This window comes from Bacillus rossius, chromosome 2, assembly GCF_032445375.1.
Source record: "Bacillus rossius redtenbacheri isolate Brsri chromosome 2, Brsri_v3, whole genome shotgun sequence".
Taxonomy (NCBI): domain Eukaryota; kingdom Metazoa; phylum Arthropoda; class Insecta; order Phasmatodea; family Bacillidae; genus Bacillus; species Bacillus rossius.
The window spans coordinates 33,836,795-34,061,055 of record NC_086331.1 but is presented as its reverse complement, the minus strand read 5'-3'; the positions used below and the strand labels follow the sequence as shown (position 1 = coordinate 34,061,055).

The window sequence follows — 224,261 nt, the reverse complement described above, 5'->3', positions numbered from 1 at the left end:
TAAGGAGACGGAGTTACCTTATCTACCAAAGGAGTTTCTCCTGGTCTACGCCCCTCACGAGATAAGATACGTGTACAAGTTCCTACCGGTGTACCTGCAGCTAGATCCAGACATGCAAGACTGTTTGCCGTGCACAGAGTGCGACAGAGGAAGCTCCAGCGTCCCCGACACACCGCACATGAAATCGTGGTGCAAGATGCGACGAGATGCGCGGCGGCGGCAGCAGCAGCCTAGATCCTGAGCGCCGTGCCACAGTCGGCATCTAGGTACCACTCCAGCATTTCTGCAGAGCCAGCATCTTAGCAACGTCACTCCAGCCTCGTCGTATGCGTAACTGTGAGTAATGACAATATGACACTCTTTCTTGTCAACGTCCAGTGTCTTACGTCCCAAAAGGGGCCTGTAGTGAAGCAACTGTCTGTGACGTCCGTCATTGGCGGTGACGAAGTCAAGACTAGCGAATACATCTTTAAAACGGCGTGTGACTGGACTAAGCTAGACAGATTCTCTCAACGCGAGAACCGTCGTCTGACCTATGGAGTGAACGGACTCTCGTGGAATGAAGGTGATGTGGACTATGAACAACTTACATCTGTGCTACGTGATCTCGTCGAGCCGGAAGACGACGTTGTTTACGTCCTTGGTAATGAACAGAAACGTATTGTGAGTGATTTGTGTAGTGCAAATGTAATTGACCTACGTAAACAAGGCAACTGTCCTTCCTTCAAAACACTGTTAAAGATGTACGGAAACCAAATTGAAAAGTGTGATAAATTTTATAATGGTTTCCACTGTGCACATTGTAATAGTCAGTTACTGAAGCTGTGGCTCTATGAGCATCCTTACTACTACAGTGATGTTTAATTTTTTTATTCCTTATTGCAATTGTAAATATTGTTTCCAATGTCATCGACTGATGTGAGGGGTGATGGAATTATGTAAATAAAATATATATAAACCAATGTATTTGTCTATTTTCTTTTCACCTGTATTTCATTGGAGACTTTTTTTTGTAAAGTCTAATAATTATACTCTTTCGAAAAAAAATTAAAATATATTAATCATTTTACATTATTCTCAGCAATTTAATTCCAAGCATACATTATAAAAGAAAAAATAAATTAGCAAATAAAAAACAAGGGTAGTAGTATTATAAAAATAAAACTCAAAGTTCAAAAATTTTTACAGATATATTTTCGTTAACATATACAATTGAATATATCCATATTTTATTTGACATGTGTGAGAGTGTAGATGCGCAGGTCTCCTCCTCTCTCTCTCCCAGCAAACCATTCTCGCCCCGCCGTCTCTCCATCTCACCAGCTCTCTCCTCCTGCTCACGTCGAACTCTCTCCATCTCAGCAACTGCTCACCTGCTAAAATACTTAAATAGAATATTAGTCACTCAAACAAAAAGCTTGCATCGCAGCTCTCTGTGTTTGGAACGGGCTGGAGACCGACACCGCTAAACAGGCAGGTCACTCACAAGCCCCTTGCCTCCATATGCAATATACGTCACATATGTAGTCAAGTACTTATGAACAACGTCTCTATTTAGCCGTGGCCCATTACAACGATGCAAGCCTACCAGAAAGAACTAGCATATGATACATTGACACAAAGCACGTGCTTAAACTATCATATGTCACATACAAACGCTGAAATAGACCAGTAACAACGATGTATCAACGCCGAAATCTTGCATGCCAACGACTGTGGAACCCAGCGGCGTAACAGTCCAGCGTTGACACACAACGCCGAAATCTTGCATGCCAACGAATGTGGAACCCAGCGGCGTAACAGTCCAGCGTTGACACACAACGCCGAAATCTTGCATGCCAACGACTGCGGAACCCAGCGGCGTAACAGTCCAGCGTTGACACCATCGATGTAAGGAGCCCAACGTCATGACTCCATCGATGATAGGAGCCCATCGTAGTGACCCCATCATCATGACACCATCGATGTTAGGAGCCCATCGTCTTGACACCATCGGCGTAAGGAGCCCATCGATGCATAAAAAAAACGCATTGGTGTAAAAAAACGCATCAGTGTAAAAAACGCATCAGTGTAAAACGCATGAGTGTAAAAAAAAATATGTATTGCACAGAAATCAACGTAGGTGCATAAAACCACCACCTCCATCCCAACCAACCAACCAACCAAGAGAGTGCAGCATCGCAAACAACGAGGATGCAAAACACCACCACTGCCATCCCAACCAACCAACCAAAAAACGTAGCATCGCAAACAACGAGGATGCAAAACACCACCACTGCCATCCCAACCAACCAACCAAGAGAGCGCAGCATCACAAACAACGAGGATGCAAAACACCACCACTGCCATCCCAACCAACCAACCAAAAAACGTAGCATCACAAACAACGAGGATGCAAAACACCACCACTGCCACCCCAACCAACCAACCAAAAAACGTAGCATCGCAAACAACGAGGATGCAAAACACCACCACTGCCACCCCAACCAACCAACCAAAAAACGTAGCACCACAAATCAACGTAGGTGCAAAACACCACCACTTCCATCCCAACCAACCAACCAAGAGAGCGCAGCATCGCAAAACAACGAGGATGCAAGACACCACCACTGCCATCCCAACCAACCAACCAAAAAAATGCAATCTCCATCGTCGACCACAAATGCTATATCGCAGCGAAGCTGACACATTCTAGTGACGTCAGTCGCCTAGTGAGCAGACGAGGATGCAATAAACCACCACTTCCATCCATCCAACCAAATCGCACCACGAAACAGTGTGGGTGCAAAAAATTAAGGTAAAATAGCACCAGAAAACCACAAAAAAGTAGGAGCAAAAAAAAAAAATGAAAAAGATAGCACCACGAAACAGTGTGTGTGGGTGCATGAACAAAACAAGAAAAAATAGCACCAGAAAACCAAAAAATCTAGGTGCAAAAAAATTAAAAAAAAAAGAGCACCACGAAACAGTGTGGGTGCAACATAATTACAACGAGCGGACTCAGGAAACCAACGATGAAAAATCCAACAGGTACATGAGTGGCTAGCAAGTGGCAAACACCAGATCTGTGCTCACACATTCTGGTTCAGATTCCCGTCAAGGTCTTTTTATCAGCTCCCACAGCAGCCTGGGACCCCGACAGATAATCCTGCGCGAAACGAACGAGCACAGACGCAAGTTTCAACATTTCATGTTATAAGGTTTTTTATGTGAAGAAAAAAATTCATTAAAAACCATTCAGTCTTTATAGCATTCTCATTCTTTCACGTATGTATATATTTCTATTCAGTCCATATATCCGTACGGTAATGTATGAATTCCATCTTCGCAAATAATTCTTTTGTCATCGTGCCATGATAGTGCTAATTTATTAATACATTCTGTATATATTATCATATTATGTGAACGTATGGACCGGACGTTTGCGTGCTTCTCCGTGTGCTGCTGCAGGACCTCGAGAAAATCTTAAACGATATTTTATTTTTTACCACGCACTTCTGTATACCTTTGGCTCTTTTTGTTATATTATTATTGTATTTGTAGGTGTACAGCTTTGCCCTTAGGCCGACGAACTCCTCCATTGCCACTCCACTGCACTCGTCTTTGAACTTGCCTACTACCTTCTTGTTCGTAGGTGAGTAGCAGGGGTGGTCAATGGGATAGCTGCTGGTGTCGAACTCGTCCAGGAGCGCAGCGTCGTCGGCCAGGTCCTGGTAGAAGTCACGCGTCTTGATCTCGTATATGAAGCTGTCCGTGTCCATGTACGCCAGCGTGATGTCATCCTTATATTTTTCTTTCATTATGTCATAATGGAACCCATACATTAACGTCTTGGACAAGTCCAGGACCGCGAACCCCGCATATATTGGGCGGTCAAGAAAGATTGTTTCTTGCTGTAGTCTCACCAGCGTCAGAGACTCATCAAGGATGGTTCGGTCCTGGAATGCTGGCTTTGCCACAACTTTACGTAGCCTGCCTTCACTACATATAAGTTCCATACGCTGTCGACGAAATTTGTTCTCACTGAGTTTTCCAAAAGAAGAGTTGTTGGCAAGCTTAAAGAACTCCTTTTCAAAATCATTTGTAGCTGCCTGTCGTTTCAACGTATGTTTCGTAATAAATGGCTCCATCCATGCACGCTGCTTGAATTCGAGGACTCTATGAATTTTCTTGAATCTCAGTCCGTGCTGGATGGCCTGTTTCAGGTTTCTAAAATGAATTATATAATTTTCTTTCGATTCCAGTGTTGTGATTAATTTCGACTGACGCGAGCCGGGTGGGCACTGGCTGATGGGCAGGAACGGCAGATCTTTGTGGTCCTCGTGGAGGGCAGACGGATACTCCACATCGACTTCAAGGATGTAGCCCGTCTGCCCCTCGTCAGGTATCGACATCACGTCGATATCAGCGCCCACCCACTTGAAGCCGCTGACTGGAAGAGGCAACGACATAGCCCACCCATACAGATTGTTGGCGTCCAGGTACGCAACATGAGTTGATGGTTGGCTGGGATCGTAGGTATGGGGCAGGCAGATGTTGTTCGCCTTGCAGTGTCTCTTTATCACTTGCGCGACCCCACCCCTGATCCCAGCTTCGACGAACATGTACATATCGTAATCGCTCATCAACTCAAGTCGCACCCCCGTCTGCCTCAACATTGCGTCGAACGCGAACCCTGGTGCGCTGACGTAATGGCTGCAGTCAAGGCCGTACGTCTGCAGGCACAGCCGACGAAAGTTCTCAAACACGTCAGTCAACAGCAGCACGTCCGTCTTGAGGTAGACGTCGCTGTAGTCGCCCAGGGTCACGCAGCCGAATGTTTCCCACACTGCCTTTGCATGTTCGTAGTCATCATTAGTTATGTGCGAGTCATTCAATATATTATAAAATTTATCTTGTGGTGGCAGTTGCGGCTCGTCCAGTTTCTCCCAGCTGGAAACATAGTCATACGGAAACACACGAGGGCCATTTCGTCACGAGTAAAAAATTTCATGGTGTCCGTGAATTGGTCGGCTGGCAGGTACGAGGCAAGGGACGCCAAACTGTGAGCCATGAACCTGAAACTATCGACAAACTGTACAGAGAATTTGTTGCCCAGACTTTTCGAGAAGGTAATCATTTTTTCCTGCGTGTGGGGGATGATGAATATTTCTTTATTGTCGTAGCCCAGTTTCTTGATGATGAACTTCTCATCATAGGCCAGATTGTGGAAGTAGACCACGAGTTTCTTGGGCCGCCTGCGCAGAAGATTGCAGCTGTTGCAGGCGGCATCAAGGTACTTCCCACTGAAGTGGTCGTGGTCTCGGACCTTGTAATTATCCATGGTAAATACCGCATTGCAGTAGCAGCACTGATGGGCTGCGGCGAAGCTGGCATACTCCTGTGCCGTCAGCGTCGTCATGGGTATGCTGGTCTCATAAATGTTTTTTACTTGGTTTCCGATTTCAACAATCGTCTCCACGAATTTCTTCTCAGCATCGGGGCCCCTATATAGAATTGGTTCTTGCGGCAGCGAGGAAGTGAGCGTGGCTGGGATCACGCTATTGTCGACCTTTACATAGATACAATAGCTGTATGCTTCATGTTTTTGGTACGCATGAGTGCTCGATTGCTGGGGGTCTGGCTGGCATGATGAGATGGGAACGAGCATGGCTTCAAAGTCTGCGTATGCAACAATGGGCATCTTGGACATGTGGTGATAGTTTTTGAATTCCAGGACTGGGGGCTGGCCGTTCTTGTCAGCTTTAGGCATCTCGACGTGCACGGGAGCATGGGTTTTGCAGAACGTTTTGTGCGCGTCGAGACACTGCTGCCCTGACAGTCCCTAAACATGAGGCCTCTCATCGTAGTACGTGAAGCACCTCTTGCAGACATGTATTTTCTCTTTGTGGGCTGTGATCTGAGGCCGGACGAGTCTTGAGAAAATTTTTATAAAGCAGAAATGAGAGTTGTTTTCTACGTTAGACAGCAGCAGGAGATCGAAATTATTACGTTTTTCCTCCTTCCCCACACGCACCGGCGCGATCTTGTTGTCCTCGTCAATATTGTAGACGTTGACAGACACTTCTTTGTTGTTTCGCTCAAATACTTTGATTTGGTGGAGGGGGGTAGGGAACTCGAGTCCTGAAAAATCAAATTTTCCCTCCAGGTCGTGGTACCTCTTGTCAACTCGGTTGACATGTTCCCCCTCCACATATCGCGCCAGTATGGCCCACTTGAAGCACTCGTTGTCTTCCAGGTTCATGGGGTTTATGCACGCTTTCCTGTTCTTGATGGCGGCAGGCAGGTCAATGTATGAGGAGACTCGAAGAGGGACAAGCTTGTTGAAGCGGAGCTGGATTCGCTTCACGACAGACAAGGTCCACCCGGATCCCTTGCTGATGTAGTCCTCCTCCTCCTTGCATATTTTCAGGATACTGTCATCAATGGCTTCCTCGATTTCGCTTACCTCATATATGGGAATATTTTTTGTGTTGAATGCCTTCTTGTCGACACCTTCATCGAAGTGAGCAGGCTTTGCATAGTCGCACTCGAGCCAGATATTAAATTTTACTGGACCATTTTCATTGACTTCATTGGTTATCTGATTCATGAGATTATTCTTCATTTGGGCCATGTACGTGCAAATGTCTTTTGTCGCACCATTGTTTTCTGCGACATACGTCTTCAGGTTGCGGCGGAACGCAGTCTCCGCCTCAACGAACCCGGCACCGCCTGCCTCCAAGTCTACCTGAGCCTGGTCAGGCGCTTGCGCCTCCAAGTCTACTCGAGCCTGGTCGGGCACACTCGCCACGTATTGCGGACGAGTGCTGGGGCCGGGCTGTTGCAGGCCAGAGGTCGCGTCTACACGCCGTCTCTTAGGAGCCAGGCCCTTGCACGTCTTGCTGTGCACAAACAGTGTATCTTTGCGGGTAAATTCTCCCTGACATGTAGTGCATGTAAATGTAATGCGGCCGGGATTGAATTGGCACTGGCTCTGCTCGTGGTGTCTGGCATGACGACGATGTTCAAATACTTGACCACAGAATTTACACCTCGAGCCTGTGCTGTGCTCGACGGTGCCCTCACGTTCTCATATGGTGGATCAAACTATCTTTGCGGCTTAGTGTCATACCGCAGACATGACATTGGCTTGCTGTATTATAGCCAGGATTAGCTGCGTAGATGCGCTCGTGCCGTCTAGCACTACGGCTAGCTGAAAACAATTTGCCACAGAAAGCACACCCATTCCCTGGTGGTGTTGGTGCACATACCTGTGCTGGCCCCGATGTTGAGGGCTGGAGGGCTCCGGAGGCGGGCTGGAGGGCTCCCGATGTCGAAGGCTGGCCGGCTGCCACGGGAACTCCAGTCGATGTCCTCTTCATGATGAAGTCTGTAACACCAATGGAAAAATTATAGCAACAAGGACATCATAATTATCACACACACACACAAACAAATACACGTGCATAAATACAACCACACCTACACACACACAAAATACCCTTGCATAAAGACAGCTACACGCTCGTACAAACACACACACACAAAATACACTTGCAAAAAGACGGCTACACGCTCGTACAAACACACACACACACACACAGAGAAAAAAAATACACTTGCATAAAGACAGTTATACGCGCGCAGAAACAACTACACACGCATGAAAAAAATTAAATAAAACTTACCATACGAAAACAGGAACGACTCTGAGTGCACTGCACGCACGCACGCACGCACGAGGAGGACCGGAATGTCGTACAGCACACAGGAACCTGTAACACAGAAAAGAGACCACCTGGCTTAGCACTCGAATTTTTTGTTTCTAGACAGCGCAAAAACACTGATGTCAATATTTTATGTTTTATGTACTGACCGGAAACGTGGCAGAACCGCACGGAACTCCAGAGGGCAGACAGGCGTTCTCCAAGCGGATCACACTGGAGAGTAGCTCGACGCAAGGAGAAGCACTGAATACCTGCAACACATGCAATATTTTTACGTAAATGTACTACAATAGTAATTTACTGGTTTTTTTGTATATTTTTGTATTTAGTTGTGATTAGAAATTCTGTATTTTATTAAGTATAAAACATTTTTTTCTTTTTTTTTATGAAACAAAACATTTTTTTTCTATTTGATTATGATATCAAGTGCGCGTGCACCTGTTATTTTTTTTGGGCCAGGCGAGGGGGCAGGCAGGACGACTTGAGCGCTCCATGCGGCGGTGCACGGTAACTAGCCAGACGTAAGCTGCACAGCGCGGCGGAAACAGCGCTCCGTGCACCACGGGTGGAGGGGAGAAGCAGGGAGGGGGGAGGGCACGCTCTGCATGCTGCCCGTCGGTACGTCACGGGTGTGCACGGCATCCATCTTGTTTCAAGCTAAGTCGTTCATACATGAATAATAACTAACATGTATGCCAGGGAAAAAAATATTATTTCAAGATGAAATATAATGACTCTAATAATTTCGACTAGAAAAAAAAATAATCACGACTGTAAAATATTAATACTGAACCTAACGCAGACGTGACATCTAAACAGTACCACTCGCACATCATCTAAACAGTATCAATCTTGGACGTGAAAAAAGAATAAACACACTCAAAAAATTACGAGACGGAAATTGTAATAATCTCTAAAAATTTTTTGGAAAACAGACGGTTACTACTCCTCGTGCGTACGCCTTGCTTCTTTTTTATTATTATTATTATTTCTACTCTCTCTCTCTGTCGGCCGGCTGGCCGGGGAGCCGACGGGCGTCGCGTCAGCCGTGCGCGCTCGCTCGGGTGTTATCACCACGTCACGTACTAGCTGGCTCAGCAGCGGCCTTCACCCAGTGGCCAGCTGTTAGGCTTGCTGACTGAGTGAAGGACGCAGCGGAGGCATACACACACGCGAGACCGTAATGTTAAAATAAAAAAAAATTTCAAAGTTGAAAACGTTCGGAAAAATTTCAAAGTTGAAAACGTTTGGAAAAATTTCACAGTTGAAAACGTTCCGAAAAATTTCAAAGTTAAAATTTACGGATAAGTTGTACTTACCAAGCTGCTGGAGTTGTAGAGACGGAAAGAGATGCAACGAAGCTCAAACAGGAACATGCGGTGGCGGCGGCTAGACCAAAAGTGAAGCCCCCGACGTCTCACACGGCAATTTATAGGCAAATTCCCCCCTTGGTCACAGGCTCAAGCCAATCAGGATGCGTGGGAGCCGCTGCGATGTCAGCGCGATTTTTTGCAAATGGGGGAGGGGTCGAGGGGAAAAGTGGGAAGGGATTTGCGTGCAATGGTTAGTGCGATTTGAAATTTACGGGAGGGGGGGCCGAGGGGAAAATTTGGGAGGGATGTAGGGGAATTCGGAGGGAGGCTGACAATCCCCGCCTACTGTCGACTGCACGGTGGGGATATCCACTAACCAATCAGATTCAATCAGCTCCTGGCAGCTGGAAGATTCACCACGATACTCACTTTGCTCCAAAGGAAAAAAAAATTATTAAGTTATTGAAAAATATATATAATTCAAGTTAATTTATTTTATACAAATTTTTTTCAACTGTGTCATATTTAAATAACTGACTGTAAACTATCATCATTTATTATTTGTTTAGTTTTATGATTACCTTTTCAATCCCACATTATTATTTTTTAAACGGAAGGGGAAATAAATAAAAAGTCATTACGATAGTTTTGCATTTTTTTTATTACTTTAAAACATCTAACAAGGTAGAGAGTACAGAACATAGGGCGGTACGAATGGTTTTTACAGAATAAAATTCGTAAAAGTCCGTAGCATTATCACTGTAGATCTGCGGCGTATCGACGCTCAATCCACGTTTCTTGATGCTGCGGCGACGGGTTGTCGGTTCGAGTCTGGGAGAGGGTCGACGACGAGTCCTAGTCTTGAGTTCAGGTCTGGACAGGTCGCTGCGCTTCGTAGCGGCGAGTTTGGACAGGTCGCTGCGTCTCGTAGACACGGGTTTGGGCTGCTCACTGCAGCCCGGGGTGCCGGGGTCGATACCGCTACAGTCTTCTGGCGTGCGGTCGGATGCGTGTAGAGTTGTACCGAGAATTTCTTCCTTAGCGCATGGAAGAACGGTTGTTGGTATGAGGTTAAACACGACGCACTTTTCCGCTCCGCAACAGTTTATTTGTTGTTGGGATGGCTCATAACTGCGTGGCGAATGTGCCATTAGGAAATGTAATACTCCACCGTAACATATTTCCATATAAGTGCGTAAATTTTCTTCTTCATCCAGGAAACTGTATTCAATACAGCTGTAGTCTGGTTTAGCACTCAGGTACTCTGTTTCCGGGTTAAACGACGTCATCGTAACTGCGTTCGAACGTCAACTGATTGATAGAGCTCGATTTTCGAGCTATTTATAGTAAAAATAAAATTCAGGTGTGCCACTATTTGTCAAAAAAAATCGGGTTTTCCAAAATTTAAAAAAAAATTATTCCTGCTGCACGTGCCATTTCTGCATTAACTGCGATCAAACTTGTCACGTGGCTGCACGTCGTATTTTGCACTAAGCTTGCACAGGGAAGGACAGCCGTATTCATCCTGCAAATCTACGATTTCAGCTGCTCCGTCATCACACAGTTCTCGTAGCCATTTCTTCTGTTCAGGTCCGGCAACGTAGATTATTTCGTTTTGAACTAGTAAATCCTCGATAGTGTTTTTCACTTGGTGGTACGGAATTTTCCCTTCGTCCCACTCCAGGCCATGGTAGTATTTACATAGCCATTCGTTCGACCGTTTACTTTTTTCGTCTAGTAGTTTCCACGGATACGGGAGTCGGAAGCTGCGGGTTCGAGTCCAGCCGTCGTGAGTGACGGCAATTTCCTTGAGCACGAATCCATTTTGCCTCTGGAACCCCTGCAGGTTGCAGTACATCCTGAGACCAACTGATGATGTAATGATACATGCAGTCGTATTTATATGTTTTATTTTATCTAGTTCAATATTTTCACGAGGCCTGAAAACGCATCGTAATTAATTACTCTGTCGTGTAGGATTAGACAGAACGCCGTTGTGAGTGGCGGTACGTCATCTTTCGTGGAAATTTCCAATCGACAATCAATCGTAGAACTGCGAATCGATTCGTCTTGTTTGCTCACGTCAAATACGATCAGCGGAGCCAATGTTTTGTATGTGTCTGGACTCAGGATCGGACGCGATTTTCGTCCGTGGTACGAAGATTAGAACTGCGTGTACATGTGATACGGCAAGGAAATACCACCATTTTCAAAATCAATGTTCATGTCCACGTACGGGTAACTTTCGCTGTTTAAAAATAATTTTACATTTTCCATAAAACAGTGGTCAAACACCGATCTGTCAGTCTTGAGGTTCATTTGTCTGTCTGTCTGCAAAGCTAATATTATATATCTAGGTTTTTCTGTACTGCTCGACGTCTTGACGACCCAGTGATTGCGTCTATTCTGGGTCAGTAAGGGGCACGTTACGAGATTCCAGCTCCTGAACGCAATTTCGACCGTCTTGTCCTTTTTGACGTAACTTAAAAGTCTGACTCTTTCCTTCGTGCTGACGGTTATGTGCGGAACAAACCACTCGGTGCTCGTGACGGTGACTGCGACCGGCTGGGGGTCGTTTCCGGGTGCTCCCACGACAGCATTCAGGTGCGATGTCGCTAGAATTAACACGAGTTCTTGGCAGGCTTGAATTAATATTTTCTCGTAATCCTCCGCGAAGCCGAGAAGCATCGAAAGCGGTATGCTAACTTCGAATTTTCCAGATTCGTAGATGGGAATTTTGAAATCGGGTTCCATTCCAAAACCCGCGATTTTGGTCGCGCTCAGGTCGTTCGGTGTTAGAGACAGGTAATTTTTCATCGTGGCAGTAATGCCCAAGTCCCACATTTCATCGGTCGCAATATTATTTAATTCTAAAATAACTCGTTCGAATAAATGCAATATTCCGTTTCGTCCGAAATACGCAGTTGTGGGATGTGTTACGTCCGCCTTTGTCAGCGTGCCTCTTATACGAATAAACGACTGGCAGGGTAGAGTATAAACGTCTTGTTTCTGTACCGGGATGCGTATTTCCCTACCGGGCATATACGGCCCTTGGAGGTAGGGTGCGTAGCAGTGATATTGAAATTTATTTACATCGTCGCTAAACTGAGCTTTTTCTGACACGCTTAAATAATCTTCCATGCTTGTGAACTTTGTAGCCTAAACTGCGGAGATACTTAACGTTAAGAGGTGTTAGCGCGCCGCGGCCTCGCAACAGACTGGTCCTGAGTTCGTGTCGCTTATTTGATTTATAGGTCTTGAAAATCAGTCCCATCGCTTCAAGTGTAAACATAGTGTAATTTCTTCGTTTCTAAAATTTACTAGTTTATCGTTTTGATCGACAATGTCGACTACCGCTTCGTGTACTGTTTTGGCGAGCACAGGGGCGTAAATGATACTTTGCGGTACTTCGACCAGTTTATATCCGGGCGGAACCGTTGGCGAAAACTCGTGTAGCATGTTGTTTAGTCTTCCGTTGAGGTACGTTCCACTTGCCAAATTACAGTTTATGCGTATTACATTTGTCGACATGATATTTACAAGTCGCGTGGAGACATGCAAGGTCTTGGCTGCGTATATTTTCGGTTCAAATCCGAGCATGGTACCTATGGTGCCAGGTTTCGTAAAGTCGACATTTTCACTGCAGTAAAGTTCGCACTGTAGCGTGTTTGGGTTATCTCGCAATTCGAAAATTGTGTTTGGAGACAGGGCTTGCTTGATGTAATTTGTAATATCGCTCAACTCGTATGCGCCGGTAGGTATGGCAACTTCCCGAGCTGATGTTCCATCACTTTTCAAGAGGCACATTTTGCAGTTTTCTTCGTCAATGTTCGGTATGGCATTATACGTTTGAAAATCTACGAGTCCGATGCTCCATTCTCCGTTCAAGTCCAGCGGAGGGTAGAATGTGGCTCGTAGCTGCGAGCTACGACCTGTCAATATGAGTGTTACGGACATGACTGATTGATTTTCGCTACTGTACGTTTATTTTATATAAGAAAAAATATACTTGTTTTTCATACTTCATATTTGGTCAGAAATCTCAGGCACAAGTGTCCGCAAATTGTTTGATTAGGCCTCTGTTCCGTTTCGTAATTGTAAAACATCGTAGTGGTCCGACCCAGGTACTGTCGCAGTTCGGGCGGAGGTCTCAAATTACCGAAACTGTCGTAGTAAGTAGCTTTTTTCCCCGTCTTTACAAAGGCCACCCAGTGCGTGCCGCGACCCGCCGACGTGTCTAAATTAATTATGGCGCGTTCGTGCGTTTTTGGCTTGCTGGGCAAAGTGTCTCGCATAAACACGCCGCGGAAGTTTGGTATTTTAAGTTTGTGTGCATACTTTATTAAATCTACGTTGGTGAGCGGTCGTTTCGGTAGGGAACTTAGGATTTTCTCTTTACATGTTTCTTTTTGATGCCTCGGCCTGCCTTGTGAGGCCGTAGGTACAGTTCTGCGCTTTTTTTTTACCGATGGCAATGGCTTCCATGATTGAATTATGTCGTTGTGCTTCCTCCAACTGCTTTCGCTGATTCTTGCTAGTGTTGACTGCTCTAGCGATATTTGCTGCGGCTGCTGCGATCCCACCTAGTGCACCTATAGCAGGCACCAGCAGCGGTAAAAATCCGCCCTTTATCTTATTGGATCTTTGTATCTTGCGCTTCTTGGTCTTGCGAGACCTGGTCCGGCGACGAGCACCCATTCCTAATTTCGTCTTTGCCTTCATGATTTTAGATACGCTCCAGGCCGCGATTTTCTCTCCTAGTCCCGCGTCATGCGATTTGCTTATTTCCTCGGCTTCCTGTGCCAATATATGATCTGATCTGCTCTGTGCCTAGATTCCAGATCCTTGCTTAATGAATATGCAATATCGTGCTGCTTGCACTTTTCGTCGAGAGAATTAATGCCCACGTCACCGCGAGCTAACCTTTTCGCTAGTTTCGTGCCGGGGCCGCAAAATCTGTAGCTGGGAATGTGTAGCTCGAATGGTAGATTGTTTATCAGCGAGTTTACGAGTCCCGCGCCGATGTGTTGTTTGTTCCTGCCTCTTCGAGACATTACATGTAACTGACCTAAAATCAATAAATACGATTGCTCTTATAAGATTTTCGTCAGTACGATGGAGGTGGTCAAGCGAATCACGACATGGCGTATTATTACCGTCCACCGTACGTTGCATCATAGCAGGACCGTCAAACTGCGGTAAAACGTGCGTTTTACTGAGTTTACTGGAGGAGCCAAACGGTCTTCGGTTCGAGAATGTTTACTTGTATTCCAATTCGTTGCAACAGCCAAAGTACCAGCGCTTGGCCGCCGTTCTACGCTCGGTGGATGGTCTGGAGTATTTTCCATTTAGCGATAATACCGATGTGGTTTCTACCGACGAAGCAAAGCCTAATTCCGTGTTTGTGTTCGATGATGTGGCTTGTGAGAAGCAAGGCATAATACAAGAGTACTTTTCCATGGGCACACACGCCAAGGTAGACTGCGTATACCTGTGTCAGACGTACGGTAGAAAACCCAAACATTTGCTGCGTGATAATGCGAATGTTATAGTTTTGTTTCGCATGGACGAACTTAATTTAGGCCATGCTTACGACGATCACGTAAACACCGACATGTCGTTTCAGGAATTCAAAGACATGTGTTCCTTGTGTCGGAAAGACGAACACGGATTCCTAGTCATTGTAAAGGACTGGCCTCTATATAAGGGCAGGTACAGACAGGGTTACGATCAGTTTATCGTCAAACATGAATCATAGCATTTCTAAATTTGGATGTAGCAGTCGAGCTCCGCGTACCGAACTATGCACCGTGAAACACGATGCTGAAATACGTAAATACATTTCGCTACTTGGCCAAGAAATAAAACGCGCAAAGGACGAAATAATAGTGTACCTCGTAGCCATAGACCGGCGCGTGGAAGCTTCGGATTCTCGAATTCGCGACATGATCGAAGTTTCGAATGCACAAAGACGTGACGAACTAAAGTCTCTTCTGTCAAAACTTAATTCATGTCTGGTGTCTAAAGGTGCTTCGAAATAAAAACAAAATTATGGATGATAACACCGATTTGGCTAAGCAAATGCACAATGTCATCGAGGCCATACGAACAAAGTACTTGCTCGCCAAGCAACACAGATTAAGCGACGAGGTTCGAAGAGAGGAAAAATTGAAGCCCTTAGTGCCCGTCTCGATAGCTTCATAGCCAGGCGAGGGGGCGTCGAAAACAAGAAACCGACTAAAATCGAAGTAAAAGAAGAGCCGTCAACTACGTCCGCGGGCAAACGAAAGCGAAGTCCACAATTAACAGACGATTCCAACGTATCTACTAGCGAAGACGAAGTTCGTGTCGGTCGAACTCTTAGGAAGAAACCTCGAAATAAAAAAGGTTTCGAAGTCGGTCCTGTCGCTAGCGAGTACCTGGCCTCCTCTGTGCCTCGAAACAGCGACGCGACGTATGGCGTGCATAAACGAGGTAGTAAATGGGTCCTTGGTTCGAAGGAAGTACATTTCGTGTCCGGCGATAATATTGAATGTGCAAAAGAGGTGATAAAACTTACTCGTGGATTATGCGAACTTTTGTTTCGTAAAAAACCGCGGCGATATTCAGAGGTGGATTTGCGAAAATATAGAAGATTGCTAGATGCTTCCAACGCCGTTTACGCGAAAAATGACCCGAAAACGGGTCGTTTCAAAGATTATGAACATGAGAAATATCCTTTGATAGCTAGTCTTTTCTTAGACATCGAAGGGGCCGCACATTATAAACTCGACACTGGTAGAAAATTGGACTATGTATATTGGGACGAACCGAACGAGTTGGTTGATCGTCTTAGACTGCTACAGGCATCTCAGAGTGTGGGAAATAATTCGCACAACAACGAAATCACTTCCATACTTGAGGAATTACGGGAAGCGGGATATATTGAATAGTGATCATGTCAAAGTTTGCCATTGCGGGCGAATTGCATAAACCCACAAGACGTAATTATCCGCGTCGAAAAATCAAAATCAAAGGATTGGACGACAATTGGCAGTCTGATCTGCTCGAAATGTGCGAATATTCGCGTGTGAACAAGGGCTACAGGTACATTCTCATAGTCATAGACACCTATTCAAAGTTCCTGTGGGCTAGACCCTTAAAACGGAAAACCGCCGTGGAAGTTACGAGTGCCATGGCGAATATTTTGAAACATAAACGAAGACCTTCGTTACTGCAGACGGACGACGGGAAAGAATTCCACAATGCATCATTCAAGGCATTGATGAAAAAGTTTGACATTACACATTATTCTACGTTTAGCGGTGTCAAAGCATCAATGGCGGAACGTGTGATTCGTACGATGAAGAATAAACTGTATAGGAATTTTACAGCGAACGGTAATTACAAGTGGCTGAGTTTACTTCATAAACTCGTACGAGAATACAATTCTACTGTGCATTCTACAAAGAAACTCAAGCCGAAGGACGTAAAGGACAATCGACTGCTTCGAACTGTGTACTCCAAGACGAATATACTTGATTCGCGAAAGAAAAAAGCGAATGTCGGCGACATTGTGCGGATTTCGAAAAATCGCGGAATTTTTCACAGACCGTACAAGGGGAATTGGACTGGAGAATTATTTCGTGTATGTAGAATAAAAAATACGTATCCACGTACTTATTTTCTCGAGGATCTGAAAGGAAAACGTATAACAGGGGCGTTTTATGGAGAAGAGATTATGAAAACTAAATTTCTAGATAATTTTCTCGTTGAAAAAGTGTTACGGCGTAAGAAGGGTAAGGCCTTAATACGATGGTTGCATCATGGACCAGAGTTTAAATCGTGGAATGATGAAAAGGATATTTTAAAACGATGAGTTTTTTTTAAAATAAAAACTTGTGTGTAAAACATATTTTGTGTGTAAATAAATCTTTGTATGTAATAAATTGTATTTTTTTTTTATTTCTGTACGTGTATATATGCATCATGCGGGGAGCGTGCAAGAAGCGCGACCGCTCCGTTACGCGGTCGACGGGGCAGTGAGGCGACTTTTACCCCCTCCACAGCGCCCGTGGCGGTGGTGGGGGCCTGGCGTCCCCTGGCCGCAGTGGTGGTGGCAGGGTGGAGGTGGTGAAGATCTTACTTTGCAAAATATGCTCCCTCCTCTCCCCTGGTCCATGCAGGTGCATCTTCCCCCTCCATGTCGCTTGCCGGAGCGTGGGACACGGCGCTGAGGGCACAGACCTGATGTCCCTTCAAGTACACGTGTGCTGGTCGCCAAGTGCTAACAATATATATTAAAAATTATTTTATAAAGAATAACTTTTAATATTTATTCCAAGTATAAAGTTATAAAGAATTAATTTTCTTTACAAGTATAGAGTCATAAAGAATTAATTTTTTTTCAAAGTTAAAGATGTACTGTTATAAATTTTTTTTCCCAAGTATAAAGGTGAACTGATATATTTTTTTTCAAGTATAATGATGAACTGATATTTTTTTCCAAGTATAGACATGAGATATTTTTTAATTTGTTTTTAAAAACGTTGTGAATAGTGACTTGGGGATTAAAAATTATGATAAAACACAAACATTAAAATTTTTTTTTCCATTTTATTTTCTCTATGTAATCATACATACATGTATATATACATCACTCATTCATTCGTTTTTGCCCCAATTCCCCCTCCCCCCTTCCGAGTACCTTCTTCGTGCCGAGTAGACGTAGATTTGTTTTTTTATATTCATTTGTTTAACAAGTTTTTTTATACATACTTTAACATCAAAAACATTATAAGATTTTTTTTATATTTAGTTTTGTAGATATACATTTATAAAAAATTTCTTGATTAAAATGATTTTTACAAAGATACAAAAAACAAAATAATAATTATAAAGAACATGGCTATTTTTCTTCGTTCACGTTTTGATTAAAAAGATACACTGCATAAAATATACAACATCAAAAAAATTGTTTATAAAGTATATGACGGTTAATTTTTGCATTGCCTATGAAAATACATTGCCGCGTTAAAGTTAGCGTCACACAATAGTTTCGATCTGGCCACGGGACACAGTTCACGACAGCAAGGTGTCTCAAACTTTGAACACTAACCTAAATCATCGTGGTACATGTACCTACAATGTCTTAGTCCACCGCACTGTTCACTGTAGCGATATTTACGATTACCGATTTTCGATGTCTTTAGTTCATCAATCGAACACGGAAAATACGCTTGCGGATGGCATAGTTTGGTTACATAATTTGGGTTCGTACAGTCATATGCGATTATAGGTTTCACGGTACCGAAGGAATCCTTGGAATCCCATTTAAGCCTAAAGTGCATGTCGTCACGACACGATTCAAAATACGTAATGTTCGTGGCGAACACGTCGGTAGTGGAACCGTGATAAAACATTTGATATTGAACGCACTGCTGTCCTGATCGTACGAAAGAATAGTTTTCTTGGCTTATGTCGAACAAGGCACACTTTTCAGTCTCGTGAGGGCGTGGGTCCGGACAGAGGTCCCAGCACCACGTGATGACATCTTCGTCATCGTCGTCGCCGACGTCGTCGACGTCGCCGACGTGGTCAACAAAGTCTGGGTACCTGATAGAAGATGTCCTCTGGGCGAACCACGTTGACGATCTCCGGGGCAGCTGTCGCGTCACAACGGCTGAGACGTCCTCGTTTGGGACGTGCGGCTGCCACGGCCCCTCTGCGAAAGATGTCCAAAACGTGTCGGACGATGGCGACATCGATGGGCTCCGACGATGACCCTCGTGAACGCGGTCACCCGCCGCCGCCTCCGTCGTCGACATGTTGATGTTGCTGGATTTGTTACGAGGATGCCGCAACGATGGTGCCTCACTCTTCGATTCCGGAGTCTTGTGCATCATGCTGCTGCTGCTGCTGCTGCTGCTGCTGCTGGAGCTCTATAGCCGCCTCCACCGTACACAGGATGCGGTGGTGTAGATACAGGATGAATTCCTCGCATCCGGGAAATGCTTCAAGGGTACTTAAGATGGTTGCAGTTAGCGATTGACGAATTTGATCGAACGACATCCCTTAATATCCTGTGATTATTTCAGCAATGAATTCATGCAGTTCGGCAAGCGAAACCATGATTATATTTATTACGTGAAAAAACAAAAATCCGCCTCCGCGACGCGATGTAAGTACTCGGCGTCGACGGACGTCTCCGCGGCACGAAGTAAGTACTTGGCGTCGACGGAGGAGGAACTGAGGCAAAAACTGACGGCTCCCGGGTCCTGCGGCCGGTATTTATACTTTAAAAGGTAGAATAGGGGTGAGGAGGAGGGTAGGGGTGCGAATGACGGTAAAGTGAGGGAGGGAGGGAAAAAAACTAGAGTAGTGGTGGAGGGTAGCTATTACGATGAAAAATAATAAATTAAAAAAGGGGAGGGGTGGATCGTCGTGTGCGAAAAAAAAATTTTTAGGAGAGGGGAATGGAGGGGGGGAGGGGTGGCGGGGGGTTTGTAAGTTCTTATATGCATTGGTACAAGTGGTGGGGGTCAGTCTGCCAGCACCCACCACGGGGGAAGGATCGGTCGCCATTTTTTTTTTGCCCTCACCGGGTACGAACCGAGGACTCCGAACTCCGTGTCGTAAAAGTACAATTTTTAGATATTTTTTATTAAATTTTTATCATTTGAATTTTTTTATAAATTTTAAATTTTTTTCATTAAAATCGAATAATAATAAAAACGTTTAAGATGGCGGGCGTAACGAAAATTGCAACGGTGACGTCATCATCCAATATGGCGGAAAACACATCACCGGAATTTACGAGAAAACACAATTACGTCATCCAAAATGGCGGATCCAAAATAACCGTCGGGGTCAAGGTCAAGGGTAAAGGTCATAACCATCCAAGATGGCCGCCGTGACGTCACAATCCAATATGGCGGTCGGCACTACAGGCACTATACCCAGGACCCAGGCGCAGGAGCCCCCAAACTATACTACTACTGTCTTCAGCATTATCGGTAAAAAATAATAATACACGCAAACAAGTCAAAACGTGCATTTAAACTCCATCCTAAATTACGAGTCACATGTAGTTTATTACATTAAGTTATAACGATGTAGGTTAAGAAAAAGCAAATTAAAAACTCTTTAATTCTATAATTTATTTAAAATTGTACATTTTTACACAAATAAATCTGACACTGTATAGATATATATCGTATACATTTCTCAGTCCACGCAACATTGTTTTATTAAAATAAATAATTAAAGTTCGTTTTAATAGTGAAAAAATACAAATAATTCATACAGATCTCAATACATCAGTTGAGGAGAGTAACACCTTAGAGGACCAGAGATGTTGATGCTAGAAACCTTCCTTTACAAATTTTATAATGTTTTTTCAAGTATAATTTTCGTGTAACCTGTACACCGCACTTCTCACACAGAATCTTTACTCGGTCAATATTTCTTCTGCAGCCATGCTTTTCATGGATGCGTGTACTTCGTAGTCGTTCAAATCGTTTACCACAGTAGCGGCACTGATACAGATATTCAACTCAATTACCATCGCTTCCCCGCTGTACAACTTGCAAATGAACTTTGCTCTTACAATGCCTAATCAAATTACTTTTGTTTGTGAAATGTACACCACATGGGTCACACGAAAATGTCACACGATTAGCGTTTCTTCTAGACATGATTTTCATGTCTTCTTGCATGTTGACGGTATATAAAACTTTTGTCACAATACGTACACAGATGTCTAGTCGTTAGTTCTTGAGTCACCGACGGTTCGGAAAGTATATTACTTTTAATGTACACTGCTGTTGTAGGCGACGAAGTCACGTATGTTGCATGAGCTGGAGATTTCCCACTCGACATTGACAGATCATCTGTACTGGATGTCAAAGAATCTGAAGTATACATGACTGATGCAGAAGCTGGGAATTGCTCACAAAATGTTTTATTTACCAAATGCGGTGTAGTTGTAGGTATCAGAGTCTCCTCTGCCGTCGATGATGCACACATTGAAGTCTCTTGGAGTGAAGAGACAGTAGATACAGCCATCATCGGGATCTCTGGAGATGGTAGCCTCGTTACCATCGGAATCTCTGGAGCTGCCCTCATCGTTGTAATCGGGATCTGCTTCGTCATCGTCGCCTCCGTCGTCAGGGACCTCGGTGAAGACGCGAGACCCTCCGCCAAGATCTCTGCAGCCGTTGAGCCCGCCACCATTGGGATTTGTACCGATGTCGAAGTTGCTACCATTGAGTTCAGATACATATGAATATTCATATACCAGACTTATAAGCACTCAAGTCAATCCATCAGATCTGCACTGCACCACTACAAGAGGTGGACTGAGGGACCTGCTGTCCAAGACTCGCTTAAATAACTGTGTCCGCTTGTATAATACTCAAGTCAATACATCATCCATTGTTATTACTTAAAAAATTAGGGCTTTCAAGGAATACAAGTTTAAAATACATATTCAAACACCTAATCGCACATTATAAATACTCGGTTCATTTAAACTTACTAGAGGACCAAGAGTCGATGATCAATGGAACTTTCAATATCCAAACATAAATTAAACTACTCAAATTTTAATTTTATTATGTACAGCTACACATATCGTCCAACTGACTCCAAATGTCTACAACACATGACTAAAATATTTTATCCGATACCCGACTATGTCCAAAGTCAATTATTTTTTGTAACTCTCATCTGCAGTTCAGGGGTCCTTCAGTGTTAATATAGATACAACCAAGACATGCTTAGTACCACGCATCTTCAAAATACTAAGCATTACGACAATAGTCTCCGAAACAAGAGACCTACTCTATAAGTTTACTAGACATTTTTATGCCTGTCATAGCTCACATCGATAACTATCTTCGTAAATAACCCAAAATATTATCAGACCACTAGCATTCGATTTATGCACAAACAGTAGGACACCAACATATCTATCAACACAAGTCCATTCTAAATTAAGCTCCTCACTTATTTTCATCAGTCTACTCGGCTACACTCAGCGTACAAAAACTAAATGAAGTCAATTAACATCCTATTATTTATTTACATTCAATCATTTAACAGCATACCGACGGCTAGTTAAATAAGCCTGACAGTGATCATGTTAGCAAAGATTACATTTATATAAGACCAGGGACCCATTGAACCTTCAGAACCGAGCTACACATACTCAGTGCTGGATGCAAGTTAATTCTACACTCATCACTGACACTCATATTACATCATAGACACTTGAGTCAACACTCATTTTCCATCATTAACATACAATCAAATGCAAATTAACGATCATCGTCACTCAATTCGACACTCATTTTACATCACTAATTCCAATCATCGTCACTAAATTCAACACACATTTTCCATCACCAACACTCAATTCTACACTCATTTTCCATAATGGACACTCATTCTCCATCGTCGACACTCAATTTGACACTCATTTTCCATCATCGACACACAATTCGACACTCAATTTCCATTATCGACACTCAATTCGTCACTCATTTTCCATCATCGACACTCAATTCGACACTCATTTTCCATCATCGACACTCAATTCTACACTCATTTTCCATCATCGAAACTCAATTCGACACTCATTTTCCATCTTCGACAATCAATTCGACACTCATTTTCCGTCATCGACACTCAAATCATCACTCATTTTCCGTCATCGACACTCAATTCTACATACCCTTTCCAACTTTTACACTCATTTTCCTTCATCTACATAAAATTGAAACTTTCCATCGCCCACACACACACTTAGATATATATTAATATATTCATCCTCAACTCAATTCTTTAAAGTAGAAAACACATGAACTTTACAAGGGTATGAATAACGTAACATTTTTAATATCAATTTTTAAAATTATATTTATATGAAAAATGCAAAACTATAAAAATTCGTCAGTCAATACACATTAATAACATATTCTATATACCCAGAAATTCTAAGTTCATCAAGAATAGTTCACGTTTCTTTGATTGATAAAATTTCGTCATCTTGCGAAACAAGTAAAAGTCGCAACCTCTTCGCCAACACGTTCGTGTCTTTCCACGATATATAATCAATTTCACATATTGTCTCCATCTTCTTCGAGTGTTTGCTGTACATATTCTGAATGTCGTTGTAATAATTATTATGTTAATTTACATCTCCATCATCGGTGCTGTCCACATCTTTGTCAAACACACTCACATCTACATCTTGATTATCCCAGGATTTCGAATTTTTTGACATTAGAGTACCATCATTGCCATCAAGCTAACTTGCTAATTGTCCAAAAAAAAATATTCCAAAACCCGTAGAAGACTACCATAAGACGACTTGTCAGTAGTATACGAATGACGGTCCGAGATCAGGCTTCAGGCTGTGGTGCCGGTGCCGGTGTCCGCCATCTTGGATTCTGACGTCACGGCGGCCATCTTGGATGGTTGTGACCTTGACCTTTGACCTTGACCTTGAATTTGATCCTCAAAATCCGCCAAAATTGGGCAAAATTTGCCCAAAATTCCTCAAAAATCGCCAAAATTTCCATTTCTGTGGAAAAAAGTTCCGCCAAAAAATTTCAAAAAATTCCACAAATTAAAAATTTCTCTTTTCGAGGGAAAAATTTCCCGTTTCGAGGGAAAAATTCCCGTTTTTAGTCCTTAAAAATCCCAGCGGCTGAAAATTCCTAAAACTGGCTTAAGCATCCTTAACTCAAGCCTCAGTTAAGCCATTTCTAGGAATAAGGATACCATGACCGCCATCTTGGATTATGTCGCCACCGTTGCAATTTTAGTTACGGTCGCCATCTTTAAAATCTTCATTTACTATCCGATTTTAATGAATTTTTTTTTAAAAATTATAAAAAAATTCAAATAATAAAATTTTAATAAAAATATTTAAAAAGCATACATTAACGACACGGAGCTCGGAGTCCGCGGTTCGAACCTGGTGGGTGCAAAAAAAATTAAAAATGACGACAGATCCTTCCCCCTAGGTGGCTGCTGGCAGACTGACCCCCACCACTTTTACCAATGCACATATACCATCAGGTAGTATGACGTCATGTCCGCCATCTTGTCTTCGATGCTGGAAGCCAACATCATTGTATCGTCGGCTAGAGTGCGCTGACACCATGCTAGTTTAATTCTTACCCACTAGAGTGCAGTAATCATTTATTACTGTGACACCCGCCATCTTGTCATTTGGCCGCCATCTTGAAAATCCGTAATTATTTAGCTAGAAATTCGGGAAAAACTCCAAAATTCATTAAATAAATCACTCATTAATTTACATATTGATTCGATCGATTCCCGTCCTCGGTTCGATACCCGATCGTTGCAATAATGTTTAATCTTATGTAAAAAAAATAATTTAAATAAACCATGTTCAACATTCGTAAAGAATCTCTAAATCCTCTACGACCACCATCCTATCAGACATCAAGACCACCATATTGGAAATGTGTAATTTTAATGCTAGAGATCCGGGAAAAAGTTCAGAAATCATTAAATAAATTTCCGATCAATATACTGATTAATTTGAGCGACTAATGTCCTTGGTACGATCTAGGATGATGCAAAAAAAAATTAAATATAACATCAATTTAACATAAAAGTAACATGTTCGAGGAATTAAACACCGCAAGTTCTTTTACAAACATAATATTTATAACATAATTTCTATTCTACTACAGGATCACTTACGAAAGCCAGCAATATTATAATCATTTAGTTCCGCAGCGGTGTGAAATGACTAATTCTTAGCTCCAATCGGTTTATACTATACAGAGTCCAGCCAGAACCTTTACAGACATAGTCCACCTCTTCTTGACAGAGTTTCTGGATACCGTTTTTAACAGTTTGCTTCACATCGTTAGAACTGTAAATTACTGCAGCCGATGTCTTGAATGCACACTTCTTCACTTTGTCATCGAACGGATATGGCTTTCCATATATACAGTCCAACCACAAGTTATATTTCAAAGGTCCGTTTGTTGCTACATCATCAGTAAGCTGATTGATTATCTTCTGTCTGATATCGTCAAGAAAATTACAACTGTCCTTCGACTCACCGAACGTATTTAGATAATAGTAGTCTTTCAACGTTCCACGAAATGCAGACTGCGCCAAGTAGAAGCCATTTCGTTCACTTGTAATGCTCCGAACACAGTCTTAGGTTTAGTTCCATGTTCAGACGTCATAACAATCGGTTGCTGGGCATCTGTTTTTTTGGTTGTACACTTTCGTGTCTCCAATCTAAAGCGAGGAGTCGAAATGTCGGCAGGTAGTTCAGCAGTAGGAGCACAGACTCCACCTTTACATTTTTTCGCATGATGTCGCAAACTATCGATTCGAGTAAACCATTCATGACAATCATCACATCGAAACTTTATACGAGAAGGATTCTTTTTGCATTTGCTCCGCTCATGTCTTCGTGCATCATGGAAAAATGCGAACGACGTATCACAGTAGCTGCAAGGATACCGTGCTGATGTAGACGAACCTTTCAGACCCGATCCAGATATGGACGTTGCAACAGTAGTACCATTTCCAGGCATACTCTTATGAACATCGATGCATCGCTGTTGCACCGAAACCTTTACTTTCTGCCGCACAGCAGGACCTTTACATGCCTTCATGTGCGTTTTCATATTATCTTTTCTGGCAAACTGCTTATGACATTTCTCACAAACAAACATTTTACGATATAGGTTCTTGACACATTCGCTCCTCTCGTGTCGCCGAGCATTGCTGTTGTTTGAGAAAATCTTGTCGCAGTAACAGCACCGATGTTCGCTAGTTGTCAAATCAGCATCCATTGAAGTCTCCATCGAGGTCGTATCGTCGATCGTCGTGGTTTCCTGCACATCCAGCTCAGTAGTTATTAAGCTATCTTCTGCTGGTGGTATCACATCTATTGAAATCTCCTCCAATGTTGACGTCGTCGTCGTTGCCAACGAGATCTGCTCCACCATTGTCGTCGCTGACGTCAAGGTTCCCGTAGACGATGGTACAACGTCCATCGAGTTCGACGTTAAAGTCGGTAAAGATGCCATCGAGTTCTCAAGAACAGGTAATTACGCGACTTATGCACCAGATGAAATAATCTAGGTGATCCTTACACCGTCGACGACAGTAACAAACTGACCGACCTGCTGTCTAGGACTCGCTTATATACATGCACCGGATGGAATAATACGCTAGTCAAATCAAGAATCATTTACAATAATACTAGAGTCAAAACAACATTAAAAATAGAAGGACCATCAACGAAAAGGCAGCACATTTGGAAGCACCGACAACGAAAAGGCAGCACCGTCAACGAAAAGGCAGCACATTTGGAAGCACCGACAACGAAAAGGCAGCACCGACAACGAAAAGGCAGCACATTTGGAAGCACCGACAACGAAAAGGCAGCACCGACAACGAAAAGGCAGCACATTTGGAAGCACCGACAAAGAAAAGGCAGCACCGACAACGAAAAGGCAGCACATTTGGAAGCACCGACAACGAAAAGGCCGCACCGCCAACGAAAAGGAAGCACATTTGGAAGCACCGACAACGAAAAGGTCGCACCGCCAACGAAAAGGAAGCACATTTGGAAGCACCGACAACGAAAAGGAAGCACCATCAACGAAAAGGCCGCACCGCCAACGAAAAGGAAGCACATTTGGAAGCACCGACAACGAAAAGGCAGCACATTTGGAAGCACCGACAAAGAAAAGGCAGCACCGCCAACGAAAAGGAAGCACATTTGGAAGCACCGACAACGAAAAGGCAGCACCATCGACGAAAAGGAAGCACATTAATTTGTCATTGACTCCAATATTCATTGGCTCCAATATTCATTAGCTCCAATATTCATTGGCTCCAATATTCATTGACTCCAATATCCATGAGCTCCAATATCAATTGGCTCGAATTGCTCCAAAAGGTTCCATCAGCCTTTTGGCTCCAACAGTTTTTTGGCTCCGATAGTCATTGGCTCCAATAGTCTTTGGCTACAATATTCATTGGCTCCAATAATCATTGACTGCAATATTCATTGGTTCTAATATTCATTGGCTCCAATATTCATTGGTTCCAATATTCAATGGCTCCAATATTCATTGACTCCAATATTCATTGGCTCCATCAGTCATTGACAACTACAGTCTTTTGGTCCCAAAAGTCTTTTGGCTCCAAATATATTAGGCTAGAATTCTTCGAGTCTAAGAGACTACGAGACCACATGGTTACAGAACTACGTGACTACGAATCTTCAAGTTTACGAGACTGCGAGGCTACAGAGCTACGAAGCCTCTAGTACACAGGTTTACGTGACTGCGAGGATACAGGACTACCAGTCTGCATGAGTACTTGACTACGAAGCTACTCGTCTGCAAGGCTCCAATTGACACATCTGTCTTCGATGGAATTTTCTCTTTTGCTACATCTACACCATCAGCATTATGTTATAAGATTACAAAGCTACTTGCTTACGTAGCTTCAAGTCTACGAGGCTCCAATACATCATGACTACGAGACTACGAACCATGAGGTTACGAGACTATGCGATTGCAAGTCTTCAAGGTTACGTGATCGCGAGGCTATAGGACTACGAAGCTTCCAGAACGCATGGTTACGAGAATGCATGACTAATTGACCGCATGGCTACGAAACTTTATGTCTCTAACTGACTACAATAGCACTATTCAGTGGTGAGAGTTAATTTATTTCATGCAAAGGTACTTGCTGCAAGCAGTTCCACTTTTCAACATCAGATGACGTCATGTTTTGCTTGCAGGTAAAATAATATTTATTTATTTTATGCGGGATGCGGGTTGTTCACTATCGGTCGCATAAGAAGAATGGCATCGATAGTCTTCAAGGAGAAGGAAGTTCGTCCTTCCTGCTTCTCAGATTTCTCACGGTCCGCCATCTTGGATTGCGACGTCACGGCTGCCATCTTGGATGGGTGTGACTTTGACCTTTGACCGAAACCGCAGGAATGATCGCAAGCACACGGATTAACCATCATAATATTGATAAGAATAATCAGGAGCACACGGAGAAAACCATCATAATATTGGCAAGAATAATCAGGAGCACACGGAGAAAAACGACACATGTTTTCTTTGATATCATAAAATTACAGGGAAAAAATATTTAAAAATAAAAATAAATTAATAAAAAAAATTAAAATAAAAACAAAAAATACATAAAATTCTGGCTTGTACTAGAACTCTATCTTTGCTCAACAATGATAAGTTTACAAGCTAGCAGAATCAGTTTATGTATTTTTTGTTTTTATTTTAATTTTTTTATTAATTTATTTTTATTTTTAAATATTTTTTTCCTGTAATTTTATGATATCAAAGAAAACATGTGTCGTTTTTCTCCGTGTGCTCCTGATTATTCTTGCCAATATTATGATGGTTTTCTCCGTGTGCTCCTGATTATTCTTATCAATATTATGATGGTTAATCCGTGTGCTTGCGATCATTCCTGCGGTTTCGGTCAAAGGTCAAAGTCACACCCATCCAAGATGGCAGCCGTGACGTCGCAATCCAAGATGGCGGACCGTGAGAAATCTGAGAAGCAGGAAGGACGAACTTCCTTCTCCTTGAAGACTATCGATGCCATTCTTCTTATGCGACCGATAGTGAACAACCCGCATCCCGCATAAAATAAATAAATATTATTTTACCTGCAAGCAAAACATGACGTCATCTGATGTTGAAAAGCAGAACTGCTTGCAGCAAGTACCTTTGCATGAAATAAATTAACTCTCACCACTGAATAGTGCTATTGTAGTCAGTTAGAGACATAAAGTTTCGTAGCCATGCGGTCAATTAGTCATGCATTCTCGTAACCATGCGTTCTGGAAGCTTCGTAGTCCTATAGCCTCGCGATCACGTAACCTTGAAGACTTGCAATCGCATAGTCTCGTAACCTCATGGTTCGTAGTCTCGTAGTCATGATGTATTGGAGCCTCGTAGACTTGAAGCTACGTAAGCAAGTAGCTTTGTAATCTTATAACATAATGCTGATGGTGTAGATGTAGCAAAAGAGAAAATTCCATCGAAGACAGATGTGTCAATTGGAGCCTTGCAGACGAGTAGCTTCGTAGTCAAGAACTCATGCAGACTTGTATTCCTGTATCCACGCAGTCACGTAAACTCGTTTTCTAGAGGCTTCGTAGCTCTGTAGCCTCGCAGTCTCGTAAACATGAAGATTCGTAGTCACGTAATCTCGTAACCTCATGGCTCGAAGTCGCGTAGTCATGAAGTCTTAGGACCTCGTAGAATTGAAGCTACGTATCCAAGTATCCTCGTAGACTTGAAGCTACGTAAGCAAGCGGCCTTGTAATCTTATAACATAATGCTGGTGGTGCAGTTGGAGCAAAAGAGAAAATTCTGACGAAAACAGATGCTGTAATTGTAGCCTTGTAGACGAGTAGCTTCGTAGTCAAGTACTCATGCAGACTGGTAGTCCTGTATCCTCGCAGTCACGTAAACCTGTGTACTAGAGGCTTCGTAGCTCTGTAGCCTCGCAGTCTCGTAAACTTGAAGATTCGTAGTCACGTAGTTCTGTAACCATGTGGTCTCATAGTCTCTTAGACTCGAAGAATTCTAGCCTAATATATTTGGAGCCAAAAGACTTTTGGGACCAAAAGACTGTAGTTGTCAATGACTGATGGAGCCAATGAATATTGGAGTCAATGAATATTGGAGCCATTGAATATTGGAACCAATGAATATTGGAGCCAATGAATATTAGAACCAATGAATATTGCAGTCAATGATTATTGGAGCCAATGAATATTGTAGCCAAAGACTATTGGAGCCAATGACTATCGGAGCCAAAAAACTGTTGGAGCCAAAAGGCTGATGGAACCTTTTGGAGCAATTCGAGCCAATTGATATTGGAGCTCATGGATATTGGAGTCAATGAATATTGGAGCCAATGAATATTGGAGCTAATGAATATTGGAGCCAATGAATATTGGAGTCAATGACAAATTAATGTGCTTCCTTTTCGTCGATGGTGCTGCCTTTTCGTTGTCGGTGCTTCCAAATGTGCTTCCTTTTCGTTGGCGGTGCTGCATTTTCTTTGTCGGTGCTTCCAAATGTGCTGCCTTTTCGTTGTCGGTGCTTCCAAATGTGCTTCCTTTTCGTTGGCGGTGCGGCCTTTTCGTTGATGGTGCTTCCTTTTCGTTGTCGGTGCTTCCAAATGTGCTTCCTTTTCGTTGGCGGTGCGACCTTTTCGTTGTCGGTGCTTCCAAATGTGCTTCCTTTTCGTTGGCGGTGCGGCCTTTTCGTTGTCGGTGCTTCCAAATGTGCTGCCTTTTCGTTGTCGGTGCTGCCTTTTCTTTGTCGGTGCTTCCAAATGTGCTGCCTTTTCGTTGTCGGTGCTGCCTTTTCGTTGTCGGTGCTTCCAAATGTGCTGCCTTTTCGTTGTCGGTGCTGCCTTTTCGTTGTCGGTGCTTCCAAATGTGCTGCCTTTTCGTTGACGGTGCTGCCTTTTCGTTGTCGGTGCTTCCAAATGTGCTGCCTTTTCGTTGTCGGTGCTTCCAAATGTGCTGCCTTTTCGTTGTCGGTGCTTCCAAATGTGCTGCCTTTTCGTTGATGGTCCTTCTATTTTTAATGTTGTTTTGACTCTAGTATTATTGTAAATGATTCTTGATTTGACTAGCGTATTATTCCATCCGGTGCATGTATATAAGCGAGTCCTAGACAGCAGGTCGGTCAGTTTGTTACTGTCGTCGACGGTGTAAGGATCACCTAGATTATTTCATCTGGTGCATAAGTCGCGTAATTACCTGTTCTTGAGAACTCGATGGCATCTTTACCGACTTTAACGTCGAACTCGATGGACGTTGTACCATCGTCTACGGGAACCTTGACGTCAGCGACGACAATGGTGGAGCAGATCTCGTTGGCAACGACGACGACGTCAACATTGGAGGAGATTTCAATAGATGTGATACCACCAGCAGAAGATAGCTTAATCACTACTGAGCTGGATGTGCAGGAAACCACGACGATCGACGATACGACCTCGATGGAGACTTCAATGGATGCTGATTTGACAACTAGCGAACATCGGTGCTGTTACTGCGACAAGATTTTCTCAAACAACAGCAATGCTCGGGGACACGAGAGGAGCGAATGTGTCAAGAACCTATATCGTAAAATGTTTGTTTGTGAGAAATGTCATAAGCAGTTTGCCAGAAAAGATAATATGAAAACGCACATGAAGGCATGTAAAGGTCCTGCTGTGCGGCAGAAAGTAAAGGTTTCGGTGCAACAGCGATGCATCGATGTTCATAAGAGTATGCCTGGAAATGGTACTACTGTTGCAACGTCCATATCTGGATCGTGTCTGAAAGGTTCGTCTACATCAGCACGGTATCCTTGCAGCTACTGTGATACGTCGTTCGCATTTTTCCATGATGCACGAAGACATGAGCGGAGCAAATGCAAAAAGAATCCTTCTCGTATAAAGTTTCGATGTGATGATTGTCATGAATGGTTTACTCGAATCGATAGTTTGCGACATCATGCGAAAAAATGTAAAGGTGGAGTCTGTGCTCCTACTGCTGAACTACCTGCCGACATTTCGACTCCTCGCTTTAGATTGGAGACACGAAAGTGTACAACCAAAAAAACAGATGCCCAGCAACCGATTGTTATGACGTCTGAACATGGAACTAAACCTAAGACTGTGTTCGGAGCATTACAAGTGAACGAAATGGCTTCTACTTGGCGCAGTCTGCATTTCGTGGAACGTTGAAAGACTACTATTATCTAAATACGTTCGGTGAGTCGAAGGACAGTTGTAATTTTCTTGACGATATCAGACAGAAGATAATCAATCAGCTTACTGATGATGTAGCAACAAACGGACCTTTGAAATATAACTTGTGGTTGGACTGTATATATGGAAAGCCATATCCGTTCGATGACAAAGTGAAGAAGTGTGCATTCAAGACATCGGCTGCAGTAATTTACAGTTCTAACGATGTGAAGCAAACTGTTAAAAACGGTATCCAAAAACTCTGTCAAGAAGAGGTGGACTATGTCTGTAAAGGTTCTGGCTGGACTCTGTATAGTATAAACCGATTGGAGCTAAGAATTAGTCATTTCACACCGCTGCGGAACTAAATGATTATAAGATTGCTGGCTTTCGTAAGTGATCCTGTAGTAGAATAGAAATTATGTAATAAATATTATGTTTGTAAAAGAACTTGCGGTGTTTAATTCCTCGAACCTGTTACTTTTATGTTAAATTGATGTTATATTTAATTTTTTTTGCATCATCCTAGATCGTACCAAGGACATTAGTCGCTCAAATTAATCAGTATATTGATCGGAAATTTATTTAATGATTTCTGAACTTTTTCCCGGATCTCTAGCATTAAAATTACACATTTCCAATATGGTGGTCTTGATGTCTGATAGGATGGTGGTCGTAGAGGATTTAGAGTCTCTTTACGAATGTTGAACATGGTTTATTTAAATTATTTTTTTTACATAAGATTAAACATTATTGCAACGATCGGGTATCGAACCGAGGACGGGAATCGATCGAATCAATATGTAAATTAATGAGTGATTTATTTAATGAATTTTGGAACTTTTCCCGAATTTCTAGCTAAATAATTACGGATTTTCAAGATGGCGGCCAAATGACAAGATGGCGGGTGTCACAGTAATAAATGATTACTGCACTCTAGTGGGTAAGAATTAAACTAGCATGGTGTCAGCGCACTCTAGCCGACGATACAATGATGTTGGCTTCCAGCATCGAAGACAAGATGGCGGACATGACGTCATACTACCTGATGGTATATGTGCATTGGTAAAAGTGGTGGGGGTCAGTCTGCCAGCAGCCACCTAGGGGGAAGGATCTGTCGTAATTTTTAATTTTTTTTGCACCCACCAGGTTCGAACCGCGGACTCCGAGCTCCGTGTCGTTAATGTATGCTTTTTAAATATTTTTATTAAAATTTTATTATTTGAATTTTTTTATAATTTTTAAAAAAAAATTCATTAAAATCGGATAGTAAATGAAGATTTTAAAGATGGCGACCGTAACTAAAATTGCAACGGTGGCGACATAATCCAAGATGGCGGTCATGGTATCCTTATTCCTAGAAATGGCTTAACTGAGGCTTGAGTTAAGGATGCTTAAGCCAGTTTTAGGAATTTTCAGCCGCTGGGTTTTTTAAGGACTAAAAACGGGAATTTTTCCCTCGAAAAGAGAAATTTTTAATTTGTGGAATTTTTTGAAATTTTTTGGCGGAACTTTTTTCCACAGAAATGGAAATTTTGGCGATTTTTGAGGAATTTTGGGCAAATTTTGCCCAATTTTGGCGGATTTTGAGGATCAAATTCAAGGTCAAGGTCAAAGGTCAAGGTCACAACCATCCAAGATGGCCGCCGTGACGTCAGAATCCAAGATGGCGGACACCGGCACCGGCACCACAGCCTGAAGCCTGATCTCGGACAGTCATTCGTATACTACTCTTGTCACTTTTTCTGGAGATGTTACTTTCATTATCTTCTACCTTACTTACATCTTCAACACTATTTAAGCTATTTCCATTCTCAAGACCTGGAGAGATTTTAACACATTCGCTTTTAAGACTAGGTAGATCAATTTCATTGTAAGACATAATGTCTCCGAGCATAGCGTCTCCATCTATGTACTTTATCTCCTGCGCGAGCTTGGCTTTACAAGTTTTATCGTGTCTTTTTAAATTCTCTATTCGTGTCAACAGCCTACCACACTTGCCGCAACTTAGTATTTGTTCGAATGGGCTTTTAACTCAATTGTTCTTTTCATGTCTACGAGCATTATAGCTTTTATCAAAGTATTTGCTATAGTATGTACAATGTCCTTCAGATCGAGATTGATATTTGAGTATCGTACCTTCACTAGACTGTACGTTCTCCATAATGGTTGAATAGCGACTAAAAGTATTTTAAAGATAATTCGTATTTTTATGTTAGAGCATTCGTCAATTATTTGCGTCCATACATTTTTTTTTCATTTTGAAAAAAAAATCATGTCCAATGTCATATATCCTCATGCGATGTGTTGTAAAAGCAACCGATGTTGGGGGTAGGTTGTGGAATGCTCACTCACGAACAGTTTAAAAGGTGTGCTTCCCTAGATCTCAAAAGGAAGAACATTGTTCTTATTTAAAAATTAGTGAATAATATCAAAAACTAGCGAGAATCTCAAAATAAACTATTCACATATTAGCATCCAGCATGTATCAGTTGTCTGTATAAGCAGTCTCTGTTGTCTGTATAAGCAGTCATTGTTTTGTGTGGGATGCAGGATGCTCCTTAACGATCGCAACAGAAGGACGGCTTCGGTAGAACTCAAGGGGAAGGGAAATCTTCGTGTTTGATATAGTTTCTCAGTTGTTTCATGACGTAGTAATCGTCTGATTAATAATCTTCTGTTTTTGTCTGATTTCCACCTGATAAAAAAAATTTTAAGTACTGATTTGTTAATATGAATTGGAAATTTATACGAAACTCTGAATAAAATTACCGGTCTTAGACACCAAGGACAATGCAGTTTGTCTTACATGTTAATGCTTCTCAGCTGTCTCATAGCATATTATTTGTCTGAGTAAGGTTATTTTTTTTAAATCCACCTAATAAAAATATTGTAAGTGACAATTTATTAGTAGGATTTCACTAATTAAATGTAACTCTGAATAAAATGACATGACGTATTTAGTAAAAAATCATTCATGCAGAGATCGATTTCTCACAAATAATCAGCATCACTCGGAGAAAACCATCAGATGTCTAGCCAGGAATAATCAAAAGCATTTGGAGAAATCCATTAAAATATTTACAAGAATAATCGGGAGCACACGGAGAAAACCTTCATAATATTGACAAGGATTATCAGAAGCACACGGAGAAAACTACCATAATATTGACAAGAATAATCAGAAGCACACGGAGAAAACTACCATAATATTGACAAGAATAATCAGAAGCACACGGAGAAAACCACCACACGTTTTCATTGATATCATAAAATTAGAGAAAAAAATAATTTAAAAATAAAAATTTATTAATAAAAACTTTAAAATAAAAACAAAAAATACATAAATAGATTCTGCTAGCTTGTGAACTTCTCATTGATGAGCAATGATAGAGTTCTAGTACAAGCCAGAATTTTATGTATTTTTTGTTTTTATTTTAAAGTTATTATTAATTTATTTTTATTATTAAATATTATTTACCCTCTAATTTAAAAAGACATCATAAAACTTGTAAAGCCAAGCTCGCGCAGGAGATAAAGTACATAGATGGAGACGCTATGCTCGCAAACATTATGTCTTACAATGAAATTGATCTACCTAGTCTTAAAAGCGAATGTGTTAAAATCTCTCCAGGTCTTGAGAATGGAAATAGCTTAAATAGTGTTGAAGATGTAAGTAAGGTAGAAGATAATGAAAGTAACATCTCCAGAAAAAGTGACAAGTCGTCTTATGGTAGTCTTCTACGGACTTTGGAATATTTTTTTTTGGACAATTAGCAAGTTAGCTTGATGGCAATGATGGTACTCTAATGTCAAAAAATTCGAAATCCTGGGATAATCAAGATGTAGATGTGAGTGTGTTTGACAAAGATGTGGACAGCACCGATGATGGAGATGTAAATTAACATAATAATTATTACAACGACATTCAGAATATGTACAGCAAACACTCGAAGAAGATGGAGACAATATGTGAAATTGATTATATATCGTGGAAAGACACGAACGTGTTGGCGAAGAGGTTGCGACTTTTACTTGTTTCGCAAGATGACGAAATTTTATCAATCAAAGAAACGTGAACTATTCTTGATGAACTTAGAATTTCTGGGTATATAGAATAAGTTATTAATGTGTATTGACTGACGAATTTTTATAGTTTTGCATTTTTGATATAAATATAATTTTAAAAATTGATATTAAAAATGTTACGTTATTCATACCCTTGTAAAGTTCATGTGTTTTCTACTTTAAAGAATTGAGTTGAGGATGAATATATTAATATATATCTAAGTGTGTGTGTGGGCGATGGAAAGTTTCAATTTTATGTAGATGAAGGAAAATGAGTGTAAAAGTTGGAAAGGGTATGTAGAATTGAGTGTCGATGACGGAAAATGAGTGATGATTTGAGTGTCGATGACGGAAAATGAGTGTCGAATTGATTGTCGAAGATGGAAAATGAGTGTCGAATTGAGTTTCGATGATGGAAAATGAGTGTAGAATTGAGTGTCGATGATGGAAAATGAGTGTCGAATTGAGTGTCGATGATGGAAAATGAGTGACGAATTGAGTGTCGATAATGGAAATTGAGTGTCGAATTGTGTGTCGATGATGGAAAATGAGTGTCAAATTGAATGTCGACGATGGAGAATGAGTGTCCATTATGGAAAATGAGTGTAGAATTGAGTGTTGGTGATGGAAAATGTGTGTTGAATTTAGTGACGATGATTGGAATTAGTGATGTAAAATGAGTGTCGAATTGAGTGACGATGATCGTTAATTTGCATTTGATTGTATGTTAATGATGGAAAATGAGTGTTGACTCAAGTGTCTATGATGTAATATGAGTGTCAGTGATGAGTGTAGAATTAACTTGCATCCAGCACTGAGTATGTGTAGCTCGGTTCTGAAGGTTCAATGGGTCCCTGGTCTTATATAAATGTAATCTTTGCTAACATGATCACTGTCAGGCTTATTTAACTAGCCGTCGATATGCTGTTAAATGATTGAATGTAAATAAATAATAGGATGTTAATTGACTTCATTTAGTTTTTGTACGCTGAGTGTAGCCGAGTAGACTGATGAAAATAAGTGAGGAGCTTAATTTAGAATGGACTTGTGTTGATAGATATGTTGGTGTCCTACTGTTTGTGCATAAATCGAATGCTAGTGGTCTGATAATATTTTGGGTTATTTACGAAGATAGTTATCGATGTGACCTATGACAGGCATAAAAATGTCTAGTAAACTTATAGAGTAGGTCTCTTGTTTCGGAGACTATTGTCGTAATGCTTAGTATTTTGAAGATGCGTGGTACTAAGCATGTCTTGGTTGTATCTATATTAACACTGAAGGACCCCTGAACTGTAGATGAGAGTTACAAAAAATAATTGACTTTGGACATAGTCGGGTATCGGATAAAATATTTTAGTCATGTGTTGTAGACATTTGGAGTCAGTTGGAGGATATGTGTAGCTGTACATAATAAAATTAAAATTTGAGTAGTTTAATTTATGTTTGGATATTGAAAGTTCCATTGATCATCGACTCTTGGTCCTCTAGTAAGTTTAAATGAACCTAGTATTTATAATGTGCGATTAGTTGTTTGAATATGTATTTTAAACTTGTATTCCTTGAAAGTCCTAATTTTTTAAGTAATAACAATGGATGATGTATTGACTTGAGTATTATACAAGCGGACACAGTTATTTAAGCGAGTCTTGGACAGCAGGTCCCTCAGTCCACCTCTTGTAGTGGTACAGTGCAGATCTGATGGATTGACGTGAGTGCATATAAGTCTGGTATATGAATATTCATATGTATCTGAACTCAATGGTAGCAACTTCGACATCGGTACAAATCCCAATGGTGGCGGGCTCAACGGCTGCAGAGATCTTGGCGGAGGGTCTCGCGTCTTCACCGAGGTCCCTGACGACGGAGGCGACGATGACGAAGCAGATCCCGATTACAACGATGAGGGCAGCTCCAGAGATTCCGATGGTAACGAGGCTACCATCTCCAGAGATCCCGATGATGGCTGTATCTACTGTCTCTTCACTCCAAGAGACTTCAATGTGTGCATCATCGACGGCAGAGGAGACTCTGATACCTACAACTACACCGCATTTGGTAAATAAAACATTTTGTGAGCAATTCCCAGCTTCTGCATCAGTCATGTATACTTCAGATTCTTTGACATCCAGTACAGATGATCTGTCAATGTCGAGTGGGAAATCTCCAGCTCATGCAACATACGTGACTTCGTCGCCTACAACAGCAGTGTACATTAAAAGTAATATACTTTCCGAACCGTCGGTGACTCAAGAACTAACGACTAGACATCTGTGTACGTACTGTGACAAAAGTTTTAAATACCGTCAACATGCAAGAAGACATGAAAATCACGTCTGTAGAAGAAACGCTAATCGTGTGACATTTTCGTGTGACCCATGTGGTGTACATTTCACAAACAAAAGTAATTTGATTAGGCATTGTAAGAGCAAAGTTCATTTGCAAGTTGTACAGCAGAGAAGCGATGGTAATTGAGTTGAATATCTGTATCAGTGCCGCTACTGTGGTAAACGATTTGAACGACTACGAAGTACACGCATCCATGAAAAGCATGGCTGCAGAAGAAATATTGACCGAGTAAAATTTCTGTGTGAGAAGTGCGGTGTACAGGTTACACGAAAATTATACTTGAAAAAACATTATAAAATTTGTAAAGGAAGGTTTCTAGCGTCAACATCTCTGGTCCTCTAAGGTGTTACACTCCTCAACTGATGTATTGAGATCTGTATGAATTATTTGTATTTTTTCACTCTTAAAACGAACTTTAATAATTTATTTTAATAAAACAGAATGTCGCGTGGACTGAGAAATGTATACGATATATATATATATATATATATATATATATATATTTGAAGTTAACGAGCTTGGATTTAAATTCTTTGCCTGGTCGCACGTGAATAAGTTTAAATTCGTATGCATTGTAAGATATTTTTCTACATGAGGTAAGAAAAATACATAGATTCTACATTGACTGAGATAGGTATCGAACTCATGGTTATTACCCTATGGGTGACTAGCACTTGTCGTTTGACCTATCTCCTCTAACCCTCTTTTACTATGTGATATAGATGGGTCATGGATGTTTTCAGAGATGATGTTTAAAATGTCATGGGTAAAGAAACCTTTGTAGAAATTACTAGGTGTGGTAATTATTTTAGTCGAAGTGATAATTTAGTAAAACACGTAAAAATAACGTGGTTTTTTTCCTAATGTGCAAACAAATTATTGATTGGACGGTATTGTATGTAGAACTGGTAGTATACCTCATCTCTTGAAGAACACTGCATAAAGGACTTTTTACCTAATGAGTTATGCCATTTTATACTGTGATGCAATTATTTGATAATTTCTGGTATTAAATCAGAACTGTCAACATTTTTATAAGGTGGATTAAAAAAAAAAAAACATTACTCAGTCCAAAAATTATCTGATAAGACAGATGAGAAACACTATCACGAAGGATGAACTTCCTTCTCCTTAATGTCTAGCGAAGCCTTCCTTCTATTGCGATCGTTAGTGAGCATCCCGCATCCCACATAAAATAATATTTACGTGCAAGAAAAATGTGTCGACATCTGTTGATGACAGCCAGAACTACTTGCATCAATTTGCTTCGCATTAGATAACTTAACCCTCGCAGATGAAATATTAAAAAATTCTATTTAGAAATTGTCCCAATTGGAAAAACTGACACGTAGTATGTAAATGGTCGTCCGAGATCAGGCGCCAGGCGCTGGAGCCGAGAGCCGATCCACATCTCTGACATCACGTCCATCTCTGGCGTCACGGCGGCCATCTTGGATGAGCGTAATGGGACACAGAGTAACGGGACACATCGTAACGGGACACAGCGTAACGGGACAAGTATATCACGGTGGCCATTTTGTATGACGTCATTTTGGATGACGTAATTGTGTTCTCGGACATTCCGGCGATGTGTTTGACGCCATTTTTGATGATGACATCAACGTTGCAATTTTTGTTACGGTCGCCATCTTTAACTTTTGTATTTATTATCCGATTTTAATGAATTTTTTTTTAAATTATAAAAAAAATTCACTTAATAAAAATTTAATAAAATATTTAAAAAAACAAACATTTACGACACGGAGCTCGGAGTCCTCGGTTCGAACCCGGCAAAGGCAAAAAAATTAAAAAACGGCAACCGATCCTTCCCCCGCGGTGGCTGCAGGCATACTGGCCCCCACCACTTTTTTCAAAGCATATATACCGTCACCTAGTATGACGTCATGTCTGCCATCTTGTCTCCGATGCTGGAAGCCATCATCAATGTATCGTCGGCGAGAGTGCGCTGATGCCATGTTAGTTTAATTCTTATCCGCTAGAGTGAAGTAATCATTTATTACTGTGACACCCGCCATCTTGAAATTTGGATGCCATCTTGAAAATCCGTAATTATTTAGCTAGAAATTCGGGAAAAGTTCCAAAATTCATTAAATAAATCAATCATTAATTTACATATTGATTCGATCCGCTCCTGTTCTCGGTTCGATACCCGATCGATGCAATAATAATTAATTTCATGTAAAAAATAATAATTTCAATAAACCATGTTAAACATTCTTAAAGAGACTTTAAATAATCTACTACGATCATCCTATCAGACATCAAGACCACCATATTGGAAATTCGTAATTGTAATGCTAGAAATTCGGGAAAAATTTCAAATTTCATTAAATAAATTTGTAATCTATATACTGATTGATTAGATCGACTTAGGTCCTTGGTTCGATCCCTGGCCGATACAAAACAACTTTAATATTTTAAAAAAAGTACCACTAAAGTGACAGGTTTGAGAAAATAAAAACACTGCAAGTTCTTTCACAAAATAAACTTTATTACATACATACTACTACAAGTACAAAAAAATACACAGTCAAATTACTAAAGTTTTGTGGATTTCTCGATTTCCGCATCAGCCACCCACGAATTAAAGCGAGGTGGAAAGCCCCACCACTTGACGTAGGACAGTCCATTTCTTCGTTTTATAATCTTCTCCACCAAGTACGTATCGGGATACAACGTAGGCTGAATCTCTTCGGCATAGAAGCCGCCACGGATAGGTTTGTGGTCCAAATCTTCGAGGTAGTAGGTCCTAGGCTCTGATTCACGAACATGTGTCACAAGGAAAAGTTCAGGACTCCAGTTCGCAGTGAAACCTTTCTCGAAGATACCTTTCTGCTTGGAGATTCGCACAATGTCACCGACATTAGTCTACGCTTTCGTGGATCTTTCTTCTTCGTGTTGGAAAACACTGTTTGAAGCAGGCGATTGTCCGTTACGTCCTTTGGCTTCATTTTCGTGGTAGAATGCACCGTGGAATTATACTCGCTTATTAGTTTCGGCAAGATGTCAAGCCACTTGTAATTTCCGTTAGCCGTGAACTGCCGCCACATCTTGGAACGCAAAGTTCTGTTAAACCTTTCGACAACGGAGGCTTTGACGTTACTAAATGTACAGTAGTGTTTGATGCCATACTTCTTCATCAAAGCCTTGAAGGTTGAATTGTAGAATTCTTTCCCGAGGTCCGTTTGCAGGTGCGACGGTACACGTCCATCACGCAAAATATTGTTCATGGCCTTGGCTACGTCAGTTGCAGTCTTTGATTTTACAGGTCTCGCCCAAGCGAACTTGCTATAAACATCGATGACTGTCAACATGTACTTGAAACCTTTATTCAATCGGCAATACGGTATCATCTCAACAAGGTACGCCTGGAATAAATCATCAACTCCACGAACTATGACTTTGCGACGAAGGTATTTTCGTCTAGCAGGAGCATGAAGTTCGCGAGCGATTCCAGTTCGACTCATTGTATGTAGCCGGCTTCCCTCAGTTCCTCAAGTATGGAGACTATTTCGTTGATGTGCGAATAGTTTCCTACACTAAGCGAAGCATGTAGAATTCTAAGTCGATCAACTAATTCATTGGGGTCGTCCCAATATACATAGTCAAATACCTGACCACTTTCTAGATTTTTTAAACCTTCGCCATGTATCGTTAGTTCACTGAAGAGATTAGCGAGAATGTCGATTTTTTCATGATCTTCGTCTTTATATACACCACTATCTGGATCGTTATCGCGAAAATGTGCATTGGTTAGCTCTAGCAGTTTTTTGTACTCTTGTAAGTCTTTGTGAGAATATCCTTTAGGCTCCCTGCGAAACAGCAATTCGTACAGACCCGGAGTCCCGCACGTTTTGAACGCTTCTACGCGCACGATATTTCCTGGTAGAAAGTCTATTTCTTTAGCACCGAGGAACCACTTATTATGTTTTCTGTACACTCCGTAGGTCGTGTCATTATTCCGGCTCGTAAACGATATCAGGTATGGTCGGACCATTGCATTAACTTGATGTCCCTTTTTCGGTATTTTTTTCTTGTGCATGGACTCTGTACTTGTTAAGTCCTCTTCTTCTCGATCTGGTTCATACTTTCTCTTCTTTACAGTCGGCATTTCATCTTCAACTTCTGTCTTCACAATGATGGCTGGTTCTTCCTTGTCTTTAAGTTCGTCGAGGCGACTAATGATTGGTTTAAATATCTCCTCATTTTCCATCTCACGTGCAAGTCTGGTTCGTCTAGCAAGTAAATATTTTTCACGAAAAGACTGTATAGCTCGATAAAGGTCACTGGCCAGGTCCGACATTGTACTGGCTGGAAACTTATTGCAAGACCTCCTTTTATATTTTTTTTTTCGTTCGCAGAAACTTCTTTCTTGTGTTTGGCCAAATCTGAATTTGTTGACAAGTGAGATAGTGATGCTTTCAGACTACTTTGAAAAGTCCTCAGATCGTCACGTCTTTGTGCATTCGATACTTCAATCATGTCGCGAATGCGAGAATCCGAGGCTTCCACACGCTGGTCGATGGCAACGAGATACTGTAGTAATTCCTTTTTCAGACTGTCTACTTTTTGAGCCAGTAGCGAAATGTATTTGCGGATATCGCCGTCATGAGACTTGAGAGCAGTACGTAAGTCTCGACTGCTACGACCGAATTTCGAAATGCTATGACTCATGTTTGGCGATAAACTGATCGAAACCTCGTCTGTACCTGCCCTTATATAGAGGCCAGTCTTTGACTATAACTAGGAATCTGTGTTCGTCTTTCCAACACAAGGAGCACATGTATTTGAATTCCTGGAATGTCATGTCGGTGTTTACGTGATCATCATAATCGTGGCCGCGGTGCAGTACAGTACGGACGTGCTCTCTCCATTAAGTTTCGTGAGATTTAGTTATGTCGACCGGAATAGAATGTTTACCGACAGCAGCGGGGACCTCGATGGCAGCAACGATGATGGAGTCGGAGATCCCGATACCATTTGCAGAGGAGACCACGGCAGCGGAGAGCTCAATGGCTGAGGTGTCGACAGCTGTGGAGATCCCGATACCTGCTGCAGAGGAGACAACGATACGTGCTGTTCCACCATCAGCTGACGTTTCATCATCTGCATTCCAGACATCAATTAATGAAGAGCGTACATCGCATCAATGCAAATATTGTGGTGCATCAATAACCTGCAGTAGGTCTCTGACAATCTCTCGAGAGACATATAAGTGCGACAAATGCGATAAGGTTTTTTCGCCTTGTAACAGTCTGGACAGTCACAAGATTATGTGCATAGGAAACGAATCAAGTGATAGTATGCTTCCATACCATCAGACATAATCATTTATTGCCTTACCTGAGGCGATAGTCAACAAAAGAGCAGTAGTCAATTGCCAAAACTTGAAGGACCAGTTTTGTTTTAAATGGAGTATTTTGGCAATATTTGTCGAGGGAAGTCATCAAAACCGTGTTGATAAGAGGTATTATGCTTTGGAGAATAAGTACAACTTCGATGGACTGTGCTATCCGCCACCATTAAATCAGATAAAAGTTTTTGAGAAAAATAACCCTGAAGTCTCAGTTAATGTGCATGCGTAAATGATGATAATAAGGTGTGTCCGATTCGGGTAACCAAACAAGAAAGAAAAAATCATTTCGATTTGTTGCTTGTGACAAATGAAAGCGGTTCTGCACACTACTGCTACATCAAAAACTTCTCCCGACTTGTGAGACCCCAGGTTACAAAACATCAACATAAGATTTATATGTGTAAGATGTGCTTTAAGTATTTCGCTAATCGACCTCGAAAATCAGGACTCACAGCTATACAGTGTCTTGAACAGCACAATATTAAATGTGGAAATAAATCTTAACCAAGACTTTAGTAATTTGACTGTGTATTTTTTTGTACTTGTAGTAGTATGTATGTAATAAAGTTTATTTTGTGAAAGAACTTGCAGTGTTTTTTATTTTCTCAAACCTGTCACTTTAGTGGTACTTTTTTAAAATATTAAAGTTGTTTTGTATCGGCCAGGGATCGAACCAAGGACCTAAGTCGATCTAATCAATCAGTATATAGATTACAAATTTATTTAATGAAATTTGAAATTTTTCCCGAATTTCTAGCATTACAATTACGAATTTCCAATATGGTGGTTTTGATGTCTGATAGGATGATGGTAGTAGAGTATTTAAAGTCTCTTTAAGAATGTTTAACATGGTTTATTGAAATTATTATTTTTACATGAAATTAAACATTATTGCATCGATCGGGTATCGAACCGAGGACAGGAGCGAATCGAATCAATATGTAAATTAATGAGTGATTTATTTAATGAATTTTGGAACTTTTCCCGAATTTCTAGCTAAATAATTATGGATTTTCAAGATGGCGTCCAAATTTCAAGATGGCGGGTGTCACAGTAATAAATGATTACAGCACTCTAGCGGATAAGAATTAAACTAACATGGCATCAGCGCACTCTCGCCGACGATACAATGATGATGGCTTCCAGCATCGAAGACAAGATGGCAGACATGACGTCATACTAGGTGACGATATATATGCTTTGAAAAAAGTGGTGGGGGCCAGTATGCCTGCAGCCACCGCGGGGGAAGGATCGGTTGCCGTTTTTTAATTTTTTTGCCTTTGCCGGGTTCGAACCGAGGACTCCGAGCTCCGTGTCGTAAATGTTTTTTTTTTTAAATATTTTATTAAATTTTTATTAAGTTAATTTTTTTTATAATTTTTAAGGACAAGACAGTGGCGTACAGTGTGAAGCGCAACAGCTCGTATAAGAGTAATAAACATGTACCTAAACAATAAAACAATGGTTTTACTATTTAGTAAATTTAAATGTAATCATTTGGAAAAGCAGCAACATTTAAAGAATTGCCAAGATTCGTTAATTTAATAAAAGGCCTTCGGTGAGATATTTTATTGGCCAACGATTCAAAAGAATTTTTAAAGATAATGAATTATTGTTATCTAACAAAATTCTTTAGCTACGCAATTAATTTGTCAATGAAATACGGTTTTAAAATGTTTCTTTGGTGACATGGCTCTTGAAAAGGGTTTAAGTTAGAATAAAGGCATATAGCAGTATGTTTTAAATAAAATTTATTTTAGAGTTTTCTGTACATAATTCTACAGCTGAAAGTGGTTATTTGATTTGATTAATATACAGGCCTACCTATAAATCATGTGCATATGCTAAAATTATTGGTTTAAAACAAATTTTAAGAAAAATAGTTACAGGTAAGTAATGTTTTCGTGATGGTAGACCATCGATTTACATTTCCACCCTTTGAAAAAACCCTGCTCATAAATGCAGATAGTGTAAATTTATTTAGTAAATATCCAGTCAAGTTCGCAATGAGAGCGGAGAAGTACAGTTAAGTGCATTAACGTCTTATAAAAAGGATAATATTTAAATTGCTTGCTCCTGTAATTGGTTTACGTTTTTTTGAAGTTTGAAATATTTCCACATTTCTTCGCAATAGTTCTTGGACACGAGTCAGTACATCAAGTACGTAAGTTTCGCCGTTGAGCAGAGTGATGCAAAACAAGATAAAGAAGATTGTAAGCAGGGATTTCAAATATGTTCAGCTAAGCCATAACACATAATTTGAAATTTATTTATATGTAACCACGCCAAAATACACAGAATGAAACTCAACACAAATATGTTGACGTTACAAAATAACTCCTGTTACATTGCGTGATTGAACCGAAACTTAGTTATGGATATTCTACATGTGTAGGCCTACTACTATTTTCCTATTTTGCAGGGAAAAAAGTTTCAAATACTTTTACAGTTTTTAAAGTTTTGTCCAATCTGCACATTTATGTTACCAATACTGAGGGCCATATCAATTATTGTTAAAACACCCAAGACCAATAGCAAAATCAAAAGTTATGTCACTTCACTGCATTTACAGTTCGTAATGCGTAGTTGTTGTAAGAACAAGTGATGCTTATTCTTTGAGGTGCCTCAAAAGAGGAACGCTTATTCTTAGATTTGACTACTAGGAATAAGTGAATACTGAATAATATATTTTTGGGGTAAAAGACAGGTTTAATAGCGGATAGGTTACTTAGAGCGCAAAGAGGGTAAAATAATATCCTGAAAAAGACAATATCTTGCATTTGTTTGAAATCTGTCGTGTAAAATTTCAAAAAATAAATTTCCTAAAACATGCTAGCCTCAGAGGCTTATTAAAATACGCTGTAATTTTATCGATAGCTCCAGATGTTACAATGCGCTTTCACATACACCAAACGTAATCTATAAAAACTTGATCTTTATGTGATTTATCCTATCCTTTTATTTATATTTAATGTGGTTCACCACCACTTGCGTGTTGTGTGTCACTTATACCTACCTCTAAGCTTCGGTTGGTGTCTAAAAATGTAATGTAAATGTAATGTAAGCAAATAGTCCCCCATATAATAGTTGACTACAATGTATGGTTATTTAATGGTTATGTAAAGAACCGCCAGTTTCGTTGTGAATAAACGAAGGGTCAGAAATGAAAAATGCCATGTTTCGTAACTGACTAAAGGGTGAAACATGGCACGGAATATATATATTTTTAAATATGTTTTATGCAAGTTTTTAAATCGCTTCGTGAAATAAGTTTTGTACTAAAATTAATCTTCTGCAATTTTTCCGAATCATTGTATGTACAAAAAAAATCATATTAAACACTGTACACATATGATTGATTTGTTCAGTACGTCTCCAGCATTGAAAAAACAAGTTTAGAAATAAATCTTCATGAAAATATTTTTTATACATTAGGAAGCAGAAAATGTTGAATTGTTTTTTTGAAATTATATTATCATACATAAGTTTTGCAAATTGTTTAACGGTCAGACGACCAGGTGCAACTAATTTTTTAAATGAGGTTACCATGCATTAACAATCAATATCAGGCTATAGTCAACAAGGCAGAAAGTAATGTTCATCTGAAATGAAAGAAACACTTTCAAATTGTATGAAGCATTCAGATTCTTAAGATACATGGATAAATGAATTATCGACTTGACAAATTGGTTCGCAACAAAATTAAATAATTATATATATTCATAAATGATTTAATTATTCACTGAATCCCATAACAAGTAATAAAAGATATCAAACATCAAATAGTTTTATGGCAACATTTTTGTTGATATTAAAATATAGCTCAGGTTATCTTTCGCTTCTGAATTCGTAAGGCATGCTAAAGTAATAAAAGAGTTAATTAGTAGACAATGCAGTGTTTTAGAGTCATATCCCATTCGAGGTTTATGGATGTGTGCCAGTCAAATTAAACAAAAAAAAATCATGGTTACAATGCAAGAATTCATGGAAACAAACAAGTTTATTTACATAGTATAATGAGGCAAAATGCCTTTTAATTGAATAGTAAAACACCCTTTTTTATGGAATGTAAAAAATTATTAAAACACGTGATTATCATAGAATTCTTGATAATACCAAATTGTTAAATGTAATGAAGTGCGCCTGAACTTATACATACTTTAGATAACATTTTATGAACACAGGAACAATTCAAAAGATACTATTCGATTGAATAATCAGTAAGACACACTGATTCACGGTCATAATCATTTCTAATATCTCAAAATAAAAACTATCACTGACTGTAATTTTTCATATTATCGTAAGTCCTATGATGAAAAATCTTTCAAATTATCTGCGGCAAATTGATCAAACGTTCACAGATAATCAAGGATTTTTATAAATTTGGCATACTGCAATTCACTATATATTGAGTAGTACATATTATGTGTAGAAATACATTTAATTAAATTCAAATATACAAAGTAATTTCGGTTGAAAATTTTTAACGTACGACACACAACTGATTCACAACATTTACAAATAACCAAAATTGTGTGTAATTCCTATGGAAAGCATAAGTCTGTAATAAATTAGGAGTAAAAATATTTTTGCGAGTTCATTTCAGGACAAGCTACACTTGAAACACTCCTACATTTTAGTTACTTTTGTTATTGTTTCGCTGTAATATAGACATACCCTGAACACCACTAAGCTAATAACACATTTTGCACGGAATAACCGAGATAAACTATATGATTGTGTGAAAATGGAAAACGCTGAAGCAGTAAATGGAAACTGGCAGAAAATACGTACATATTCGTGTGGAGCATAGACGACCGGTCATTGAACCAGCGAATACTACGACTTAAAATGTCTTAAGCACACAACACTGTATATATGTTTTGTAAATAGCTTCGTGATTAATATTTTCCGGGATTCATATATGAGGCACTCTGAATATAAGTGATGTAAGTCCATAAAAACTATATTGATGTAAATTGGTCAAAAAGTATTATGAACATAATAAATTGTGCTGAAATTTTGTGTAAAGTATTGTCATCTCGAGGCACAGTAATTCAAATATAGACTTGTTTCATAAGTCCTCTGAAAAAAGAAAAAAAAAAAAGGTTCCTAGCACCCATATTTAACAAAAATACAGATTTGTTATTTTTTTGGACTTACACCACTTTCTTGTATTCTGAGCGCCTCATTTGTCGAAGTGATGATTTTTTATTCATGTTTACACGAAACATTACAGGTCATTTGAGTGTGCTGTAAATCGATGCCAATGCAGCGGATTTCATTTAAAATATATAGGTTATCTAATTTTTGTTACAGTTTGCCCAAAAATTGACTTAATTTTAAAGGGAAAATCTATGTTATTTTCACGGTTGCTACAATTCCCGGTTTCAGTCACTTGAACATTAGAATTTATAATCGTATCCTGAGTTTAATATTAGTTAATAATCCTGTATGTGGTTTAAAATTATCATCTGACCAAATACGAAAGTTATAAAATTCTTAGAAGCGGGGGAAGAATGAGGGGGAGCGAGAGGGAGAGGTTGACATCGCACAGTTTTTCACAGAAAGGCTAAAATCGATGGGACCTCTTAATTGCTGTAGGTTCTGATCTGCATGCGTCTGTACTCGGTGTTCATATTATACTTGAGCCATGCCATGGGCTGGGATGAAACTCACGTACCACGGCACCCCGCAACGTGGACATGACGCTGTAGCGATCACGGCCACCAAACACCTATGTCATTAAAGGAATCTACAAAATTGACAGGTCTCTAGTTGTTTAGTTAGTAAACTTCCTTAAAAGAGTATGTATTTTCGTTTCATCAAACGGATCAAAATTAAATTTCGTATACAAACTGTTTGGGTCCATATCTCGGTCAGGTTCGAAGATGAGCCGAATCGGTTTTCCACTTTTCGGCTCCCACTTCGTAAACCATTTTAGGGTAAAATATTATTTATCAGATTGAAGAAATGTAACTCAAATATTAATTCTATGATCTATTTTCAGTAAAGTCAACCCCCGACTATCTGCGGTAATGGCAAGACCAAGGCCGCAATTAATAAATCTGATTAAAAAATGTAAAAAAAATAGTTTTTCTTGATTTGTTTCGTGGTAACTAAAAACAGCGGCAGAGTAATGCAATACTGCTGCGCAGTATCTAACACAACCAACCATCCAGTGAAGTGTAAACCTACCAACTTCATTGTCGCTCCTTGCCGTTAATATTAATACAGGCGTAATACTTACTTCGCAAACTTTACTCAGCAGTTGTAACAAAAATAATATAATTTAAATAAATTAAACATTTAATAGAAAAATATTTAAAAGTTTTTTTTCCTCAAAATTTGCGTTCGGGGAAAATAGGGAGTTGACATTTACTAATTATAGAATAGACAAAAAAACAGAATCAAAACACTGTGATTTTCTGTAGATTTTTCTAAGAAAAGTGTTGATTTCCAGACTAGCAAGGCCGTTATGTTACTTTTCATCTAAAATAACGTGTTTTTATAAAAAATATTTACAAAGCCCTATTCAAAGCAGAATACATATGAATTTTTTTAGTACATACATAATACATAAATTCATGGAAAATATTATTTTTTTCTTATTGTGATATTGTACATAGTAGAAAATATTGGACTTTAATTGAGTAATAAAGTTCAATACAAGAAGAGTGCGAAATATGGAAAGATAAACTTATCTTTTTAAGGCGTCCTTATGCGAGCAAAAATCAGAATGAGACATTAGTAGTATATAATAGGGGCTCCGCGGACTGGCTTCTGGCTGTGGAGCCGGGAGCCGGTCCGCCATCTTGGATTGTGACGTCACGGCAGCCATCTTGGATGGTTGTGACCTTGACCTTTGACCATGACATTTGACCTTAAAATGTGCCAAAATCCGCCAAAATTGGGCAAAAATTACCCAAAATTCCTCAAAAATCGCCAAAATTTACATTTCTGTGGAAAAAAATTCGGCCCAAAAATCTCAAAAAATTCCACAATCCAAAAATTAGGATTTCAAAAATCCTCAAATGTTAATTTGTCTTAAAAAACACCCAAATGCCTGAAAGCGGCTTTAAACTCCTAAGAGATAGCCGCTTATAAGCCGCCAACCTTGAAAATAAGGATGTCACGACAGCCATTTTGAAATATGAAGTCATAGTTGAAATTTCCGTTACGGCCGCCATCTTTAACTTTTTTATTTATCATCCGATTTTAATGAAAATTTTTTTAAAATTTATAAAAAAATTTAAATAATAAAATTTTTAACAAAATATTTAAAAAAAAACAAACATTTACGACATGGAGCTCGGAGTCCGCGGTTCGAACCCGACGAGGGCAAAAAAATATAAATGGCGACCGAACCTTCCCCCGCGGTGGCTGCTGGCATACTGACTCCCACCACTTTTTTCAAAGCATATATATATCGTCACCTAGTATGACATCATGTCCGCCATCTTGTCTTCGATGCTGGAAGCCATCCTCATTATACCGTCGGCGAGAGTGCGCTGACGCCATGTTAGTTTAATTCTTATCCGCTAGAGTGCAGTAATCATTTATTACTGTGACACCCGCCATCTTGAAAATTGGCTGCCATCTTGAAAATCCGTAATTATTTAGCTAGAAATTAGGGAAAAGTTCCAAAATTCATTAAATAAATCACTCATTAATTTACATATTGATTCGATCGATTCCTGTCCTCGGTTCGATACCCGATCGATGCAATAATGTTTAATTTTATGTAAAAAATAATAATTTCAATAAACCATGTTCAACATTCGTAAAGAGACTTTAAATCCTCTACTACCATCATCCTATCAGACATCAAGACCACCATGTTGGAAATTCGTAATTTTAATGCTAGAGATTCGGGAAAAAGTTAAAAATTCATTAAAAAAATTTCCAATCAATATACTGACTGATTAGGTCGACTAAGGTCCTTGGTTCGATCCCTGGCCGATACAAAAAAATTAAATATAACATCAATTTAACATAATAGTAACAGGTTCGAGGAATTAAACACCGCAAGTTCTTTTACAAACATAATATTTATTACATAATTTCTATTCTACTACAGGATCACTTACGAAAGCTAGCAAATTTATAATCAATCATTTAGTACCGCATCGGTGTGAAATGACTAATTCTTAGCTCCAATCGGTTTATACTAGACAGAGTCCAACCAGAACCTTTACTGACATAGTTCTCCTCTTCTTGACAGAGTTTCCGGACACCGTGTTTAACAGTTTGCTTCACATCGTTAGAACTGTAAATTACTGCAGCCGATGTCTTGAATGCACACTTTTTCACTTTGTCATCGAATGGATATGGCTTTCCATATAGACAGTCCAACCACAAATTATATTTTAATGGACCGTTTGTTGCTACGTCATCAGTAAGCTGATTGATTATGTCCTGTCTGATATCATCAAGAAAAGTACAAATGTCCTTCGACTCACTGAACGTATTTAGATAATAGTAGTCCTTCAATGTTCCACGAAACGCAGTCTGCGCCAAGTAGAAGCCATTATCGTTCACTTGTTATGCTCCGAACACAGTCTTAGGTTTAGGTCCATTTTCAGACGTCATAGCAATCGGTTGCTGCGCATCTGTTTTTTTGATTGTACGCTCACGAGCCTTCAATCTAAAGCGAGGAGTCGAAATGTCTGCAGGTAGTTCAGCAGTAGGCACACGGACTTCACCTTTACATATTTTCGCATGTCGTCGCAAACTATCAATTCGAGTAAACCATTCATGACAATCATCACATCGAAACTTTATACGAGAAGGATTCTTTTTGCATTTGCTCCGCTCATGTCTTCGTGCATCATGAGAGAATGCGAACGACGTATCACAGTAGCTGCAAGGATACCGTGGTGATGAAGACGAACCTTTCAGACCCGATGCAGATATGGACGTTGCAACAGTAGTACCATTTCCAGGCATACTCTTATGAACATCGATGCATCGCTGTTGCACCGAAACCTTTACTTTCTGCCGCACAGCAGGACCTTTACATGTCTTCATGTGCGTTTTCATATTATCTTTTCTGGCAAACTGCTTATGACATTTCTCACAAACAAACATTTTACGATATAGGTTCTTGGCACATTCTCTCTTCTAATGCCGTCGAGCATTGCTGCTGTTTGAGAAAATCTTGTCACAGTAACAGCACCGATGTTCGTTAGTTGTTGTCGATTCGGCATCCATTGAAGTCTCCATCGAGGGCGAAACGAAGTTCGTCGAGTTTTCCTGCACAGCCAGCACTACCGGCATTAAAGTCTCTTCTGCTGGTGGTATCACGTCTGATGAAGTCTCCTCCAGTGTTGTCGTCGTCGTTGTCAACGGAATCTGCTCCTTCTCCGTCGTAGCTGTCGTCAAGGTTTCCGTAGACGATGGTACAACCTCCATCGAGTTCGACGTTAACGTCGGTAAAGATGCCATCGAGTACGCAAGAACAGGTAATTACGTGATTTATGCACCAAATTAAACAAACTAGGTGATACTTACACCGCCGTCGTCAGTAGCAAACTGAGCGTCCTGCTGTCTAGGACTCGCTTATATACATGCACCGTATGTAATAATACGCTAGTCAAATCAAGAACCATCTACAATAATACTAGAGTCAAAACAACATTAAAAATAGAAGGACCATCAACGAAAAGGCAGCACATTTGGAAGCACCGACAACGAAAAGGCAGCACATATGGAAGCACCGACAACGAAAAGGCAGCACATTTGGAAGCACCGACAACGAAAAGACAGCACATTTGGAAGCACCGACAACGAAAAGACAGCACATTTGGAAGCACCGACAACAAAAAGGCAGCACATTTGGAAGCACCGACAGCGAAAAGGCAGCGCATTTGGAAGCACCTACAACGAAAAGGCAGCACCATCATCAAAAAGGCCGCACATTTGTCATTGGCTCCAATATTCATTGGCTCCATTATTCATTGGTTCAATCAGTCTATTGATTCCATCAGTCTAGTGGCTCCATCAGTCATTGGCTCCTACAGTCATTGGCTCCAACTGTCTTTTGTCTCACCAACTCCAAATATATTTGGCTAGAATTCTACGAGTCTAAGAGACTATGAGGCCACAAGGTTACGAGTCTTAAAGGATCTAGCTGGTTACGAGTTATACATAGCTACGAGACTGCATGGCTAAAAGACCGCGTGGCTACGAAACTACATGTATTTGAACCTACAAGAATACAAGTCTACTTGGCTCCAACTACTCCAGCAGCATTATGTTATTATATTGCATGACTACTTGTTTACGTAGCCACAAGTCTACGAGGCTACTTGGCTACATAGCTACAATTAATTATACGAGGTCCCAAGACATCATGACTACGCGACAACGAGCCATGAGGTTACGAGACTACACGACTACGAATCTTCAAGTTTACGAGGCTGCGAGGATACAGGACTACAAGTCTACACGAGTACTTAACTACGAAGCTACAAGTCTACAAGGCCCCAATTGCGGCATCTGTCTTCGTCTGAATGTTCTCTTTGGCTCCAACTGCTACAGCAGCATTATGTTATAATAGTACAAGGCTACTTGACTACGAAGCTACAAGTCTACATGGCACCAATTGCGGCATCTGTCTTCGACTGAATTTTCTCTTTGGCTCCAGCTGCTACAGCAGCATTATGTTATAATATTACAAGGCTACTTGGTTACGAAGCTACACATCTACAAGGCTCCAGTTATCGCATCTGTCTTCGTCGGCATTTTCTCTTTTGCTCCCACTGCTTCAACAGCATTATGTTGTATGATTCCATGGATACTTTGTTACGTAGCTACAGGTCTACGAGGTTCCAATGCATCATGTTTACTAAGCTTCCAGAACACAATGTTACGAGACTGCGAGGCTACAGGACTACGAAGCTTCCAGGACACGAGGCTACATGGCTACAAGACTACATGACTCTAACTGATTACAATAGCACCATTCAGTGGTGAGAGTTAGGTTATCTAATGCAAAGCAAATTGATGCAAATAGTTCTGGCTGTCATCAACAGATGTAGCCACGTGTTTCTTGCAGGTAAATATTAATTAGTTATTTTATGTGTGATGCGGGATGCTCACTAACGATCGCTAAAGAAGGAGGGCTTCGCTAGACATCAAGGAGAAGGAAGTTCGTCTTACATGTTAATGCTTCGCTGATGTCTCATGGCATATTATTTTACTGAGTAATGGTTGTTTATTTCTTTAATTCCACCTGGTAAAATTATTGCTAGTGTCAATTTATTAGCAGAAATTCACTAATTAAATGTAACTCCTTTATGCAGAGATCGATTTCTCACAAATAATCAGCAGCACTCGGAGAAAATCATTAGATGTCTAGCCAGGAATAACCAGAAGCACTTGGAGAAAACCATCAAATTATTAACAAGAATAATCAGGAGCACACGGAGAAAACGTAATGACAAGAATAATCGGGAGCACACGGAGAAAACCATACACATATTGAAAAGAATATTCATGAGCAAACATAATGACAAGAATAATCGGGAGCACACGGAGAAAACCACAACACGTTTTCTTTGATATCATAAAATTACAGGAAAAAAATATTTTATAAATAGCAAATAAATAATAAAAAATTTAAAATGTAAAAAAAAAATATACAAAAATACATACAATTCTGGCTTGTACTAGAACTCTATCTTTGCTTAACAATGAGAAGTTCACAAGCTAGCAGAATCTGTTTATGTATTTTTGTATTTTTTTTTACATTTAAATTTTTTATTATTTATTTGCTATTTATAAAATATTTTTTTCCTGTAATTTTATGATATCAAAGAAAACGTGTGGTGGTTTTCTCCGTGTGCTCCCGATTATTCTTGTCATTACGATTTCTCCGTGTGGTCCTGATTATTCTTGTTAATAATTTGATGGTTTTCTCCAAGTGCTTCTGGTTATTCCTAGCTAGGCATCTAATGATTTTCTCCGAGTGCTGCTGATTATTTGTGAGAAATCGATCTCTGCATGAAGGATATTTACTTAATGAGTCATGTCATTTTATTCAGAGTTACATTTAATTAGTGAATTTCTGCTAATAAATTGACACTAGCAATAATTTTACCAGGTGGAATTAAAGAAATAAACAACCATTACTCAGTAAAATAATATGCCATGAGACATCAGCGAAGCATTAACATGTAAGACGAACTTCCTTCTCCTTGATGTCTAGCGAAGCCCTCCTTCTTTTGCGATCGTTAGTGAGCATCCCGCATCCCACATAAAATAACTAATTAATATTTACCTGCAAGAAACACGTGGCTACATCTGTTGATGACAGCCAGAACTATTTGCATCAATTTGCTTTGCATTAGATAACCTAACTCTCACCACTGAATGGTGCTATTGTAATCAGTTAGAGTCATGTAGTCTTGTAGCCATGTAGCCTCGTGTCCTGGAAGCTTCGTAGTCCTGTAGCCTCGCAGTCTCGTAACCTTGTGTTCTGGAAGCTTCCTAAACATGATGCATTGGAACCTCGTAGACCTGTAGCTACGTAACAAAGTATCCATGGAATCATATAACATAATGCTGTTGGAGCAGTGGGAGCAAAAGAGAAAATGCCGACGAAGACAGATGCGATAACTGGAGCCTTGTAGATGTGTAGCTTCGTAACCAAGTAGCCTTGTAATATTATAACATAATGCTGCTGTAGCGGTTGGAGCCAAAGAGAAAATTCAGCCGAAGACAGATGCTGCAATAGGTGCCATGTAATCTTGTAGCTTCGTAGTCAAGTAGCCTTGTACTATTATAAAATAATGCTGCTGTAGCAGCTGGAGCCAAAGAGAAAATTCAGTCGAAGACAGATGCCGCAATTGGTGCCATGTAGACTTGTAGCTTCGTAGTCAAGTAGCCTTGTACTATTATAACATAATGCTGCTGTAGCAGTTGGAGCCAAAGAGAAAATTCAGACGAAGACAGATGCCGCAATTGGGGCCTTGTAGACTTGTAGCTTCGTAGTCAAGTACTCGTGTAGACTTGTAGTCCTGTATCCTCGCAGTCTCGTAAACTTATGTTCTAGAAGCTTCGTAGCTCTGTAGCCTCGCAGCCTCGTAAACTTGAAGATTCGTAGTCGTGTAGTCTCGTAACCTCATGGCTCGTTGTCGCGTAGTCATGATGTCTTGGGACCTCGTATAATTAATTGTAGCTATGTAGCCAAGTAGCCTCGTAGACTTGTAGCTACGTAAACAAGTAGTCATGCAATATAATAACATAATGCTGCTGGAGTAGTTGGAGCCGAGTAGACTTGTATTCTTGTAGCTTCAAAGACATGTAGTTTCGTAGCCACGCGGTCTTTTAGCCATGCAGTCTCGTAGCTATGTATAACTCGTAACCAGCTAGATCCTTTAAGACTCGTAACCTTGTGGCCTCATAGCCTCTTAGACTCGTAGAATTCTAGCCAAATATATTTGGAGTTGGTGAGACAAAAAAAGTTGGAGCCAATGACTGTAGGAGCCAATGACTGATGGAGTCACTAGACTGATGGAATCAATAGACTGATTGAACCAATGAATAATGGAGCCAATGAATATTGTAGCAAATGACAAATGTGCGGCCTTTTTGATGATGGTGCTGCCTTTTCGTTGTAGGTGCTTCCAAATGCGCTGCCTTTTCGTTGTCGGTGCTTCCAAATGTGCTGCCTTTTCGTTGTCGGTGCTTCCAAATGTGCTGCCTTTTCGTTGTCGGTGCTTCCAAATGTGCTGCCTTTTCGTTGGTAGTGCTTCCAAATGTGCTGCCTTTTCGTTGTCGGTGCTTCCAAATATGCTGCCTTTTCGTTGTCGGTGCTTCCAAATGTGCTGCCTTTTCGTTGGTAGTGCTTCCAAATGTGCTGCCTTTTCGTTGTCGGTGCTTCCAAATGTGCTGCCTTTTCGTTGTCGGTGCTTCCAAATGTGCTGCCTTTTCGTTGTCGGTGCTTCCAAATGTGCTGTCTTTTCGTTGTCGGTGCTTCCAAATGTGCTGCCTTTTCGTTGTCGGTGCTTCCAAATGTGCTGTCTTTTCGTTGTCGGTGCTTCCAAATGTGCTGCCTTTTCGTTGATGGTCCTTCTATTTTTAATGTTGTTTTGACTCTAGTATTATTGTAGATGGTTCTTGTTTTGACTAGCGTATTATTACATACGGTGCATGTATATAAGCGAGTCCTAGACAGCAGGACGCTCAGTTTGTTACAGACGACGGCGGTGTAAGTATCACCTAGTTTGTTTAATTTGGTGCATAAATCACGTAATTACCTGTTCTTGCGAACTCGATGGCATCTTTACCGACGTTAACGTCGAACTCGATGGAGGTTGTACCATCGTCTACGGAAACCTTGACGACAGCTACGACAGAGAAGGAGCAGATTCCGTTGACAACGACGACGACAACACTGGAGGAGACTTCATCAGACGTGATACCACCAGCAGAAGAGACTTTAATGCCGGTAGTGCTGGCTGTGCAGGAAAACTCGACGAACTTCGTTTCGCCCTCGATGGAGACTTCAATGGATGCCGAATCGACAACAACTAACGAACATCGGTGCTGTTACTGTGACAAGATTTTCTCAAACAGCAGCAATGCTCGACGGCATTAGAAGAGAGAATGTGCCAAGAACCTATATCGTAAAATGTTTGTTTGTGAGAAATGTCATAAGCAGTTTGCCAGAAAAGATAATATGAAAACGCACATGAAGACATGTAAAGGTCCTGCTGTGCGGCAGAAAGTAAAGGTTTCGGTGCAACAGCGATGCATCGATGTTCATAAGAGTATGCCTGGAAATGGTACTACTGTTGCAATGTCCATATATGCATCGGGTCTGAAAGGGTCGTCTTCATCACCACGGTATCCTTGCAGCTACTGTGATACGTCGTTCGCATTCTCTCATGATGCACGAAGACATGAGCGGAGCAAATGCAAAAAGAATCCTTCTCGTATAAAGTTTCGATGTGATGATTGTCATGAATGGTTTACTCGAATTGATAGTTTGCGACGACATGCGAAAATATGTAAAGGTGAAGTCCGTGTGCCTACTGCTGAACTACCTGCAGACATTTCGACTCCTCGCTTTAGATTGAAGGCTCGTGAGCGTACAATCAAAAAAACAGATGCGCAGCAACCGATTGCTATGACGTCTGAAAATGGACCTAAACCTAAGACTGTGTTCGGAGCATTACAAGTGAACGATAATGGCTTCTACTTGGCGCAGACTGCGTTTCGTGGAACATTGAAGGACTACTATTATCTAAATACGTTCAGTGAGTCGAAGGACATTTGTACTTTTCTTGATGATATCAGACAGGACATAATCAATCAGCTTACTGATGACGTAGCAACAAACGGTCCATTAAAATACAATTTGTGGTTGGACTGTCTATATGGAAAGCCATATCCGTTCGATGACAAAGTGAAAAAGTGTGCATTCAAGACATCGGCAGCAGTAATTTACAGTTCTAACGATGTGAAGCAAACTGTTAAACACGGTGTCCGGAAACTCTGTCAAGAAGAGGAGAACTATGTCAGTAAAGGTTCTGGTTGGACTCTGTCTAGTATAAACCGATTGGAGCTAAGAATTAGTCATTTCACACCGAGGCGGTACTAAATGATTGATTATAAATTTGCTAGCTTTCGTAAGTGATCCTGTAGTAGAATAGAAATTATGTAATAAATATTATGTTTGTAAAAGAACTTGCGGTGTTTAATTCCTCGAACCTGTTACTATTATGTTAAATTGATGTTATATTTAATTTTTTTTGTATCGGCCAGGGATCGAACCAAGGACCTTAGTCGACCTAATCAGTCAGTATATTGATTGGAAATTTATTTAATGAATTTTTAACTTTTTCCCGAATCTCTAGCATTAAAATTACGAATTTCCAACATGGTGGTCTTGATGTCTGATAGGATGATGGTAGTAGAGGATTTAAAGTCTCTTTACGAATGTTGAACATGGTTTATTGAAATTATTATTTTTTTACATAAAATTAAACATTATTGCATCGATCGGGTATCGAACCGAGGACAGGAATCGATCGAATCAATATGTAAATTAATGAGTGATTTATTTAATGAATTTTGGAACTTTTCCCGAATTTCTAGCTAAATAATTACGGATTTTCAAGATGGTGGCCAATTTTCAAGATGGCGGGTGTCACAGTAATAAATGATTACTGCACTCTAGCGGATAAGAATAAAACTAACATGGCGTCAGCGCAATCTCACCGACGGTATGATGATGATGGCTTCCAGCATCGAAAACAAGATGGCGGACATGACGTCATACTAGGTGACGATATATATATGCTTTGAAAAAAAGTGGTGGGAGTCAGTATGCCAGCAGCCACCGCGGGGGAAGGTTCGGTCGCCATTTATATTTTTTTGCCCTCGTCGGGTTCGAACCGCGGACTCCGAGCTCCATGTCGTAAATGTTTGTTTTTTTTAAAATATTTTATTAAAAATTTTATTATTTAAATTTTCTTATAAATTTTAAAATTTTTTTCATTAGAATCGGATAATAAATAAAAAAGTTAAAGATGGCGGCCGTAACGGAAATTGCAACTATGACGTCATATTTCAAAATGGCTGTCGTGACATCCTTATTTTCAAGGTTGGCGGTTTATAAGCGGCTATCTCTTAGGAGTTTTAAGCCGCTTTTAGGCATTTGGGTGCTTTCTAAGACAAATTAATATTTGAGGATTTGCGAAATCCTAATTTTTGGATTGTGGAATTTTTTGAGATTTTTTGGCGGAATTTTTTTCCACAGAAGTGTAAATTTTGACGATTTTTGAGGAATTTTGGGTAATTTTTGCCCAATTTTGGCGGATTTTGGCACATTTTAAGGTCAAATGTCAAGGTCGAAGGTCAAGGTCACAACCATCCAAGATGGCCACCGTGACGTCACAATCCAAGATGGCGGACCGGCTCCCGGCTCCACAGCCAGAAGCCAGTCCCCGGAGCCCCTATTATATACTACTGACATTTTCAGAGACACTTTATTATAGCGACCTCTGTTCTTCTTGAATGCTGGACAGTAAACAAATAATCTTTAGTGTGTAGCTACATAAATACGATATTCTTGCTAACGCTACATAAGTTAGTTCGCGATGCTACCTACCACTGGAAACGCTGAAAACAGTAGTTCATTTTTATGTGATCGATACCATTCTCTATTTACTATTTCCAAATGGCTCTCTCACATTTCTTTAGTAAGATAAAAATAAAGGTATTTTATGTTATAGTTCTTCAAATTAATTTCCGTTACAATTTCATTAGAATATCTAAAGAAAGTGGCATGAATGTAAAAAATGAGACAGACTCCAGTTATAGAGCAGCTCTTACTCGTTGTCAATATTATGTGATATGAGAAACATTGGCATCGCCAATTCACTGAAGATATTTTCATTGCAAGTAACAGCTAGGTACACGAGAGATAATGTATCCAATTTTGAATTAAGTTATATGATTTATGATTTTAAAATTCAATTTCCTTAGAACTTTTGTAAGATATTTGATTTGAATGATATGATGACATTACTCATGTCTGCTGAAGGAAAAATCTTTACGCAGATGTTTTTAGGAACGTCGTGGCCTCAAAAAATGTCTCTGCTGCACTCTATGATTAACTCCAATAACTAAGCACTTCAAGAAATGCGATGACGCCCGAAGTGCAAACACAGAGAAGAGAAGATAACAAAAAAAATAATAATTACTTTTATGCCAAGTGACGTTTAGGAGATATGACTTTTAGGGCAAATGACTTTTAGGTGAAATTACTTTTAGGGCAACTGACGTTTAGGCCAAGTGACTTTTAGGTCAAGTGACGTTTAGGAGATATGACTTTTAGGGCAACTGACGTTTAGGCCAAGTTACTTTTAGGTCAAGTGACGTTTAGGAGATATGACTTTTAGGTCAAGTGAAGTTTAGGAGATATGACTTTTAGGGCAAATGACTTTTAGGTCAAATGACTTTTAGGGCAACTGACTTTTAGGCCAAGTGACTTTTAGGTCAAGTGACGTTTAGGAGATATGACTTTTAGGTCAAATGACGCGCACCTGTAGTATTTATCTGACGATAAAATTTTATACAAAACCCAATATTCAAAGCTTTCGTAAAGAGTTAGTTGCATTTACAGAAATTGTCCTTGATGAAACTTAATGGCATGAAACTAATATAACCCAACATAGCGGATGAAACCTGGCTTTACCCTTGACTTTTGGTCTCGTTAGAAACCCAAAGTAGACTACTGACAACAATATCAGCCCGCTTGGTAGCTAGGAAGCCGTAGACTCGAGTCCTCACGGGAGCAGATAGTTTCACAATATTTTAACCTGCATTTGTAAGGTTAAGCTTAGCAAGCAGATTAGCAAAGCCCGAAGGTAAAGGCGTCTACGTACCCGATTTATAAATCAAGGGTCATATGTTTTAAAAGAACATTACGTACGGGTGTTTCTGCACTGAGTTTAACTTAGGGCCATCCCTCATTAAACCTCCGGCATAAGGCGTGTCGTTTATTTGTTGTAAAAATAAAAATCAATGTGTTGGTGTATATGTCATTTTCCATTAATCTCGCCAACACTAATATCGAAAACGTAAGAAAAACATTTATACAAATATATGAAAATTAATCATTAAATTAAAAACATGTTTGAAGAAATATAATAAAAACATTTAATTCACATTTTTACATTTCTAATTATTAACAAGAAAGTTACGATTTACGTTATTTTATTTCGTTACAATACGTTAGAAATTCACATGTTATAGGAATTAGTGCGTTTCGGAGCCGCTGGTTCCTACAAAATGTCATTCGTCAGTCGATCCAAAAATGAAACAAAATTTGTGAAGATGAAAAAAATGTTAGAGTATTAGGTATCTTCTAATTCATACACACACAAACACAAACACACAGATATATGTATAATATGATACAAAAATTCTGTAGCACATTACTAACTTTATGCTCATTGCAAATAATTTAATATAAGAGATTAAGTTGGATTATAGCTAAATAGCTCATCCACATCGGCGTTAAAAAAATGGTAAGAGGTGATTAGCTGAGAATGAAGCAAAAACTAAATGTATGTGGTGGCGTGATTTGATGTGAATGAAGCAATGACTCAATGTATGTTGCAGCATCAACGAAGACGGTGAGGGTTCATTAACTGAGAATAAAGCAATGACTGAAAGTATGTGGTGGCGTCAACAAATACGGTTAGGGGTGATAAGATGAGAATGAAGTATTGACATGTATATTGTGACGTCAAAAAAGACGGCGAGGGGTGATCAGCTGAGTATGAAGCAATGTCTGAGTATAGATATGTGGTGGAGTCAATACAGACGGTGAGGGGTGATTAGCTGAGAATGACAGATAAAGACTGAATGTATGTGGTGTGGGAAACGGGAGCACTCAAATAAAACTCATCGGCTCACGGCAGCGTCCGCCACGTTTTCAACCGAGAGCCCAACCTACATAACCTAGTAGGGAGGCGAGTGATCTGCCCAATCATACACCGCGTCCCCCAACAGTGAAGAAAGTTGCAGAGTGGTTTTTATGTTAAAGTTTTTATATAATCAATAACAAATTAATGAAATCAGAATTCTGTCTGTGGAAAACATACTTTGCTGCATTTCGTATTGAAAATAATCGTGGCAATGGTAGTGTTTAAAAGTGTTGTTTCAAGGTCAATATCCATACAATATTCTATGAACCTTTTTAAACTAAAACTTTTACGATATTGTGTAACAACCGTTCACGAGAACACAATTAGTTCCATAAACACTACCATTCATTTAAGGAAAATTAATTACGTTTATCCGCACTAAACTATCACTGAAATGAACGGAAATGTTAACATTTTCGAGTACCTAAAATGTAATGACAGTTCAAATGCTCAAATATTCGTGTAACACCACACCTTAGAACTCCAATATTTCTGTACAACTATAGGGGAAAGCTAACGAGGCAATAAAACAGCAATGTTATTAGCATACACCATATAGGTTCAAGGCCTCGGCACTGTGCAACGCGTATTCAATAATGCAGCCCGGGTGTGACTTGTTTCTAAAAATACTTCCCACCGATTCCCGCACGAATACATCTCGCGGCACGAGGCGTGCAAAGCGCGCGAAACACTCCTGACCCACCTGACAGGAAACCGCGCACATTCGCATGCGACTCGGGTATTTTCGACCACGCACGACATAAACATACTCCGAAATTTCTCGCAGATTCAGTATCCGAAATTAATTTGTCCCCCAAAAAAATTGCAGTTGCAGTGATCTTTCTAGACATGTGGGATGTTAAAATTATAAGAAGAAGACGAAAAGCTTTGGGTACAAATCGTTACAACAAATATCAAGGTTCACACATTTCTTTGGCTTTCCAGGAAAAGACGCAATTCATACCTGAACAATGCATGTATACAGTCAACTATTTTTTTCCCAACGATTTCTGAATCGAATCAGCATAAGGAAATGGTTCTCGTGCAAACTGCAATAGTAAAATCAAGGCTCTATCTCAGTTTGTCCGATTCGAAAAATCTGAGCTACAAACCTGTCACTAAACCGTTAAGGCTAAGATTCAAAGGTTTGCAGCCACCAGGGAAATAATTTCTCCCGTGAATATCATTGTAGGTAAACAAATGTAAAGCCATAGTTTTGTAAAGAAAGCTTTGAATTTTTAAAATATGATAAAAAAATATTTTCTCAAAACTTATTTTTTATTAATTTTTAATTAAGAAAATTTTAAAACTATATATTGGGTATTTATAAAAACTGTAGAAGGCTTTTTTTTTGCTTTGCACACAATGTACATTAAGTATCCTGGACCATTCTATGTCGCTTAAATAATTGCATACCTTACAGAATTTAAATTATTTTAGTTTAAAACTTGTTATTTAACGGACGCGTGTAGCTCGTGAAATGGACGAATTATGTGTGAGTTCAGCATTACGACGCTAGATGTCAGGCACGATAGTTTAGCGTTTGCCCGCTAGATGTACCAACTATCGCAGAGAATTTCTGTAGGGAATAAAATTTCTTTGAAAATATCGACTACAAAACTGGTGTCGGTGACAGTAAGTCGTTATATTTTGAAGATAGAAGGAAGCTAATCGACGATAACTCTTCTATTTCCTTCGAATTATATTGAACACTGAAACATTTATTTCCTAATATTTCACAGATTTGATTTTACAGTACTCTGTAGAATAATTGTTAACATTTTATTCTCTATCATGGCAATTTTTGTATTTATATTAATAGTCCTATTGCATGAATCAAACATGACCTATTATATAATATACATTCAAAATATATTGTACGTGAGAAAACTAGGTAAATTATAAGGTTAGGAATCTGAAAGATGTACTAGCAAAACTGTGCCATACCAATGTAGCAGTTGTACGCTTACAAGCGTGCAGTGTTTGCTAACACATTTTAATTATTTGTTTCAAAACCGCATAAATATATTTTCTTTATTTTACTTTTAACAGCAACACACGTCCTCTTTCTCCCCATGGTCCGCTCTGTGAGTATCGGGTCACGCAATATTTTGAATGTTATTGTAATTTTGGCAATTTAAAATTTGTAATATATGTGTGTAGTAAAGTAATTTTTAATTTATAATTTAATGTTTTTATAGTTGGTTTTCTAATGGTATATGCGTTCCTTTATTTCCTATAATAAAATCATATTTTACTACTGGAATCTTTCCATATCATCTTCAAACTGCAAGAACTATTTCTCTGCATAAGAAAGGTAATAAATCCAATATATAAAATTATTTTCTGATAGCAGTTACATCTAATTTCGCAATAATATTTGAACAATGTGTTAAAATTATAGTATGAAAATTATGAAATACTATCAAATTTACAACACTTAGAAGCACTGAAACAGCTTGTGTCATCTCAAGGATTAGCTTATTTAGTATAAGCATGTCAAACTAGTCGAATATGTTATAATAAATTACTAAAAACTTGATCCTGCGTAACTTGCAGAAGAGACCAAATCTGAGAGTTTCGCCACCAACCCACCGCAGTAAAAGGTGCAATATATTTATTGTATATGTGAAGTGTTCTTTATATTTGTTTGCATATGTATGCACAAAAATAATATTTATTATAATTCTGCTGGGTTGCATTCTCTTACGCGCTTTGAGGGTCGAACGTTCGAAGAAGTCTGGGGAGAATTGACAGAGAAAACCGAGCGAAAATCTTACTTCTCTCCGAGGCGGACAGTTGGCTGGCTTCCCCCATCCACTTTTCAGGCTCGTCGAAGAACATGACACCCTGCTGGGCGATAAGGAATTCTGATAAAAGTGCGTTCTTTCCTCCTACTCCTCCACCACTACCCCCCTCGACTATCCATAGCTCATCCATACAGCTAGTGCTCTCTATCGAGGATTTTGGAACTACGTGTGTTGTGTTTTTTTTCTTTGCGCGCTCGGAAGAAACTCAGGAACTTAGCCTTAATACACAGAAGCCGTCCACAAATTTACTCAGCGAATCAAGGCTCATAAACGCCTTCGAAATGGTTCCTAGTTCACCACAATTTACACAGACTGCAGTGCCTGGTGTGTGTAAACCCGAGCTAGCACCTCACACCACACGCACGCGAGCCAATGGCGAGCCAGAAACAAGCCTGGCTGCTCTCACGCACACACGTGCGAATTTCCTTCGTCGTTCTTCGGAGGCGGACCCCAGCCAGAACTCGTACATCTACCTGCGGCCGTGTTCCAAAAGTCCAATTCTGCGGATTATTGGCTCCCGCTGTTATTTGCACATCGTGTGCGACGTAATCGTTAATAATTACAGACACTCCGCAACACAAATGATGGAAACTGGGGAAGGGATAGGCGATTACTTTTGCATGGATTCATCTCAGAATTTTGTTTAAAGAGGTTTTTAGATCACCGTACTATATGATGTTTGAACATAGGTCCTCCAGATAAGAGACCAGGTCTTGCCGCTGCGGCCGCCTTCACAGTTTCTCAAGTGATTTTCGTCCACCTAACAATAAATTATAGTAGAGTGACCAGCAGTAGAATGGCGTGACGTGACGTCACATTTTCAAATGGTTACGACCAATTGTGCTGGTTTTTTAAACAATCTTTCTCAGTAGTATATAAAAGGGGATCCTGGAACTAGGTCCTGGGTCGTGGTATCGATGGCGGCGTCTGCTGCCTTGGAACCATATCCGATGTACGGTGGCCATCTTGGATGACCTGGACCTAGTCATTTATAATTTGCAAAAAATTACTCATATTTTACAAACTTTGCCGAAAATTAGACAAAATTTGAGAAATCTTACAGTTTTTAGGAAAATCATTCCGCAGAAATATTAAAAATAGGAAAAATAAAAAAAATCCATATTTTGAGGGAATAATTCCGGTTTGAGGGGAAAAAATCCCATTTTAGTCCTAAAAAATGCCTGAGGCTTAAATTCTCCATCATCAAGCCTCCAATAAACCTCTTAATGGAAGCATTGACCATGACCTAGACCTTGGGCGCCATTGTTGCACTTTTCGTTTTGGCAGCCATCTTAAAAACCCATGATTTTTAAGCTTAAGTTTTAGGAAAATTTTGAAAATTATAAATATTATTTAATACAATTTAAATAAAAAAACCTCCACCCTTTTGAAAATTGTTCGCAATATTTAAAATACACATTTTTAATGCTAGAAAGTCGGAGAAAATTTTTAAATTTATAAACAGAAATATTTAATAAAATTTTAATTTAAGACACACATACATCATGGAGTACTCGGTTCGAACCCGGCGAGGTCATTCGATTAAAAATGGCAGCGATTATTTCCTTTATGGAAGCCGTCGGCAGACTGACATCCCACCACTAATGCCAAGACAGATATTAGGTCAGCCAGTATAATGTGATGGCAGCCAATTTGGTTTCGTCTACTGGAGGCCGTCAATTTCATTTCGTCTGCTAGAGTGCAATACCGATTTATTAGATTAATTTATACCTGTTAGAGTTTATATCACTATACAGTCAATTGTCGTGACAGCCGCCATCTTATCAGTCGTCTTGGCCGCCATCTTAGAAATCTGTAATTTTAAGCTAGAAATTTAGAAAAAAATTCCAAAATAAATAAGATGAATCGCGCATTAAGTAACTGATTGATTCGATTGATATTCGTCCTCGGTTCGATTCCTCGACAATGCAAATAATGTAATTTTTAGTAAAAACAAATAATTTAAAATATCATGTTTAAAATCCTAAAAGCGACTTGAGTTCTTCATTTACCAGGCTCCAGTAAGAAATTATGTCATATTACAAATTTGAAAAAATAAAAGTTTTACTTCTGTCAACGGTCTACACGACTGCCTTTTTTTTTTACCTGCTAGAGTATACGTCACTCATGGTGGCCACTCACAGTCACCAAAAATATTCGCTGATTTTTCCCTGATTTCCCTGATTAAAAATTCAAAATTTCCCTGATATTTACAATTACAAAAAAAACATACTTTTGATGAAAAAATATAATATTATAGAAAGAGATTACTCATATTTTAGCACCCTGCTGTATTTTCTTCATTATATACATACGGAAGTTCGTTAAATAACAAATACATTTTAAATGTCACTTTACATTATAGCGTCCCGTTCAATGACCTGCAGTCTGTGTTTTGTTTTATGTAATGGAGTATTTCAGTGGCGAGCGCTCAAACATTTTTTTCACACAACTTTTGATAACTGTTCTTTAATTCATTTTTGAAGTGTAACATTTCTAGTTGTGAAATATTCTTAGTCTTAGTACTCTCAACAAGGGAAAACAGTACAGTGCAAATTTTACCTTGTGTTTGATTTAAAAATGAAACAACTAATGGATAATTCTTCACTGCATTACAATCAGTACTCCCATCTGTAGCTAAAGCAAATGGTCCACTTACTAAAGATTCAACAGTTTCAATTTAGTTTCACCAGCCATATACTCCACTAAGGCAGATGTTTTTGCTCTCGCACAGCTGTATTTCTGTGCAATTTTTGAGTCCGGAAACATAACTCTATACAAATTACCCGAATGATCGGCTACTGCTATCGGTAAATTGTGTTCTACCAAAAAACTTGTAAACAATAACTCTGCGTTTGTTACTTTCGTTTCTTCAGATGTAGCGAAAAACGACGATATAGATTTATTGCTCGTCACGGCTTTAAAATGTTCTGCATGTTTCTTTGATTCAATATGCCGTCCTCAGTCATCCCTTCCACCATGCGCAATCGAAAAGTCACACGTGCATACATTACAAAAAGCGTGGCGTTCCAAAACATTTGAAGATGACAAGCATGGCCATTCTTTTATATAGTTTGGTCGAATGTTCTGAAGAATAACGTTCTTTTTTTTTTTTGCCCCAGATACACATTGTTCTGTCACACGCTTCATTTCTACAACCGGCACTGAAGAACACAACACTATCGAACAACATAAAAAGGTTTCACGTCTGTACACACGACAAAAACACTTTGATGAAAAAAATGGCTTTCAAGAAAGTAAATAACACAAGACAGGTTAGCCAAAGTACCGTACAAAAATTATCGTAATGTAAGTAGCTAACAAACGAAAATACCGAGAATATGTACTAGTTGTATCGTACAACTGACGTAATACCGTACCATTTCTATTACAAAACACAACAATTAATCTACTTATTTCGACAGTACATGCGCACATTTATCAGTTCCGTTATCTGCGCAACCACGTGATGTATTCGAACTGCGTTCACGAAACACGCACACCAGAAACGGAATTTTTTTCCGTTACCCAGCAGCACAAAGCCTCGTTTCCGTAATAAACCAGCGATGTTCCGTAATTCCGTAATATTGTGTTAAATCCGTAATAATTACGGAAAATCCGTAATGGTTGGCAGCTCTGCGGAAATACACATGACACAAAAATTTCCGGTTATTAAAAAAATTCCCTGACATTTCCCTGATAATTCCCGATCAACGTGATTTCCCTGATAAATCCCGGTTTTTCCGGTTTTCCCGGTGAGTGGCCACCCTGTACACTATATAGTCAACTGTCGTGACATCCGCCATATTGTCGGCCGTTTTGGCCGCCATCTTGGAAATCTGTTTTTTTTTTTTTTTTTTTTTGGAAATATCAAAGAAATTCAAAAATTCATATAAAATCGCTCATTAAGTTATTGATTGATTCGATTGATATCCGTCCTTGGTTTGATTCCTCGACGATGCAAAACTGGTAATTATATTTAAAAATAACTTATTTAAAATATCATGTAAAAAATCCTAAAAGCGACTAAGTTCTTCATTTACCAAGCTCCAGTAAGCCCATATGACAACCACATAAAAATTATTGTTTATTGAAATATGAAGTCGGAAAAAAACATTAGTAAATCATAAAAAAAAAAATCACTTGTTAACGTAATAATTTATTCGATCGGATAAATTCCACGATGTGATACCATGCATTACAGAGTTAAATAAACTGATTAATCATAAATTAAACAGTCTGAGGCCCGGGATACAATACCTAAAAGTCCTCAATAATACATGAAACAACAGGACAAAGGAGTTAGCATACACGCCAAGTGCCAGCCACTCGTGTAGTAAGAACCACGTGTTCGTTACATACTCGTCAACTCTGTATTTTTTCTTGCCTCATGTAGAAAAATAAATTCCAATACATGCAATTTAAAAGTATTCACGTACGACAAGTCAAAATACCTAAATTTAATGACGAAAACGACATAGTTTTGAACAAATTGTCAAGTATAAGAAAGAGGCCGTCCGGACGAGAATCGTCTACCGACACGCGGCGAATGATTCGCACGCAAGCTTGCAGAAGTTGCAGGTGAACGACCACCTGGCCTCAACACGCGGCGCACAGGCCTCGGTACCCGGCCGTGTCACCAGCACGTATAAAACGTCGCTGTGCTGTGAGTAGTGTAATAAAGCCGATTCAAGGACAGGCGTAGGATCCAGGATCCGGCGGCCATATTGGATGACGTCATCTAATCCATGCTAATCCGTATGCCAATCTATGCTAATCTGTATGCCAATATATGCTAATCTGTATGCCAATCTATGCTAATCTGTATGCCAATATATGCTAATCTGTATGCCAATCTATGCTTATCCATGCTAATCCATCCTAATCCATCCGCCATTTTGTATTTCTAGAAATTTCTACCAACTTCGAATCGTGACATCACCATTTCAATTTTCGTCATCTTGGATTCGAATTTTTTTTTCGAACTTCAACTTTTCGAAATTCGATGTAAACATAAGCCGCCATCTTGTTTCGTCTGCTGGTGGCCGCCATATTGTTTTCGTCTGCTGGAGGCTGCCATCTTGTTTCCGTCCGCTGGAAGCCGCCATCTTGTGACGTCATATAGTTCTGTTGGTCGTCACCAGGTAGCAGCAGGGATTATTTTTTTCTTTAACTAAAATATTCTCATAGATGTGGCTGGGATTCGATCCGTGGGACGTAAAAACGTCGAGGACATTGAGGTTAGAAAGCAGGCACCAGATCACGAGACCAGCTGGGATATAAAGAATAAATAATCTATATATGCTACATACTGACGGCAAGTTTATGATAAAAGGTGGGAGGGGGGTTTTGCCTTCCTTAATGCACACCTAAGGCGCCACATTTGAAATTCAAATTATCATACCGCCGCCATCTTTAATTTCAGCACAGACTACCAGACATTACCACCAGATGGTGCCAAATTCAAATATTAGTTAGGGAGTCGGCAGACAAGTGTCGCACGCCGCCATCTTGGTCTCAAGTTGGCTGGTATATGTCGCTAGTATCGCGCGCCAAATTCAAAAATTAGTTGCCAGAGGCGCCGCCATCTTGGTTCTCAAGTTGGCTGGTAGATGTCACTAGTATCACGTGCCAAATTCAAAAATTAATTGTCAGGGGCACCGCCATCTTGGTTCTTAAGTTGGCTGGTAGATGGCGCCACCGTCGCCATCTTTTAGTTCATATAATCAATACCAGATGAAGTCACTGTCGCCATCTTTAGTTCCTACTTTTGCTACCAGAGCGCGCCATGGTCGCCATCTTTAATTTTCAAAGTAACCGCCGGAGCGTGCCAAATTCAAATACCTAGTCGGTAGATAGCGTCACTAGCAACCAAATTGGCCGGAGAGGTGTGGCATGATGCGTCAAAGTATACGTACCCTTATGCGCACCAGATTCACACACGAGAATTTTCATTGTCAAAGTCCCTGAATGTATGCTTGAAGGGGATTACTCGTTGAACTGTATATACCTATTAGGTAAATAACCTACAAATGTTATGTAGTCAGTCGAGACAAGTCCAGATGGAGTAAGTCTAGACAGTCGAGACAAGTCGGGGGACAAGACGAGACAAGTCGGTAGCCTGTACTCACCAAGTTCTCCGTTGCTGTCACTGCCACCCGGGTATCTGACGAGTTCTAATTAATATACTCGTACACATCCTACCTCTATGACTTCTACAAACAGACTGACCGTACCTACTCCAAAAGGACATATATATATATATGTATATATAACACCCACATTAAAACATTTCATAACCATCAAGAATGCCAACATACAAAAATTAATTAACCATCGCTGAAACAAATTTCCCAACATTAATTACGATAAAAAAGTCAGGTAAGATACTGTATTTTGTCTATAATTTAATAAATAATGATAGAGTATTTATAAAATATTGGTATTTTGAATAGTGTTGTGTAGAGTCTCTCTCTTCTTCTCGTAGTGGCGGAAGACATCTCGAAGGTAGTGTTAGAATTTGTGTATTAAAGCAATAACTCTAGCTGAGGAGGTTAATAACTTATAGTTACAATTTTTTAAAAATACTCTGAATTTAAAACAATTTTTAATAAGAGGGACCATTAAATGTTTTTTTTAAAATTAAAGCAAACAACGTAAATGTTAAACACATATTTATTTAAATCTTATTACAAACAGCAAAGGATAAGACAAATCACTGATTTAAAAGAAGTAAATAATGAGTAATAAAATTACATAATATTCACACACTACACATCATAGTGATAAAGTCAACGTAACCTATTTACATAAACTTGAGACCCAATACCTAAAAATTAAGCATAACTACAAGTTACATAGAGTATAATATACTCTGAAGTACATAATAAAGAAAAAATTGATATAAATAGCATTATGCTTTGCTTAATAGTTCCAGAAGTAATGAACACACTGCTACACGAGCAATTTCAACAGTTCTTTCATCACTAGTGTTTTCTGTGGAACATACTTGAGTGGTGTCTTCACTGATCGGACCTAGATGACTGAGATCTCGGGTTCGACTCTTGTGAGATGTAGGAAGGCGAAGCTGATGCCGGCATTTAGGCTGGACTGCTACTGATGTGGTAGGTGCTGGCGATGTGGGACTCATCTGGGTACAGGCAGTCGATGTCTGTACTGACGAAGTCTGACCACATGCAGATGCTGGCGGTGACTGAATAGCTGGTAGGTTGAATGCATGTGCGAAAACCTCTTCAGGCGTTGCAGGGAGAACTGTATCGTCTCTCATCATATTCACACAACAATGTCCATAGCCCAGACAGTTGATAACTTCTAGAGGCATATCTTGAGGTCCTGGGTTTAAAACCTGTTTCACGTGAAACACAGCGTCACAACTCTCCGAAAAATGTTTTAAAACCCCGTCGATCCACTCACTATAATCAACAGTGCCTAGCCCAGGTGTTACACTGGAGTATATCCTGTTCGGTTTAAAGTTAGACATCTTGGTTAACTACTTCTGCTGTAGGTCCTTACACCACCACATTTTCAGCTCGACTGCCATCGCACGAGTCGAGGGTCGTATTTAAAAATATGTGTATCACTTGGATAAATATGTCAGTTATGCAATTCCATAGAGTAGAGCATTTATTAGAACAGTCCATTGTGAAAATAATTTTCAGTTGTATGTTAGACTCTATGAGATGTTAATACAGTTCATACAGTTCATACAGTTAGAAGTTAGATTCGCTCCTAGCATGAGATGCAATGTCCGTGCTGGTCTCCCCACAATTGATGGAGGTGATGATCTCTCTGTAATTGATGTAGGAGGTTATTGACGAAATGCAATTGGCAGTAGTTCGACAGCATCGTTACTAACGATGGTTGGTGGTAACATTGGTTCACGAGCAGGATGATTTGAGGTTACATCACCAAAAACTTGACATGATGACTATTGGTGATCGATCACGTGCCTTCATGGCGGCCTCCAACATTCCAACACGGTGATCAACCATCCAAGCCCTAAGCATGCTCGCATTGTGTCTTGAGTTCGGACCTGGACATCTATTATTATTATTGCACGCGTACAATTTATTTAATTCTTTCAATGATGGACAGTCATATTCCACTTGTACATCTAATATTAACACATGTTGCTTACAATAGTTAGTTAGCCACCATTTCTGCTCTATTCCTACAACCAATACAGGTCCGGTCAGATGACTTGCCAATATGTTGGGTATTAAAGTATAAGGAAAGAGTCCGTGTTCCCACTGTAAACCATGAAAATTTCTAGTGAGCCAGGCATTTGTTTTTTGATGCTTCCTGGTGAGATATCGCCATTCAAATGGAGGTTGAAAGTTACGTGTTATTGCATTTCCTTCTTCATCTGCAATGCTAAGTTCCTTGATAATAAATCCATACTAACTAGAGAAGCCTTGGAGGTTTACACATTTCGTCATTGTGGTCGAGACGAGACTAAGCCGGTAATGTACTGTCGGGTCTTAGATAATGGACGACACAATCTACCTTGTTGCAGGATGTCTCGATGATGTCCGGAGCATCCTCGTCACAATCACTGGTCCAGTGATGACCGAAGTTGCAGACCTCTATTTGGAAGTAGCCATCCTCGGTGACGTAGTACACACGGCGGAATCCCGGCGTTACTTCCGCGTACTTAACAGTTGGATCGAACAGCATTTGCTTGAATTTGTAGCAGCAGTTCTATACCCACACGACTATGTGTTGACTGCTGTGTCTAGGGTGTATACCTCAATTTATACCGCTAGGTCCCCCTCCAGTCCAGTCACATGTACCGTTGCTTCCGTTGTTGTCCCCCCCCTTCTCCACGTCTTGCTCGCGGCCTCCAACATTCCAACACGGTGATCACCCATCCAAGCCCTAAGCATGCTCGCATTGTGTCTTGAGATCGGACCTGGACATCTAAGTTACATAGAGTATAATATACTCTGAAATACATAATAAAGAGAAAATTGATATAAATAACATTATACTTTGCTTAATAGTTCCAGAAGTAATGAACACACAGCTTGACCAGTGACAGGTGTAACTAAATATTAAATACATTTAATATTTTATTTTCCATTACCTTTCATGGAATTTATTAATCATTCACTCTACGAAAAAAACACTCGAGACAATATACCTGACCAACGAATTAAATACAGTACCGCTATGCCTTACTTGAAAGTCTAATTTTTCGATAATCTGAATAACCTATAAATCGTTCACGTACAAAGCCACACATACAGGCCAATTGTCTATGGACCATGAGACCGAGTAATGACAATAACAGACATATAGGCTAGTAATTTCAGGACCGCAGGACCTTCTTCGTCTTTAGATAATTACAGTCATTTAGACCATCATGACATTTTTATACACACTAAAGGACCAAGTGACCTTGAAAAATATTTTAGTAACACCAAGAGGTTTTGCACTAGTAAATATTCAGTCACTACATATTTTACTACGCGCAATCAACAAAAAGGAAGCACAGTCAAAAAAGGCAGCACATTTGGAAGCACCATCAACAAAAAGGAAGCACATTTTGGAAGCACCATCAACGAAAAGAGTACATTTTGGAAGCACAATCAAAAAAGGCAGCACATTTGGAAGCACCATCAACTAAAATGAAGCACATTTTGGAAGCACCATCAAAAAGGCAGCACATTTTGGAAGCACAATCAAAAAAGGCAGCACATTAGGAAGCACCATCAACAAAAAGGAAGCACATTTTGGAAGCACCATCAAAAAGGCAGCACATTTGGAAACACAAGTTACGAGAACTAAGTCTTAGTTAGAAATCAGAATACAAGAAATAAAAACATTAAATTTTTATTTTCAATATTTAATTTATTTCTCCACATTATACAAATGCAAGTAAAACAAGCCGTTATTGTATGTAGCCAACTTTCCACAGTTCTTTGAGTATGAAGGATATTTATTTGATGCACGAATAGTTTCCTGCACAAACCGAGCCATGTAGAAGTCTTAGCCGGTCAACCAATATGTTTGGATCTTTCCATGATGTGTAATCAATCTCTTTTACCACCATCTCACTTGCTTGTTTATTATAAATACTTTTAATATCACAATCGTCCCAGTAATCATAATAAGCGTTATCAGATTTATTTATTATAACACGTCGTTTCCATCGTTTCGGTCTCAGGACAAAGCCAGATTTTTCGATCTTGTCAGCTTTAGGTGCTTCATCACAGTCTATGCTTTTGTCAACAGCCTCAGAGTCACTGTAACTATCACTGTAGAAGACATCCTCTTCACCGAGATTACCGTATGAATTCGATATCGATGATGTCGAAGTGTCATTATCGTCTTCATGCTTCCTTTTTTAGGGTCAAACATTTTTACAAAGTAGGAAAGATCTACTTGAATTCGGCTGGAATGTATTCTCACTTTTCACGTTAAGGATTCTTCCATTGTCTTCATTCTTCCATAAATCATCATCGTCCTTCAATTTAAGTTCTTCGTCGAGATCGGAAGAGCCACGGACATAATCTCTCCCAAGACAAGGAAAATTATTGTCGTAATGCAGATCACTATTCCTTAGTCTAGTAGATCCATCGTTGTCCTCTAGCTTGTACGCAGGCTTGACGTTACAAGTTCTGTCATGTTGTTTTAAGCTCTCTCTCCGCGTAAACGACTTGCTACATCGAACGCAACTTATCATATTGCGTAGTGGATTTTTAACACAGTCATTCTTCTCGTGTTGTCTTCCATTCTTTCTCAAGATATATCTTTGCTGCAAACTTACACCTGTGTCCTGTCGATACAGCGACATACACCGAATCAGGATTCATATTAGTTACTGTGACTAATGTTAGATACAAACAGACAGTTTTCCAATTGGAACCATTACTTAAATATAATTTTTTAAATATTTCTTCAGTGAGAGTTAAGTTATCTCATGCATTGGTACTTGTTGTAAGTAGTTCTGCTTTTCAACAACAGATGACACCACGTGTTGCTTGCAGGTAAATATTATTTCTTTCTTTCATGCGGGATGCAGGATTATATCGGCGTATAAGCGCGCTGTTTTTAAATCGAATCGTGATGCTTATGGCACGTCGTTTTCTTATTTATTTTCAACAATAGTGAACCATAAATAAAAATACAACAATATTTCATTTTAATAGAAACGAATACATACATACCTATGTTTAAAATAAATGAATGCAAGTAGACAACAAATTGCAAAACTTTTCAGAACATATAGGGGAAGGCGGGGTAGCTGCAGGCACTTACTTTGACACATTATAATTATGTCAATAAAGTTTAAAAAACAATATAATTAATTTGTAGCAATGAGACATTAAGTCAGTTGAAATATAGCCGAGTACTAGTACTATGTTTAAAAGAGAAGTGTGTTTTTTTACCTAAATTATTAAAATATGTACTGCGTACGATTACCCGTCTTGAGTGGGTAATCGTACGCACTAAATTTGTGTTATGCCCATTCTGGTACATAAAAATTTTCCCGAATATTCCCTGAAAAGAAATATAATTTTTTAAATATGACAATGTACCTACATAACAAAATACACTTTTTGTACTATACTGGGGAAATACATATTTATTTTACTTTCAAATTAAATACTTACATGACTTGATTTTAATTTTTTTTTAATTTTTCATAGCCTCTATATTATTTTTTAAATATTTATGTAGGTGTTTGGATGACATTATATAGTGTTTAGAAAGCAGCTTACTTATTGTTTGCATTTTTAATGTACAACTAGGGAAAGCTAACACAAAACATACTTACACACTGATGAACCATAGTTGCAAATATATGGAAAACTTTAATTTTCGTCAAAATAACTAATCGCAGTTGTTATATATGACAAAGAAGTAGACTATTTCAGCAACAAAGTTATTGAAATAATTATACTTTCGCTTGACAAAAATCGCATACAAAATTAAAGTGATGTTCTGCAGCACTACAGTCTGAATGGACACAGCCCGAACACCTGCCACCTGCCAAGTACCACAGTTCTCTGTCCTTGCCAAACTCTCCACTAAACATACAGATCGCATTAGTGCCATTTTATGTTGGAAATATGGAGCCACCATATCCATATATTCAATTTCATCATCTTGACAAAGATCTTTTGTATTATTTCCTTTGTCTTCGCTAGAAGAAACGGACGAATCGCTGAAAATAATTTTCTTAGTTTTCTTCTTTTTTTTTGGATTCCCTATATCATGCTCAGCTTGTGTTTCGTTTTATTTTTCCTCTTTGTTTCTACTTCTTCCTGCATCGTTTTTCTTGCAGTGGCTGTTAGGATTTCCAAATGCTTTTTTCGTCTCGGCGACTTCCTGGTCCCTGTAGTCCTTGATGTTGATGGTTTTGGAACTGGAGATTAGTATACATATTTGTTTCTGTTATTTTTATAATGTACAAAACCATTGATATGATCTATTAAAAATAACAGTTATCAAATTTCGCATGGGTGAATAAAAAGCAGATGGGGAATTGGTATGCATGCCTGCGTACGAATACCCCAAACGACACCATATCAGTTTACTGACAGTCACAGTTGAAACGATCACAAAGTACAAGCCCTTACCGCGTTAAGTTATAGCAAAAACCCTACTAATTATTTATAAACATCTAAAATTCTACAAAAGTACACAGTTTTTCCTTGCCTCGAATGCAATGAATGCAGGATCTTATTGGAAAAATCTCAGATTTAAAAAAACACAAATATCCAACACAACTTCAGCCGCACGCCATTGCAACTCGACTAGAACGAAGTTACTCCTTTCGCCGCATAGTAGTGCCAGCACTCCTGCGTGATACTGACCTTCGTACCATTACCGCCTTCCCCTAACACAAAATGAAACATCGTAAATGTTTGGTAATTATTCATTTTACATTAACAGTTAACATAAGTCCAAAAATCCAAACGTTGCTCAAACATGTATGTAAAAGGTAACTAAATACAAAGTCCAAAAAAATAATAGTGTAGGATTTGTATGTTACATATTGTTCATGTGGATATAATCAGTCATATTAAAGTGGTTTTCTTCAGAGTTCTGGTCATGGTTTTGTACATTGTCATTATCCCTTGGGAACTGCAGGGTACCTGGGATGCGACTTGTGCTGGCAGTGTTTGCTTGGAATACATATTCTGAGCAAGACTGTGACGATGGGGAACACGATGGATTCAAAAGTTAATCGGTTAGTTGTATGACTCTTATTTTGAATTTCCGCTTTTGTGCCTCGCCCATTGCTTTCATATCCGGCAAAAGGCTGTGCAGAAATGCCATTTCTGGATCAATTGGTTCGATTAGCTGAGAAGTTTGCCTTTCCATCATAAGTTTTTCTTTTGTTTCAAAGTATTTACAAGCCCGTTTCTTCAGATCTGATAGAGTTCTGGCTGCTTTTCTCTTCCTATAACTCTCACCTGGAGTCATGTGGTGGTTGGCTCGTAATGGTTGGTTTGGAATAGAAGAAGGTGGACGATGCTCTACTGTTTCAGATGCAGAACTTCCATGTTGCAAAGACCCGTCTTCTGAGTTTTCATTATCAAAATCCTCTTCCTGATGCACGCTGTTGTCTGTGTCCTCTATAGAGTGTGACGTCTCACTGACCATAATATTGCCTTTGCTTTCACAGGATTTTCGAAAAGTGTCCAAGAAATGAAGATGTGGTGTTAAGTAGTAATCTTTAATTTGTTTAACACCATTTCCGGATGGTAGATTTTTCTGGTTCTTGCACTTGACGTACCTCCCTCTAATATTCTTCCATCGATCTTTGCAATCAGCCGCTGAAAAAAACAAAAGAAAGAAACAACTACAGTAGTAATAATATTACTAATCATTGTAATAAGTATTATCAGTAATTTATTAATAATTATAATGATTATTATAGTTATGATAACAAGTACAATAGTTTAGTTATTTAATTAACTTAGAGCTCATTTCTTAATGTCTTTTGTTTTAGGTATTTTGCAACTGGATGTACCTTTAAAGCACTTTCCTACTATTTTGTGAAAGGACATAGCACCATTTAAAAGGTAGTGCATGTAACATGTAACATCTCGGGTAATTTGGGAAGAATTACAGCCAGTTTATATGCCCGTTCCCTCAACAGAAAAGTGGTCATAAATTTCACGTCGGTACTACGAATAGAATTTATTTAACTGTGTTGGAAGTATCGATGGAAAACACATCAGAATCAAGACACTGCCGCGATCAGGTTCTGCCTTCATTAATTACAAATGATTTTTTTTTCCATTGTATTATTTGCAGTAGCAGACACAGATGGAATGTTTGTGACGATTGATGTGGGTGAATTTGGGCGCAACAGTGATGGCCGAGTGTTTCGGAACAGTAATATGGGAAAAGCTCTGCAGCGAGGACACCTTGGTTTACCTCTTCCAGCAGCGCTACCCGGAGAAAAACGAAAAATGCCATACCATCTCGTAGGCGACGAAGCCATTCCACTCACAAAAAAGCATAATGAAGCCTTATTCTCGACAAAAGTTTACCAGTGATCGACAAAAAATATGTAATCTCAGATTGACGAGAGGACGAAAATCTGTAGTGTGTGCTTTTGGCATGTTGACTTCAAAGTTTCAAGTTTTAAACACCCTCATTCGTTGTGACACAGGTAGAGTTGATAATCTTGTCCAAGCCATGTGCGTGTTGCACAATGCCATACGAGATTGCGATGGAGTATTTTCAAGACCTCAGTACGAGAACGTTATTGTCAGCAATCCCATTGACAATCTGACGCCAACAACTGGAAATGCTAACAATATGAGGTATTACCTCATCAATTACTTCAAAGAACGTTCCCCAATTCCAAATCAGACCAGATATTGCTAATAATATGTAGGATAGTGCACAGTTATTTGAAAAATGAGTGTTTTAAAGCCATTTTACTCCTCATTTATACAACAGTAGAGTGAATATTGTAATCAAAAGGTAAATATTCATATAACTACCTAATGGTTTTAAGGATTTCATTTTCAAAGTATAAGTGTAAACTGAATGTGTAGATTATTGTAAAGGGCCTGTTTTAAAAATATTTATATGCTTTCCCGTTTCCAATTTTTTTTCTTCATTTTTGGACAAATAACATGGAATATAAAATTAAAGCATGCGAGTAATGTAATTATTTCATTGTTAAAATATATGTTACCAGTGCCTGTTTTATTACCTGATATATAAAAATATGTTTTTAATGTATTACTAAATATTTCATTAATCATTCTCAAACTACAGTGTGTTCATCAATTCAAGACAATCTGTATCAATTGTGTCCAAAACATATCCTAGAACCAAATGACTTCAGTTTAGCTGATTTAAGTTTTATTAAAATAATTGTGTTGTAGTTACTTTACAGTGCGCTTATTTTTTACAATCCATTTGTGTGTGTTTCTTTCAGTAGTTATTTCGTTCAACAATGGTTAAAGAAAAAAGTAACACCAGTGGTTCATCTGGATGCAAGTCCCAGAGCTATGACAAACAAACTTTGCTTTCTTGGATGTGTTTCATAATTTTTTAATTTATCACGGAATTAGGATACCACTATCAAGGAATAAAGGCACCTATCATGGATTTAGGAATCCATGCTCTGTTAATTTTTTAAAAAAATATTCTGTTCAAATGAGGTTATATAAATGATATTTGGGTGTACTGCCTGTCGAATAAGTAAACTTTAAATAAAAAAAAATTGTTATACCTAAATAGTCTCCCCAATAATTCAGTAAATTCATTAGAAATAACTTATAATGGAATAAGGCAACCTTACCCTACATCACACATGTTGTCACGCGTTTTTTTAACTAGGGCCTACATGTATAAAAATACAAAATTATAGGCACAAGAGACAAGAGAGTATAAATAAATACATGCGTTCATTATAAAATTGTTTTGAAACTTACGTATTTCGTTTAGGTTCTCTCCAATCTTTCCCCATGCCTGATCTTGACAGGCTCGATTACTGTAGTCAGAACGAGTTTTATCATACAGACACGGGAACTTCTCCACCAACTCACAAAATGCAATATCATATTCTGGGTCGTCACGCGTTGTCACAATTTTAACACATAAAAACGAATACCACAATAAAATCAACGTGGGATATTCGAGAGGCGTTGGACAGGCACGCTTCTCCAAGCTGATGCAAGCGGTGCGGAAGAGGCGCGAGCCCCCACCTCGTCGCCTGTGTGTAGATTAAGTCATTTCTTTACGTGGAAGAGGCGTTGAAGCGGCGTGTTTCCCGCCTCGCCTGCGCTGCGCCTCCGCCTGTCGCCTCTCAGGTGTGAATCGGGCCTAAGTGTTTCCCCTACCAAAAGTCGCTCATCGCGGCTAAAGAAGTTTTCACTTCAATAAAAATTAAACTAATATTTCGGTAGTGTACTCTAGCAGACGAAAAGAAAATGGTGGCCTCTAGTAGATGAAACCAAATTGGCTGCCATGACGATATTCTGGCTGACGTAATATCTGTCTTAACACTAGCGGTGGGAGGCTTCCATGGAGGAAGGATCAGTCGCCATTTTTAATCGGATAACCTGGCTGGATTCCAATCGAGGACTCCATGACGTAAGCGTGTTTTTAATTAAAATTTTATTAAATAAACTTGTTTATAGATTTTAAAATTTTACCCGTTTTTTTAGAATTAAAACTATGGATATTAAATATTGTTTTCAAAATGGCGGAGGTTTGTTATTACAGTTTTTATTCATTAAATTTTTTATTAATTTTTTTCTTTAATTTCTAGTTACAAAAATTACGTATTTTCAAGATGGCGGCCGTAACGAAAAGTGCAATGATGGCGCCTAAGGTCAAGGTCGAGATCAAAGCTTCCCTTCAGATGCTTACTGGAGGCTTGACGACAGGGAATTTGAGCCTCAATGGGGAATTTTCAAGTCTCTGGCATTTTTTGTGTACTGAAACGTGAATTGTCCCTCGAAACGGGAATGTTTCCTTCAAAATAGGGAAATTTGTACTTTTACGATTTTTTGAGATTTCTGCCAGAATTGTTTTCCTAAAAACTTGAGCATTTGGCGAATTTTCGGCAAATTTTGAAGGTCTAGTTCATCTGATATATAGATTCCAAGGCAGCAGAAGCCGCGACCGCCACCACGACCCAGGACCCAGTGCCAGTAGCCCCTTTTATACATTCTCCTCTGGAGAAAATATGAATACTGTACTGTAATATTATTTTAAAACAAGTATATTTTCACACATTAGTAACGTACTCACAGTTAAAAATTTTAATTCACGTTTTCAGGATTTATAAAGTAGTGAAATTGTTTTACAAAAGAGTCATTGCAGGTTTTTTATGCATGATTTTTTTCCCCTTTTGCTAAAATGCCTACCTTTAAGCAGGAAGGCTTAAACAAGTAATTGTGGCAGAAGAGTTTTACGTAAGAACTATAATAATTTAACGATTGCGCAATATTGCCATTATAAAACTCATTGTTCAATAAATTTTCTGTCTTATACAGTTAACGTTTATCCCAACCGTGCAATATAACCTAATCGTAACATTGTAAATTTGTAATTTGGTATGTTTACCTATAGTAAGCATGCTGTAGTTTCACTCGCGTTATAAGTCATTCAGTTATTAAAGAGCTATTTATGAATCAAAACAATATTAACCTTTAGAACCAAGAGCGTACGCAGAATTTCATTTCGGGGGAAATAAAGCCACTTTATCATCTTTTTTTCTATTTCTTTCCTTTTGTTGGTGGGAATGAGAGATTTTTATAGATTTTTTATTTCGAGGGGAGGGGCACCCTATTTCCAAAAAAGGCATGCAATAAAACTGTAATACGACTAAAGTAGTGTACAAATGGGGCTCCTACGCCAGGCTTCAAGGCTTGGATCCAGGGAACTCGACCAACATTTTGGATTGTGACGGCCAACTTGGACTCAAATTACCTCAAAACGACTCAAAAAATACTCAAAATGACTCAAAATTATTAAATAAATTCCCTACTTTGAGGTAAATTTCCCGTTTGAAGGTAAAATTTCCCGTTTCATTCCTCAAACACTCGGAATTCGAAAAACCTCAAAAGATTTTTGCCTTACAAAGAACACATATTCCTAAAAAAAAATGGCTTAAGACTCCTAAAACCAAGCCATCCTAAGCCACCGAGGTCAAGATCTTGACCTTGAGCATAAAATTAAATTCTTAAATTTTTGAGCGAAAAATTACGAAAAAATTTAAAAAAAATTGCCTTATTCAACTGTTTAGTTACATAATTGATTTCAGTCCTCGTTTTGATTCACTGCGAGAGTAAACACGTAATTAATTAATAAAAAACTAAAAATCTATTAATAAAAACTTAAAAAATTAATAAAAAATTCTTCATCACATCCGCCATCTCGAATTTTGACCTAATCGCTACAATTATCGTTACGTCCGCCGTCTTAAAAATCCGCAATTTTTATGCTAGAAAATCGGGATAAAAACCTTCAAATCATGAAAAAAATTAGTAATCAAATTTCAATAAATAATTATTAAAAACGCACTTATATATTTGGTTAGAACCTGGTAAGGACAAATACAAAAAAGGGATGGATCCTCCCTCCACTTAAGCCGCCGACAGACCGAACTCCCACCCCTAATGTCAAGGCATATATATCGCTAGCTAGTATTATGTCATGCCCGTCAACTTGTTTTCGTCTGCTGGAGGCCACCATCTTGTTTTCGTTTGCTAGAGTTCACTACCGCCATATTAGTTTAAGTTTTTACCTGATAGAGTGCAGTAAACTTTTATTATTACTGTGACACATGCCATCGTGAAATTTGGATGCAATCTTGGAAATTCATAGTTATTTAGTTATAAACTCAAGAAAAATTTCAAAAATCATCGAATACTAATTGATATACTAATTGATTCCATCAATTCCTGCCCTCGGTTCGGTACTTGAACAATGCAAAAAAATTACTTTTATGTAAAAAATAATACTTTAAATAAATATGGTGGAAAGTCCTAAACTAAGCTTAAATTCCTCATAAAACAGTCTCTTACAGGCCGATATGATCGCCATCTTGGAAAATCGTAATTATTTAGCTAGAAATTCTGGAAAAATTCTAATATTCATAAAAAGTCACTTATTAAAATAATGATTGATGCGATAGATTCCGTCTTTGGTTTGATTCTCGGCCAGCGATAAGAATAAATAAATCTTAAAATAAATGTTTTAATTCTGTTTCCCGTTAACTTTCGTGGAGTTTATTAATCATTCACTCTAAGAAAAAAACACTAGTCAATATACCTGTCCGACGAATTAAATAAGTTGTCGCGCTGTCTAACATGGAAGTCGACCTATAGTCCAGACATTTCCGAACATCAAGACCTTCGCAGATAGCTAATATAACACATTTCAAGCATACAAGACAAAGAACATTGTAGCACTTGGGGAGCATTGGAGAAATTGGAGCATTGGAGTAGTTTAATCAATTGGAGCTGTTGGAACATTGAAGCAGTTGGAGCATTTCGAGCATTGGAGCAGTTGGAGCACATTAGAGCAGTTGGAGCAATTGGAGCTGTGGGAACTTTGCAGCAATTGGAACAACTGGAGCATTGGATCACTTGGAATATTGGAGCAGTTAGAGCTGTTGGAGCACTTGGAGCATTGGAGCAGTTAGAGCTGTTGGAGCACTTGGAGCATTGGAGCAGTTAGAGATGTTGGCCAATTGGAACATTGAGCTTTGGAGTTAACGCCTGTTGAAGCCAAAGAGAGTTGGAGATTAAGACTGATGGATCCAAAGACATTTGTACTTTTCTTGACGGTATGATACAGAACATTATCAATCATCTTACTGATGAAGTAGCTACATACGGACTTTTGAAATATAACTTGTGGTTGGACTGTGTACATGGTAAGCTATATCTGTTCGAGGACAAAAGTGAAGAAGTGTGCTTTCAAGACATCGGCTCCTCTAATTCACAGTTCTGACGATGTGAAGCAAACAGTTAAACAAAGTAACGAGAAAGTCCGTCGGGAAGAAAAAGACTATGTAGGTAAAGGATCAGGTAGGTCTCTGTCTTTAGTAAACCGATTGGAGCTAATAATTAGTTAAAGCCAATGCAGAACTAAATGGTAATAATATTGCTAACTTTAGTAAGTGTTCCTGTAGTCGTGTAGAATTTATGTAATAAATGTTATTTTGTAAAATAATTTTCGGTGTTTTATCTCTCGAACCTGTCACTTTTGTAGTATTTTTAATTAAATTATCTTTTTTTTTATCTAACCAAGGACAAAAGTCGATCGAATAAGCCAGTATATTAATTGCATATTTTGTTTATGAATTTTGGAATTTTTCCCAAATTTATAGCTAATTACGAATTTCCAATATGTCGTTCAAATATTAAGATGGTGGGCGCCACAGTAATAATAAATTATTATTACTGCACTCTAGCAGTTAACAATTAAACTAACATGGTGGCAGTGCACTCTAGCAGACGAAAACAAGATGGCACTCTCCAATAGACGAAAACAAGATGGCGGACATGGCATCATACTAACTGGTGATATATATACCTTGGCATTAGTGATGGGAGGTAAGTCTGCCAGCGACTTCCATGGAGGAAGGACCTGACATTTTTTTATTTTTGTTCTCGCCAGGTTCGAACCGAGGACTCCATGATGTAAGTAAATTTTACAATAACATTTTATCAAAATTTTATAAGTTAATTTTTTTATGAATTTTAACATTTTTCCCAATTTTATAGCATATAAATTACTGATTTTCAAGATAGCGGCCGTAATGAAAATTGCAACAGTTACATCATAATTCATGATGATGTCAGAGGCTTATCGGAGGCTGTGGACATGGATTCTTAATCCTCAAAATGGAAATTTCAAGCCGTTGGCATTTTTAAAAACTAAAAATGGGACATTTACCCTCTAAACGGGAATTTTTCCAGCGAAATAGAGAAAAATTATTTTTCGAATTTTTTGTGATTTTTTGGCGAGATTAAAAAAAACCTGGAAATTTTGGCGGATTTTGGGCATAGTTTGGTACATTTTGGCAAATTTTGGAGGTCAAGGTCATGGTCATCCAAGATGGTTGCCGTGACGTCAGAGAGGTCTGTCTGAATAAAATTGCATGTCTCATCTCGAAAACAAATATTACCTGCAGGGATTTATTTCTCAGTAATAACCAGAAACACTCAGAGAATATCAGAAGAAGTCTCGCCAGGAATAACCAGGAGCACACGGATAAATACAACAAAATATTGCCACGAATAATCAGGAGCATACGGAGAAAATCAACAAAATATTGGAAAAAAATAAGGAGCACATTGAGAAAACAAAGAGTAGTCTTGTAAATCCAGCTCAATGAATGTTACATTTAGACGATATATATGATTTATATGTTTATATAGAGTATGTTTGGGATAATAATATACTACATCTGTTAAAAATATTCATTTGTATAATATGTATATAGCTTTCCTTGGACTATTATAATATTAAATTTGCAAGCATACATATATTTAAATGTATTCACTGAGATTGATTATCAAGACTTCTCTTTGTTTTTTCCCTGAGCTCCTGATTATTTTTGCCCATATTTTGTTTGTTTTCTCAGTGTGCTCCTGATGATTCATGTTCATATTTTTATGGTTTTTCTCCGTGAGCTTCTGATTATTCGTGGCAGTATTTTGTTGTATTTCTCCCTGTGATCTTGGTTATTTCTGGCGAGACTTCTACTGATATTCTCCGAGTGTTTCTGGTTATTACTGAGAAAACAATCTCTGCATGTAAATTTTTTTCGAGATGGGACATACAATTATATTCAGAGTTTCGTATAAATTAATGAATTCCTGTTACTAAATCAGCACTTACAATATTTAAATCAGATGGAATTTAAACAAAAAAATAGTCATTACATAGTCGAATACTATTCCTTTAAAAAGCTGAGAAACACCATCATGCAATACGGTTTTCCTTCTTCTTGAGGTCTAGCGAGACCCTCCTTCTCTTGCGATAAAATGTGAATATCCCGCATCCCACATAAAAAAAATACCACAAAAAAAACACGTGGCGACATCTGTTGACAGGAATAGGAACTACAGGCGACAAATTTCTTGTATAGGTTGAATTAACTCTCGCAGAATACTAAATAATAAAAAATTTATTTTTAAGTAATTATTCCAATTTGCATCTGGCATTAGTCGCATAAGCTAACAACGACCATAGTTCAATGCTTGCAGCTGTATCGGAAGGACACAGCTGTAGATCCTGCAGTGAGGAATTTGTCCTGAGAAGGAATGCTGAAAATCATGAAAAGAATGATTGTTTTAAAAACTCACTACGCAAAATGTTAGGCTGTGATCGTTATAGCAGTTTTTTTACACGAATTGATAGCTTGAAAAGACATGGCCGAACTTGTAAAGTCAAGCCAACTAACATAATACAGGACAGCGATGGAGCTGCTATTCTAAAGAAGAGTGTGCTGCACAATGTAAATAATTTTCCTTGTCTTGAACGTGATTATGTTCATACCTCCCCCGATCTCGACAAAGAACTTAATTTGAAGTATGCAGACAGTTTAAGGAAGACTGGAAGCAATAGAAGTATCATCACCGTGAAAAATGAGAATACATTCAAGCCGAATTCAAACAGATCCTCCATTCATCGTATAAATGATGGACTATTTAAAAGGAGGATTAAGACGATGAAGAAACTGCGACGTCAACGATTTAGAATTCTTACAGTAATCCAGGTGAAGACGCTGACTTCTACGATAATGGCGACAGTAATTCTGAAACTGGTGACAACACCAAAGACTGTAATAAAGCACCTAAAGCTGGAAAGATCGAAGATTGTGATTAAGTCTTGAGACCAAAACGATGGAAACTATGCGATAAAATAAATTATTCTGATGAAGCTTATGATGATCACTGGGACGATAACGATCATAAAAATATTAATAACAAACATTCCAGGAAGATGATGATAGAAGAGATTGATCATACACCTATCGCCTCAGACTACTGATGGCATCGATTAGTGGAGGAAACTACTTGCACCTCAATGAAGTAGTCATCATACTCCGTGAACTAAGACTACCTACTATAATGACTTGTTTTATCTGCTATGTGTATAAATTTGAAAAAAATTCAATTCATTGCATTAAATATATTATTTTATTTCTCAAAGTCTGATTTCTAATAAGACTGTGTTCTCTTGGTTGTGTCCCCAGTGTGTGCATTGCATGTCCATTGTGTGTCCAGTTGTGCATTGTGTGTCTATTACATGTCTAGTGTGTCAATTGCATGTCCATTGCATGTCCAATGTGTTCACTGTGTCCATTGCATGTCCAGAGTGTCCACTGCATGTCTAGTGTGTCCACTGAATGTCTAGTGTGTCCACTGAATGTCCAATGTGTCCATATCATGTCCAGTGTTTCCATTGCATGTCCAGTGTGTGTGTTGCCTATTCGCTGCGTGTCCAGTGTGTGAATTACATTACCATTGCATGTCCAGTGCGTACATGGCACGTCCTTTTCTTGTGTTGTATGTGTGTCGTTTCATTTAATGTGCATACACAAGAATGTATTCAGGACATGATTTGTCTCGTGGTTTGGAGATGCGTGGTCTAAACGCGTGACGTTGGACAAGGATTGTTTAAAATGTTCGTGGAGTATCGTCGAAAAATACCTCTTGGTTCGAAGACACTTGGCCTATATGAAGTTTTGTTGTTTTTTATTATTCGTGGCGATATCGTTTTTGTGGCATATGGCCTGGGTTTGACTCTGATCAATACACTACAAAAATTTTCAGGGCGCAAGTGTTACATTCGTTAACTACTTTTATATTCTCGTACTGTTTTTTTTTTTACTTTGAAGCCATTTACACTAGTACTTTACATATCCAGGGTTATGGTTTCAAAGACATTTTTACTGTTAGCGAGAGGGCCAGGAAGCAACGACCTGCGGAGCCTTGAGCGAACATCCGGCTGCCGCGACATTCTGCAAGCTTGCAACTCTCACGGACGAGGTCAATGTTCATTTGCAAGTGCCGGCAGGCGAGTCTCTCGCTCGGCTTCGTCCAGCCTCTGCCTCTAGCCTTGGGAAAAATTTAAAAACTTTGTGGTTAACGTGCTCGAATTTAGGTATTTTGACTAGATGTATATGAATACTTTTAACTTTATATTTATTGGACGTTATATGTCTAAATAAGGCAAGAAAATATAATACAAAGTTGGCGGGTGGGTTTTGATCACGCGGTCTTCACTACATGAGTGACTGGCACTTGGTGTGTGTGCTAACTTGTTATCTGTCCTGCTGTTTCACGTGGTAGCGATTTTTTTAGTTAATGCATTCCAAACCTTGGACAGTTAAATAATTATTAATCAATTTAATCAACTATGTACTGCCAGGTATCAAAACCTCCGACAGGATACGATCTAATCATTCATTATTTTAACCAGGGATTTTTTTGATGATTTTTGGATTTCCCCCCGAATTTCTGGGTTAATAATTACGAATTTCCAAGATAGTGCCATTGTCAATATTTACTTACTGGAGGCTGGTGGATGAGAAAATTAAGCAGCTTTAGTATTCTGAACATACATTTTTGCATTGATCAGGGACCGAACCAAACACTGTATGCGATCAATACAAACATTATTTTAACAAGTTATTTTTGATGATATTTAGAAATTTTTTTAATTTTTGAGCTAAAAATTACAGATTTTCAAGATGGCAGCCAAAATGGCGGGGCACCCTGGCTATAAATGATTCCTGCACACTAGTGGATTAAAAGTGAACTAATAAGGTGGCAGTGCCCTCTAGCAGACGAAAAGTAAATGGCTTTTTCCCGCAGACAAAAATAATATGTTCGCCATAACATCACACTGGCTGATGTAATATTTGCCTTGGCATTAGTGGTGGGAGGTCAGTCTGCCGGTGGGTTCTGTACAGGCAGGATCTGTAGCCATTTTTAAATGACTGCCCTCACTGGGTTTAAACTGAAGACCTTAAGACATATTTTTATAAAAATATTACCTACAAAATATGTTTTATTTTTAATTTTAATTTCTTTCTTGTTATAATTAGATAAAAATTATTGATTTTCAAAATCAAGATCATAACTATAAATGCAACAATGATGTCATAATTAAAGTTGCAGGAAAATTCTATATCAAAGTTTTATTAACGTAGTTGTGAATTTTTAAATTTCTCATTAAAATTGTATAATATTACGGATTATTAAGATGGCCTACGATATTAAAAATTAGGTAATTTCTTCTAATATTTTGTTATTTTGAAGTTTTATTTATTTTAAAAAATTTCCCTTTAAAATCTTATATTAACGGATTTTCGAGATAGCGGCCGTAATGAAAAATGCAACGTTTCTAAAATCTAAGATGGCGACCGTAACGAAAATGGCAACGATGGCATCATAATTCCAAGATGGTAAAAAACAATAAGGCTTCAGGGCTCAATGTCTGAGTCAAGGTCATCCAAAATGGCCATCATGATGTCACAATCCAATATGGCGGTCGAAACCACTGACACCATACCCTTGAACATTGTTACCGGAAGAACCCTACAAAAACAATTTAGAGTTTTTCTAAATTCTTGGCGAAAACATCCACAGAAAAAGACAAGCTGAAGAGTGCGGAAATGTGAACTTCGTCGCCACACACTCCACTCGCAAGATGCGAAAGGATGAAAAAGGGTGTTGGGGAAGATGGGGGAAAGCCCAGCACTTAAGGGCGCCGCCTATGTCCGTGGGAAAATCACTTCGCGCGCTTGGACGGGCTCATCTTCGTGCAGGAATCGCGGCAGACGCTGGAACTACTCGCCGTGGTTTCCGCCCCTCGAAAGGCGGGATGGTGTCTTCCCCCACCCGACCGCCGAGCAGACACCTGGGTGGGAGAGTGCGGGGGCAGGGGAAAGGGCGCGAGGCAGATAGTGAACGTGGTGTCCGCTTCCCGGCACCGAGCCGGCACCTCGAGACACTTGGCTGGCGCATGCGGCGGAATGTCATTGTTTAGGATTTCCGCGCTGAACTAAGGCCAGATTACACTTCAGAGAATCGTGAAAGATATTTTTATGCCATGATACTTTCTTTTGGAATGAAGAAACTATAATATAATTATTATTACCCATTAAACGAATGCTCTGTTGGTTTTTAAGTTGTGTTTGTATGCAATATTTTGCAGCTGATGAAACAATCGCCGTTTATTGTTCTGCAGTAAAATACATCTAGCATATTTCATTTCGGACGCTATTGTTTTCAGCCGTTCTTATAAATCATTAGGTCCGTTCTACAGTGAACGCACAAAAACGAATATTTTAATATACTTGCAACAGTGGACGCAAGCGGACACGGAAACGCTTCGGCATGAGATTGGCAACACAACTCTTGCGATTGCGTTTGAGTTTCCGTTATGCGTTTCCGTTGCTTACGGTTCCGTGTCACTGTAGAACAGGCTTTAGTAAAAATGGTTAACGAATAAAGATATATTTTCCTATTCAAACTCGGAAAATATAAGTGGCCTTTTATTATGAATGCCGTAACTGCATGCAATGATATGAAAGGCTTAGAATGATAGTGGAATAAGGCACATTACCAATTTTTAACAAAACAATTATTTGTTACGATATTTAAAAGACAGAACCAACTAAGTGCTTGAATGATTGTGAGAAAGTTAATAAATATTAAATAATTTAGAGGGGCTTTCGTATGAAACATATTTAATGTAACACTAGTGCTTCGGAATATAAGTGACTTACACCATTATCAATATTAGCCTCTCATATGTTACGTAAACGATGATTGCCTCACTCCTTATATGGTTGGCTGTGAATTAACAAATGGTGTTTCAAATTTGTGGTACTTTAAAACAACTATCTACATTTGCTATCAAATGAGATCGTTTTGTTTCTATTGCATTTAATAACAAATAATTTAGATTATTACCGACTGAACTATTAAACTTGCTACGCATTAGCGTACACTGATTGGCTAAATTTATTCTTATATGTTCGTCAGCCTGTGTGCTGCTTAGCGCTACAGCTCACAATTTTTAAGAGATAGTGCGGAAAACGATGTCTAGAAAGAACATAGCGAATGCAATTTTATTTCAGGACAAAAAAAACTGTAAATTTCACTGCGGGTCATAAATAAACTTATGAAATATTTTATAAAAAATTAAGACATGTTTAGTTTTTGTTCTACTGTAAGTTAACTAGTAGTCTAATGTTTATTCGTTTGTGTACTCGTATAGGCCTTTCTATATTGCCTGAGTTTATTCTTATGATTGTCTTAGATTATTCAATGACCTAGTGAGTGTACTAAAGGATTAATTTGTCATGTAATATATGACAATGTTACTCAACGTACTACATCCCTATTTATTGTCGTCGGTCTTAAGTAATGTAAACTCTGTAATGTGTCTAATCTTAATGTATTTATATATTATTCTTATTTTAATATGGGTAATACCATGTGTGTTTGTGATCCTTCTTAATGTAACAAATACTATAATGTATGTTTTCTTCATATTCCTACTTAATTTTAAAGTACCAGATGTGTGAATTTAATATTCGTTCACTATTACAATAATAATGTACTACAGAGGCACATGTATCCACAAATGTAAACCTCTTGTAGGCACTTTGTACAGATTGGTAGTAAATCGTAATTAAACTTTTCCTTTGGCAGTGTATACAAAATGCCAAAATAAAATGGAAGGGTATGTAATGAAATCACTTGCTGCAAAGTGTGTATGGATATGTGTATATTTTACAACATATGTATATAAATATCTTTCTTGTAAATTACAACATTCATAACAAAATATATTATTCACACAACACCTAATGCTCATTCAACAATACCACATTTACATATTTTATTTACATTTTATATCTATGAGAATTGTTATGTTCATTCTTACTACAGGTTATACATCTATGTAATTTGTACCACAAAATAAGACAGTTGTCACCATGAATCAGCTTAAGTAAATGGTAAAAAACTGGCTTCATGTTTTGAAACTGTTGAGACAATAGCTACAATACAATAGCTCTGAACATACATACTAATTGTTTACACAAAAAAATATTCCACCTTACATATTTAAACATACAAAAATAAATATATTCATACAACTATTTCAGATTCAGTATAACAAATTATTTCGTTTCGAACACTCTTGATAAATAACACGGTGCAAATACAAATAATGAAACTAATGTTAATACATCAAAACCAAAAATAAAAATAAACAGCTGCTCGATACTAGTAGTAAACTATCAGCGCACAATATAACATGTAGAGTGAAACAAACATTTTACGTATATCTTTTAAAACGATTCACAATGAGATACGGCCCATAATAATATAATCTAAGTGCAAAGTTATAAGACACTGCATGCCAATTACACTGTTACATTATATTGATTTAAGTATTTCACAGCATACACAAACATAAGGTTTTTTTTCTGTTGGCACGGAAACTGGCAACTGGGCACTTGTCTGTATAACTGTATCATTTCAAACATCTTTCGTCAAACTAGTACGCCAATTTTCTATGTTTCAATTGTTTATTGGACTAGAAAACAAAAATCTATAGGCCTAACTGTAATCTTTATGAAATCATTTTTGTTGTTAATATCCTTCTTTAAAAATGGGAATTTACCTGTACTGTTTGTGGTAATTTTGGCTTACATGTAAGGCTATTGTCCATCAATTGTTTACAGTGTATTATCAGGTTCCCTGATTTCCATATTCCTAGGATAACGTGGATCTATTATTTCCGGTAGAAGGCACGTCATGTAAAACTGTGTCAGTTTGTTGATCATTTTTTCTTTCCAGAAACTGTTCTCTCTTTCAATTTGTTGCACTAGTAAGCCACGTGGTGTACAAAGGACGAAATAACAGTACTTACGATTGGTAATATGCAGTTGTCCCTGCACTTGGTACATGTAAGCATGTCCTTTCTTCAGAAACATTTTACCATCCACAATGTTACAAAATGTTACTTTTTTCTGTTCCACTGCTTCTTGTGGAGACATTCTGGCAGCTACGGCAGGACATTTTACTTCAAGGATACCACCATCTCCAACAAGACCGTCAGGTGTTGCTGCCAGCCATGGGTGTTCCTTATCGACGAATAAGCCACAGCGAGCCACCTTCTTACCAAAGTTCACTTCAAAATCCTGAATGGCGCTATGCTCATTTTCCAATCCATACCTTGTGGCCTCCGTCCCTGAAAACCTACTGTACAATATATTGACAACGGATTTTGCTCGCTTAGTGGATTTCTTCATGTTACAGATTCTACCGAAATTTGATGCTGTCAGTCGCTTGATTCTTTCTGATTTCCAGAGAACAGAATCATTTTGCCCTTTGGTAGCGATTTGTAGATTTTCTCGTTCTTCATCCGTTTTACAAAGACTAGCGAGAAATTCCTGTGTCTGTCTTGCATATTCGTCTGGTTCCATGTCAGGTATGCGTTGTTCTACACAGCCATAATCCTTGTCAGGACCTGTCACATACAACTTTCTGCGCTTAAATGTTTGTGGGTTTGTCAGCCTCCTGAGCTTTCTTTTCTCTGATGAACGTTCCTTGCGCTGTATGTGAGCTTTAGTGATGTTTCCAGGACTACTGTTTGTTAAACCTTTATGGATAAAGGACTGTGTTTGAGGACCTGAATTAAAAGAAATTACAGAGAGCTCGCTTCTTGTTTGGTAGCCACCACTCAAACAAAAGTTTACTCGTTTACTTGAAACATGCTTGCAAACCACATTATTGAAAGACTCTGCTGTATTAGTATTGACATTATGTAAAAGGCTTACAGCATGATGTGCAACAATGTTTCGAGCTGCTATTATTTCTGACCATATACCTGCCTCTTGAAGAGGCGGTACAAGGTTTTCCTCGTTTTCTTTCAATCCGCTACAGAAATAACCTCTAATTGGGCATCCTGAGTGGTCACCAAATACGTGAAATGGACCATTGTAAATGTCAAGTTTTAACTCCTCAATTTTTCTGTGAATTGGAAACTCTTTTTGAGCACGCCTATGCTGCACAGCTCCGGTGACTGCAGCTCGAAGGCGGAGTTGTTTGTCAGATACAGCCTTTCGTAGAACAGGAGAAACGGAACCAATTTCGTTTTTCGTCTTTTGAGCAATACAACGTATCCTTCGAAGGTAATTTCGCAGTATGTGGTTAGTACATTCAATTTTGGTGATTGTAAAATTTGGACCATATGGCTGAGCCTTCACCAACTGGGTCATAATGCTGCTATCGCCATCTCCTGAAAATGTTTACAACACGCTACGTACTAATGTGATAAATGTATAGGTATTTATTTATATACGAAAAAAAATACAAGGCCATGTTGCAGCGTTTCGAAAATAATGAGTTAAATTTATCAGTTAGTTTCCAATGTAATGAATTGAGAAAATTCTAGACTCCGTGAAATGAAACTGTGAACAAATCCTTAGAAGCTATTTAAACCTACCACGTATAATTCGGCCGCATGCATTATTTTGTCATTCTTTATCTCATTTTCGGGCAAAAAATTGGCGTTAACTTATTTAGAAATATTGGAAAAAAACTGTTATGTTTATTGGTATGACAATACTTTAATAAAACGTTTAAGGTGGTATTGTTAAAACTGGGTGATTTTTCTGTATAGACAAAACATTGATTAAAAATTATTGTTTTTGAAGGGCCGTTAAACGCTGTAACATGGCCTTAAACAAGATAAGACTTCAATACTCTATTTCTCACAAATATTAAAACTAAGGCCGCATACTTTACAATATTTTTGGGTCCTTTTTTCGGCTAAATGGAAAACTTTATACCTTGCATACCCTTTAAAAATATTCCTAAGAACCATACCAAGACATAAATCTGCAGTTAAGCCCTCAAAGAAGTACATATATTAACATAGTGGTAGGCTCTGAATTGTATGGCTATGCTATTTCTGGGGTATGAAATACAAGTGCAAGACAACATTTCTTTAATTAACACAACTACTTACATACAATGGCTCACTGAAAAATACCTACAGAAAACTACCAAATCATTTTTAACTCGAAATGGCCACATATGCACGTTCTTCTTGTAGGCATATCAGAGCGCTCGGTTACTGCTCTGAGGCTAACTATTTTCATATAGTTCACAATATTTAGTACCTACTCTTCGCGAGGTTACATTTATAAACATTGTAGAGCTAATACCTTTCTGTATATTTAGGAAGTAGCTGTTACAAAAGCGCTACATTTCAGTTCGTTACAATATGCAGCATTGTATGAAAACATATGAAACGTGCGACGTCGGAAATAAAAACATTAAATACCACACGGCATTGAAATTATTTCGAAAATATACTATCGACACAAATACATAATAATTAATAACATCTGAAATTAACTGATCACCTTGTGACTCACCAATCAGCTGATGATATTTCAGGTTATGCATGGAAACACTGCATTTGAAACCTTCCACTATGATGTCAGATTCCATGGCATTTGAAGACTTGTTCCAATTTTTGAAACAGACGTGGTCCTTTGGCGTCTCATTTTTACTGTTTGCTCGTGAACATATGCAGCAGTATCGATTCCTAGTGCTTGCGAAGATAACTTTTTTTGTTTCTTTTCCTACTATGCAAGCCTATAAGAAAAAAAAACAAGCATATTTAATCTGTTCGCTGTAAAACTTAATGTAAGGTAACGAACATTGTATAATCAGGATAATTACATTATTTCGAATGTCTGGCATTATGCCAATAGGCTCTAAGTATATGGCTCTATGCCGGTAGGCCTAAAAGACTTTCATACTAGCAAACAGGTCTATCACAAAATAACTATACAATGTTTGCACTTATAAAGAATTTAAATTGTCGCATTTATCTACAAAAGAAGGAAATATTAACAAAATAACTATTACGTGTTGTTCACACTGTCATGAACTTATTTTAGTTACTAATAATACATAATTACTGATATAACACAGATTGCCTACAAATTATTATTCAACACGCAATAAGATTACGTAATACACAAACTTACCACCCCAGAAAGAGCATCATATTTGTTTCCATACGATCGTTTACACCAAGCTCCATCAGTGACAACTGCTATGAGAGGAACTCCGTCGACATCCACACTGCCATTTTCTACTGCCAATCTTGCTTCTTCTTTGCCAGCGGCTTCCATACTTTGACATGCGACATCGTGTATAACAGAAGATAGGGATTTTTGACATTTGTTGAAAGTCTCCTTGGCCATGCAAGGCATTTCCAAAGTTGAAGTTATGTCTTGTAACTGTGTAAAACTTTGGCCCGTTAACAACATACTGTTCACCCATGCCATGTTACAGTTGACTTTATTTGTTTGGGGGTCCTCCGAGAAAATAGATTCAACAGTACCACACATATTACACTTGAAATCAAATTTACTTATCATTCCATTTTTATGTTCTTTTATTAATCGCATATTTTCAAACGAACACTGAAACACTTTGTTATGTTGGCTGATGCGCGACATTTCTTTGAATAGAAAGTCAACATCAAACAGTCGACGGCCTTGTATCGGAAAGGTTGATGATTCAGAGCTGAAAGTTTTTTTAGGAGAGGTTTGTTCTGGTGAAGATGCTGGTGACGAAAGTTTCTCCACGCCTTCAAGAAGCTGAGCGTAGTCACATGTGACCGATTTTGACTCTTGTTCCGTGTCTGAAAATATTCCAGTAACATCATATTCTTCTGTAGGATAATCAGTAGTTGTGACTTTCTGCGGTGTCGCCAATATTTCGTTTGTCCAAAACGAACAACCTGCTCCATCGATGTCTACTTGATCATGTGAAGCAGTATCGCCGGGAGAGGTGGAACACCTAAAACAAAACAAAATTAAAGATATGATTTTCCTTGAAATAATAATCAAATACGCTATTAAAATTGTAAACAACTATTATTGTTGACATAATTAGTAGGCTAAAATTAATAATATATTTCATTAATTATGTCGCAAAGTTTGGCTCAATGTTCCAATTGTGAAATTACAACATTGCTGTGTAAAACAAAAATACCACGTCTCAGAATATTTTAATTATATAACCGTTAAAACAAAATAATTTATTAACTGTAGGCGTAATGGAAGATATGTTAAACAGTATTTGAATACAGCAAACAACAACACTTCCAACCGCTCAGCGATGGTAACAGTAAAAAGCTATAAACAAATAATATTTTGAAAACGCTCACATAAGTTATATACAATTGTTACTAGGTATAACCCTTCAACTTTCTTTTAACATAAAATGTAACTACGCAACTGAAGTACTATTTATAAGTGTTAATAAAGATCTAAATTTTAATCATAAGTAATTTAAATAAAAAATGAAAGATTATATTCTTTTATTTCTTCCATATTCCTATGTTTGTAGAATACTGTTACCTACTTTACAATTTGCTAACGAGTTTATCGGAAGAATGATTTGATCCGTGTTGTCTGCAGCCGAAAGCCGATGACCTGACCACTACGCTACCATTTCTTATGATAGTAGTTGAGTTAGATATAATATTTAGGTTGAATTTAAAAGTATGTGGACTGAAAACACTAATATTATATTATGAAAAAATACCGCCTCATAAATTGAGCGCGAAATCTTACAAATTAAATTTGCGAATTAATATGTTTCACTATTTCAATTATTGGTTTAACAAAGTTAATATGTAGTTTTCTACAGTTTACTGATTGAGATGTTTCATCAAATTGAATCTGTGAAAAATCGTAAGTAATAACGAATATTTACTGATTCCGATGTAGAGTCAATTAATTTTCAGTTCTCAGTCATAAAATGATGGAACGTATTTATGTAAGCTATTATAAATACATACACACACGACATTTAAGAGAAATGTGTCAAGAACAGGCATATTACTTTTTTATTAATTTTCATTCAGTGCAGAAGTATTTGGAAACATTTAAGGAAACGTTTCATGAATCTCATACGGGAAAGCATGCTATAAAACTATGCAGTAATGTAGTGGACTATTTTATGTATGTGTATAGGCCTACGTAATATTCATATACAGGTATTCATGCGTTATAGACGTTTTATCCGTGCTAGAAAAGTAAGAGAGACACATTCTTTCGGCATTTTGCCCTTTAATTATTCTTAAGTAATTGTTGAAAAAAAACTATTATTCAAACCTTGCTGGAGACAACGTTATGTAGCAAGTCTCACTGTCTGTCTGGGTTTTCCTTTCAACAGCATTTTCTATATTCCCCGCGTGTTTGGATGTACTGAAAGACTCATGTGAAGTATAGTTGGAAAACCTTGTTTCATGGTTTTTCACGTAACGCAGCCTGTGAAAGAAAGAACATTTAAATTTAATACAGCTTAAATGGATAGTAAATGAATATAAAAAATTATGCTATATAACCTTTTCAACTGAAAGTGAAGGCTTACATGTTTCTTAATAAATGTACAACACACTTACCTGCCGTCAACTAAACGTAAAACTTTCCCTTTGTTCCATTTCCTTTTCTTTCGAACTGCATTCAGACGCAAGTGACGTTTTTTACCTCTTCTTTTGTCTTCATTCAAAACTTGCTTTCTCGCAGATTCCATACCTTTGTAAATCAAACCTTTCTAAATGGGTATAAAGGCTAAACGTTCTACTGGCACTTGACGCGAGTCAATTCACCCACACACATTCACAAGTATCAGAGCACGCACGCAGGATGATGGATGTACGAACTATTATCTCGCACCTCGCACTGTGCGTCTGTCAAAGACAGCTACTGCCCTAGACTCAGGTTAGCGACACGCAGCAGCTGGGCACTCCCCCTACCAGCCGGATCTTTTCCCCCCGCATACCCACCTTCCCGCCGCTCAAGGCTACTTCCCCTCCCGGACTGATAGCGGCCGAGCGGAGCGCGTGGTGGCGCCACTTCACTGGAGTGTCTTACTGGCATGCAGTGCTTTAGAACTGCATCGTAGAACCATCGATTTTCATCTACGAAACTATATTTTTTTATCACGCGACGCAAGACAAAGGTGCATTCTACGGGTCTATAATTTTCCGAAGCCCGGGAAAATGAATCTTCTTACCTAAATCTCGCCGCAAAAAGTGCCGTTTTAGCCATTTTCACAGTCAAAACTTACCTATTAGTAAGGGAAAATAGAACGTCTCACTATTATAGGCCTGTAAGCTGTTCCTTAAATGCTTTTCGTAGCCAAACCGCAAAACAATACGTGGAATAGTTTTCGAATAAAAGCCGGATTTCCAAGGCTCTGCACGTCTCTGCGCTCTCCAAGTAGGCGGCGCCCTTAACTCCTCTATCTATCATTGCTGTCATGATGCCTAGTAGGCCAATCAACAAGAGGAATAGTACGAAAGTAGTTAGATATAGTGCCTCCGAGCACAGAGGCTGGAGGCAAAGGATTCAGGATTCGTGACCTTTGACCCCTGACATCACTGTTATGACCTTTGACCCCTGACGTCACTTCCGGCTGTCATCTTGGATTACGTCACTTCTGTCCACTATCTTTGATTACGTCATTTCCGACCGCCATCTTGGATTTTATCATTTCCAGCCGCCATCTTGGATTACATAATTTTCGGCCGCCATCTTGGATGACCCGGCCACCATATTAGATTACGTCATTTCCAGCCGCCATTTTGAATTCTAGAACTTTCTACCATTTTGTTTACCAGTATTTAAAATTATGAAGTCATAGCCGCCATTTTTAATCACACCTGTTGCAATTTTAGTTACGATCGCCATATTTGTTTATGACATCACAATAGTCATTTGTTTTGGTCTGCTGGAGGCCACCATCTTGGATGTTGTTACTATCACCATATTGATTTGTTATTCTGTGATGGGGGTCGCCATCTTGAATTTCCCCATCATTGTTTCTGATGTTTGTTCCTAGAGAGCATCACCATCGCTCTATTCATACACATAAGGTCGATATTTGATTACATACCAATGTTATTATGGTCCTTATCAATATATTAAAATATTGTTTTTATAAAAAATACATTCGAAACTGCTGAGATTCGAACCATCACACAGCTCTGACCTTTAGGTTGGAAAACATACGCCTTTAACCGCTCGGCCATCAAGACAATTACCGATCAAAGAATTAAATAAGGTATATATATATATATATATATATAAAACATTAAACACATATTCGGACTTGTAATATTTTTATTGAAAGTAATAATAGCATCATCTTTTCGAGAATTATACGACATATATTTTTTATTATTGTTTCAATACTCGCTACCAGGAGCACTAGTGTCTAGCAGAATGTGCAGCGGCCATTTTGTTTTCAATATTCACTACCAGGAGCGCTAATGTCTAGCCAAGTGCAGCCACCATCGTGTTTTCAATATTCATTACTAGGAGTGCTAATGTCTAGCCAAGTGCAGCCGCCATCTTGTTTTTAATATTCACTACTAGGAGCGCTAGTATCACTTAGTACACACATTATCTGCTAGAGGATGTTATATTAGTTTAATTTTGCCCTGCTGGAGTGTAGTGCTGTCTTGACCTATAACATCTTAAATATGTCCCTCACCTTGAACTTTCCACTATATTGTATTATAGCATTTATGTTCGCCATCTTGTCGCCAACACTATCTTGGCATCATCACATTTCACATTACTGTCGACACCCTGAACTTCCCGCCATCTTGGACTATATCATCACATTTGACTTATAACATATCCACACTGCCGCCATCTTAGATTTTGCTATCACCCATTTTAATCTTGACCACCAACATATTGTATTATCATCTCTCATGTATGCACCCACCATACTTGATTATATAATCATACTAACTTTCATCCTCTGCTAGAGTATGTAGATTAATTATTCGTAATGAGCATCACGTGATCATCCCAAATACTAAGATAAAAAAAATTATTCCTAGTATTACCATTAAACTTATCACTGCCCATATACCAAAGTCATACCGTAGACTTGTGCACTCTCGAAACCATGATCACATCATATTAACCAATTAAAAGATGCCGAGTTCTCTTACATACATAAATATGTATTCACATGGACATGCACTGCACTCACTGAATACACACAGTGGCCACACATGTGACTAAAACTAGCTCCAAATGGATACAAATAACTTCAGTAGCTATAATAGCTCCAACTCTTGGTAACATCATTTACTGGAGTCAGTTGAAAACACATTTGGAAGCACAATCAAAAAAGGAAGCACATTTGGAAGCACCATCATCAAAAAGGCAGCACATTTTGGAAGCACAATCAAAAAGGGACCACATTTTGGAAGCACAATCAAAAAAGGAAGCACATTTGGAAGTACAATCAAAAAAGGAATCACATTTGGAAGCACTGTCATCAAAAAGGCAGCACATTTTGGAAACACAATCAAAAAGGGACCACATTTTGGAAGCACAATCAAAAAGGTGGCACATTTTGGAAGCACAATCAAAAAGGCAGTACATTTTGGAAGCACAATCAAAAAGGCAGCACATTTTGGAAGCACAATCAAAAAGACAGCACATTTTAGAAGCACAATCAAAAAGGCAGCACATTTTGGAAGCATAATCAACAAAAAAGGCAGCACATTTGGAAGCACCATCAACAAAAAAGCAGCACATTTGGAAGCACAAGTTACGAGAACTAAGTCTTAGTTAGAAATCAGAATACAAGAAATAAAAACATTAAATTTTTATTTTCAATATTTAATTTATTTCTCCACATTATACAAATGCAAGTAAAACAAGCCGTTATTGTATGTAGCCAGCTTTCCTCAGTTCTTTGAGTATGAAGGATATTTATTTGATGCACGAATAGTTTCCTGCACAAACCGAGCCATGTAGAAGTCTTAGCCGGTCAACCAATATGTTTGGATATTTCCATGATGTGTAATCAATCTCTTTTACCACCATCTTACTTGCTTGTTTATTATAAATACTTTTAATATCACAATCGTCCCAGTAATCATAATAAGCTTTATCTGATTTATTTATTATAACACGTCTTTTCCATCGTTTCGGTCTGAGGACACAGCCACATTCTTCGATTTTGTCAGCTTTAGGTGCTTCATCACAGTCTATGCTTTTGTCAACAGCCTCAGAGTCACTGTAGCAATCACCGTAGAAGGCACCGTCATCACCCAGATTACCGTAAGAATTCGATATCGATGGTGTCGAAGTGTCTTCATCATCTTCAGGCTTCCATTTTAGGAGTCCATCATTTTTTTACAAAGTAGGAAAGATCTACTTGAATTCGGCTGGAATGTATTCTCACTTTTCACTATAAGGATTCTTTCATTGTCATCATTCTTCCATAAATCATTAAAGTCCTTCAATTTAAGTTCTTTGTCGAGATCGGAAGAGCCACGAACAGAATCTCTCCCAAGACAAGGAAAATTATTGTCGTAATGGAGATCACCATTCCTTAGTCTAGTAGAACCATCGTTGTCCTCTAGCTTGTACGCAGGCTTGGCGTTACAAGTTCTGTCATGTCTTTTTAAGCTCTCTCTCCGCGTAAACGACTTGCTACATCGAACACAACTTATCATATTGCGTAGTGGATTTTTAACACAGTCATTTTCTCGTGTTGTCTTCCATTCTTTCTCAAGATAAATTATTTGCTGCAAAACTTGCACCTGTGACCTTTCGATACGTCAGACACCGAATCAGGATTTATATTAGTTACTGAGACTAATGCCAGATGCAAACTGAGTGTTTTAAATTAGATCCATTACTTATATAAATTTTTTTTCATATTTCATCAGCGAGAATTAAGTTAACTCATACAAAATAACTTATTACAAATAGTCTCGATTATTAGCATGAGATGTCGCCACGTGTTGTGTTGAGTCATAATTTATTTGTGCTTCCAAAATTTTTTGCCTTTTTGATTGTGCTTCCAAAATGTGCTGCCTTTTTGATGACGGTGCTTCCAAATGTGCTTCCTGTTTTGATTGTGCTTCCAAAATGTGCTGCCTTTTTGATGATGGTGCTTCCAAATGTGCTTCCTTTTTTGATTGTGCTTCCAAATGTGTTTTCAACTAACTCCAGTAAATGATGTTACCAAGAGTTGGAGCTATTATAGCTACTGAAGGTATTTGGATCCATTTGGAGCTAGTTTTAGTCACATGTGTGGCCACTGTGTGTATTCAGTGAGTGCAGTGCATGTCCATGTGAATACATATTTATGTATGTAAGAGAACTCGGCTTCTTTTAATTGGTTAATATGATGTGATCATGGTTTCGAGAGTATATAAGGCGCGATGTAAATAGTAATACATCAGTTTGTTTCTGGGCTTCAAATAGCGGAGACTCATTGGGATAGCCTTCCCAGGTTATTTTTTCTCCTGCAATGGGTCAAACATTTAGTGGTAGATCACTAGAGGTGAATCATTCTACTACACAGGAAATAAAGTCGAAGTCATCGCACCCGTCATCACCAACGCCTACATCACCTATAGTGTCACCAGAATCATCACGTGCTGGAAAATATGAGTGTATGAAGACTTCCCCGATATAATACTTCTGTGTCACAAATGTGGAAAGTTTTTGGCGGGGCGAGAAAATTTTAACTTCCTTATTGTGAAGTTTAACGGGAAAACTAAATGCAAATCCGAAATTTTGTGTATATATTGTAAGCAGAAGTTTGCAAGCAGCAGTAGTGCTCGGCGACATGAACAACATCATTGCCTTGTGAATCCTACCTCCAAGTCACATCAGTGTGATAGGTGTGGAAAGTTGATTTCGCGAGGCGATAGTTTGAATGTGCACATGAGTCGCTGCAACATATAATTTGATTCTTATAAAAGCATCCAACCCAGCAGATACTACTATTGGACTGGCCTTCAGTTTACATGATATCACCAGCTTCGGGATGATGTTGATGTGATTTATAAGTGAAGCAATTGCAAATGATTGTTCATTAACTGTGTGTAATAGATATTCACCTAAAGAGATTTAACTTGAGGATAAACCACATGAAGTGATGTCTGATTGCAAAAACCTGATAAAGAACATTTTCTTTCATGATATGTTTTCACAATTGAATCCAGAATCAGCGAAAATTGTTGGACGTAATTAAAAGTGTAAGAACTTGTTCCTGGTATAATGTACCTAGCTGTATCGGTGATATATATAGTAAAATTAAGCTGTGCGCCAAATTCCAGCATTTAATGTTATTTCTAGATCCTTCTCATTTCATTTACTTCACCTTTTTTCTAACATTACATTATAGATGTTGCTTCAATATTGTTACTCAATAATCGAATGAGTGCTAATGCCATTAACTTGTATGTATGTAGCTTAGCGGCAATGCTTATGCCAAATACATGTTCAATCCTTCGGAAAATAATATATTTTAGATCTACATATTTAAGGCTTAAAGTAATGTTAAGCCTGTATGGTTTAACTTCTCGATTCGTGCAAGTTTTGTAAATACTTATACATATGACTTTATTTGTTGTGTAGATCTACTAACATGTTGAGTAATTTTTGTCTTTATGTACATATTATGTGGGTAAGGAGAGTTATTATCAGTACTTATAATATGAATTGGTGGCATAGTAGTTCTTATTTAAGTAAGAAATTTTATTCGGAATCTCTACAGCATAATCATTACAAGTATTTACATTGTGAAAAGGACAATTAAAATGGGCGATATGTATCAGGTATTTCTTTTTGCTGGCCTTACATTTCATACACTTTAGGTGTATAAGGGAAAATGTTGATATAAATACGATGGACATAGATCTTATGGCTTAGACTGTGTGACATCAGCTGACTTTGCAGTTCTTTTGATCTTCGACGATATTTATGTGTTTTATGCCTGGGTTTCTGAATGATCGATTGGAAAGTAATTTAAATTGGAAACGTAACTCTTAAAGTTTACTTTTCTGGTTGATATAGTTGGTATTTGAGTAAAGTTTGGTGTGATTTATGTATGCTACGATCCCTCCTCCTCATATTTGTATCCATATGCTATGGTCCCTCCTCCTCGTATTTATATTCGTATGTAATGACTTAGCTTTTATGTACCCTCCTTATATTTGTATTCATATGCAATGACTCGACCAGAATATCAGATCGGACTTTGTTCATATCTTAAGTATTATCTATTTAGTTGAAGATGGTATATTGGTTTATCCTTTGGTTAAGTCGGTATATGCTGTGATTTTTGTATGGCATGATGTGAATTGTATTGTCTGTAAATGGTATTTGACTCAAAATTATTTACTGCAAGAAACATTCAAAGCGTGAAAGAAAATACATTATTAAATGTTCAATTTAAAGAGTTTGTAAGCTGATGAATGTTGGGTACTGCGGGCTGAGGAATAGGAGTGTATGTTATGGTTTTTAGATTTAAAACTGTCTTTTGACTGATGTTCATGTTGGATTGTTGGGTGGATCTATGTTGTATATTTACTATGATGTAGTTAATGTTTGTGTATGGTAAATATTTATGGAATTATATCTATTAAGTATTTTGATGATGATGAACTGATAATATTAATTTCTGGTTGCTTTGGAATAATGGTAAGCGAGGAGACAATTATTTATGGACGATTACGACTTTAACTGCTACAATGAGATGGAATGATACATAACACTATATGTGTAAGTATTATGTCAGTAGGTTAGGTGGGAATGGTAATCATACGAAATAATACAGCGGATAATATTACACAAATATGCCGGCTTAAGACTGTGAGTTGGAATAGTATTAATGCTTTATGCTTAATAAAGAAATAATTATTTAGAGAACTGGATAGGATGTTTTTATTATGATTTCCCAGGAAGAGAGAGACGTGGCTATATTTTTTTTTGCAGAGAATTTTAAGCATTTTATTTAATAACTCGTGATATTATTAGTAAAGAAGTAGTTGTGTAAACTTAAGTCTTGGAGGTGTTTGTCGTACAAAGAATGATCTAGCGATAATTTTGGTTCTGATTGTATGATTGATTTCAAAAATTTTTTTGTATGGAATAGTTTCTAGAATTTTTTTGTGGTAAACCCCCTCCCCAAATAATTCCGTTTAACATTTTAAAACACACAATTAATGAATTACATTATAGTAATTTTAATTAACACTAATAAAATAAGCGTTCTTTTGACTCACGTATTGTACTAGCTACTGTGGGTATATATGTGAGGTCTACGCGGCAGCACCCTCAGTTCACCTTTAGCTGCGGTGCAGTGAGGATCACCTAGTTTGATTTCTGACATGCAAGATCTGTATCTGGCTATGCTTGTGAACTCGATGGTCTCATAACCATCATTAATGTCAGACTTGAAGGAAGTTGTACCAGTGATGGTGTAGACCTCGATGGCTACGGAGTCAACAGCTGTAGGGATCCCTGTGGAAGGCCTAACATTACCGATGGAGATCCAGATAGAGGCGACGACAGTGATGCAGACCCCGATGGTAACAATGCCTGTGGCAGCGGAGATAAAATCAACAGGGGTGTCTACAGGAGCTTCTACTGTTCCGGAACTACCGGAGATTTTGACTCTTGCAGCATCATCAGCAGAGCATACCTCGGAGATGTCCCCAGTTGACATTTCACCGGTGTTGACAGCAACCTCGGAGACAACAATGATCAGCATGTGTTCATTAACATCTTCGGCACGACAATGCAAATACTGTGGTGCATCTTTTTCTACAACTTCAAGTGCTCGTCGTCATGAAAAAAGCGGATGTCCGAATAATGAACAAAGAACCCAGTTTTAGTGCGAAATGTGTAATAAAATATTTGGACGATGTGATAGCTTGAAAAGGCATCTTAAAACCTGTAGTAGGTCTTTGCCCCTGCCTCGGGATAGTATGCTACATGAATATCGGAAATCATCTTTTATTGCTTTACCTGAGACGATTACTAACAAAAGAGCAGAAGTCAATTGTCGAAACCTAAACGATTGGTTTTGTTTCAAATGGAGAATTTTAGCAAGATATATTGAGGGAAGTATCAAAACCGTGTAAATAAGAGGTACTATGCTTTGGAGAATAAGTACGACTTCAGTGGTCTGGACTACCCACCTCCATTATATCAGATAAACCATTTTCAGAAAAACAATCCTGAAGTATCAGTTAACGTGTATGGGTTAACTAAGAACAATAAGGTGTGTCCATTACGTGTAACTAAACAAGAAAGAAATGACCATAATATCTGTTGCTTTTAATTAATGAAAGCAATGCTGCACATTACTGTTACATCAAAAACTTTTCCCGACTAGTGAGACCTCAAGTTACGAAACATCAGCAGAAGATTCATGTATGTAAGATGTGTTTTAAGTATTTCGCTGACCGACCTCTGAAATCGGGTCGTACAGCTGTACAGCGACTTGAACTACAGAAAATGAAATGTAGAAATAAATGCTGAACATAATTTGCTAATATAATATAATTATTAATGTTTTTTGTACTTGTAGTAGATTCAAAACTGTAATAAATTTATGTATGTTAAAAAAATATCTTGTTTTATTTCTTGAAAATGCTACTTATATTAAATTCATGTTATATTTTTGCAAAGAAAATGCAAGCTTTCGAATGTGCAAATAAAAGCACTTAAAGAAATTGTAGGAGCAAATGAAAACCCTCAAAGAAAATGTAGGCGCAAATGAAAGCACTCAAAGAAATTGTAGGCGCATATGAAAACCTTCAAGAAAAATGTAAGCGCAAATGAAAGCACGTAAAGAAAACGTAAGCTATGTAAGTCAGTTTGAGTGCTACAGTGCACAAGTCTGCAGTATGACTTTGGTATAAGGACCGTGATAAGTTTAATGGCAATACATTTTTTATCTTAGTATTTGGGAGGCGCAAATGAAAGCCCTCGAAGTAATTGTAAGCGCAAATGAAAGCCCTCAAAGAAATTGTAAGCGCAAATGAAAGCATGTAAAGAAAACATAAGCTATGTAAGTCAGTTTGAGTAGAGTGCTACAATGCATAAGTCTACGGTATGACTTTGGTATATGGGCTGTGATAAGTTTAATGGTAATACTAGGAATAAATTTTTTTAATCTTAGTATTTGGAATGATCACGTAATGCTCATTACGAATAATTAATCTACATACTCTAGCAGAGGATGAAAGTTAGTATGATTATATAATCAAGTATGGTGGGTGCATACATGAGAGATGATAATACAATATGTTGGTGGTCAAGATTAAAGTGGGTGATAGCAAAATCTAAGATGGCGGCGGTGTGGATATGTTATAAGTCAAATGTGATGATATAGTCCAAGATGGCGGGAAGTTCAGGGTGTCGACAGTAATGTGAAATGTGATGATGCCAAGATAGTGTTGGCGACAAGATGGCGAACATAAATGCTATAATACAATATAGTGGAAAGTTCAAGGTGAGGGACATATTTAAGATGTTAAAGGTCAAGACAGCACTACACTCCAGCAGGGCAAAATTAAACTAATATAACATCCTCTAGCAGATAATGTGTGTACTAAGTGATGCTAGCGCTCCTAGTAGTGAATATTAAAAACAAGATGGCGGCTGCACTTGGCTAGACATTAGCACTCCTAGTAGTAAATATTGAAAACAAGATGGCGGCTGCACTTGGATAGACATTAGCGCTCCTGGTAGCGAATATTGAAAACAAGATTGTTGCTGTACTCGGCTATACACTAGCGCTCCTGGTAGCGAATATTGAAAACAAGATGACCGCTGCACTCTGCTAGACACTAGCACTCCTGGTAGCGAATACAGAAAACAAGATGGCGGCCGCACTCTGCTAGACACTAGTGCTCCTGGTAGCGAGTATTGAAACAATAATAAAAAAAATATATGTCGTATAATTCTCGAAAAGATGATGCTATTATTACTTTCAATAAAAATATTACAAGTCCGAATATGTGTGTAATGTTTTATATATATACCTTATTTAATTCTTTGATCGGTAATTGTCTTGATGGCCGAGCGGTTAAAGGTGTATGTTTTCCAACCTAAAGGTCAGAGCTGTGTGATGGTTCGAATCTCAGCAGTTTCGAATGTATTTTGTATAAAAACAATATTTTAATATATTGATAAGGACCATAATAACATTGGTATGTAATGAAATATCGACCTTATGTGTTTGAATAGAGCGATGGTGATGCTCTCTAGGAACAAACATCAGAAACAAAGATGGGGAAATTCAAGATGGCGGAACATAATGTAAAATCAAGATGGCGACCCCCAGCACAGAATAACAAATCAATATGGCGATAGTAACATCCAAGATGGCGGCCTCCAGCAGACGAAAACAAATGACTGTTGTGATGTTATAAACAAAGATGGCGACCATAACGAAAATTGCAACAGGTGTGATTAAAAATGGCGGCTATGACTTCATAATATTAAATACTGGAAAACAAAATGGTATAAAGTTCTAGAATTCAAAATGGCGGCTGAAAATGACGTAATCTAAGATGGCGGCCTTTCATCCAAGATGGCGACCGAGTCATCCAAGATGGCGGCCGGAAATGATGTAATCCAAGATGGCGGCTGGAAATGATGTAATCCAAGATGGCGGTCGGAAATGACATAATCCAATATGGTGGGCGGAAGTGACATAATCCAAGATGGTGGACGGTTGTGACAATCCAAGATGACGGCCGGAAGTGACGTCAGGGGTCAAAGGTTAAACAGTGATGTCAGGGGTCAAATGTCATGAATCCTGAATCCTTTGCCTCCAGCCTCTGCGCTCGGAGGCACTATATCTAACTAAGGTACTTGCGGGTAATAAGGCCTACCTAAGGGGGAATGACTATAAAATAAAACATATAGCAGATAATCAGTATGTTTAAGTGGCAATAAGTACTACATTGTTTTAGTAAGAAATGTAAAATGGAACATTGTGAATTTTCCATGAAACGAAATAAAATTAGCACATTTGCAAACACAATGCAAATAGGCCTTTGTATACTATGGTAGGGTAATAAGGCCTATAGCTATACCATGTAAATACATACAAAGCAGTAACTTTATTTGGTGCAAATATGTCAAAAAAATGAGTCCTATAGTAAATTCAAAATGAAATTCAACATAAACACGATAATTTTGTCCCACCTAACAGCAATTTGCACACTCAAAGGCATCATAATCTTCTGCTGTTAATCCTATGCACTCTTCATGATACCACTTGCAGCAACTGAGGCACTGGCGCATATCAGCCACCCTATCATTCCCACATTGATGACAATACCATCCTGTTTTCATTAAAGAAACATCATTCTTGCTAGTGTCCGATTTTACAGATTTGTCTTTTGTATTTTTTCTCTGAAAAAGCTCTTTCGTGACTGGTGTTCCTCTGTAATTTATGGATTTTTTCCGTATTACCGGTGTTTTCTCCATTGTCTTGATAGGTGTTGGCATGAGTTCATTGAAACTATTACTTTGTTATTGCAGTTGTAGAGGGGTACATCGTCGTCATCATCTTCACCATCATCAGTATCAGAAGCAATCACGCGGTGCGATAATCTTCCAGTCAGCTTGTCTGATGTTTCATTGAGCTGAACTTGTGCTGCAGAGGTAGATGCTGATGAAAGGAATCATCTTCTACGTGGTATTGTGTTATGGGTATCTGAAGTCTTCTGGTCTGTTCCTGATGTCAACGATCTCTGGGAGTTGGAAGGCAGCATCGGTTCGTTGTCGGTGGCATCCAGTGTTAGTCGCACAGGATCTTCTGTCAAAATGGATGGAGCAAAAGCTGTTTCCGGGATTGCTGCAGAATCCAAAGGAAACAGGCCAGTTGCCTTGAAGCCACTTGTAATGTTCTTGTGCGTCATACATTTGGACTAGACATTCGATAGAATGACAGTAAATCGTGCTTTCGTGAGTTGCTTGTGTGGATTCTGGTCCAAAAATGACAAGACTGCGGCATCCCAGTGGTGTTCAAAAGATCAATATATCTATCTGTAGACCAGATGACGCAGGGTCGGTGGTGTCACAGGCAGGCCTATGTCTGCATATCTGATAATTCTACTTACTAGATCAGCTTCTTGATTTTCGGTCAAGATAGATTTTCGTCCCAGAGATTTCTCCATACTTCCACTCTTGAGATGATTTCTAATCGTTCTTCTAGGGATATTGTACTTCTCTGCGGCCACATACATACTTAGAGATCTCCTTTGCACGGCACGAACTGCAGCCGCAAGATTGTCTTCTGACCATACTGCTCTTTTGGGCGGCATCGTGGTCGATGTCTCTGCGCACAAAGAAAATTCCAATAATTGCACACATGTCCCCTTTTAAATAAGCACAGCATAATGCTGTCTCCCAAATGTTGTAAATATACATTGATGAAATGATTTTAAAATGGTTTTAGAGTGCATTTATATTGTTAGCATGTGTTACTACCATTTATTATAAATAAAACATAACTTTTTAACAGCCTTTCTTGCTACTCAAAAAGTTTCACATATAATTAGGTTTTATTGTTTATTATGTGACAATTTAAGCATGCTCCATTGCACTTTAAAATTTGATCACCAAATAGTAATGTTTAATTAACATCCTTATATAATAATAAAAGCAATGAAAATTATTCAGTAAACATTCAGTAGGAAAGTACAGTATGTTGAAGGGCAAAAAATGTGAAAACGTATAAAGTAACCATTGATTGGGAAAAAATATTATTTTAAGAAACAAATATTGTTTTAAGAAATGCTAATCCTAATCAAATCATAGATAAAGTCATTTTAGTACATTTTATTTTAAATAGAAGTTCTCATCACAACTGAGAAACAAAAGTAAATAAGTTAAAAATTTTTTTGCCCCTACTCGATTTGAACCCATGATCTCTGGCCATGGAGTACTTTTACTATAGTCATTAGGTTACATTGATATTGCAGATGCTAGTGTAATGCCATAGTATATTGACAAAAGAATATCAACATCATTGTAAATGCAAACAGAGGACAAAACCTATCCGGAGGGTAATAAGGCCTATCGATTATTTTGATAGGCCTTAATACCCGCCTACCTCCTTATTGAAAAACAGACCGTTTACAAATCCTAACAGCATCAAAACCTTATTCAAACAACTTGGTTCGTAAAGAGCATGAACTGGGGAAAATATAGAGCATACATTTACATAGTTTAATGTTACTGTACCAAAATTACTTACGATTGTTTCTGACGGATATTTGTTACACTCGCTGCACAACCTTCTTCCGCACAAACTGGCGCGCCACTGGTGACTGGGAGCGGGGTCACGAGGGCCCGCATGCAGGTTACAACTTGTCTGCGCCTAATGAGTGTATGCCAGGAGCGAGCAGGCATTCAGACATTCCCAATACATTTTTATCGATCGTAGGCCTTATTACCCGACAGGCCTTATTACCCGCAGGTACCTTACTTAAGAACTTTTTACCAGCAGACCTGAAAATTTATATAAGGGTAATTCGATGACTCTGAATCGAATGGTGCTATTTTTTTGCAATCACACTTGTTTTTGGAGACAAAGAGTTAAAAATTGGTTTGAATCAGTTTTCGTCAAAATCGAGGCATTTAATCGAAAAACGTTTCAAACAAAAGTTGTGAAATTAAAACATGGAAAAATGTTTTTCAGGTACATCTTCGTATTAAAAAAAACATGAGCGAGAAATATTGGAGAGAAAGTAGTGAACCGTAATCTAAAAGTGGGGCTAGTGTGCGTGCAAGCGTATGTGTGAATTAAACACAAACTAAGGGTCTTCGGCTATCCTCGGGCCTCTCCGTCTGGACTAGAGAGTAGGACTGAGAGATGTGCTGACTGGCGGCGGAGTGAGTGGTCAGTGCAACCACTCACCACCAGGGGCGCTTGCGTCCCTGGTCACTAAATCCAGTACTGGACAAATGGAAAAGCGGACCACGAGTCCAAGTGCCCAACCCCCGCATGGTAGACTCTTTTCTACTCTGTCCAACACTTCATCCAGACCATCCTCTGTCTCCTGTAAATTCCTACACGTAATGCATGCCAATTTGCATCCCGCATGAATGTGCCCAGGGTTTTCCCTGTGTCTATGCAGGTTTTACCTGGGCCCAACCTATCTCTAGTTATAGTCTAGATTTAAGAGTGAGGGGAGTTAGTCATGGCGCCAATCGCTGCCATAGCTGGCCAATCCCCTCCTAGCACATGATGCATGCGACCCTCTCCTTGCATGGCTAATCCCAGCATGACTAGGCGTATAGGCTTCGGCCTGAGACGCACCTAGGTCCCTCCCTAACCCGGACCCCTCCAAAATACACTTAGTTTTAGTTAGGTTAGGAAAAAAAAAATCGACTGAGAGATGGTCGGTGGTCGTCTCTCGGGGCGTGCGCATCTCTCTCGCGGGCTGTTGGCTGGGAGTTCCCTGCGCCCTATTGGGTAACCGAAGGCTGGCAGTGCGTGTGGGATTTGTGTGCGTGCTGGGGGCGGCCTAGCAGCGCCAACTGCTACCGACCGCGTCCCGCGGGTGGCGGATACGGGAGCCCAGCTCGAGAGTTGCAATCTCGCTGGGGTGGCTGTGAATAACCAATAGCAGTCCGCGGACCAATGGCCGGCCTGTGGAGTCGTTATTACGGCTATCGGGGTGAAAGGTAGCCTGAATGTAGCTCGGCGCGTGGCAGGAAGCAGCTTCGTCGGCGAAGGCACTGCAGGGGAGCTCGATGTGCTGAAAAAATGCGAAGTGTAGACGAACTGCGGGCTGGAACTTGCGGAGCTGTGAACTGCTGAGCGCGCAACGGAATTGAAATGCATCGGAACTCTGAAGGAAGACATCAGGAACCTTCAGCTGGGGCTGCTGTAGCTGTGGCAGCAGTAGCCTCGAGCGGCGCGACCTTAAACCGTCTCGGGGATTTTGGGTGGCGAGGTTGGTTCCCTCCCCCCACCCTGGCTTGAAAAGTACTGCTGTTAACCTGAAGAAGGAAGATGAAGATGGCGCAACGTCAGGCTGCCTTTCGCTCCGTGCGCCCGCAGTTCGAGCCGGTTTACTGGCTCGTCTGCCCACTTCTGTTTTAACTGTGGCTGCCTGGGCAGCTGTGGCTGGGCTGACGAGTGAAGTCGCCCGCCCCTGGGGGCGCTTGCGCCCCTGGTTAATAATAACCCAGGAGCTCCCAACTTTAAATGCGGGCCGCAAGGCCCAAGCACCCAACTCCAGCATGGTTGATTTTTCAGCCCCTCCAACTCTTCTTACCTGGACCCTTCTTCCCTCTTGTCCAGTAGTTACCTGCTTGCTTAATGCATGTTATTTGATCCCCGCATGACCCGGCCCAGGGTTTTCCCTGTGTCTATGCAGGTTTTACCTGGGTCACATTAGCTAGCTTTTAAGCTAGGCGACCAATGGGGCGTCAGTCATGGCGCCAATCGCAGCCATGGCTGGCCAGTAAACCCCAATAAGCACACGATGCACGCGCCCTTGTCCTGCATGGTTAAAAACCCACATGGTAGAGTGTATAGGCTTCGGCCTGAGACACACTTAGGTCCTCCCCTAACCTGGACCCTCCCCTACACACTTAGAATTAACTTAGGCTAGGAAAAAAAATCGAGTGAGAGATTCTATCGTTCTATTTTCTCACGCGTAAGCAAGTATTTTTCGACTTTGGGCGTCGAGAGTAGAGTGTATATATAGGGGAAGGCGGGGTAACTGGACGCAGTGGGTAATGGTACGCACGTCAGTATCTGGCTAAAGAAGAGAGACGCACGCGGGAGCGCTGGTGCTACCATGCGGCGAAAGGCGTAACTTCGTTCTAGTGGAGTTGCAATGGCGTGCGGCTGAAGTTGTGTCGGACATACGAGTTTTTTTTTTAAATCTGAGACTTTTCCAATAAAATCCTGCATTCATTGCATTCGAGGTAAGGGAAAAACTGTGTACTTTTGTAGAATTTTAGATGTTTATAAATAATTAGTGGTGTTTTTGCTATAATTTAACGCGGTAAGGGCTAGTACTTTGTGATCGTTTCAACTGTGACTGTCAGTAAACTGACATGGCGTCGTTTGGGGTATTCGTACGCAGAGATGCGTACCAGTTTCCCGTCTGCGTTTCATTCACCCGTGCGTAATTTGGTACATGTAATGTTTAAATGGATCATATAAATGGTTTTGTACATTATGAAGATAACAAACAAATATGTATACTAATTTCCCCAGTTACAAAACCATCGACATCAAGGACTGCAGGGACCAGGAAGGCGCCGACACGAAAACGGTGTTCAGAAATCCTAACAGCCACTCCAAGAAAAAACAGTGCTGAAAGAAGTGGAAACAAAGAGGAAAAATAATAAAGGAAACACAAGCTGAATATGATACAGGGAAGCTAAAAAAATGAAAAAGAAGAAAACAAAGAGAAATATTTTCAGCGATTCGACAGTTTCTTCTAGCAAAAACAAAGGAAATACAAAAGATCTTTGTAAAGATGATGACATTGAAGATTTATATATGGTGGCTTCATCTTTCCAACAAAAATGGCACTAATGAGATCTGTATGTTTTGTGGAGAGTTTGTGAAGGACAGAGAACTGTGGTACCGCTGTGGCAGGTGTTCGGGCTGGGTCCATTCAGACTGTAGTGCTGCAGAAAATCATTCAAATTTTGTATGCGATTTTCGTCAAGTGAAAGTATAATTATTTCAATAACTTTAATGCTGAAATAGTCTACTTCTTTGTCAAATAAAAAACGGTGATTAGTTATTTTGATGAAAATTTATTTTTCCATAGGTATATTTGCAACTATGGTTTGTCAGTGTGTAAGTGTTTTTTTTTGTGTTAGCTCTCCATATTTGTTCATTAACAATGCAAAAAATGAGTAAGCTACGTTATAAACTATATATAATTTCATTCAAGTACCTACAAAAATATTTTTAAAATACTTAACTGCAAGCTTGAATTAGAGGCTATGAAAAATCAAAAAAAAAAACTGTAGATAAATATAAAATCATGTATGTATTTAATTTGAAAAGAAAATAAATATTTATGTACCCAGTATAGTACAAAAAGTGTATTTTATTATTTAGGTACATTGCCATATTTAAAAAAATAATATTTCCATTCAGGGAATATTCGGGAAAATTTTTATGCACCATAGTTGGCATAGAGGGTTATTATACGCAACATAAATTTAGTGCGTACGATTACCCACTCAAGTCGGGTAATCGTACGCAATACATATTTTAATAGTTTAAGTAAAAAACCACACTTCCCTTTTAAACAATGTACTAATACTCGGCTATATTTAAACTGACTTAATGTCGCTTTGCTACAAATTAATTACATTGATTTTTAAACTTTATTAACAGAAATATAATGTGTCAAAGTTAAGTGCGTGCAGTTAGCCCGCCTTCCCCTATATATATATATATCGCCGTATAAGCGCGCCGTTTTTAAATCGAATCGTGATGCTTATGGCACGCCGTTTTATTATTTATTGTCAAAAATAGTGAGCCATAAATAAATAAAAAAAACAATAATTTATTTTAACAGAAACTGATAGTTTCCGAAACCATTGTTCTTAAGTCATGAGCAAAAATAATGAATTGTGTGTCTGGACATAATATTAATTGATATAATTAATTGATATAATTTTTGTCTCACAAAAATTTATGTGTATATCAAATTGAATAAGTATTCTTTTCAAAATGAAATTTAAAATATAAATATTATTCATTTTAAATTATTTATTTTATGTAATTTTAAATTACAGATGATTTGCCTCATAAATATTGACTTGTGTATTAAATTGAATAGGGTAACGGTGGCTAAGAGTACGCATTGAAATTTCGTGCTGTTGACAGCACTGAAATCCTTTCTCGTTATCACGCTTTAGTGCGTCTACAACTGCAGAAGAAGACACCGTATTGCCATCAATGTGCTCTTCTTTGTTACCGAACTACAAGGTAAATTACAGTTTTTCTATTATTGTATGTAATTTTTATAATGTCTAACGTAAGGTTTTTAAGTAAGTTAAGATGCACAATTATTGTTTAGACCTATGTCAAAGTAAAGTACATTTCGTTTGCAACAACACGCAGTGGTCAAAGCTTCTGTTTGTTTAACGTGCTGGCATCTGTTGACGGTTTTGTGAAACATTGCTCGGGAGGCCAAGTGTACGCAACATCTGTTCACTGCGTACTCTTACCCTCCCTGTGCGTACTCTTATCCTATCTAGTTCTAGCTTCTCTTTGAATAACAGGGAAAACACTAATGTAGCGAGTTAGGTTTAAACTTTTGCATGTTGTATATTGCAAATAGCTTTGATTTATGCCTCACCAATGCTGTAGGTAAATCTTATATTTGATTTAATAGTAGCATAAATTAATAAGAACACAGTCATATTATAGAACTTTTCTTTTCGTATAGCATTAGTGAACTGCGAACTGCAATATTTTGTTCTTTTTGTTTCCAGTAACTCGTTTGTACGGGATGGCACAATATAAACGGAAAACAGAAAGGTCTCTCGTCACTGCTGCAAAAATTGAAGAGGCTAAACGGAAAATATAGACTGGGAAGAGTAAAATAGAGGTGGCAAGAGAATTAGGGATAAACTAGTGCACCCTGAGAAAAAGATTAAAATCGGTAGGTTAATTAATTATTTACTTTAATTTTCTTAACCTTATCGCAGAGGTGCCATTTCCCCCCCCCCCCCAAAATAATGATGCAACCCCCCCCCCCCCCTTTTTTGTTTCCATTTTCTCAAATCACAACTGCAAACCCCACCTTGAGTGTAATTAAAATTGTACCCAATGATATTATACCTAATATTATTCTTTTTAGTGTTATATTTTGTTACATTTTGCATTAATTAAACACATTTTATAATAATAAATTTGGTCATATTAGGATATATTTTTTATTATTATAATTTAAGCACACTATGACATGTGACAATGTTCTTTTCAATCCTTGCTTTTTAACTTAATAGCTTGAAAATGAGTTGAAATAGTATCGCAGCATCACTCACAATAGTTCAGTAGTAATATATAATTTTTTTCTCGTTTATTAACAACCCCCCCCCCCCCCCTGGAATTTTAATGACGCAGTCTGCGTCCCCCCCCCCCCCCCTTGAGCGCACCCTTGCTCACCGGCTTGTGCGTATGTCGGTGTTAGTTTCAGGGCAACATCACCAGGACGTTTTAAATTTGTTTTGACTGGTGAAATTATATTCTTAACATGATATTTTGTGGCTACCTATAGTGGGAGTGCATGTGTCTATGTTTGTTTGTTACAGGGCAGCATTCCGGTATCGTTAGGACGTTTCAAACATGATTTGACTGATGAAATGGAACGAGAACTGGCTCAGCATTGCAGAGACTTAGACTCCAGGTTTTATGGATTAACAAGAAAACATGTCATGAAAGTTGCCTTTGATTATGCTGAAATAAATGGGGTATCTAACAGATTTAACAAAGAAAAAAAAGTTGCTGGCAAAGACTGGTTGAAAGGATTTTGTAAACAAAATAAATTATCTGTCCGGACCCCAGAGCAGTGTAGCATGGCGAGAGCAATTGGATTCAATAAGGTCCAAGTGTCAAGCTTTTATGAGAATTTAAAAGATTGCTGTCTTGATAAAAAAATTCCCTGCACATAGGAAATTTAACGTGGATGAGACAGGCTTGTCAACAGTTCCGAACAGAACGCCGAAGGTATTGACACGCACTGGTAAAAAAACGGTTTGCAAGATTTCTAGTGCAGAAATAGGGGATACCATTACTGCAGTATGTTGCAAAGGTGCAACAGGGATTGTTGTGCCACCGGCATTAATTTTCCCTAGAAAAAGAATGAATCATTTGTTATTCAAAGGTGCTCCTAATGGAACTTTGAGACTCGTGACTGAGACAGGTTATATGAACTCAGACCTATTTCTCGACTGGCTGAAACATTTTGTGCATCAAGTGAAACCATCAGCAGAAGATCCAATCTTGCTCATAGCAGATAATCACTCAACACATTGTTCACTTTCTGAAGTTTTGTTCTGCCGAAATAACCACATCACATTTTTTACTCTTCCTCCTCATTCAAGCCATGTCATTCAGCCTTCAGATAAAGGGTTTTTGCGCCTCTCAAAGCTGCGTATGCAACTGAAGCCGAGAAATGGCTTGTTCAACATCCAGGAGAAGTAATAGACTTACCGATGTAGCAGGAATTTTTAAAGAAGTCTACATTGCTACTGCAAGAGTTAAGCTTGCAGAAAAAGCTTTTGAAGTTACTGGAATCGAACCATTTAATTCCAATGTAATAACTGATGAAATAATTGCACCTTCATTAGTGACCGATCGACCACTGAACGAAGTTTCAACGGAATCTTCTAATCCAAGTGCTGAAAGACCACTAATTGAAGAAAAACCAACAGATTCTGCTAATCGACGTGCTGAAGAACCACTAAATGAAGGACTACCAACTGAGTCTGCTAATCGACATGATGAACAATCACTAAATGAAGAACTACCAACTGAATATGATAACCCATGTGCTAAACAACCCCCCAATGCAGAAGGTCTACCAGCTATACCTGCTAATCCAGGTGTTCTGGATGGCAACTCATCAGGCCTACCAAATGAAGATATTATGCCTTCAGAAAGTTACAATGAAAACAAAATAACTGTAAGCATTCATTCAATTCTTCCGCTTCCACGAATAAGAGAAAAAGAAACTGCAAATCATAAAAGGAAAAGACCACCACAGAAGTCAAAAATAATAACCAATTCACCTTTAAAAAATGCCTTGGAAGAAAAAGATAGACAGAAAAAGGAATTAGAGATGGCAAAGGCAGAAAGAGTAGGCCTACTCAAAAATTCAGAAAAGGCAAGTGAGAAGAATATGAATCCCACAAAGAAGAAATCGAATGTAAGTAGGCCTAAAGAACAGCAATTTGATAATGATTACCGATGCGCATCTACGAGTTCGGCACATGCGATACTTTCCAAAGAAGATAATGAAGATTCCGTTAATTGCCCAGGATGTGGAAATTCTTATTCTGAGAACTGGATTCAATGTGGTATCTGCAAGGACTGGTGGCACGAGGACTGCTCCGCTTACGAAGGCTGTGGGCCATTTGTTTGCGATTACTGCTAGTGCGTACTCTTAACCCCCTACTCGCGTACTCTTACCCTCCCAGTAAGCCAAGAGTACGCGATTGAAATGTTTTTAATTTTTTATTTTTAATTCGTGTATGATGATTAACAAATAATTAATACTTTCTACAATGATTTGCAAAGAAATAAAGAATATTGTGTAATTTTTTGAAATCTGTATCTTTTCTCCTTCCACTGATGTAACTGAAAATCTATTAGGTGCGTACTCTTACCCACCATTACTATACATATTTGCAATAGAAAGAAGAGTTTTATGTCTATACATACAATTAATTCAAAATATACAGGAAAGGATACTAAAAACGTGGAATTGATTTTTTTGTCTAGACATAATTTTAGTTCATTTTTATTATGGTATAAGAAAACATTAAAGTATTTTTTTTTTCAACTTCAAAGTCATTAAAAGAGGAGGAAAAAAATTAATGAGCCACAAAATAATTGGAATTTAAATGCGATTAATTAAAATTATACTACGACTGTGTGCTATTTTAAATTTAAATTTAAATACCACAATTATAATAATTCAATTAATTGAAATAAAGTTTATATCGCACGGAATTTGTATTGAGCCCACACAAAATATTCATTGCCAATTGCCATTATGTGCATAGTTCAAATATTTAAATTAAAATTAAGTACATTATTTTAATTCCACGAAATTTTGGTCAGAAATTAAAATTACATACACAATTTTAATTCGAATAAAATTATATACATAATTTTAATTCTCACATTAAAATTCCGGACATTCAATTGTGTACATAATTTTAATTTGAGAATTAAAATTATTGAAAATGTTATAAATACAAAAAGTTATCGTCCTAGGAACAAGGTGACCGATCAGAAACGTGGCACTCCGGATTTGTGTATCGTATTCTGTTCGTTTCGTGTATAAATGTTATTACTGTTGTTATTGTTACAATTATTTTGTTTCTTTTTTGACGTGATAACGTCTTATAAATCAATGAACGCCGGCTGCACGCACGAAAAAGCATGACTCATTGTCACGTTCCGCCTGAGCCGAGCGTGCAAACAAGAGCGCGGAACAAGTGATAGAGAGGCACGATCGGCCTAAGCGTTCGGCTTGTGACGCATCTAACTGTAAATAATATTTGACAATTAAAAAGTATGCAATTTTTCATCAATGTTATCTTATGACGTTATCACGTAAAATTATCGTCCGTAAACCGACTTTACAGACACCTTTTTTTTTTTGTCATAATTCTGTATTGAACGGTTGGGCGCTTCGGAGCAGAAAATTCGTTTCAACGTTATATATCTCGGTTTGCAAGTCTTGAGCTGTGTGTCTTGAGCTGTGTGAGTTTTGTATGCTTCGATTTTTTTTTTCAAAAACATATATCAAGGTAAGTTCAATATTTACATATATTATTTTCATATACAATTATAATTGTAATCGAAAGAACTCGGCATATTAAAATCGCTTAGAATTTCTATAAATTTTCGGTTATTGATTAATTAATTCTTGTTTAATAATTTATTATTATGTATTTATAATTGTTTCAATTAATATTTATTTATTATTGGTTAATAAATTAAAGTAATTAATCTTTAATGATTTAATAATTGCTAATCAATTTACAATCTGTTGTCAGTTTATTAAATTTAAATACTTATCATTATTATTTAATAATTGTTAATTAATTTATTATTGATTAATCAATTATTGTTAAATTATTTATAATTATTATTTATTAATAATTTTAAATAACTCATATTTTATTATTTGCAAATTTGTATTTAGTCATCAACTGTTTCTTAAATTTGGTTAATTATAACTCATTAGAGTTCGTTTACAGTTATCTTAGCGTTCAAATAATTAACGTTATGCTTTCATTTTTGTTGAAAGCGTTTACTAATATTTGGGCAAGTCTTTCCTTAATGTATTTGGATTTTTTTTTAAATGTGTTTTCTATTACTATTTACATAGAAAAGAATTAAGACGTAATATTTTAAGAGTTTCAAACTATACTCGTTTAGATAAGGGCAACTGTATCTAAATTTCCGCTTAATATGTTTGCTTATACATTAAAAAAATATTTACCCAAACATTTCAACATCGTTAAAAGGATTTTTTTTGAAACTTAAAGATTTCTAAAATGGAAGAAAAAGGAATAATAAAATGTCTTGCCGAGAATATTCTAGACATAATATAATATACAAAGGTCCCGCCTACAATATAAAAACATGTGTGTACAGCAATTGTTTTGAACTTACCTCAATATATGTTTTTGAAGGGGAAAAAACGTTCCAAATGTGTAGATGCAGCATACAAAACTCACCCAGCACAAGACTTTTGCAAACCAAGATATATATAACGTTGAAAATAATTTTCTGCTCCAAAGCGTCCAACCGTTCAATACAGAATTCTGACAAAAAAAATAATTGTAACAATAACAACAGTAATAACAATTTTACACGAAACGAACAGAATACGATACACGAATCTGAAGCGCCCCGTTTCTGATCGGACACCTTGTTCCTAGGACGATAACTTTTTGTATTTATAACATTTTCAATAATTTGAATTCTCAAATTAAAATTATGTACACAATTGAATGTCCCGAATTTTAATGTGAGAATTAAAATTATGTATATAATTTTATTCGAATTAAAATTGTGTATGTAATTTTAATTTCTGACCAAAATTTTGTGGAATTAAAATAATGTACTTAATTTTAATTTAAATATTTAAACTATGCACATAATGGCAATTGGCAATGAATATTTTGTGTGGGCACAATACAAATTCAGTGCGATATAAACTTTATTTCAATTAATTGAATTATTATAATTGTGCTATTAAAATTTAAATTTAAAATAGCACACAGTCGTAGTATAATTTTAATTAATCGCATTTAAATTCCAATTATTTTGTGGCTCATTAATTTTTTTCCTCCTCTTTTAATGACTTTGAAGTTGAAAAAAAATGCATTAATGTTTTCTTATACCATAATAAAAATGAACTAAAATTAAGTCTAGACAAAAAATCAATTCCACGTTTTTAGTATCTTTTCATGTATATTTTGAATTAATTTTATGTATAGACATAAAATTCTTATTTTCTATTGCAAATATGTATTCAATTAAATATACAAATCAATATTAATGATACAAATAATATGTAATTTAAAATTTTATAAAATAAATAATTTAAAAGGAATATAATTTAAATTTTAAATTTCATCATAAATTAATACTTATTAATTTGATGTACAAATAAATTTTTGTGAGATAAAAAATTTATATCCATTAATTATATCAATTAATTTAAGTCCAGACACACAATAAATAAATTATTTTTACTCTTGACTTAAGAAAAAAGTTTTCGAAAACTATTGGTTTCTGTTAAAAAGAAGTATTGTTTTTTTTATTTAAGGTTCACTATTTTTGACAATAAATAATAAGCATCACGATTCGATTTAAAAACGGCGCGCTTTTACGGAGATATATATTGATATATAGAACGCTCTACACTCGACGGCAAAAGACGAAAATACTCGCTAATGCTTGAGAAAATAGAAAGAGAAAACAAACGGTTTCGTCTCTCACTCGACTGCACTCTCTAGTCATGACGGAGAGGCCCGAGAATAGCCGAAGACCCTTCGTTTGTGTATAGTTACACGTGCGCTCGCACGCACACTAGCCCCACTTTTGCAATTACGATTTACTACTTTCTCTACAATATTTCTAGCTCATTTTTTCCAATATGAAGATGGACATGAGAATTTTTTAAAAGTATTTTTTAATCCTGCATATCGTTTGTTTGAAACGTTTTTCGATTAAACGCTTGGATTCTAAGAAAAACTGATTCAAACCAATCTTTAATCCTTTTCTCCAAAATGTACACGTTCGATTGCAAAAAAAATAGCACCATTCGATTCAGCATCATCAAATCACCCTTATATCAAGTTTTCAGGTCTGCTGGTATTAAGTTCTTACTTTTCCTCTTGTTGACTGGCCTATAGGTAAAGGTCCTTGTAGACCAAGTATTCCATAACAAACTGCAAAATGTCCCTGGGCAGCACTCAATAGAGTGCAGGCTTAGTGACTCAAACAAACAAAGAAAAAAACTGTCGCGTCGCGTCTCGACGAAGGATTTCACACAACAATCTACAGGCTGTCGGGTTTAGCGAGCGCAAGCGCGGATCAAGATTTTTGCTCGGAGAGGTTGTGTAGGTGCGGAGGGTAATTTTAAAATATTTTTCTCTCTTCCAGGAAATTAATTCTGGTTTATGATTTGCAAGAGTGAAACCGAAAAAAAGGATTTATTGTTATTTATATTTAGCAACTAAAACTTCGAAGTAATTTTTTTTATCAATAACAAAGAAACGGCTAGCCGAAACAAAAATAAGTCTGAAACAGAAAGAAATGCTCAAAATAATAAACCCCGGTTCTTGCAGCTATAGCTCAATTATGTATTACTTTATTTTAATGTTGAAACTAGGGTTCGAGGCATCGGTGCTGAGACCACATGTCATCGAAATCCTCGGTGTTAAGTATTAATAAAAATAATTATATTAAGATTAATTTACATAAATAAAAAAAACAGAACTTATAATGATACTCAAAGAATAAAGCCCCTTCATAATTTTTTAAAATATATTTTTCATTATTTTAGGCTATTACAGATTGAAAAATTATCTGTGAATTTAATTTTTATAAAATATCATTTATTTATTACTGTAAGTGGACTGACATTATCTTGCTTCGTGTAAGTTTTAGTTTTTAAATACTTATATATTGATGCAGTTAATTTCAATAAGGTAAACAGTTAAAATTTTCTTTAAAATTAATGTTTTTTTACTCTGCAGCTATCATTGTTTGAAGAATATTAAAAATTCTTAAAATTAGTTTGTGAACCAGAATTTAAATATTATAAAGAGGATGTTTATGCTTGCTGTGGTTTAGGTATCCACACTTACAATCTTAAGCGTAGAACCCGGGCAATTAAGCAGCTCCTCGTTGAAAGCGTGACTGAAACGGGGTTGATAAACGTAACCATAAAAACTATGTTTTATGGAAAACCTTCTGTGTATGCTATAGTTTTGTGCTGATTGCATACATTTAGGCCAAAATACGGGAATCATACAACATAAAAGTACCCTATCCAGAGATCATTTGTGTCGGTTAACTCCACGAGTGAAACAATCGGGCCGCGCAGCCCAACCCCCCCCCTTCCCCCTCCCAACAATTTTTCCTCACCATACAAAGCCAATTTACTACAGATCTGCCTCCCTGAAACAATGAAACGAACACTGTACTACTAATTATTTACTGCATAACGATGTTTGCATAAAAATTCTGCATTGCACAGAAGAACCACGTTTTAAATAACCGACATATACAAACGGTTTTTTGAAACAAGTAAGTAGGTATGTTACGCTCCCAATATCTCCGGGCCTGAGCAACGTCACGAGGGAACGGGAGGGGTGCGACCAGTGACATTGCCTGTTGGGAGAAATTTTCTGCAATTTGTCCCAGGGAGAAGGATCTAACTCGAAGACTGACAGTGTGCCTGTCTCAGACAGAATAAAGGGAAACTTTTGACTTTGCTGATTTACATTCTTTTACTGGTGCTCGGCGAGTTCTGTGCAGATCTCCATTTCCTTTGCCGGCGAGAGTGCACTGTCATTACTGCTAGCACTGTCTATACCGCCTAAAGTTACTATTACTTTGTCTGTCTCAAAAGCAAAATACACGTCTACATTTTAAACTTGTTTTAAGCTAATGCGGACGACTGCTAGTATGCTAGTAATACAACAATTCAAATCACAGAATATATAATTAAAAATAACGTTTGGTCTAAATATTTGATATTCAGGAATTTTCCTTCGGAACCTGGGGAAAAAATAAATGGTGAGACTTTGAAAAATATTTACGAGTCGAAGTTAGGAACTTCGGTCGAAGCTCAGAAAAGGGAGGGGGCGGGGACATTGCACCACTGGCTTCCACCTCCCTTACCCAGAATCCGCGCCTGAGCGAGAAACCAGCGGAGGAACTGTTGTGGATAATTATTCTATTTTAATTTTTAGACTTTGTTTCTTGTAGGTTTTCGATATAATTAAAATGATATCCCATACCTCAAAGTCCAGCCGAGAAGAGTTGATAGGCCAGTAACTTAAGGTTCTGAATTACAAAACCAAAATCCATAAAGTATCGTAGTTTTTGAGTTAAAGTTTTTTTTTCAAAAGTTTTAAAATCCTCTCATTGAAAAAATTAATGCGGGAAAAAAATTTCATCGGTTAAATTTGAATAAAAGTTATTTTAAAACATGGCTAATTAAAGAAAATAACTTGCTAAGTTAGCAAAGTAATTTAAAAAAAATGTCGCTAGTAGTATGTAAATGTTCCCCCTGGGACTGGGTCCTGGGTGTGGTGCCTGTGGTGCCGACCGCCAAATTAAATTGTGACGTCACGGCGGCCATCTCGGAGGAGTGTAACGGGACATAGCGTAACGGGACAAGTTTGACCTTGACCCCGGCGGCCATTTTGGATCCGCAATCTTGGATCCGCCATTTTGGATGACGTCATTGTGTTCTCGAAAATTCCGGCGATGTGTTTTCTGCCATATTGAATTATGACGTCACCGTTGCAATTTCCGTTACGGCCGCCATCTTTAACTTTTTTATTTATTATCCGATTTTAATGAAATTTTTTTTAAAAATTATAAAAAAATTAAATAATAAAATTTTAATAAAAAATATTTAAAAATTGTACTTTTACGACACGGAGTTCGGAGTCCTCGGTTCGAACCCGGCGAGGGCAAAAAAAAATGGCGACCGATCCTTCCCTCGTGGTGGGTGCTGACATACTGACTCCCACCACTTTTTTCAAAGCATATATAACATCATCTAGTATGACGTCATGACCGCCATCTTGTCTGCGATGCTGGAAGCCATCATCATTGTATCGTCGGCTAGAGTGCACCGACGCCATGTTAGTTTAATTCTTACCCGCTAGAGTGCAGTAATCATTTATTATTGCTGTGACACCCGCCATCTTGTCATTTGGCCGCCATCTTGTCATTTGGCCGCCATCTTGTCATTTGGCCGCCATCTTGAAAATCCGCAATTATTTAGCTAGAAATTCGGGAAAAGTTCCAAAATTCATTAAATAAATTTGTAATCTATATACTGATTGATTAGATCGAATAAGGTCCTTGGTTCGATCCCTGCCCGATACAAAACAACTTTAATTTTAAAAAAGTATCACTAAAGTGTTAGGTTTGAGAAAATAAAAACACCGCAAGTTCTTTTAAAAAAACTTTTATTACATACATACTACACTACTACAAGTACAAAAAAAAATACACAGACAAATTACTAAAGTCTTGTGGATTTCTCGACGTCTGCATCTGCCACCCACGAATTAAAGCGAGGTGGAAAGCCCCACCACTTGACGTAGGACAGTCCATTTCTTCGTTTTATAATCTTCTCCACCAAGTACGTATCGGGATACAACGTAGGCTGAATCTCTTCGGCATAGAAGCCGCCATGGATAGGTTTGTGGTCCAAATCTTCGAGGTAGTAGGTCCTAGGCTCTGATTCACGAACATGTGTCACACGGAAAAGTTCGGGACTCCAGTTCGCAGTGAAACCTTTCTCGAAGATACCTTTCTGCTTGGAGATTCGCACAATGTCGCCGACGTTAGCTTTACGCTTTCGTGGATCTTTCTTCTTCGTGTTGGAAAACACTGTTTGAAGCAGGCGATTGTCCTTTACGTCCTTTGGCTTCATTTTCGTGGTAGAATGCACAGTGGAATTATACTCGCTTATTAGTTTCGGCAAGATGTCAAGCCACTTGTAATTTCCGTTAGCCGTGAACTGTCGCCACATCTTGGAACGCAAAGTTCTGTTAAACCTTTCGACAACGGAGGCTTTGACGTTACTAAATGTAGAGTAGTGTTTGATGCCATACTTCTTCATCAAAGCCTTGAAGGTCGCATTGTAGAATTCTTTCCCGAGGTCCGTTTGCAGGTGCGACGGTACACGTCCATCACGCAAAATATTGTTCATGGCCTTGACTACGTCAGTTGCAGTCTTTGATTTGACAGGTCTAGCCCAATTGAACTTGCTATAAACATCGATGACTGTCAACATGTACTTGAAACCTTTATTCAATCGGGAATACGGTATCATCTCAACAAGGTCCGCCTGGAATAAATCATCAATTCCACGAACTATGACTTTGCGACGAAGGTATTTCCGTCTAGCAGGAGCATGAAGTTCGCGAGCGATTCCGGTTCGACTCATTGTATGTATCCGGCTTCCTTCAGTTCTTCAAGTATGGAGACTATTTCGTTGATGTGCGAATAGTTTCCTACACTAAGCGATGCATGTAGAATTCTAAGGCGATCAACTAATTCATTAGGGTCGTCCCAATATATATAGTCAAATGTCTGACCACATTCTAGCTTTTTTAAACCTTCGCCATGTATTGTTAGTTCACTGAAGAGATTAGCGAGAATGTCGATTTTTTCATGATCTACGTCTTTATATACACCACTATCTGGATCGTTATCGCGAAAATGTGCATTGGTTAGCTCTAGCAGTTTTTTGTACTCTTGTAAGTCGTTGTGAGAATATCCTTTAGGCTCCCTGCGAAACAGCAATTCGTACAGACCCGGAGTCCCGCGCGTTTTGAACTCTGCTACGCGCACGATATTTCCTGGTAGAAAGTCTATTTCTTTAGCACCGAGGAACCATTTATTATGTTTTCTGTACACTCCGTAGGTCGTGTCATTATTCCGGCTCGTAAACGATATCAGGTATGGTCGGACCATTGCATTAACTTGATGTCCCTTTTTCGGTATTTTTTTCTTGTGCATGGACTCTGTACTTGTTAAGTCCTCTTCTTCTCGATCTGGTTCATACTTTCTCTTCTTTACAGTCGGCATTTCATCTTCAACTTCTGTCTTCACAATGAAGGCTGGTTCTTCCTTGTTTTTAAGTTCGTCGAGGCGACTAGTGATTGGTTTAAATATCTCCTCATTTTCCATCTCACGTGCAAGTCTGGTTCGTCTAGCAAGTAAATATTTTTCGCGAACAGACTGTATAGCTCGATGAAGGTCACTGGCCAGGTCCGACATTGTACTGGCTGAAAACTTATTGCAAGACCTCCTTTTATACTTTTTTATTCGTTCGCAGAAACTTCTTTCTTGTGTTTGGCCAAATCTGAATTTGTTGACGATTGAGATAGTGATGCTTTCAGACTACTTTGAAAAGTCCTCAGATCGTCCCGTCTTTGTGCATTCGATACTTCGATCATGTCGCGAATGCGAGAATCCGAAGCTTCCACGCGCTGGTCTATGGCTACGAGGTACTCAAGTAATTCCTTTTTCACCCCGTCTATTTTTTGAGCCAGTAGCGAAATGTATTTGCGGATAACATCGTCATGAGACTTGAGAGCAGTACGTAAGTCTCGACTGCTACGACCGAATTTCGAAATGCTATGACTCATGTTTGGCGATAAACTGATAGAAACCTCGTCTGTACCTGCCCTTATATAGAGGCCAGTCTTTGACTATAACTAGGAATCCGTGTTCTTCTTTCCAACACAAGGAGCACATGTCTTTGAATTCCTGGAATGTCATGTCGGTGTTTACGTGATCATCATAAGCGTGGCGTAAATTAAGTTCGTCCATGCGAAACAAAACTATGACATTTGCGTTGTCTCGTAGGAGATGTTTTGGAATACGACTGTACGTCTGACACAGGTAAACGCAGTCTACCTTGGCGTGTCTGCCCATGGAAAAGTACTCTTGTATTATGCCTTGTTTCTCGCACATTACATCGTCGAAAACAAACACGGAATTGGCTTTTGCTTCGCTTGGAGGTACAACATCGGTATTATCGCTAAACAGAAAATACTCCAGACCATCCACAGATCATAGAACAGTTGCTAGGCGCTGGTACTTTGGCTGTTGCAACGACTTGGAATACAAGTAGACGTTCTCGAACCGAAGACCATTTGGTTCCTCCAGTAAACTCAGTAAAACACACGTCTTGCCACAGTTTGACGGTCCCGCCATTATGCATCGTACGGCAGAAGGCAACAGTAAGCCATGTCGTGATTCACGTGCACTAAATACATCGTCTTGCGTAATGCGCACGGGCAAACACACGTCTTGCTTGACGACCTGCATTGTACTAAAGTATTTGTATAAAAGAAGCGTATTTATACTTTCTGGTCAGTTGTGCGTAATGACTCGAAGAGGTAAGAACAAAAAACACATCGGCGCGGGACTCGTAAACTCGCTGATAAACAATCTGCCATTCGAGCTACACATTCCCGGCTACAGATTCTGCGGCCCCGGCACGAAACTAGCGAAAAGGTTAGCTCGCGGTGACGTGGGCATTAATTCTCTCGACGAAAAGTGCAAGCAGCACGATATCGCATATTCATTAAGCAAGGATCTGGAATCCAGGCACCGGGCCGACGAGATATTGGCACAGGAAGCCGAAGATATAAGCAAATCGTCGAACGCGGGACTAGGAGAGAAAATCGCAGCGTGGGGCGTATCTAAGATCATGAAGGCAAAGACGAAATTAGGACTGGGTGCTCGTCGAACCAGCTACATCAAGTCAAAAACTAACTCACGCAAGAACAAGAAACGCAAGATCGGTGCAGGCGTGCAGAAAGCCAAGCAAAAATTACAGACTCTCGACAAGAAGATTATAGGAGGATTTCTTCCTTTGCTTTTGCCTGCATTGGGTGCTCTCGGTGGCCTCATCGGTGCAACGAGCGGTATAGTGCGGGCAGTCAACACTTCGAAGAATGAGCGCAAGCAGTTAAAAGAAGCACAGCGACACAATGCCAGCATGGAAGCCATTTCCATCGGTAAAAAAAACGGCGCAAGACTCTACTTGCGACCTCACAAGACAGGCCGAGGCATGAGAAAGAAACGAATGAAAAAATCCTAAGTTCCCTACCGAAACGACCGCTCACCAACGTAGATTTAATAAAGTACGCACGCAAACTGAAAATACCAAATTTCCGCCGCGTGTTTATGCGAGACACTTTGCCCAGCAAGCCAAAGACACGTGAGCGCGCCATAATTAATTTAGACACGTCGTCGGGTCGAGGCACGCACTGGGTGGCGTATGTAAAGTCTGGAAAAAAAGCCACTTACTACAACAGTTTCGGTAATTTACGGCCTCCGCCAGAACTGCGACAGTACCTGGGCCGGTCCACTACGATGTTTTACAATTACGAAACGGAACAGAGGCCTAATCAAACAAACTGCGGACACTTGTGTCTTCGCTTTTTAACAAACAAAAATTAGCTGACAAACATAAATTGCTACTTAAAGGTTGTGCAGTGATGATAATTTATTAGTCATGTCGATAACACTTACCTTGACAGGTCACGCATCTGAGCTGCGGGCTGTTCATTTCCCGCCTCTGGATTTAGACGGAGAATGGTGTATCGGTCTCGTAGATTTTCAAACGTATAATGCCATACCTAATATCGACGAAGAAAATTGCAAGATCTGCTTCCTGAAAAGCGATGGGACCGCTCATGAAATACGGTTACCTGTTGGCTCTTACGAAATTGACGACATTGCAAATTACATCAGGGATATGTTACCACAGGATGTAGACTTTCAACTGCGTGGAAATCCAAACACTCAAAAAAGCATTCTAACATGCAGTGAAAATGTCGACTTTACGAAACCTGGCACCATAGGTACGATGCTCGGATTCGAATCAAAGGTTTATGATACGGGAAGAACGTACGAATCTACGCGCGCAGTAAACATTTTACCTGTGAATGTCATAAGAATAAACTGTAATTTGGCAAGTGGAACGTATCTCAACGGAAGACTAAGCAACATGCTGCACGAGTTTTCGCCGATGGTCCCGCCAGGATATAAACTGGTAGAAGTACCGCAAAGTATCATTTACGTTCCAGTCGTCGTGAAGTGCGCACACGAAGTCGTCGTCCGAATCGTTGACCAGCGAGGACGATTGGTGAATTTTCAAGACGAAGAAATTACATTACGTCTGCACTTGAAGCGATGGGCATAAAGTTCGTAACACCGAACAATTATAAAAGAAATCGTATTGCCGTGAATAAGAACAGTTCTCTACCAGACATCGGTGCATTAACACCTGACAACATAAAGTATCTTCTCAGTATTGGACAAGTGCCGAATAAATATGGAAGACGAAATCCTCAACGTGGAAGATCCGGTCATTTTTGATGACAGCATTACGAAAATGGAATTGCACGAGTACCAGCCTTTCCTGCTCGGACCGTACGCACTACCATCCGAAGTACGCATTGCAGTACAGCACCAAGATATTTGTACTTTACCTTCGCAGTCATTTCTACGTATAAGAGGCACACTTACAAAAGCGGATGGTACGCATCCGACAACGACGTCAATATCCTGCAATGGTATTCTACACCTAATCGAGCGCATTACGTATGTACTCAATGGCGTCGAGGTAGACCAGACGAGAGATGTAGGCATAACATCTGCTATGAAAAATTACCTTTCGCTCACTCCAAATAAACTGTCTGCTGCAAAGATGGCCGGTTGGGCTCTCGAGGATGAATATAAGCTTCCGGTTTATGCCGAAGGGAAGTTCGAAGTTTGTGTTCCTCTGTCCATGCTTCTCGGATTCGCGGAGGACTACAAGCATATAATCATTAATTCGAAACAAGAGCTCGTACTACTTCTAGCCAACACGCACATTAATGCAATTGTCGCCGCTGCAGAAAACCCTCAAGATGTCTCGCTAACACTACAGTCTATCGAGTGGATGCTGCCCCACATCCAAGTGAGCACCGTTGAACGAGTCAAGATGTTGAAGAACATAGAAAATGGCAAGAACTTCGATGTGCCATTCCGATCCTGGAGCCTGGAAACTTATCCCGGCTTGCCTCATAGTCAGCGTATCAATTGGATAGTAAAGTCCAGCTTCGCTACGGAAAAACCAAGATACATCATCGTCGGGCTTCAGACCGGAAGACAGCTCAATGCAGGAGTAAGTCGCTCCGTATTCGATAACTGTCAAATACGTAATGTAAAAATATTTTTAAACAGCGAAAGTTATCCGTACGTTGACATGAACATGGACTTTGAAAGTGGAAGATTTCTTCTCGCATATCAAATGTATGCCAAGTTTCAGCAAGCTTACTATGGGCGGAGACAGTCACCGATAATGAGTCCCGACAGTTTCAAGAACAAGGCTCCGTTAATGGTGTTTGACGTTTCCAAACAGGATGATCGAATAAATTCAAACATCATCGACTGTAGGATCGAGATAACGACTAGCGGAAATATTCCCCCAAACACCTACGCTTTTTGTCTGATACTTCACGATCGGCTTGCTTCGTACAATTGTCGAGACAAACTTGTGAAAATTCTGACATAAATACTGTTTCGTTTCCGATAGTAATTTAGTTACGACCGAGCATTGCTAGCGACAAGATGTACTGCAACCTGCAAGGTTTCCAGAGCCAAAATGGGTTCGTGCTCAAGGAAATTAGCGTCACCTCCAGAGACAAGACTCAAACACGCACTTTCCGACCTCCGTATCCTTGGAAACTACTAGACGAAAAAAGTAAACGGTCGAATGAATGGCTATGCAAATACTATCACGGACTAGAGTGGGAAGAAGGAAAAATTCCGTACCATCAAGTGAAAAACACACTTCAAGATTTACTACTGCAAAATCCGCGTGGTATAATCTACGTCGCCGGACCTGAACAGAAGAAATGGCTGAGCAAGTTGTGTGACGACGGAGCAGCTGAAATCGTAGATATACAGACCGACTACGGCTGTCCTTCCCTGCGCAAGCTTAGTGCAATATATGACATGCAGCCACGTGACAAGTTTGAACGTGTCTGTGCCTGTACAAACTCGCAGTTAATGCAGAAATGGCACGCACAATGTTAGTAGGAGCCTGCATATATAAATGGCGTACCTACGTACGTGCCTTCAGTTGACGTTCGACCTGCAAGAAGATGTTTACGTTTCATCCTGCTAACGTGTACGTGAGCGCAAGACCTAGCTTCAGCAGTGTCGAGTACAGCTACTGGGATTCCGGATATCTACGTACATATACAGAAACCTGTGATGGAGGTGCTCAGCATAGGCGGTTTGCTCACTTTCCTGTGTCCTACGAACCGACTCAGCAGCTGGTAGCTTGTTGCGAACCTGGAAACTGTGCCGTCTATCACATGAGACCACACACAATCCTTCCTGCTAGCATCGCAGAGGTAGTCGCCTCGTCTGCATGTGCAACACCAAACATGGACGTGTTGCAACCTGTTGCGACCTGTGATGCATCTACGCAGACGTCCAAACGGTGTGCGTCTCGTCATCGCAGTTCAGGCAGTGAATCTGTCCCAACTAGCACTGAGCCAAAGCCAAGGCGTAGACGTGGTCACAGACGTCATCGACCATATCTTGTCGGAGTTGTCAACGTCGCAGAAGATGACCAGCTGGAAACCTGTGTTCCTGATCCTGTGGCCTGCGAACCAGTTGGAACCGGAGTCGACGTGTCAGTTCGTGCGACATTAAAGACTGTGCTTGTGAAAATGCTTGATTCCTTAACCTAATATGTATTTGTGTAATTTTTATAAATAAATGTGTAAAACTTGAACTCGTATGCTTTTTATTTCTACAATTTTTAGGTAACTAATAGGAAAAAAAAAAATTTTAAATACAGACATTATTTTGACTCATGAGGTATACCAGTAGACCACGGGTATATAAGCGAGGTTCAGACGACTGGACCCGCAGTTCACCTCTGGTCGCGGTGCAGTACGGACGTGCTCTCTCCATTAAGTTTCGTGAGGTTTAGTTATGTCGACCGGTATAGAATGTTTACCGACAGCAGCGGGGACCTCGATGGCAGCAACGATGATGGAGTCGGAGATCCCGATACCGACTGCAGAGGAGACCACGGCGGCGGTGGAGATCCCGATACCTGCTGCAGAGGAGACAACGATACGTGCAGTTCCACCATCAGCTGACGTTTCATCATCAGCATTCCAGACATCAAGTAATGAAGAGCATACATCGCATCAATGCAAATATTGTGACGCATCATTTACTTTCACTTCAAATGCGCGCAGACATGAAAGAAGCAGCTGTCAGAATAATGCTCAAAGAATACTGTTTCAGTGCAAAAAGTGCAATAAACTAATTTCACGTCTCGATAGCTTACATCGTCATTATAAAAAATGCTCCGAGACGTATAATGAACATGGTTATTGATTTGACTCATGTGTTGTACCGGCTAATGAGACTATATAAGTGAGACCCCAGGTGATATGGACTTCAGTCCGTCTCTGGCTGCGGTGATGAACGGCTCGGATAGTTAGACGTGTATAACATAATGGACCAGTATCTATCTATTCTTGAGAACTCGATGGCATCATTACCAGTATCAACACCAACCTGGATCGAAGGTCTACCATCATCAGTGCAGAGCCCGATGACAACGATGTCTACAGCTACACCTGCTCTCTCAGCACAGCGGGAGATTTCGACGCGTGCAACATCTTCTGCAGAGCAGACCTCAACGGCTTCAGAAGTCAACATGTCAGCAGTGTTACAATGGTTGTCAACAGTTCCAGTGGCATTGATGAAGGAAGGTGCATCCAACGGTGTTCCATCATCCGGCTGCACGTACTGCGAGAAGATCAAAAACTTGAAATTACGTGATTATGTAATACACAATTGTAGTGATAACTCTGAACGCATTAAATATCAGTGCAACAGATGTTTAAGCAAGTTTGTACAATATGGAAGATTAAAACGGCACCTCAGGAATTGTGATAGACTGGCTGTACATTCATCGGAATCAAGCTGTATATTTTGTAACAAAACATTGGTAAATATTCAGAGTGCACAACGACACGAAATATATCACTGTCCTTTTAATGAAGTCGATAATTCGGCTTTGTGTGAAAATTGTGGTGTACCAATATGTCGACCTGATAAACTGAATAGACATTTAAAGTCATGTAAAGGACTTAGTCCGTATAGTAAGAAGACTGTTTCAATCGAGAAATCCACAAGACTTTAGTAATTTGTCTGTGTATTTTTTTTTGTACTTGTAGTAGTGTAGTATGTATGTAATAAAAGTTTTTTTAAAAGAACTTGCGGTGTTTTTATTTTCTCAAACCTAACACTTTAGTGATACTTTTTTAAAATTAAAGTTGTTTTGTATCGGGCAGGGATCGAACCAAGGACCTTATTCGATCTAATCAATCAGTATATAGATTACAAATTTATTTAATGAATTTTGGAACTTTTCCCGAATTTCTAGCTAAATAATTGCGGATTTTCAAGATGGCGGCCAAATGACAAGATGGCGGCCAAATGACAAGATGGCAGGTGTCACAGCAATAATAAATGATTACTGCACTCTAGCGGGTAAGAATTAAACTAACATGGCGTCGGTGCACTCTAGCCGACGATACAATGATGACAATATGACAGAAAACACATCGCCGGAATTTTCGAGAACACAATGACGTCATCCAAAATGGCGGATCCAAGATGGCGGATCCAAAATGGCCGCCGGGGTCAAGGTCAAACTTGTCCCGTTACGCTATGTCCCGTTACACTCCTCCGAGATGGCCGCCGTGACGTCACAATCCAATTTGGCGGTCGGCACCACAGGCACCACACCCAGGACCCAGTCCCAGGGGGAACATTTACATACTACTGTCGCTAATTCGTACAAAAAATTTTCTCCCCAAAAGTATAGCATGCTTCTTTTATTTTAAATTGTTGTTAACAGTAGAATATTTAATTTCGCAGCAAATCCTTTTAGTCATAGTATATATCTAATCATTTGATGCAGGGTGGGATTTCAAAACTTTTGAAAAATTGCCTACAACATGAAAACAACACTTTTTTAATTTATTATTTTTTTATTCTGAAATGTAATGTACTCGCATATCAACTGTTCTCAGTTCGACGTTCAGTTATGGGACATTCTATATATTATTGTTACAAGTGGCGAAAAAGGGTTCGTAAGGATATCCCAATTAACTTTATACAGTTTTATTTGCCACTAATATTTACATTAATAATTAAATCATCGCACTTAAAAATGTCTGTTCACAAATCATTAAATATCTGGCAAATCCACAGTTCACATGTTCGACAGTGGTTCGCCTCTTACCTCGCACCTGTCCACACATAGCCTCGCGCTGTACTGTCGCTCCGCGTCCACGCCGCTCGCAAGCGCTTCACTGAACTCACACTTCACTTCTTTCCTCTAAAAACCACCGCTAAGGCCGGCGTCGCTACTTTTATATCAGTTGGCCGTCTTTCTGGAATGAACTGGAGTGGTTGCGACGTGTCGCGTCATCCCGAGCCGACCCGACAACCTTAAGCACCCTGAAACGCGTCGGAGTCACCACACTCCAAGCGCGGCCGCAAAGAAGCCCGCAGAGACCTCCAGAAAGCCGCGGAGTGGATAATAGAAGAGACGAAGGTGAGCGCGGGGGGGGGGGGGGGGGGGGGGGGGGGGGAGGAGGGGGGTAGCGACGACCCGGCTAATCCTCGGAGGCATGCATTACGTCTGGCTGGCTGACCAGCAGGTACCTGGCTCGCACCGTGGCCTTGATCCCAGCACGCTTTGTAACAATATATATTTTTCTAAAATGCTTAAAAAATATTCTAGATTTACTTAAGACTGCGGTGTAGAGAAAAACATACTGTGCAATACTACTGCATATGTAAATCCTTTTTTATAATTTGTTTTAAATTAATACGTAATAACATTATTAGAAAATATCAAGAAAACGGACATCTTACATACTTGCATGATGGTCATAAACATTAGATTCCTAAATGTAACTTTTTTCTATGAATTTGGAAAACATTCACTGGATTCCAACACTCATTCTTTATCACTATGTAAGAGACTATTATCATTTAAGGAAACAACTTAATTTTTTATTATATTAATACATTCAGTCATTTTACTTCCAAAGACTTTTTATTTACATTTAATCTTCTATTTGGAACCTAACCCGCATTGGGGCTCGCACTTACATACAGCTGTGGTTCCAGGAAGGAAATATGCAACGTGGTAGTTAGACCGCAGCTCGGAGACTGACTTCAATATGCAGCGCACAGATCATGTTGTAGTGCTCAAACCCAGAACAGGCATATTTATTTAGGATGCTCGGACATCAACAAGAACAGTGTGCGGCAGGCAGGCCCGCGCTCATCTGAAGATGGATAGGTGGGTTGGAAGACGGATAGTTTCCATTTCTATGTTCATAGAAACAAAAGATATTTAACCCCAATAATATTGTACTGCGTATCACTTATAATTAATTGTATTAACTGCTTAAATATTATTTTTTTTGTAAAGGGGAAGCTTAAAAACTAATATAATACTTTGTTGTATTGTCAGATTTTTTTTTTTTTGCAACGGGTTAGGGTTCCATTTCCTACTACTTACTTGCACCGCGCCTGACGACAGGTTTCCCGTTGCGAATAATTAAGTCCTTTCGGGGTAAGTTCAACCTCGTAAGACTTCAGTTGATAGTTGTTTACGTCCCCTAGTGATTACTTAGTTTCAAAATAGTACGTTTAGGTGGAAATTTACTTTTGTATTTCACTCGTCCATTAATGTAGAGTTTCTTTAATTTCATTGGCAATCACTCATTAAATATTTAAAAAATAAAATAAACTGTTTATCTACCTGCGAAAGGACTTTACCAGAGGCAAATGTTAGCGAGACGAGTTTTTTTTTCTGGGATGAACTTTCAGCCAGCCACATAAAATATGTCGAGATTGTGGTTAGGAGGTAATTGAAATTACAACCTCCAAATGTCTGCAAGAGTTTTTCAATTCAAATGTCATTCTATTTGAAGTTTTTGGAGTTAGTTTAATTCTTTAACTGCTTACATAATTACTTTATGAATTATGATTGAACCCTGTTTAAAGGTTGTGTTTTGAAACAAAAATTGTCTGATTCCCATAAGTGCAATTAATTACACATTGTAACTCTGAAAATGTTTAAATAAATACCAGACTGAAAAATATTATGATTAATGAGTTACAAGTGCATAAGCTTACATGACAGTCAAACTAATCTAATTATCTAAGAGAAATTTTCACCATATTTCATTTTTCCCAGCAGTTGACAGCATGCATACGGGACAATATTATGACGGATGAACGGAGGGGGCGATGGAAAAGTACCATACTGGAAAAGTACCATACTGGTATGGTACTTTTCCGTATGGCACAATTCCGCCTCGCCTCTTCGAAACAGGCGGAAAAGTACCATACTGGAAAAGTACCATACTTGAAACAGGACGAGGCGGAATTGTGCCATATTTTTTTACACACTCCATGGAATGACTACAACGCCTCTTTTCTCAGAATAGTGTGGAGAATTCGTCTGTAGATAGCGCTGTTAACTCCAACAGTTTCTTAGGTTAACTCAAATGATGCCAGATAGCAGCACGTGTCCTTTTTAAAGTATGGCACTTTTCCAGTATGGTACTTTTCCGTCTGTTTCGAAGAGGCGAGGCGGAATTGTGCCATACGGAAAACTACCATATTTTACTACCAGATTCAATAACATTCGTGGCAGCGATAAAGTAGATTTTTAAGTATGGTACTTTTCCAGTATGGTACTTCTCCGCCTGTTTCGAAGAGGCGAGGCGGAATTGTGCCATATGGAAAACTACCATATTTTACTACCAGAATCAATAACATTCGTGCCATAGATAAATTAGATTTTAAAGTATGGTACTTTTCCAGTATGGTACTTTTCCGCCTGTTTCGAAGAGGCGAGGCGGAATTGTGCCATACGGAAAACTACCATATTTTAATACCAGATTCAATAACTTTCGTGCCAGCGATAAATTATATTTAAGTTTACAATATTTTCAAATCATTTCAACTATTAACTTTTTTAAAAATACAATAAACCAATAATAACTAAAGTTGACAAAAGCCATGTTTCAGTGTTCCTTAAATACAATACCTCCTAAGACATACTACCTTCTTAAAATATTACTACTCCCGAAATAAATCCATTTGAAATAACTCACTGTAATCAAACAATTTATTAGGCCAATCTTACAACTCAAGCAGTGATTGCTGTATGCTTTCTTAACAAAACGCACTATCCAATTTTTCTATATGGGATGACAGATTGTTAGAATAGGCCTATGTATTTGGCATTAATATTGTGCATCGAAAACTTGCATTAACCCGCGGCGATCGGCTATAATTTACACTTATTTTTCAAAATTCTGTTATTTATTTTAATGAAAAATTATAAACCAATATTATAATGTATTTCATAATCAAGATATTTTTGCAAACATGCCTCAGGAAAGATGCCATAACAGTTAAATTATTTTAATATAATAATATTTAATATAAGAATTAAATAATTGTTATAAGTTTTAGAGTGCTAATATTGATACTCAAAATTTGATAATGATTGTATTTTATAAAAAATAGTTAGGTAATGTATTGTGGATCATTGTTATTATTTATGTGGTCACCGTAAACTGATAACTTTGTACTAAATAAATAAAATATAGCATAGCCTACCATTGGCATGAGTTAAATTCTGAGTAAATCTTCATTTTATATTATTAAATAAAGTCTTTATTGTAAACCGTCACTATGTTTACAGTTTTTCTTTTTCTTTGTTTCCCTTTTTTTATGAGATTATGAGTGCAAAATTGATGTAATGTATTTAAAAATTTTTATGTTAAAAAAAAAGTAAGAGGAAGATGTGAATAGAGAGCCTAAAATCTAATTAATGATGCTATTTCAAAGCTATTTTATCTATGCATTTATAAAACCATTACTATAATTTAGCGCGGTTTAAATTCTCGTTATTCCTACTTGCATAAGTCTGTGGATTTTCAATTCCAGCTTTGGTTAATTAATCTATGGTTGCTATAAACAGGTATTCGTTCGATAGTGGTTTTTCGAATATGGATGTGTAAAAAGCAAATAAAATAAGGAAAAATTATCTGGAGAGGAATATACGTACTGAGTGAGGGTCGTACTTCTCTTTACATTTCCGTTCAGCTCACAAGAAGAGACTACAGCGGAGTTCCGTTATTTTGATAGACGTCAAGTTGGGTTCATGAAATTCTGCATTAATTTGACAGAATTATGGATTTTCCGAACTTCAAGAATGAACTTACTCTTCGGTCGATATCTACATTCCTGACCATCCTGGGTTCGAATCTTCGTACTTTCCATCCCTGAAGGATGATGGTCGGTGCTGTCAGTCGCTGTCACAAGAATTCTGAGGCCTGAGTTCCCGACACAACCATGACGACCATACATCTAAGGTTCCATGTGGTCAACGTCGGTGAGATCGTTTCTCATTAATTATAAAGACTTTTCAGGATCAGAGGAGGATGCTGGACTGCCGTCATTTAATTTTACAACTAGAACAGTAGTATTCGTAGTTTTCAGCTGGTCGAAACGTCCTTGTCTCTGGTTATCGCAATCCAGATGTCCCGTGCTGCAGAGTTTGAAGTGTCTCCGAACAACTGAACTAGACGTAAGGTTACGTGAATCGAGACATTACTAGTATGAAATACCTTTACTTAGAATTTTGGATCTCTAGGAATATATTTCCGCATACAGATAACTATCACTGATCTAGTATATATGTTACTGAGACTATTTGATCACCTAAATAGATGTCATTTATGTTTGCTTGTTCTTTTAAGTCAAGATAATAAAACTATTATGTTGGAAGGTATAACTAGTTACGTCAAATTCCTAACCTTTGGCATTATTTTTAAAATATACATTTGACAAATCGAATTCATAATTGAATATTTAGTTTATGATTCACGCTACACTTCCTTATTATACATTTTAGACACTTACATGTCTTGGAAGCGGAAAAAAATTAGCCAGGAACAAATGAGTGTAATAATTTGGATAAAGCAATATTAATAAGAGGGATCATAATCAATTGTTTATTTCTGGAGAAACATATATATAAAATTAGGCGCCCAATTTCAATAAGTAAATATTCCACGTTCTACATTATGAAATAAATGTAGTTAATATTTATTATCTGAAAGAATTTTAAATACTTTCAGAACTCTTGTAACGCTTATTGATACATACAAATAAAAATCCAAAGGTCTTAAAGAGTTATATATATTGAAACTCGAAACAATAATCGTGGATGCGAGCATACCTACAAAGGTATAGATAGTTTATGGGTCGTTTGGTGTTTGTTTTAGATTTTTTCCTCCGAAATATTTTGTTGTTACTTACTAAATACCTATATTACGTCAGCCAGTAAGCAATAAGTTTGTACTGGCACCAAAAATTCCAGAAATTTCCAAGACATGGAAATCAGATATTGCAGCTTTTAAATTTAAGTTCTTAGATTTTTTGAACATACTTTTTAAAGATTAATGTTAATATTGTCTTTACAAAAAAAAGCATACAGATATCTGTTATTTGTTTGAGATGAGAGATGGTGAATGAGTAGTGAGATCATTTGTATCTTTTATGGCAAAACTGCGTCCTTCTCGTACATAAACCTGATATCAGCACGTATCATATTGACAGTTGTAGTTTAAAACATTGAATAATATTTGTTTATGTATTAAAAATAAAATACATTTTCAAACATGTCAAATAAAGAAGGTGTTAATTCGTTCAACAATTGTAATAATCATTTTCTTGCTACATCGAATTAAATTTTATTGTTATTGCTTTAAATTTGATAAACTGTTAAATGATAACAATTACTTTCAAATAAATGTGTGAATTTCAATATAAAAATGCTACTATGAATCGTTGTATGGTCTTAAGTAATGAAATGCTTATCACATAGTTCGAATACTCGAAAGACATGGGTAAATTATGGCTGTTATCTGAAGAAGCTATAGAATTAAGCAGCAATTAAATGTTTGCGATTTTATTTCAAATGTTAACTCCAGGTCACTAGTCGAAATGCAATCCATTGTATTGATCATAGTCACGTGACCGAAAATCATAAGTCCCTGACAACCCATTAAAAAATAAATTTAATATTGCACGATTTAAATTATGTTTAAAATGACACGACCTATTGTCATCCTTGAGGTATCAGTTCAATTAAGTTTTGTTTTTGGTTAATAAACTAAGTTACATAAAACGTACGATAAAGTGAAACTCAGCGGATCATTTTACAAAACAAAATATATGGGCTATTTGTCATTTATCCATGTCCACAACCGGTCATTAATAATAATTCTTAATAAATTATAAGGTATGACAAGTTCCTATCCTCCTTGGATGACGTAATACTGCACAGAATGAAAGTTTCTTTATTGCGGTTTATATATACAAATCATCTGGGGCACATGCAAACCATGCCGTGTACAGCAACTCTTAAGAGATAATTTAATTATTGAAGATAGTATTTCTCCATTTATTTGTTAACTCATCGTTCATCTGACATTTATGAAATCTGCAAATTTGAACATTGAAATACTAGGATGGTTACTGTCTATGTAACGTAGAACACTTAAATACCGGGAAGTTTACTGTCTATGTAACATAACGTACAATAGGTTGGGCTGTACACATGAAAAGCACCAGCGAAAAAATTTCAATTTTGGAAATAAAGCAAAGAAGTTTAAAGACATCCCAGTATGTATTCGACCTACACGTTAAGTCTTTTCTTCAGTGTTCATCGAAACAATGCAGAATTGCTTTTACTTATGATTGTTAATGAACTTATATGGACTGTTATCAGTTATTTCCAATAATTGATAACAGTTAACGGTAAAGTATTTAACCGTTATTGTGAAGCATGCCAGTAAGTAATTATTTTTGAATACGATGCACTTTGGGACATTTCGATAGCTGATGCACCCGACATTGCTTCACAACAGCAAATAATACATTATTTTCAATCATATTAACGTGTTTCCCATCAAATCCAAAATATATTTGAGAAAAATACAAAGACTGCGTGTATTAGTGAAGACATCATACATACTTTGTGTGAAACGAATCAAAATCATAACATTCAATCCTCCTAAAACTCTTATTATGAGGTATTTGTTTTGATTCAAGATATGTGTTTGCCAATTGCCAACAAAACACTAATACAACTGGACATGGCTGCGCCGAACATATCCTCAAACATACACATAGACCGATATTTGTAGTGAGAAACAAGCTTTCAAGTAGACAGCAGAGGAATTGGGTACATTTGTGCAAAAGTATATTCTGAAATTTATTCCAGCGTATGATGAAAATTTGCCTGCAATTATAATAAATACCGATTAGTTCAATTTTCTGAATGCGCCTGGAGGAACCAGGAAAACTTTAAATTTTTTTCACCAATTTTAGCGACTACACGACCACCAAAAAAAAAATATATTTTGCTGGAAATTTCATCATCTGGAATCGTGGCAACAACATGCGAATTCAGCAAAAATTCTGGAATTGGTAAAGTACTACAATCATATAAGCTCTTTATATGGTACGAATGCATATGACTCACAAATAAAAAGATCTACCACCTCTTTATCGCAAACTTAAAGGTTGGTGAGAAAATGAACAGCTATTTGATGGTGTACTCATTTTATTGTATTCTGATTTTCGACAAACTCTCCCCCTTATACCATGCTATAAACTAGCTGATGAACTTAATGTATGTCTCAAATGGTCAGTGTAATGGCGACCAGTACAGAATTTGTCTTTGAAAAACAATATGCATGTGCAATTTAATTTTTTCGGGGCACACTTTTGTTTAAATCTGTACCAGAGCTAATACATATAACTAATTATTGTAGTCATAATTCTCTAAGAACTACCACATTTGCGCTATTTACAACTGTTATGTTTGGTTTGTATTTTCCTATATAAATAGGGCAAGCTTCAAGGACACGTTTGTGAATCATGGTCGCCAGGTAGCGCTTGGGAGAAGCCGAGAGCGAGAGATCACGGACAGAGATAAGACAGAGACAGCATGTATTGTTCTTGGTGAAGGGGGGGGGGGGTGGTTTACCGACGGGACCACGTGGTCATCCAGTGTTGCCAGCTCTGTCCCATTCATTAAAGAGAGCAGGCGCGTGCCTAGCTAGGTCTTTCAACTGTTAACAGAGCCATTAGGCTCATTGTCACCCAGCAGAGTATTAGCCTTGGAAGCCCGGGATGGTCGGAATCCATTTTGCATCCAATAGAGCAGTATTCTTATTTTATTATTGTTTATTACATCAATTGATACAGTAAGGCACTAATGACCTAACATATGTGAAGCAATAATTCTGGAACCAATTCTTAATTAAACTGGTTCTCTTCCCTACGTGTGTTTCACTCGGTAAGTACCTACCTGCATACATATGAAGGATGATGTGGAGCTACGCGTCCTGCTACACAAGTCCTCTATCTGTGGTGGGTTCTTCCCAGTCGTGACATGATATATTTACAATATATTACCTTTTCATTTATTGCACTAACGTGCGTTTTTAATTATAAAATACAGCACATTCGAATATTTCACAATCACATATAAATAACACACTTTAAAGACTATAAGCATGAATTATATTAGAATATATATGTTTTTTTAACTTATTGAAGTTATAGGGCCTGTATTTTATTGTAATATTAAATAATATGACATTAATAGGTAAATGCCAGAGTATTCTTATTAATTAAAGATATTTAAATATGTATTTTTGGAAAGAAATATAAAAAACATTATACATGCCGAAAATTGCAAGACATTGAATATGAACTGGAATGTGAAAACAGATTAAAATAAAATAATTATATGAACGTATTATTACATAAATCTATAGAAAGTCCCAAGTTAAAGTAGAATTAGAGGTACCTATATGTCGTTCATAAATGTTTGTTCATATCTGTTGTACTTCTAGGAAAGATTTTTTTTAAAGCCAGTTGCCAAGAAATATTTTGTAAATTTACAAGAAGAATATTATAAATATGTACTACAACATATTATTATAGTAATTTTTCATTTTCGGAAATAATAGTGAATATTTAATGTCGCGCTAACTGGTTTAGACTGACTTTTGTACAAGCATAATTTTTTATACCACGGAAAACGTAATAGAGTACCTACTTTAAAATAAATGATTAATTATAGTCGCGGGCCATTCGCAGCTGGTGCTGCGCTGGGAGCCGAAGGGTGTCGACGGGGATCAATGAGCAGGCCAGTTTTCAAGAATTGGAATGGATATTGTGAGAGCGACATTGTTGAGGGTCGGGCCACCCTCCTCCCCTGTACCCCTCGTCAATGAAGTGGGCTTGCCATAAGGTACCAGTTTACAAATATCTGTTATTTTAAATGAATATTTCAGTTACATTAGAAAAATATCGCGTGTAACTCACTCTTACACGTGATAGAAAATATATTTTTTTTTGGCAATTCTAACCTTGATTAATAAGTATAGAAGATAATTATCTAAAATAATCACACAATTAAATGTTAGATTTAGATTTTCATGACCCCAACTACAGCATTAAAAATTAGTTTTAAAATTTCTAGGCATTTTAAAATGTACATCTTCTATAAAATTTATCCTTAACCACATTTAAAATGTTTTCTTATTACTACTTGGCAAAATCATTTATACAGTTTATCAACTAAATAACACAGCGCAGATTTTATTTAATTTCATTTATTTTTAAAGTATTTAATAATTCTAACATTTCGGTATTTATTACAAAAATGTTATTAAAGTAGGAACAATAAACATGAATTAAAATATTAGGACTAATTTAAAAATAGCCCATTTACAAATAAACTTAAATATCTGTCACAGTTCAAATACTCAGACCATAAGTTGTTTAGTTAATATCAAAACTAAGATTAAATTAGTCGTTAATTTAATATTACAACCTTACATTATAAACATATTGCTACAAAGTAAAAAAAGTATGTCACACACTACATTTGTTTAAACTTTTTTAAAAATAATTTATTCTAATTTGTACTTAACATATTTCCTCGTTCGTGGGGTCATATTTATAATGCGGTGTATGATTTAGTAATATATTTGGTGACAGATAATTGACATTTAAAATACGGGTTCCTACTGTCGCTTCCTTTCAAAAGGTTAGAAAGCAAGAATATTATCAATTCAGAACAATGTTTCACGAAAACGCTGCATTAATATTCAGACTTTAAATAATACTTCCATCGCTCCTGAAGAAGTTTCATAAAATATAAAGTGGGATGCCTCAATTTTCCAGTATACAATCCAATTAAAGTTGCATATAGATTACAATCAAGGTAAGCATATACTGAACGAACTCTAAACAAACTACCTGTGACTTTAAATTTTTTTTTATACTTATTTAACATATACGGCATTCAAACCCTTAACATATTTCTGCATAGTTATATAATATATAAATATTTTTTATAATCTATAAGCCTATGACAGACTGACAGGTGGCCAGATTAGACAAAACCAGTTGGATTCCAAACCTTAAATTTGTTGACCTTATTTTACCTGAAACAGAAACGAAATACTAAAAAAAAGGGCTTATCCAATCACAGGCAAACATCAGACCGTATAGGCTCGAAGACAAAAGGAAATTCTGCGCATTCATTTGGTCGCAAGCTAGAATGCAAATATATATACTTTTTCACAGTGTTAATGATTGAAAGGCAGTTATTTGGGCATGTCCCTCTGCGACCGTGAGCCAATGCAGCATAGATTGGTATTTGAGTTACAAACCTGGCCAAAAAATAAATATATTTTGCTTTTCGTATGGAGATGCGTTAATTATTCAAATAAAAGCAATTACTTTAAACAAACTCGTGAAAGTTATACATATGCATACCTGTAGCTGTTTACTCAAGCTTAACCCATAATATGTAGTAACGACTGCGTTGTGGGCCGCGGCCGGCCAGGTGGCTTGAATTGCCGACGTGTTTGACATGTTAAGAACAGTCTAGTCCGCCCTCCTCGCCACTTGTCTACGTCCCCGGCAGTTACACAGAGGGCCGGGTTGGCAAGGCCAGCTTCAGAGGAGCCGCCTTGCTGACTGGAAGCGGCCCAAATTACTGACGCGTCACGCATACCAGTGCGCCCCGACGCTTGTTCTGGGCCATTCGGCAGCGGCACCCCTTCGCCCTGGCTCCTTCGTGTCACGTCATTTTTCCAGCAGCATCTCGGTACGTCGACGTCTAAAACCTTCGATAAAGCCAGAAAGGGTGACAGTGGAGGACCGTCCCTATAAAAGGGACAGTGGCGTCGCGAGAGTCAAGAGTGGTACCGGGGCCTTCTCCCTGGTATAGGGGCGACAGCGTGCGATAGTTTGGAGCAGTGTGCGTTGGCGAGCGAGAGTCTCGGCGAGACCAGAATATTGCGTGCTGGGGCGACCCGGCGACTGGCGACAATCGTGCGACAGTTAGAGGCGTGCGACAGCGGTGGTGCGGAGTCGAGCGAGGGCTGCGGCGGCGGCTCGACGACTTCAGGAGCCAGCAGCGACTACTTGGAGCCGACCTCCCTCTGCGAGTGGGGACTGGGCCGGCGGCGCGGCTGGTCGCGAGAGCTGGAGTGTGTGTGAGTGAACTGCGAGACTCGATAGAGCGGAACAGACTTGTATATAGTGCAGAGAGCAAAGTGTAAATAGTGAACAATAAAACAGTATTTAAACAATTAATATTTTAATTGGGCTATTCCTCTCGAACCCACTTGGTAGGATCGTAACAATATTATACTGCCTACATACTGGATTGGATAAATAACAAAAAAAAAAAAAAAAAAAAAAAGTCGTAAAATAACTTGAAAGTACATATTTAATAAATAAATAGACACTCGTTAACAAAAGATATAACTTACAACATTTCATCATCATTTTAACTATCATCAAAAGAACCAGCTTGTTTAAAAAAAAAAAAACTCTAAGACTTTCTTTGATATGTCTGCCTTTTTCTATTTAAGTTAGATTTCATGCCAGTGAAAATGTGTCCGAAGGTAACGCGAGCGATTTAAAATATCCTCATTACAGTCCAACCTGAAAAATGTTCTGGAGAAGTTTTCTCTGTACTGAATAAAACGTTTATTTCTCGCTTCCGCTGCTTATTCCGACAACTGACTATTCGGAAATAAAGCATGCAATGTGATCCTCGGAACATGAGTTAATATACTGTGGACTATTGATGACATAGGTTGCTAGGCACACAATTCTACATAATGATATGCAATATTTATGGTGTACGTACCAAAATTTTTGACACTTATATCGAAACCCAAAGATATCACTTTCAATATTATTTAAAATCGGAGAATATCTTCAATATCTAGCCCTGCAATGGCAGCGGCCATCCGAAACTTTGTTGTTCTGGTTGGAGACTTTGTCTGGAAGTATACTTATTAGCCATATCTGTATTGCCTGCGGCACGATGACGCTGCGTAAGTTAATTCATCTACAGGAACTTTCTTTCTGAGCTCAATTTTTTCCCTGGTGCTTTGATTGATCACTCAAATCATCGAATTATTTATTCGGTCGCCATTTCAATGAAGAGACTGGGGCAGCAGGTAAACCATTTCTTCATTTAACCAGTTTTCAATTTTTTTCAAGAAGCTTTTTTCTGTACTGTTGCACAAGGCCCATTTTAGCTTGTAAACAATCTTAAAACTGTTAATGATGTTTGTAAGATCCGATAATTTCTTAGAAGGGCACTTAATAATTTCAGCTAATGTATATATTTTTATAATTATTAGAGCTTTACATCAAAGAACCTGTCTGCACTTCATCGTATAATAGCTTGCAGTTGGTTTTTGATTTGTATACATCAATGAAGCCAGAGAACCTAAAAAATTATAAATAAAAAATTATCTGATATATTACGTCATATTTATCTTCGTGTTTCGGGGCCCAAGGCCAATGCTTATCATTAAAGTTGAATTTTTGACTCAAATACCAGTCTGTATGACGCCAAGCTAGTAGAGAAAGCAAATTAATCAAGTTGTGTCGATTAACAAGATTAAAAAAAAACTGTTCTCGCTAATAAATTGAAATGCAAACCTCGTTTTAGCACATGTCGGACTTTTAATTCCACCCAGACGCCAGATGAATCCGAAATATTTCTGGATCTCTTCATATAAGTAATGTGAAGTCAGTACATGCGCACGAAGGTTAGTTTTCACTTAATTTCCTACATTATCTAGAAGTGGCAATCCAATCCTAATTTAAAAAAAAAATACAGCATAAAGGCGTAGGTACATTTCAAAGTTCCTGATTATTCTGTAATATTCCAGAAACTTTTATAAACTTATGGCACGTTAAAAAAATTACTTTATGTAACATTATATAATATGTTATTAAATACTCCAAAACGATCGATTAAATATTTTCTCATCTTTCACACAGTGAAAATTATTAAAATGGTTTTAATTTAATGCATCCAGCATTGAAGAACTTAGAACGATTTTTCGTATTATGCATACTACCTTAGTTGTTATTTTTTATATAAATTTTTACTTTGGACTTAGGTTCGGATAATATTAACAATGTTTAAAATACATTTAATCAATTAATAGTAAGAAAACATAAAATATTTTAGTTACATCACTTCCCACTCTTACTCTAATAGTTCCTTACATAAAGAATATTTTAGCTCAAGTTTTTGGCTCATGTTTTATGATTCTTTAATAGATTATTCTGGATTTGAGAGTATTCCCACTACATTTTTTTTGTCTTTCAACCCTTGTTATTTCCACCCCTTGAAGAAATTGTTGGCAATATAAACATGAGGTAGAAAAAAAATTAAGAAAGTATTCAATCGTGTTCATAGTGCGTAATTTGTAGAAAATATTTTGAGGTTTTACCGTAACAAGAAAGTTTTTAACATGGTGCAGATACTATCATTTCATTTTTTAAATTCTCTCCGTGTTTTTTTTATCCACTAGCGGCAAATCGGTTTATAAAAGATTTTTCTGACAATAGTCTTAGATAAAAATTACATCTAAGATTTACAAACAATTTAAACGGATTCGTTGACATGCCTACTAAGAGAGTTATGAATTCCATTTGTCCTTCAAAGCTTGTTTCTCCCCCCTCCTTCCTTTTCAGTAAGGGTTGGTTGTATTAAACATTAGTTTAGAACATAGTTTTTGTTATTACTCCTACGTTGAAATGGAAGCAATATTTGTCATATGTTGTAAGAAATAACCATTTTTCTGTTTTTCAAAAAACGTGGCCCATTTATAGCCGTTGGGTGGAATTAACTAATTTGACCGATATTTATAATTGCCATTTTTTTATAGATTGGTTTGAAAGTTATTTGTTCAAAATTACGATAGCTATCGTGTCCATAGAAAATCAAATTTAGATAGCTATATAAATATATAAACTTTTCAGTTACATACGGTTTTGAGGTTATGGACAATTGAGCATAACATTATATAATACTTTTCCAGAAGTCAGACCGTGGCAACATATAACAATAGGTAAAATAAAAAAAACATATATGGTTTTTATTTTTTGCATATAATATTTATGGTTTGTATGCTATTTCCAAGTAAATAATTATAAAGCGTTAATATGAAGAAACAATTTACGACATAACATATTTATACACTCAGAGATATTCAAAAATAGGGCGACTGTGTTGAATGCATCATAAAATGATTATGCACCTCACTGAAATACTGCTTTACTTTGGTAACGGTTGTTTTAGTAACGATAAGTATTTTCCGGTCAAATAAATTTGTTAAAGTAATAATCACACATTAACGTTTTTATATGGTTGTTGTTCTTATCCTTTTAAACTAAGTTTAGGGGCTTCTCATATTAGACTGATTCATGTTTTATGTTCTATTGCTTGGAGAAAAATCTCATAATAAACAATAAATTATCCATAAACATCTTCGCAGCTGAAGTATCACACAAAAATTAAATGTCGAAATTCAAATACTTTTAATTAGTTTCAGTTCATTACTATGTTAGCTGAGAGTTTTAAAAACTTTTCTGAGACTACGGGTATGTGTTTGTTAAACAAAAATATATTTACTTAATTTTCAAAACTGTATAGGTATATATTACCCATAATTTTCTTTAGTTCTTTTTTTCTAATATATAAAAAATAAGTAATGATTATTTCAGATTATCATAATTTGTTAGTAATAAAATATTGGTTAAAAATTTATAGATTCCGAAGACACGTGTCTAAAAAGTGTCGTATAAGATACAGCGATATGAGTAAATATTTTGTGAAGTGTCTGAAGATATGGCTATGCACATAAAATTGATTTAGTGAAAAATGTACATAAATTTAACACAAATATTTGTAGAAAAACTAGTAACTGGGTATTAATGAATTAGTTTCCATCAGTAACAAATAATTTTTACAGAGTTAAAACTTCTTAAGTGGCTAAATGAACATTACACCTAAATAAAACACGTTGGTTTTAAAATGTAATTTTTGGTAATTTCACATAAAAATTAAAAATAATAGTGTTCATTGCTCAATTAATATTATGCATAATATAGAATCATAAAATAACAAGAGAAACCAGACCAGTATGCTATCCTTTAACGAACTGAAGACTGTAAATGAAGAACTGTCTGCCTCGCACCTAGCCTGAGAGGTTGGCACAAGCTCATTTCCGTCTCCCAAGCACACTGTGTCGTTGGCGGGGAGAGGGTGTGTGAACTTCCTGGAAGGAGCTGGCAACAGCAGCCTGTCTCCGCCAACCCGCGCGTCATCCGCTCCCCCCTGCTCCCCACCCCCCCCCCAATCATGTGCTGGTAGCTCGCTTCCTCAATGTTTCGATTACAAAAAGTGATGCTGTCCAGGGGCTCCCACAGGATTTTTTCCCTGGAGGGGGGGGGGGGGGGAGGGCAAAGTCAGTTGTTTCACAATCCCATACTATAAATATAGAAATTAAAAATTATTCAGACAATTTTTAAGGCAATCTGTCTGTTTATTAGTATTCTTCACATAATCATTAATTAGCACTACAGTTTTTAATATGTTATGTGTAATTTTCTTCAAATTATATGTGAAACTATTTTCCAGTCAAACTCGCAGAGGGGGCAACTGCCCCTGGATACTGCCCTCCCCCTTGTTGGCACCACTGATGCTGTCGCTTTGTTTTTCAGATAGAGTATCATACTCGCGGACTTTTTTAATGTAATCAACTCATTCAAAAGTGCAGTCGGGCCCTTTAAGTGATTAAATGAATAGCCGGAAATTTATGATACTTTGAGAATTATATCTCATCATATAACCATCTTTAAGGAAATATTTAAACTTTTGAAACCATAGCGCTATTAAGGTCTTCAAAATCTATAATATAGTTTTTGTTTCACAATTTTATCACAAAAATTATGTAAATCGCATGAGTAAATGTATTACATTTAAATTACTATCTCACCTCCACAATGAGTTTGGCTGAAGCCCGGCCTTCATTATTTTAATACTATTTAATTTAATTTAACCGATAATATATATCCAGAATAATTCCTCTTTTTAAGTTAGGCGTAGAAATATTCATAAGAACTTAAACATATAATGTTAAACTAAAAGTATCATTTTGCCTTATAATTATCATAAACTGGTGTTACAACTTAATGTGACTTAATATTTTTTTTAAAGTAAAGTTGTTCCAATCAAGTCAGTATACCACGTACGTATCAAAGTTCTCATTTAATGTTAATGTACACCTCGTAGAAAAAATGTTCTTTATAAAAAAAAGTAGTAATATACTTAAATCTATGTCGTTTGAGCACTGTAAGTTTGACATGAATATATTTCTTTAACAGTTACATTTCTTTTAACACGTTTGGATTGGTATCACACATGATCTCTAAATTTCTAGAGTATGTCACTGTACTTTAAGTTGACTACCACAGAAGAGATATGAATGTTTTATTTATTTCTCAGGTTCAGTTTTAATGTACGTGAACAAAAAGTCAACCAACCTAACAACAATAATAATAATAACTTTAATAGTATTGTTCACCACTGAAATTGCAAGAGGATGCTACAAAGCATAACGGAAGCTTGCTGGACATACAGTTGCATTATTTCTCAAATATTATAAATTATGGTAAAATACGTCTTCAGGGATGACGCACATTTTTAGAAGCTTGACATATATTTCTACGAGACAAATCTGACATAATATTGAAATATTAAGTTATTGTGCAGACCAAGTCAAAAAATACGTGTTTTGCTGTCAGTCTTTTTTTTTAACATGCTAATTCAATATTCCCAGCTAAATTTTTCAATACTTTAGTCAATCATAGAAGTTACTCAAATTTTAAAGATTGAAACATACCGGTTGTGAATAATCACAGAATTTCTAGTCCATGGATACATATAGTATAAAAGCTAACATGATGTTTTACACAAATTTTCAGTACAATAATATAAAATAAAAGATCTGACACAAGTGGATAGTTATTTACATGAATTGCACCTCAGTGAATTTTTCATTGTCATAAGATAATATCCGAAGAGGTATAATAAATATAAAAAATTATGGTGTAGATATTTCATTCATTTTCTCTTAGTTTATGCAATACATATTAAATTTAAATTTTAGTATGAATTCTGTAGTGATGTTGTATTATAGATTATACCTAGTAAATATTTCTATATATTTTTTAAAACATTAAAAAATATAATGAAAAATCATAGCTAATCTATCGCTGGCCCGAATGTTATTGAATCTGGTAGTAAAATATGGTAGTTTTCCGTATGGCACAATTCCGCCTCACCTCTTCGAAACAGGCGGAAAAGTACCATACTGGAAAAGTACCATACTTAAATATATAATTTATAGCTTTCACAAATGTTTTTGAATCTTGTAGTAAAATATGGTAGTTTTCCGTATGGCACAATTCCGCCTCGCCTTTTCGAAACAGACGGAAAAGTACCATATCGGAAAAGTGCCATACTTTAAAAAGGACACGTGCTGCTATCTGGCGTCATTTGAGTTAACCGAAGACACTGTTGGAGTTGACAGCGCTGTCTACAGGCGAATTCTCCACATTATTCTGAGAACAGAGGCGTTGCAGTTATTCCATGGAGTGTGTAAAAAAATATGGCACAATTCCGCCTCGTCCTTTTTCAAGTATGGTACTTTTCCAGTATGGAACTTTTCCGCCTTTTTCGAAGAAGAGAGGCGGAATTGTGCCATACGGAAAAGTACCATACCAGTATGGTACTTTTCCAGTATGGTACTTTTCCGCGCCCCCGAACGGAGTGTTGTAAATCACTCGGCGGCTGACAGGCGAACGGACGACGGGCTATTGTAATTCCGGCTACACACAAGCTCATGGCAGGCTGTCTCTGTTGGCAAGAAATACTCCTCTATGACTGACCACTACAACACTGCGCTCTTTGAAGATTTTGTGGAGATACTTCAAGAGATTTTACACGGCCTTTAAAATCTCCATCGGGAACCTTAACTACCGCCAACTAGTAAGATGAGCACATCCTCAGTTACAATCATGAAAAAATCTTCGCATTCCTTCCAGAGAGGAAAAGTTTTAGTTTATGTCGAAGACGTGTGACTCAAAGATTACGCCTATTGAATCGCCCGAGTTTGAGGTTGACAGGACTGCCGTCATCGAGTAAAGTATGCCCTTTTGTCGAGGGAAAGCCAACAGACAAACGTTTTCAAGAAATACTTAACGGTCTTAATGGACCGTACACGTAAGAGTCTGGCTCCAGAGTCCGGCTCAGCTCGGCTCGGCTCGGCTCGGCTCGGCTCGGCCTCCGAAAAATGAAATTCGCACGTGTGTCGGTGGTCGTCTCTCGGGGCGTGCGCATCTCTCTCGCGGGCTGTTGGCTGGGATTTCCCTGCGCCCTATTGGGTAACCGAAGGCTGGCAGTGCGTGTGGGATTTGTGTGCGTGCTGGGGGCGGCCTAGCAGCGCCAACTGCTACCGACCGCGTCCAGCGGGTGGCGGATACGGGAGCCCAGCTCGAGAGTTGCAATCTCGCTGGGGTGGCTGTGAATAACCAATAGCAGTCCGCGGACCAATGGCCGGCCTGTGGAGTCGTTATTACGGCTGTCGGTGTGAAAGGTAGCCTGAATGTAGCTCGGCGCGTGGCAGGAAGCAGCTTCGTCGGCGAAGGCACTGCAGGGGAGCTCGATGTGCTAAAAAAATGCGAAGTGTAGACGAACTGCGGGCTGGAACTTGCGGAGCTGTGAACTGCTGCGCGCGCAACGGAATTGAAATGCATCGGAACTCTGAAGGAAGACATCAGGAACCTTCAGCTGGGGCTGCTGTAGCTGTGGCAGCAGTAGCCTCGAGCGGCGCGACCTTTAACCGTCTCGGGGATTTTGGGTGGCGAGGTTGGTTCCCTCCCCCCACCCTGGCTTGAAAAGTACTGCTGTTAACCTGAAGAAGGAAGATGAAGATGGTGCAACGTCAGGCTGCCTTTCGCTCCGTGCGCCCGCAGTTCGAGCCGGTTTACTGGCTCGTCTGCCCACTTCTGTTTTAACTGTGGCTGCCTGGGCAGCTGTGGCTGGGCTGACGAGTGAAGTCGCCCGCCCCTGGGGGCGCTTGCGCCCCTGGTTAATAACAACCCAGGAGTTACCAAACTTTAAATGCGGGCCGCAAGGCCCAAGCACCCAACTCCAGCATGGTTGATTTTTCAGCCCCTCCAACTCTTCTTACCTGGACCCTTCTTCCCTCTTGTCCAGTAGCTACCTGCTTGCATAATGCATGATAATTGATCCCCGCATGACCCGGCCCAGGGTTTTCCCTGTGTCTATGCAGGTTTTACCTGGGTCACACTTAGCTAACTTTTAAGCTAGGCGACCAATGGGGCGTCAGTCATGGCGCCAATTGCAGCCATGGCTGGCCAGTAAACCCCAATACGCACACGATTGCACGCGCCCTTGTCCTGCATGGTTCAAAACCCGCATGGTTGAGTGTATAGGCTTCGGCCTGAGACACACCTAGGTCCTCCCCTAACCTGGACCCTCCCCTACACAATTAGAATTAACTTAGGCTAGGAAAAAAAAATTCGCACGTGTGTGGGCTATGAAGAGCCGGGCGAGCTGAGCCCAGCTCGTCGCTTGTGCTAGAACTCTACCCTTGTTCAACAAAGATGGCAGAAGCGGTTTTTGTATTTTTTTTGTTTTTGTTTTTTATTATTTTGTAATTTTTTATTTAATTTTTGCTTTGATTTGCTGATACTAATTAAGGAAAAAGTGCGTTTGTTCTCCGTGTGCTCCTGATTATTCTTGCCAATATTTTGATGGTATTATTCATGTGCTCATTATTCCTGTCCAGACTTATGCTGATGTTCTCCGAGTGCTTCTGGTTATTTCTGAGAAATCGATCCCTGCAAGAATTTTTTTTTAACTTAATGAGTCACGCAGTTATATTCAAACTTACATTTAATTTGAGGATTTCTGCTACCAATTTATAACAAAAAAAATATTTTTATCAGATGGAATTAAGATAAAAACCATCAATTACTAAGTCAAATAATATTCCTTGAGACAGCTGAGCACTATCATGCAAGACAAACTTCCTTCTCATTGATGTCTATCTAGCAAAGCCTTCTTTCTCTTGCGATGATCCCGCATCCCAAATTAAAAATAAATATTTACCTCAACACAACATGTGGCGACATCTGTTGTTGATAAGCAGAACTAATTGCGACAAGTTTCTTGTATGAGAAAAATAACTCGCGCTCATGAAAAATTAGCAAAAATTCTATTTAAGTAATTGTTCGAATTTAAAACTTTCAATTTGCATCTGGCATTAGTGCACAAGCTAACATGTATCCTCGATCGTTGTCTGTAGCTGTATCAAAAAGACATCGCTGTAGATACTGTGGCAAGGAGTTTACCTTGAGAACAAATGCTAAACATCATGAGAGAAGCGAGTGTGTTTTGGGTCCTTACCAAAAACCATTAATTGCAGTCAAAGACATAAATCATTTGGACGAATATATTTCTTGAATAGACATTGCAAGACCTGTACAACTAAGCTAACTAAAGGTATCGAGGACTGATCTACAACACCGAGGAAGAAGAACGAAGGCAAAATATTAGACGACTATAATGATTACGAAGAATGTAAAAATGCTATTGCTAAAAATACTAGCCAAGATCTCGACAATAATTTAAAATTTTAAACTAACGAAGAAAGTAGCAAATTCATGGGAAATGAAAATATATTTACACCAAATTCTAGTCGTCTCCATGAAAATGAGAACCACATAGAAAGACCTAAAACTGACAAGATCGAAAACTGAAATGTAACATCTGTATCTGACATGACTGAAGACTATGATGACACAACTGAGGCTGACATGATCGAAGACTGTGCTGACGTACCTGAATCTCACGAGATTTAAGAATGTGATGAAGCGCTGAGACCAAAACGATGGAAACGTGTTAAAATTAATTATTCTGATCAAGCATGTGATGATCACTGGGTCGATGATGATTGGAGCAATTGGAGCATTGGAGCACTTTGAGCTCTTGGAGCAATTGGAGTTTTGGAGCAGTTGGAGCTGTTGGAGCACTTGGTGCAATAGGAGCATTGGAGCTATTTGGAGCAATAAGAGATTTGGAGCTCTTGGAGCTTTGGAGTAGTTGGAGCTGTTAGATCACTTGGAGCAATTAGAGCTCTTGGAGCTTTAGAGCTCTTGGAGCAATTTGAGATTTGGAGCTTCTGGAATAATTGGAGCATTGAAGCACTTGGAGCAATTGGAGCACTTAGAGGTCTTGGAGCATTGGAGCACTTGGAGTGGTCGGAACTTTGGATCTGTTGGAGCACTTGGAGCTACTGGCCAATTGGAGCAATTTGAGCATTGGAGCTCTTGGAACAATTTTAGCTTTGGAGCTGTTGGAGCACTCTTAGCATGGAGCACTTGTAGCTTTGGAAAACTTGGAGCAGTTGAAGCAACTGAAGCATTGACCTTTGGAGCCAATGACTGTTGGAGCCAAAGACAGTTGAAGTTTATGACTTTTAGAGCCAAAGACTGTTGGAGTTGAAGACTGTTGGACCTGTTGGAGCGTTGACCTTTAGAGCCAAAGACAGTTGGAGCCAAAGCCAGTTGTACTTTTCTTGACGATATCAAGCAGAATATTATAAATCAGCTTACTGATGAAGTATCAACACACAGGCCTTTAAAATATAACTTGTGGCTGGACTGGTTGTATGGTAAACCGTATTCGTTCAAGGACCAAAAGAAGTAGTGCACATTCAAGACAGTGATTACTCCCATTTACAATTTCGATGATGTGAGGCAGTCTGTTAAACACAGTATCGAGAAACTCTGCCCGGAAGAAACAGACTATGTAGGCAAAGGATCTGGTTGGTCTCCCTCTTCAGTAAACCATTTGGAGCTAAGAATTATTCAGTTAAAGCCAATGCAGAACGAAATGTTTATAAGATTGCTAACTTTAGCAAGTTTTCCTGTAGTAGAATAGAAATTATGTAATAAAATTTTTTAGAACCTGTCACTTTTGTGGTATTTTTAATTAAATTTATTTTTTGCATCGACCAAGGATCGAGCCGGGGAAGGATATCGATCGAATTGATCAGTAAATTAATGAGTGTTTTTTTTAATTATGATTTTTGGAATTTTTCCGAATTTATGGTTTATTATTGAGAATTTTCAGGATGGAAGTCAATATTCCATCAGCTTACTAAGGCTTATAGTAGAGGATTTTAAGCTTCTTTTAGGATTTTGAACATGATTTATTGACTAAGAGTATTTTTAACTTAAAATTATTATTTTTGCATGGATCAAGTATCGAAAAAATGATAGGAATCGATATAATTAATAGGTATATTTATTGAAATTTTTTAAAATGAATTTTGGAATTTTTCCCGAATTTATAGCTAAATAATTACGAATTTCCAAGATGGCATCCAAATTTCAAGATGGCGGGTGCCACAGTAATAATAAATTATTATTGCTGTACTCTAGCAGTCAACAATTAAACTAACATGGTGGCAGTGCACTCTAGCGGACGAAAACAAGATGGCAACCTCCAATAGACGAAAACAAGATGGCAACCTCCAATAGACGAAAAAAAGATGGCGGACATGACATCATACTAGCTGGTGATATATATACCTTGTCAATAGTGGTGGGAGGTCAGTCAGCCGGCGACTTCCATGGAGGAAGGATGTCATTTTCCCCCCTCACCGGGTTCGAACCAAGAACTCCATGATGTGTGTTTTAAAATATTTTATAAACATTGTATTACTTGATTTTTTATAAATTTTAAATCTTTTCCATTAAAATCTGATATTTACAGATTTTCAATATGATGGCTGTGACATCATAATACAAGATGGTGGAATGTTTTTATTTAAATTAATTATTTATAAATTTTAAAATTTTCCTGATTTTCTAGCATAAATAATACGGATTTTCAAAATGGCAGTCCTACCGAAAATTGCAACGATCTAGAATCGAAGATGGTGGCCATAACTAAACATGCATCGAAGACATCATACACATACAAAATGGCGGGCATAACAAAACATGCAATATTTCCTAGAATCCAAGATAGTGATCATAATGTAATGTGCAACAGTGTTTTTTAAACCAGATTTGATTAAAGTTTTATTAGTTACATTTTTTTATGATTTTTAAAATTTTTCCCGAATTTCTAGCATAAAAATTACGGATTTTCGAGATGGCGGCTGTAACGAAAATTGCAAAGTTTCTAGAATTAAAGATGATGGGTGTGAAGAGAGTTTTATTATATTTTTAATTTTTATTAAGATTGTTATAAAATATATTATAAATAAATTACATGTTTACTCTCGGCGGGAATCGAACCGAGGACCGAAATTGTTTATGTAACTATACATTTGAAGTAAGCAATTTTTTATATTATTTGGAATTGTTTCGGAATTTTTTTGGTCAAAAATTAAAGAATTGGTCAAGGTCAAGGTCGTGACCTCGGTGGCTTGCTCTTAGGACTCTTTAGCCATTTTAAGGAATTTTAGTTCTTTCTAAGTAAAAGTCTTTTAAGGTTTTTCTAATTTTGAAATTTTTAATATTTAAGGAATAAAACTGGAAATTTTTTCCTCAAAAAGGGGAATTTTTCCCTTGAAATAAGGACATTTCTAGAAATGTTGAGTGATTTTTGAGGAAATTTGACACCAAAAATGGCCGCCGTAACATCACAATCCAAGATGGCAGTCAACACCACGGACCAGAGCAGGAAACTAGGACTTGGATGCCTTATTATATACTACTTATTTCTCTTTTCTTCTCGTGAACAGACTATATTCGTCTAGGGCAACCATTGCGGCTGCAACTTGCTTTGACAAACTCATTTGAAATACTGAAATCCACGAGGAAAATCCAGAGTATGTTCGTATCGTGTGATGTCAAAACTACCCGAGTCTGGATTATGAATCAAGTTCCTAGCGAAAGGTTTGCGAGCTTGACTCGTGCGTTAATGGAATCCTTCAAGCAGCCCATGGGAGACCCGGGCAAGTTGGACACCCCGGGCAAGATGGATTTCATTTATTTCTCAGGTATTCCGCTAGATAGCAGCACTAGTATTTTTTTGTAAAAAGATATTGCCCTGCTGTATTGACCGGCAGTTGTCGCCATCATGGCTGTGTTTGCATAAGACTGGGACGAGTTTTAATTATATCAAGGTAAATGTTTTTTATTTTTCATGTATCTAAATGCTTTTCTATTTGACGCAGTGTTACACTATACATTTTAAAGATATTGAGTAAAATATTACTTTGTTATTAAGCTTTCAAATGCTTGATGTCGCAATAGTCCCGTTTGCATTGTTTTTATTAGTGAAATTTTTTGTTCCCGAGTGAAGCTACTGGGCAAGATGGATAACGAAAAGTTAAGGTAGATCAACTCCTGTCATATTGGATTTTTTAACTTCTCGAATTTGTTTAATGTGAAGGCACAATTTAGGTATAACTTTCAACGATTTATCGATATTTTTAACAATGTAGTATAATTCTGCCGATACATATTAAGAATAATAGTTTATTTATATAATTGAACATAAATAGTTTGTAGGCCCAAAATGTGAACCCCTTTTTATACTGATGTGGCTATATTCAAATTAAAACCATCTTGCACAGCATTGTTTACCTATTCGAAACTTTATATTTTACAGATGGTGTATACGAATAAAAGATAAAGTGATCGTGGCAGCTGGGAAGAGAAGGACATGGAAGCTGCCCTCGCAGCTGTTCAAGAATCTGGTGAAACTATTCTAAATGCTTGAAAGAGCTAAAATGTGCCTTATGGTACCTTGCATCGACACCTGAAGAAAGGAACTGCAGTGAAGTCTTTGGGGAGGTATCAGCTGGTTTTCACTAAAGTTCAAGAGTTGGAACTGAAAGAATACATTTTAAAAATGGATTCTGTTTTTTTTCTTCGGATTAACCAAAAAATAATTCGTGGAACTAGTTTTTGAATTCGCCGAAGCAAACAAAATTCAACATCCATTCAAAAAAGGTTGCGCAGGAGATGACTGGTTCAAAGGTTTTAAACAGAGACATCCAGACATAACTTTAAGAACACCTGAGCCAACATCAGTGGCTCGTGCTCGAGGGTTCAACAAGCCACAAGTAAACCGGTTTTACGATTTATATTATGAAGTATTAGAGGAGCACAATATCAATGCAGCAACACTGTTCAATGTGGACGAGACAGGAATCCAGACCACAACCACCAGACCTCCCAAAAGACTGTCCTCGACTGGCAAAAAACAGGTGGAAGTAATCTCTAGCTCAGAACGAGGGGCTTTGAGCACTATCGTAGGATGCTGCAGTGCTGCAGGCCAATTCCTTCCACCATATTTCATATTTGCAAGAAAGAAAATGGTTGACCGACTTCTTGATGGAAGTCCACCAGGGTCTGTTTCTACCTGCACAGATAACGGGTGGATAAATAGGCCAGCTTTCTTACAATGGCTGCAATACTTCGTCCAACAGGTGAGACCAAGTCCTGAGAAGAAGGTTCTCTTGTTGATGGACAATCACATCTCTCACAAATACTATCCTGCGTTAGAGTTTGCTCGGAAGAACAATGTGGTGTTTCTCTCTTTTCCACCTCACACCACTGGAAAACTTCAACCACTAGACAGAGCTGTTTATGGACCCTTCAAGGCATTCTGTGAGCAAGAAATAAACACATTCCAAAAAGCACATCACGTAAGAATTGTGAACCAACTAGACATCGCGAGACTATTCACTCCAGATTTTCTAAAATCTGCATCTGCGAAAAATGCTGTTCATGGATTTTCATCAACTGGATTGTGGCCTTTCAACAGAAACATTTTCGGAGAAGATTTTTCACCAGCGACAGTCACAGATCGTCCTCATCTTCTTGACGAACCAGTTCCAAGCAAGGATCAAGTTTCTGGGATCAATTTGCCAGGATCAAGTTGCCAGGATCAAATTGATATGATCAGGTTGCCAGAATAAAGTTGCCAGGATCAAGCTGCAAGATCTGCAGACACATCCAAGCAATTCTTTGGAGACACGGAGGCATGTTCCTCTAAAACAAGTCCATTTCAGTTGCGGCCGCTCAAGCCGTATGTAACTCGGAACGACAAACGCAAAAGAAAATGTCAGCGATCCGAGATCCTTACAAGCACCCCACAAAAGGAAATCCAAAAAATTTCTTATCTTAAGAGTATACAACAGACAGCACGAATCAAGAAGGCATCTTCTAAAAAAGTTGACAAGGCAAATTAAAAAAAAGTTTGTAGAAAAAGAAGTAAATGAAGGTGAAACTCGATGTTTAGTTTGCACAGAAACATATGCAGCCTCTGCTGGACCAGGAGAGTGGATTCAGTGTGGTGACTGCCAAGACTGGGCACATGAAGTGTGTACATCCTACACAGGTGTGGGAACCTACTATTGTGATTTATGCCAAGAATGACATTGTAGAAGGCTAACGACAGTTTTTGTAACATTTGACAATTTTAGTGACATGGTTAAATAACTATCCATCTTGCCCGAATCCATTATCCCTCTTACCCAGGGGTAATGGGCAAAATGGATTTTTTTCTGACTTTCATTTTTACGTGGATTAAATAAGTTTCTCCTTTTCATCTAAATGGTTTTGTGGTATTTAGTTTTGTAAGTATTGGGTTAATAAATAAAGCAGTTTATCAGTCTCTATGACTAAAAGTTTCACAGGAATGAAGCCTTCGGGTCTCCCCTACATGTACGAGTCCAGCTCGACAAACGTGGCTTGCAGGCCAGACTCTTACGTGTATAGGCTCATTTATACGATTAAAATGCTACTACATACAGACTCAGTTCATATGAATAACGCTGATAAAATTTATCACATAATTACAGATGATTACTCACATACCTACTCGCTCAAGCAGTAGCTGCAGAAACTGTAACCGATAACCTACATTAAACTGCTAGAATCTCAGAAGAAAACTTACGGATGTAAGTTTTATTTATTAAAATTCAAGTCATTCTTTTCTGTGAAAGGTGTTTAGTTGGAATGTACAGCACCTTCTTCCCCTAAATTAGTTGTGTTAGTGACAGGTTTAATAAGAATAGTTGAAAAAGAGAGTTTCATGTTTGTAGGAATAAATCTTCCAAAACATATGTGGTGCGAAGTTATAAGTACTGTAGCAAACCAACTTAATCAATTACCACACTGCTTTAAATGAATATAGAGTATGGGATCCTATAAAAGGTAGTGTGCAGGTAACAAAAGACACACCATTATTTGATGAGATTGCTGTATTCGAAATAGAACGAAAACAGGTCATACAAAATGTATTAACTCTGGGAAATGAAATCCCTAAGAAGCCAATACAGTATCAGAAAATAAATAACCAATACCTTGGGCAGTAGAAAGTGACGAAGAACAATATGGATTTACAGATGAGAATGAGGACACATCGTCCACAAGACCACACAGGAAAATAATAAAACCAAGACATCTAGAAATTAATGAATTATATGTTGCCTATTGCTTGGCGAGACTTATGAAGAAGCATTGTATAAAGTGAATAACACAAAAATGCAATTCAGAAAGAACTGGAAGCATGCAAAAAATTCCATATGTAAATTACAGCTGATCAACCAAAGAACATTAAACCAATTAAGATACTATGGGTGTTCCACACCAATCCAGATGGAACCAAGGAGGTCAAAACAGTGGCAAAATGTTTTCAGACAGGCAGAAGTGAACAAGTGTATGCACATGTACCAAAATGGCCCACTATCAGACTTATTTTGTCCTTTTCTATACATTAATATTGAACTATTAAGCAGATGGATGTTCTAACTGCATTGGGACACTGAAAAATGACATGTGCATATTTAAAACGAAAAGAGTTAAAGAAAAAACCATAGTTCTGAAACTTCAGCATGCTTTATATGGGCTTAGTGAGTCACCAAGCTGATGGAACCAAAGGTTCAATCATTTTGCAACTGAGAACAACCTGAAGAGTATGTTTATATATTGGATATCAGAGATAGTTTGTGGTTGATCACATGGGTGGATGACCTTTTGCTGTTGGGTGAGAGAGCAAAAAATAGAAGAAATCTCTGCATGATTAAATAAATGTTTATTGCCAAATACCTAGCAGACCTGCACTGTTGCATTGATGCAGAAGAGATAATATTGGAAAATAGGATGAAAATGTCAGTATAAACTTATTGAAAAATATGTTGAAGAGGTTCAACCTAGATGGATGCAAGAAAGTTCCTAAACCAATAGAAGACAAATTGAAAGTCCATGACACAGACACTGTTATGGATGTTCCATTTTGAGAACTTGTAGGTAGCTTGAAAATCATATTTAAAATCAACAGACCAGACATAGCATTCGCTACATCATATTTCAGTTTCTTCTGGATTAACCAACTAGTCCGTTATGAAATGTAGCGAAAAAGGTGCTTCAGTATATAAAGGGCACCATTGATAAAACTTTGCTATACCATGAAAATTCAGAATGGTGCTCTCAAGTCATCACGTATGCAGATTGGGGATGCGACGTGACAGGTCGCAAGAGCCTTATTGGGATGTGTTGTTTCACTGTGGCAACTTGGTGTCTTGGAGCTTAAAGAAACAGAAAGTAGAAACTCTGAACTCAGCAGGAGCAGAATACATATTATGTACTCTGGCAGAATTAAAATGCTCTGCCTGAAAAGGTTTCTGTCAAAGGATATGACAAAATAGTTACGGTGGACAATCAAGGAGCAATTCACATGATAAAAAAAACTATGAAAATACAAAGAGTCCCAAGTATATTGACATAAAATTTCCTTTTCTGAAAGATACTTTTAACAATATGATAAATGTTGGTTACGCAGAGTCTAACGAAAATATTGCTGATATATTTACCAAACCATTAGATTCTACTATACTTATGTTTAGAGATATGCTCTGAGTTGATGTGTGTTTCTGTGTTAACCTCATGTACTAGCTCTATGCAAGTGTTATTTCATAACTATTTTTAAGTACATGTAAATAATGTTTGCGTCTTGTGTGTCCAGTATTGACATTTATACGTTTGCATTTTTATATTATATTTGAATTTTGCAGCTGTAGGGATTCAGAAAAACACTAGATCACAACTATGATTTGGGGAAATGCAAGGATCCCAGAACTAAATTCAACATAGGTCACTTTAAACTGCAATATTATTCACATTATAGGTACAACACATTATTTCAACTTGAAGCTTTCAGTCGAGGTCTGCCTTTACAATCCTTCCTATGAAGCAACACACAAAAATTAATCGTTATTAACCAGCTGAATAATATCACAATAATATGGGTTGAGTTTAAAACTTTACAATAAATATATTGTGAAAGATATTGGAACTATGGTTCAAGTCCATGCTTACTTGCTACCCATTCATTACAAATACCAAATTACAACCACCAGTTTGGGATAAGTACTTTACAGATTACAAAACAAAACACTAAAGTCTTGTCGAAAAGTCGGCGGAAGATCTTGCATTTGTTGTGTGTTATGTTCACAAGGATTGGGAAATTGCAAGGGACTCGGCACCAACAATATGGCATTTCCAGGCAACAAGCATTATTATTTACATTTAAGTTACAACACATAAATTGCACTATTTACTAGAAACTTATAGCCATCACTATTAGCAGTGAGTCTCCCTTGGTTTCCTTCCTATGAACTGACCAAGAAAATTGATCGTTAGCAAATACTGAAGAATATTACAATAATATGCTTTGAATTAAACATTTAAAAAAATAGATAACAGGAACTAGTTAATAAACACGTAATGCTTTCACCAGGTGAGCTTACAGTTGAGTGACAAAACCATTTATAAATAAAAGTTCCATCACTAAGTCTTGCCAAAAACATCAACTACACTTGAATTTTCTTTCAACCAGTCAATGCAAAAGTTATTGGTGCTCTAAGACACAATACTGTCTTTTGTAACCATATACACACCTCTGGCATATATGACTCTCAAGAAAAATAGTTACATGCTTGCTGGCAACTGTCCACTTGCCACCGGGAAATGTGGCTTGAAAAGAAAAGTTACTCGCCTCCGAATGCGGAAGTCCTGGTCAGCATCGACTTTCCCTCTCCATTAACACAGCTTGTAGCTCTGCAATGAAATGATTTCCTGGATCTTCTTAGTTTCTTGGATGGATGGTTCAGCTTGCTCCGCGAGTAGTCACTCACCCGGCATATAGATACTTTGTCGATGGATATTATCTCCGATACTTTCTCAAACCCCCACATGGAACAACTTTGTAAACCTGTTGATACTCTCTCCACTAGTAACATCTGGACTTCCTCTTCCACTGCCTCAGCATGGCATGATGAGACTCGCCATACTAACCCATTCAGTCGTTCGCCGAATTCTTCACCAGACTCGACGCTCGTTCTAGGATATCACTTATCACTACATGCAGTGACTCCCTTCGGGTTTCCTTCTGTTGGCTCCTGTGAGTACGAGTGCAAATTTACTGCACTCACCGGACCACAGGTTACTCGCTCGACTTACTGTAGCTGGACTCCAACCAGCGATGACTGGATGCCCCGCAGTTCATCTGAGAATACTGAGTTGTATCTTTTTGTTTCGTCAGCGGGTTATGAACTCACCGATCATACTCTGCTGACGTACTGTGTGGTCATTGTTGACATTTGGATGGACTAACTGACTCCTTTCACTGACTCCGATGGACACATGTTGCTGTCTCGCTACAACTAAAGCAACTGCATACTGCAACAGCTTACTCCAGGCAGTATATACCCCCGAGACTGTCATTCATTTCCTTCCAGAATTTTCTACAGTTCTCAAGACTCACTAAGCATCGGTCTGGAACTCTGCATCACGAACTTCTAATGCAAGGTTCACAGGGTCTTACTTCACTTCCACAATGTTCCCGAACATTTTGTCTAGTTTCACAGACTGCAACTCCATCGCAGATGTGTCACAACTTGGACCTACCTACTTTTACAGACCAATCAAACTTCCCTAACTTTTCCTTGATTTTCTCTGTCTTTTCAGAATGTGGACACCATGTAAGTACATAAATGATCCACTCGAATTGCTATTAAACTTCAAAAATAACTATTTCATATAGTTGATAGTGACTTAGACAATTTGCCTCGGCACAAAAAATAATATGCTTGGGAGATGTTTAGTGCTTTTATTATTCATAAATTTGTTTAAAGCATTTTATTGCTGACTTGAATAATATAATAAATAATCGTAACAAATATAATTTTACCACATACCATGAATGATTTAATTAAGTAGATTTCTATGATACAAAATGTGCTTTTATTAAATAAATGAAAACATAGACAAAATGGTTTTACATTTTTAACTGTTGTATGCTACAATACAATTTTCTGACCTGTTTTCCTGAATTTGAAGAAATTTATTTTCAAAATATGTAACTTGACAATAAAAGATTTAAATAGAGTACTGGTATAAACTAGTACCGTATTAACCTGAATAGAGGCCGACCTCAATATCAGGGCGACCCCTACTTTTCGTTGTCCCCTCCACTGAAAAATAATAGATTTATATTCTTCTACATTAAAATCACTTTCACCAAATTTTTTTCTAGGCATCTGCTCATTTTTCTACATCCTTCACCACCGCACATTATTCTCACATAACCTATATTGGCATGCTACTGCACAGTTGTTTGTTTGGGATAGTGTACAACTCTAATGTAAGTACTATCAGAACAGTTTATATCTTGTTTCGGAATGTAAGATGCATTTTTGACACAATCACAAATAACAGGTATATAATTGTAAATCTTACGAAAAACTAAAACTTAAAATCACGCTTTGCGCAATGTGCCTATGTTACAATTTATGTTAATGTTATATTTAAAAAGAAAAATACTTTGAAGTGTATACAAGCACAAAAACATGAGAAATAAATATTCATGGGTGTTACCTTAGCTAACACAGACAAACACTTGTTCTTCATATTAACTTTGAAATATTTGTGCATTGGGAGTGCATGACTTGATGTAAGCTTTTGGACATACGCCATTGCTAACCACATGTATGTCTGTAGAAGAAAACTACAAAAAACCCAAAAGACAAAAACACAAATTAAGCAAAAAATTGCTGTTGTCAACAGGATATAAACACCACATAATATTCCATAACAGGAATATGGTCACCAAACAAAGAAAAACAAAGAAAAAAAGACTAAGAGAACAAAAAAAAAAAACCGCAAATGATGACAGCACAAAAATATTGAACCCAAAAATATTCAGCACAACAGTTGAAACAAGACAAAACGAAAAGACGAAACAAACACAATAGTTTTCCAAAACAGAAACAAGCGACGTTTCGGGAACTGCTATCTGCTCCCGTTCTCAGGCAGAGACGCACATGGTACGAAAACACAGGTGCGACTGTTTATATGGTGTTTATATCCTGTTGACAACAGAAATTTTTTGCTTAATTTGTGTTTTTTGTAGTTTTCTTCTACAGACATACATGTGCTTAGCAATGGCGTATGTCCAAAAGCTTACATCAAGTCACTTGTTCTTCACTTGTTTTTTTCAAACTTGTAGGCAGAAGTAATGGAACACTCCCTGTTTCAGTCACCATAATCTTTTTTTGTAGGTTTGTTATCATACAACCAAATATTCTCTTTACATTCTTTTCCCGTTTCCTGACGAAGAAAAAAATTTGTGCATACAGAAATTTGTTTTACTACAATATATAAAATAAAGGTATTCAAGATACATGGTAACTCAACATAAGAAATTATTTTAATGCTGTTTATGGACAGTCAAGTGAATTTACCAGATTTTGCTCTTTGTTACGTAAAAGTCTACTTGGATTTTTCTTGGTGCGCAATAACAGGCCAACCTGTTTTCGTAAACGGTTTTTCTGAATAAAAACCTCTGCCTCTATTCAGGTTTTATTTACATACTTTACTAAACACTGTATCATGTGATTTGCATTAGATAATGTGCAAAACATACCCAAAAAATATACCACACAAAGTTTCACTTCCTATCTTTCTGAAAAAAAAAAAAAATCCTTAAAAGTGATCTAATGAGTCTGCAGACTGCTTGGCTAACGTAACACTGTTAACCACTTTGTGATAGTTAAACATTTTGAAAAATATTTTTTTTTTTGCAAATGTGAAAGTTGGACCTACTATGTATGCAGAATGTTCCAAATTTGTGTGATGGGTGATAGAATGCAACTAGACAAGCACAAATCACCATACATGTATGCTCAGAACTAAACTGGTGAAGCGATAGAGGGCACTTTCCAGTAAACCAAATAATCATGCAGTTCACAGCAACCATGGTCACTTGTACGAATCAAGAAAGGTCGACATGTTTTACATGTACAGACTTACAGACAGCCATTCAAGCCAAGTACAAAGATTGACCGAGAACATTTTCCAACAAGACGCATGTGAAGCCTACATCACTGTTGGTGGCTGCAATTTTCAGTAGTTGTTGCGAACTGGGATTTGTATGATAATAAGTTTTTGAATAAAAAATTTTTTTTTAAGTTCATCAGTGTAATGTCATTCCATATCTTTCTATCTTGTTTATCATCATTTCATAACAGTACATACCACCCTCTAGCACTAAAACAGTTGAGTTCCAAGCATATATTGTATTATAATTTGTGCTTGTCTAGTTGTGTTCTATCCCCCTACATATATATCACAAATTTTACACCTACTGTATAAATTGCAATATATTTTTGCATCACCAAGATTTAAACTTGATCATACTTTCTGCTTGAAATTTTAATTAGGCATGTCAAATGTCTTAAATACATAAATACAAATTCAACAAGAAATAAAAGAAGTCAGACTATGTTTTAAGTAACAGTGAAAGATAACGTAGACTAACTGGTTATTCAACAACTTTTTGCTAACACTGGAATACAATGACTGCCCAAAACATAGAGCACCCACAAAGAATAGTCGAACTTGGATGTAATTGGTACATGCAAAACATCAATGAAGATGTAAATGATTAGAATTTCAATGATCTATAACAATTAGAACAGCCACCAGAGTGCATTAATGGTGTCACCACAATAACAAAAATATTGATAAATACAGTACAAACCATTTTTCACACTATTGAAGGGGGTGTCTGAAAATGATATCAAATGTAGGAAAGTGTAAAATAAGGGAAATGTATGAAAAAATCCTTTCTTTGCTCAGAGAACTGAAATATTATATGACCTAAACATATCATAATCTAATATACATATAATTATTCATTATGAGTGTCTGAATACTATCTAAAAAGAATCATAATACACTTAAGTCCCATATTTACATTCTGTAGTGTGTATAGGTAAGCATACAGTGTATGTACATACTTTCATACTTAAATTAGCAATTCATAATAACATGAAATTTACAGGTTAAGAATATTACCAAATATATCACAGAACGTAAGAAAGTGTACTAAAGCAAAAGTTATATTTTTCAAAGAAAAAAAATACCGCAAGGTTTCTCAAAAAATAATGAATGGGTACATTCGAGGCCCTTGCATCCACACACCATTCCTTCAAAAGTACTGCAAGTTCCTAATATTTTGATGCACGAATGTGTTTTCTCTTCTCAGAAAAACCACCACACTGAGATGCATTTTCTTCAATCATTTCAAGATTTTTCACAATTGTGTTCTGAGTTGAAATCGGCATGCCTAACCTCTCAGCGAGTGAAACACGAGTACCTTTGTGCTCGTCCACGCACTTCAAAAAGTTGAGTTTTCCATAAATCGAAAATGTTTTCTGTTTTTTACATGCTGCCTTCTTGTTAAAATATGTACATATAAAAACACAGTCAATTATTACAGAAAAAAACCAACATTTTCCCTTATTCACAATGTTATTTGTTGCCAACCACGTTATTCTTAACAGACGTTGACAAAGATTTAATACCGGAAATGTATACAGTATGTAATCCTAATGTATAAGTTAGTGATGAACAGTAGCGTTGCGTGCTAACATTTTCTCGAAGTCAGCCTTTATTAGGCCAGTGTTGGCAGCCTGTCAGTACCGTTTTTAATGAAAAAGAACTTCAAAAAATTCACGAGCAACAGCGCTAGTGTTCCCAACAGCATTTTTGATTTGTTATTTCACACGATAGTGACATCTTCATAGGTAAGATGTCCATGACAAACACAGGAACAACAAATTTATGTAGGCATAGCATTCATAAACAAACAGCAAAGTTGCGGGAAACAGATTATAGGTGCGTTGCAATCAATGGGAATTTATAGCAGTGCATTAAATGAGGTTAACACAGGCCTGAAATAAACTGGTGCAAATAACAGGAAAACGTAAAATGCGGTAAAGTAAAAACAGTGTTCTACTGTACCACGAATGAAGTATGAAACATATAGTCAAAACATTAAGAGAAATTTACAAAACATAGAATATGCCTATATGCCTTAGACTACTTTACAACCATTTCATGGAGTTTGATAGATGCCAATTTGTGAGTTTCAAGGAGGTGGGGAGTATTCACCAGACAATTACCAGGATACATAGCTTCCAGATGTCACAGTGGCCAAATTTTGCAACTAATGGGTACTTGAGGGCATCCATGCACATCATAAAGGTTCTGGTTAAACAAGACAGACCACACCAAACATGGATCATCATATTGTTTCCCTACCATCACGTAACCTCATGACATCTGTGCCTGCCATCTGGGTGAAGTAAATGGGCTTTCTACACCACCTTGTGTCTTTCCACACATGTCTTGACTACCTGTATCCATTGAATAAGTTCGCTATTCCATACATTCACTTCCGTTTACATCAGAGCACAAACAGACGCATTTACAGTGGTGCCATGAATGTGTGGCATAGACAGATGAATAGTAGCACTGCAATTCAGCAATGATCCTTACTTCTCAATTATTTTAAATTACAGTAGTGTGAATTATTGCGATGACGCAAAGGGAGCGTACACACAGGGTATGTGACTTAAGGTCACCTTTGGTGGTGGTTTGGGGGACCCTGATAGCACAATGGTACGTCTGAGACATCCAACATTCTGCATCCTGAATCCTGAATCCTGCATGAAAAAGCAAGCACTATTATACAGACATGCAAAAATAAAATGCTTCGCAAATGTGGCTGTGAACTACAGTGTCATGCTGAGATATTAAGGCCCACAGGGTATCAATGTGTCCATGATAGAACATGTGTAGGATCAGCTTGGATGTCATCTCCAGCCAAATCTCCATCTGCAGGATATTGAAGACCAGTTGCAACAGTTTTAAGCTGACTTGCCTCAGGAGAGGCTATGAAAACTGTACATGTGGATGTCATATAGTTTTGTTTATTAAATGTTTCTTAATATTGATGCAAACAAATATAAATATCATACAAAAGTAATTTATTTGTACAAACGTAAGAAATAGATACTTACGTTCACATTTCACTCCAACAGGACCAGTACCCCATATGTAGTCATTACCTAAGATAAAAATAAAAATAATCACTTATGGAATGAAACTATTCATACAATGGTCAACTAGAAAGTTATAACTTAAATACAGAAAACACAGCAATATGTAAGTATTGAGACCAACAAAAGTTGTATGAAATTATACAGAATGAAACTGATATAATACTAGTCATAGCACTGCTGATGAGACTTAAATGATTGTTTTGCTGTTTAGTTTTCATTTTGTGTATGATTTGCACCAATATATGTGGTAATAGTTGCCAGAGTTCAACCCTAATGAAAAAATGTCACACATTGATTAAAAATGATTATGGTTAATCACAGTATCAAGGATTTTACTATTGCTGTTTTAACGAGTTTAAATTATGTATGGACAATTATCAAACACTCAAGGATGGCTTATCACTTTCAGCCACAATTTATTCTTGTAATTAAATACATATATGTATCCTTCAGATGCTAGCTTCCCCTATATGATTAACTTATCACTGGATTGGCAATAAATTGCTAATAATTTCCAAACTTAACCTCTTAGTTTGTGACAGGTACATCAAAAGGGTTCTATTCCCAGCCTGCCTGAGGATTTTACGGTAAAACAATTTGCTTCTCAGGATTCATGTCTTCACATTAAGTTGACATTTCACCTACAAACTGCAATAAGGCTATGGCAGAATCACCTTACCAAGACCACAGATGGATTTTATTACGAACTAGGCATGTTTTACCATCTAACAGTTTTGCAACCTCAGTAGCTGCCTCTCTCTTCAACCAACAGGCACTTTTCTCGGCACTCCAATCATGAACTGCGTTCTTCCAACTGGTGCACTCTGGAGTCCCACAATAGTCTATGAAGTAATGTTTTTGGCTTTAGGTACTTTCATTCAGTTTACTGTAGGCCTCAATTAAATTTATCTTCAGGCCACTTGCATTAAATATACAACTACCTGAGGTTCTGGGGAGCCAAAAGTATAAAAAAAAAGGGGCAGAATATTACATGTTTTTACAAAAACCTCATTTTAATTAATTTTTAACATACAAAAACTAAACATTATCAGAGATACAAATCACATTATGTCACAAGCACCTGTAAAATCATTTTACAAACACACAATAAATAGCATTTTAACCAACTTGACAGACAAGCATTTTAGTGTGAAAAATGGCTGGTTCTGTTCTTCATAAGTTCAGTGTACTGAGGCTCACAACTGGTGTGAGAAATGTGTATCTGGCTTTCAAGAGTGTCATCCTTCAAACATCTTCTGTTTGTTCATTTGATGGTAATCATTGCACTATATTTGCTCTCGCAGATCCATGTTGATCCAAACATGGTCAGTATTTAAATTGCTATTTCTGTAATAGCTGTAAATTTCATTTTACTTAGTTCAATCCAGAAGTTTATGTAGTCACTGGATGTCTTGAAGAGATAATTCACACTTAGCTGAACAGAAAAATCACACATTTCTAGCTTCAGACTTACTTAATCAATTAAAAACAAATCTTTAAGTTGATTTATGAGCTCTGGTTTAATGTCTGTAGTCAAAGGCCTCTGAAGGAATTGAAAAAAAAAAAAATTTTTTTTCTTTCTTTTCAACTTTCACAAATCTTAATCTCTGAATTAAGATTGTTCAAGTAGCCAATCCCTTCATATTTTATTCTTTTTTTTATAGGCCAATCTCCTTTTTTTACAATTTCTTTAAGCATAAGAAACAAATTAAAAATACCACACAGGTAATTCGGAATAAAGCATTCAATATTTTTTCTTGAAACTCAAGACGAATTATGACAATTCACACATAGTTTTAATTTTTACCTTGCAAACCAAGGTTCAAATTTTTGAGGTACTACAAAATGTCAACAAGAAGAGCAAGCCTGTTAAGTTTATTTGCATCTAGTAACAAATTTATAAAAAGATCCCACTTTTTAGATGTGCCTTGTCAGTTCTAGGGAAAGAACAATTTCTTCTCTTACATCCCAAACTCTTTTTAGCATGTTGCCTTTGCACAGCCACCTAACATTTTTATAGAGAACCACATTTGAGACTTCAGAATTAAGATACTTTTAAACTGTTTAAGGTTCCTATGTGTAAGAGCATTTACCAGTTTTGTAATTTCAGTTAGCAACGGGACAAAACTTTCACTCAGTTTACCACAGAGAACAGTATTATGGATAATGCACTGCATAGGCATTACAAGGATTTTTTTTAGGGGTGTCAGTCTAGATTATTAAGAAAAACTCCATAGACTATAAAAATTAATTTTTACTATAATATATGAAAGACCATAAACATTTCATCACTAACTTTTCTTTTTTCCCATATTTTATTCTACAATGTGACTTATACAAACAACAAATAGCATTACTTATTATTAAAAAATAAAAAATACCAAAACTAAAAATTCCATTAAACTGGAACTTAGGGAACATGTGATATTTTAGTTAGGTTAGATTGAAATTGTCCTGGCCTACGGCCTTCTGAGCCCGATGTGCCACCACCTCCCTCCTCGCCCGCTCCAGGCCTCCTCCTTCCACAACCCCCCTCTGTGACACCGGCATTTCAAACCACCCGCCAAAGTGTGTGTGTATGTGCGTATGTCAGCCCACGCCCACCGGTGTGACGTCAGTGCTTTGCTCCCTTATCGATGCCAGCCTAATTGATTGTAACTTGCTTATTTCTTCCCTACAGCGTTTTATGTTCTAGTAGACGGAGTAATTGCTTCAGGAGGGGCTTTTCTTTAAAGTGTAACATAAATAATATTCCGTGGCCCGAATGATGCCGAGTGAGGACGAACATTCCCGAGGCAGACTATATGTAAATATTAAATTAGTTCAAACCAATTAGTTATGTAATGTTATTGTTTCAAGCCAGTAGGCTAATTTAATTAAGGGTTTGTGTGTGTTCATTCCTTTTCCCGGTGGCATGCTTTATTTAAATATGTGTAGAGGCCGTTGGCCAGGTGTGAGTTGTGGGCCCGCCTCGAGGGCGCGCTAGGAGCCCGTCTGTCGCCGCAGCTGCCAGAGGTAAGGAGCTTCACGCACCCGTCATCTGCAACTCTGTACTATCACTGATCCCCGTCCATCGGCCTACTTAATTCATATAAATAACTTTCTTTTAACTTCAGGGCTTACCTCGAGCAGTAGACTGCTTTACTTAAGTATTATTTAATTCACTAGACGGATTGTGGTCATGTTATACGAACTCTAACACAGTCTAGTACACTTGTCTGGACCACCCTTATACCGATTCGTGCTACCGGCTCTTATTAACAGTGATAACATGTAAAATGTACAGATGGGCAACGTCAATAAAAGTATTGAATCAACATCTCGGTTTCTTTTTGTGCGGGTGACCACATGGAGAGACAACACACAGACTGAGGCATGTGGGCCGCCTTTGAGAGCCTACCTTATTTTGTTGTCTCTACATACAGCGTGATACCCGCTGAGAGAGGATGTAATTCCGTGCATTTTATTTACATTGGGGGAAACAGGTCTCGCTGCACACAGTCTACGTCACGGCCCTGAGGAGAGAGTAGCTGGGTCCACATGCCCGTAATACATGTGGTGGCGCTCTAGGCATAACACTAAGTCTCTACGAACATATAATCAACCCCCAGTGAGACAGCAAGTTTACATAAGCAAAGCGGTCCTTGGCTGACCTAGCTGAATAAAAAACAAAATTAAGCTGTAATAAAACTTAACTTAGTATAAAAACCTCTTCAAACTTTGATTTTATTCCAATTATTAATTTATTTATTGAGTAAATAAATACGAAAGCAGCAAATTTCATTTTTCCAAAACTGGGATATTATAGGTTTGCAGTTTGTATGTAATTTTTCTTTTAATTCATATAAGTATGTTTACATTATAATATTTAAATACCTACACAACCCTAATAAAATAAAAAAATACATAAAATAAGTAAAGTACTATTACTACTGTTGTCAAAATAATTAATTTATTAACCTAATGGTCCTAAGTAGGCACTTTACAAACTTATCACTATTAAGTTGAAATTTACAAGATAATACAATTGATATATAATTTGATTGTAAGGGTGTTAACAACTAACAGTTGAAGTGCAGTAAAATATAATTCAATAAAATAAGTTTTGAATCTAACACATGCATTGCGATTTAGAAATATTTTAGTGGAGGTGAGCCAAAGATAGGCTCTGGACTGTACTATCATATAAAAATGTATTTATATGTTAAATATGTAGGTATTGTACGAATATGTACTTACGACCACAGGGCCAACATTTTTAAACTGTCGCTCGTAGAAGTTAAAAAATGTGTGCACGCCACTTAACAACCTAGCGATGACTGATCTACAGAATATAAACACCTACACATTGAGCTGAGGCCACTGAGCTACTGACATTAACACCAATTCGTGCCGCGTCGCACTCAATGTGGTCCGTTTTATCTAAGGCGGGAACTAAAGTTTCAGTTTTCCAATGTTTGTAAACGTCATTTAAAATTACACATCTCGAGATAACCCAACATTTTTCTTCATGTTATATGTACAATATTTAAATTGAATGCACCTGACTTTATATAACGAACAAAATAATTTGTTTTCAACAGTTTTATGGAGTTTCGTACTAAATTAAGTCGCAGTGTTGCAATCACTACTGCTACCCAATGCCCAATTCTGTTAAGCAAAACTAAAACATAATCTAAGTTGAGTTGTACTAATTAGTCCATAGACCAATCACTGCGATTCGAGAATTGAAACTGACCAGTCACGAACCAACCACTGCAATTCGACTTTGTTTACGTTTGCTTACAAATTGGGCTGCTTGGTGATTTTATTTCACTTATTTCTAGGTGCGAAACTTCAGACAATGAGCTTCGAATGTGACATGAGTGGTCACAATTTTCTTGACTTTATTTCAGGAGGGTACGCCTATGATGCAGTGGTAAGGAACTATACAGCTTTTAATGTTTAAAGTTCAAGTTTTCCCACCAGCCCTTCATTTTACTTGGACAAAAGCAGACAGCTGAGCTATATCTGAAATAGTAAACTTGTCAGTGGCCAAGAAAAATCAAATGCTTTGTGAAAGTTCAGATACCAACTGACAACTTATGTTGTGTGCAAGTTCTTCGCAAAATCAGTTTGCAGTGTTATTTGATAATGGAATTTTCTGGTATTTTTTGACAGTCTCATCACCTTCCATAACTTTAACAGTTTTAAGCAGACACTCTTTCACAACTTCGACACAAGTAAAAGACAGGATTTTACACAAAACTCCCGAAACTCTTAAATAAACTTCTGTACATTTATCTTGAACTGAACTTCTCCCACGTATCATTGAACTCTCTTGCTTGTACGATAAAAGCATGCTATTCATTTTTCTGTCTCTTAAAGATGAATCACATGGAAACTTGCTGAGAAACTTGTGCTCATTCTAATAGTGTCATTTTAAGTAACATACCTTGACAACCGACACCACTTTGTTGCAAATTAAGCACATTGGCTTAATAAGACCGACCAAGGCAAAACCAAATTGGTCCGTCCACTCATTCTTGAACTGGCTGTTTTCTGTGTCAACTTTTCTTTGTTTACTACATGACATTATTTCATTCTTCAATAATATGAAATTAAAATCTTTTACCACTATTATACAGTACAAAACCACAAAACACTGAATTAATACACTTTGCGGGTTCAACACATAAAACAACTCCACTACCGCACCACTGGACTGCTGGCTTGTAATTGAGGCAAGCCAATTCAGTCACCATTGCCACACATGTCGATAACGAGCTCACAAAGGCACGGTAAGCGCAAGAGTGATTAACACGGGCAAGTTAATTATGCTTTCTCATTAATAAAGGGCAATAATTTATAAAGTACTAATAGAATGCAAATACATTAAGTCCCAAATTGATTAAGGTACCCCAGTAAATAAAGAGTTGATTCAATTGATAGTTAGTGATTTTCTTTGTACTATTGTCATCTATCATTTTCATGGCGGGCCAGCAGAAATTTGTCTGCGGGTCGGATTTAGCCCCCAGAAGCCTATTGAGAAGGCCTGGTCTACTGCTATTGTTCCCCACATCCAGTGTCTTGACTGAAGGAGAAGACAGATCCCAGATTCAAAAATATTGTGCAGTCTTGTGTTTTCTCCAGTCTTGCCTCACTTTACTGTTTATTTTTGTTGCATCCTGTGTATTAAGATTTGCTTTGCATTTCTGTTGTTCTCGTTTTATTTCTTTCTTCTAATTGTTTGGTCTATGTTTATGACTATGATTATAATTTTTTGGGTTGTTATTTCAGTTCTTTCTTCTTTGCTGATTTACTAATAATTATTTATCATTCTAATCTCTGGTTAAAGTGAACATGTTTAAGTTTATTTCAGCCATTTTGATGATTGTTGTTTGACTAAAAGGATCTCTTGTGATTCCTGGGTCTGTGTCTCTTGTTTTGCCCTATTGATCATGTTGTCCATTCTTTAATTTTGTTGACTAACATAAGGCTAAGGAAAATGTCCAGTGAAATTTCTATGAGAATTACGCATCATCGTCATCAAACTTTAAAGATAACATAGTAAAACGTCTTATTTGATAGATGTAACTAACAGAACTTAAGAACCATCTGATAGAGTTATTTCTAACACCAGTTTCCAAAACTGAAAAAAGGGTATCTCCAAAAAACTAACTTTCATCACAAGTTATTAAATTATTTACCCAAACAGAACAAATATTCAATATCAAATGGTGCAAGTGTTTGTGGTGATTAAAACAGCTATGGCAATGATGACAGAAAACAATTAACTGAGATAATTATAAAGTTAAATAATCAAATATACAAAAAAATAACAGTCAAAAATTTTAAGAATGTTTCAAAGTGTAAATAGAATATCCATTGTAGAATTTTTTTGTTTTCTAATGAAACACAACTTAAGATAATAATTTTTTTGCTTTACATAGTAAAAGCCATTAAAAGGGCTCAGGATAAAGTTATGGTAGCACTAAGCCAATAGTAGCTAAACAAAAGCAAGATAGCATTCAGTTTATAGTTCATTTTATCTGTTCTACTGTGGTCGCGTTTGAGGTTAACTTCTGTGGAAAAAATGACATAAAAAAATAAGTGTGTATAGAACACTAGGTTTTTAAGAAAATTAAAATAAGATAACTTTTTCTCCACATCAGATTTTAAACTCTCTATGGTTTGTCTAAAAAAATAAAATAAATAAATAAATAAATAACCTCTGTACTGTGGTAATTTTGGGTTCCCATTTTGCTCAAAATAAAATAATTTTGACCAAGATATTAACCAAAGGATTCAAAAGGACTTATAATAACATTTATGAAGATGAATGCATCAGTTGCAGAATGATTTTGTTTTATATTAATAACTGCACAGTACTATACAAATTCATAAAAAAATTAAGAATATAGACATTCTTATCAATATAAATTAAACTTCATTGTAATACTAGTTTATTAAAATAAAAAATTTTACTCTTAGGCTTAACATGAATGAATAGGCAAGTACGTTTACCCAAGTACTAAACTTCCCCACGTGATATAATTTAATATTTTCAGTAACATACTAACAACTAACTATAAATAATGTTAAGTAGTAAGTACTAAATAGAACATTATCATTTTTAAAGCCTGTCATTTAAAAAAAAAATGTACCAGCAAAATTTATTCACTGAACAATAAGAATCTTAAATGTAAAGTAAATAATTCCAGAAATTGATTTTTTGGATATCTACCAAAAATGATGTTATCCCACTGTGGAACAAGTGTGTTCAAAATAAATAAAGAAACCCACATACAATTAAAAAATTTAAAACAAACAAAATTAATATTACTTACAAAGACGACACAAGATCGGTGCCAAAAAGTACACTTTTAGCAACCGATGTTCTGGATTTACAGCATGCTGTGGACTCTGTACTTCTGAAACAAATGAAACAATTTTGTAATTAATAGCAAAAGAAAATTGATTTAGTTTCAGTTACATATTATTTGCGAAATGGTTAGGTTGAGTTACAAACTGAAACAAAGAAATTTATTTTGAAAAGCGAGATTGATCATACTGAGAATATTTGGTTTATCGAGTACGTTATGCCTACTAAGAGTCATATGGTTAACTGAGCGTGTTTGCCTGCAGAGCATGTTTGATCTACCAAGCATGTTTGGTAACATAGCAGTATATAATACAGTTCTTAATATGGAAGGTTGTGGGTTCACTTTCAGCTGCCCGCACTAGGGGTGGTTTTCTCCCAAAATGGTTTACAGTTGAATAATGGTGCAGCTCTATAATATGTACCTTCTCCAATCCCTAATCTTAAAGGTGTTGGCTATGGCATTAAGCAGCCAGCCAGCACCTAAAGCAGAACTTAGTAATAAAACAATAGAATAAAACATTTTTCTGAAGATAAATACAATGACCACCACTAAGAGAATATTTCTGCTGTAGTTACGTCTACAAAACATAAAACTCCACAACAGTAAATGTAATAAGTGGTAATGATATAAGTGTATCCTGTGGCACCACAAAAATTACTTAAGAAATGAAAAATTGCTTTTGGTAAAATGATGAAAAGTTAATCCATTACTCACTAATGTGTATATGAGACTTCATTACTTCTTTAACGTTCTTTAAACATAAGCTCTTTTAAAAATAATAAACAAATAGTGTGACACAAATTAGTGATTTACTCGACACCATCTTACATTTTTATTTATATGTACTTCTGATAAGTGTTCAGGGGTTCATATTCATTTTTTTTATTTCTTTAATCCAAGGGGGTCCTTATTATTTAAAATTTAGGCAGTCTGTCCGCCCACAGCCAGTTCTACTGCGCTAAGTGGCTGGTCACACAAACCTTCCCATGCTCTGTTATCAGTGGGTCAGATTTGTCCTGCCTTGTCCCACGTACTGCCTCCAGTGTCCCGTGCAAGGTACTGCCAGTTAGACACCCATGTTGCATTACGATACCACCAACATGCCAGAGCGGCCGGCACAGCCAACCTATCCCAAGAGTTTCCCCACCCACTTTTTTTTCTGCCCCTTCTGGGAGCAGCTTTAACTATGCTCGTCACTAGCCCCCAAGTGACAGTGTCTGAGGTGCAGTAGCCTGGTGTACTTCTACTGATCTTTACCATCTAATTCGGGAGCACGTCCGCGGTGAATGAATCATGTATGTAGTTACTATAATTAAGGGATTTAATCCCTTGCCAGCCTCTTTTTCTTTAACGTGGTAGTTTTTGACGTGACGTCTAATAAATCGATGAACGCCGGCTGCACGCACGAAAAAATGTCCCGTTACGCACATTGTCCCATTTCACTGTGTCCCATTACGCTCATTTTATATTTCTCTTAGCTAACCTGAACCTCCTAGCATTGCGACCGAGTCCGTGGCGTAATTCTGTTTCCATGCATTGCAATGTAACATTTTCATTGCTCTTTGCTAACCCGTTCCTCCTAGCATTGCTGCAGAGTCCGTGGCGCAAATATATTATTTTTGACTGAATTTTGGTGTTGGGTAAGCCATTTTCCTTCACATCATCCTTGAAACACTCCCATTCGTTTCCTACTTCTCCTATCATCGTCCTATCCTTAACAGAATAACACAGATTGGAAGAAGTTAAATAGCAAACATGTATAAAAGTTATAGTTAAAATAATCTCTTCGTTAAAGTAATAAACATATTTGAATTAATGAGTGTAATAAAAGTAAATTTATCAATTAAATTGTAGATTTATTTTCACTCCTTCTTTGTATCCATACAAAATAGTGATAATTCAATAAAAATGATTCAATTTTATTCATAAAAGTATGCAATCATTTCATCAATGTTTTGTTATGACGTTGTCACGTTAAACGATCGTCCGTAAACCGACTTTACAGACAACCAATTTTTTTAGTGTGTTTTTTTCTGGTTTCGCTACTGCCATGTCTTTAGACTTTGAGTTGGTTTTCGCCACTATAGTTTTGCTTCTGGACATCCCCACGTATGCGGTAAGTGGAACCACCAATCTAACTTAATCTTATATTCAAGTTTTTTAACTCGTAATGGATATCAGTTCATTTCTTTGTTAGTTCTGAATTTATCACTGGCTGTTCTTGTGTGTGCAGTGGGTTTACCTGTCGGGGACCTTTCTACTTTTCTCACATAATTAGCGGCTAGCCCTCCGGAAACACACCACCCCCTTCCCCCCCCTACACGTCCGGTGCGCAGTATCCAGCTAAGTCCAATGGAATGTGAATTATCTAAGTACATCAGTTTTATTTTGGACAATGAAATTTAGTATAAATAAAATACATATTGAATACTCTCATATATCAAAACTCATATGCCAAAAAAAGCATATCAATTTGGATTTTATTAATAAAATAATAACATTTTTATAAAGTTATAAAATATTTAAAAGAGAAGTAATTATGATTTTAACTATTGTAATCAGTAAATTATGTAAACTCCTAATTACTTCAAACATGTTGTTACTGGCCAGTTTTCTTATGAATTTAGCAAGATTCCTTTTTTTTTTAAACCTACTTAACTTTGTTATCTATTGTTTTTTTAACTTAACACTGGGTTTAAAATCTACCTATGAATCAGTAAATACGAGCTATAAATCAGACTTATTTTCTGTCATGTTCATTTCTTTCAGACATCCTGTTATTACTAGATTAACCCTTTGATCAACTTAAGAGGCCGTGTCAGTAAATTTTTATTTCCAATATTCTGGTCTAGAAGTTCTCTCTTTTAACAGTGAGATTTAGTGGCTTATTCAACCGAAGTAACTGTAACCGCAGCGCGTGATAAAGCTACTATACCGCCAGATTACTCGACGAAAAATGTATCTGGTTCCTCGACAATCTGAGAGGATGACAATCTGACCGGCGGCTCACTAGGAAATTGCGGATGCGGGGATTCAGAGTCAAGAAACCTCACATTTACAACTGTAGTATGAGTCGTATCTAAAAATTTTAATACTTTAAATGTATCGGAATACAATTAATCTTCAAACATGTGGTAATTATTCTTTATCTGGATGTAATATTCCGTGAAAAATAATGGTAGTTGACATTAAAAAGTATACGAAATTCATAGTGTAACGTTTTAAAAGGATAATAACATAAATTCTTATGCTTAGATATTGCATATGCATTACACACAATCTAAATACAATCTCACTTAAGTCAGACTACCTAATTTTTTTACAATGCACCATCATACAGTTTAACAGAGGTAGGAGAACCTCTTATCGATGTTGTTTCAAAGAATCTAAATTTACAAATATTACTATTTATCTTATTATGATATGTATCTTTATGAATAAGAATTTACAAAAAAAAATGAATTGATTACATTACACTTTAACATTACAAAAGACTAAAACACTAACAAAACTTAGTTTTATATATTGCTGTAGCATATTAGAAGACGAAATAACTCACTAGACTAACATTAAGAGGGCTGTATCACAAATTTACTTTACAGAGGAGAAAATATCTTTTAAAGATATTTCATTACCTCATTGATTACATAATACTGCCGTTGATGTGATCGTAGATATAAAGTATTGAAAAATTAGATTTCATTATGTTTATGTAAATATTTAGAAAACGTTATTGCTTATAGATGCTCATTATTTAAATAATAAAGAATCTTTTACTTTTATGTACTGGACAAACAAAATACTTATAAGTTAATAAGCTTAGTTGAATAACATCTTCAATTTGTATTGAATTCAATGTACAAATTGAAAATCATGTACAATGAATGCAACTGATTGAATTCAATAAATATTTGATCTTGTGAAACGGCCATAATGGTGATGTAGATAATTATAGATACTCACATGCATTTTGAGAGTCCTTATAAAGCCTATTACAATTCTATAAGTATACATTAAAATGATTTTAAAATAGACATGTGTAATATAATTAAAACTTGTTTAAATAAGATCATAACAAAAAAAAATGAAAATCCTTCAACAGTAAGTTATGTTTTATAAGATTTTAACAAAACACACATACCATAAGAGAATATTAATCATGCCACATAATTCAACACAAAATATTCATTCCAATAGGCGCTACGTAAAAATAACTTCTATTTTTATGCTGATAACTTTGCATTGTTTTATATATATCATTATTTCTAACTTTTAATATTCTCCACACATTAACTGAAATTAAGTATTTTCAGAGCCTTAGCAAATGTTGGTCTGTACCACATACAGTTCGTACGATATCTCTACGTGAAACACATACAGTTCATTATTTGTAATTTTAATTATATTTCCATGAACATAATGAAATTAGTATAGGGCCTAGGTTGTTCACTGTTGAGTACTTCTGAAGTATTTTCATTGTGAGTTAACATACATACCAAATGCCATTCTTCCAGTAAAGTTACAAAGAAGACAACAAGATAATATATGTATAATATATATAATATGTATAATATATATAATATGTATGTAGTACCATATTTTAAACCCCTATTAAATGAATAATAACTCAATCTCTTTTCTGGACTATTAAGTAATAGTTTTTGATTACTGTTATTTGTAACTTAAATAAAATGACAACTAACAAATTAGTAAAATATATAATTACGTGCGATATAGTGACAGTTTTACTTGGACGGCAAACGAATATAATAAAATGTCTATGACAATGTTAACTTTACTCATTATTATGGAAAGAAACAAAATGGGCAGATAAGCATATTCTACGCTGACATTTAAAAATGCTCAATTCAAAATGAACATTTCTTCCCGATGACAAACAAAAAAGTTGTATGGTCGCGAATAATACATTCGTATGGCGTCACATCAGCGGAATATTCCCTTGGCATAAATGTGTGAAGTCTGTGACACAAAAACAAATGAACGAACAGCTTTTTTTTTATCGGATGTGCAATCGGAGACCCTTGGGGTGGTTGAAGAGTGTCAGGTCGGTCGCCAGACCAGATAGTGAAAGCTCAGGGGCTTAGGATAGAAAAGGCCTATCTCCAAATTATTAAGTATAAATGTTGTCATGAAATAGTTAAAGACTTGATTACAACCAGGTTTTTAAACCCATCATGATCATGAAGACACTGATCGGAAGGTAATGTACAATACATTTCAATGGCCTTTTCAGTTTTTGCTAAATAATTATAAATATAAGCAAAATTCCACTGTATCTGGACAAATCAAAATATTGATTATATTTTTTTCATCACAGAAATAATATATGATATGATAACTAAATTTGAAAAAAGCGGTTATGTTAAATGTATTGTATACTTTCAGTAGGCAAAATTTCTGGCCCCTACCTCTTATAGACTTTGAGAAAAACTGCCTTTTAAAATAACATTGATATAGATAGGAGCGCAAATTTGTGACACGGCCTCTTAAATGCAGGTTGCAAATGAGCGTCTGCATACTTCCACTAAATTTAATTTAATTTAATTTAAATTTAATTTTAATTTAATTTGTTATGCTGTTTTCCTTCTCATGCACACCTTCCACTTTAACTGCTCATCTGATAGCTGGACACACATCCAAACCTATAGGGAAGCAGCGTGACATTAGGTTTTACATAGAACCGTTACGTATGGAGAGGTTTAAGGCAACAGAACATTCATCATCATGGCTACAAGCCACTTCAGTTTTAGGTGCTCATAAATAATTAAGATGCCGGTTACATTGATCAAACCATTTAAACTTGCCTTATGACATGCCACATGTGTTTGTGGGCTCTTTGTTTATGTTATAGGGTTAACAGGGAGGTTTATAGCTTTATTGGACATATCTTATGTAAAGTATACTCTTCTGAGTATGTATCTATGGAGCCGGACCATACTTTCACTCTTTTGATTCTAAATCCTCTGTTCAATAACTTCCCAGGGGCTATAAATAGCCTATGACTGCATCAGTTTCTCTAGTACTGATATAATGTGCACATAGCCCAGCAAAGCATGTTTAACACCTGGAAGATGGTTAAGGTGAATCAAAAAGTAAAGTCTCTTTTATAATTTTAAATTTATCAGCAAATTTTTAACTGTTACAGTTACATTAACTTTCAATTTTAATTTGTAATTCATTTTGTGTAAAAGACTTTAAATGTGGCATATAACAGTGTCAAGTTGAAAGTTTAGTGGACTCCTTCACAAACCGTACATCTTTAACAGGCCTCCATGACTCAAGACCTGTCGCAAGGTGTCTCTAGTGCTAGCCTATTCAGTTCAGTTGAGCTGCTAAGTTACTGTAGCATTTACCGGTTAAGGAGTCCATTATACATACATGAGTATTCTACACTATGTTAGTTAGCCACAATTTCTCTAAATTTATTTAATAAAATCAGTAAAGCCATTCACTCAGGTAGAAACCATATGGCTAAGGAAGAAGTTATTTAAGCATTCTAAAATTGAACACCTCAGTGATTGAATTACATGCATTTAGATTTTTTACCTTGCATTCTTTACTTGGTTACATTAAGACTCTCTGGAGAACCATTTTCGTAATATCTCATCAACAATTAACTTTAAAATTCTGCTTATGTACCCAGGCATAACAAGCGGTTAAACATTGCCTTTAAATTATTTACTAGGGAATTACGTACATAACTAATGACAAGAACTGGCATAGTTCCATGAAATGTCTGAAATATGCAGTATAGTGATACTTACCACCTCCATCATATGGCACATAAGCTGACTCATCGGCTTCAGGAATGCTTTTCTGCTGACGTGAACTATGAAAATGTTGCCGTGGATTTCCATTACTGCCCTTCATTGTCAAAGATAATCACTGGGGAAAAGATTATACATCAAAATTAGATGTATTGCTTTCAGTAAATATATTTTAATACTTAATTAACACAACCTATCATATATTGTAATATATGGTACCTTTTTTTTCAATTATTGGTATAATGAGAAGTCATGGTCTGACTTTTTTGATTTAGTTACCAGGATGCCCCATTGGTGTAACAAATATTACTTCTCAGGGTAGGACTGAGGTTGTGTTGTCCTCACCACTTGATAATACAAAAGCCAATGGCATAACACCTTAAAACCATCGTGATTGATAGAGCAAGGTGGCATAGTAGATACGATACAGAACTCACATTACAAAGAACTTGGGTTAAAATCCAGCTCTTGCCGTTCTGATTTTGGTTTTTTGTGGTTTCCCGAAATCACACCAAGCAAATACTGTGATGATGCCTTTTGCATTGTGTTTTTTTAACATTAATGAGTTTGATGTCGACCAGACATATTTTTAATGAATTAGTCTATAGCTGAGAACCCAAAATGAAGAGAATGTAATGCTGCTTATGATTTGGCCTACTAAGAGAGCTACGAGCCCTTAAACATAGACGTCCCACATCCTGTTATATACACACATCAAAAACTTCATTAGATAGATTATACCTAATTCCTGGAACGTGATTTTTTTAAATCACCTTTGTAAATCTACATTAATGTGCAGCAGTTGCCGCCTCCCGGGCTAGCAGAGCGCTCCCTTCCCCTCCATCCTTTCCCCCTCTCCACCTTGCCCCAGCCTTCCCCTCCGCACTTCCCCTCCTTTCCCGAGGCTTCCCGTCTTCCCTTCTCCTCGTTTCTCGAACCTTCCCCTCCGCCGCTTTTCTCTATTGTTCTCGAAAGACAGCTCCCCTGTATATAAGGCCGCGAGTTTGCTTAGGCCGGCACTGTCTTCAGTCACTCTCGCTCGTAGGCAGTCCGCTGGGAGGAGGCCGCGCTACTTATGCTCATGGTTGATTAGTTATGTTAGAAGCTTCGCTTTAAATCCACTATGGATCTCTGCCTTGTAATTTCCGCGGGCATAAATGGTCTGTTTGCTCAAGTTTAACTTCTTTCTTACGAGCCTTCTGCTCTTGATTGAGTGGTCTAGATGGGTCTTATAGCTAATTTTGTTGGATGTTCCATTTATCACCGACCTTAATTTACATGAGTGTTTGCTTGATTATTTGTTTTGCACATTGGGCTTCCTCCCTGTCGTAATATTTTTGTTTTAATGTCTTTTAGCTGGGGTTCGCGATTCCCATTTAAATTTGCCATGAAAACTTATGTTGCGTGTAAACTTAATGCATAATTTAAAGCCTTAATATTTATACTTAATTGCTTGATAACGAATTTGCTCTGCGTGAGACTTTTATATGACTTTTGTCTGCTTGCTAAGGTCTTTTAAATGTACATTAATTAAGAGAATTTTCCTTATGCGCAGTACTTAAATACGTGTTATGTCAGGCGCATTTTCATTGCGCAAACTGTTCATGATGCTTTCTTTTCAAGCATCTGTTTTATACTCATGTTTGTAAAAACCATAACGATTAATGGGTGTTGTCTGCACATTTGTTATATCTATTTGTACCTTAATACATTATCATTTTTGTTTAATGAATAAAATATATTTTTTTCTACTTTCATTTTTTTTCTAATATAGCAACATTTTTACAACTGCTGTTGTATCATACTGGAATGGTACACCATTGGTTCCCATTTAACTAGTTGAAGTTACTTCGATCCTACTTCCACCTAGCTTCAACGTCTGCGCAACTCTGCTTCGGCAGTTGTTACTTTGTTGTTTGTTCTCTGTTACCATGAGCCGGCCTGGAGTCACATGGATCTATCAGCTGCACCGGGATGAACTTGTCCGGTACTGTGAAGAAAATCAACTGCCTGCCGAGTCGGGCGACACTGTCACGACCTTGCGTGCTCGACTCGTTCGGTTTATGCGTGACAGCAGTGACGTCACACCTGTGAGGGGCGAGGTGGAAGCCTCACTGGAAGTAAGTCCTGGTCCCACTCATTCCTTTTCTCAAAAGTTGTTCTTTTCCTCTTTGAAGTGTATGCCCGCTCTTGACAGCAGTGAGCCTAAGCGTGTTCTTGAATTTTTTCATGAGGCTGAGCGCCTCATTAAGCTGAACCTGGTTCCTTCTGAGGCGTTTATGAAGGCGCTCTTAACTAAGTGTTCTGGTATATTTGTGAATAGGCTAACTGAGGCTATTGTGCAAAAGTCGGATTTTCACACATTTAAGTTATCCGTGCTGAGGGGAGTTTGCCCCCCCCGGGTGTTGGACGCCTGCAAGAGAGACTTAGTCTTTCGCTTTCAGCGCCCTGATGAGTCGGTGACTCAGTACATTGATTCGGTACTTTCGTACGCGGATGTGTTGGAACTTGATACCCCCGAGGCGGAATTAGTTCAGCTCGTCTTAGGTAACTTTGCCCCTCGTGTTCTCAGTCTTGCTAGTATGTTAACTCCTCCTTCCACCTTTGATTCTTTACGAGCCTGGGGCAGTGAAATAGAGGCCCGTTTGTTAGCCGTCTCTAAATACTAGACGGAATTTCCATCGCGTCGTGACACTGATAGTAAGTGGCAACCTCGCGACTGTAAGTGCGAGGTTCGCCCGTTACCCACATTTCGCTCAGAGGCAAATGATAAGGCATGTCATTCTTATCGCCCCTCAAATCCTAGTCGGGGTGCATTCCGGCAACGCATTCAGTCACACAACACTGAACGCATTAGCGCGCCGGCAGCGGGCGCATTCTCCTCGCCTCGTGTAAGTGCTCCCGCCCACCTTGCTGCCGCCTCCGCTCTTAAAGCCACAGGTCATGTACAGTGCGATCAAAGAAATGTACGCACTCGCTGTGCAAACTGTTGCATTTTTGGACATATTTCTAAAGACTGCGGTCAGCCATTCATACCGCACAATGACCGGAAATGTTTTTCCTGTAAGGGAACAGGGCATTACCGGGCTAAGTGTCCGGGAAACTCCGTCTGACGGGACGTAAGAGAGGTCGTTTCTGTCGGTTTGTTAAAAAATCCTCTGTGCCAGTCTATTTGCATTTTCTTCCAATTCATATTCAGGAGCATTCTTTTCCGGCTCTAGTTGACACTGGCGCCACCCATTCGGTTATTAGCGAAGGTTTTTTGCAGAATTTAATTAAAATGTTTCCTACTATTGCTTCACATGTGTATTGCAATGATCCAGTTAATATTTGTGTTGCAAATGGTGAATGCATTCGATCTAACAAGTCAGTCACTTTACATTTAAAGATTAAACATTTTTCCTGGAACTGGAAATTCGCTGTTATTTCTGATTTACACCCTGAATTTATTTTGGGTTTAGATTTTTTGGGCAAGACTAAAGCAGTTTTAAATTTTGGTCTTCATGAGCTTTCTTTTGGATTTGCACCTACTGTCAAAATCCCTTTAACTTTCGACTCTTCTAAGCCTGTCATTTTTGAATGTCGTGATAGTAACGACTCTCTACAGAAGCAAGCCGTTGCCAACCTTGTGCATAGATTTTCCGATGTCATTTCTCCTAAAATCGGACGCTGCGACATTTTGCCCTACAAGTTTTACTTGAAGGATGAATCTCCGGTTCGCAGTAAATATCACAAGGTTTCCCCTCCTAAACTTCAGGCCATGCATGATATCGTAGATAAGCTCTTGTCTGCTGGCGTTATTTCTCCTTCCACTTCTGATTTTAGCACTCCCACCTTCCTAGTGTGTAAGAAGGATGGGGTTAATTGGCGAATGGTTCACAACTACATTCCCTTGAATCGTAAAATAGCCATGGAGGATGTTTATCCCCTCCCTACTGTAGAAAGTGCCTTGCAGCACTTAGGCAAGGCCAAGGTGTTTTCAATTATTGATTTAAATCAAAGCTTCCATCAATGCCTCCTGGATCCTTCTTGTCGTAAATATACCGCCTTTTCCACCCCGTTTGGCCATTTTGAATTTAATCGCATACCCATGGGGGTTAATTTTGGCAGTCAGGCCATGAGTCGTGTTTTGGACCATGTACTAAAGGACCTTAAGTATAAATTTGTGTTTAATTATGTCGATGATATTATTGTGTATAGCGATACTCTTGACGATCACATTGCCCACTTAACAGAAGTTCTTACTCGTTTACGAGCTGCTCATTTGACTGTTAACCCTAATAAGGTCATTTTGGCAAAGACGTCAGTAAAATTCCTTGGCTATGTCATTTCTCAGGGAACCCTCCTCATGGATCCAGATAAAATTGCACCCATTGTACAGTTTCCTAAGCCTATCAACATTAAGGGAGTTCAGCGTTTTTTAGGCATGCTGGGTTACTTTTCCAGATTTATTCATAATTTTGCTTCTCTAAGTGCTCCTTTAAATCACCTTCGAAAAAAGAATGTAGCTTTTGAGTGGGGTCCTGAACAAGAAAAATCTTTTCAGGCCTTGAAGACTTGTATGGCCTCTCCTCCAGTTCTTATTTTACCCGATTTCAGTAGACGCTTCGCAGTTCAGGTTGACGCCTCTTCTATCGCCCTTGGAGCAGTTTTAGGTCATTTGGAAGAGGGTAAGATCAGACCCATCGCCTTTGCAAGCCGTTCTCTTTCGGAATCCGAGCAGCGTCTGGGTGTGTACGAAAAGGAGGCCCTTGGGTGCCTCTTTGCTCTTGAAAAATTCGAAAATTATTTGGATGCTAACGAGTTTGACCTATTTACCGACAACCAAGCCCTTAGTTGGCTATTTAACCACCCACACCAGCTGGGTAAGTTGGGTCGTTGGATCCTTCGGTTGTCGCGGTTCCGATTTTCCATTCATCACATCCCAGGTAGAGAAAACATTATTGCTGATTCTCTTTCCCGTATGTTTTGTACTGATGAGTTTGAGCCTATTGATGAGGACTATTCTGAGAGAACTGAATTCCTCTCTGTTTGTAAAATTTTTCCAGAGTCATACTTAAATATTAGAGAATGTCAGAGCAATGACCCTTTTTGCCAGGAGATTCGTAGAGATCTTCATCACAAAAGGCCTGAGCCTTATATTGAAGAACAGGGTTTACTTTACTTTACTGGAACTTCAGGTAGAGCTCGCAAGGCAGTCGTTCCAGCTGCCTTAAGGGCCATGGTATTGGCTTATTTTCATTCTTCACTTCTCGGTGGCCATTTGGGTATCGAGAAAACCCAGCGCAGGATTTCCGCGCATTTATTCTGGCCCGAGTTACTGAGCGATGTTCGTAGCTATGTTCGCTCTTGTGTAGACTGTCAAATATCAAAGCCCCCTCACAACTCCAAGGTAGGGCTCTATGCCGCCGATCCTCCTGTTGCTCCTTGGCACGCTTTACATATTGACATATTTGGGCCTCTTACCCGGTCGAAAAAGGGAAATATCTGTTTACTAGTGGTTCTGGACATTTTTTCGAAATTTGTCATTCTCCTTCCTCTCAAAAACATGAAGGCTGCTACGATCGTTAGGGTTCTTAGAGAACAGGTGTTTAAATTATTTGGTCCCCCTTGTATCATGGTTTCTGACAATGCTCCTTATTTCAGATCTTCTGTTTACAGTGATTTTCTTTTTGAGTGGGCTGTGAAACCCATCTATAGCTCTGCTTACTTTCCTCAGGGTAACATGGTCGAACGAGTAAATAAGGTTTTGAAGAGCATCCTTATATCCTTCTATCGTTCTGACCAAACTCTTTGGGATTCCGATTTGGATTATATTAACGTGGGTTTGAACTCTGCTACTCATTCCTCCTCTGGATTTCCTCCCTCTCTTCCCTTCCTTGGGCGTGAGCTCACTCATCCCTTACTTAACCAGTGGGGCCTTTACCCTCTCGACTCCGCCCTCGATGCCTCGGGCCTTGACAGTGTGCTCGACTCGGTAGCTTGCAATTTACGTAAGGCCCGTCAGGCTGTCGCTGAATCTTATAACAAATCCAGATCCCCTCATGGTTACAAAGTCGGAGACCTTGTTCTCTGTCGCAGCTTCACCCTCCCTTCTTTGGCCAGTAAATTAAATGTGAAACTTTTGCCTCCCTATGAAGGACCTTATAGTGTGCATAGGATTTTGGCCGCTAATACCTTGTTACTTAAGTCATGTAAGTTTAAACATAAGTTTAAGAAGGCTCATGTGAGTCAAGTCAAGGCCTTTGTGAGTTAAAGTATTTTGCTATTATTACTTGAGAGTGTTTATTAAGCTTGCGTTTAGATAACTGTTTTATTATTAAGTTTCAGTGTTGTTTGTTTGTTGTGTTTGCTGTTGCGGCTCTCCCCTTTTTTTTTTCCCTTTTAAGTTTGGCGCGCCATCCTCTTCTCCCGTCCTCGCTCTGCTGGCCCCGCATCTCTACGATCTTCACCAGCCTGCTTCTTCGCCTCGAGGAGAGACGTCTTTTCGGGGCGTCGTCGTCGTCGTCTTCGCCTCCCCCCGCCGGGACGTGTCCCCCTGAGAGCAATCTTCGCTTCGACTTCTTGCCTGATGGCATGGCTCCTTCGCGGCGCCCGGATGCAGGCCCCCTGTTGAGGTGCCCTGTTGAGCGCCGGCAGTCTCCAGTTTGAACGCCTTCGCGCTCCTGTGAGCGCTCGGATGCTCCAGAGCCCATCAGAGGTGATCCCTCATCTACGACGATTGCCGCTCTGGATTGCCTGCCTCGGCACTTCGGTCTACGGCGGGTTCCGCTGGAGTCCCACCTAGGCCTGGGTGGTTTGACTCGCGGATTCCCTGCACCAAGCGACACTGATGGCGTCTTCTGCCCCGCTTCTGGACTCGTCAACGTTTCGGCTCGAGCTGCGAGCCGCTAAAGATTTCTTCATGCTGGCGTTCCAGCATCCATGTTTTTGCAGCTTGCGTGGCTTCGCATTGTTCTTCGACTTCGTGATCTTATGCTCTCAGGGTAGGGCCACTTAAGGGGGGGGGGTTGCAGCAGTTGCCGCCTCCCGGGCTAGCAGAGCGCTCCCTTCACCACCATCCTTTCCCCCTCTCCACCTTGCCCCAGCCTTCCCCTCCGCACTTCCCCTCCTTTCCCGAGGCTTCCCGTCTTCCCTTCTCCTCGTTTCTCGAACCTTCCCCTCCGCCGCTTTTCTCTATTGTTCTCGAAAGACAGCTCCCCTGTATATAAGGCCGCGAGTTTGCTTAGGCCGGCACTGTCTTCAGTCACTCTCGCTCGTAGGCAGTCCGCTGGGAGGAGACCGCGCTACTTATGCTCATGGTTGATTAGTTATGTTAGAAGCTTCGCTTTAAATCCACTATGGATCTCTGCCTTGTAATTTCTGCGGGCATTAATGGTCTGTTTGCTCAAGTTTAACTTCTTTCTTACGAGCCTTCTGCTCTTGATTGAGTGGTCTAGATGGGTCTTATAGCTAATTTTGTTGGATGTTCCATTTATCACCGACCTTAATTTACATGAGTGTTTGCTTGATTATTTGTTTTGCGCATTGGGCTTCCTCCCTGTCGTAATATTTTTGTTTTAATGTCTTTTAGCTGGGGTTCGCGATTCCCATTTAAATTTGCCATGAAAACTTATGTTGCGTGTAAACTTAATGCATAATTTAAAGCCTTAATATTTATACTTAATTGCTTGATAACGAATTTGCTCTGCGTGAGACTTTTATATGACTTTTGTCTGCTTGCTAAGGTCTTTTAAATGTACATTAATTAAGAGAATTTTCCTTATGCGCAGTACTTAAATACGTGTTATGTCAGGCGCACTTTCATTGCGCAAACTGTTCATGATGCTTTCTTTTCAAGCATCTGTTTTATACTCATGTTTGTAAAAACCATAACGATTAATGGGTGTTGTCTGCACATTTGTTATATCTATTTGTACCTTAATACATTATCATTTTTGTTTAATGAATAAAATATATTTTTTTTCTACTTTCATTTTTTTTCTAATATAACAACATTTTTACAATTGCTGTTGTATCATACTGGAATGGTACACCATTGGTTCCCATTTAACTAGTTGAAGTTACTTTGATCCCACTTCCACCTAGCTTCAAATGTAGTTGGTAATATCATCACACTTCACTGCTAAAATAACACATGCTAGATGATTATCACATAAAGTTATTACTGAAAATTACCTTAGGAAATATGTGGTATTATTTTTATCTTTAATGGCAAATAGATCGGACAAAATTAAAATGAAATACCAAGGTGTAAGTAACCTGTGAAAAATGTGTTTTCTTGCAGCACAGGGCTTTGTTGGGGATTTTGGGAGTAAGGTTATCATTCTAGCACATTATGGTCCTTTCTAAGACTGACACTTGCCTCTTCTAGGTTTTGGGAGAGGGAACGCTAGTCAAAAATCAGTAGCTTGCCTGCAGATGAATTGATTAAGTCAGTGATCCATATTTTTCCATGCATTACAAAAAATTAATTACATAAGTAGTTGTTCATATATTATTTGACAATATTTACTATAAAATGTAAAACATATTTAAGACTACCCTGTCCTTGTGTTTAGTCAGCATCACTCTCCTAAGTTTTTGTATATTATTTTAATGAAAAATGTTGACTATGTTGTTTCTGAAATCTACATACTTTTTACCTAATACCCAGCTTTGAATTTTGCAGAGGACCAATTACTGTAGGGTTTAGGGTGCTATGGTAGTATAAAATAGAACCCCCCCACCCCCTTCTAACAAACAATTAAATGGGAAGTCCTAAATTTAAATAATAGACCCTTAAAAGGCTATTTAAATGAAATTCTGATGTCTTTAAAAGTCATTATCAAAACTACGGTTCTATCTGATTTTTAAGAGTACTAAGGTTTCAAAAAATTAAACACAGTATAGTAGCACTAAAAAATGTAAAATAATACAGCAATGTATTCCTCTTGAGTCATGAAGTCCTTCTAACTTCAGCATGTCATCCAACCAGTTGTGCCTCGGAATATGCAAAATTACTTGTGCAGTAAGTACAATGAAAAATCAAGCCATAATTTAAGTTCAATGCACCATCATTACTGGTTAGGTGACTTAAGTTTATTACTTGCTTCTTATTTCCTTTTTGTATAATCTTGGAACCCTACTTTCAGATATCTATTTCCTCCCCTCCCCCCACTAATGCTTAAAGTCTCCAATAATAAAACAACCCGATAGTAGAATTTGAAATATGTGCTTAAGGCTGGAGATATACTATTTTAATGTGTAAGCTGGATTCAACAGTTTCACTTTTATTTTCAAAACAGTGAAATCTCTATTGCAAGGAAGAAATGAATGGTCTAGAACATAAAATATTATTCAAATTTTTAATTTTTTTTTTTTTGGAATCAAAGCTGACAGTTCTCTCACCACAGTATGGTTCTTATTCTGACCTCCACATTTTTATTAAGATATAGAGGTTTATTACTTGTCTGGCATTTGCATCCTATGGAACTGTGTGGTAAACATAAATATTAGAGAATCTTGTTTGAGGTTACAGACACAAAAAGTATTTACTGTGAGATGTCGCAAATAAAATGTTTCTTGTACTGGCACACTTGGGAGGATCAATTTTGCATGACTTTAAACACACTGCTCTTACACAATCATTAAGTCACAGTACAGAAACACCTTGAATTTTTTTTCTTCATAAAATTTCTAAGTACTTTTAACGGGAAAAATGTTTTCAACCAAAAACTCTTCATGCAGAATCATTAAAATATTTTCTCTTAATTTTTATGCCTTTGCCTTTAATGCATAGTGCATCCGTAGGTGACCAATCTTTAATTTAAATACATACATTTGTTATTAGTACTTGTTAGTTGTTATTGGTGCTTGTTAGTTCAAAATGATCCTACATGCTGTTTTACAGAGTCCACCAAAGTAATTGACTTTGTATTTTCAGAATTACAAATCCCATGATTATCATTTGAAGACTTTCACTCGGGAAAATACTTGCAATACTATGAACTTGTTTATTTATGCCATGGATACTAAGAAAGTATTAAAAACAAAAACCTGTAATTTTCCTTCACTTATTATTTAATTCCAATATTTTGGTCTAGTGTCTTTGCTATACTTACATATTTTATTCTATGCTTTTGTTGCATAGGATATGTTGAAATGATCCCCTGTAAGTACCATGTTTTCTCGCATAATCGTCGCACATTTTATTCTAAAATAAAGTTTGAAAAGTAGGGGTGCGACGATTATGCGGGGAAAAAAAAATTTTGTTAGGTAAAGTTAATCATAAAAAACCTGTTCATGGAAAGTACGTTTATTTAAAAAAAAAGTGGAGTATACAAGAGCACGCAAACAATTTATATTAATAATTCAACAAACAAAAACCTTTCTTCAACTTTAAATAGAAAACCCAAACTGTAACGCGAACGCAGGCCACTTGAATCTGTGATGTGAACTAACGCGTAACTATTGCCGTAGTACAAATTTACCACGAAAGAATGCAGGCCATCAAATGTAGTAAACTCGGCACCTGATAAGAGAGCGCACGCTGCATGCTATCGGCAAGATATCGATATTCGACTACGTGCGCGCGCTCTATACGGGAAGCAACATAACCAAACATGAATGATGCCAACTAGCGCTGGCTACATGTTCATAAGTGACGCAGACGATCAGATAAGTGAAATAACATTTAAAAACGACTTTAAAAGAAAATTTACAAGTCAGACAACTTCGTATTTCAGTTAATTAAATAAGTGGTAATGTCCGAATAAATATTAGATTTCTAATTTTAAATACATTGTTTTATACGGAAAAGATATCTACACCGGTACACCACGGCGACGCAGAAGATCAGATAAAAATAATAATGTTTAAAAACGTCTTAAAAAAAAAAAATTACACGTCAGAAAACTTCGTATTTCCGTTAATTACATAAGTGGTAATTTCCGAATAAATATTAGATTTCTACTTTAAAATACATCGTTTTATACAGAAAAGATACCTACACAAAGCGCTCGGCATCTAATAGCGGGACCAAAAACATAATTCGACGTTTAAGTGAGAAGTTTTTATCCCAATTTTGACTGCCAAAAATATAGGTGTGACGATTACGTGCGTAGGATGATTATGCGATTAAAGAGGATAGCTCTCTAGCTTGTTCTTAGCATCAATATCAGCATATTCTAATTTACAAATTCAATCTTAACATTTGCATCTACAATTAGAGTATTTATATGAAGGCAAAAAAGCCTATGTAATATAAACCAACTTAAATTGTTAAGTTATTTAATTTAACAACTCCAAGATTAGAGTACAGTTTACATAACTGCAATCATCTCCCTGTTTTAATTTTTGTTTGTTGCATCCACTCCAGTCTCTGTCCAGTCCAATATACTAGACAATCACATTAGTTTCTTATTCCTTTCTTCCTTTTTCTTTTCTTATTAGGAAGACGTTGAGATACCATGAAATACAGAAAAGTGTTTTGCTGGTGAAAATCGTCTTGCTTCTCCCATCCAAAAAATTAACAGAATATAGCATGAATAAAAAGTAATAAGATAAATGCTATCATACATTTGTACGGTTGGATCTTTAAGAACTCTAGGCATGGATGCTAATTTGATGTTTCACTTTACTAAGGCTACGTCTCATCAACACCATCTTTATAGATGGACATGTGCAATGAACACAATGTAGGGAAATTGGAGGAGGAATCAGCCATTGCCTAATGCAAAGAACAAACCCAAAATTTGTCTAAAATTAAAACTTGGAAAACTAAAACCAGGACAGCTAGACTGGGATTTGAAGTCAAGTCATCCCAAATGACAGTGTGATGTTTTATTATTTTATCACTTCACTCGGCTAGTGTGGAAGCAATACATTTGGCACTTCATAGTGACCACATATATGAATTTTTGCAGTATAAATGAAATATACTGCAGATTTTTTCCTGCAATGCACATTAATATTAGGCCTCAAAACTCAAAGAATGAGTACCTATAGTACATTTATAAACTATAAAAATGTAATATTTTAAGACAAAAAAAAAACCGGTTGAAAAGTTATTGACTTATTCTCTACCCTTTTTGAAAATATGGTTAAACCTTATTTACTCTCCTCAACATGTAATACAGTTTATTCTTGATAATACATACATACATATTAGTTTCAAATCAAAATTCCCATAAGTATGCTTGTGTCAATAAATGGGGGAGGATTATATAGGTTTTACCATGAAATTTTTTCTTCCTTCACACCATAACTTAGTGACAATATCTACCGTTAATCAAAATGCCCCATGTAGTGGACTCAGAACTACTAGGACACGGACTCAAAATGTGAGTTATGCCTGGGTTTGAGATCCAACTGACCACTGCCTCACCATATGGGCATGATGCCTTAGAACCAATGCCACTGAGAATCCATAAGTATTCCTTCTTACAGTTACATAAACAAAATGATTCACACAGTGTTCTGGGGAACTAAGTTCAAACAAACTATCTTGTGCCATACTTTACCTTGTATACAGGTGGAAGAAAGATGACCTGTTTTGCCATTCCTAACTCTCTAAACATATCTGGAGTCTTTGCACAAAAGCCTCAAGGATCCATTCGACTTCTGTAACATAAAACAATATTCTCAGATTTTGTCTCTAAATTATAGAAAATGTAGTTAAACTCTTCAATATTATACGTTTTATTTCCTAAAAATGTACACAAGGAAGTACTTATTTTGTGTGTTTAATAATTATAAAGATACATAGTTACAAAAACAACAGTTAAATAAAAAGTAAAAAAATCTTAATACAAAAAATATCAGTTACCTAATGTGGCATAGGTACCTACTTCATTGGTTTGAAACTTTTATATTATTTTTTTAAGACAATATAAAGATAAAGATCAAAGCATAGGTTGGCTACTAACAAGTCTTACTATGAATGTTACTACTGTCCAATAATACTAGTTTCCATGAAAATTACTTATCTGAAATCAATCTGAAATACCTTAATACAGTTAAGGAATGTGGCATAACCTAATATTGCATCAGAGTTCAACTTCACAACTGCTTCACCATTATCTTCATTAAATCATGGAGTTAAAAAAAACTGAACTTCATTGCAACCTTCTTTTTCTGATTATTTACATACACTACTCTACACAAATTTTTTTTAAAACATCACAAGATTCATTGACAATGTTACAAGATATTGAGAGATAGATAAATATAAACACATATTGATTGCAGACTATCCAAATGTTGCTGAACACTAGAAATCAGTACATTAAGCCAAAACATATATAGGCCCTACAGTGGAAATTACTGGACAAACTATTAATCCTGATGTAAATTATGCATTGAAAGGCATACCATATGTACAAGATAATTACTATTTATATGCTTCCTCACAACACCTACATACTTGAAAAGTTATTCCAGAAACTTGAAAGATATGCTAAAAATAGCCAAAATACACAAGATTCTCTAAGGAAAACTTTAATGATAGCCTTAAAGGGTAATTTCATTAGTTCCAGAATTTTTAACCCAAGGTAAAAAAAATTCTACCTCAAGATTTTACTTTAGGTTAACGGGAAAAGGGTATATACCTATGTAATATTTTCAAACACAATTTATTATTTTAATAATTTAACTGTAATGTTTATTTTGACTGTTCTTTCATGCTTAAAACAAATAACAACACTTCAACCATTCCACACAAAGTGAAACCAAAGCATAAAATGTAAAATAATTTTGCTCATTATAATTTTATACCTGCTGTAGGTATATGGTAAAAGTGCAAAGTTGATGAAAGTAATCATAAAAAGTTTTTAAAGCTTTTTCCTCAGGGTTTTGTTATGTTGGCATGTTTTGCAACACACGAACTGCAAGAAACCACTTTGATAGTAACATATTTGAATAGTTATAATGTCTATGGAGTGGTCAGCTGTGAAAGTTGAGGTTATGTTCCAGGTAGCTTCAATCGTTTAGTTTTCTGTAAGACTAAATTCAAGCAGGAAAAGGTAAGTTTAATAAATTATTTTGACAGTAATTTGTAAACAACTTTCATGTCACATCCGTTACCATAAACTTTAAAAGTTTATTTTCTGGTTACTTCATTAAGTTTGCATTCATTTAATTTGGAAATATAAATAATCTTCTCAAAAACTTATAGGTTAAATTTTATAAAAATTTTAAAAGCTGTTTTTAATGTAAAAATGTTGGTAACGGACGTGACATTTAGTTTGGTAACAAATGTGAAAAGTATTTATGTATAAGCCAAAACTTGCCCAGTAAAAAATAAAAAATTCTCAAAAACCATTGTTAGGATTGGTACCATGTTCTAGGTGGCTATGAGTTAATACTAACTCCTTTGTTTTTGTTCAAAAAGCTTTTCTTAGAAAAACACGAATGCTAATGTTGAAAATTACAATTTGTATTTCTAACAAGAGCTTGAATAAGGACCTTAAGTTTTTAGGAAGTTGAGTGTGTCATTGTTTTGCTTATCATCTTGAATTGTGGTGTGACATTTGGTAAGACTATTTAGTTCCATGAATGATATACTTTTCAGTTTCATGTTAATAACTTTCTAGCCAGGGCAAAAACCCTTTGTCAGTAGAATTTTTCAAAAGTCACTTACTCCATTCTTATATTTAGCCAGCCAGCACCCTCTAATAATTTATTCCCTTTCTTATTTCTGGCAATGGGAAAACCAAAAGGCTTACTGATGGCAGAGTTTAGGAAGAGGAAAAAAGAAGATCCAGAAAAGTGGGCCTTGTACCTTCAGAAAGATCGTGATAGGAAAAAGAAAGCCAGAAAAAAAGAAAACTTGTTAGGTCATACTTTTGACAAAAATGAAATAGAAAAGAAGAGGGAAAAGGCTAGAGCTCGACAGCAAAAGTGTAGATTACGAAAAAGATTAGCAGCCACTGAATGTGAATCCCCAATTTCCAATTTTGGATCTTATCAACGACTACAAACTCTTGGGAAAGCAGTGACGAAAGCTGTTTCAGCACTGCCATAAAGTCCACGAAAATGTATAGCAGTAGTTCAAGAGCTAGCTAGAAGTACATTTAGCCCTGAAGTAAGATCTTCCAAAACAAAAAAATGCACCAGTGAGTCGGAATGAAGATATATGCTCTTTAGTGGCAGATTTTTAAAATTCTGATGAGATAAGTCACCAAGCTCCTGGTAAAAGAGATGTAAAGTTCATTAAATCTCCCGTTACTGGAAAAAGGGAACACGTTCCGATCCGTCACATGCTTATGAATATTGGTGAAGCATACACTGAATTTACTGAAAAATACCCAGAAATAAAGATGTCTCGTACCAGGTTTTTCATGCTTCAACCAACTCAAGTACTTCCAGCTAGTATGACTCCACATAATGTTTGCATATGCAGACATCTGAATTTTTCATTCATGGTTGAAGCACTTGCTTCACAAGTGGGTGAATTTCCATCAAACACTAAAAAAGTGTTGTGTTCTGTGTGTTGCAACACTGAAAATGAAAACTGCATGCTCAATTACTGCAGGGACTTTTTGTATGATGTAAGGCAGTTGTTACCAAATACCCTAAATCCAAGTGCTAGAATTAAGTGCAAGAAATGGGAAATTATAGAAGGATATGCACAAGTCACTGAAAATGAGTTTACAATTATGGAGCTTGTTTGTTAACTAAATAGTAAACTTCCCCAGTTTAAAACTCATTGTTTTGTAAAACAAACTCAGAGCAAGTACTTTGAAGAATGCAAGCAGCGAAAAAATGAGAAAGAAGTAGTTGTGCAGATTGACTTTGCTAAGAATTACACTCTCACAGCTCAAAACCAAATCCAGTGTGTTCATTGGAAGCAGCAGCAAGTTACATTATTCACCTATTGCATATGGTTCTGCGGTGAGGTGCACAGCATTGCCATTATAAGTGATGATCTTAGTCACTCAAGGTACTCAGTATGGACTTTCTTAAAAGTTATTACCAATGATATCAAGTCGAACATGCCATCTGTGGAGCATATAATTTTTTTTCAGACAATGCAGCCTCTCAATTTATGAGTAAATTTACATTGGTAAACTTGTATTGCATAGAAAAAGACTATGGCGTAACAGTTGAATGGAATACGTTTGTAGCTTCGCATGGGAAAGGTGCAGTGGATGGTGTGGGTGGTTCACTTAAAAATGGGATATGGAGACTCATCAAGGCAAAAGACTTAAGTATTAATTCTGCAAAAGAGTTTTATGTACTTGCAGAAATGACATGCATAAATACATAAGTCTTTTATGTACCAAAGAGGATGTAGAAGAAAACAAAGCTTTCCTGGTTAATCGACGTAACATGGTTTTGCATGTTCCTGGACTTCAATCATTACACCACTTCCTTCCACATGACAGTAATAACCTTCTTGCGGGTGTCGCTGCTAAGTCAAAACTGACAACTGTAAATATGTTTGGCAAGCAGCTTTCAGACATTAAAAATCCTGGAATTTGCAAGAATAAACTATTGAGATACAAAGATGTTTAAAGCAGCACAGATGACGACAGTGATAATTCTAAGGACATCCAACAACAATGCAGTTCATCATCAAGAAGCATCCAATATTGTGGTATTAAAGTGAATGATATCAAACCTGGTGTTTATGTTTTGACTGAACTAAAAAGTGAAAGAGAAAAAAATTGTGAAAAACATGTAGCAGTAACACAAAGTGGGGTTTCTGACAGGGAAGTTTTAGTAATGTTTATGAAACCATATGGTGATGACCAAACAAAATACACCATGAATACTCAAGATGAAAAATACATTGCTTTCGAACAAATAAAAAACATTTTACCTGCACCTAACATAACAGCAAGTGGAGATTGTGCATTTTATGTCTTCAAAAAACCAGTGTTTTAGTTGTAGTTTAGTGAAATTTAACATTTATAAAACATACTAAGTATGATTATTTATTTAATATCTATTAACGTTTCTTTTTGCATGGATACATGTTTTTATTTGTTTTGTACATTTTTAGCATGTTTATTGCATAATTCTTCTTAATTACTTTGACATATCACAACATGTTACTTTATCAACAATCAGTATACTCATACTGGTCACATCCGTTACTTCAAGGTGTCACATCCGTTACCCAAATAAATATTCATACTCTCTTTTCAGTTGTAGATGTGTTAATTTTAATGATATTTAATGATTGTTTGGTCTTTTATCAGAACAAATAAAAAAATTTTTTTGTTACAATCACTTGTACCAGATCAGACGAATTAGAAGTAGTTTGTGTACGTCTCATGACTCTTAGCCGTATGAATCACGTCCGTTACCATCCGTAATAAGACATTTCTTGTATCAGTATTTCCTTTTTTGTTTTAACAGTTACAAGAGAGGCATAAAGTACTGAAATGTACGTTGTCCTCAAATTTAAAATCCAATAACATGATTATTCTATATTTTTAGTGATAGTAAATATGTCTAACTGTTACATCCGTTACTTTGGAATGGCTGACTTATTTATTATAGCATCAAATTTTTAATTCCACCAGTAAAAGCCACATGCTGCCTAGCTCTAAGGTTGCTCAATTCAATGTCACAATGTTATTGGGACCCCAAAAGTTGAGTGGTCAGATCACTTGCCTCCTACCAAGGAAATACTCAGCAGGGTCGAACCTGAATTTTTCTCAAAGTGGGAAACATGACAGACGTTGCAGTGAGCTAGTGTGTTTACTCTGGTACTCCCCCCTTCCTCCCGAGAACCAATTAATTCCATCAAGGCTCCATTCTTATCTCACCACCACTCATAGTCTCTAATTACATCGAAGTTGACGTGAAGCTGAACCTATTTCATCATTCATTCATTCACAATGTTATTTTCACGAGGATATAGAAAGCATGTAATCAAATTGTAAACACTTTTGGCATTTTGGCAGGTACTACATGAAGTTTTCAATGTTAGCAACCAGGCTGAGGTAGCTGCTACATGCATTGCAAACTGAAGTTTTCATAATTGTGCCTAGCATCATAACAAGAGGTCTCTAAGAAAGGCTCATGCGAGAAAAGCGGGAGAACTGTTTTTGTCATACACTTGTGATGCTCATGACCTTGCATTACATAATTTGATATGAAAGGGAAAAAGAAGGACAAGGGGAAGAAATGGCTGATAACAATGTATCTTGTGATGAGCGGTACCGGGCTAGCATATTATAATTGGATGCCAAAGGAGATGCAGTTGTGTTCCTTTGACGTGAGGCAAACTAGCTTCTTGATGCTCTTGAACGTCCTGGCCCTTATGACGCACCAGTTTTTTGTTTATAAAGTGATGAGATGATGATATGATGTTAGTCACACTAGTTGAAGCCATTTGTTACCCTGCTGCTTTTGTGACAGGAATGATAGGGCGGGCAGAATGAGGATGGTGTGAATAAGATGGAGATGGAGCAGCGAAGGAGTAGATGCCAGTCAATGAAAGAAAATATAATGTGACATCGTCCGGGCCTGCGGCCCCTTTTAAGTCCGATATGCCACCGCCCAAACACCACCCACCCTCCATTCAAACCTCCCGCCTACCCGTGCGTACGTGTGCGTGCGTGTGTGCTCGCCCGGCAAGAGGGCGCTGTCGAGCCAGTGCGCCGCACCCCTAAAAACATAAGTAAATATAATTGTGTTATTTGTTTTTATATTCCCTAAATGCAACGTGATGGCAGATCGGCCGGGAGGGTTTTCTGTACTTTTAATTAAAAATAATGTATTAAAATATCATAGCGTTTCCGGACATTCCCGAGGAAACCCGAAGCCAGACAATAATTAAATTTAAATCTTAATAATTATAATTTGTACAATCTTTTCTCTTTATTCATAAATGGTCACATAATTTTTAATGCATTCTTGTCATGTTAATTTAGTTTCCCGTGGCACGAATTCGCAAATATCTTTTAACGGCAATTGTTTCGGCGGGAGGACGCCATGTTAGTCGAGCGAGCCATGATCTCAGCCCAGTCCGCCGCCATCAACGACCGAGAGTAGACGCGCCAGCACTCCGGGGACCTCACCGCTTGTTTCACCGCCAAGTAATTCTGTTTCAATTTAATTTCGTATAAATTGTTTTCTTTTTGTCCTCGGAGCTCCTCTGGGTCGGGGGACTGTATAACTAATTGTCTTACGACCAGCAACTGTCTTTTCTCTTTTGTAATACGTAATGTAAGATGTGACCACGTGGGGGTCTTCGCACCTAAACCGATTCGTGCCACGGGCGTTTTAAACAGTTTCAATCGTGTAAGTTGCATTCGCAGAATAAATCAGGTGTGTAAATATAATGTATTATTTTCTTATTTATATCTGTTCGACCACGTGGAGTGTGACGGCGTGTGGGACGCCTGAGAGCCCACTGCGTAAATAATAGCGTGCCCGACGCTGAGAGCGGGCAGGGATTCATGCTAGGTGTATTCAGGGGGAAATTAAAATCACGCCTCACATGGGCGACGTCATGACCCTGAGAAAAAGTCTCACATCGGTCCGTGCACGTGGCACGGTGGCGCCCATAAAACCCGAGCACGCATTACAATTCAATCAGTAACTATCAGAGACTACGGCCCCCGTATTAAGAGGTGCCGCCACGAGTGGCACCGTAACAAATGACAGTGTGTTGACTCATAGTAGAGAATGAAGGAGATGAGGGTGTGGCATCACCACGTGGCATTAGAAGAATCAGGAAGTGGCAAGAGACAGGGCCCAACAGAGGACTTCCAGATGGTCTGTCTTTAGAGCAGAAGTTATACACTCTGTCTGGCAATTTCAAACATCAACTAAGCTGAGAATTCGGGGTGTGTGGTGTATGACTAGTACCAGGGACTCTGAGCCGAAGAGTGCAAAGGCAGTCTTAAACACATGCATAGTCACACATGCCACTCGCAGTTTCTTGCATGGGATGTGTTCCTGAATTCATGCTCACCTCCGCACCCCTTAAGTTATAATTATATCAAACAGAAGCAAGGGGCATTTAAGTTTGTCAAAAAAATAAAGCGATAACATAATGGTTTATTTTACATATTTTCACTCCAACATGTCCTACGGCATAATGTTTTGGGGAATTTTATAGGAAATCAAAACTGCTTAGTAGGTACCTATCCAAAAATGACCTGTTAGAACATTTGGCAAGAAACCTTCTGAATCTTGTGGAATCTATTTTTTAAAATACCTAAAATATTACCTCTAGCATACGGATACATCTAGGTACCGTCAGTTGGGGTAACATTGGCCCTTTGAGGGTAACTTTGGCCCAAGACAAAAAACATGTTAAACCATGTTACTATTAAAGTTAGGGTTTCTTAGTGAATAAAACTGAGAAAATATACTTTAATATGTTTTATATTAAAGTAACAAACGATTGCACAGCAAGAATACACAACAGTCATAGACATCTATACAAAAAATATGTAACACAATGGGCAACGACAACGTGGATATTCAACCAAGATCAAAATTTTCTTTTTCTTTTTTAACACTCCCACTAAAATTTTACATCATGAGAGCAAAAAAAATATTTTACATTCAAACATTACACTATTACAGCTTATCCATTATTTGTTCTCTTAGAAAGACAAAAGGTTGAGTGGGCAATGGCTTTGTTAATATATCAGCAAGCTGATTCTTACTTGGGACATAGGATATATTTATTACACCATTCTCCACTTTCTCTCGGATAAAGTTGTATTTGACATCTATATGTTTGGTTCGTTTGTGAAAAACTGGGTTATTAATTAACTTAATGGCACTCTGATTGTCAACATATAGCTTAATACAATCATATTTTTCATCCAAGTCCAACAACAATTGCTTTAACCATAGTATTTCCTTTGCAGACTCACAGGCTGCAACAAATTCTGCTTCGGTGGTAGAGAGAGCAATGGTCTTTTGCTTTTGGCTTAACCATGTTACTGGCCCGCCATTAATTAAGAATATATATCCAGTAGTAGACTTTCTAGTATCAACATCGCCTGCAAAATCAGCATCGGAGTACCCGATAAGATCATTGCTTTCTACATATCTAATACAAACATTTTTTGTATTAACCAAATATCTAATCACACGCTTCACTGCATTAATATGTTGTAGACTAGGATTATTAATATACCGACTCAACATGTTAACCGCATATGAAATATCAGGTCTGGACACTGAGCATAGAAACAACAGTGAACCAATAGCTTCCCTATAAGGGAATTTCACAGCAGTTTCCTCAAGATTTTTACATATAACAACATTCGGATCAGCAGGAGTTGATGCATGATTGCATTCACTCATATCAAAAGTTTTAACAATTTGATCGATGTACTCTCGCTGATGTAAACAAATACAGTTATCAGACTTTAACACTTCTATGCCTACAAAATGTGACAAATTCAATTCCTTAATTTTAAATGCCTGTTTCAAGAAACTAATTATATCTTTAATTACCTTTTTACTTGATGATATTATGAGAGCATCGTCAACATATATTATCATTATAACCTTGATACTTTCAACATTTCTAACATATACACAGTAATCAGCTTGTGACTGAACAAAACCATATGATTTTAAGAATTCAGTAAACTTCTTGTTCCAACACCTTGCTGCCTGTTTTAACCCATAGAGTGACCTATTCAATTTTAATACATTACTTTTGTCAACAAGCACACCATCAGGAATTTCTAAATAAATTTCTTCTTCAAGATCCCCGTTCAAAAAAGCAGTTTTGACATCAAATTGTTGGATTTCTAAGTTATACTTAGCTGCAATACTTAAAATAATTCTAATTGAATCATACCTTGTGGTAGGGGAAAATATTTGCTGGTAATCAATACCAGGGATTTGATTGAACCCTCGTGCACATAATCGAGCTTTGTAACGGTTTACTTTTCCATCGTCACCCCTCTTAATGGAAAATACCCACTTGGCTGTGAGTGTTCTCTGTCCAGCTCGCTTCACTGGGGTCCAAGTCTGATTTTCATCATGAGCACTTAGTTCTTCTTTAACGGCTTGCAACCATTCATTCTTCTGCGAACTCTTCATTGCCTCATCAAATGATGATGGTAATACAAATTCCATTAAATTGGCTTCTAAATTCAAATTTCTCCTGGGTCTCAGATTCATTGGTTCACATGGAGAATCATTGAGGGTATGTGATGGTTCATAATTAGGATCATCATTCTTACAACTGAGCATACTTTCCTCATTCTCATTCAGTGAGTTTTCATTTAAAGAATTATCACTCAAAGCAGGGTCGTTTTTGAGTATGACTTCAGAGTTATCCTGTTTGACATTTTCATCACTTTCTTCTATGAATATTTTTGCTATATTCTGTCTTTGTTCAGGACATTTATTCTCATCAAAAACAACATTTCTTGATACTTTAATTCGTTTTGTTTTCATGTTGAACATTCTGTAATTGGTATTATCATATCCAACCAATATCATCTTTTCACTTTTTTTTTCTAATTTGGTCCGCAACTGATCAGGAATATGTACATATCCTTCACTACCAAATACTCTTACATGCCCCAAAACTGGTTTGACTCCATTCCACAACTCTGATGGCGTTTTGTCTGATGTTTGGCTAGATGAGGTTCTATTAAGCAAATAAACTGCACAATTTATGGCTTCTGCCCATAAATCCAAAGATACATCACATGCATACAGCATGGATCGAGCGCTTTCTACTATTGTTCTGATATCTCTTTCTGCACGCCCATTTTGTTCTGGGGTATATGGAGCAGTACATTCATGAACAATTCCTTCTTTATCTAAGTAGTCTTTAAATGCAGTATTAATATATTCACTTCCATTATCTGTATGCAAGGCTTTTACACTGTGCAGGTATTTGTTTTTCACAATTGCATTATATTTCTTGAAATATTCAAGAGTATCACTCTTATTTCTCATGAAGTACACATGTCTGTAGCTGGTTGCCGCATCCTTGAATAATAAAAAATACCTCATACCTTGAACCGATGTATGACTCATTGGACCACATACGTCACTATATACTAGGTCACCAGGTTGTAGTTCTGCCCGACTTGATTTCTGGAATGGAAACCGAGATTGTTTCCCATAAGCACATGCTTCACACACTAAGTCAGTTTCATTACTTTTTTCAATATTTAAACCTTCAACTATATTGTTCACGCTCATTTGTTTTATTTCTTTAAAGTTTAAATGTCCTAATCTTTCGTGCCATTTTTTAATATCACTTTTATTTTTCTGCACTAAGTTGCATGTGTCAGGAACAACTGTTTCAATGTCCAGTTCATATAAATTGTTCAACTTCATTTTTGCACACATCACAACTTCATCACCATTGTAAATTAGAGCATTACTGTCCTTCTTTACAATGGCATAACCTTTTCTTGTTACCATGCCTTCAGAAACTAAATTTCTTCTTAAGTTAGGCACATGTAGTACTTCATGTAACATGCTTAGCTCCCACTGTCCATTGACACATCTTTTTATTAAAATTTTTCCAATTCCACATACTTCTATGGACTCTTTGTTCCCCAATGTCAATGATTTCTGAGTACAAGCTGTATATTCTTCAAAAAATTCTTTTCTATATGTCATATGGGCCGAAGCACCACTATCCAAGATCCAGGTGTCTTCTTCTGAACCACTGCCTATATTTGACTCATCAACTACATTAAAAGCTAGCATGGTATTCTTACCTTCAGCTGGTTTCTTATGTATTTTCTTTGGTGCACGACATTCTCTGGCAAAGTGCCCCCTTCTTCCGCAGTTGTAACATTCAAAACGATGCTTCGCAGGTTTCTCTTTGCTAATTCCACTTGTACTAGGTTCATTTTTGGTTGATTCTTTCTTCGGTTTAGTATTAGCAACCAAAAAAGCCATTTCTTGTTCTTCTTCACAAGTAATATTAGCTTCCTCATCAAGTAGTCTTGCCGTTAAGTTATTCAAGTTTTGTTTTTTAGAATCCAGCGACATCCATGCTTGCCTAAGTGATCTATATTTAGGAGGCAGAGTTCCCAATATTTTCGTGATTATAGCATTGTCGCTGATGCTTTCACCACTTTCCTTGAGCTGCTTTGCGAGATTTTCAACCTTTGCAATATGTTGTGCAACACTGTCACTTGGTGACATTTTATACTGGTAAAACCGTTCATGAATTAACATTTTGTTCAATTCACTTTTTTGTTCATATATGGATTCTAATTTCGACATAATTTCCAAGGGGGTTTCACAGTTTTCTATTAGGGTTATTTGATTTAAATCCATCGACGACGTGATAATGTACATAGCCATGCCATCCTTTTTTAGCCATGCATCCACATTTGCTTCTGTTCTTTGTATCGAAATATCGATTCCTTTTGCTTTCAGGGCACATTTTATCTGGAATTTCCATTGCCTGAAGTTTCTTCCGTCAAATTTATCCACACTCAAAGTTCGTTCCATTTGGAGGTTATATGGTGTGATTTATTCGAAAATGCAAATTATGACTTCTTCTTTGCTGTTTTCTTAATTCTTCAGTTTTCAGAATTTCCTGGGCCCATAACCTATTAAAGTTAGGGTTTCTTAGTGAATAAAACTGAGAAAATATACTTTAATATGTTTTATATTAAAGTAACAAACGATTGCACAGCAAGAATACACAACAGTCATAGACATCTATACAAAAAATATGTAACACAATGGGCAACGACAACGTGGATATTCAACCAAGATCAAAATTTTCTTTTTCTTTTTTAACAGTTACAACTCTTCAAAATATTTATTTATTAGATGTGATGATACATATGTGTTACCCCAACTGACGGTACCTATTACTGAAATTTTTATTTTAAAACTTTAAATTATTTTAGAAAATGAATCTATTCATAAAATACAAGAATTAATAAACATTTAATAAGCAACAAAAAGTGCATTCTTACTCATAAAGCACGGTATACAACTGTCTCAACATTTACAAGAAAACTGCTTTTCAAACATACAGCTCTTCTGCCAATGTATATAATTTTTTTATAATCAATGAATATTAAACATGCAGTAGTAAAGTTAGTGTTCTGCACATCTTTCTCAACTTTCCTTTTTCACATTTTTATATATAATTTTTGCTTAATAGCTACTCAATACAAAACAGTAGTATGTACAGGAAACAGAAGATAAGAAAAACCACTTGTTTATTTAATTTGTTGTCATTGTAACATTGTATTTTTTGTATAGCATGATTTTATCCACCATCTTTGTACAATTTGTTCACTCAAAAAAAATATAACTAAACATGTATTCCTAATGTGTATCTTTCAATGCTGGTCATATGTTTAATTTTTTATGAAGTATAACATAAACAAGAGTAGAGTAACATGTCATGAAAGCCGGCAATGAAAAGTAAATAAATTTTGAAGAAAGCTGAGTTTATCAGATTGGTACAAGGCAAAGTAGGAATATTGAAAGTCATATATTAATTATAAGTAGACAGTTCTTGGCACAGTGGGTGAAAATACAGAAGAAAATTCTCTACTATATTTGTCTAGCATATTGTGGACTACATAATTTGTGGAGATGCAGTGATCACGATAAGGTGATTAAAGACAAGATAAATTTTTGGGCAACTGTGATGGTTGGTTATGTTAGCTACAAAAAAATACTTTAAAATAGTATGAATGGTTGGATAGGTTAGGTAAGCTACATTAAAAATACATACTGTAAAGTCATTAGTTAGGAATAACTAATTTAAAACATAGCTAACTTAACCTAACAAAAAAAATACTATTTTATAGTATTTAAGAAGCTAAATTAAGCTAACGAACCATTCACATGATTTCACATGATTTTTAATATAACTAACCTTACCTAACCATGCATTCACACATTTTAAAAGTATAGCTACCATAACCTAATCAACCGTTCTCACAAGTTTACGCTATTTTTAATTTACTTAACCTAAGCTTATTACTCGTTAAAACAGTGAGCTACTAGTAACCAACTAAAATTATCAGAACGTCCTCTTAATGAATGATTTGTAAACATGTCAAAAATCTCACTAAATATTTTAAATGTTGCAAACTTAATCTAGCCAACCTTTTAACCCAATTTACAATATTTTAAATACATAACCTAACCAAACATTCACATGATTTTACAGTATTTTGAACATCCCTTAACCTAAGCTATAACTGTTCAAAAGTAAAAACAAAACTATTGTTTGATAATTTTATTTCAATTTTTTTTTTCAAAAGAGCAACAATTCTAGAAAATTATCAAGATAAAAAGAAACAAACACTCAAAAAATGTGGTAATAGCATTTTCCAGAAGCTACTTCTCTGAAGTAACATAAGTGCTCATAACACAATGACTGAAAATTTAAGAAACCTCTTTTTTTTATTGTTGTAGTAAGGCTATTCAACATTCATTCAGTTATTGCAGGCATTATTTTATATTAAATTTTTTAATGGGATTAGACTTTAGATACGTCTGAGATCCTCAGCCCTCCCCCCTTTTTTTTTGTTACACCACAATAAGAGTAGCATATTTGTCTTCTAGAATAGCACTACCCTCACATTTTACCTAACCTGTAATTCGCTCATTGAAAGTCTGTCCCAAAGTCTCAAATAGTATTCAACAGACTTATTATATTAAAATACTCAACTTGCAAACGATTTAGACACAACTTACCTCCGCTTCAGTTCTTCACTAATTCTAAATTTCAAAATTTATGTATTCTCTTAATGTAGGTTCTTTATTGAATACTTAGTCAATTTTAAAGCGATGTTTACACTAGAAAGCATTATTTACTACGTTAAGACATTATCAACATAACCATAACAATGCATAACCTACAATACAAATTAAGTGAATGTCGTTAGCACTGTGTTAATGTAAACAATACGAAAAGGTAAACAACATCTCCCGTAGTTTTATGATAATAAGTAGGTAAAGAATAAAATTATTTTCACAATGGTTTGGTATAAACAGAATGCCGGTGTAAGCTTGAACGAACAACTGACGGAAAAATAGCGAAAAGGTAGTGAAATATACTTAGAGCATAAATCATTAAGTCTAACCTAGGCTAGCAAAATTTTCCTCCGCTAGTACAATAACAATGATGCATTACTGATTTACGTCTGCCACATTACGGCCTTGATTGTTAATTCGTTGTTTACAGTAGCACATGGTTAAACCCAGGGGGGTGACAGTAGATAGGACAAACCATGGAGGTAAGAAGTTAGGGAGTGGTTGTTTGGCGTGGATGCTGAAGTCATTTTGCTTTTTGGGACACGCCCACTAATGCGACCAAAACAAACGGCGAATACAAGTTTGAAATGGTGTTTTTAATGAAATAAATAATGTCGTGTTGTGCTTATGGTTGTACGAATAGGCTAGCGAAAAAGCAGACGGGAATTACATTTCACAAGTAAGTTTATATCAAACCAGGAGCTTCTATTATTGAAGTGGTGAGATGAATAAGAGAAGACAAGACATGTCTCAAGAAAGATGAAATAGTTATAGTAGCAGGTGGAAATTACGTGTTAAAGAAACAATCAAAAACTGTGTATCTCAGTTTGAAATATGTATTACCTTCATTATGTAACACAAAAGTGGCGGTATGTACAATCCCACACAGATTTGACTTGATGGATAACTCATGTGTAAATATAGGGATAAGGAAAACTAATGAAAAAATTCTGACTCTGTAGTAAGTACAATTTTGTACGAGTAGGTATATTTTGCTGATGACACAAATCTTCTTATAACTCCAGAAAAATATTGGAATTAAAAAATAAAACTGAATTTGAAATAATTAACTTGAATAAGTGGTTTGATGCAAATAATTTAAAACTTAATATAAATAAAACAAAATTTATTAAATTTGGTAATAAAAGACTGCTCGATCAAGTATTATCTGAATTTCAGAATCAAGCGATAAGTCAAACTGAATCAACTAAATTCTTGGGCTTACATATTGATGATAAACTAAAATGGAATGTACATATCAATCAAACTATTCATAAATTAAGTAAAGCTTGCTACGCCCTCAGAATTCTTAGCCAAATTATAGACAGAAATTCTCTACGAACTGCATACATTGCACTTTTTCACACACACATGGTAGGCCTATATGTAATTGAAATATGGGGTAAGTGTAGTAATAGTATTAAAATTTTTAGATTGCAAAAAAAAAACCATATGTATTATATGTTTAGCTGATACAAGAGCCTCATGTAAACCTTTATTTACTGAGTGGAATATATTCCCTTTTGTTTCGTAATATATTTATAGGTTGCTCTTATTTGTAAAATTGTAAATAATTTTGTAGAATCTGAACATACTGGACCATATATCACAAGATATAACTATAAACTGAAACCAAAATTCCACACTTAAGATGTATAACACTATTTAATAAACTACCTAAAGAAATTATATTACTACAAAATTTTAATGAATTCAAAAAAGTTGTTAGAGAATACATCAAAGGATAAAAATATTTATTTAGCTGGTGAAATAACACCTTGTAATGACAATATAAATAATATGTAATTTGCTGTATAATTAATAGGACACCCTACAAATGATTCAGAGTATATTAAATGAAAAATATGTACTGTTTGTTGTGTTGTGTAAATTGTGAAAATTATAAAATTTGTGATTATTTGTTGAAAGTGTAGATTATCAAAATTCATTATAATTGTAAACTTGATTATTTTATTGCAATTTTAACTATGTTTAATTTTTGTTTATAATGTGACAAGGTCAATATCCCTTGAGCTGTTGGCTCATGTAGGGATCTGCAGGTGGATTGAAAAAAATTAAAAAAATGAAATAAAATAGATTGTGTTATCTGCATGAAACCATAATATATTTTCCATTGATTTTTGTTGTCCAAATTATATACATTTATGTAATGTCTTGTTATTTGTTAATAAATTATAGTTTTTACTTCAGTACGTCTTGATTTGTAGTTGATTTTGCATAATTTCACCCTATTTTAAATTTGCAACACTGTGCTACCAGCTTGCTTTTACCAAAGCCCAATAATGTACCAATTTAATCGTCGACGATTATAAGACTTAACTTAAAAAATATGGTGAGGAAATGGATGAGGAGAAGTGATTTAATCTGTAAAACATTTCACTTTTAGTTTTATGCAGTGTGGTTTAGTATCATTTTGTTCTAAAATTCCCTCGGCGTAACTTTTCTGTGATTAAAGTAATAAAAATCAATTTCGAAAATATTTCTTTCGAAGTAGTCAAATGTGGATAGTGTTTGATTAGGCTAGGTTAGTAACAACACTAGATTGTAGGTTAGGTTAGTATAGCTACATTAAAAATGCTGTAAAATATTTTTAGTGTTTTTCAGGAATTACCAATTTAAGATGTACCAGTTGCCAGAGGGAAATGCTGAAAATTCATTAATTGCACAGAAAGATAGAGGTGGAATAACATACCCGTCTAAGGATGTGCAAAGTATTTGTAAGATGAAAAGACATTTTTTTCCTCTTTGAATCAGCATATGCATGACATGTCCCCATTGAATAATCATATTGTTTATTTGACAAAAGCAGTTTCTGATAAGTATGTTTGTATAAGGTTCAATTATTTTGCTAAGAATATAATTTAAACTAGTGATTCTGTTCAAAAGATGTTTACAAAGACAATTTTGTTTAAGGGTCAATGAGAATTTTTGCAGTCAAACTTCTAGTAGCTATGTATGCATTCTTCCTTTTGAGCTTCAAGTGATCTTGTTATTCCATTCAAGAATAACTGTTTTACCTATTACAACTCAGAAACATAAGTATTTTTTGTATTTATATGCAGTCTTAGTAAGTATTGATTGGTTATTGCTACATAGTATTTATGTGTGTCATCAAGTAAGGGAAACCAAGAAAAAATCTTGACAAAAATAATTAGGTTTCCTAGAAAAAATTTCTATGAACTAATTTTTGCAAATCTATAGTTGAATGGATATGAATATTAGGGAAATTGTGGGTAAATATTGCCCCCTATGAGAACAAAAAATACAAAAATATAATTTTTGATTTAAATATATCTTCACTAGCAATTTATAATCCTCACTGATCTCAAAGAAGCTTAAGGCACACATTCAAGGCTAAAATTGTGGGATGAAAAATAATTAAAACGTAGACAGTATAAATATATAACACTTGGAATCGCTATAGTAAAAAAAAAAGTTGCGAATGTAATCACTGCAACATTGCTGCAGGTAGGCATGTGTGCCCTCTGTTATAACTGTTACTTTACAGTACTGGCTCCTAAAGTGAAATATTCGTGCAAAGGACTAATTTAGCTCTGAAGAAACTACTGGTATGTTTACTATTGCGTGGCCACTGCAATAAATAAATAAATATATAAATAAAATGCAAAAGTTGTAGCATGTACAAGTTAATATAGGCGAGTGGGCTCGTGACAGCTAATCCATCCATACACATAGGCCTAATAATTATGACGAGAATTTAAATATCAGTTAATTTGTTCATTTCGTTTACAGTAACATGTAGGTAATAAGCTAATATCTTTAACATTGTAATAGTCCGATAAATGAAATGACGAAAAAAAACCTCCTTTAAGCACAAATAATGTAAACAAGGGTACTATAATGTTATTGACACAACATACTGCCTAAATAACATCAATGCACCCTACCTGAATGCTGTTAAGTAAGCAATAAATTAATTTTATAACCCATTTCGTCATTACATATATCGGGATTTATTGCCTTATTTCTACTAAAAAATCACACGTTACAGTCTTGCAACACAACATTATATTTCATTTCATAATCTTAACAAGATAAACTTGGACATATACGCCGTTGGTAGCTAATATCGGATTAACAAAATACAGTATTCTGCATTTAAATGCATTGCAACCAGTGATGTTTTGCTCTCACAAGGGGGCGTGGTCGCTTTTTGTTTTGACTTCAACTGTTAACACAGCAGAGATTACACACACCTACTCCCTAACTTCTTAACTCCATGGGACAAACTGAATCCTTAAAAATGAGATCATACCATGTTTCACCAACATCGAAAAAAAAAATTACAAGTTTTGATCTCTTTAGTTTATTACATATCCAGTTATTATAATTACATACGGCCATCTTTGTATTGTCTCGTGGTAATAATGAAATTGGAAAGTAAAAGTATATATTTTTTAAATGTAACTGAAAAATAGATGATGCGTGACATATTGCCGAAAATGAAAATTAGAGCACGTTGGCCTGTCGTTCTCCATATTACCTGCTAGGGCTGCTACTGTAGTTTTTGAGGTTGAAAATTAAAAAAAAAAAAAAAATTAAAAATGGAATGGAAAATAAATATAATAAGCAGAAATAAAATTAATTACTAAACGATCATCAGTTTCAATCTGGCTGTATAATTAATTTGGACTTTACTAGTGCCATAAGTACATACACTTGTTGAACCTATTTCAAGATAGATTGGTGGTCTTGTGGGTAATGGCGTCATAGCTCGAAACTGACGATTGAGAGTTCGAATCTACCATAGTTCAAAACTTTTTTTTTCTATTGCGGAAATAGTTTAACGTCCCATTATAAGGACTAACATAAAGCAATTTTACAATATCAGTAGCTTTTATCGAAAAAATATAAAATATAACGACAACAAAGGTGCCAACTGTGCCAACTATCACACGCTAAACTTTTCTCAGGTTGTATCTGGCTGTAATTTTTTCGTTGTCAAGTTGCAAAGAAATGGTATGATCGCAAGGGTTTTGTTTACAAATTTAAGCAAACGATCATTACTATGGGAGTGGCGCCTCTCCCTTTACTTACTCTATGGTTAAACCCATGCCCTGATATCTCTTATGGGGCACGATGGACCAACAAAATAGTTTGTGACCCACTACCCAGGAGCGCTGGTGTCGTTTTTTTGCCCCGCTCTGTGCGGGCACAGAATAAATAAGGGATATCAGAAGCGAACTCCACTGGCCAATCACGAACTCGACCGCGTGGACGGCCGCCATGTTCTAACTGCGTTTCCAACGTATTCGTGTGCTTAGTGTATAAGAGCGACAGATTGTTTTGGAATAATATTGTGGTGATTTTGTGCAATCGGATTTACTACTAAGATTCGTAGGAAAGTAAATATGTCTGCAAGAATTTCCATTCAAATTTTTTTAATGACTTGATTCTTGGAAGAATGTAAAAACGAAAATAGCCTCGCGGGACAACGTACTGTTAAGCATTTAATTGTTCGAACAACCGGAGGCAAGCTAAGAAAAGAAGTGTCACCAAGTGTTTGTTGTGTTAATGCTCAAGATTACCGCCATCTGAATGTTCCAGAGCAGAATGCGTTAGTTTACATTAGTGGCTATCTTATGTCTAAAGCTCTCATTCGACATTTTTGTGGAGTACCTATGTGAAAACTATGCACGTGCTAATGCCATTCTCACTGACAGTTCACAGTTGTTAGGTTACTTCAGAGCATATTAAAGTAATCGTGGAGATTTTGGAGCTTTCATGATGCCTTGTGAAGATTTTGTTAGTTTCATTGTTAAACTTGATGAATTGTTCCAGCTGTTGTTTGAGAAACATAAGACACATGTAATTGCACACAACAATTTTACAAGCATTTGAGCTTGTTGACTTCTGCCATCCTTGCCCCAGTTTTCCATAATTATTTACTATGAAGCTATTTTTAAGAATGAAGATATACCATTCTGTGGTGCGGGCATATGTTTTTGCAAATGGCGACTTTTTATCATGCAGTGGAGTGAGTTAGATTAAGTCACGTTTGTTTGCGTTTTTATTGCGATATACATATTTGCTGTTAGGCGAAATGGTGTACTACAGTAGAAATTGCTGCGTACCAGGATGTGAGGACCGGACATCTATTAGGCATAGGTTTCCGTCTGATTGCAGTTCAGCCCGTTTTCAATTATGGAAAAGTAAGATAGCGTCACCGAAGTTCGTTGGGACAACAAACGAGAAAATCTATTCGTTATACAAAGTTTGTAACAATCATTTTGCTGAAGATTGTTTTAGTCCCGGCACAAAAAAGTTGAACGCAAATTCTGTACCAACTTTGGGATTGCCAGGTAAGGATTTTGTTTACATCATATTTATATATATATACACATACTCCCTAAGATATCCCCTGACTTAAAACAGTCCAATAAACTCATTCACTTTGTTACCAGGAAATCACAATATTATGAATATTCGTGTCTTCAGTAGTTGTATACTGTGAATGAATAAATTTTTATTTTTATGACCAATAACTCATTTTGGTGTGAATATATAAGAATCCATGTTATAGGGCCACTTGTAATGAGGATAAGTTAGCTTCGAAGCCCAGCTTCTAATCGGAAATCGTACCGTAATTGTCGTACACGGCGAAAATAATCTGTAGGAAGTAAATCCAACAAGGGACTAAGTGAAAATAATTTATCCCAAAGTTCGAAGTGCAAAAATTTTTTTTATTAAGACCTATGTATGTAATACAAAAACTAGTGCTTTTTTAACAACACAATGCGTCGATTAAAGCAAAGTAGCAGCTTCTTAGCAACATCATATGGTTTAAATTATTAAGTATTTCTAACCTGACCATTCATAACCTCAACATCTCAAAGTTCGTAGTGCTATAAATATTAAAAGAAAGTACGTATGTTATACAGGAGTAGTGCTCCTTAAAGAACACAATACTGCGAGTAATTCAAAGTATCAGCTTCGTGGCAACATCATCTGGTAATCCATTTGATAGTGTTTTGATCATGATGATTCATTACCTCACACATCTCAGAGAACGAAGTGTTA

General features: G+C 37.5%; 2 protein-coding genes across 5 annotated transcripts; both read right to left on the bottom strand.

Moving 5' to 3' along the window:
* Positions 1-1,171: 1,171 nt before the first annotated feature.
* LOC134529231 (uncharacterized) lies at positions 1,172-219,656 on the bottom strand. 2 transcript variants are annotated; one of them, XM_063363112.1, is made up of 9 exons: positions 217,529-219,656; positions 203,015-203,114; positions 190,509-190,629; positions 183,688-183,771; positions 175,817-175,864; positions 7,859-7,960; positions 7,671-7,757; positions 7,254-7,372; positions 1,172-1,376 (listed from the first exon to the last, which is right to left on the bottom strand). In XM_063363112.1, the coding sequence occupies exons 3-9, from the start codon at positions 190,612-190,614 to the stop codon at positions 1,359-1,361; spliced, it is 564 nt and encodes a 187-aa protein (XP_063219182.1). In that variant the 5' UTR covers positions 190,615-190,629; positions 203,015-203,114; positions 217,529-219,656; the 3' UTR covers positions 1,172-1,358. The 2 variants fall into 2 exon arrangements, with proteins under 2 accessions (XP_063219182.1, XP_063219181.1); XM_063363111.1 differs by lacking the exons at positions 1,172-1,376; positions 7,254-7,372; positions 7,671-7,757; positions 7,859-7,960 and adding an exon at positions 78,087-79,685.
* LOC134529229 (uncharacterized) lies at positions 82,618-102,065 on the bottom strand. 3 transcript variants are annotated; one of them, XM_063363106.1, is made up of 5 exons: positions 100,369-102,051; positions 100,079-100,234; positions 97,937-98,756; positions 97,316-97,538; positions 82,618-96,171 (listed from the first exon to the last, which is right to left on the bottom strand). In XM_063363106.1, the coding sequence occupies exons 1-5, from the start codon at positions 100,497-100,499 to the stop codon at positions 94,607-94,609; spliced, it is 2,895 nt and encodes a 964-aa protein (XP_063219176.1). In that variant the 5' UTR covers positions 100,500-102,051; the 3' UTR covers positions 82,618-94,606. The 3 variants fall into 3 exon arrangements, with proteins under 3 accessions (XP_063219176.1, XP_063219177.1, XP_063219178.1); XM_063363107.1 differs by having other exon boundaries at positions 82,618-97,538; positions 100,369-102,065; XM_063363108.1 differs by having other exon boundaries at positions 82,618-98,756; positions 100,369-102,065.
* Positions 219,657-224,261: the final 4,605 nt, after the last annotated feature.

Coding starts and splice junctions, on each gene's coding strand:
- LOC134529229 (XM_063363106.1), bottom strand. CDS start 100,499: ATGGAATCTGCGAGAAAGCAAGTTTTGAATGAAGACAAAAGAAGAGGT. Junction 97,539..97,936: donor ATGATGCTCTTTCTGGGGTG/GTAAGTTTGTGT, acceptor TTTTTCTTATAG/GCTTGCATAGTAGGAAAAGA. Junction 96,172..97,315: donor GAAATATCATCAGCTGATTG/GTGAGTCACAAG, acceptor AAACATTTTCAG/GAGATGGCGATAGCAGCATT.
- LOC134529231 (XM_063363111.1), bottom strand. CDS start 190,614: ATGAAGGGCAGTAATGGAAATCCACGGCAACATTTTCATAGTTCACGT. Junction 183,772..190,508: donor TGTGCCATATGATGGAGGTG/GTAAGTATCACT, acceptor CATTTGTTTCAG/AAGTACAGAGTCCACAGCAT. Junction 175,865..183,687: donor ACCGATCTTGTGTCGTCTTT/GTAAGTAATATT, acceptor TTTTTATCTTAG/GTAATGACTACATATGGGGT.